This window comes from Pezoporus flaviventris, unplaced genomic scaffold, assembly GCF_033815535.1.
Source record: "Pezoporus flaviventris isolate CSIRO_AGI_PZ_B2104156 unplaced genomic scaffold, CSIRO_AGI_Pfla_v1 ptg000035l, whole genome shotgun sequence".
NCBI classification, from domain to species: Eukaryota; Metazoa; Chordata; class Aves; order Psittaciformes; family Psittacidae; genus Pezoporus; species Pezoporus flaviventris.
The window spans coordinates 6,869,756-7,157,065 of NW_026892583.1; the positions used below are offsets into that span (position 1 = coordinate 6,869,756).

General features: G+C 41.3%; 6 protein-coding genes, 1 long non-coding RNA gene and 1 other non-coding gene across 24 annotated transcripts; 5 read left to right on the forward strand and 3 right to left on the reverse strand.

Moving 5' to 3' along the window:
• Positions 1-2,977: 2,977 nt before the first annotated feature.
• Positions 2,978-14,913, reverse strand: ACTR10 (actin related protein 10). The gene is made up of 13 exons (XM_061462407.1): positions 14,733-14,913; positions 12,043-12,115; positions 11,424-11,506; positions 10,760-10,868; positions 8,787-8,894; positions 8,360-8,427; positions 8,004-8,083; positions 7,581-7,616; positions 7,007-7,086; positions 6,843-6,916; positions 6,323-6,404; positions 4,959-5,160; positions 2,978-3,785 (listed from the first exon to the last, which is right to left on the reverse strand). Exons 1-13 carry the CDS (start codon positions 14,807-14,809, stop codon positions 3,604-3,606), a joined length of 1,254 nt encoding a protein of 417 aa, XP_061318391.1. The 5' UTR covers positions 14,810-14,913; the 3' UTR covers positions 2,978-3,603.
• A 5,424-nt stretch (positions 14,914-20,337) lies between these two features.
• Positions 20,338-20,410, reverse strand: TRNAK-CUU (transfer RNA lysine (anticodon CUU)). The gene has a single exon. It is a non-coding gene; the product is annotated as a tRNA-Lys (tRNA).
• An 89-nt stretch (positions 20,411-20,499) lies between these two features.
• Positions 20,500-32,255, forward strand: PSMA3 (proteasome 20S subunit alpha 3). The gene is made up of 11 exons (XM_061462414.1): positions 20,500-20,629; positions 21,731-21,813; positions 22,841-22,964; positions 23,782-23,883; positions 24,002-24,075; positions 24,664-24,736; positions 25,622-25,687; positions 28,883-28,929; positions 31,262-31,329; positions 31,470-31,534; positions 32,071-32,255. The coding sequence occupies exons 1-11, from the start codon at positions 20,609-20,611 to the stop codon at positions 32,113-32,115; spliced, it is 768 nt and encodes a 255-aa protein (XP_061318398.1). The 5' UTR covers positions 20,500-20,608; the 3' UTR covers positions 32,116-32,255.
• Positions 32,256-43,783: 11,528 nt separating this feature from the next.
• Positions 43,784-93,716, forward strand: ARID4A (AT-rich interaction domain 4A). Of its 4 annotated transcripts, none has more exons than XM_061462415.1 (24): positions 43,784-44,262; positions 45,144-45,215; positions 46,452-46,562; positions 49,045-49,110; positions 50,045-50,135; positions 60,350-60,429; positions 60,535-60,629; positions 61,224-61,356; positions 63,274-63,353; positions 65,099-65,175; positions 67,010-67,176; positions 75,693-75,765; positions 78,243-78,337; positions 78,490-78,587; positions 80,038-80,266; positions 82,326-82,576; positions 84,411-84,608; positions 85,795-85,894; positions 86,056-86,257; positions 87,517-88,647; positions 88,820-88,924; positions 90,506-90,721; positions 91,281-91,427; positions 91,902-93,716. In XM_061462415.1, the coding sequence occupies exons 2-24, from the start codon at positions 45,210-45,212 to the stop codon at positions 92,003-92,005; spliced, it is 3,855 nt and encodes a 1,284-aa protein (XP_061318399.1). In that variant the 5' UTR covers positions 43,784-44,262; positions 45,144-45,209; the 3' UTR covers positions 92,006-93,716. The 4 variants fall into 4 exon arrangements, with proteins under 4 accessions (XP_061318399.1, XP_061318401.1, XP_061318400.1 ...); XM_061462417.1 differs by having other exon boundaries at positions 86,056-86,188; XM_061462416.1 differs by having other exon boundaries at positions 85,795-85,879.
• Positions 91,919-109,272, reverse strand: TIMM9 (translocase of inner mitochondrial membrane 9). 3 transcript variants are annotated; one of them, XM_061462421.1, is made up of 4 exons: positions 105,962-107,661; positions 105,595-105,663; positions 105,175-105,270; positions 91,919-92,053 (listed from the first exon to the last, which is right to left on the reverse strand). In XM_061462421.1, exons 2-4 carry the CDS (start codon positions 105,631-105,633, stop codon positions 91,961-91,963), a joined length of 228 nt encoding a protein of 75 aa, XP_061318405.1. In that variant the 5' UTR covers positions 105,634-105,663; positions 105,962-107,661; the 3' UTR covers positions 91,919-91,960. The 3 variants fall into 3 exon arrangements, with proteins under 3 accessions (XP_061318405.1, XP_061318404.1, XP_061318403.1); XM_061462420.1 differs by lacking the exons at positions 91,919-92,053; positions 105,962-107,661 and adding exons at positions 102,020-102,530; positions 109,155-109,272; XM_061462419.1 differs by lacking the exon at positions 91,919-92,053 and adding an exon at positions 102,020-102,530 and having other exon boundaries at positions 105,962-107,635.
• Positions 109,273-109,405: 133 nt separating this feature from the next.
• KIAA0586 (KIAA0586 ortholog) lies at positions 109,406-183,894 on the forward strand. Of its 8 annotated transcripts, none has more exons than XM_061462426.1 (31): positions 109,406-109,843; positions 111,367-111,446; positions 112,500-112,569; positions 113,715-113,781; positions 114,426-114,603; positions 115,008-115,241; positions 115,792-115,963; positions 116,514-116,681; positions 117,709-117,829; positions 118,688-118,829; positions 120,192-120,233; positions 121,981-122,207; positions 123,167-123,239; positions 123,557-123,817; positions 124,248-124,422; positions 129,956-130,144; positions 131,030-131,217; positions 132,460-132,567; positions 134,014-134,094; positions 139,211-139,407; positions 139,593-139,711; positions 140,000-140,184; positions 142,861-143,020; positions 143,598-143,823; positions 144,328-144,575; positions 145,096-145,172; positions 147,803-147,937; positions 149,217-149,397; positions 151,840-151,976; positions 157,000-157,097; positions 183,479-183,894. In XM_061462426.1, exons 1-31 carry the CDS (start codon positions 109,552-109,554, stop codon positions 183,558-183,560), a joined length of 4,713 nt encoding a protein of 1,570 aa, XP_061318410.1. In that variant the 5' UTR covers positions 109,406-109,551; the 3' UTR covers positions 183,561-183,894. The 8 variants fall into 8 exon arrangements, with proteins under 8 accessions (XP_061318410.1, XP_061318409.1, XP_061318406.1 ...); XM_061462425.1 differs by having other exon boundaries at positions 157,000-157,087; XM_061462422.1 differs by lacking the exon at positions 183,479-183,894 and adding an exon at positions 165,722-166,219 and having other exon boundaries at positions 157,000-157,087.
• A 30,144-nt stretch (positions 183,895-214,038) lies between these two features.
• DACT1 (dishevelled binding antagonist of beta catenin 1) lies at positions 214,039-231,045 on the forward strand. 5 transcript variants are annotated; one of them, XM_061462434.1, is made up of 5 exons: positions 214,039-214,870; positions 215,402-215,583; positions 224,860-224,992; positions 226,598-226,753; positions 229,058-231,045. In XM_061462434.1, exons 2-5 carry the CDS (start codon positions 215,551-215,553, stop codon positions 230,914-230,916), a joined length of 2,181 nt encoding a protein of 726 aa, XP_061318418.1. In that variant the 5' UTR covers positions 214,039-214,870; positions 215,402-215,550; the 3' UTR covers positions 230,917-231,045. The 5 variants fall into 5 exon arrangements, with proteins under 5 accessions (XP_061318418.1, XP_061318414.1, XP_061318416.1 ...); XM_061462430.1 differs by lacking the exons at positions 214,039-214,870; positions 215,402-215,583 and adding an exon at positions 222,295-222,710; XM_061462432.1 differs by lacking the exons at positions 214,039-214,870; positions 215,402-215,583 and adding an exon at positions 222,295-222,710 and having other exon boundaries at positions 229,172-231,045.
• Positions 231,046-231,414: 369 nt separating this feature from the next.
• On the forward strand, positions 231,415-239,701 carry LOC133273834 (uncharacterized). Its single transcript, XR_009744944.1, has 2 exons — positions 231,415-237,380; positions 238,364-239,701. It is a non-coding gene; the product is annotated as an uncharacterized LOC133273834 (long non-coding RNA).
• Positions 239,702-287,310: the final 47,609 nt, after the last annotated feature.

Sequence of the window (287,310 nt, forward strand, 5' to 3'; positions counted from 1 at the left end):
TGCTTGGCACAGTGCTGCATGTGGTCACGTGTAGGTTCATCCAGTGCATGACTGACCACGTGCACATTCAGGATGAGCCCTTGCTCAGCCCAGACAAGAAGGTTTGTGACAGCTGTGGCCTGCAGGAGAGGGAAGGAATTCAGTGGGCTGGGATTGAGGGAGGGAGCTGGTGGTCGGGGGAGCGGTGCCAGGAGCCTGTGACAGATTGATCTGAAATCAGACTCCACTGTCCATTGTCTCAAAGATTGGTATGAGAAGCTGAGATGGAATTCCACCTATCTTTTGTCTCAGAGATGGGCGGGAGGACTTAAGACTCCAATATCTATTGACCGCAAAAAGGGTGTGAGGAGCTGAACTTTACCATCCATTGCGTGAGGGATGTGTGGGAAAGAGCTAAGAATCTTCCATTCATTACCTCAAGGACTGGTGTGAGGAATTGCTGCCCATTATCCCAAGAATTGCTGCAGATGTATGCAGTTGAAGAGCTGGCTGCAACACCAGGGAAACTGGTCCACCAGGAATGTGTAATATGTGATATTAAGAACATAGGTACCCCCCCAACTCATTATAAAAGGGGGAAAAGGTAATTACGAAAAGGAGCCATTGCCATGAAGACAACTCCAGGAGGACACCTCCATGAGGACACTCTCCACAGATGTCCCCCCCCGAGGGACACTCTCCGTGAGACATTGCCATGAGGGCAACTCCATCGGAACACCTCCAAGGGTATCTTCTAGGAGACAACTCCAGAAGTACACCTCCTTGAGGACACTTACCTCCGACGACTACTACGGACTCTTGGGGGACACTGTTCCGATACCAACAACAAACCCTGAAGAACTCCCACCACCGATGACTACAGTGACAGATCCCCAGGACACTGCTGGATTCATGGTGGTGACTATCTCTCTCTCTCTCTCTCCCCGCCGAATCCTTGCTTCATATTCTACCTTTTTTCCAATCTGTCCTATCGCTATTCCCTTTATTACAATAACTTCCCTTTTTTATGATAACTGTCTTTTTTTAATAAACTTACCAACTGATTACGGTACTTGACCTTATTTGTATCTTAATTTCACTCTTGGGATCAGGAATTGAAACAGGATCCAGCGCTGGGGTTTTCTCCAATCAGATCCTGACAGAGCTGCAAGGAGATGGGGACAGGCAGGAGCGGCAACAAGGTAGCTGGGAGGCAGCAAGGCTTGTGCCCAGGCCCTGTGCCAGCAGCAGCATGCCCTGCCCAAGGTGCTTGCAGCCAGGGTTTCGATGCAGGGCGAGCACCCATTCCAGGGGCGTTTCTGCCCCGGCCCTTGTCCAGCCCGGCCTCCCCCCTGTGCACGCACTCACTGCTGGTCCAGGCATACAGGGATGCTGGAGAGAGACTGCTCATCAAGGACAGTAGCGACAGGACAAGGGGTAATGTGTTCAAACTAAAACAGGGGAAGTTCAGGTTAGATATAAGGGAGAAGTGCTTTACTGTGAGGGTGGTGAGGCACTGGAACAGGTTGCCCGAAGTAGTGGTAAATGCTCCATCCCTGGCAATGTTCAAGGCCAGACTGGACAGAGCCTTAGGCCACATGGTCTAGAGTGAGGCAGAGGAGTTTGAACTAGATTATCTTAAGGTCCTTTCCAACTGTAACTATTCTATGAATCTATGATTCTGTGGAGCTGACCATCCAGCACAGCCCCCAGAGCCCTTTCCATAGCCCACACCCTCACAGAAGCAGTGTTTGTTTGGGTGTTACATGAGAGATTTATTGGCATCTTAGCACAGGAGAAAGCTCCCAGAGGGAATGGGCTGCCTCGAAACATGCCCATGGACAGAGATGCACTGCACAGGGTTTTTCCTTTCCATGATCTCTTAAAAGACTAACGTCAATTCAGGATTATAAAATAAATGTGAACAACAACTCACTGCTATGCCTTTCTATTCTTATTGCTCCCTGCTAGCAGCCCTGCAGCTCATCTGAAGCAAGAAGAAGGCAATTTAAAAATGCACCAGCCAGCACCTAGGAGAGAAATCAATCAGGTCAATACTATTAGACCACTGCTAGCAACTAGCTGTCTCACCTGAGACAGACTCTAAGACTTTAAGCAGTGTTTTGTTTTGTTGGGTTTTGCTTGTTTAAATCTGAAAATCATTTATCTCAAAAGGGAGTATCTCCTACCATGTGCTAACTAACACCACATGTTAAGGTAAAGCATATCTCAAACACAGAGACAAAATTGTGCAGAAATATGCCCCCTGTTAAGGTTCACCGTAAGAATTATTTTTTAAATACATGTTTAACTTCCAAGAAACATCCTTCAGGAACCACAGCGGGTAGTTAGCAGGCAGCACAGCAAAAGCAGTCACAAAAAGCATGTTTGTGCCAATAAAAGACAACACCCCTCCCAATAATTTTATACATATATATTTCCCCAAATCTGAAATAAACAATTATTCCTCAGATCAGGATTTAAACCTCAGTAACCAGCAGATACCACAAGAGTCACCATTTAGTCAACAAGTCATGTGCAGCATGTTGGCAGCAAGTTTAGAAGTATTTTGGGCTATGGGAAATCCGTCTCTGGAGACATGACACTGCTGACATGCACTGACACTGCCTGGAGTGCTCACCAGGAGCCACAGCTCTGCATGCAGAGTTAATTCACAGCAGTATTACAGAAGGATAAAAGAATCATGACAAACCAAACCAGCAGCACTAGCAGCAGCGTGTGTTATGTGTTTGCTTTCCTACAGAAGTGCTCCTAGTTCAATATTGTAAAGTTACAGCATTGCTAAAAGCCTATTAACTAGCCAAGAATTCCTAAATATAGTGTTAATATCTACATGTACATTTTTGTTTTTTTCTCAGGTATTTGACTTACTTCATTGCATTTTCATTTACTACATATTGCTGCAGGACAATGGAGTTAATAATTCCGATGGGGGGAAGGAGGGCAAAGAAATTATTTCCAAAACTGACATTTCAGTAAGAGAATCAGAATTTGCCTGCACCTCTGTTTATAATGCTTACACGGCTGATATCTTTCTTGGAGGAAAGATACTGTGAATTTTCAGCTCAGTACTGCATCAGAATTGCAGGCAGAAGAGTTCTCTGCTAAAATTCTCAAAACAGGACTGTGCAGAGGGGAAATACTCGTCCACCACCTTCACTAAAAAGACCCAAACCATTTCCTCAACACACGATTCAAGGGTGGAATATTTTAATACAGAATTTGCTAAAAAAAGTTCCATAGATGTTTCCCACAGTAGGCTGTCCTTCTTTCTGCTAAGCATATTTACAATAAAACTATCTTAAAACAAATACTCTCAGCAATGTAATTTATTATACAGATAAATAACAAACAACTCAGTAGGCTGTAACTCATGACATTAGAGAATTTCTCCAGAACAGGACTAAACAGCATAGTAGTTGCCAGAGTTCAGTTTTTAAAATGGACATGGTTTTAAGTAGCGTTAGTACCTACCAGTATACTGCCTGAAAACATCCACATTGTTCCTATTTAACAGTCTTACACACAAATTACGTAATACAAAAAACCCAAAAACATGTACTTGAAATAGAGGAGGAGAATCCTCGTGTAGCATGTAGGTTCTTATTTCTCAGTAGAAAAAGCCCTCTTCATCAATGGTGGGGGTGCTTTTCCAACATCAAACGTCATTTCCAGTGGAGGATTATTAAGACAACACCAGTCAGGTATGCGGCCTGTCTGGTTGTAATATTCTTTGGACACAGACCGACTCCCAAGTATGTCCTGAAGTGCTCCAAAAATGGCTCCTACAATATTGGGGGGCAAGGGGGAAATGTTTCATTAATTTGATTTACTTAATTTCTTTTTCTACTTCCCATAAAGAATCTCAACTGCTTTTTTTCAGCTCTGTCCCCATAATTAAAGGGATTAAAGGATATAGCCCCATTCCTTTTCAGTAGCCCAGCTGGTCTCAAATTGCTTCCATTTATGTCCTCTGAAAAGACCTGAAACCAAGAACCATCTAGTCCATGCTGACAGCAAAAGCAGCTTCTTACAAGAAAGTTTCCTAGAAGTTTTTGTTTTAAGCACTTCAGACAAACTACCTTGTGTTTAAGGGAAGTTCTTCTCCCCTAGAAAGGGTGCCACACAATACCTGTGAAAAGTTACACAAGCTGTGAGACGATTGAGGCTGCAACAGCTGACTAGCACTGCCATAGAAGAAAACATCAGAGAGCTTGGCGCATACAAATCACTCTTATTTGCTAATCCTAAAAGTAGGACTCAAAAGCTTTTAAAACTAAGTAAATGTTTATAAACATTTACATTTCAAACTATACGGATATAAAATCTACCTTTAAAGTTAGTTCTTCATACAGACCAGATGGGCTCAGCTTATTAACTGAAAGCTTAGAAAAGCATGAATTCTTACCAACTTGAGAACCTTCCTGAAAAGTGGCTAGCAACAGAAAGCCTTTCTTCTTCCCTAACTTGGAAGTACACCATCCAAAAAATCCACCACAAGTTGTATTTATTACTTGTGGACAGCATGGGGAGTTAGCAGCCTCTGGCCTCTATAGCTCACAGCTTGTCGGTCAGTAATTAAACTTGCTCTTTCAATAAGCAGACCTTCCACACACTGCAGGTCTCTGCTCTGCCCAATTTACTGGTGCCACCCTATGACGGTAGCCCTGTACTGCACTTGAATCACTGCACTTGAATCAACACCACCTCTTCCACACCTCCCTTTCAAATTGTTCATCACTGCTGTCACCTGGTTAAGGCTCCCATAACTCAGTGTCTCTTTCTGCCCTCCAGATGAAGCCTTTCTTCCAGAAGGGCATAACGATTCCACAGAGCTCCACTGCAACTCTATTTCAGTAGATCACCTACCTTTTACTGCTATTTATTCATTACAAATCCCACTTAGAAGGTTTGGTCTTCACTTTGTACCTTTCCTTAATAGTTGTTTTTATCCTTACCTCCCAGCCAGGCCACACAGTTGGGTTTGGCAGGTGGAGTGTGAATTCTGAAGGTTTTAGTGGCAAGTGCTTCTTTGTATTTTGGTTTCTCTACCAGGTATCTGATTTCAGCCATGAGCCTGTGAAGGAATCCTGGCAACATAGCAGTGCCACCAATAACTACCAAGTTCTCTGCCAGCTGCTTCCTGGTGTCTATTGGACACTAATGCAAACAGGAATAAAACCAAAAAAGGTCTGTTAGAAATTCACTCAAGTGTTTCTGCACACGTCAATTGCTGTTTTTTCATACTTAGCTGAAACATAACCCACATTATTTTTAATCCACACTTCCCAAGAAAACCAGGCTTAAGGAACTTCCCAGCTGAGGCTTTTATGGGCATGCTGTGAGTTCCTCTAAAGCTCTTCAGCTGAGACAGGCCAAGATGACAGAGGACAGAGATACTGGTGACAGTAATTCCCACAAGTTCTGGGAGAAAATATGCCAGGCTCTTGTCCAGAAGAAATAACTCAATGCTATTTAACATTTGGAAATTAAACATTTGTCCTTCCTCAGGACAAAGAGTGATGCAACGTAAATGCCCGAAGTACAGAGATGAGGGGTCCAGGCACAGTTCTCGTTAAACAATTTGTTTTCATAAGGAATTCTAACTGAAATGTTTGTCATGTTATCCAAGCTTAGGGCTCTCCAATAGATTATGTCACAGCAAACTAATTTAAATGGAATCAATAACTACAGGAAGTCAGCTTTGATTAAACATGCAAACACTACCACATAATGAAAATTTCCATTTACAATGGCTTTCTAATGCATTTTTTTACTAAACATGATAAGAAATGAAGTGTTTGTATATGCCAGGAAAATTCTCCTCCATAGATCTAATGTACTGCCTGTAATAGAGATATCCAAATTATTTTTATTTCATCTTGGACAAATCAGTAGCCTGCAGGACTCAAAGTCTAACTGAGCAAAACACCTTGAAAAAAGAAGAAATAGAATACCTGTTTCAGTTTAAGCAGAATAATTCCTACAACACCAAGTATTAGCTAATCTTTCATCACTACACACAGAGAGCTCCATCCCCAAATAAACGCAAGCTAGTGTACTACTTTTGCTGAGGGGTAAGTACTATATTTCTTAGAGAAGTCCTAGACACAATGCAGTATACTGAACAGTAAGGAAGTGATCAAGAGTGTGTGACATATGCTGACTTACTACCCCACAGAAATTCATCATGTGGCAGAACCCTAGGAGTCATGCTGTGCTCATCTTTTTCAACCAATCACAACCTGCAGTCAGAAGGGCGTTACTCTAGAAAGAATCTACGCTGGAGGCATTCAAGAAATTGTTTACAATAAAAAGATACCTGAACAAGCGAATCCAAGATCAAAGTGGCCACAGATGTCTCTTCATTGTCCTGTTCAAACAATATTTCAACAACAGAATCTCTATGGAAAGACAGGAAATAAGTGTTAGTGAGAAGTAATACTACACTGTGAGCTAACACAAACTAGAAATCCTAGAATCATAACTACAGACTTCCTGCTGACAATGCATCATCACTACTTCTGTCACACAAATGACGCAGGAAGCAGTGCCAGCAGGGAGGAGACAACGTCTCACTCATTTCACTGAACCCATCTAATCATTAATACTCCATTTCTGCTTCCACCATCCCCTCAGTCTGTTTGTTCTCATCTTTAAGTGTGAGCTCTCTGAAGAAGCTGACATCCCTTAATATAGGTTTGCACTGTGACCAGCATAAAGCCTTAATTTAAGAGACATTAAAAGCATATGCAAGTGTTTCATTAAAATTAATTTTATGAAGATTCATGTGCTTTTAGGAGTGTTTATTCTCATAAACACTCTGCTATGGTATTTCTCACCTGATAGGGCCAACTACATGCAGGATCTTTTCTCCATCTAAAGGATAGTCCACATCCGGAGGTGGTGAAGGACGCTATAAACAAAAATGTAGGAACATTATTTTAGAAGCCAAAAAGGCTACATCCACTTCAAAGGACTAGGATAAGCTTCATCCTCCACCCACCTCAGCAGTGCCATCAATGTTGAATTTAGCTGCTTGGATTTTCAGTCCACGTTGGAGATCACTCACAAAACAAGTGCGAACTAAATAAAAGAAAGGGCAGAAGAGCGACTTTGTTGGGTCCTTTCATCATCAATAGGCAATAATTCTGCTTAATTTAGAGAAGAATACACACTTTAGGCCCTTGCTGATCCAGGACATTATCAAATAAATGCAAAGAAAAATGGTCTCTACACTTTGGCAGAATTCAGGTGCTATGTAGACTATGAGTTTAAATGTTACCTAAATTAATCTGACCTGCCGATCACAGGATATATACAGTAGTGTAAGACTCTTTCTGTGCTACTCTATCAAATGTGTCTATGAGCTACATCTTAACAATGCATAGGCTAAACCCGAAAGAGGAATTCAAACTGGTTTTAGTTTTGCTTTCAGAGAGGAAGAACACTGCAAGTAAGTAAGGAATATGGCAGAGAAGATGAAATAATTCCTACATGTAGAGTATTGCACACTTGCCATTATCATACTCTACTGCACAACTTAATAAACTAGAGTTTTATGACACAGAAAATTTTACCTTTTATATCCTCTACTATGTCTTCTGGAACTGAGCCTGAAATAAAAAAAGTAACTTAGAACCAAAGCTTTTTAAGTAGAAAGAGAATGAAAGAATTAAACTAAGTCTAAACTAAAATACCAAATGTAAGAATTTAGTATTTTATGCTGTATAGTATGCTGTTTCACTTTGACAGCAGCTATGAAAGACTTCTAAGGAACATTAAGAACAGAAATAAAAAGTTTGTCTTCTCTCAAAACAGACCGAAGAATTAGAATACTACTGAACTTTTAGCAGTCTTCATTCAAACCTGCTGCTATGAGTGGCTTATCATTAAACATGGAGAAAGAAAACCATGGAAGTAGATCACATAGGATGCAGTGAATACTAAATGCATTTTATTTGCAAGTTCACAGCACACAGGCTACATCAAACAGACCTTACCCATCACAGATGGAAGGCTTTGTCCTTTGGCTAATCCTGTATCAACTGTGCACTGCTCCAACAACTGATACTCCAGCTCCCTAAAACATTGCACATAAGTTAAAGACATCTACTAACTCAAGCTGATTCTCTATATCATGCTTAAGGGACTGTATTTTTTCCTTCAATTACATTCTTCAAAATACACAGCTTTTACTACACTAACAAAAGCCAAACACTGGTCAATTTAAAAATCAGATGCTGTCACAGCAAGTTATGATTTAAGTCATGTTTAATGGGAATCTTTGCTCATTAGTCAAAGATGAACTTTCACAAATAAATCATTAGTAACCTGGAACGTGTAAGTGTGAACTTACTTGTGTATAGCCTTTCCTCCCAGAGGAAGAGAACCCCAGCAGCTCAGAATCGGAATTCCCTCATATATCTACAGGAAGATAGGAAATTCTCTGGTTTTGAGTTTTTGGTGTGCTGGAAGTAAATGTTTTTTCCCCTCAACAATCACTTGCAATAGCTATTGGAAATACTCTACAAGTGCTTTTCTCCAAAGCTGATTTCTAGTATCTAATGGCTGAAGTGACTAACTCCCTTCCCAAGTTTCAAGGGAACACAGATTTCACCTGTCAGATGTGAAGAGATTCCCCAAGTCATGGCATCCTATAGTCAAAAGCCACATTGGTTGATCCGTTCCTATTACGTTTTTGGACACTTTAAGTCTATAAAACTATCATGTTGTCATGACAGCCTTGTTGCTGAAAATTTTGTTTCTGTATTATTAAAGGATACCGGCAGCACCAAACTTTCTGTGTATCCACAATCTAGAACCATGGCAGAATTGATCCCAAGCGTCAGGAGAGACATTAGATGACTTGGAGCAAACAAAACTGAAGGTACCTACATGGAAACCAAAAAAGACAATTAATGGAAAGGTGGGGGTAGAAAAAAAAAACCAACACTCAAAGCACGGATGCTTTCCCTAAATGTCATATTAAAAGCAAAACACAAACAACTGCACCTTGAGGCCCATTTCTAATTCAGCATTTAAGAGAGTGTAGTAATGAATAAAATACTACAGGATTCTAAATTCTATGTTCACCTTCTTTGTGGTAAATATCAGATACTTCAGTAGTAATGAATCTTGGAATGGACTTCTAAGAAAAGCGGGTGTCAACTACAGAACTTATCTGAACTCATAGATCAGGTTTCCTATTGTCATTGAAAATAAATTTAAGAAAGAAAAGCATAGCTACTTAAAATGTTGTATAATGACAAGAAAATGTGAACAAAGCTGCCACAAAACCTTAAGACAATGTACTGTTGCACACAAACTCACAGAAGCGGCTATTTACAATGCTCTAGCAACAGCAATGTGGAAACTCAAGTCAAAATTACACAAGAATTACTTCCTTCTCCCACAATTCCATAAATCACATACCCTAGATAACAACAGTTACCGTAAAGGAACACCTTGAAGTGTGAGTTGTAGGAGCAATTTCAATACATCCTGCATTTAAGGGCAACATTACTGATACTTAGCCCAGAGACACAAGTTATAATATTGACCATGTATTAATATGCCACTCGTATTCTTTGCATCAAATGGAAATACAAGCCAGAGAGAACTAACTTCACATCAGTAGTAGCTAGCTTCTTAGCAAGTTACAAAGTTTCTCCATCAAAATACGACTTTCCAAGTAGAATCACAGAACAGTTTGGGTTGGAAGGGACCTCCAAAGGCCGTCTAGTCCAATCCCCCTGCAATGAGCAGGGACATCTTCCAACTACATCAGGTCGCTCAGAACCACATCCAGTCTGGCCTTGAATATCTCCAGGTATGGAACATCTACCACCCCTCTGGGCAACCTGCTCCAGTATTTTACTACTCTCACTGTCATACTTTACAACCAATTTTGCATGGGAGTGCTTTATCTGAGACATGTTTTTTTTTTTTTTCTGTAACGGAATTAGATTAAAAAAAAGCAAAACCAAACACCAAAATGAAACCACCCAATCTTCCAGCAATTTCATCACCCAATTTTATTGATAGTAGAAAAGGATTATGCAGAAGTTCAAGACTAGCTGGTAAACTGTGTTGTGGAAGCACAGTGAAGAAGTACTCCAGACAAACCAGTTTCATCATTTTTTATAGAAGAATCTTAACGTTTGTTCTGTCTGAATTGAAGAGCAGTATAGAATCACCTTCCCAAACATTTCCCATTAGAACTAAGCAAGAATTAGGTTCAGATTTTTCTTCCAAAAAGACTGATTAAGCAGAGAAGATAATAAATTTCAGGTAAACTCTTATCTAAATGAGCAGAGCTAGAGGTCAGATGATGTAATAGATGAAAATACTGACTCTGGTAGAAGGCATGAGATTTGCTGACAGAGCACTAATGAGTGTTTAAATAGAGATTCTGGCTTCAGGCAGTGCTCAATCGGGATTATTGGATCTGTCTGGAACACTGAGATGTCAGCTGTATTTTTGTACAAAGAGAAACCTTTTGGATTCTTGTTAATAGCTCCTGTTTTGTGTCCTCATAAAAAGTCAGAATGAGACAAAAATGCCTTTTGTCCTATTTCCAAGCCCTACTCCCCCAGACAACCATCAGCTTTTTTTTTTTGTTGCATCTTCTTTATGCCTCTCTCATTCTTTTTGCAATATTTTCATCTCCTTGTCCACATCTGGTACTGACTGCAAGTAGAACTTCTACTGGCAAGTGCTATGCTGAACACATGGAGTAGTTAGGTAAAACACGTACCTCAAAATGCTTGAACAGGACTCTTGTGAGCGTGTCTCTGAAGTGTGAAGGGCACAAGACAGATTCTATGATCACAACACGACGGTCTCTGGGATTCACCAGCAGATGTCTAAAAAAAACAAGGCAAGTAAAACAAAACTGTTAAGTTTAAGCACGTATTATGAGACCTACCTTATTTCCATATTGCATTATCCTCAAAAACCGCAGACATTGGCATGTAGACAGCATTTTCAACAGCAGATCCCAAAGTCTTTTTCCCAAATTTAAAAACAACTCCTTCCTAAAAGAAAGTTAATGAACTGAGTTACAGAAAAGTTAACAGTTATCTGCCAGCAGGCTGTAGTTCTGAATATTCGTTCCACATTTCTAAATCAATGTAACAAAACAACACGGGCATGGACACCTTACCCTAGACCATGTCGCCCAAGGCTCTGTCCAACCTGGCCTTGAACACTGCCAGGGATGGAGCATTTACCACTTCTTTAGGCAACCTGTTCCAGTGCCTCATCACTCTCACAGTAAAGAACTTCTTCCTTGTATCTAACCTGGTATCTTACTCAATGAGACAGCAGTCTTCAATAAATATCACATCTCTAACACCTCTCAGTGTACTCAGAAAAGATTTGCAGGAGGCTTGAGTAACTAACATCCAAACATCACTTACCTGAAATATAGCATATGGATAAATTCCTTCAGATATGAATAGAGCTCTTCTGTATTAATATTATACTGAACAACTCTGATAGGCTGTAAAGTAAAAATATCCACAGTCATCTTAAACATGAGGCAGTGATTATATAAACATATACATGAGATATAAATATTTATATGAGATAATAAATTACATCTGAACATATATAATCTGACACACATAAACAAGTATCAATCTTGCCTGATTTGCACTATGACCATAACAATGCATCTTATAAACTCATCCTATTACTAAAGTCCAAAGTTTATTCATGCTAATTTTCTGTCCTGGTAACTTACCACATCATTAGTTTTCCAAAGCTGCATCCTCTAATGAAATTTAAAAAAAAAAAGCAAACAAAACATAGCTAGGCAAAGAAATTTGTCAATAAATGCCTCAAACATTCAGGCTGATGAGTACTAAATAACATCCGCATTGGTACCACACTTAGGTGGTATCTAGTTAGAATAGCAGCACTTATAAGATAATGAAAAATAGCTTCTGAAGGACAGAAAACATATCTGCAAATTCGTTCTATACCGGAACATACCAAACATGATGAAGGTAAAACAGTTCAGACAAAACAGCTTACCTTTGTGACATCAGGTTTCTTTATTTCACTAGGAATAATGCATCTTGGCCCTGTTTCTCCTGCAAAACCACACCTGAAAGAAAATGTAGAAAACCTCACCATCTGAAGTCACCATTTAACATTGTGGGCCTAAGAACCATCACAGAGTAATCAATTAGGCATACTTCTGTGACTGCAAAGAGGTGTTTTGCCACAGCTTTTCTACCTAGCCATTTTGCATAAGAAAGATTTTGTACCTTCTTGCTGACTGCCCCTCAGTTGCACTAAACAAAACAATTTTTCTTCACTTCTGTAAGGACTGTAGTAATCAATTCTGATCTGCCTCCTGCTTTTTACTGAATACAGTTTGTAATAATCCACATGCAACCTTCTTTATTGCCTGTTAAATTTCCAAAGAAATACCTTCCTGTATCCTCCACACAGGCACAGTTTTCACAGGCAAGATGAAGTTAGCCTGTCCTCTTTAAATCCCTATTTTTCTAAGATGCCTATTTAGAAGAAACAAAAAACAAAGACATGATGATCATGATCATGCAGGTCCTGTGGCCTATTTCACTGCTGACCAGCAACTGACACTTTTTCCCTATTTCCAGCTTTGAAATGCATTCCCTTCATAAGCGTCCTGGGCGATTTAAGGCATTACTGCCTCAGGATGACTGGTTACTACTCCAGGCTTCCTGACAAAACATGAGGGCTCTGCATCCAGCATTGATGCAACATCATCAAAATAGCAGCAATCCTAAAACAAATTTTTCAGAAACCCATCTGGTTTTCATAAAGTGACTGCACCTTAAAAGACACAGAACCATGGACTGAAGAAAGCAAATTAAAGAGAACAGAAATTCAATGTCTGATTTGAAGAAATGCAGCACTTGACATTTGTTTCGTCGCTGCCACACCCATTAAGTACAAACCTCAGAAGACGACTACTAATAGAAAACTATCAGGCCTCTGGAGTTGGAGCACTTTAAATACTAAAGGTCAATTATTTATTTTGGTATTTGGTTGCTGTCAATGTAAAAAAAAACTTAAACCAGATATAATTTAGAATTTAACTTTTTTTCTTTGGAATTCCAGATAAAGCCTGTATATGTGTATACACAGTTGTCCTCACCTGTCATCCTAACAACTTTTGAACTTTTGGTTAATTTCAGCCTTATCTGGAAAAGGACAGATGTCTCTCATATAATTAAGTTGCTATCTCTCCTACAAGAATGAAGGCTGGAAACAGAACCTAAACCCACACTATTCAGGGGAAATGCTTTTCCATAAAACCATTTATTAGACAAATAATGCCCACGGGATAAAACCTCAGAAGTCCCCCAAAACTGGAAGAAAGCCCATGACAGGCAACACAACATAAATCCACAAAAAAGCCAATCATCAAATTGTTTGTTTCCATCCATGAGAGCTTTGGTAAATCCTCTCCATAACCACATCACAATAATTTTCACATAGAAAGCCTGCCTGCTGGTCTGTGGTTACACCACCACTTGGGAAAAAAGGCAAAGAAAACAATACAAAACCAAGGTGGGAAAAGAAACCCTGTTCCTGCAACTCCTGCCTCTTCCAACAAGCAGAGGAATCCTCAGGGCTTCAAGCAGGTAAACGCACCCACACAGACACAGGCAGAGGCATGAGCCTAGCCTAGTAAAAGTGGCGTACATAGAATCATAGGATGGTTTGTGTCAGAAAGGCCATTAATGCTCATGCAGTTCCTACCCCCTGCCACAGGCGGGGACACCTTCCACTAGACCAGGTTGTTCTAAGCCCCATCCAGCCTGGCCTTGAACACTGGCAGAGATGGGGCAGCCACAGCTTCTCTGGGCAACCTGTGCCAGTGCCTCACCACCCGCACAGGGAATAACTTTCTGGTACCCTAATCTCCCCTCTGTCAGTTTAAAGTCATTCCTCCTTGTCCTACCTTTGTTAAAAACCCCTCTCCGACTTTCCTTTAGCACCTTTGGACACTGGAAGTGTGTTCTAAGGCCTCCCCAAAGCCTTCTTTTCTCCAAGCTGAACAACCAAACACTCACACCGTCTCCAGAGCAGAGGTGCTCCAGCCCTCTGAGCACCTCTGTACCCTCCTCTGGACTCCCTGCAACAGCTCCACGTCCTCCTTGCGTTGGTGGCCCCAGAGCATGACACAGTATTACCTGTGGGGTCTCACAAGAGCAGAACAGAGGGGGAGAATCACTTCTGTTGCAAGACAATATTTTTTTTGTTGTGTGCAGGCCACTTCTCCAAACAGGCCACTGAAACCCAGGCAGCATTTCCAGAGTATTTCAACCCTGGACGTGGGGCCAGATTGCTTAGGAATTGCTTAAACGGCCCCTTTTTCACGAGAGGTGCACGGACTAGGACAGGAGTGTGGAGGAAGCTGGGGGTTTCTAACGCAACGGGATATTCTGACGTGCTGCGGGCAGACGCACGGGTACATTTCTGGCTCACGAGATAAATGAGCACTTCTGCTTCGACCTTCAGTTACACTCGTTCTGTTTTATCTGAAACACGAGACTAGAAAATGAATCTGGTTTTGTCGGCTTTGTACCACCACAGCAAGAGGGAGAGAAGAAAAACCGCCACACACGATTATTCATCCCTAAGGCACGCCCGCCCCGCAGCCGCGACACTGGCGAAGCCTGTCGCGACAGAAAAGGGGCTGGCGGAGCGGCTGCGGCACTACTTACTTGGTGAAGGCCTCGCCCAGGTCTATCACCACGGCGGTCTTTTCCCCGCCGCTGCCCAGGCCCTCGTACAGCGGCATCGCGACCTCCCTACTCCTCCAACAGCGACGCGGCAGGGCCTTTCTCCGGCGCGGCGCAGCGGGCCCTTCCTCCTCCCCGGCGCGACGGGCTGCCCGTGGCGCCTGTCCGCACGCTCGTCGCCGCGCCGGTGCTCGCTCTGCCGCGCTCCGAGGGGGGCCCAGAGCGTGCCGGCAGCGGGCGCGGTGCGGCTTCCCTCACCTCCGCCCCGGTGGCGGGCAGGGGCCACCCGAGGAGCAGCCGGGGGGGAGAGGAGCTGGGGCCGAGGGCGGCTCTTCCCCTGGGGAGACCCCGTTTCTGCGGCTCCTCCTGCCCGAGCGCCTCGGTGCCGGGAGCTGGTCGAGCGTAAAGCCACGCTGAAGCGATCGCGTGCTGGAATCACAGAACCGCAGAAGGGTTTGGATTGGAAGGGACCTTAAAGCTCATCCATCTCCAACCCCTGCCACGGGCAGGGACACCTTCCACTAGAACAGGCTGCTCCAAACCCCATCCAACCTGGCCTTGAACACTGCCAGGGATGGGGCAGCCACAGCCTCCCTGGGAACCCTGTGCCAGCGCCTCAGCACCCTCACAGGGAGAACTTTGTCCCGGTATCTCAGTCTCCCCTCTGTCAGTTTAAAGTCATTCCCCCTTGTCCCATCCGTTAATGCCCTTGTCAAAAGCCTCTCCAGCCTTCTTTTAGCCCCTTTATGCACTTGAAGGGTGCTCTAAGGTCTCCCTGGAGCTTTCTCCAGGCTGAAAAAACCCTACTCAGCCTGTCTCTATAAGCCAAAGCTTCATAATATAAGCCGAAGAGCTTAATAGTAAGATCTTCATCAATGAAAGGTGTCCTAAATAATATTGCTTGTCATCTGTGTCGCCCTGCAACTTTATCTCCTAGGTGAGAAAAGGGAGTTTATAGCAGATAATGGCTAGAGGGTAATGAACTTCTGGGATTGCTTGAGAATGAGATTCCTAATGTAGTGTTTATTCTGCTCCCAACAACCAGCCCCCTTCCGCTACCAGTCTTCTCTATATCATTTCCCCCCAGCAACCACACCTGTAAAATCAGCCACCCTTCAGGCAATATTTATGCGTGTCCAGGAATGCAGCTGTGGGTCATATCTCCAAAAGAGCTGGCACGAGGTATTTGTCTCAAGTGCATGGGATCCATTTCTTCTTCAGGGAGGCAAAATAAGTATTGAAAAAGTACTAACTGGTGAGTGGGGTCCAGACATTTGCTCATTGCCAGAGAGCAAGCCAAAGAGCCTAACGTCATACACATAGGAAGACAAGGGCACTAATGAAGCGAAAGGTGGATTTCAAGGTAGGCTGTTGTGACACTGATGTGGTCTGTTGCCACTGAACCCAAACTGCCTGAGCTGTGAGCCACTGTAACTGTTTGTAGGTGCTATGCTTCTCACATACTCTGTGGCTGCAGTGTTTGTCCCACATTCACACTTCCCATTTAAGATCTGTGAAGGTGGAGGTGTGTGGGAGAGTCAGATGATGAGTGGGAGTGATGTGAGACACCAGAAGTTGTCCCTGCCACCATCTGTTCTGTTGCTTGAGCAAACCTCTGCACTAGCCCGTTGTTGGAGGAGCAGCTCTACATAATGGCTTTCTTCTCTGCTCCTGTCACAGCCTTGTTGGTTCCCTCCTTCTGGTCTCCCTAAAGTCACCTGGGTCACAGTGGGTTCAAGAGGGTACAGCTGAGAAGAGAAGGTCCAGTGTGTGTGTGGAGCAAGAGTGCGGACTGGAGGAGCTGAAGCAAATGGGGCATCCTGGATGGGCTCTGCATATCAGGAAGACATGCAAGGAATCCAAGCAGGGGTTTGCAAGAAAGGTGTGAAAGGGAAGGAACTCTGCAGTGACAAACTTGGAGGAGATTCCTTGCAAAGCTCTTACATCCCTCATAAAGCTGTTGTATCTCCTCTTCAGATTCTATCACATGACCCAATAGGAACCCATGCGATCTTCATATGACCCACCACCATTTTCCCACCCTAGCAGCTATCTCTGTCCTTGGAGAGGAAAACTGAGGAGCGAGAAGGCTGTAGTGGAGATGTGAGATACAGAAACGGTGATGGGACCAGCACACAACTAGTGGGTTCTGGAGGAGGAGAAATCATTGCCAAGGCAGCAGCAGAGGATGCTGACACATGAGAAAATAAATGAACAAATGCCTGTAGCAATTAAACATGCCTTATGATTTTGTGTGGTATCATGTTTTAAATTTTGGGGGTTTTGTTGTGGGTTTTTTTTTCCTGGTTAGAATTTTATGCCGTTTAGAATATGAAAATGCAGCTGGACTTTAAAGCATATGGATACAATGATGCCTGACAATATGTTTAAATGTAGTTCTCAAAATGGAGCCTTAACTCTGCCATGTTTGAGCAATACCCCAATGTACCAAGGACACATGCTCAGTTGGAATTACACGTGTCTGAGCTGGGAATTACATTTGAGAATCCTTTTTCTATTTGGGCTTTCTGTAGGAAATGATCACAGAATTTTCCAAGTTCTCCTGGAGACATTCCAATTGGACACAAGAGGAATTTTTTTCACAATGAGAACAATCGGCTACTGGAATAATGTTCCCAGGGAAGTGGTGGATTCCCCAGTAGTGGGGCACTATAATAAAAAAAAAAACAAAACACAAAATCATAAGGCAATTTGAACTCAGAATGTTTAATTGCTCCAGGCTTTCGTGAATATGTAACTGTTGAAGCAACAGATGGTGATGCTAACTCGTAAGAATCAGACTATAAATACATTCTAGATAACAATAATATAAATCATAGAATCAAAGAATCAACTAGGTTGGAAAAGACCTTTAAGATCCTCAAGTCCAGCCATTACTCCAGGACTGCCAAGACCTCCACTAAACCATGTCACTGAGTGCTTCATCTACACCTCCTTGTGCAGCTTGAGGCCATTACCTCTTGTCCTACCACTTCTTCTTTGGAAGAAGAAACCTACCCCCACCTCAACTACAACCTCCTTTCAGGTAATTGTAGAGAGCAATAAGGTTCCCCCTGACCGTTTTCTTCTCCAGATTAAACAACCCCAGTTCCCTCAGCCATTCCACGTAAGACTTATTATCCAGACCCTTCACCAGATTCACTGCCCTACTCTGGACCCACTCCAGAATCTCAATGTCTTTCTTGTAGGGGCGCAGAACTGAGCACAGGATTTGAGCTGTGGCCTCACCAGTGCCCAGTACAGGGGGGTGATCACTGCCCTGGTCCTGCTGGCTATGCTATTGCTGATACAGGCCAGGATGCCGCTGGCCTTCTTGGCTGCCTGGGCACAAGCTGGCTTATATTCAGTGGCCGTCAATCAGCATCCCCAGGTCCCTTTCTACCAAGCAGCTTTCCAGCCACTTTTCCCCAAGCCAGTAGCATTGTGAAGAATGGGGTTGATTGAAGAATAGGGTTGTAAATGAATAACCTCAGGGATGTTAGGCTTTGTTAGCCACTATAGAGAAAAGGAAATTACTAAAATAAGCTTTGCCAGAATTGCCTGGTGATTACTTATATGACTGATATGACAACGATCCTAACACAAAATGATGAAGAAATAACCACCAGGCTTCCGAAAGCCCACTATCACATTTTTATGTGCATATTGGAGGCATTCTCTAAAAGTATGATGTAATGTATGTAATCTAATGAATATGTATGTTTAAGGACAATATAATCACAGCCTGGTTGATGCTTGGATGAGACACACTTGGAAGAGTGATCCCCCATGTCTCCTGGTGCCGCAATAAAGAATACCTGCTTGTCAACTTAAAACTGTGTTGGTGAGTTCCTGGAGACTTCTCCGGATCAATTGCATGGGGTGGTTGTGGCCCAAATGTAGGACCTAGCACTTTGCCTTGTTGAGCCTCATACCACTGGCCACAGCCTGTCCAGATCCCTCTGCAGAGCCTTTCTTTTCTTCAGCAGATCAACACTCCCAGCCAACTTGGTGTCATCCGCAAGTTTGCTGAGGGTGCACTCGATCATGCAGATCATCAGTGAAGATATTGAACAACGCTGGCCCTAACTGAGCCCTGAGGCACACCACTAGTGACCAGTCGCCAATGAGATGTGATACCATTTACCACCACTCTTTGGGCTCTGCCATCCATCCAGTTTCCAGCCCAGCAAGGAATCTACCTATCCAGGCCATGAGCAGCCAATTTCTCCAGGGGAGTGCTGTGGAAGACAGTGTCAAATGCTTTACTTAAGTCCAAATAGTAGACAATGGCCATAGCCATTGAACATACATAATGGAGATAATTATTCACAGTCTAATTAAGCTAGCAGAGTTGTGTGGCCTGGAGAGCCCTGCTCTTTGCTGCCTTGAAGCACTGGCAATTCTGGGTGATTGCTGGCATCCTGCTCCTCCTGATTGTTGGGCTCTGATGGTGCCTCAGGAAAATAACTTCCTAGCCTTTTATGGCCCTGAGATTATTGTCATTAAATTATTTAATAGCTCAAACTGGAAGGACCTATGAGTATTATCAAGTCCAACTCTTTTCTTGCTTGACTACTTAAAACTAAATCATAAGACTAAGACCATCATCCAGATGCTCCGAACTCTGACAGGCTTGGTGCTGTGAGCACTTCCTAGGGGATCCTGCTCCAGTGATCAAACACCCTTTGAGTGAAGAACCTTTTCCTAATGTCCTGTTACTTCCCCTGACACAGGTTCATTTCATTTCTTCATGCTGTACTGCTGGTCACCTCCCTCTCTACTGGCCCTATTAAGGGACTTGTGGACCATCATGAGGGCACCCCTCAGCCTTCTTTTCTCCAAGCTGAACAACACTTGTGACCTCAGCCACTTCGCCTATGTCTTGCCATTGAGACCCTTCACCACCTTGGTCCCCATCCTCTGGACACAAGCTAGTAGTTTTATGTCCTTCTTATACTGACGCGCCCAAACTGTACACAAGAAACTGGAGGTGGGGCTGCACCAGTGCAGTGTCCAGTGGGACCATCAACTCCCTTACCCAGCTAGCCTTGCTGTACTTCATGCACACCAGGGCACAACTGGCCCTTTGCAGTGCCCGTGCACACAGCTGACTCCAATTTGCCATCAGTCCAAACCCAGACATCTCTTTCTGTAGGGCTGCTCTGGTGCTTCTCATTCTCCAGTGTGTGCATGTAACCAGGATTACGCCATCCCAGGTGAAGAATCCCGTGCTTGCTCTTGTCGAATCGCACTGTTTGTGGTTGCCCAGCTCTCTTGTCTATCCAGATCTTTCTAAGTAAGGCCTCTCCACCCTTGAGGAGTCCACAGCTCATCCTAGTTTATTAACACACCTTTGGTTCCTGCATCTATTTATAAAAAGCATTTGTGTTTTTTTTTCCAGCTATACAGTGTTTATCACAGTTACCCAGGCTGTAGCTGCACCAGGGATGGCTGCCCTAGGAGGGTCTCCGTCCCCTGAGAAGTGGTGGGCAATTTTCCACACCATGGCGGGGGTTGCGAGGCTGAGGCGGAATTTTAATGCCCAAAACCATAAAACGAGTAGCCGGCTACAAAAATCTAATCACGCCCAACGTGGGGCTCGAACCCACGACCCTGGGATTAAGAGTCCCATGCTCTACCGACTGAGCTAGCCGGGCGCTACGCGTACATACTCTCCCCCTGCCCTCCAGGATATGTCGCGCTGATGTCAGCGCCCCACCGCCTACCCCGCTGTGGGCGGGCCTAATTGGTTTGTGTGGAAGCCAATAGGAGCACGTGTTGTTGGGTGGTGAAGCGTGGGAGCGAAGCCGGGCGCGCGGGGGCGCTGTGTCCGGTTGTGTCTGCGCGCCGCCGCCATGAGCTCCATCGGTACCGGGGTGAGTGCGGCTGATTCGCTCGGCGTGCGCGGACGGCAGCGCGGCCATCCGGCTCGGTCCGGCGCCGGCAGAGGGGGCCGCTTCGTGTTGGTGGCGAGCGGGGTCCGGGCGAGCAGCCGTCTGCTGCGCTCGGCCCCGCCGGGCAGCGCGGCCGTCGCGGGGCTGGCGGGGCGCGGGGAGCCTCAAGCCGCGGAGGGGCCCGGGCCGGAGCCGCTGCTGAGTCACTGCGGTTCGTTAGGCGGGGGAAACCAAAGGTGGGGGCGGGGCTGCTGGCTCGGGGGTGAGTGGAGTCCGGACTGGGCCCCTGGGTAGGGGGTTTATACCGTCAGCGGCCCGGTCCGGGCGGTGGGAGGGTGAAGCCGGCCCGGAAGGGTCTGCCGCCGCTAGAGCAGTTCTCGGGGCTGAGCCTGTGCTGCGGGCGGGGGGCGGCCGCGGAGGGGCCGGTTTTACGGCACGGGGTCCCCGTGGGCTGGTGGAGTCCTGACGAAGCCGCCTTGGTGGCCCTCGGGCCGGCTGTTGGCTGCTACCTGCGGGCGCCGCAGCGTCCTGCCGCTACCCAGCGCTGTTGTGGGTGGCTGTGGCGTGTGTGAAGCGGGCTGCGTGTTGCAGTTCGGCGGCGGGTCCTTCAGCTCCTTCTCGGAGCCTCCTGCATTCTCTGGCCTTTGGTCCCGACCCATAGCTCTGTCCTCGCACAGGTCTTGGCCGGGGAGTGAGCCAGCCTCCTGTGCATAAGAGACTTTTCAACATTTCAAATATATTCCTGTTAACAAGCATCTACGACTTCAAAAATTACAAGATATATTCACAGGCACACAGAAAGTTTCCTTAGGTTTCAAGTACTGTTTAATTTATGATGATTTCAGGCCTGTGCAACGTCTGCATTAGTGGGGTTTGAGGCGTGGGTATATCCAGCATTGATGGAGTGACTTGTAGTGAGTGTTTACTCGGTGTTCATACGTCTAATGTAAGGGGGCAGTCTGCTTCCGGTGCTTCATAGCCATTGTCATGCAGGTGACATTGCGTTTTTTAGCAAATAGACTTATGAAAATACTGGGATATAATGTGTTTGGTTTTTTTTCTGAAGTGTGTTTTCTTCTTCAGTATGACCTGTCAGCTTCCACGTTTTCTCCAGATGGCAGAGTGTTTCAAGTTGAATATGCTATGAAAGCTGTGGAGAATAGTAGGTAAGATACAAATATCTGCCTCTCTCTCTGTTTGCTGGCCTTACTTAAAGTGGAGCCACTGGACTAGACAATGACATTGCAGATAAAATTATGTGGCTAGAATTAGTTCTGAACAACTGTGTCCCTGGGTTCATTTCAGAGTCTTCAGATTAAGTGTAAAATTAGTATAATCGCTTTTGCTTGCTAGAAATCAGTTTTTATACTTGCTAGGAATCACTTTTCCTTTGTAGAAACGGGTATGTTGGGGAGAATGTGCAGGAGGGCAGTAAACTTATGTATGCTAAAGGCAATGAAAAATGTATGCTTAGGGGCAAAATCTGACTGCAGGTCTTATTATTGTCAGTAAGGTGTTTAGCTGATACAGCAGTTTGTTTTTTTTTGATCCATAAAAACCATTCTATGGATGTGAATTGCACTGAAAAACTAACATGCTCAGGGCTTCGTAAACTTAGAACAAGTTTATATGTATTCCTCAAGAAACAGGACATCTTCGCCTCTCTGTGAGTCTCTCTTTTCCCTCAAGTATATGCAAAGGAATGCCATAAAGTGAAAATTCCAGCTAAGCTGTGGTGGCAGTGAAATGAGCAATCAGGAAAGCATGGGCTAGATCCATCCAGGTGTCTGGTTGTAGCCACATAAGGGTTGGTGAAGTATTTCTTGTATGCCATGGTGTAATTTATGCCCAGTGATGCACTTCTTGAGAGTTAGAGTTGACACATCTTGTAGATACAGTGAATTTACTAAAAGGAGAGGTTAAACAGCCTGTGGTTTTCATACCAGTATCATTCAGATCAGTGATGGGGCAGCAGCTATGCAGTCATGCCAAACAATGCCACCACCACATATAGTTCAAAACTATTTGTATAGGGACTTCTGGCAGCCCCTCCTTCTTTGTTTTAGAAAATGTTTGTAGGTTTAGTGAGCTTTAGCCCCCCCCCCCCCCCCCGCTTGTATTTTGTTAATTCTCTGTTATATATTCCTCACCACAGTTCTGTGTGAGAAACTTAGATTTATCTTTGTCTTTCAGCACAGCAATTGGGATAAGATGCAAAGATGGTGTTGTCTTTGGAGTAGAAAAACTAGTTCTGTCCAAGCTTTATGAAGAGGGTTCCAATAAACGTCTGTTTAATGTCGATCGACATGTTGGTATGGTAAGGTGCTATTTAATTTTAGTTTTTCATCAGTTGAAAGGGACCATCCTCAAAAGTAGAAATCTGTGGAGTATCAGTAAATAGATTAAGAAAGTAATGTTTCTGTGTACAGTGTAAAAAATGCCAGTGGACTTATTTACAATTTTCTGTAATTTATTCTTGATTGCATATATGTATAAAATCCAAATTTAAAATGGAAGATGCACATATTTTGAGACTGGTTTTAATTATTTTAAAATGCTTTTCAGCATTCCAGTTGTTTAACCTTGACTGTAAATACAGACACAGGCTTTAAAGTGCTACTTTTCTATACAGCTAACAAGTTGTGTTACAGAGAGAAAACGCTGTGTATGAGATTTTCTTCTCAACAGTGTGGAAGTTGATTGAATTATTTAAAGTCTAGTGTATGGGTTGCTGGCTGATCCATAACAGTGATGTCAGGATGATACCAAGTAGTGGTTACTGTGTGACAAAAATGCCTGAAACCATCTGTTGAATATATATTACTTGAAAGAATAGTGATTGAGTTAGTATAGTTGTGTTTGTGTTAGTATAGTTATGGCAAATTGTAAGATGCTATTTAACATGAAGATAATTTTGCTTATTGATTTTACCAGAGAAAAAAAAATTGATTCTGTATTAATATTGACACGTTTTGAGCTTCTAAGTGATGGACAGTTTGAGTGAATTTACTTGTAGCACTGCATAGAGTTCGGTAAAGATGCTGGTTAAACTGCATAATTAGACTTTTGTCCATGAATTTTATTAAGTTTCTGCAAGGTCTGTTTGGCCTACCTAATGCCAATTCTCATTTCAGGCAGTAGCAGGACTTTTGGCAGATGCTCGTTCTTTGGCAGACATAGCTAGAGATGAGGCTTCTAACTTTAGATCTAACTATGGTTATGATATTCCACTTAAGGTAAGAAATTGGCTTTTTTGGCTTTCTTAGTCTTGACACAGATAATGAAATTTCATTACTTCACGTTCACTTATTTCTGAAAATAAGGGTTTCCAATGTTTTTCCCTCTTTTGCTTAGCATCTTGCAGACAGAGTGGCTATGTATGTGCATGCATACACACTATACAGCGCTGTCAGACCTTTTGGTTGTAGGTAAGTCTTTCAGACTTATGCTATTTGTAAGTATCTTTTATTTTGCAATTGCTGGAACTACTTTGGTTGTCTGATGCCTTTTTTTTTTTTTAACTTGGAGTTAGTAACCTGCCATTCATCTTGTAAACAGATTTCCTTTCCCTTTCTTTGTGCATGTAAAACCTTAATTAAAGAATACAGATTTGCATAGTAGTTTGCCAAGCTTCTGTACAGATTGCTAGTTTGTCCCTGAATTTTAAAGTTGAAAAGTTGGTACTACTAAGCCCATGACAGTGATGAAAGCAGAATTTTCTTCTGCAATCATCCTGCTTGTCCTGATGTAAAAGAGTAGGTTACAGCTACTATGCAGTTCTAATACACAGGGACTAATACACTGTGATCTGCTGTCTAGTTACAGATAGTAAAAGGTTTCTGGCAACATGCAGGTGCTTGGCTGTCATGGTAACACTAAACTGTTCAGACAAAATGCTTAATAGAAAGTAGCAGGTCAGTTGGAGTTTTGCTCCTGGAAGAATGTAGGAAACCTGAGCTGGTGTAGTCTCTGTAAGAGATAGAAGAAATGTTTCTAATTTCACTTTTCTCCTCCAGTTTTATGTTGGGGTCCTATGATAGTGATGATGGTGCGCAACTGTACATGATTGATCCATCAGGAGTTTCATATGTGAGTTTGTCAAAAATATTTCCATCTTGGCATAAGTTCCCCTTTTAAAAGTTCCTAGTTAGGAAAAATAGTAAGTTTTGTTCCAAAAGAGCTTACAATTTTTTTTTTTTCTTTTTACCTGGGCAGATCTCTGATGAATCATTGCTCAAAATGAACAGAGCTGGTTTTTGCTCATTTGCATGTCCTTATTAAACACACATTGTGTATTTCTTACAAGTACAGTCTCTGAGAAATTAGTTTTGAATCTTGCCTCTCAAATTTGTGAGTTTATTCCCCCTGGCTGTAGCTGGTAAGTCCAAGCACTGCCTCAAAAGGGCAAGTGTTGTAGTAATACCCTGTTCACCAAATACTTTGGATAAGAGAGAGCTTCAGCCAAGAGGGGCCTGCTGTTACTCAACACTGGCTGCTACACCAAAAAGTCAAATCAAAGTAGATGACTGTTGTAAATTGTTGTGAGTGCTGCCTCTGCAGCTGTGTTTTACACAGGATGATACATATTCCTACTGTTCAGTTGATATTTTTAATTTTCTTTCAATATATCCAATACCACAGCTGTTGAGGGGAATATAAGTGCTTAATTTTTACGTGCTTACACTTCAGTATATTTTCATAGTAGGCAGGAGTTATTTGTTTTGGGGTTTTCTTGATCCTGTAGAACTACCTGTTGCAACAAATTGTTTCTGTGTGGGAACTACTGAGCACCTTTCAGTCAACAGTACTTAATCTACTAATTGGGTTCTACTCAACACTTTGGGAAAGTTTACTGTGTATTAGCTTCTTGCTGTATGAGTAGGGTGGGGGCTGTCATATGCTAAGTGACAGTAAGAACTGTAGAAGGCTTAATATTTAATCAATTTTGCCTGTTTTCTTTTTTTTTTTCTATAGGGCTATTGGGGGTGTGCCATTGGTAAAGCCAGGCAAGCTGCAAAAACAGAGATAGAAAAACTTCAGGTATGAGGTTACAGTTTTGTTGTGCTGTTTCAAGACAGATACTCCAAGCTTATTATGTTACCTTTTTGGATGCCTAAAGCATATAAAATACAGGAGGAGCAGATGGAATATTTCCTTGTATGCTGTAGGACATGGCTTAGCCTCTATAATAGCAGTATTCCTCAAGTCTCGTCCTTGGGCAGTAAGTAGGCTATAGGGAGTACACATGCTTAAATATACACTCCCATGCATGCCAGCAAGCAAAGTAATTAAGTGAATATAAAAGTTTTTTCATTCCGTATGAAAACCTTAGGGCAGCATTGTACAGGGTGGTGTATCTATTTTTTCCAAAGGTGTTAGATGATCCTTTGGTTTAAAAAAGTTACAAAAAGCTGGGAAAGTGAGTGGAACTGCAGAATGCTGAGCCACTGGGATGTTACAACTCTGAAAATGTAGTGGAAAAAATAAAATCCTTGCCAGGTCAGACAGTGTCTCCCAGCTGGCTAGTGTTGAGGTGCTGTCTTTTTTTCAACAGATCTGTCAGCTAGTTGCTGCTGACTGTAATGTACCTTTCAAAACATCTTTATATGTCTGATGAAAGACTATAGTGCTGTGAACAGTAGAAAGAGTATAAGTGTATGGTACACCATTATCGATACCAAAAAGAGCTGTTTCTGTTCAGCATTTCCAGCTTGCACAATATTATAACCTGTCAAGGGTTACAAGGAGGTTCTGTGAGTGCACAACAAGAAGTTTTGTAGCCTTCTGAAGGAGTATGCAAACAGTTGGCTGTGTAAAAGTAGTCTCTGGAGAGAAGACTATTGAAAGGTATTCATATGTGCCTTAAGCTGATTCAGAACTATGTTAGAATCCTGACAGGTTTGTGTCTTCCTCTTGTGTTTTCATGTCTGACACCCTTGGAATGGGACAAAATCCCACTCCTGATCTGACTGATGTAATTCTTATTTGATACTTATCAAATAGCATCTTATTTATAGATTTGGTCTACAAAAGTCCATCACAACTATTTCTGGAAAGGTTCAGAATTCATATGGTTGGTAAACTTTTAAAAATGGTCTGGTTATGGTGCCGTAGCATCATAGCTGAAAAATTACAGGAAACATTAGTGTTCTAGACTTGATTTATTCAGTTTTGAATCTGGTCAGATGCTGAAATAATAAATTAAAAGAAAGAAGCCTACAAGATCATCTGATCTTGATACTGGAATTTTGGCATCTGGGAAATCATAATTTGAATTTGTGTGTGTGCAGATTGGCAGAAAGATAGTGGTATGTTGGGTGAAATATAATCTACCCCCAAAAATTATTTTCTGTGCAGTGCTGGGATTTTCAAAAACCTCTTTTACTGACTGATTTCTGTACAGCTAACAAGTATGTGCATAGTTTGAATTTTACAGTAGTGCCTGCAAAATCTAGTATGTAGGGACAGTGGTGTACCATGTGGCCTAATTGCAGTGACTGACTTATGCGTTATTTACAGAATGTCTTCAGTAATGCGTATGATCTTGTCACAGCAATGTGAAGCGAGTCCATTCTTGCATGCTGGTGCTTTTTGTTAATTTAGACTGGGCGGGTTTCCAGGTCAGAATTAATTTTGATGAGATGAATTTGTCAAAACTAAAATGGGCGAAAGAAGTACAAAAGCTGTTGTGGGTGATGCTGCCTACAGCAGCCTGTCCATGTAAGCTATCTTCCTGTGGAAGAGATGACTACAGGTGAAAAGTAAGAGACAAGCAGGTAGTCAGAACTTTACATCCACTTACAGAACTGCTCTGCAGGATGTGTATCTGGGAGGGGACAGAGTGTGCCAAATCCTCATGTGTAGCTGAGGGTGCAAGCAGAAAACACTGCACTGATCACATCTGTTGCATTGTATGTGGACGTCTGGTATCTTCAGCTGTGGGAAAACTTGTGGTCCTGTGGAGACTACTTTTACAGTGCTTCTCATGCAGCCTTGATGCTATGTACAACTTTTTGACACATATGTGTGTGTGTGTGTATATATATATATATATATATATAAAATCATAGTTAACTCCTGTTAACAGTGTTTACTCTTAATTGTCTGCTAAATTAACATACCTAGGATAGGAAACGGGTAACAGCAAAAAATCGATTTACTTCTCTCCTGTAAATATTTGTGACAGTAGGAGACTTTTGGGTTTTCCTATTTGACTACTAACTTTGTATGTATTGATACATGTAGTAATTTAAATGTATGACACAAGTTATATTTGTACACAGCACCCAGTGCTGTCTGTGCTGCGGATTGAGCGTCACAAATGAAAGGGCTGGGGCAATGAGTCTCTGCTTAGGAAATTTCTTGGGATGGAACTGTGACGTCTGTCTGACCAGGCACAGGCACTTCTTCTCTGGCCAGAACATGCACAAAGGAGTGTTTTCATCTTAATTCCTTCACTGGTGTCTCAACTAGCTTCCACCCTATGGTTTTGAAAACACTCGGGAATTGGAAGAGATGGTAAACTGCATTAATGAAATACAGAACATGAATATAGAATATATTGCTACTTCATAGTCCAGAAGAGTTGACTGATAAGACATGTGACCTACAAAACAACTTTATTATGTCATGGGAATTGTCATGAGGCTTTGTTGTGATTAACTGTGAAGCTGTTGAAAGACACTGACAGAACAGTGAGAAAATGTAAGAGATGCCAATGCCTTGCTTAGGCATGCAGCTCTTTAACACTGGAACAATATTCTCCACTTGGGACGTTACTCAGAAGTCAAAAATTGCTTGCATAAGATGTTGTTAAGACCGAAAGTATTGCTATACTACCTAGAAAGGGTATGAATATTCTGTATGAAAATAGGATGCCTCCCGCATATTGTATGTATAGTTATTTTGTCAGTTAATCACAAAGCAGCAAACAAGAAGTCAGGCTTTTACAGTGCTAGGGTTATCTGTTTCCAGCTGATGAATGCTTTAAACTGGGGAAGTTTCCAAGAACATTTTTCCACAGAATCTTTCAGTTGTAAAATTCTTCACTGTAAGCATGACTTGCATATAGTAGGCTGGAAGATGCACCATAGAGAATAAATTTAGTTATAGTCTTGCCCTTTTTATCCCTACTGAATAGTAAGCTCATTAGGCATGTGGGCAGCCATGTGTAATCTGGCCTTTTGGAAATGGAAAATAGTATATTTTCTCAAGCTGTGTATTTTTTGCCTGCAGATGAAGGAAATGACCTGCCGTGATGTTGTTAAAGAGGTTGCTAAAATGTAAGTCTCCAACCTGTTTTTCCAACTCTACAGCAGTCTCTGCTGGTGAGCTTGCGATGGTTTCAAACTGAAGCTATTCCTTTTCAGTTGGATATCAGGTTTTATTTCTACTAGATGAGTGCGCACCCTGACTGTAGTATCTGCTGCTATTAATATTTATTTTTTTCTTACGAGAGGGGAAATGCTACTCAGTATTGAAAATGCTGAAGGATGTGAAAAATATACCTTTTGATCTCATCTGTTACTTAACGGTGGAACCAGTGGATTGAAGGTTAAATTGAATAGTCACTGATTTTTAAAATACATAAACCAGATGACAGATGGTGGGGGAAAACTCCTTGGTGTCCTGATTCTGAACTGAGTTGCACACTTTCTTATGTAGACTGAACAATGAACTGATGCTTCAGGTATTAAGTCATGGTTCAAAAGTAAAGCTGAGGACTTGGATCCAGCCTTCCCGTTTGCCTAAAAAAAGACTTGAGTGCTTAGGAAAGCAGCAGAGTTAAACTCCTTGTTTAAAGATGTGTCTAGGGTATAGCTGGTCTCATTTAAATGATAAAGCTTGATACCACGTGAAAAGACTGGATATACTTTATTTGCTATTTATTGGTGCAATTTAGGACAACTCTTCAGTGATACAGTTGCCTGTAGTCACACTATCTCATGAACTCTGTGTGAGGATAGTGTGCTTACAGAGGAAAAAAAGGTACCATTCAGTGACTTGTGTATTAATGAGGGAAAGAAAAGGAGAGGCTTTCTGCTTGGTAGAGCATGAATTGGCCAGTAGTAAAAGTATGGAAAATAGTCTGTGAATTAGTATCTCTTCAAACAGATGCAAGTATCATTTCAGCTATCTACAATACTTCATTTTAATGCACATATTCTGTGCTTGTCATAAATACAGTAATCTGTACCTGGAAAAATGTAATATCCAGCATTTCAGGTCTTAAAAGGAAATAGTAAACATGCTTCTATCGTTGGTGTTGCAGCATGTGGGTTTATTTGAAGTTTGTTCCTGGGATTGTCCTGGCAGCAGGTAGAAGAAAGAATTTGGGGGTTCTCTGTTATTAAAACCTGGTAAGGACCTCAATGCAGTCCTAAAGTGTCACAGATTTTCAAGTAATGAAAAGACTTCTGTTCTTTAATTCTCCTTCAGCTCAAAACTTAACAGCAGCTGTAGACATAGTTCTGGTTTTCAGCTCAAATTAAGCTCCTTAGTAGCATTTAGTATGATAGCGAGGAATTTAATAATTTTAACTCTAATACACGAACCAGTCCAAAGCAATTATTTCAAGAGCTTGTAAAGGTATGCTTTGTTGCAAAAAGCTTATAACCAGCTGAACACATAGGAAAGGCCTATAGATGATCTTGGGGCAACAGTCAATAAGCCCAGCCTAGCAGTGACAGAAAGGTGGTAGAATAACATAAGCATATAGTGGTATTTCCCTGGATGCCAGTGTTAACTTTGTTCTTTCTATTTGTTTCACAATACTTTTATCAAACTTTAATTGGAAGTACTTAGCATGGTGCTCAAGGTATCCTTCCTTCCTCTACTAGCTCTGAGCTTTCTTTGTTGTCTAGAAATAGATGGTATTTTTTGACTTACTAAGGCTTTTGGAAACAAACTAAAGGAATACAACCTTTTCAGCAAGTGAACCCACAGGTTATTGTAAGTTCTGCTAATTCTTTAGAGTCTGTGTCTCAGCTTGGGATTATTATTTGATTACATGTTCACTTGCTGAGGACTGAATACTATGATGTAGTCATAGAATGGTTATTATTTAACATTTTTATTTCTCAGGCTAAAAAGTGATTTCACTAGTCTGGATGTGTGTGGTGTAATACCACTTGCAGTTTAAATTCTGATTACTGTCCTGTCTGCCATAAGCATGGCAGTTTGTACAGAGATCTAGGCACAAGCTTTCAATCGGATGCAAGGTATTTACAGTGTAGGGATTTAGTCAGTGTAAACTGAAGTAAGATTTATAGGGGAAATACAGGGCACTCCTAGCTGTATTATAAGTAACTAGCTGAGACAGACGATGACATAGCCTTAGTTTTGCAGTATTTGAATTTCAGTGTTTGTTCTAATTAAGGTGACTTGAACATCTCAACCTGCATCTTAGCTGTAATTATTTAATCCATTGTTATACTAGCAGTGTAGGCATGGAAAATTCTCCAATGGTTTTCGTGTATGTGTGGGCAGGGGAGAAAACATGGGGAGAGCTACTTAACCATAAATGCTTCAACAGAAGAAATCTGTTAAAGGAAGGAAGTATACTTAGCCTATTGATCAGTCTGTTCTAATCTGTACTTTGTCTGTTCCTTCCAGAATCTACATAGTTCACGATGAAGTAAAGGATAAAGCTTTTGAGCTGGAACTCAGCTGGGTTGGAGAAAGTAATGCATTTCTGTAATTTCTATAAACACTGTAGAAAACTTATTACATTCTATAACTAAAACATTGCTTCTTAAATTCATCCTTTTACATCAGGGTCTTTGTGTGAATTCTGCTTAAGATGTACTCTTTTTATTGGCAGTAACCAATGGAAAACATGAAATTGTTCCAAAGGACATCAAGGAAGAAGCAGAAAAATATGCTAAGGTAAGGTTTGACTTCTCTGTTGTCTCAGTGCTTCACTTCACAAACAAGTCTAGAGTGGAGGGAGCGCACTGAAGGCTGAGCTTCCACTGTTGTGATGACTGGAAAACATATAGTTACAATTCAGCATTAGCTGATAGTTTTCTGAAGGGGCAGTAGTGAAGTTTACAGTGTAATCCAGGGATAGTTCTTACTCTCAGAAACTGTAATTCAGCAGGCTTGCACAGGTGGTATGTTTCTCCTTCAAAAGTAAATTACTAACTCTTCAACAGCAGTGTAAGTGTGTAGGAGAGGTAGTAAGCCATGCGGCCTAGAACAGTTTTTATAGATAACCAGGTGGAGAAATTTAGACTTCCAGCATTTAGCAGCTTTGATTTTGTTCTAAAAGTGATGATGGTGCTCAGTATTACCATCTGAAGGTATGAACTAGCTTGCTGAATACAAGGCTTTGGACACATTGAGAGTATTTTGAGGCTACAGCAAAATTCGTTGTTTAACAGTTGTATAATTCAGCCTGCATTAATATTTTTTTAAAACAGGAATCTTTGAAAGAGGAAGATGAATCAGACGATGACAATATGTAACAGATTGCTACTTCGTGACAAGTTCAACTTTTTTTAACTTACAAAAAGTTTGTTTATAATGTATTAAGCATGGGATCTTATTATGTACTTGTTGGAAGAAAGAGTGACCAACTTGCACTAATAAATTTTCCATTTCACTATCTCTTAGCTTTTATTTCAAAACAGTATAGGCCAACATCATCAAGAAGCAACTGTACTCTGCATCAAAACAGACATTAGGAAGGAAAGGCATTATCAAGCTTGTGTTGTTCCTTCTTGCTACAGCACTCTGAGCCAGGCTAGGTACAAAAAAACAGTCTGCATAGAAATTTGAAAAGTCTCGTGTTTATATGGTATATAAAAACTAGTACTTTGTCATTCCTTGATTAACCAATATTACAATTTGCAGTTCATTCATAGCCATAGCATGTGATGAGAACATACCTAACTAAACCAGCTGGTTATATGTTAAGGTGATGACAGCTCTGAACAGCCTATATAACAAATGAGTTCAGGAAAAGGAATTTTAATCTGAAGCATTGGGCCTAGGCTTATTTGAAGAGTAAGAGAAATTAAATACTAATTCAGTTTAAAAGAAGGCTTTTGTTAAGTTCTAAAGCTGTGAGCTCTATTAAGCAGTGTACCTGGAATTAATGTTTGAAGAACTAAATTTTCTCTCTAAACAGCTTCATTCACCTATAGTTTCTTAAATCACTTCTGAATCAGCTTTATCAATTGTTGACCTTCCCAGAAGTTAAACAAGCTTTCTTCCTTTCTTTCCCCACTTCCTACCAAAAAAGACTGTTCTAGTAACTTCAAAGTCTTGAGAGACAAGGTAACGCTGTCCCATTCACTACCTTAAAACTCAGTTAAAATTGAAGATTTATTTGTACATGCAGTTAAAATTCTAATGGTCATCTTAATATAGAAATACATCCTTTTCTAATGAATCAAACTCCTCAGCTTTAGTACTACACACTAATGATCATCAGCCCAGTTGTTTTAAAAACAAAAGTTTTTCCTTACAAGTTAATTTTTATACAGTTATTTTTCCTTTTGAGAAAATAACCTGGCCTTCTACAGTCTCCTTTTTAACGGGGTTACAAGATAGGAGTTCTACTTTCTTTTTGTGACAAGGAAAAAGTAGAGATAAATGGGTCTGTCTTGATACTTAGTGACTGTCTCAGGCTTAAGCCTTAGCTGGACTCCAGCTACCTGAACTCTTGCTTCTCCAGCCACGAGAAACGTTTGAAGGCTGCTGAAACTCTTGATCAGGCCTGCCTGAGCCAGCATTAATCATGAGCATGACCAACAGCCTCCTTCTGTGCCTCCTCCTGAGGCAACACTACAGCTGTTACACTGAGTCAGCCTTTAGTTCTGTGTTGCGTTTCTCCAAACTGAATTTACTACTGAAGCTTACTGCTGATTCAGCTGTTTGATTCTCTAGCAAGTACCAGTCAGGAAACTGTAATCAGCACTCTAAAGCATTAGCTCAGGGCTGATCTTCCACTCACTGTGTATGACAGCAGAGAATCTACTCAATTCTCTTAACTCTGACTTTGTCAGCAACATTTTAGGTACAAAATAAAAGCCATCCTCATGTGTGGCTACACACATCCATCCACTCCTTTCAGTAACAGCCATTCAGAATTAGGAACAGGAAGTATAACAACACTTACACAAGTCACTTTTCAGTAAGAACAAGATCAGTTGTGCATAATTTACAAGATAAAGTAGAAGGAAATGTTCCACAATATACGAAGAGATAGGTGGCAACAGAGCCACCTACTTCCTTATTCAAAATTTCCAAATAGCTGCTTATTCTAGAACATGGCTAACTGGAAAAGCTCCTTTAAAGAGCCATGCTCTTTACCTTTTCACAAGCAAAAAGAAGTCCAATGAGAAGCAATTCAAGAGTATTTATGTATAAAGTTCACAGCAGTCTTGCCTGTCATGACAACATTTAGTTAAACGTTACCAAGGTGATTATTATTGTCATGTTCTTTTCCAAATTAAAATCCCTTACCAGAATACAGGTTCAACCTGGTTATGAGAATTGATCTTTATCTATGGTAAGGAAAACTACTGTTTCCATCTCCATTGACTGCAGATGGGGAAAGAGGAAAAAAGTGAGCATTAGAAGGCAAAAAAATATCTGAATCTATTCAGAGGAGGAAAATGCTGGATAAGTTATTTTAGTATTGAAATTTAACTTCAGAAACAGAAAGCTAGCAGGCTTCTATTTGATCTGAAGTATTGCTACCTTTAACAGTCAGGCCCAGGGACCATTAGAATAGGTACCTAGTCAGGACTCTCATTTCATCAGAAAAACTAAGGCAAACTCTCTATTAGTTGCTTTTGCAGCTTCAACCTAGTTGCAGCTCCAGTTGGGATAACCAGTGAGACTGCAACATTGCATTGCATTAACAAGTAACTTACTCATTTGAAGCTACTTACTTAAGAATGCTTAATTACAGTTATGTAGTAGCCATAATATTTCATCAGTTTAGTCCACACTTGATAGGCTAAATGCCAACTTTAATGAGTTTTCCTACTGAAAATTAATACTTGTTGCTGTGTCAAATGGTAGAATTTGAGCAGGGGAAGAATTTTCCATAAGGAAGGAAGTGACTACCCATGGCAGCACTGACCACAAAGACTGAAAAATGCAGTGGGACAGCACAGCATCATTAAACTTTGATTAAATGTTGAAGACCATGGAGCTGTCTGAGGCAAATCACTTTGTGAAAGCCAAGATCCAGAAGCGCTCAAGATGGATCAGAGGACTAGATGTCTTGCAGAACTGAGCTGTATTGTAGATGCTCCCTTATGCTTCAGGCTTAAGTGATACCTGGGTGAAGAGTTTGATTTAAGCCCAGAGAACAACGACTGATCAGGTAGCTGAGACAGAGATTTGATAGCTTCCTGCATTCAGTCTCTTGTAGCTTCAGTTCAGGGCTATGTCTGCAGAAAGTATGTATGGTCTGAGCCCGTAGAATTGAAGCTCTAAAAGAGCTGTTCCTTGTGGATATCATCTGTTGGGATATCACATGTGCCTAACTTAAATCCCACTACTTTGGAGTAAGCTCACTCTAAGAGCACTGAGTCTTATGCCAAGGGACAAGGGCAGCTCAGTTGGCCATCTCAATTCAGAGCTGCTTGCAACACATGCAAGCACATTGTTACAGACGTAACAGCAGCAGTCTGTGACAGTGACCTCTGAAGGCTTCCAGAACTAGCCTTCTACAGCAGTGGCAGCATGCTTTCCTACAGAAGTAAGACTTGGATCCCCTTCCCTGAAATTAAAATTACCTTTTATAATTGGCTTGAAAATGGTGAGTTGTAACTTCAGTGTAACACTGATATGTGAAAATATACTGTAAGGCTAACAAATGGGCAGGGTAAAAGTTTCTGAATTGGAGAATTAAGCAAGAGGCAATTCTTAAGAGTCTCATTTTGATTGTTTCTGCCCAAAGCACTGGGAAGTTTCCATTCTAAAGATATTAAAAAAATGCATAATTAGCCAATACCAAACACCACTACTTGTGAAGGAAGCCTCAAGCAAGAAATCTTAGTCCAGACTCTGGCCATTTATGGAAATCCATAATAGAGCAGAAAGTCAAACACCCACTTGGAATTCATAACTGTAATTCTTGCTATGCTGAAACACTTAAAACTCTGAGCTTAAATGGTATATTCTGCTGCTTAAAACCCAGAGCACATGCTTTAACAGAACACCAGAAATTAAGACTGTACAGACCAACTCATCTCTTAAAGTCACCCCCCCACCAAGAATTATTTTAGAAATACAGATCCAACAATGACACAAGAGTAGGCTGTACTAAGACGCTTCATCTTCACCTAAGTCTCATACATCCACTGACTGTTACTCAGCACCTGGTGAATCACTACTCTGATATTTAATGCAACTGGATATGTCACATTCGTGTTACAATTATTTAGTCAGCAAGTCCACATACAGAAACCTTGTTCAAGAGAACCAAGAAGGTGATTGGTAAACTGCAGGTGACAGATTAAAAAATACAGGGTCTGGTATTTAATTACTTACACATATCTCTGTGGTTGCACCAGGACAGATTTTAGAATATGGAACTGGACTTGCATAGTCCAAAACTTGAGTTTAGGTTAATTTGTGCCAGGATAATCAATTTTCCCTGGTTTTACTACTTTTACATGGCCATAAAATTACTGGTTTGGATAATACCTGCATTACAAGTGAACTAGTACCTCTGATGAAGTTATGGTGAGATTGAGCCATTAGAAGATCACAGAAGTAACCCATATGTAAGACTTCCTGTGTGGCAGATAAGAGTATCTCCAAAAGAAATACTACTAATCTCTATTTGGTGCTGACTCTAAGAAGGGAAACATTTCAAACAGAATTTGTCTCGGGCAGATCTGAAGTATGCCAAGCGTCGGGTCATTTGTTACTTCCTTCTCATCACCAAAAATAGCTTGAGGTTAAAAGTCCCACATGCTGAAAGTATGACTGTCCATATGGGTGCAGTGCTGCTCGGGATGCTATCTGGATAGACAGAGTGAGTCACTGTTAAAGAAGGAGACTCAGAATAACTACATTATGCTGTTTTGCAAGTCGCTTCCTTCAGATAAGGCCATAACCATAGAAGGGAGCACAAAAGTGAATTCTGCAACGCATCTTAAGCATTTATCAGCTGGAAAATAATCATGACCTTAAAGTGCAGTTTCAAGATTCTAAAAAGGAAAATAATATTGGTTGTCATGACAATTTTGAGACTATAACAGCACCAAACATACAATACAGAGACTGTTCTCTCCCCCTCATTTTCTTCCTTCAGTTGCTTATGCCTGTATGAAAAGTACTAGCTTTTTCTCCACCCTTTCAAGTTGCACGCAGTAAGGAAGTTACTTTTACTCAAGAATTGAGAGCTATTCTGAGACACCAACTGTTTGTTAACTTTCCATTATAGGTCTTGCTACCTATTATGTCTAATTATACAGATTTACAGAAAACAGGAGGTTGAAGACGTAAGAGTATATGTAGCCGGACTGGTTGTCCAGTAAATACATCCTAGTATTTGAGAACATGGGATCCAAGCTCAAACCAACGCTCCTATTTCCATATGGACTAAGCAGCCACCATGCTGTGCCCTTTCATCTTCAGTATGTTGCTATTAAAGGACTCTGCAATGGTTGTTTAAAAACAGTTCTTGTGAATTGCTGTACCGACCAAAGATAGACAACAGAATAAAGCAGGCAGCAGCATCACAGTTTAAACACGTGAGTATAATCATATTCAGGAAAAAAGCAATCCCCTGAAGTGTCCCCTAAAGACTGTATAAAAACTACCCACTGAAAATACCATTTTAAGTGATGTGGTATGAGAAGCAAAGTAAGAGTTTTGAAAGAACAAGGGATGCCTTATTGCTGCACAAAGTTAGATATCTATCTAATATATGTATTGTCTGCATATCCAAAACACATTTGTTAAGATTCCCATTTCAGCAAATTAACAGTGGGTTCAGTTACAGTAAATTCACCCAGATGCTGATACATTCCAATACAAACACACAAAAACCAGTAACCCAATGCAAGTGATACCTAAGTTTTTTGGAAATGAAATTTCTAATTTTCAGGGCTTTTAGAAAAGCAGGAAATCTGCTAATTTCATTATTTTGGGGAAGGACAGAGACCTGTTTCAGTAGACTATATTAACACGTGTGAAGAGCAGCAAAGGAAGTGCTAGATGACTTTAAGAGAATGCTTACATAAAGCTCAATTTCAGCTCTAATTCTAGGTGTTTCCACAGTCCACAGAGCACACCACCAGAGAGGCTGCTTTTCCCAGACATTTTTCTTCATATATCAGGAACAGAAACAAATCTGAAATACTGTTTTAGAAGGGCAGAATCAAAATGTAGCTTAACATTCTTCCTGTCAGTCAGTTTAACAAGTAGACAACTGCATCCCCCAGCCAAATGCTTGTTTCTTCATTTCCACTAGTTCCCTGCTGTGCTGCTTGCAAGGGCGAGACTGCTCCCACCCTAATAAAATATCTTTTATTGATCCAGAATAATTATAGATCTAAAAAAATACGTGTATTTTGTTCTTTCAGCATTCTGGATGTCACACAACACAGCTCATTTCAATGGTTCTGTTTACAACTGTACTGGTGTAACTAATGGGGTGACAGATGACAGAGGAGCATTGCAGGGGAAAGCATATCCCTGAAGAGTCAAACCTCCAGCAAACAATAGAGTCTTATAATTAATCACAGATTAACCATGCATTTACACAGTGTCAATTGGTCAGCTAACTCCCTGGCCACCTGTGAATTAGCTACCTGTAATAATATGCTCCAAACAATATACACAAAGTATCTTTTGAAAAAGGCAGCTAAAAATTTAATCACTGGCCAAACTGTAGATTCACATTATCAGCAGCTACTTACAGCCAGAAACACAATTCAAAACACAGAGGGCATCTATCTTTTGAATACTTAAAAAAAAACCAAACAAATAACAACAAACAAACAAACCTGACCAACTGCATTCTTGTTAGCTGAAAAGTAAGCTAACCCTAACTAATTAAAGAAATTTGGACAAGCAAAAGCACTAGAAGAAAGGCTGCATAACCACCGCCTTCACAACTTTTCTTTTACTGAGCAACCATGACCTGCAGTAGTGCCTGCTGCTTTGTGCTAGGCTGTGTACTATTAGTGGCACACACATTGGCTTTTTTTTAATTTCCTTTTTATACTTAACATGGCTACTTTGGCAGCATAAAGTCTTATCTGGAGTGGGGGAAGCCTTCCAAGATACAAAGTAGTAACTGGTGGCATAAGCAAGGAAGTTTCTTACTTCAGCTAGGCCATGACCCTGAATCTACTTACACAGGTACTGAGAAATTAATCCAACCAGAGTTAGTTCTCTTTACCAAAGTGTAACAACAGCCTATTTCAGCTCTCTAACGTCGGCTGTAGCTGTAGTACATCTTAGATATGGAGAGCATTAGACACCTCTTCAGTACAGATTTACTCCCAGTTTGGTATTACAAGAGGCTGAGAAAGTGACCACACTCTTGCTCCACACTAGATAGCAGAAAAAACACATGGGTTTGCATCAAGTTTTACTTTGTATATTTGATTTACATGGGAGGTTTCTCAAACAGTAGTATTTATAAACAAGATTTGACTCTGTTGGGAAGAACACGGGCTATTTGGAGATTCATATGTATGTTTAAATGTTTTAAACTTACATTTGTGTATTATCACAATAGAAAATTACATACCATGTAATGGTCTCTTACAACACAGCTCTTATTCTGTCCAAACACAGAATTACCAAATCAGTCTTAAAAAAAAAAGGGAGCACTTTATGTTTAGAATTAAGAGATTGCAGGACACATGCAAAGGCACACACACACACCAGCTAACAGGCTAGGATGGAAGCACCAATTACATCAGTTGAGAATTCTAAGCTTTTCTCCTGGTGCTAGGCTCCTAATAACACACACCAGTTAATGCATCACTGATTCCTACATACGTTTTATAATGTGTGGGATTGTAGTTACAATCTGCAGCCACAAAGCACAAAGTCTGGACATAAGTTTATTCAGTAAAAATGGGACTGCTTCTCCATGGCCATCTCTGAAGCTGCTAATGAGCTACTCTGACAAGCTGAGCACGTAACATAGTGTTACTGGAAAAAGCAACTACAAAGTGAGTACTATTGTTAGCTGCAGAGCTGACAGGAAAACCAATTCTGAGATTCCCCCCCCCCCCCCCCCCCCCAAATATTTATGGCAGCAAACCCTGTCAAATATTTTCATGGTTATTCGTAGCTAGAATAAATACTGCTGGAAAACATGCCCATGCCAGATTTAAGAAACTAGTACTGAACTTCACTGGACATAATGTACTAATTCAGTCTTCATAAGGATTGCTAAACTTTGTGTCTTTGTCTCAGATATGAATGACAGCATGCGCAGTTATGCCTGAATAACTAAATATCCGTTTTTCTGAACGCGGGGACAGGAATGTGCCAGAGCTGGGAAAATGGTATGTAAGCATTTAGCATTAGCAGGTACTTTTTTTATGTTTCCTTTTTTTCTTTGTTCTCTCTCACAAAATGTAATAGAGGAACTTATTGCTGATAGTTAACATAAACCACAATTTTCTCCAGGACTAGGAAAGAAGGTTTGACTTTTCCTTTTTACAAGCCAGCTATTACTGACCAAACTTGTGTTCACTTCTATAGGGACTTTTTTTTTTGCTTTATACATGCTCACTAAGTACTTCACAACTTCTTACTATACTCTTACTGGAGCAGTTTGCAATCACTTGGATAATAAAGCTTTGTGGGAAGCATACATCTGACCTTGATTTGTACAGAAATGTAGCAGTTCCACCACAAAGCAGATGTTTGCTCAACCACCACTGGAAAAATGTTGCCTGTTTACTTACAGAAGAGAAATACCAAGGGGAAGAACATTTAAAAGAAAAAAAAAACAACCCAAAACAAAACAATCAAACATTTGAGATGAAAATAAAAGCAGCAAAAAGTCTCCTAAACATTTGCAAAGTCTGTCAGAGGCATAGTTATTTTCTTACATACAAAGTGTTAGAACAAGAATCAGTATTTTTAATATTTCTGCAATATTTTGGCTGTGATTTTAGGTGTAAATGCAGTATTTCAAGAGCAATATGTGACTACTGAACAGAATATTGTACTTAGCCTAGAAATCTCTCTTCACATTATTTTGTCTCTTTTCTCAAGGAAGCCACATGACACACTGAACAGTTTTATTTGGGTGCTATTCTTATGAAGAATACTGTTAAGATACAGATATTCCTATACCTTCCTTTTCCTACCAAGTGCCACATATATGGAAGACTTTGGGCAAAAATCCTGTGTATTCTGCAACTAATACACCAAAGACATTGTAAGGTATATTTTTTTCCCGATTTCTTTACAGCCATCACCTAAACTCTCAAATTACATGAGATGAAAGACCAGTGCCATGCTTAGAGTGCCTTGATGCTTCTGTGTTAACTGTTTTTAAATTAAGAAGCACTGTGCTAATTTGCACAAGCTAAGACCAAGATGCATATCCCGAGGTGAATCTCATGTACTGCATCGACACAACAGTTGGTACGTTAACACGTAATGGTACTTAAACATAATACAAGTGCTGCTACTTTGAACAGTGATGCTAAAAATTCTTCTACCTCATATAGCATGTCTGTTTAGAGACATCAGATAGAAAAGGGACTATGACTGTATCATTCTAGAGCTTACAAAACGTTAACTTTATGAAGTTAACAGAGTGGCTCACAACAGAAAAGCCCGCTGCTCATTTCTTCCACTTGTTCCAGTCGTTTTCCCTATAAGGCATCACACTGAGGGATGGGGCACAGCTGCAGAGATCTAGTATAGCCAAAGCAGTGTCAGGGCTACTTAATGCTGACATACATTCAGGATGCAAAATCTCAGTATCATGGCATAACTTATTCCTTAAGTTCATATTCTCATGAGAAGTTACGTTAAAACAAAATTAGACCCTTACCCTGCTTGCCAAAAGCAAGGTGTTTTCATTCCATTATATTAGACATCATCCCCACGTTGTGTGAGAATGTTTATGCTCTTTGTTGAGCTACCTAGCTAGGCATTCTTAGGTGCTTTAAAAACCATAAAAAAGTCACATCTGCTGACCAAGTATATAGAAAGAGTCCTTTTGCTCACAGTTACTAAATGAATGATGTGCCACAAACCTCCTAAGCATGCCAGCTGCAACAGACACATCCAGGTGGACAGGACTGTTCTGCTACAAATGAGAATCAAGACTGATGAGTTTTGTCACAAACTGTTATTTATTGAATGGTACTATACTTAGTACAGAGATACAAATTGTGCCTTAAAGCTCAAAGTCATGGTTTGGTCAATACGTTCCACAGGGAGACACAAAGCGCACAAAGTGAATTCCTGAAGCTTTGTTAACATTTGGCGTAGATTTAGTATGTTCTAACATTAATTTGCTCATCAGTTTATGTACTGCATAAAGTGTAACTACAGCACAGAACCAAAGTTTCCTCAGCTAAATGCCTCAAACCTTTATACACTTCATATACGACATTGAGCATTTTTATATTTATAACCCACATCCAAACACCAGAAGCCTGGAGCTACCCTTCCCCCATTATTAGGCATCTCCTGCAGTCAACTCTAAACATACTTTGCTTACATTATGCCTTACTAAACCTTTAGAGCTTACTATACCATACACCACTGCTGACTGAACTCCTTCAAGAGGTGCGTTTTTTCTTGTTGCTTTCCAAAGAATCAGATTTACAAAATACAAAACAAAAATATACCTTCAAGCCAGAACTTACATGGAAACTACACCTAAACTAACAATCCATCGCTGTCAAATTACCACAAAGGATCTCTGAACTAGATTGACAAGCTGATTTAAATAAACCTAAGGTATGCCTTGTAGCTAAGTGTGAACACTGTCAAACAGATACTCATTACTTTGTGGAGAAAGAATGGCTCTGAATCACTGTTAACTACGAAGCAAATTTTATGTAAGTAAAAATGTGGCACTAACGTTAAAAATATATTTAAATATAGGCTTCACTTAGTAGCTCGTATTTAGTAGTATCAAAGCTTGCCTCCAAGTCCAAATCCTCTTAGAGGACATTTCACAGGTGCCTTGCAGTATCCTGCTTTGTAAGACTGTGCCTTCAGAGAGCATCCTCACCGCTAAGGAAAGACTGGACAAGACTACAGTCCCCTCCAAGCACCCCGAAAAGCATGTTAGCCCCACCAGCACTCGTCTTTTCCTTCTCTTACCGCATCTTCCTGTAACGAGACGACTTCAGGCGCCTAGCAGCAGGCCAGGCGGTCACTACAACCACCAGCACCATGTGCAGAAGTAATCAGGCACGACAGCTGACCCCCCTCCTCAGGCTTCACCGCAAATGCATCACGGGCAGCAGGAGGCGGTTAACAGCGACGGAATGACGCCCGCCTCCGAGGGAAAAGCAGGCACCCGTGTCCCGTCGGCACCGGCTGAGGGACCGGCGTCTGCAGCCCCGACGCTGCTTCTGCTGGGGCGCGCGGCAGCTACCGCGGCGGACGGGCCCCCACTGTGGCACCACCGCTTGGCTTCAGCAGGGAGAACAGCGAACGGACAGCAGCTAGCGGTTCCGTGCCTCACCATGCAGCTCGGCAGGCCGGCTCCTCCGCGCCCTCCCAGCGGCCACTTCCGCCGCCAGAGGCGCCGCAACTGCTTCACTTCCGAGTCCGCTCCTGCGCCATCACTGCCGAGCAGGACGACGGGGTGGAGACAGACGCGGCCGCTGCAGTCCAACACGGGAGCGGGCAGCTAGGAAGAAACAAGTCGCAGCCTCTCCGGAGCGCGGGAGCGAGCTTCCCGCCGGGCCCATCGCCTCTGTCCGCAGCTCACCCGCCCCCCGGAGCAACGCCGGCTACTCCTGTTCTCTTCCCCCCGCGGCCTAAAATGGGAAAGAGCCCGGCACAAAATGGCGCCGGGAGACTGACCGCGGCGCATGCGCTCTGTCTGCCGCGGGCAGCCTCCGCAGAACACCGCGTCCATCCCCCCTCTCTTGTCCCCGCCCCATCGCGTCTCTAAAAGAAGGCCAGTACCAATCACATCGCGCCCTTGCTCTTCCTGTCACCCGGTTGCTGCCAGTCACCGCGCACAGAGCTACATCCGGATCCAGCACGTACCAATCATCTGTGGAGGGACGCTGACTTCACTTCAACTTCCACCAATCAGCTAGAGCTCTGAAAGATAGCCAATCAAAAGTCTCTGTGGCTCTACCTGCTTCGACGGCTGGCCAATGCCCTCTGCCAGCCGCCCTGTGACCAATGGGGGTGCTGTCCGTAATGCCCAATCCAGGCGGGGCAGAGCCTCCAGGGCGTCACGAGGGGACCAATGGGAGCTCAGGCAGGACCGATTCTGCTCAACAGCTTGTTATTGGGCTGGTCGCTGGTGATTCGGTGCGAGCCCGGGCTGGGGGGTGGAGCGGGGCCGCGCTCAGCCGCCGCCGCTGCTTACGGGACTGTCGTCGTCTCGGAGGGGGCCGCGGCGCTGGGACCAGGCCGGGCAGTACGGGTCTGTCCACTTCGCTCCGAGTTTCTAGGTAGGAAGCAGTGAGGGTGGCGGGCACTTCAGCAGCCGCAACTCTGTCGCTGTCCCGGGGGAGGGGGCGCGGAGCGTCCCTGGGAGCTCTCCCCCTTATCCTTCCCCCCCCGCCACCACCACCACTAGCGCGCCTTTGCACTGTGTGAGGGAGCGCGGAAGCCCGTCGCTCCCTTTCTGACGGGGACTCCTTTCCCTACGGAGCTCCCCCCCGTGCCCCCTCCGAGCTCTCCGGCTGCCTCCCCGCCACCGTTCTTGGAGCTGCCCCTGCTCTTGGCGGCGAGGACCGCCCGCCCGCCCTCCATCCGCAGCCACTCAGCCGCACGGCGCCGGCCCGCCCCCGCTGCACACCTCCCCCCGCTCCCACCCCTGGCCGGGGGCCGCGGAATCCCGGCGGCTGGTAGCACGGCTGGCCGCGGCGGGTGTGCGGGGGGCGCGAGCCAGAAGTGCGGCCAGCCGGCGGGGAGGGGGCAGGGAGGAGGGGCTCCGTGGCGCTTCCCTCCGCGGGCCGCAGAAAGTTGCGAGGGGCGGGGAAGACGGCGGCGGGCCCCCACGGCGGCGAGCTGCCTGTGCGGGGTGGCGGTTTCCTCTCCCGGGCCGAACGCGCTCCCCGGTTCCTCCGCCCTGAGGCGCGGAGCGGGAGCAATGGCGACGTGACACACCGAGGGGCCGCCGGGCGGGAAGCGGCGGGCGACGGCTGCGGCCCCGTTCCCTCGGCGGCCTGGCGGGGCTAGGACGGACGGACGGACGGTCGGCGGTTCCCGCCCGCCGGCGTTTGTCTCCCCTGTCAGCCCGGCCTTTCCTCACACAGAGAGAGACCCACGCTCTCACGGGTGAGCCCTCAGGCGCTCCCTCCCCCCCCCCCCCCCTCTTGTTTTGCAGTGTTTTCCCGTGTGCTCGCGGGGAGGAGAAGCCTTTGAGCTGGAATCCCTCACATAACCTTTAAAGATGAAGGTAGGCTAACTCCGGAGTAGGGAACGGCTCCCTTTCTCTCTTCACAAGCTGCTCTGGCAATTTCATTTTTAATCGCCGGTTTCGATGAGCAACAGTAGGATAACGCTGTCTGGGGTTTCGGTGCACGCTGTGTATCCTGTTTGTGTTCTTTAGCTGAGGTGTGGGTGAGTGAAGCTCTTACCATCTTGCAGGAGTAGTCTGAAAATTCACAACGTCTTTGAATTGTTGTCCTTTGGGCTGCTGTCTAAATGCTTCCTGTATCAGCAGCCTCTGTTTGTAAGTTTGCAGTACCACAGCTTTTGTCCTGCCTTAGCTGTTCCCGTTTCTTTTTCGGTAGAGGCTTAACAATTGCAGTGCAGCTTAGGAAAGAGAAAACTTTTTTTTTTGCCTTCAGAGTCGAAGAAATAAAAGTAATTAAAAAAAGTAGTTAAAACACTAAGTAAGAACAGAAAAGTAGTTATTTTATATGCTATGATTTCCTTGATGCCTTGATAGACATTTTCAACGTGGTCGTTTTACCCTTGTTTATCAATTGCTACAAGCACAATAAAGTGAAATGTTGAGTAATGAAAGTCCAGACTAAGGAAAATATGATGAGAAATACTTCTCTCTCTTAAAATGCATAATCAGTTAAGCTTTTATAAGGCATTTTAGAAATCAGAAACACTAGTTAACAGCTGTTTGAAAGATTACAACAAAGTTCTCTAGAGTCTCCTGTTAGTTGTCAGGAATAAAGAATCCTATATGTAGAATGTTATAGACTTAAGTAGCGGGATGATAGCAGTCTCGAATATTTTCAGTAATCTCTGTCATTGGATTGCTGTTAGCTGAGAAAAGTACAGCCTTTTTACAACTGAAATGCTCTCCTTTTATATACTGTGTAGGAATGACTTGACTTAGTAGTCGTTCCTGTACATTATTACCCTTTTTAAATGGAGATGTTTGAAATATCAGTTTAATACCCTCAAAGATATTTCTGGGAAAGTAATTAGGCTGGCAAAATTGTGGGAAGTGTCATCATCACTGGTAAAACAAAACTTCCTGTAGCTTGTTTGTTGGTTTCATTTTCTTTTTTTTTTCCTTCTAAAGAGCAGTGTGATTGCAGTTCCTAGTACAGACATTGTTACTCATGTAACAGTCAATAGATCTGAAAGCTTAGATGTAAAATTAAATATATAATGATGCAACTGAAAAGAAAAAAAAGAACTAAACTTGTTCTTATTTTCTTCTTAATAGGCAGCAGACGAGCCTGCCTACCTGACAGTGGGAACTGATGTCAGTGCCAAGTACCGTGGTGCCTTCTGCGAGGCAAAGATTAAGACGGTGAAAAGGCTTGTGAAAGTCAAGGTACTAGACTGTGGTTGTTGCTGATTTTATTAAAGCTTTGTGTTGAAAAGACTGTCAGAGAAGATTATCCTAGTCCTGAAGATTTGGAAATGTTCATCACCTCGCTATAGGAATTTTAAAAAACACTTGCATGTTTTTCATATTTTGGTGCTGGGTTTGAGATTGTTTTTTGTGTTGTTTTTTTTTTTTTTGTGGTGGGCTTTTGTTTTATTTTTTTTGGGGGGTAGGGGTGTTTCTTTCTTATTTTTGTGGGAGTAGGTTGCAACAAGAATGAGCTTTCACATTGCCTATACTTGCTACTTCTTTCCTGATCGCAGTTGTTTTCTGTTTATCAGTGCATCAGTTTCACAGCAGTCAGTTTTGATTTTACAAATAGAGGATTATGGCTTTACATGAGTAATAAGAGCAACCTCTTCTGAAGCAGAAATTCCATTTCATTCTTATTGACGTTCTCAGTTTGGTAGCTTAGAACTTAAGAGACAAAACCAAAATAAGTAATAAGTCAACATAAAAAAAAAGTAACAATTAGTTTCTTAGACCAGCTTTTAAAAATGGCCAGGATAACATCTCTTAAAGTTTCGAGTATCTTGCTGTTGCTTCTAAACCAACATGCTCTGGCTGTAGCTGAGTTTCTACCTGTGCGTGGTACTGGCACATAATATTCATTCCCATTTACAGGTGTCACACCAAAACAACAAAAAATGAAAGTCATTATTTTGGTGTTACAGTACTGTTGTAAGTATTACCATGGGAAAACAAGAATAAAATACAGTTAAATGAAAGTTAAACATTCAAAGTAAACAGAGAAATTGTTGTACTACTTTATTTTGTCAAAATCTTTCCACTTCCTACTCTCATCTACTGTCCAAAATGGGTAAATAAGTCATTAGTGATTCAAAACCCCTTAACATAGCTGAAATCTTCTTTTAATAACTACACATCTGAGTTTTCATGTGCTTTAATGCTTAGATCAAGTGATCAGCCTCTTCAGTTATGAAGAGCTATATGAGCTATATGTGATATATCTCATATATATATATATATATGTGATATATAGCTCATATCACTTTATTAGAGTGCTTTACACAAATAGGAAAAAGACCCCAACCCCCAAACAATTCAGATACTGGAGTCTTTTGCCCTGTTCTTAATGAGTACTTTTAGAAATCTGTGATGTCCTTAGAAACCTGTGTTAATAAGAAGCTCCATAGGAAGCAGGGAGCTGCCCATCCTAGTCTGACATCCTTGATTTTGCATCTGTGTCTTTGGTCTGATAGAGTATTTGAACTGTAAGAGGTGTGAGTTTCTTTGTCTCATTAGAATCATATGCTTTATGACTCCATGATAAGATTTGGAATATATGAGGCTGCTGTGACTTGGTGGAAATTCGTGTCACTGTATCTCAATTATATTGTAACAATTGAAGTTTTAACAAGGTAAGCCTGATATTGTAATTAAGAGCATGTAGGCACACCCCGACACACTTGCCAGAAGTGCAGAGTCCAGAAACTCTAGTAGTGTCTTCCTGAGCAGCAGGACAACTGTATCCATCTCAGTGCGATAGAAAATGTTAAATAAAATTTGAATGAAGTATGTTACTAACTTGAATGTGTATTAACGTTTATAAATACAGTGTAGACTATGGTTGGGGGATAATTGAGGGAGCCAGAAAACTGGACATCTTCAGAAGTGGAAAGGAAGCTTCTGGATCTTTTGATTCCTGAAAAGAAACAGGAATTTTGGATTATTTTTTTATTTAAACACCATGGGTGTCTTTGTGATAACAAAACCTGTTAACAGTGTTGACATCTAAATATCCATCTTTTATGTTTCTAAATTGAGTCTGTAGACTCAGGGATTCAAATTGCTTAGGCTTACATTAACTTCTTTATGTTAACTTCTCAAATGTAGGATTTTAAAGGGAGAAGTGTAGTTTACTGATGCTGTAACTGATCCTTACCTTCATTACGCTTATAGTGATTTGCATCTTTGCCATAAAAACTTTCTCTGGCTCAAGGTAGCAGAAATGGTGGTTAGCTACATGATTTTTTTGATACACATTTAATAAAAAAAAATTATTTTGGTTGTAGTTTAGTACTTGGCGTGTTGTCAATAAAGTGCTACAGTCGAAGTAGAGAGAGGAAAAAAAAAGGCTGCTTAATCTCCTGATCTGGAAGCCCAGTTCCAAGTGTGACCTGGATTGAATCAGTATCCACACTCACATCAAAATATGTTTGCTTTGCCTTGGAATAGCTGATGTTTGATTTGCCCTCTCTAAGTATGATGTTTGATATCGAATATTAAGAGTAATATTTGGGGCTCCCTGTCAGTAAAACAAGTGTTTTGTGTTTAATAACGTTTGGGTCCATTTGATTTATAAAGATTTTATTTTCCAAATTGTTGTTATTAATGCAGTTTCATATGCTTTCTGTATGCTATCAAAAATAGGATACATGTAAGAAAGTTCATTAATATCTTTCAGGTGGTCCTGAAGGGGGATAATTCAACTCAGTTGGTGCAAGATGACCAAGTGAAAGGACCTCTAAGAGTATGTACATTGCATGCTTTTTTTTTTCTCCTGTGCTCACATAATTTGTAAAATTATTAATTTTAGTGCTATTCTACAGAATTTGAATTAACAGGAGGCTCATCGCTTTAATTCAGTTGAATTCTGAGTAGTCTTAACTCTTGCAGCTTTTAGAGGCTGTTTATACTTCTCCATGTAGTATACTTCATACAGTTTTGCATACATGATTTTTGTAGCTTCTTAGAAGTTATAAAACTTCTTGTAAGTAACGAAACTTTGAAACTTCTTGTAAGTAATCGAGAACTTGATTATGAAGTTCAAGCCTGCTAGGCAATAGTAAATTGAAGTTAGTTTGCTCTAACTCCATTTTTAAATAGTTGATGTATTTTATATAAAAACGTGTATTGGTTTGTGTTTCTGTGATATGTAATAGTTGTCTGCTAAAATACATAGCTGGGTTACAAAACGCCAAATGTGAATAGAGCTCTTTTGAGGAGATCCCTTTTTCTGTATTTGTCTTTTCTCTGTAGCTATTGCAAGAACGCTAATGCATGTAGGCTGCTACTGAAGTTCTGACAGTGATACATATAGCGGTGGTTAAATTGTGGGACATAGGAGGAATTGCATGCATGTCAGTAATAAAGTAATAATTACTTTGAATATTTGAATATTTATTTCTAATTAGCCTTCATGTTATTTCTTGAGGTGATGTAGATCATGCTTAGGTGATACGAGTTTCTTACTGCTTTACTGTCTATTTCCTGTTCAGCTTGTGTACTTAAGGACCTTTGTTCTTAGCAGCTAAGTAACTAAATTTTACAAAGCAACATTTAGCTAAAATGAGTCTTAAAAAAAAAAAAAAAAGGCTGGCTTGCTGGAAGAATTAATGCCTCCATGGGTTTTCTTCATTATGAGATTGGGATTACATGTAACCTTGAGATACTCCTTTTTGCAGGTTGGTGCAATGGTTGAAACCAAAATGCCTGATGGATCCTTTCAAGAAGCTGTTATCAGCAAATTGACAGATGCTAGTTGGTATACTGTAGGTGAGTAGCCACATGCTTTAATTTATGATCTGTAATCTTTGAACAGTCTTTCTAATTACAAGTAATGTAAGTAATTAATTACATCTTGTATTGTAAGACCTGAGATAGATTTTTGGAGGGGCCTTTCTTAAGTCTTCCAGATCTTCTTTCCTTTTCCATTTAAAACAGAATAATAACTACTTGATGTTCAGGGACGCTGTTGCACAAGTAATTGCAGAGCTGAGCACTCAAGTTTTATTTGCACAACTGATGTCAGTTTCCTTCACTGTAACTCAGAATAATTTTTGCAGATTTTAAGACTAAGCCTTGTAATTGTACTTCTAGCTGAAAACCTGTGGCATGTAATGAATGACTGAAATGCTAGCTTTCTTTCACTAAATGGAATCTTGTACGCAAAAAAAGCATTGGTAGTACCACTGCGTTCTGAAGGAACTCCTTTTTTTTGTTGAGGTTTGTGTTTTATATGAAGCAATGGAATATGAGATCTGTTCTTTTTCAGGAAAAGAATCGACACATCATAGCTTACAAAGGGAGCATGAATTTATAACATGAATTACTTTTTGCTTTAAAATAATTTTCAAGCTAGTTATATCTAAAGTGAAATAGAAAGTTACTTTGTTTATCATGTTCGAGGGTCATGTGCTTTTTCACTTATGCAAATAGAAACCTCAGAATGCAGGGTCAGCAAAATTTCTATGTTGAACATGAATTCATTGCAAGTATTTGAATCAGGGCTTTGCAAGCACCTGTCTTTTTTTTATTTTTATTTTTTTTGCACAATTTACAGCAGTGGGGCATTATGTTCACTAATAGTAGTGTAGAGGGAACATGCTCCTTTTAATTGTCCTGTACATGTTACTCTTCAGCATTGCTTTTGAGATCAGTACTTATAAATTTAAACTGTGTTTCTTACTGGCTGCCTTGTATACTGAATGTGTTCAGCTGTACTTTGTGTTCTTCCATACATTCCTGAGGAGTCCTCTCTCACACAAAGTACCAATTATTTTGATTCATTAACCATTTTTTAAGTTATAAAGAAGGCATTTTCAGTAATCTAATGTTTCCATTGCAGTAGATGAGGTTATGTCATCTTTGGTGGGATCAGGATAAGGCTCTTGCTGCAGAGAATTTGGAAGGATTTATCACTTTATGATTATCATTATTACTGCATGCTTTAAATATAAGCCCGTTGATAAAGCTCACTCAAGATTACACCATTGCTGTAAAACTGTAAATTTAGCTGTAAAGTTGTAGCATATATAAGGTCAGGGGGAAAAGGAAGGATTGTTTTGGAGTGCAGAAGATTTAAGATCTGTGTGGTTTAGTACTGTGGTGTGACATACTCAGTGAAGAGCACAGTATTTTTTATGCTGCATGAGTCTGCAATGGTGACTTAGATTCACCTTTCTGATACAGAAGAGATAAGAAATACAGTCTTGTAGTAATAATGCCATGATTTATGAATTAGTATTTCATTATAAAACTCACTTATTTTAGTTTTAAAGTAGCATTTTTAGGTAATTGTTTGAATTTGGACGAGAAGATTTACATCAGTAAACCAACACTACATATTGCTCCTTTAGTGACAGAAAAAGCTTTCAGTTAGTAGTTGATAAAAAAACATATTTGTCGTCTTACATTTGACAGATGAACCTTAAAACCTCAGTTTTGGGGGCGTGAATTTTGTCTGTTTTTTCTCTCCCTTCCTGCCCTCCCCCTTTTCTTTTGAGCAATGCACTTCTAAAAATCTTTACTTGAATGGTGAATACAAGTTCTGCCCTATATTAGTGGATTGTTCTTTAGGTATAAGAAGTTGTTGAACTCTCCCCAGTAATGTAAAAGAGAAATCATGCATACCATGATTTTTACTGTATAGATTTATTTTTTTTTAAAGTGCAAAACCTTGAACCAATGGATTAAGTTATTACTGTCATTTTCTTTCCCCTAAAAATATTATTGACAGGTGGAACAGGTAAAATAAACGTATGTTTTCCATATGCAAATGTACTAATATTGTGGTATTTAAGTAATCTTACCATAAGTTAACATGTGGGGCTGTAATATGGCACATAAAGTATGCATACCTATGACTATGAAAATACAGTTGTAACACATTGGAATTATGTTTAGATTTTACAAGCTTTTTTTGTGAGTTGTATGTGGTGATGTGCTGACTGGTGTTGAAAGCACAAGTAGCATTGTCCAGAGTAAGCAGATCATGAAGCTTGTGTCATTAAAATGGTTATTTTGCTTTTAAAACTGGGGAAATATTCAAGGTTGAGTACAGAAACATTGAGGTGTGAAAAATAAGCCTTATCTTTTGCCTGCTACTTCCACTGTAACATAGAAAGTTTGGGGTATATATTAGGTGTATGTTTATGTTGCTGTGAAGCAAAGTTGAATTGGTTCCTTTTAATAGGTGGTGGCTCGTGCTACTTAGCAGTTCAGTCAAAGCTAAAGAGTTGAGAGGGAAGTGGATTAAACAGCTTTCAGGTTTCTAGAATGTCTTCTTGAATGTGGTCAGGCTTGAGATGGAAGGCACAAGGGAAAGCTTGTGTTTTGGTAGGATGTGCTTTTCCTGTACTATTTTTTCAGTGTTATGTAGCATCTCTTTCTCTGTGATCTGGAAGTAGACTGATGCGGATAGGAAAACCAGGAATATACTCAGACAAACATTTTCAAACTATTAAGTACAGTTACCTAAAAAAATCCACCAAAATGATCTGCATGAATGTCTAGCGAGAAGTAATAATGTTCATTTTTGTAAATTAGGTTCTCTGTTTCAGATAGGTATCTAAAGAAGAAAAAAAGTCAGCTGAAGCAGTTCCGATTTGTTCGATAAGGTGACCAGTAGAAATGCTGTGTTGAGTTTGCTCACTTGCCACCAACATAATAAAAAGAGTCACAATGATGATCAGTTATTCTGTTGTAACAGTATCTCTTGAATATTAGTAGTGTTCATGTGGCCAAAATAAATAAGGATTTATTTTTATTGTAGCTGCCATGAAGTCACTTTTTCACCTGTTTTTACATAGTAGTGATGTTGCTGTACCCATTTACTTGTACTGACATTTTCAGCTGTGATTTGGAAATACTTTTGAAATTAGTTTTGAAATTCAGCTTTTCAGTATAAGTAGGTGAAGAAACAAAAGCTGTTTGGAGTGAAAGTTTAACAGTGTCTGGAAGATGCCATTGCACCAGTCAGCCCTCTCATCTGCTCAGTTGAATATTAAGTGGGATGACAGTAATAGTGGTTTAAGTTATTTGGATAGCAAATGGCTCAGATGGACTCCATGATCTTAAAGGTCTTTTCCAACCTAAATGATTTTGTGATGCTATGATATTTTAATCTTTAAAGTGCAATTACTTAAACTGAGTTAATTCAATTTACAATTTTTAAAGTGCTGCATTGATGCTTTTGAAGTGCTGAATATATTGCTAGGTGATAATTGCATGGCATTAGATCTGCTTTCAGCAGTTTGAATTATGACATACTTAGCATACCATCCATGTGATTCTCCGTTAACTTGTAAAATGGTTCAGGTAAATACTGAAATAATGCCTGAAAAAACTTGAAAAAGCAAAAGGAAATCACAGCCCCCACCTTACAGAGTACATAGTTATGTTTTTCTTCTTTCACATTCTCTCTGGAATCTTACAAGCATTACCAGAATTTCAGAAAACAGAAATCCTTATGCATTTTCTTTAAGGAAACACTTTTGTATCAGTTCTGTAGAGAACTAGAAGTGATGTAATTATGAAAGTGAGAAATGGTATTTCAGTTGAGCAAGCATCTGAAGACTTGCTGTTGGAACAGCCTTTTTCATTGCCCCATCAATAGGAAAGTGACATCTGTCTTGTCACAAAGCTCAGGTCAATAATCTGTATGTGCTTAGATCTTATTAAGTATATGTGATTTAACCGTATCTACAACTTTAAACAAAGAAAACCTCAACAAACCAACACATCAGATACATTGATCTTTGTGGCTTGTCATGTCCTCATGTCATGAAAAAGTTTTTAAGAAGAAAAAACATGTATTAACTTTTAGTTAATTTTTCCTTGAAATGGGTAGGAAATACGGAGGAGGGGAAGAACAAAAGGTATTTGCAGTTTCTACCGGACTTTGCTGTCAGCAGTAGGGCTCCATATACTGGTTAGAGTGAAAGCAAATGTGATTCCTCACTTTTTGAGTGTTATGGCTTTCAGGCTTCACCCAGTAGATTTATGTTAGAGAAGATGTGTCTTTTTTCCTTTTAAGTTATGGAATGGCAGAGTAGTAAAGAAATTATTTTTCTCATTGCTTTTTACACTGCATGAGTCTGCAAAGCCAACAGAGCTCTTCCTTTTTGGCTCTAGCACTGTGTTATACATCAACAGGGCCCAACCTTGGCTATGCTGTAAGCCAGCCACTGCTTCTGAAACAACTCTCTGAGTCACATACCTTTGCTTGTACTGTCTTCAGCCCAAAGAAGTTGTGAGTGCTCCCTCCTTGGCAGTGGTCAAGGCCAGGTTGGGTGGAGTCTTGGGTGACATGGTTTAGTATGTGGTGTACCTGCCCATGGCAGGGGGGTTGGAACTAGATGATCTTAAGGTCCTTTTCAACCCTAACTATTCAGTGATTCTCATGTGGTAGTAACTTCTCTCATACGGTCACTGTGGCAGTTTCCAGGGAATGCAAAGTGAGTGTGTGCTGAGAGGAGTTAAGATATCCAAGTGCTTATCCTTGAGAAAAGTAGAAGTTTTGGGTAGTCTGTTTGAGTTGTTCTGGAAATGAAGTGTAGTCTCAGCCACCAGTTGCATCACTCTGCAGTACTGGGCTTAGGAAGGCAAATGACAGAAATGAAAGGTACCGCTTTTTTGGTTCTGGTCCTCCTTCAAGTTGTGTGGATTTTGAAAATCCCAGTTCATAATTCTGAGAATGTCAGAAAATGAACCAGCAGTTATGTCCTAGGACTTTCAGGAGCAGGGTTGCAAACAGGAGCTATTTATAGTCATCTTTTTCTATTTTTAAAAAGTTTTCCTCTTCTGATGCCTTGTGAAGATACCTATTCTAACAGGAAAAATTGACATGATTCTGGCTTCTCTACAACTTTAAGCTCCTAACATGTCTTATTCCTGTGTGAAGCATGATAAAAGCTATCACCTCCCACCAGTGAGTTGTGGTGGCGTGATTTCATCAATGCCAGGGGGTTGTCTTTTCATAACTTGAAGAACATGCACATTGTAGTATGTGCAAGGCACTAGTCATGTTTGTGTGGCTTGTTCAACCGGTTCTTACCAGCATCCTGTTGAGTTCTGCATCCCAGAAGCATCCCAGCACTTCATCTTCAGACTGTGCATGTGTCATTTAGGAATCCAAAACCACAAGTCTGACAGGGGAATGGTCCAGTTGTCTACACTTCGCTGGTGCTCTGTACCACCCTCACCCACCATAAATTTATTCTTTTCATCTCTAAAATATTGCTTGGCTGAACTTTAAGGAAAACCCTGTATTTGGAGTCCTTGTACATGAAGTCCTTCCATGTAGTTACTGTTGTTCAGGTGCACCTGTGACGTGTAGAAACTGCAAGAGCTGTGTTGGTTGCTTTTGGGCAAATCTAAAAAAAAGATTTTGTGCTTACGTGCCAGGTGACTTGCAGGTAGTGGGATAGATGTGATGGTGAAAAAGTTTATTAACTGAACCTTGTTACCAATCAACTGGATAGAACTTTTGGTTATAAAACCACCTTTATTGCAATGCGGACTGAGTGTTAAAAACAATAGTAAACTGCATACAAACAACACTGTAGGGAAGGCAAGGAGGTAGAATTTTTTTCTCTAATGTCCTTACATGTACAGTAGTAATATTACTGTGGCATTTCTGAAGTTTCAGGCGGTAGGATTTTGTAGGGAGATAGGATAGTCTTCTGTGAGTAGACTCAAAGGTTGTACTTGTGCATTTTCAGGAATATTTCATACAAACTTTCTAGCAGAACTGAAGCTTATTTAAAATCATTTCCTTTTTTTTTGTTAAACTGAGTTCTGCAGTTTCTCCAGTATCGCAGTATGCTTCAGTATCTTGCTCTTGAGCCCTCTTAACAGTGGTGAATCAGTAGTTAGTACAGTTCTTGTCAACAAGGTTATTCAGTATTGCATGACTCTTGGTACTTTCTGTATTGTTTCCACAGCTGAAACCCACAAATCTACGGAACTTGCACACATTTATCTATATATTCATAGATAACATCTCTGGTAGTTTGCAAGCAGCTACTTGGTCAGGCAGCTGGTGAAAATAATTGAGTGCACATAGTGACACTGGGGCAATTTTTACTGCTTGGTACATACTTTGTCTTGGTAGATTTAAAAGTTTCTGAATGGGATGGGGAATGAGAAAGCAAATAAACAGCCTTGAGGGTTGTTTTCCTTATTCACCTGTCTGTTACAGGACTGCCTTGTTTTATATTATATATTACATATTCTTACATAAACTTACATGTGTGTTTCTTGCTCTGTGTACAAGTAAGTGTTATGAGGATGTAATCACTAGTGTCCTGCTGTGTTCTCTTTTTTGTTTTTTTTTTAACTTCATTTTAATCTTAAGGTATTTATAAACAAGTTATAGTTAAACTGATCTGCAGTATTTTCTGATGAGTTTCTTCACAGTTCCTAGAAATGGTTTTGATTTGTGAACTTGTTAACATTTGTTATATAAGTAAGTGAGAACTGATGTTGAGATAGCATTTCTATGAGGGCAGGGTTAGGTTTTTTTTAGGTTTTTTTTTTTTTTTAAAAGCATATAAGGGCCTGCTACAGGCAGGGAGTGGAAAATACCTGCTAATCAGTAGTGAGTTGAAAGTTGCACTGTTTAATGCATTTTTATGGTACTCAGCTTTTAATCTAGGGATTTTTTTTCTAACTTTGGCGAAGTATTGCATTGATTCTCACTGGGAAGCTTTGTTTTTGTTTTTCTGTCATAGCTTGGGCTTGCTAAGGCTTCCACAGACAGGGGGAGGGGGAATCAGTTCTGTTCTTTTCCTGTTGATACTGACAAGATGAGATGCAGCAAAATTATTAAAATATCTGTTCTATTATCACTGTTAAAATATGTTCCATACAGAGCATATTGAACTCCATTCTTGGGACTAGAACAAGCATTGTGATGGAGACACTTCTCCAGGTTGTGCTGCTTAGTCATCTTTTTTCCCCTTCTGTCAGTGTTCGTCATGCAACAGCATATTTGGAAGAAAGGCCTGTGGCCAGTAGAAATGCTGCTTTTCTTTCTGTCTTTCCTACTTCTTTATATTGACTTTTAAATAGTAGTGTGTAGGTTCTTGGCTAGTAGGTATCATTTTTTTTCCAGAAGTATTTACTGAAGTAGTCAGCTGGCACACCCTGTTTCCCCACAAGTACATGCCTACTACAAGATTAGGCAATGGCAGTACTTAGAGGCCTTATGCTTTTTCATACTTGTTTCTTTGGAAGGACAGGGTTGTAAGTTTCTCTTCTGATGTAAATATTGTGGCTGTAAATTCATCCTTTGACTGCATTATATGTTTATGGGGAAATACATCCCTGTCTTCTCTTCCTGTTTTCCTTCCTTTAACACAACTGGTACTGTCCAGTAAATTCTTTCTTATGGAATATAACCTATAGAATTTCTGCTGTAGACCTTTCCTGAAGTTGGGTGATAACTGCTTCTTGTATGAGAGAAAGTACTCCATTATCTTGGAAAGAGTGGCTTTCTTTTCAGGAGCAGGAAGAGGGGTTTCAGAAGGTGTTTTGGGATTGGTGTTTGTTTTCTTTTTTTGTAGTCCACCTGTTTTAGTTCTGGAAATTGTAGAGTGGCCTGGCACTTTTTCCCTCTACAGCAAGGCACAAGCAGCTTTTGTAGAACAGGCCAGTTCTGTACCTTCACCTAGAGAAAACAGAAACATGGCAGGAAAAGGCTTGTAGGAAGAGGGCTGCTTTTGAGACATGGAGTAAATCTGTCTTCATGTATGAGACTGGGAATAGGACTGAAAACATGAGTGCCAGCTCTGAAAGCTTTCATTGTCTCTGGGTCTGGGGAGTAACAATGAAAACTTAATTACCCAGCATTATGTATTTTTAATTCCACATTGTTTTGTCCATCAAAGTGAAATATAAATTTATAAAGTTGACACTTCTGCAGTTGCAGTTACATTTTCAGTCTATAGTTTCCTCATATTGGTTGCAAATATCTAATTTTGTGACTGTCAAAGTTCTAAATTAACTTGCATGTTTGTGATTGAGGAAAGCAGAATATCTCATGCAGTTCTTAATTGTCATAATTTCCTTACGTATCCTAATTGGAGTAGAGTTTAGTGTGTTTCACATTGTATTTTACTTAACACTCAAAATTTATAAGATTTATCTTTTAGGGATGAAAAAATGGTCTATGTCAGCTGGCTTATGAATGGTTTGTTTGATTTAATTTTTTTTTTCCTGTACTATAGTGGTTTTAATTAAATAGAGCTTCCAAAATTGGAGATAAACTAAATTTATTTACTTACTGTCAAGTATTGTGTTCTGTTTGCTCTTTTCAGTAAAGTTACCTGTTGAAAATCAGCAGCCGTCTCCTATAATGATGCTTTGTAAAAATTAGTACTTTGATTCTGAATGTGTTTGGCAAAAGATAAGGGTGGTACATCTGCTTATAAGTCTCTTGAGAGCGATGAGAAATGGCACACACTGTAGGGTGCACAGAACACTCAAAAATCCCCCAAAACCAGAAAACACAACCAACCAACCCAATCACCCTAAAGCTTAAAAATATGCCCCTGAAATATTGTTATCAAAGTGTGCGGAGAGCTGCTGAGTGACAGGTTTGGAGTGTGTAATGGAACTTTACTTTCAGAGGGGTGGCAAGGATATAGATTTTTTTCATTAATGTAAACCTATGACAAATAAACCTGTGACTTCATAATTCTTTTGAGCACTCTGGTGTTTGCACTGAGCTGATCAATGGGTGCCAATGCTGAATTAGTATTGCAGAGGGGAAGAGCGTATACTTTGTTTTCCCATTAATGTGAAGTGTCACAGCAGTGGCTTTGTGAGCGGTAAGCCAACTAGAAGATTTTGAGACTAACATGCTGATGTTGAGGTTGATGGATCTTACTGGTATCGATATTTTAGAAGTTTTGAAAATACTATTAACTAGTACAGCTAATTAGGCATATCAGTATCTGCCATTCTTAAAATATTAGGCTTTTGGTGAATGGGGGGAAAGGTTAGTTGCTTTGTATGTGCAAGTATTATAAAATAAGCCATTAAGATAACTCAGTAGTGAACCATACCGCAGCAGTGGTACTCTGAAGATGGAGGAATGTTAAAGCTTATCTTATCAAGCTTAATAAAATTTTTGTTTGTACCTTTCTATATAGTTTACTGTTGCAGGCTATGGTTCTAATCTAAGACTATGAAAATGTGACTGTTCTGTTTAGTTATTTGAAAAATGAAAGTGCTTTTCTTGCTGCAACCAATTGCTGAAACTTAACAACGTATATTTGATATTCACACTAGCTCAAGAGATCTCTTAATTAAAGTATGTCAAAATCATCATGCTGATATGCAGAACACTTGAAACTCCTTCCTTCCCCCCCCCCCCCAAAGTTCACTAGTGGACAAAGCACATTTCAAGTAGTTTAAATATAGAGTAGTACTCTGCACTTTGACCTCATACAAATAAACTTCTACCTTACTGGAATGCCAAACTGCAGCCACCTTGTCTGTACTCTTTGAAAGGGGCCTGTTCAGCACTCGCAGTCTGTTGGTAACATAGCACTGATGGTGTAGCAAAAACTTCTGCGAAGTCTTTTTCTTTCCACTTAGTGTTTTTTTGGGTGCTTGTTGTAGCAAGAGGGAGGATTAAAAGGTAGCATAAGTAAGGAAGAAATGGACAGGGTAAAAAACCCAACAAACCCCAGAGATTGTAACTGGTGTGCAGGCAGTAGCTATGGTTTGAAATGTGCAATGTATTGATAAGGATGTCTAAATTAGACTGAAATTGTTGCATCCAATATCCTTACTTTAATCTCCATCTGAAAATGTTACCTGTTGTGAAACTGAATCTTGAATACCATCCTTAATTTTGCTTGTGAAGTCACATTTCGGAGAATATTCTGGATTGTGAGATGAGTAGTAGACTTGTTTTGTCAGCTTGGGAAAGAGATCCAATCATCCTGTACCAATTGTTTTCCTTGGCTTCATACTAGTTTTTGATGACGGTGATGAGAGGACCTTGAGACGAACTTCGTTATGTTTGAAAGGAGAAAGGCACTTCGCAGAAAGTGAGGTAAGACGATGATGAATATGCAGTAGAAACTAAGTGGTTAATTTATATTTTTTTATAATAAGAAGATAATTGTAAACTAATTTTGTTTCCTGTTTTTCTATGTAGACACTTGATCAACTGCCACTAACCAACCCAGAGCACTTTGGAACTCCAGTTATTGGGAAAAAGTCTAACAGAGGAAGAAGATCCTCTCTTCCTGTGTGAGTTTTGCTAGTGCTCTGTTGCTTTCCTTTAGTGTGCTTTGCCAAAACTGAAGTAATGCCACTGAATGGTCTGAATACTCTTACGTGTGAGTTGAATGCACAGCTTATGGACTTAAGTAGCTCGGTTCATGCAAGCATATTTGTATGTTAGCACTGTTATGAAATTGATGGAGTTTTGCTTGTAGTAGCCTTAAGTTTGTGCTTTTTTCATATAATAGGAACTCGAGTCAGAAAATGTAGGATTTTTAACCTTTATACTGGACAAAGTATGAAAAAAGTTTTAAATTTCTGGGGTAGATACTGTTTTCTTTGTTTCATGTCTGCGCAATCAAATCCTGATTTATGCCTCCAATTTCAACATGATGCTGTTGCAAAATACTACTACTTGGAAAGAATTTCTACAAAATTCCTCTTACTTAGTAAGTGCACTTAATATTTAGGTGTATTTCAAGCGATTTCAGCTTTTAAAATTATCATTTTGTTTTTGAAGCTGTGTAGAACAGGAAAAAAGATCTGGTTGTAAGCTGTATTTGCTTTCAAATATTAACTTCAGACAAAAACTTTAAAATACTGTGTGTTTTAATAATTTAGTACTGAAGATGAAAAGGAAGAAGAAAGCAGCGAAGAAGAGGATGAAGATAAAAGGCGTCTAAATGATGAATTGCTTGGCAAAGTTGTGAGTGTGACTTGCAGTTCTGAGAAGGCAGACTGGTATCCAGCTTTGGTAAGTTGCCTGAGATGTTGACATCTCTAGTGTCATAGTATAACTGTCTTTTTAGACAAGAGTGTCATCTGACTTGCTACAGTATTCATGTAGTGGTTTTCCTGGATAGAGTGGTTTGTACACTTCACAACTTTTCCAGCAGTTGCAAATGTACTCAGGCTATGCTCTGCTGCCCGTATTTGTAAAAAATACAGATTTTCTACAGTGTCTTTGAAGAGTTTGAAAGCAAAGATTAACATTTATGTGTAACCTCTTAAGTCTTTCAAAACTGCACATATAATGATTGATATGTAATGATATTTTTCTTCTAAAAATAAGACACATTAGGAATTGCACTCCAGGGCTGTTTAAGGCCAACTGGATTTATGAATTTTAATTGCAGTGGAATTTTTTTGTATTTAATGATTGCCTTTTCCCTTAAACTTTCCATTTTATGAAATACTAGTTGCTTTCATGCTTGCATTTACATAAATGGCCAGTTACTGTAGCAGTAGATGGTGGTTATTGTTTTTATTTTACTGTAAATATAGGATATAGCTGTTTATTGCAGTTGCTGTTAATAAATATATATTAAATAAATTCAAGTACAACTGGACTTGTACTGCAGAGGTAAACACTTTGCAGTTTCGTCACACAGAGGAATTTACAGTTGCATATTAACAGTTGCTTTCATTAGTAATCTTTCTGATATTGTCAGGCAAGCTCAATACACATTTTCTGTCATCCATCAGAGGTGTCTTGGAGTTTGTTTTTTTGTCAGTGTGGATTTTTGTTTCTTTGGTTTTTTATGTAGATCATTGGTCAGAATGGGTTCACTAATGTTTGCATATTTTATTTACTTAATTGTATATTCTAAAGTCTTTTATTTTGAGTCTTCAGGATTAGCTCAGCTGTTAGAATGTCCTGACTTAGTTTAAGATTTTATTTCCCTTTGTGAATCCAGGATCAAGAGGCAGTTAACTACATGGCCAGTTATCTTCTCTTCCTTGAAAGAACAGAAGTGTAATGTAGAGTGAATAGTTGACACTGGCTTACCCAGCTGTATATATCTCAGTTTTAAATGTGAATTCTGTCATTGTTGTATGTGCTGTGATTGTTGTATATGCCTCTACTAATGACAGATTTTAATTTACCATGGCCCCAACTAGGGGACTAAGTTACTGGAGGACGTGCACCTGTACTGTTCTCTGCTGAAAACCAGGAATGTCTTATCTTGACTTTTGGGGTAAAACTTCTGACTGGGGTGGCACAGCTCCCACTGTATCCTTGTAGACCCAGAAGTTCATGTGCTTTTGACACTTTGTGTGTGTATATGGTCTAGAACAAAATGTAAACTTGTTCTGTTTGTGTTAATACAAATACTGCAAATGCATTTATATTACCTTTTTAGACTTAAGAGATGATACTGCTGTGGAAGGATGCACTGCTGTCTTGGGTTCCATGCTGTCTTGTATTATACACACCTCAGAAAAAAACCCGTACTACTTTCCCCTCAGTTTGAAAGCTGGTGTCAAATAAGTGGGTCTGTGACTTTTTAAACAAATGCTTTAAACAGGTTTTGTGTGAACAAGAAAGGAAAAAAAGCAGAATGAATAAACAGGAATCCATGATGTCGTCCAATAGATGAGTTTTGAGTTTACAAATGAAACTGCAGATTCTTGTGGCTTGTTCATAATAAGTGAAGCTCATAGTTTGAGATTAACTGCTTGAAATTTGTCATTGTTGGCCTTAGTAATACAAATTGGAATAGGTTTCTTTTCTCAGAACTGGAAATTATCATAGAAGAAACAGGAAGACAGCAGTTTTCCTGCTGTGCCTTTCTTTCCTTTCAGGATCAGCTTTTTTATTTTTTTTTTATTTTTTTTATTTTTTTTTAAATTATTATTTGCTTTAAAAAGTGGTTTTTTGAAACTTCAGGTTGTGTCTCCCAGCTGTAATGATGACGTCACAGTGAAAAAGGACCAGTGTTTAATTCGATCCTTCACAGATTCCAAATTGTAAGTAATAGCTTACTTTCATTAGATGTACATGGGAGGAAAATGCAAAACTAATTACACATTACTTCTGAAGGCATTATTCCTTCCATAAGGACAGAGTACATTTTTGTGTAAAGTTGGTTGTACACATTTGTCATTCATAATCCATTTCAAGTTAACTGCTGCTGTGTTTACTTGCCCACTTTTACATTGTGAGGTCTGGTAAGAGTTCATTGGATTACTGAAGTTTCTGATGTTTCTTTATGAAAAAACCAAAAATCAACAACTTCAAAAACCTCCAAGTGTTAACACTTTGGATGACTCCTGTTCTTTGAAGCGTGAGTTTTGGTTCTAATTGGTTCCCTTAATGTCTTAATTATTTCGCCTTTATGTCTGTTGATGTAGTTTGGATGTCTGACTCATTGCCTTCAGTGCCCGATGTCTGTGACTGTTTAAATAGCAAAATCTAGAAGTGTTTAATTTACTTTTTTAATAAAAAAATGAATGTAACATAACTTTAAAATTTTTACAGAATCTGAAACAAGATTCTTACAAAAAGAAAGATTTGTCCTATTAGTGTACACACACACACACACACACACATACCCCAGCACCAGCCCAACATGAGGAGGGAGGAAGGAGAGTGAGAGAGATGTCTGTCCTGCTTAAGGAGTAATATATTCAAGAGTATAAAGCCTGCTTTTTTTAAAGCTGGTTCCCTTTATTTCTCTTCATCCTTACTTCTAATGCATCTGTCTCAATGTACTGTAACTAAAAGCTTCCTTGCCAAAGGCCAGCTATCACACCTATTTCCCTCTTTCTTTCAAAGTGAAGAATTTGTGATTTTTAGTAACTCTGATTTTAAGTAGGGTCTGAGCACTTGATTACTGAAACATATTTCAAATAACTCAAGACTTCATTTAGTTTGGCCTGTTAATGTAGACATGTATTATCAGCCTTCTAGATAAATGGTTCTTTATATACTGAAGGTAGGATGTTACTGGAAAAGCATGCAGACTTGCTGTTTCACTTTTTTTTTCCCCCATAGTATTATGGCTTTAACTTCAGAAAGTGACAGCCTCCGGTTCCTGAGGTTTTAATCCAGTTTTTCTGAAATAATGAAAGAAAAAAAAAATCTTTTATAGTAACTCACTTGTAAGGCTTTCCTTACAGGTTGGTTAGCATTTCTGTTGTAGTAATTCAGTAACTGAATATTGACTGTAACTAGAACATAGCAACTGCCATATATTTTGCTATGAGAACAGTTTTGTAATTTAAAAACAAAAACTGTTTATCAATGCAGTTGTTTGAATTTGGCTTTACTGTTGTTCTGTGCTAGTAGAAATGCATAAGTATTTCTTTCATCTTAGCTAGAATGCTATTTGGGTAGCAGCTGTTGATTGGTGTGAATGTTTTCCCATCAATATTTTATTTATTTAGATTTTTTTATTCCCTGTGTGGAGTATTTTGCATTTGCACATTTGCGCAGGTTAAACATTTAAAATACAAAAGCTTTACAAACTTCTCTTAATTACTTAATTACAAGGGCTCTTTTAGTGTCTGAGTTTCATAGAAAGACTGGAAAGTTGCTCTATGTTTGAATTCCGTATTAGGACCTACGGTAATGTCTTACGCATTCATTTTTTTAGAAAAGATCTTGAAAGTGAATGATAAATCTTGCCAATTTTAGACATCACTGTTCTCCTAAGGCAAATGCTTACTTTACTGTGATTTACAAATTGTAACAGAACCTTGTTCTTTTTCAGTTACTCAGTAGCAAGAAAAGACATTAAAGAACTGGATGTTCAAAACTTACCAAAATCTGAGTCCTCTCCTAAAAAAGGTAAATTAGAATAAATTCTAAGTGTTAAAGGAAATCTCATGAAGTAGTGCTTTTAACTTCTGCAGATAAATGATGATCTGTTGATTTCTGATAATTGCTCTTGGGTATTTTGCAAATAATTTTAAATATGATAAATTAGAGAAACTTTGGATGTAGCTGCCTTATTAAAATAGCACCTAGGAGTCTTGTTTATTTGGTTTTTATTTCCTTATTCTGATCCTCTCCAAGTTTGTGGAAAGGATATAGAATATTTTCAAGATAGTGTATTTGAAATGTCATTGAACAATGAAATACAGTTACATCTTCTAGCACCAGAGTGTTGTGCTATTGCTCAAAACACTTAGACTTCACATTAAAAATACCCAGACAGCAAGGTGTAAACTTTATTAGAACAGCCTGCCTGTAATTAATATTAGATTGAAAAATCTAATTACAGAATTTGATTTATAGATGGATGAATGATGTGACTACAATAATCCTTATTTTTAGTGAGCTTTAATGTAAATAATTCTTTTAGTGTTGTTTTTAGACCCTAAACCATGAAATTTGTCAAGAAGAAATATTTAAAACATATTTATTAATAACTAAGCAACAAAAATTCCCACATAATAATAGTTCCTTTGGTTTGAGTAAAGGTACGGAACAGCTTCTTAGTAAGTAAAGATTTAACATGATACTTAGAAATGAGAGCTAGAGGTGGTTTTAATGATTTCTACTTTCTTCTTCATAAGTGTTTTGCAGTACAAGAACTTTAAACCAAAAAAAGATCAGATGCCAGTTTTAAGATAAACAAAAGAAAGGGATTTTTTTTACTGTGCTGATCGTAATTATAATTGGGCTGTGACATTCTTTGCTATGAGGGAATATTGTGGAACCAAAGGTACTCATGGTTTTACAAAATGAGTTTAGACAGATTTCTCAAGGTTAATCAGCAGATACTAAAACCTGTTGCCTTGTCTTCTTTTGTATTTTGAAGAGAACAAAGTAAGTCATAGTGTTTGACCTGTGAGTTGTTGCATGTCCCTATTTTGGGTATTCTTCTGATTCATCTTTATTAAAGTCTTCTATTATGACTGGCAGACTTACGACTGGCAGGCATATTTTGGGGTTATCTGGGTCTGTTTTGCTTTGTTGTTTTCTCCCATTGGAGCACGTCTTCAAGGGAAAGAATTTGAGGTATTCCCGTTATACAAGTGTGACTTCTCCATGTCCCATCAATCCCTCTCTCATTCACTACTGTATTTTTCCTCTGTTCCAAACATAAATATAGCATCTCTTTAGGCAGCACTCTTCGAGAAAATATTCACATTTTTTTGTGCAATCTGAACTTTAAGACATGAAGGTGTTTTGAAAAGAACAAAGTAAGTCATAGTAGTTGATCTAACTGTGATGGGTTTATGTTTTTTAAATAGCTTTATTACAGTATTTATCCCTTAGGAAACAGAATGGTTTACAGTTGGATGGAATGTATATGAAAGAGTATAGGATGCCTGTCTTTGTACCATTCATATAATTAGGTGTAAATCATAGTAGTGTTCGTGGGGATTTATGCCTAGAAAACATCCACATACATCCCACAGATGTATGTTCTCAACATGTGTGTTCAACTCTAAACTCCTTGAGTTGCAGACACTTGATTTTTAAAATTTGACAGTCTCAAAATGTAAAGTTTGTAAACTTGAGTGTTTAAAGCTGAATTTTGTATTTTATTACTTAATTCCAGTTTTGGGTTAAGTCATAATTGTGATTTACAAGAATGTGAAAAGGAAATTAAAAATACTTTGTGACTGTGAACACTGTGGATGAGGTAAAACCAGGGCCCCTTCTTCTTTAGGGCTACAGGAGGCAAGCATATTTCTCAGCACTAAGGTTGTTCCTCGGAGCTGGAAAATGGATATAAGCGAAATCCTGGAGTCTTCAAGCAGTGATGAGGAAGATGGAGCTGCTGCACGAACTGATGAAGAGGAATTAAAAAGGGAAGAGAAAACTGAAGAAGTAGTGGTAAGTCTGGGCAGTTTTAGTAATTCTTTAAAGATAATTTAATAACTTCCCTTCCTGAAGGTCTTGCACTTTCCAGTACTCTCAGATGTAGCATAATCACATCGTTCATCTTTCCTTTGCTATAGTTATTTTTACTGGGGTTTGTGAGTGGCAGTTGCCTCCTGTTACCCAGTGCAGAAATTAGTCAAATCTTAGAATTTAAGAATGCAAGGCAAAGAGTGATGGAACGAATCTGGGTCGGAAGAGAGACATAAGCAAAAAATTGGTGCTGAGCCTGGTATAAATAAAAGTAAATTTGTATTTTCTTTTGTACTTCAAGTATAGGTTGTATAAAGTGTAACTTGTTTCTGAAAACTGTAGTTTGATTAAAAGAACAAAAGACAAATTTTGGGGCTGTTGAGCCTGAGAAGAGAGGGCTGCGTGGAAACCTCACAGCAGCCTTCCAGTATCTGATGGGGCCTATAAGGAATGTGAGGAGGGACTCTTCATTAGAGACTGTAGTGATAGGACAAGGGGTAATGGGTTAAAACTTAAATGGAAGTTTAGATTGGGTATAAGGAAGAAGCTCTTTACTGTTAGGGTGGTGAGGCACTGGAACAGGTTGCCCAGGGGAGGTTGTGAATGCTCCATCTCTGGCAGTCTTCAAGGCCAGGCTGGACAGAGCCTTGGGTGACATGGTTTAGTGTGAGGTGCCCCTGCCCCTGGCAGGGGGGTTGGAACTGGATGATCTTAAGGTCCTTTCCAACTCTAACTATTCTATGATTCTGTGTTGAAGGAAAGGCAATAGGCTGAAAGCATAAGCTAAGGCACGGTGCCCGTTAAAAGCTCTTTGGTGCCTAAGATGCTGTTTAGGAATTGTACGTTAAGAGTTTTTAACACCAGGATCACAGGTCGTGAATCAGCCACAGTGGGGGTGGACTTGCTGTCTAATAGTTACAGTATAATGTTTTTCTGCATTGGACTGGTTTCAGTGGTTCCTTTTCCACAAAGTTAGCTAGTTTCTTCGTGTCATCAAAGCTGTGTATGGAATTTCCGTTTATTTCTGCTGCCAGGTTTTAGAAGTAGGGGGTGTGCTTGGCTGTTGGATTTGTTTCTTTCCCCTCGTTGTGCGGTTCTCACAGGACGCTCGGAAACATGCGTTTCGATAGAAAAATGCGGTGAATTCTGCCTCCTGAGGGAGGTCCCGCCCCGTTTCCCTCTCGCTCGCCCTGCAGCGTGCGGCCTTGTCAGGCCCAGCACAGAATGGCCGTTCATACTTGGAGGCGGCCTACAGCGTTGCCACGGCAACCAAGTGTTGGCTGGCAGCGCGCATGCGCGGAGAGCGGGAAGCTGGTGGGGGGAGGTCTCTGGAGCGGAGGCTTGGCCGGCGGCCAAGGGGAGGTTTGCCAGATGCTCTGAAATGGGCTGTCTCTTTGCTTTGCCTTCCATGTAATGTCTGGGGTTTTATTATTATTTATTTTATTTTTTAGGGTTTTTTTACATGGAAGAGAATGTAAGTAATGCCGTATAACTGCGGGTGCCGTGCAGGGAGAGAGAAAGCGAGCAAATATATGGAAGTCAGGCTGAAATATGTCCAGGCAGTAGGCAGATTAGATAGAGAGGAAGTAAAACCATTTTACATTTGAAAGAATGCAGCTCCTAGGTAAGGATTTCGTGTTTTAATCTGTAATGTTAACATGGTTGTTAAGAATGTGGCTTTGACTTAGAATTGTGATCTGGGAACTGTCTGGTAGAGCATGCAACCAGGGTAGAGCTTTCCAGGTAAAAAAGACAATAAGAATCTATTTTTAGGTGCTAATTGTATGCCTTGATAACAGTGTTCTGGAAAATGGGGTAGATGTCTGTATGAGAATAATGCTGTGATTAGATAAATATAAGGATAAATGTCTGCAGAATATAAAATCCTCTGGGTTTTTTCCTGTTTGCAGTGAAAAGGACTGAATAGGCCACATTTTGCAGGGTGTGAACTGTTGCAGTCTGCGTTGGTCTGTTTGTATTAACATTGGTTCAAATTGCAGCGTATCGGTCACGAAAAATCAAGGATTGCTATAGTAGTTTTCTAGTATCCATTTTTAATATTCATGGCTATTGCATATAAGTGCAGTGTGTTTCAAACAAAGAAGGGGGAGGGGGGAGCTTGGTGGTTTTTTGGTTTTTTTTTTGTTTTTTTAAAGGAAAAGGCATTCTTGTCAAAGAAATAGAGGTTATTTTAGAAGAATAATCTAAATATAGAGTAGTAAAGCAAAGGATTCCAGACAGGTAGATATGCTGGTAGGCGAAGGTGTAGAATCCATTATTTCCAGGTGACAAGTAGGCATGTAAAAATAAGGTGAGCATCTTCATGCTGAAGCTATGTAGTAGAGGAGAGATGTTAATCTTTGTAGATTATTTCAGAGCTGAACTGCCATGCTGGCCCATTAAATCAAATTTCTGATTCAGCTGTTACAATGCATCATCTTATTTTAATTGTGGGCTATACTAGATATTGCACTGCAATTAGACAGCATTTAGGGAATTTTTAAATTTCTTTTTTCTTTTCCCTTATAAAGGCAGTAACACCAGTTGCAGAGGGAATCGACACGTGGATATTTTTTGCCTTTATTTAACTACAGATGTTGAATCACTCAAATTTTGCATTTACATTTTGTAGTGTTTCTCCTTTATTAATCAAGGTCAAAAATAGCTTCTGTCCATCCTCTCCCAGAATATTCTTAGTGAGCCTTTTGTTTTAGAACTGCAAATTGTTCTATTACTAGAGATGGGAGAGAGATTTTAAGCATTATCTTTCCTCCCCATCTTCTGAAATGCACAGCAGCTTTGCTGTCAAGCCCTGCCCAGCTGCTTACCAGCCACAGTAGGCCTTCATTAAATCAATCAAATGGACACAGGCCTACTTAATATATAATGAGAAGATAAAGTCAGTCAGAAAAGTCTTAATTCTGGGAGTGGAAAGGATGCTATTTTTCTGAAGCAGGATCTTTAATAATGATTATGGAGCAAAGAGATCTACTATAGATCGTGCCATTTTTCCAGTATCTGGGTGAAAATCTTTAACTTGATTCTAACAGAGACTTTCTAATTGTGCTACCTTTTGTGTACAGTAGAATGGGTACAACAGGGTTTCCAGGTTTTATGTAGTTGCTCTTGTATGGCTTTTATAAGCTAAGGAGTGGAAGCAGTATGGTGGTGGTGAGATGCTAATCCTCTTCATTGGTGATAATGGACTCATGTGGTCCAAAGTTGACTACAGAGGAGGATGCCGTGGAAATTGCTTGTCATTGACGTTAATGGAAATTGTATTACACCAAGTTGCTCAGCATGGTCAAACTGTTGGATTTTTGACAGTAATTGCAGTACATGGGGCAACTCAGGATTACTTTTCATTCACAGTGTGAGGTTTGAATAACAGAATAGGTACTGCTTGCACCATGAAAAGTGAAAAAATCCAGAGGCACTATAGAAAAAAATTCTTTATCAAATGAAAATTTAAAGAATCACTCAAGGGGTTTGAATCCAGAGAAAAATTCAGATATTGCTTTTGGTTCTTAGCCAGTTTTTAACATGTCAGAACAAGAGAATTAACTGTGTTTTGAGGGCACATTTGGCAGTCAAAGAATGCACTGCAGCTAAAAGGAAAGAGAAAATCCCATCTGCAGTATCTCCACAAAAAAACAGAAGCTTTCGGAACATTACCTGAATTTTATTAAAAATCAGATTATATATACTACTGTATTTACTTGTTTGCAAGTTGTTCTGTTAGGGAAGAAATCATACTTATTTGTTTCTCGTGATGACATAGTTGAATACTCCCAATTTTACTGGGAACATGGAGGCAACATTTGGTTTTGCCTCTCAGTCTCCCTGTAGGCCATTCTGATTCTAAAAGAATCAAGATCTAACATGCAGTTATTTGAGATGCATCTTCAGTATGTGTTCTTAATAGATACATTCACGTAAGATAAAAGGAAGGCATTTTGTTCTTTAGAGTTTGAATTTTGCAAGTTTCAAAATTGTATCATTTTATAATATCAAAAAGGGATTTCTGTCTTACCTATAGAATTAGTTATAACACTGTCTTTGAGAGACTCTTCCAGTTTATCTGTGCCACTTTAATTACAGTTTCTTGTTCTTTCACTTTTCCCTCCCTTAATCAGACGTGCAAAAAACGTTCATGGAAAATATCCAGCTAGCTGGGGGTGCCTCTCATTGTAAAAGGAGCTGTAGCACCTCAGGGTGTATGCTTAGACGAATTTTCTTAGTCTTCATTTTGGCAGTCACCTGAAGGATGTATGTGTAGTATGTTTAATAGTGTGCATTCGTTTAAAGTTTTTAGGGTTCTTGCACCACAGCATCATCAGGAAACATTGGTCACAGTTGCTTTACGCTGTTGAGCAGGGAAAGTGCCAGAAGCATTTTCCAGTGTACCTATTTTGATTTTCACAATAAGTTATTACTGTATATTTTATTTGCACTAAGTTCATAAAGGAGGGATGAGTCAATGAGGATGAAATCCATGATGTGTTTTAGGAGCTTGAGATTCCTCCAAATGGTCAGTAGTCATCTATTCAAATATTTATTTTGTTTCAGAGTACTTCTTGTTTCCCCTGTAGTCTTTTCTCTAAGCGACTGTGGGAGGCCACATAAAATGATACCCAAATTATCTATTTCTCTTGTAACCTCTCTGTATTGTAAGATAACATTGAAAAAGCTGACTCTAAAAGTTAAATACAGGAATACAGTAATTCCAAAGTTAATGAAGCATGGTATGCAGAAACAAGTGGTTTATTTACGTATATTGAAAAAACCCCAAACAAACCCCAGGCAGCTGTGATGTGTAATATGCAGGATAACTTTAAAAAAACCCTAGCTAAATATTGATTAGCTAATCGTCCTTCTCATGCATACATGCATTTGGAGTGGTTTTGGCTATTGTGAACTATGACCTGTATCATACCATGCACAAATGTTCTTCACACAGACTTTCTTGGTCACAATTTTATGCTAACTGGTCATTCTCAGAATATTCGTTCAAAAAGGAGTGAAGAACTTGCAAACTGAGGCACAGCTCTAGAGTGAGCCATTGTTGAAGATGGTTGAATTCCTGTTTGGTAGAAACTAACATTTTTAAGATCACTCTAAATCTCCACATGGTGTAAAGCTGTTAACTTGTTGCAGTTGGTTTAATTCTTTTCATTTCCTAATTAGTGTTCAAACTTGGCATCAGAAAGCAAATGTGCAAGTGATGAAAACACATTTAAGTACTCTGAAGCAACAAAATTACATTAACTCTAATTGTGGCAGCTTGTCTTGATCATACACTCTTCTGAACTCCAAATCCTGTACAAATTGTTCTTCCTCCTAGCTTGCATTTATTTCACAGAAGAGTTTATGGTATTGGCGGTCTATTAATAACATAAAAGAAAGATCCCTGGTACTTTCACCCCATATTGATTTTGAGTATATGGTGTATGTGCTTCTAAGTAGAGATTCATTCTTCGTTTTGTAGAAGAAATTGTTTCATCCTTTGTGCTCCCACTCAGCTCTAGAGGTGAGCATCCACAGAAGCTTTAACATCTTTCTGTAGAGTAAACGATGAGTCAGGGTAACAAAGCTATACTCTTTGAAATAATGCTGAAGACAGAAGGAAAACTCGTGGTGAATGAAGTGGCTTGAAACAAAATTAAGCAAAACCAGTGACAAGTTTTCTGCAAGTTTCTGCGTGTTTCATGTTGTGCTTATTTGCTGGTTCTTATTCTTAAAATAATTTTACGAATTACTTGAACACAGTATTACTTGGAAAGCAATAAGAAATAGTGTTGGGAAAGAAGTATTTTCCTTATACAGAGATCCTGTGTAGCTGTTGATTTCACTGGTTTACTCCTTACAGTATTCTCTAATTGATGTGACCTGCTAGTCAGGAGCAAAAAATCTCAAACCCATAATGTTTCAACTTTTTAATTATGGGCAAAAAAGGTCATCCTGGAGATTCTGGTTCAGCCTCTCACCCTGAGACAAAAAAGATTTTCTCATCTTGCATTTCTTATGGGTATTGGATGAAGAACAGGAATGTCTCCATTCTGAACTCCTTCTGCTTAAAAACTGCATATTGTTTTGCCTTGCAGTAGGACTTATCTTTGACTACAGTTTCCCTTTTTTGCACCATTTATATAAGAATAAAATGAAACGGAGAGACAGAACTCTTTAAGAAACTGATTCTGCACAACTGTTACTGTGAACTTAACTTACGCCCAGCCTAAAATGGACATAAGTGTCTGGATAAAAGTGAGTTCTGGCAGCTAGCAGTGTTGACCCAGTGCCTGCTGGAAACAGATACTGGGAATTTTAGTTCTCCAGTCACCCACTACTGCTGATCACAGGTTGTGGTGTCAAGTTTTCTTGATTTCAGGTGCAGATTTAAGGTTGCTGATATAGCATCTTGGGTGATGTTTGATGTATTTAAAATAAAACTCTAACTCGGAACAGTAGACACTCCTAGGAATTCATTATGTCCAGTTATGAATAGATAACCTGGATTAAAAAATGACCACTTATAAAAGTCCATGTATCTTAATAAGCATATCAGTGAAGGGCTGGACTTTCTCATTTTGGCAAGTAGCAAAAAAAGACTTTGAAATAGCTGAACTGTGATTTATTCCTTGGTCAGACTTCCAGGTCTTACTCAGATCACCTCTCTGAAGGGTTTGGTATTTACTCTGGTATTGGTGCCAGGCACTGTTCAGGCTCTGTCTGTCAAGGGGTGGCAACCTGACTCATACACCATCAACAGAGAAGCAAGTGCAGGACTCAGGATGTCTCACAGTTGGGCTTTATGCCCCTGTCCTATAAGTATATAAAAAAGCTTTTTATCTTTCCTTTTTGCTTTTCTTCAGCTGAAAATACTTGTTATCAGTGAAACAGTTAACATTTTGTGTGCAAGAGTGCTATTTCTAACCTACATTTCTGCAGTTCTGACCTACAGTTCTGGTTTGGCATGCCTATATGAAAGAAATGGTTTGAATTCAACTATTCAGAAGTATTTCAGGATGTTTATTGTTATTTAGATATATTTAGTTTGCATAGTTCAAATTGTATTGCCTTTAACTGGTAAACATTAGAGTAGATGGTAGAAACTTCTCTATCCTGAAGTTGGTTCGCAGTCTAGTTAGAGAGAAGAAAGAAGTGGTTTATATAGCAATAATTAATTTGTTAACTTGGGAGGTTATGCTAACTTTATAGATAACTGTTTCTCTTTATATAATCCCTATAATGAGGTATGAGCAAATGGTTACTGATGGTGTACAATGTTGTGATGATTCATTTAATTTTCTCCAATTATTTCCCAAGAAAAAAAATAGGAAAATAGGAAACAGGTATTGTCTCTACCTGATTGCAGGTGAGCCCTGCTGGGCTTTGAAGCTCAGCATTCACTGAAGCCGGCGGGGCTGAAATTCATTCTGATGCTGGGCAGATTGCTTTCTGCTTAACGCAGCAGTAGCATATACATTTACATTTCACTGCCTGTCTTCCTGCCTTGAAGCTTAAAGTTTACAGAATGCAGAGACGACTGAAATTGAAATTGCTATTCTGGTTTCCTTCTGGAACTGCTTGTGACTTTTCTGTTATTTTTAATAATGGAATGATAAGACTTTTTTGACACATACTGTTACGTCTTTCCTTCAAGACAGCTGCAGTCCTTCTTGTGCAGACTGCCTTACCAGCAATCCCTATGATTGCCAGGCTGGCAAGAAGAAAGTGGCATGTGTAAAGTGTTGCAGGGATTTTTTTCTCTCTTTCTCTCTCTGCTAGAATCTTAAAAATCCATGGAGTATATGTAGACATCTCTTTTTCTCCATCCCCACCCCCCAATAAATGTACTGTGTTTTCATGGTTTCCACCTGAATAGAAAAAAAATATTTCACTCTTTAAGATTTTTAGGTTGGAATGGTAAAACTAAGGAATTTATAATAATAAATTACAGAAGCAGCACTAAAAGGGTTTCCAAATATGAGCTGAAATCAAACAGTGGAATCTAAATTACAAAAAGTAAAACTACTGTGTGGAGCATTAGAACCAGCAATGGCTGGAGAAAGAAGTGTTCTGCAACCTTAGCTAGAGCTGGGGTAAAAAGGATGAGTTAAACAAGAAAACCCCAGACAAACAAAACCCCAAACCAAAACCCCTAGAGCTCCTGTGAACTGCGTCAGTCTTACAAATATGCATAAAAGTTCTGCTTAGAACTGTATGGAAAGTGTATTAGTGTTTTCATTTTGAGGGTCATACTTATATTCTTTATGTCATGGATTGAGGCCTTCCCTGACTTGCATTTTCTTTTCTCTTCATGAGGTACACATTTCAGTCTCTGGACTAAATTTTGTTTTCTGCATATTTCACCATTATATGGGTGCAGGGCCAAATGGGAAGTGGTTTGGGTTTAGTTCTCATTCTTAGGCTTTTGTAAAATAAATTGTTACTTCTTACATTTTATGTTTTCATTATGACTGCATTTGTTTTCACAGCCTGAGGAAGAGCTTGATCCTGAAGAGAGGGACAACTTCCTCCAACAGCTTTACAAGTTTATGGAAGACAGAGGTAACAATTGCTGTATTTATTTGTAATTTAATCTGTAGCCTACTTTAATGGCTTTTAAAATAGCTTTTAAATGTAATGGGTTTTATTATGAGCATATTTGTCATGTCAGTGGAAAAGATAACAGCTAGTTTGGTGCAAGGAGAAACACTTCCACCTGTTTTCACATGTGGCAGGTCTACTTCTAGTACTTTGAAGCACAGCACACAGAGGAAACATAAATCCCTCTAGAGGTGTTTTGTTTTTCTTGGCTTTCACAAAACCTTTTTAATGCTAACAATCCCTGTTAAATAAGCTCTTGGTTGATTGTTTGTTGTGACAGCCATGGCTGGGAACTTTGCTGCTGTTAATCTGAGGCTGGAACCTGAGGAGGCTGTTCATGGATGGTGGAATTCAGCCAGCAGGGAATGGGAGATATGTCATCTTAGTCTCCTTGCAGAACTGTCTCAATCATATGCAGGTGTAGCAGTGATATTTGCCTGAGGAGACAACTTAAGAGATTGTTACTTTGTCCTGTAGCTAGAACAAGAAAATAGCATATTTTAAATATTGTTCTTTACAGAATTAGGTGAGACTGTACTGGAATAGTCCTGGTCTAAGGTATACACTGGAAGTGCATGCTCTGTGTATAGAGAGCAGGATATACCTGCTGACTGGGGAGAACTGTTGTTGCATAAACCATTCACATCTGAAGTTCTGATGAGGCTGACACTAAAATGGAATGTTTTCTGTGCCTTGCCTGCACAACTCCGCTGCTTAAAAAAAAAAAGCCTGGAGTTTTATCTTCTACAGTATATTTGTTCATTTTGCTTATGAACTTGCTATTACAATTTGAATACTGTGTTAATCCAGCAATAACACCGGTGCAGGTTGACTACAAGTGCAACTATTGCCTTTTTACTCTATTTTTCTTTCTTTTTCCTTGACAAAAGTTACCTGAATTATATTTTTGTAGTATAGTGCATATAGTACAGCAAATGTTGATGTAGTTGAATTTGAAGTAACCAAAGCTAAGAGTAAAATGTAAAGTGCATGTAGTGCATGAATATTTTCCCCCACTCCTCCCCCAGTTTTCTTCTTGCATTTTAAAATCTGGGGGAGAAATCTAGTTACCTCTGTAAAGGAGGCTCTGCATCCCTATGAGCGAGGTGCGTTCTAGCCCACAAAATTGTAAAAGAACAGTTCAAAGTCTATTCACTATTGCCAGTTCTTATCACAGGTTTAGAAACTGATCTTGAAATATATATGAAAATATACTTGACTTCATCCAATATAATTTTGAGGCCTCCTGTGTATAACCAGTGTTTCTTGGAGAATAACCTGCCTTGGGGGAGTAAGAGTCTATGTCAGGTTGGAAAAAAAATACTCCTGTGCTGCTGGACTAATCCACAATTTTCTTTCTTGTAGCATGAATCTTCCCTCTTTTCTGTTTTCCTCCTTCCTCACTCCCTTTCTTAAGCAGTCTCAGACTATACACCACATAGGGATCATGTACAAGCATTTGTACACCAAATTTGAAGGCTCAGCCCAGACACTGTCATTTAAGCTAATATGTTGAGAGAGCAACATACAGGACTTTTTCAGGACTGGGTCTTTCCCCCTGCCCGTGTACATTAATTTGTTTTCCTTTACACCCCCACCCCCCATAGGAAGATTTCTTTTCTCCCAGGATTTGTTCTACATTCTGTTCTCTTTGTATGTATGTTTTGATTTGTGTGATCATGACAGTGTTCTCAAAGTCCTATAACATTATTTTAATGATTCCAAATATAATTGCATGAAGATGAGAAGCAGCAGGGTGTGAGGTTTGATATTCTTCCTTGCTGGGAGGAGTACTGTTTATGTACACAGCCACTTGCCCCAAGTCACTTTTGGTTTCTTGTTTTGCAGTTAATCATTGTTCTTTACATCATTGCCACTCATCTGATTTGAGTTTGTTCGTTTTTTGCCAGAGCGGTCCCAAATAGCCACATCCTGTTAGGGCTTTGTGCTTTTTTCAAAGTCTGACAATTTGCTTGTGTATATCTTTTCCTAATGCAGCATTGCTGCTGCTTCCTCATTCCTTTCAGACCACAGTATTTTGAGTTAATCTCTTCACACACTGCTCTGTAACAGCGTTCATCAGGTGTTCTGCGGAGCTTGCTGCAATTCTGGCTGTCTACCTGTTCAGGAGAGGGACAGTGGGATGCAGCCAGTTTGATGGCACAAATCTGAAAGGAGGTCCAGAAATGACAGTTAGCAGGCAGCTGGTGCCAGTGTGCTAATCAACCACCCAGAAATACGTGATGCATTCAAAAGAAGGTGAAGCCTTAATTCCTGACTGGAAACTATGAACTTCTTGTGACTTTTATCTTGGAATTATTAAATACAGATTTTAAAATGCAGAAAGATATTGGTAATCAAATGTGTTCTAAAGGAATGGAAGAAGTGGTTTGTTGTTCTTTGTGGTAAATTTTTATTTCTGGTTTTGTTTTATTTAGGTACTCCTATCAATAAACCACCTGTTCTGGGCTACAAGGACCTTAATCTCTTCCAACTTTTTAGACTGGTATATCAGCAGGGTGGGTGTGACAATGTAAGTGTTGAACATTTCCTGAACTATGTATCTCTGTTCATTCTTAAGGGCTGTGGCTTGTGGCTGTGTTATATATCATTCCTTAATGTTCTCGGTTAAGAAAACCTGAAAACTTCTTTTTTTTTCTTCCCTTTTTTTTTCCCCTCCCGAAGATTGAGAGTGGTGCTGTATGGAAGCAAATTTATATGGACCTTGGCATTCCTATTTTGAACTCGGCTGCTTCCTACAATGTAAAAACTGCTTATAGAAAGTAAGTTCTCATATTGTATGATGGTGAAAACAATTTTCCTGGGTGTTTTTTTTTTTTGTTAGTAGCATGTGCAATATTCAAGCAGTTTGTGATAGGTTAGTGAAACAGTAGTTGTCATTCTTCAGTTAACAGTTCTGAGCATTTTCCAGTACTGAGGATAAAAACAGTGGAGGACAGGAGTATGTGTTCAGGGCTGCATAAGTTCCTGTTGCTCTAATACATTAGTATTCTGCTAATTTCCTTATCAAGAAGCATTCACTTTCAGCATGTGGTGATGTTATTTCAGGGTACAACAGTGAAATTATAAAAAAAAAAGCTTTGGCAAATTCAAATTTTGTAGATGCTGCATGCAAGGAGAATTTTATGCCAGTTTCTTTAGCTTCCTGAAAAACATTGATAGAGATAGATGTGTTTCAGACTGCATATTTAAATACCATCTTTGTGGAATCTGTAGAATAATGGCTTTAGGGCAATTTAGTTTACGTTGCTGTGGTGGATGTGACAGGATGAAGTAGTAAAATCACTGTTTGGAATGAGTAAATGCATAAATTCTTCTATTCTGACCCCTGGTTTTCAGTTGTGTTTTAACTTTTGAAATAGAAACCTTTTCTAAATAAAAAATATTTTTATTATTTATCCTCCTGGAAGTTTGACAAGAAACAATTGGGCTTTTTGAGTAAAAGGGAACAATGAGGTTCTCTTGAGTCGAACCTAAGGAAATTTGGCTGATTGAATAGGGATGACTAATAACTCATGTTAAAGTTGATGAAGATGAAAATATTCTGTCTGCAGTGTGATTTGAACAGGGCACGTATTTAAGGTCTGTATTCTAGAGAGAAGAATATCATAAAAAGAGTAATTGGCAAATATGTACTGGGTTGTTGTAACTTGCATATTTATTCCTTCAGGAATAAGCTAATTCCTATTTCTCTCACCTATAACTGGATTAGAGTGTCCACACAGGCAGATACCAGAAAACAAGCTGATGCATGGCAGTTTGTTACCATGTGGTAACTTGTTTGTATGCCCATATTCTAATACTAGGCTGATTTTAGCTGTCATTATTCATTTGCAGAACAGTATACGTGTTCTTAGGCTTTACTGTCACAAACTCTCAATTGGATGGGGATGAAATTAAATTTGTGGGAAGCACCTGTGTGGATTCTTTCTCACCATTTGATTTGTGTGTGTAATAGTTTCTTTTCAAAATCTCTGGCTTTTTGTTTATCTGGGCTTGAGTTGTTGTTGGTTTGTGGTTTTTTTTTTTTGCTTGTTTTTTGTTGGGTTGCTTGGTTTTGTTGGTATTATTCTGTCCTCCCCACTGTTAACCCCTTCCCCCCTCACCACCCCCCCACCCCCCCAGTTACTGCTTCTTTTGTTTTTCTCTGAGCAGGAAAATAGCTTTTATGCACTTTAGTAAATATAAATGAAACTTTATTTGCGTATATAGGTATCTTTATGGTTTTGAAGAGTATTGCCGTTCTGCAAACATTCAGTTTAGGACCATCCATCACAATGAACAAAAAGTAGTAGAAGACATACAGAAACGTATGGAACCAATGGAGGAAAGTGTGAAGGAGGAACAAAAAATGTCCCCAACAGAAGTTAAAAAAGAAGCAGAAGAAAATTATTCCAGCAGTGAAAGTGAAAAAGAAGAACCAGAACTAAGATCCCCAAGGGTAAGTGGCTTGAATTGGTTTCTATTTAGTACTTAACAAAATACCTTTGTATAGTGAAAGGTTTACATAATGAGTTTTCCCTTGTGGAGTGATTATAGGTTTGAATTGGCATACTTGTACAGGCATAGGACAGGGTTCTGTGAACACAGAGTTGGTGTTAATGGTTAATTATGTTCTGCCTGTGAATAGATCAGTTTTGTTTATTTCTTCTACTCTAAGCCATCTGAGGGATTTGCTCAGACTGTGTTGAAGGTCAGACGTGTTTCAATTCAGGGAGAGCTTGAAGAGCTGCTGAGGGCTGGATATCGTCAGAATATCAGCCTGTAAAACTCAGCAGGACAGTCTTGGTTGTGGGTGGGAATTTCTACAGGTACATGGAATATGGAGCTTTCCAGCAAGAAGCAAGAATATTAAGGGACTACTACAGCTTTAAGAATCAAAGGAAGACCCATTTCTCTGAGTTGGTTTTTATCACAGTATCTCTTTTTTTAATAAACACTACAATTTTACAGTATATAGGCAAAGTAGAGGGAGGAACACTTATATTTTGTCTTCCTTCATCCCTGAGTGCTGTAGAGGGGAGGGTGGTTAACAGTAGTTACATAGATAAGATCAGTGACCCATCAGATAGTGGATACTGAACCTGATGGAGAATACAAGAGTACTTTTGAGGTACTTGAATATGATGCTGTAGCGCTCCTGTTAATTCTGTTAAAAGGACATTTTATGTTCTTTAACAGAGCATGATTGCTGAAGGACAGGAATTGCTACTTTTTAAATTGTTCAAATTGTAAGGATTCTGTTCAACTGAAGTGTAATTTGATTAAAGTACTTCTGGCAAACCAACTTTTCAAGCAGGTTTATGGCCTTTTAAATTAATAGATGAAAAGACAAATCTAAACTTGTATTTACATTATGTATTATGTTTTACATTTCTATCTAACTGCAAGTGGCTTTTCCAAGCTGTGTCAGCCTTAATGAACCTCATGGCATAACATTAGTTTTGTTGTTAGCTTTTGCTGTTTGGGTTTTAGGGTGGGTTGTGGTTTTGTTTTTTGTTGTTTTTTTTTTGAGTTTTTTTTGTTGTTTCTTTTTGTGTGGTGTTTTTGTTTTTTTTAAAGGGGAAGAAAACTGGTGAGAGGATAAAGTAGAAGAATTTTTTTCCCTTTTTATCATTGGCTGGCTGTGTTAATTTGTTGCTAAAGAAATATTGGTCATGTATCTTATTACTTTATTAATCCAGTCACCAGCTATCTATTTATGAATTATTATTTTTCCAAAGTATTTGAAGTGTTTGTCATTATGTTACTGTGAATTTTAATTATCACAGTACCTCCATTACTGTTGTCTTTGGATGGCTTCCAGATAATTAATTTTGCATTCATAATGTATTTTAAATGTTCTTATTGCAAAGCAATGACCCTATCAAGAGACTTTCAATACCAAAATGACAATCCTCTACTAGATCCGCAAGAAGCAGTTGCAGATAGCCCCAGACAGCAATTGTAACAGTTCGCTGTCAGGAATGAAGATGCCTCTCAAGCATCATCAAGTCCTCTACAAGCACTTTAATGATATTGCCGTAGTTGAGCAAGGCATTTTGGCCCTTTCTATTTGGGCAACAGACCTTACAAATGTCCTGAAATCCTCTAGAAGGTAATCAGAAGTTCATCCTCTTTATTCTAAATGAAGCAGAATGACTTTATTTTGGAGTGATTTTGGTTTGGGTTTGTTTGTGGGGTGTTTTGTTTGTTTGCTTGTTGTTTTTTTTGTTGGCTTTTTTTGTCGGTTTGGGGGGGGGGGGGGAGGTGTTTGGGTTTGTTTTCTTTTGTTGTTTGGGGTTTTTTTGTTTGGTTTGTTGGTGTTTTTTTTTATTTTTCCCTCCTCCCAAATAACAAGACTTCATGCTGTTATTTTAAGATTTTAGAGTATTTTGCTTTTTGCTGTTATCTCCAGCTTTTTTTTCCATACAGGAATATTATTTCCCTCTTCACTGTGGTTTGGACTATACAGAGAACAGTTGACAAGAGTCATTAAACTGTTCTTATTTCTGTTCTAGGGACGAAGAAGACTTCCCCGTGATGCAACCCCAGCTAAAAAAGATAGTGAAGAGGATAAAACACAAGACAAATTAAAAGACAGTAACAAGGAAAATAAAGATATAGAGGAAATGCCTGAGAATGCAGAGAAGAAAGAAAATGAAACTTCACTAGGGAGAAAAAGTACACCAAAGCAAAAGGAGAAAAAAATTAAAAAACAGGAGGATTCTGACAAAGAGTCAGATGAAGAGGAAGAGAGGCAGAGGGAGAGGTAAACATTAACTTATGTCACCTTCTTACGCGTATGTCTGTCGTGATTGAGCCATACCTGAAGCAGGAGTATGCACAACTAAAATGTGGAAATTGGGGACCTATTCACTCATCAGCCAAGACAGGAAAGGGAAACTTTGATTTCAAGCTTGTAAATGTGCTGTACTTCATGGAAGCATCTTTTTCTGGTAGGCAGCAGACTCATTTTCTTGAAGGTCTTGCCAAGGATATGTTAGTGCTTTGTCACAGTTGTATGTACAGACACAGAGTAGACCAGGCTGTGTCTGTCAAGTGCTGTATGGATGATGAGCAACCGTTTGGGCAGACTTGTCTGGGCAGTTGAAATGCAAATGGAAAAGAGAGACCCTCTTCTCCCATGCTTTTGTTAAAGTGTTTAATGATGGCTGGTGAACCTACAGGGTGCTTGTTTTTGTTACTTGATGTATTGTAGGCAGGCAAGCAGGGGATCAGCTAATAAGGAAAGGAAAAGGAAAGAGGGAGTTTGTATGGAACACGCAGGTAGGCTGAAGAGGAGAATGGAGAGACATGGAAGGGTAAAAGAAAAACAGCATCCACAGACTAAGCTTGACAAGTTGAATTGGATATATAGTCATGGTTACAAATGAGTGTGACCAGGTGAGTAATTCATTACCAGAGTAGACCTCTTAGCTGACTTTGGCTGTGGTCAAGGGCAGTGTCTTACCAGCTTAAACTGGCTTTCCTACCTTGTTTTTCTTGTCCTTGTGGCTAAGTGGTTTGGACACAAGTTACTGCTGAATGAAGCCTGATACAGGTATTGTGTGTTTTCTTCTAAAGAGCTTTGAGGAGTAGGAGAAACACATGGTTATTTTAAAGAAAGTGTCTCTATACAGTCCAAAAAAGATAATCTTGCAGTGTCCCATAGCATGTGGAAATGCCTCAAGTGAAGGTGCAGTGTTTGGTGTGCAGGAGGTCACAGGAGGATGGATATCGGGTGACATGGGCACCAAAGAGTTTTTTCTTTAAGTGGTGTGGATGGTTCTGGTCCTCTTTCCTTTAATTATTTGCCACAGCAAAATAGTTGCTGTTGAAGGCTAATGAATATATTTCATCAAAAGCAAACCTATAGTCTTTTTCACTATTTTCTTTTTTGGTGACTTTTTTTGTAGTTTAACTTTTACATTATGCTAAATTCACCCTAAAAAAAAGGAGAGAAGTATAGGTAAAAATAGGATAGATTGTGATTCTTGAAAGTATGTTTAGGTAGAATGTTTAAATATCAGATATAGCTATAATAAGAGGTAGATGTAGCTAATAAGAGGTGTGTAGACACTTTCAGTCTTTGTTAAACACTGTTATAATCAACTTTTCTCATTGGAATAGTGAGGGGATCACTATGATGGCCATTCAAGCTAATGAACACTGTTAGTAAACTGTAGCCTATTAAGCAAACTGTAGGAGAGAGAATTTTTCTTTTTAAATAACATGCCAAAGTCAGTTCTTCCTGTCTTACTTAGGACTCAAACACTGAGTTAACTTACACCTCTTTCTGCATTATCAAAATATTCATTTAAAAATACTTTAAGTTCAGAGGTAGTTGTACACATAATTGTGTACAAAAATTGTGTTTATATTATATTTTTTCTGGATATTTTTGGCACTTACTCCTGTTTTCTCAAAGTCCTATTCTTGATGTGAGAAGCTGTGTCCAAGGTAGCTTCAGAGGCAGTGCAGGACAGAGAAGATGGAAATATTTTTTCTTGTAGCCTTTTTCTTTTGTAGTAGCTTGGCTACCCCAGTTAAATGTTGAAACATTGTCTCTAATTAGTGGGCATTTTAAATACGCTTTACTGCAGGGAGGAAATTGAGAACAAAGGAGAATCAGAAGGTGAAGAGGATGAGGAAGATGCAGAACCCTGCCTGACTGGAACCAAAGTGAAAGTAAAATATGGACGTGGAAAGACTCAAAAAATCTATGAAGCCAGTATTAAAAGCACAGAAATCGATGATGGAGAAGTTTTATATTTAGTTCACTACTATGGTTGGAATGTAAGGTGAGGATAACAATTGCCTTTCATTTCTTTTTTTGTTAAATGGATTATTTACAAAAGAATTTTTGTTCTAAGAACAAAAAGAGATGATCAGTGACTTGGCTCTGAATGGAACTATCAACATGGTAACAGGATCTGACTGTATTACACGTTTCAGTGTTAGTAATTTTGTTCATGGTATGACACTACAATATGGAAACGTACAAGGAGTATATTCTGAGATTTCAAAGCTTTCATCTGGCTTAAAGTGAGTAATCCTCACTCCTCACAGGAGCATCCCTGTAATTTACTGTGTCAGCTACTGTTAGCACTATTGGACTTTATTTATGGGAGTCATTGATGATGGTGAAGACCTCTACAATTGAGTGTAACAAGCACTGAAATTTTGGCAACACAATTTAATCTTGTATTGCATGTTAACTGTGATTATAAAGAATGGTTGTTATAAAGAGCTACAGAATCTTAAAATGCTTCTCTTGCCAGCCATGCTTTATATTCAGCACTGCTGCAGAAATGGCTTTTTTGCTCTTGTTCTTAAGAGCATTGTTTAGTGTGTAGACAAACATATCACAAAATGAATTTTTGAAACTAGAACATTTCTGGTATATAACTTGAGATGTTCCAAATCCATACATTTCTAATTAAACTAAGCAGGTTTCTTTATGTGGCAACACAAAGTTTATGTGTGTGGGGATATAATTACACGTGTCCTTTTACCTTTTTAGTAACTCAGGAGATTCTAAGGAGAACTAGCAGCGTATTTGTGCTTTTCAGAATCTCACGCAGTTTGTTGCTATAATTTAAAAATTTTACCTTAAAAAATAAAAAAAAAAGAAAAACCAAGAAAAACCAAAATGACATTTTACTATTGTGGTGAAAACTGCTTTTTGTATATGATGTGAAATAATTGACAAAACTATAGCTGATGCAGTCCCCTGGGTTTCAGTGCTTTGCTAGCAAGAGACAGGGAAGTTTGCGTCTCCATTTCCCCATCCCATAAATCTTTTGTGGGCTAGAAGTGCAATTCATCTTTGTAATGCCAGATACCGCGTGCATTTGTAAATATATTCTCTACTTTCCTCACTCTCTTTAATAAGTATTTTCTGTAACTCAGTCTTTTTAATCCCCATATTGCAAACGAATTTTTATTATTTAGTGATAATAACAGTATGTTGTTTCTCACTTTTAGATACGATGAATGGGTGAAAGCTGATCGTATTATCTGGCCTGTGGACAAAGGAGGACCAAAGAGAAAACAGAAGAAAAAAACAAAAGTAATAGTTATTTCAGTAATATTTTTTTGTAGTACAATGCTTAATGACTATCACAGTTCCTTATTTTTCAAAAAAGTTACTCAGTCCACAAACTATTTTTTTAATAGAAGTGTAGAGCAAAAGGTTTTGGTGATCAGCAGTGAAATGTTAATAAACATTCATTGTATTCCCCTCAGAATAAAGAAGACAGTGAGAAGGATGAGAAGAAGGATGAGGAGAAACAAAAATCAAAGCGTGGGCGACCCCCTCTGAAATCTACTCTTCCATCCAACACGTCCTGCAGTTTATCCAAAACGCCTACTAGTGAAGGTAAATCAGGAGCCAGAAGTGCACGGAACAACTTGTCAGATTCCTCACCATTACCAAATGGAACAGAAGGTACATCTGGTGCACTCATGTTCTGGCATGGAAGTGCATGTAAAGAGTGATGTCATGCGGTGCATTAATATGACCACTTCAGAGAACACAGTGCTGTCAGCAGGTTTAAAGTCCTACTTATCCAGTCAGTGTACAAGCAACAGAACGGAAAAAAATTTTGGCGCAGGTTTTACTCTATAAAAATGAACACTTTTGATTTTTAGCAACACCTCACAGGCAGATGAGACGTAGCCCAGGAATGTTTGATTCTGGTGGAGACTCAAACAGTGAGTGCTTAGGCTTTTGAGGTTTTTCAGTACTTTTTTGAAGAGAAGTTTGATTTTTAACTTTTTGTTCATCCCTGTGAATTTTATTGAGGAAATAGTTGAGCTGACACTGCTGAGGAGTAGTGAGTTTGCTCACTGAAGAGCTATGGCATGGAAATGACTGTGCAAATAATTCCATATTCTTTAGTCAGAGCCTTTCAGTCCTAATCATGAGCAGACCAACTCTAGTAGTATAATGATAGTCTTCATTGTGGTATTTAAGTCTTCAATCCCAGTACTAAATCATGCACCCTAAGTTGTTAATTATATACAAAAGACAGCAATATTTTTGGTATTTCTAAGTCTTTGTGAAAAAGAACTGAAGTGAAACCACTGTCTGCTTTCAGCACAGATCCCTGAACAATCTGGTAATGTAAATATGCTTGCTCTGCATATGGTGCATACAATAGATTTGTACAATAGTTAATGGTGAAATGTCCATATTGTGGTGTAGAAGGGTTTGTTTTTTTTACTGTTTGGGGGCGCATGGAGGGGAGAAGTGTTGGGTTTTTTGCTTTGTAATGTCAGGTGGGGCAGGCGGTTTCCACAGAGAGATAGCAGATTATGGGAATGTGTTTTTTCTACTATAAACTGTAATTTGTTTATACCAGCTTGTTTGGGGGAAATAACAGAAGAACCACCAAATACCTCAAGCTGGAAGGGACTCATAATTAAGTCCAACTCCCTACTCCTTGCAGGACTACCTAAAACTAAGACTAAGAGTGTCATCCAAATGCATCTGGAACACAGATAGCACCACTACTATTTGCAGTTTCATAGAAATTTTGAGTAAAAATAAGAACTGTAATAAGTGCATTGAATTGTGCAGGACTTTGAAATTGTGTATTCTAAACTGATGTGAATGTGGAAGAAAGTTTTTGTGTGGTTGAAAAAGGAAATTGTGTTGTAATTGATGATTTAAGGTGCTGTTTCCTTCTTTTTTCAAATTTGTAGACTCTGGCTCTTCTGACAGCGAAGCAGATGAATCATCTGAAAAGAATTTGAATGAAGAATTTTCTCCAGAAACTTCAGAACTGGATAAAAGTGAAAAGCTACATGATGAGAAGCTAGATGAAGAAAACCCAAAGATTCCTCATGCACTGAAAGAAAATGACAGGACTAAAGTACAGCCACTAGAAACACTGAAACTGGAAGTTGAAGAAAGTGAACAAATTGTTCAGACTTTGGGAAATAAAACAGAACAAACAGAAGAAATCAAAAGAGAGGCTGAAAAATCACCTAAAAGTAAAGGGAGAAGGAGCAAGACAAAAGATCTGTCTTTAGAGAATGCCAAGATTTCACTAGGAAGCCAAGAAGAGGTTGCAAATGAATCTCTTGCAGAACCTGAAAGATTAGACATGTCTTCCTTGGACTGTAAAGAAATTTCCAGCACTACTGAAAGTGAAATGGAACCTTCTACAAAAGATAAGAAGCTTTTGAAAAGGAAAACTTTAGAACAGGCATCACCTGAAAAGAGAAATCGACGACAGAGTGAGATGGAAGTGCCAAATATTGTATCTGAAGAGAGGACCAATGAATGTACTGGAGCAGAAGAATGTAGAGGGCTGAATGCTGAAGAGTCCCTCAGAACGGAGAATGAGGAAATGCCATCCCTGGTGGCAGAGTCGGTTCAGCACACTCACGAGCTGAGAAATGAGATCTCTGAACGTCCTTCTGAAGAAAATGAGAATGTTCCCTTAAAAGATGAGGATGATGCAATGCCTCAGATTGGTCCTGAAACACTGCTGTGCCATGAAGTAGACTTGGATGACTTGGATGAAAAGGAGAAGAGCAGTAGTGAAGACATCATATCAGAAAAGCCAGATCCTAATGCTTCAAATCCCAATCTGTCTGCCTTACCCGCTGCCATCCAGTCGAGCTTTTCAGTGATCTCGCCTCTTACGCTTAGCCAGGATGAATCACGTAGTATCAAGAGCGAAAGTGACATGACGATTGAAGTCGACAGTGTGGTGGAAGAGTCTCAAGAAGGTCTCTGTGAAAGTGAGTCTGCTAATGGATTTGAAGCCAGTACTACATCAAGCACCTGTAGTCTATCTGTGCAAGAAAGAGAGATTGGAGAGAAAGGTGAGCATTCCTGTCAACAGTGATTTCCGAAGTCATTTTAAGTCTGGTTTTACTAAAAGTAGGCTGTTTGTTTTGTCTTCTGGTTTTAAATTTATTTGTTGCTTATACGAAAAGAGCTTGCAAGTAGCAGAGATATTTGAGGTGTCTTGTCTTCCTTTATTTTCTCATTTAGGTCAAAAAAGACCCAGTGATAGCAATAGTGGAACACTGGCAAAAAAACAAAAGCGTACCCCAAAGCGAACAAGTGCTGCAGCCAAAAATGAAAAGAATGGAACAGGTACATTTGAGGGCGGGAGGTTATGCTGCCCTATCAACATGCATAAGGGCACACTGTTCTCACTGTTACCCATTATTTCTATTGGGTGGGACTTCCTTGTCAGGGTTTTTAATTATTATTCATGATTATTCATTAATATTATTAAGGTGCATGATTATTGGCTGTTAACTGTACAGAACTTGGCAGCTCTGCAGTAGCAGTGTTCCTTGGAGATCTCTTGGTTATTTTTAATTACTTCTTAGGAGAAGCTTTTAATAACAACATATATTAGCAGCTACTAAGTATTTACCATTACAATCATTTTTATATAGAGTCATCAAATAGTTGGAAGGGACCTTCAAAGTTCATCTAGTCCACCCCCCTTGCACTGAGCAGTTACATCCTCAACTAGATCAGATAGCTCACATCTAGCCTGGTTTTGAATGTCTCCAGGGATGGTGACATCTGCCACCCTTCTGGGCAGCCTGTGCCAGTATTTTACCACCTTCATTCTAAACGATTTTTAACTCTCATCCATCCTGAATCTCACCTGTTCTAGTTTAAAACCATTACCCCATGTCTTGTCACATGAGGCCCTCTAAAAAAGTCTCTCTCTGTATTTCTTATAGGCACCTTTTAAGTACTGAAAGGGTGCAATAATTGGGTTGGTTATGAATTTGTGAGAGGGGATCTTGTTCTGAGTAGGAACATCTCCTTCAAAGTATTACAGTAGGTGTTTCTCATGGGGAAAAAAATGCATCTATGAAGTACAGAAAAAATGCTTGATGCTAAAGAATAACTTCTCAGCAAAAGAAATCTTGCATGTGTTTATCTCAGTTATGTGACTTATTTTTTTAATTTACTATAGAGATTTTGATTTTTGCATTTCTGTACCGCATTTCTGTACCACATTTCTGCTGATGATTGTATTGAATGAGTCAATACATTTAGGCCCTGTGGCAGTATTGTTACAGTTTTTAAATATCAGACTGAAATCAGAATTCTGACATACAATATTGAGAAATATGTGACATGCCTGTGTAAAACTTTGAAATTACTGTGGCAGTCTAAAATATTTGCATATATTAGCTTAAAATTTTCTGTTACATATTAAAGCATTTATGCTTTAGTCATGTTTCAGAACTGTTCCTTTAGATGTGCAAAGCAATTTGGTAGACATATATAGTCGTGGGCTACCTACTTATATTAATACAGTTTTGATCTTTGAAAAGGGGATTCTAGTATTATAACACCAAAATATGTGACTTAAACATAGTTTATCAGTGCTCTAATATTCTTATTTTAATAAGCTGCTTTTTTACTTCTGTAAAAATTTAGATTATTGCTCTTTAACTAAAGGCCTGGTCAGCCCTTGCCTTCTCCTGCATTAAGGATTGATGCACTTGAGAGTTCAGTGCCTTTTGTGTCTTACAAGGCTATACATTCAATCTCATGGTTTTAACTTGTGTGCATTCTGGGATCTCCTAAGCCAGAAGGATCAGTTTTTTTCTTAACTATTTTTTGAGACTATAACTACAGTTCTGAAATGCTAAGTTGTTCGTAAGGGTTCTTTTAAATCCAAGTACATTTCTCTTACTGCAGGACAAAGTAGTGATAGTGAAGACCTTTCTGTCGTAGACAGTTCAAGTAAATGTACTCCTGTAAAACACATAAATGTATCCAAACCACAGAAGATTTCCCGATCACCTGCAAGAGTCATTTCGCCTCACATCAAAGATGGAGAGAAGGATAAACACAGAGAAAAACACCACCACCAGAATGCTTCATCTAGAGTATACAAATGGAGTTTTCAGCTCAGTAAGAATTCTTTAACTTGATTAGAGAGAATTTGTACGAAAATTTGTTCTGAAATTAGTGTGGGGCTCCAAATTAGGTACAGGACTTTTATGGCCTGGTTATGGAAGTATGTTAAATTTTAAGCTGCGTTTTGTAGATCCTTAAGATTCATCATAGAATCCTAGAATAGTTTGGGTTGGAAGGGCCCTTAAAGACCATCTAGATCCAACCCCCCCACCAAAGGCAGGGACACCTTTCACTAGACCCGGTTGTTTAAAGCCCCGTCCAACCTGGCTTTGAACACTGCCAGGATGGGGCAGCCACAGCTTCCCTGGGCAATCTGTTCCATTATCTCACCACTGTCACGGTAAAGAACTTCTTCCTTCTATCTTTCTCCCCCTCTCTCAGTTTAAAGCCATTCCCCCTTGTCCTATCACTACTTGCTCACAAAAAAGTCCCTTTCCTGGTTTCTTGTCAGCCCCTTTAAGCACTGGCAGGCTGCTATAAGGTCTGCTATCAGGATTGTATTAGTTTGTGTAAAATCACCTTGATGAAGCTGTTTTTTCTTCCCACTTTTAAGATGAACTAGACAATATGAGCAGCACTGAAAGGATCTCCTTCTTACAAGAAAAACTACAGGAAATACGAAAATACTACATGTCCTTGAAGTCAGAAGTAGCAACCATAGACAGGAGAAGAAAACGATTAAAAAAGAAGGACAGAGAAGGTAACTTTTAGATTTGCTTTGTGATTCCCATGAGGAGTTAATTCTCTTGAAAATATAACTCAAAGCAACTTGAGTTTAATTGGGAATATCTTTTGGGGAAAAAAAAGTCATCATCCGTTTGCATATATGTTTAGAAAATATTTATGGCTCTTCAGAACTTGACCCTAAGAAACATTCCCTGATTATTTTATAACAGTGTATTAGAAACTTGGATTTCTTAGTGCAAGCTAGGTCTTCAATCCGTGTAATGACTCATCCGATTTATCTTTTCAGTTGACTGGTGATGCAGTAAGGGTATGGTTACTCATCCAATTTATGTGAATATAGCAATGAAAGCACTTGACAAAAAATCTGTATTGGTTTCCTGTGATCATGCTACTACTTTGAGATCTCTTAAACAACCTGCTAGACAAAGAAACCTTCATTCTGATCTGTACTTTGATAACCTGATGCTGATCTGTTCTGTATATTCAGTGTCACATACAGGAGCATCCATGTCATCTGCTTCATCAGACACTGGAATGAGTCCATCATCATCTTCTCCTCCACAGAATGTGCTTGCTGTAGAATGCAGGTGATGCATGTTTCTCTGCCTTGCCAGCATCATGCTGCCATGGACGTAAATCCTGAAATACAACCACAGAAAGCACTCAACTGCTTTGACATTGCCAAGTATATTCTGTACACACTTCCACTGCTGGGACTGTACCTGTTCTTCCCTCCTACCCTCTTCTTTTGTTTAATTTACTGTTCAGAGAAATTAAGCTCATTGGTAATTGAAGGTTTGTAGGCACAATGTGACATGCTTGTCATTGTGTTTGGTTTTGTTTTGTTTTTATTAATGCAGAGAAAGGGCACTTATCAAATTTTAAAAGTTGTATCCAATGAAGCATTCAGGTGTTCTAGGGAGCTCTTAGAAAAGCAAGTGCACCAAGCAGACATCAAAGTATTATCAAAAAGAATTGAGTAACTGCTGCACTTTTGCCAAGCTGTACGTTAACTCTTGGTGAGTAGTTCCTTTTTGTGGAAGCACTTGCTATACAGAACTGCCAAAGTACGTGTTCAGTAATGTGCCCAGTTTTAAAGGTGTAAATGGGACAAAATAAATTGTGAAAGGAAGTGTAGTTGACTGAAAACTACAGCTGTAATAAGTCTTCCACTTTTTATAGGATTTTTGAGCACACAATTATGCAAATATTTTAATGTTTATTAATGTTTACAGTGGAATTGTGAATAGGTTTTCAGTGGACTATCTTATCCCTTGACAAAAATATTTTGTCTTTTTTCTATGTAATTTCAGAGTTTTTATTTTGTTACAAAAAGACAAAAAATGAAATATATAACAACAGTGAAGTTATTTAACAAGATTTCTAAAGCTGAAATTTTTGTGTAAAATAAGGTATCTTGCAACTTGTTAAATATATTTATTCAGACATTGGATGTTGTATTTTTATGTATTTTTTAAAATATTAATAAAATTGGAAAAAAAAATCTAGGTTACTTCACTCTTTCGATAAAACATATGTATCAGTTACAGCTTTTAAGGATGTTTTATCCAGTAGCCATGCCTGTATTTCAAATGGGTCTGTCGATGTAGCCTCCACAACATAGATCTGTCTGCAGGCATCTGGGTAATACTATGACTTTATTTGGAAACTTTGGCAGTCCTAGTACTTAGGTTGTTTTGAGGAACAAAATTTATTGGGTTGCCCTTAAGATACTTTGTCGCAAGTTCTTATGTTTGCTGTACTGCCGAACAGATTTGCATCTCCCAAAGTTGAGATGCAACAATAAAGTAAAGCAACTGTGTATGCTTTGTCTGTGGATTGTCCCACGGACAGAAAGTTTGTAAATAACTCTTCCAAACCCGTGTATTTAAAAGTTTGCATATACATTATGTATAAAAGTGATTTTTTTATCAATTTTTTAATTCATGTTTGTACATTGAAAGGGGTTTTTAACCCCTTTTTCTGTGTTAAATATGCTGTAGAGTAATAACATAGATGCTCTAGACTGTATATCGGGATATTCTGGTTCACATGGCAGAAGGTCAGAACGAAACACTAGTGATGGCGTAGCATTACTAAAATTGATGTTTCTTGAAATCTCATTTTACAACATTTGTCAACTTGTGATTCCAATTTCTTCCATTTTCGCAGAAAATTAAAGAAAAAGTACTCTTGTAAATGCACTTTTTCTGTCTTTTCTTAAGCAAAGCAGAACTATTTCAATGTAAGATAAATATGGAGCTCTCTAGACAGCGTTAATAAAGGCCATGTTTTAAACATAGGCTTTATATTCTATTTTTATTTAAGTGATTGTTCTTGTAAATGTCTGGACTTACCTAAATAGGAAAATTAATCTCCACAAACTGTTGTAAAGACTTTTTTTTCAGAGGTAACTTTTAATGTTAATTTTATAATAGCTATGAATAAAAAGCAGTGCACAGTTGAAAGGAAATAACATGGGTCACGTTTTCTCAGATTATCTTCCACATTTATCAGTTGCAGAAGTCAATTTTAAATTCAGTGAAATAACAGGATTAATTATATCTAGCCTCTGTCTGCAAACTGAGTGAGATCTTAGAGGCACATCCACTTGCTCAGCATGCACAGGTGGTGGATGCACTCTTGACCATCAGTACTTCGGCACTGATGTGTATGCTGACTGCTTCTCTGTGCCCTTCAGGAATGTTTGAACTACTGCATGGAAGGCTGATGGTATGGTTCCATCAAACATGGAAACCATTCTAGCAGACAGTTACTCCTGGACATAGAGAACTCTCTTCCTCACTTCTCTTTCCACCTGCTTACTCACAGACAGAGGGACAGACAGACACCCACACGCCCTACACCCCACCCCAGTAACATTTAACATTACTATTCTGGCAGAACACTAAACATGCAAGGAAAGGTGGACTTTCTGCCAAGCCACTGGCAAAGCCTCTAACATGTTACTGATTTCCTAGTTTTATCTTTCTGGCAAGAAGTGTATGAGTTAGCCAGATTATTCAGCAGATGTTTAAAGTAGTTTCTTATGACATGTAAAAGTACCATAGAGAAAGGAAGATTAACTATTCTGTATGGAAAGTGAAACTGACAGGAAACCCTAATCAGGTCTTGTAACTTTACTGTAATCCCCTTATTTCTGCTTTGCTGACATAAATTCCGAAGTGTCTTCCAGTCCCTTGAATGGAAGTTAATGCTGTTGAGGACACAGTAATTATGATTATACTGAATTGGGATTCTTTTTTGTAATAAGAGATTAGGTATCATGCTTGCAAGAGCAAGCAAAAATAAAACACCCTCTTGGCAGTCTTCATGCTGTTATCCTGCCTTCTATCTTTTACAGTTTTTCTCAAAATTATATTTCAAGTTTAGAAGGAAGAAAAAATACAAGGTTATGGGATCAAATGCTGTTGAAACTTAAAAAGAAGAGGGCTGCAAGAGAATTCTGGCTCCCCCTGCCTCCTGCAATGGAGACAAAGATCAGATTTCTGGCAGCTCTATTACTTTTTAATTAGCATATACCTGAAAATTGGAAAAAGCTTGAAACATTGGCATGCAAGGACATAAGGTAAGAAAAAGTTAATTTCCCTACTTGTTTTAGTTTTTCCTTTCCATAAAGCGTACCAGCTACATGTATACTACTGAGTTTCTTCTCTCTAATATGTAACACCCAGTTGAATCTCTGCTTGTTTCTGACTGCTCTGTCAGATGAGAAATCTCTTACAACAGTTTGAACAGATCTGGCAGGAGAATGTCAGAACAGTAACAACAAGCCATTATTTCAACAGACGTTAAACAGATTTACAGTAGTAATTACCAGTGAAAGCATAACAAGGGAAAATAAGTGTGTTTCTTCATGAAGCATAATGTATCTGACCTTCACAGGGATTGGCAGAGGCCTTTAGTTTGAAGGACAGTAGTAAAAAAGGGGATTAAATCACTTCTTCACTCTTTGTTAAGTTCTGCCTGAATCCAATGTTTTTTTAAAAAGTGCAGTATTAGAATAAACTAGGCAGAAATTTTTGACATGGATGCATATTCTCATTTTAAGGGTAGGGAGCCACATAGTAATGGCTACCAAAATTACCCAGGATGGCTTTGATGGGGAGCTGGAAAAAGAATCTGAATCTAAGGACTGTCAATTCCCAGGTCTCAGTCAGACTATTCACTCGAGAGGCTTCTCTCTCTGGTTTACTGACCAGATGGAATGCCACATTTTAAAAAAAATGAATGTTCTTATAAAAGGTTCCTCTTTACCCCATTAAAAATATTCTTGGACAGCTGAGGCAGCCAAATGGGATTTCTGGATAGCATTTACTGGAATTCTTTAACAACAGTAGTGCTTAGACTTAGTGCTGTTTTCTTAAGAGCATGTTTGGTTTGATTGCTTGAAATAAATCTGACAGATGAGCCGGAAGACCGATTTATAAGCCAAAACAAAAGAAGATGAATCAGTTAACAAAAGTATCTCCAGCTGTTTACCTCACCATGCCCTTGCATTTTGTGCATTAAAATCTTGGCTATTTTCACTTGTCTGTACTTGGGGTTTTATTATTTGCTACAGTGTGCAGGATAGACTACCTCTGGGGATGTAAGGCACATAATAAAGCGGGGAACCAGTGGAGATGTTGCCAGAGACTGACTCACTGTAATTCCAGGGCTTAGGAAAAAGATATTTTGTAATTAACTCACACTTTCTATCAAGCTATTGCCTGCAAATTTTGAGAAGAATCTGTTATTCTACCAAATTATCTTCCACCAAATAGAATGATGATTTTTTTTAGAGATTTCTGGGAGAGTTTAGAAGTATTCACCTGTGTTTTTTACTTGTTTCAGAAATTTGTGAGTTCCCCAGATTACATGAGCAGTTTTTAGTCTCATGCACTGCTTTGGAGTAATATATATAAATTCAGTTTCTCATGTTGCAGTGTTACTGGTCTGAATATGTGCTTGTTTCAATGCAGTTGCATGGTGGGTTTTGTGATTAGTTGCAACCCAAATACTCACTGCATTGCCATTTTAAGAAAACTGAAAAGATAAGACAATCTTAACTGTGAAAACAGCTGTTTCTCAGCCTTTCTAAGAATAGGCCTTTCCTGGGTTCCTCTTTGTTTTGAATTACCTCAGCACTATTTATGTTACTATTCCTGCTTCCCATTTTCAGAGAAATCCTTTCTGTTTCAGAGCAGGGCTGTGCTGGTTGGTTCTGCTTCAGGTCTGCAACTACCTGCTATTTATATTAGTAACCTTATGCTGTTGCTAATGCTACACCAATAGTTTTCGAAAGTGAAAAAGCATCTCTTTACGACATTTAATTCACTAGTACAGCTCACTTGTGATGAATAGAACCACAGAAGTATTGCAAGGCTCACCTCCTCTGTGTTTCATTGCTTAACAGCAAAGAAAATCAGCACTAGAGCTCCATTACAGCTGTGAAAACCTGCAGGTTGTTTATCAGTAGTGTTTGCTTAACTCTCACTCTGAGCCTTGTTGGTGAGGGGCAAGGTTATGTACTGCTGGCAAAGCCTTTCCCTGCAGAATAACTGAAGAACATTTTCCATTCCAGACCTGTCAGTGTCTTCAGCTATTTCTAAACTACTCCTCCACTAATCCTTCATCTGGGTACAGTCTGACCTAATTTGCCATGATCCTGCCAGCTATGTGTTTCGTAAGCAGAGGTAAGATGTGGAATTTGTATGAAAGACTTCGTTTTCTTGCACAAGGGTGGACTGGATTGTAAACAAGCCACTTGTTTACATGTATGTGCAGCTTCAAGCTCTGTCTCTTAATGCTCATTTATTTCCTGAAAACTACTTCTCTTAGGAATGGGTATGGTTTAAAGTAATTTAAAAAGGAAAAGAAGGAAAACCCCCAACCCCTTAATTTCTCCTGCTTACTCTCTGCTTCCCACCCTGTGTGGTGATCCTGTGCCATCCCAGCAGCTTCTCAATGGTGTCTCGCTTTTTGCAGTCCAGTCCTCGATTGCCTGCGCTGCCCTGGGTCTCTTGGCACTGTCGGTTTTGACATGTTTCCCTCTCTCGATTTCTGTTTAAGGCCCTGTCACGCCGGTGGCTCCAGCTCTGCCGCCTTCCCACAGGTAAGCGGCCCCCCACCGGCCATGGCCGCGACCCGGTCACCTTTCTCACCTGCCGCCAGCCGCAACCTTTCGCTTCCCTCTGAGACATCTTCCTGCATACCCCGAAGGCAATAGAACCCTGTAAGGACCCTGTGGGGTTTGTTTTGTTTCTTTCCTCCGCACACACTGGCTGCAGGACGCTCTGCTTAAGCCTGAGGGGTGTTACCAGAGGGCTCGCCGCCGCCGCCGTGGGCCCTGCTCAGGCCGCGTTTCAAGGCGCGGCAGTTCAAAGGAGGCAGCGGCTACACGGCCCTGACGGGGGAGGGGGAGAACCCTCCGCCATCGCGCTGCGCCCAGCCCGAGCCAGCGCGCTCCCGTCTGAGGAGAAGGGGTGGCCGGCGGGCGGGCTCTCCGCGAAGGGCTGGGCGGGCGGTAGGCCCCGGGGGAGAAGGTGCAGGACCGCCGTCCCCAGGAGACCCGTGTCTCCCGTGGCCGAGAGGCACTTTGGCCCCAAGATCTAAGCAGCCCCCACAGTACAGACACGCAGCAGGGGCGGCCAACAACCCCCTTCCTACCGATGAGGTGATTAGAGCATGTCTTGCTGCACAGGACGAGCCCTGGTCCATTCAAGTAGTCTGTAAGTGTAACCTTTCTTTATGTTTTTTTTTAAGTGATTTAGAGTCTTTCAGTTGCATCTGTTTGTGTACCTGAGAAGTCCTGGGAGAAGAGACGTCATCATTCTACAGTCCTGAATTGCTAAAGCTTGACTGTTGAACAATCCCTGTTGTGTTTACAGGAAGAGCACCAAAACGCTGAAGCACCAAGTTAAGGTAAAACATAATTAAAAATAACAAAACAAAACCCAAACAACATAGTAATCTAGTATTTAGAAGAGTTGTAACTTTGAGTTCATTTAATGTTGTCATCTTAAAACTCAAGGTGCAAGCAGGATGCATATTTAGGTGTCGCAAGCTCTCAGTGTTTTTGCGGGTTTTAGAGTTTGGGCCAGAGTCATAGAAGAAATTTTGGAGCTGAGCTTAATGGACTTCCCAAGATTAGAACAGGATCCCACAAATGCTGTGTGCTGATTTCCTAGCCTGGCTAAGAAAAACAGCTGTTGCTTAGACTCTGGTTTTCAAGAGTTAGGTATTTAGGAGAGCAGAGGAAAGCTGGGTTGCACTGACATCATAACCATAATTTATCTCCAGGCATTAGGTGTGTAACCCACACCTCACTTACAGAAGATTGTAGTCAAATACATTCCTTGTCTTCCAACAGAGAGCTCAGTAGTTGAAGCTCAACAGCAGGTTACAGAAATTAGGACTTTGCTTCTGGTCCTTGAGAGAATTCAAGGAACCTCTATTACAATTTTCCAGATGTTTGATTCTATTATTCTACCAGTACCACTGATGTACAGGGCATTCTGGAGCAAGCCTCTCATTTGACCCTTGTCGTTGAAATAGTTTTATTTTGTGTGGGCTGATTAGCAATTGCATATTTTCCTAGCCTTCTCATTCAGACATTTCAGAAGGAAGGGTCTGTGTTTCTGTCTCTGCTGCAATGAACATCACCTCCACATGAACATTTGCTCACTAGCTCACCTTCCATCAAGCTAGGTTTTGGAGGCTGTGCTCCTATTGCCTTCTCTGCCCTCCCACCTCCACTCCGTCTTATTTTTTTTCACAGCTTTCTCAGAATTCCTTCCTCAGCAGCACTCCAGTTTTCATCCTTTGCTGCTCTTTCAATCAGAATTGGTTCCATTCCTGCCCCTAATCTAACATGTCCCATCAAGGTGATTCACCTACTCTCCTCGCTCCTCATAAATACCGTATCCAGAGACTAAGCTGTATCCTCATTTTTATTCTGATTTTGGCTGTGTATTTCATTATGCCTTGGAAACTTGAAGCTGTTCAAAGACAGGGATGGAGAACACTCCAGATTAAGCTATGTCATGGAGGTCAGAATACTCTTCCAGGGCAGAAAACATAGCCTGGCCTGCCTTTGTAGACACTTCCAGCCTTCATATGACTGTCCCAGCCTTCACATGACTGTCCCAGCCTTCACAGATGTCCATCCAGGTGCTGTAGAAATACTAATTCTTGCATTTGCAGTTAAATATTTGTGAGAATTGGGTGCTGGGAGATCTTGCTCCAAGGAGCAATGACCAGCTGCAACGCTGTGAGAATACACACTGACAAAGCACTTGAGAGGCACTGAAACACTGTGTCATGAACTATTCTCAACTCACAAATTCTCTTAAAATCTTATGTGGTGCAGTTTTCTAAATAACGTGATCTGAGCCTGCCATCAGGATGTGCTGACTCATCAAGGAAGCAAAGGGAAGTCAAACTTCAGCAAAGCAATTTAACCTTTAAGAAACCATTAAGAAAGTTTTCACTGCTGCTTTCTGCTTTAGTTACGTGGATGTGCTCTGTTTCCAAGCTAAGAGTATCTTTCTTCAAACAGTAATGTGGACTGAAAGGTAGGGAAAGATAACAGTATTTTGGGAGTGAATTAGACTAGGACAAAATTGGTTATCCTAAAAAGCATGTATCTCTGTGCAGCAATATTGCAACTTGTTTTCCACTCTAATTACAGACACATCTGTAAGCAAACTACAGTCGCTATAAGAAAATTGCTTCTGTGGAAGTCAAGAATTTTTGTCTGGCCAGCTTCTTATCAAGGTAGCAGCTGTCAACTCAATGGTTATGCTTCCAGTGATACTTTTAATAGAATAGAATCAACTAGGTTGGAAAAGACATTTAAGATTATCAGGTCCAAACATTACCCCAGGACTGCCAGCTCCACCCCTAAACCATGTCACTGAGGGCCTCATCTACACGGTTTTTGAACACTTCCAGGGATGGTGATTCAACCACTGCCTTAGACAGCCTATTCCAATGCCTGAGCACCCTCTCCATAAAGAAATTTTTCCTAATAGCCAATCTAAACCTCCACTGGCACAGTTTGAGGCTGTTACCTCATCCTGTCACTTGTTACTTGGGAAAAGAGATCAGCTACCTCCTGGCTCCATTTTTCAGGTCGTTGAAGAGAGGGGTTTTCTGAGCAACTGTTCTCTTTGCACTCTGAAGTACAACAGAAAATAATTCCAATCATATATTATTTTCCAATGTTTAGCAAAAAGACTGCTTTAAAGAAAGCCTTAAATCTTTACTATGGATATATTATTTGTAATCGACCATAACAGTGGTGGCCATAACGATGTTAGCAAGCAATCTAGACATTATTAGCCTGTTATTCTTTTGAGACCACAACATCAGAGACTTGCTGCCTTATTTGGGCTCTTTTTTAGCCTTTACTATTTTAGAGTAAGCTCTTAGCCATCTCCGAGGTATCAAGGCATGGGCTACATAGGAAAAAGCTGCAATATGGCTAGTAGAAAACATATGTAAATGAGACTGCAGGAACATACTTGTTTCTTCCACCTTTGAAAAAAGACACATGAACAGATTTCTGTGGAGAGCTGTGGCAGCTTTAAACAGCAGCAAACAGAACAGCATCCAGTGCAAGCAGCAGGTGTACTGTGCTGTTGTCAGGCCTAGTAATCCACAGCCTGGAGAGCTGAGAGCTGTAGTAGTAAAGACAAAAACCCTCCAATCTAAAAAAATAAACAACTGAAAACAGGCAGAAAATCATTATTTCAAAGTGCTGCTGGAAATAAAAAACTACAGGGAAGGTAATGACAAAAAAGCATATGGGCAGTGTGGTAATCCTGATGTTCAGTTCCTTTTGTTGCTGCATTTGATTAGTTGTAAGTAAAATGTGCCTGTTAGCTATCATCTACTGTACTGACAGCGTGACTGCAGGATTTCAGCTGTCAGAATCCTTTCAACCAAAATCACATCAGAACAGGTGGTTTCCACAGACTTCTCTCTGTACTCACCCAACAGCAAAAGAAACATTGCTTTGTGCATACCTTATACTTCCTCTTGGCACTCTCACAATTAAAGGAGAAATTGGAATTGCACTCCAAGCTTAGTTGCTTGGAGTGCATCATGCTTGCCTCAGACAAGAGAGCTGAATTTGAAGGACCCCAGGGGAAACAAGGAGCTGCCTTGGGCACAAGCACTGCTAATGATGCACTCACATCCCTTGTAAATGACATGGTGAAGCATGAGGCAAACATAACCTCAGGATAAGGTGGCAGAGCATCTCTGCCTACCTGAACCCCTTGGTTACAGCAGCCATCTGTTTATAACCACCCTTGCCTTGATACTCTCATCATCACCATTCTAGGAGAGTCAGAACGATCACAAAGCTCTGTGAGGATGGCTCAACAGAAATTCTTCCCGAATTAAGAGAAATTACACATTCACAAATCCCCAGCTGCTAAAACAAAGTAACTGATTCTGTTACCTAAGAGCAACTTAAACCAGCAATGAACAAACAGAACTCTGTAGTAGCTGAGGAATGAGACCACAGCCAACAAAACACTGCTTAAGCAGTGTCCTGAAAGCATATCTCTGGAAAGAACATACATACAAATGTATAGTTCCCATTCATTTTAATTAAATAAAAAAAAAGTGTATTTCCCATATTCCATTTATTTATCTGAATCAGTCCTAGCAGAAAGGAAGCATAACCCTCCCACCACCCTTGAAAGTTAAACATACCAGTCTGCAGGCCCTGGAGCAGTTTCTATCAGTAGTATTCCATTGTAGAGCGAAAAGAACCTCAGAAACAGACTCCATTGCCAGTCCACCATGACTAATTTCTTGTTTAACCTTCCATAGTTTCTACTGTCTGAACAGCACCTAGAACTGTGAGTTGCTGGACACACATCCTGACAGTAGAAAATCCAAAATGTGTTCTTGCCCAACAAACACTGACACTGCTTGTAAAGTCTGAACAGAGCACTCTTATCTAACGAGGTGCGCTAAGCAGTCCTGCTTTAGCTGCCAGAGCTTCATTCTGCTGGATGTGGTACTCCTGGAATCTCATGGAGATCCTTTGTGTCATTTTTAAGTACTTCTGTAGGCAGTGGTCTGAGCAAGTCATCTAGAGGAAGAGGGAAACAGAAGGCTTCAAACAGTAATTAAAACACTTCCTCTAACAGCACCCAAGATATGATCATATACAGGGATAAACAATGTGATGACTACATCTCATATTCCGTGTTAAGCTTCAAGGTGAGGGCCTAGTTGTGCACAGTGGAAAATGGGAAGTTTAGTTTTTAAAGGATGTCTGGAATATCTTTTAATATAAATATCCTTTAATATAAATTCTCATGTGACAGTCTTCATGGAAAGCATGAAGATCTAGGAGATACTACCATTTCTTCCTTGGACTCCTCTTGAGAAAGTATGTAAAGCATTTTATTTTGCAATAAATAATAAATCTATTAAATTAGTGTCTCTTTAAAGTTTTGCTTACAAGCACACATCTTTGACAGTCAGATGTTGTCTACTGTATGCTAGCTCAGTTTAACCTTTTCTATCAGTCTTCTTGCACCTCCTTGGTTAACCTGCACAAAAGCAACCAGAGTACCCTCAAGTTCTCAGTCAGCTGGACAGGGAAATAAATACCTCGGCCTATTCCACCCATGGTAGCATATTTTAAATTTAGAGGTTTGGGGTAGGGGGTTAAGTGTAAAGAAAGATTTATGAGATGGTTTCTGAGCAACCGTTTTACCAATTGGATATTGTGCATTGTGGTTCTAAGCGTTTACTGTCACTGTAAAAGTTAGCAAATTTAGATAGAAAGACACCAAATTTGCCTGATTACTAGAAAATCTGAAACTGCTTTGATTCTGCTTAGCATGGAGGGATGTGAAAAGCAGAGGGGCTAAAAATGAACAAGAAAAAACATTGCAGCTTTGCATACCACCTGTCCTTCTCTCTCCTTGACCTGGCATCAGCTATGGCAAAACCTGTTGAGCAGGAGCCAAGTTCCACTAGGAATCAAATTCTGGAACTACCCCAAGCCACTGCTCCCAGAGAGTGTGGTATTTGTGATATGGTGCCTGGGGAAGTCTAGACTTGCAGTGCAGTCTTGCTGTAGGGAAAAAGGTCAGAAGCTGTTGTTTCAAATGGAGACTCTCAAAGGAGATTCATGGAGGTATTAAGATTAATTATATAATAAGAAACTACAACTTGGAAGAGAAACATAGGAATTTCCATGCAAGATCAGTCCAGTGGTGCATCTAGACCACTGTGTTTCCAGCAGGGGCCAGAGCCAGATGCTCTGCAAGAAACCCCCTAATGGATAATCACGGGCAAAACTTACTACCCATCAGAGAGATTCTTCCTAGCCTTCAATGGCTCCTGTGCTACTGATGGCCCTTTGCAGACCACAGAAAGAAAGGAGAAAAAAAAAAAAAGGAATCTAAAAGTATTTTGGGGGTCTAAAGCTTTAATTCCCCTCCAATGAGTGTTCATTTGTTTTGGATTTCAGGTCTTCAATGAAAGACTATATGAACTACTACTTTTAAAGAAATTCTAGTAACACTTGGGTAGCAGAGAAAGTGCAGTCCCCTAACAGAAATCAAATACCATCCAGAAAGGTAAAGAGTTGTGCTGCCAACACCTCTGCCAGTTCTGTTAGCTGACACTCCTTGTATTGTTCAAGCAATTCAAAATGACTTGTTAAAAGATAGTACAAACCCTATCTAAAATAATTCTGACCTCCTACAGGTAATAAAAATTCTTTTAAAGCAGATGCAGAGAAGATCAGGGAAACAAGGAATCCATCTTGGGAAGGAAGGTAAGAGAGCTTTGCTTAGAGCAGCAGAACAAAAGCTGAAAGGAGACATAATTTTTACCTATGCTGAGGAGTTAAAGTCCAAGGAGGCAGAAAATGCTCAAAAACAATGGTTAGTTTAAAACTTCGGGTTGTTTATTTCTGCCAGCAGAGTCATGCAAAGTTTATTAGACTTTTAACCAACAAAATTATGAGCTTCTGAAACAGCCTCTCAACAGGTGAGGAGAGGTGAGGCAAAACCCATGCAACTAATGTAATTGAGAGCTTAATCTTTTTTGCAGATGTCTGTGATGTGATGGAGCTTCCTGCAATGCAGAATTGGATTTCACAGCCAGAGCTCTGGAGACCTGCATTTCTGTGGCTCACTACAAAGCAGGGAACATAGACAGGTAAACAAGTATTTCAGTAGGATTCTACCTTCAAAGAATGGGATGCAGGCTGCAGGTAGGCAACTTCCATGTCCATAAAGATACCATCCATCAGAAGTTGAGGCACAAGAACCTCCACTGACAGCTCAGAGAATGAAATACACAGAATTGCAATAAGCAGCCAATATTCAAGTGAGATCAGGAAGACTCCCTTTGTGTACATACTGAAAAGACAACGACAAAACCTCAAGAGGTCCTACCCCATAATTTGTAGCTGATGATCTTAATACGTGAAAAGCACTTTACTTCGGTTGCTTGGTTGATTTCTCTGCAAACAGACTATTAGGGTGCAAAGAAGTATCTGGCATCACCTTGGACATATCTGGAGAAGCAAAAACTACAGACAAGCTGTTTCTTCCACTAAGTTGCTTGCTACATTCCAGACACCTGTACTCCACTAAAGACTGCTACCTACCTTTTTAACTAGTTGAAAGATCAAAACTTCCTAAATTGCTTCTGAAACTCGAATGCTATACAGCAATTCTACCAAAGGGTCACTAAAAGCATATACCTACCTCTTCTGGTTTAACTTCTCTGCTAGTGAAATCTTTTATGCAATCCAGGAAGCAGTTTTCTGTAATTTTATTGTATGTTCCAAGAAACTCCTTGAACTATAAATAAAAATTGGACAATGAGTATTAAGAAAAATTTCTACATTAACTTTTTTTATGCACAGCTGCATGGGCCATTTTGTGACAGTAACATTTCAAGAATGAGTCAGTAGAAAAATTTACTATTAGTCAGAATATGTCAGCACCAAATACTGCTAGTATTTCAAATCAGATACTATACTGTGTTTATCAATGGCCCAAATGTTTAAATTTTGGTTGCTACAAAAAAAATTTTTGTCCTTCTCGATGCCCTACACCTTTTATTCTATGTGACAAAGTTACAGAAGATCTTCAAAGGCACCACTCATGAATACAGCATCTTACCTGCTTGATCTGATCAGCTTCCGAGATTTGTCCAGCCATATTCTGCTGCTTGCAATTCAGTCACCTGTTCTGAAGATAAAAGTCAAGTTTCACGCAAAAATCATATATATGAACTGCAGCATTATACAACAGAATCAATTTTATGTCCTTGAATTGTGTTTAAATGCAGCTTTGCTAGAGAACTTTCAAGCCATCCAGTTGAAAGAAAGTTATCTATTTTAAATGCACTCAGTTAAAAATGTCCGGGCATGAAACCTTCACAGATACACCTGTTAACTACTGTACTTTTGACACTTTTTAAGCCTTTCAAACAGTTATAGAATTTTTTTTTAATCACTTTAAATGCTATAAATGCTTTCAAACTCACACAGTAGAACTAGGGTGGGAGTGGGAAGGAGAAGCAAGCAATAATATTTTCTAGCCTTACAGTTTCAGTGATTTTCCATGCCATCTGTAAAAACAGTAAGGAAGAAAGGCAAGTATTGGAATTGTAGCCACTCCGAATAAATGCAGCATAGGACACCTTGCAGAGATGCAGATGCCTGGTTTCTATGTAGCTACATTCTCACCAAACACTTAAACTAGACCAAATGTTCTGCTCATTGAACATAGTGAATTAAATGTAAAAACCCACAGAAGAATGAGAATGGCCTTAAAGGAAGTGAAATACACAGAAAAAAAGGGAAGAATGAACAACCATGGATCCAAGAATTTAAGCTATTATCCTCATGGAAGACTCACATTCCTAATCCAACACAGTAAATGAGGCTTGAAAGCATCCCTGCTGGTTTCCTAGTAGGATACTGAAAGGTAGTCTTCCTTTTCCCTTAATTTACACATTATCCAAGACCTATCCCAGATGATAATGCAAAGTAATATTACATGTTAACAAGAACAAGATCCTTCAGTTTAATTCATGTCAACTTGTGGAAGGAAAATTAGCACTGAAGTGCAATCTCTTTGTGAAGAAAGTTGATTCAGCCCTTTAGCGAGGGCTATTTACAGTTAATCCTGTATTACGTTTTGCCAAATTTTGAGCAAGACATTAATGTTTTAGAAATCTTAAACTATTCCAGTTTCTTGGCAGGGGTAAGGGATAGGGTAAGCAAGCCTTCTAAACAAGAACAAAGAGACAATAATAATTTGTACAATGGAAAGAAAACTAAGCAACTAAAAATAGCACTGTGGAGCTGTCACAAGTGTGCACTCTCCCAACACTCCCTTCCAGCAGCAAAGGGATTATAACATCAGCCTTTTAGCATTATGCTTTGCCACTGCACAGTAAGCTAGTTCAGGGACTGGAGGCAAAGAGCACATGATACTGAATTTAAGATGCATACCCCCACAACCAAGAATTCATCATGGGCAGATAAGTTTCAAAGGTTAATCTTAAGGAGAGCCTGTGGTTGCTCAGAAGGGGCTACTCAGGTTAATGTAATAATCAATTTGTTTTAGGAGAATTGGACATGACTTTGATTTGGGACAACCTGTGAAAATGGATGGTGACCCCACTTGAGATTTCTCAGCCTATTAGAAGGAAAATCAGTGACAAGTCTATAGAGTCAGATTAAGTAGATTATTAAACAGAGAGTTAGAAAACACAGAGAACAGGAAAGACTTTTGTCCTCTCCCAAGCACAGTTAAAGGCTTCAACTGTCAGTGCTGTTTTCTCACGCTCGGTATTGCTTCGTTATGCTTGTTTGCAACAAACCTCATCTTTTATTCTTCTCCAACTAGTTTGCCAAGCTTAAAAATTAGATTTACTGAACTGCAGTTCCACAAAGTTTTTACAGTTACACTTCGGAGATAGCTCTGATTTAAATCAGCACAATGACACTCTGATTTTAAGTGTCTGAAACTCTTGTACCTCTGCAGGTATTTTAAACTTTCCGCACAGCTGGCAGTGAAATTGTATGGCTCTACTGCACCTCTTCAGTAGCCATAAATTATAGATAGTTGCCTTAAACATGTAAAAATGCGCTACCAAAACATTCCCAGAATATCTGGTTTATTCTTAAAGTCTACTAAATATATCATTTCAAGTTTTCCTGTTTGTCCCCTTTCTCTCCAGTCTGTGGAACAAGAAAAAGTAGGCGACAAAAGAATCCATTACAGGGCTCTGCACCTCAGCTAATGCACCACAGAACTTGCAGAGCTGCTCAAACAACTCCAGCATGCTTCAGGCCTACAGAGTCTGGATTACTTTCCTCTGAGCTAAACATGGTTTGAGAATTTAGCACTGCACTTTTAAATATGTCACACTGAAGAAAGCAGTTATCTCTAAATAAACTTCTGTAACAAGGGCCACATGATCTGGATGTGCTGGTTCACTGGGAAAGTACCAACAGCCAGGAAGTCTCCCTTCCTTAAGGCCCTGGAGCTCTTCCATGAAACTATGAGAAAAAAATACCTATGAAATAAGCAGGCTGCAAAACTAATCACATAAAATTCAGGGCAAAAAGGTTTCCTCCTCTTTTCACATGCTACTTTCAGCGCTTGGAGACACATGGTGAGATGAGAAAGGGACTGGTCAGAAGGGGGCCTATAGGGATGCTGGAGGGACTCTTCATGAGAGACTGTAGGGATAGGACAAGGGGTAATGGGTTAAAACTTAAACAGGCGAAGTTTAGATTGGATATAAGAAGGAAATTCTTTCCTGTTAGGGTGGTGAGGCACTGGAATAGGTTGCCCAGGGAGGTTGTGAATGCTCTGTCCCTGGCAGTGTTCAAGACCAGGCTGGACGAGGCCTTGGGTGATATGATTTAGCGTAAGGTGTCCCTGCCCATGGCAGGGGGGTTGGAACTAGATTATCTTAAGGTTCTTTCCAACCCTAACTATTCTATGATTCTACGATTCTATGACTGGGTAACAGACTGATCTGGTGCACAGATTATTATCATTCACAATCTCATGGCTGTGGGCTAGACCCTGCTCTGAAGACAACAGAAATCAATAGCAGAAGACTTCCCAAGGCTGAAGTTACCATAGTCTGAAATCAGACACCTGAGAACCCCTCTGAACAGGCTGAACACACCCAAGGGTGACTGTCCTGGGAGAAAACACGTTTTTCCCTAAGTGATTGCCTATTTAAGTTAGATTAAGCCTGACTGATACTTTTGACACAGTAACATCAACCCCTAACTTGAAGTGGCAGGAAAGAAAACAACTTCACCGTGATTTTGTATACTTGTTTCCGTTTTTTTAACTACATCTTTCAGCTCTTACTTTCAAGGGCACCTTGAGCTTCTCTGCCCAGGGAGACCCCAACTACGCCAAGCCCCGACCAACAGCGCCGGTACGAGCGGAGGGACAGACACCGGCACTGGGACAGCTCCAGAAACGGAAGGCGGTTTCCTTCTCCCACAGGAGCTCTTCCATCCCTCATCCCCGTCGACCCCAGCCCAGCCCAGCCTGCCATACCTCACTGCTATACCTCACCGCTTGAGGGCCCCGCCAGGGCCCTCCCGCTCGCAGCGGACCGTCAGTAGCTGCTGCGCCCGCACTCACCAGAGCACATGGAGCCCCCGCGCAGGAAGGGGAATCAGCGAGCACACACTTACCGGCAAGCTTACGCTCCCGCCGGAAGCGCAATGCTCTTATATGTCCCCCGCGCTGCGCTACTGGAAGAGAGCAGCTCTCGGGAGTGGGTTCCCTTCCGGACACTACTGGGGAGAGGACTCCGCGCACGCGTGAGGGGCTGCGGCGGGGCGCCGTTGCCATGGCAGCGGTTGCTTCCGGCACGGGCGGCAGGCGGGACTCTGGGTCCGCCAGGGCGCCGGGCGGTGCATTCGTGTCCGGGGCGCGGCGGGAAACACTTTCCCGCAGCCTTCAGGCCGTTTTCCTTGCGCGGGAGCAGGCAGTGGGGCGGCTGCTGCCTTGGCGCCCGGCCCGCAGGCATGGCCTCTTTGTCACGATCCTGCTTTGGACTTCCCTCCGGAGCTGCGTGACGAGATCCTCATGGACACGGGAAGCAGCTCCAGCCTCAGCCCGGACTCCTTGGGCAGCCTCACGGCGGACGACGTGCTCATTCACTCCACAGGTGTCCAGAGGGAGAAGGCCGCTGAGGCTGCGACAGCAGCTGGTGGCCGCGTGAGGAAAGTGACTGTCGCTGTCAGGAAGCGGTGTGAAGTGGTTGCTCCGTGCCAGGACACCGGTGCTGCTTTGTCTGACCGCGGACCGCCCTGCGCTCCCACCTCAGTGTCAGCGTGCAGGGCACCGCGCGGGGTAGTAACCCCAGGACCCCCAGCAGGTGCGTGATTTACGGCGAGTTCGCAGCTTCGGGCCCAGCTAAATTAGCTGTGTAGTGTTTTCAGTCAGGCAGTAGCTTCGTAACTAAGGAATGTTTTTCTTCTGAAAACACTAGTACGCTTTGAAAAGTCGTGTTTATCTGTTTGTTTTGCCAAGCTGTGTTTTGCACGTGAAAAGCGAGTTGTGCAGGGTGAGGTGGTCAGTCATCGCTCTGCTAACAGAACTCCAGTCCTGGCTCCAGATTCCTCGTCTTTAATTATTAGGTAACTCTCACCTTTATTGTAGAATCATCATAGAGTGGTTTGTGCTGGAAGGGACGTTAGAGATTATCTAGTTCCATTATCGAATGCCATGGGCAGGGACACCTTCCACTAGACCAGGTTGCTCAAAGCACCATCCACCCTGGCCTTGAACATTGCCAGCGATGGTGCAGCCACAGCTTCTCTGAGCAACCTGTTTCAACGTGCTACCACCCAAACAGTGCAGAGCTTCTTCCTTATGTCTGTTAATTTCACAAATATACTGGGCAGGAAGGTTTTAGGCAGCATCAGAGGATGAAACTGTATGTGTTCAAGGATCAAAGTTGAGTTAAAGAAAGTTAAGAAGATTGATGCCTTTCTTGTATGTCACAGTTTTTAATGCAGTTTGTAGCTCACTGTTTTAGGACCATTTGTATCTCTTCAATTTTATGCCCAAAGTGTAGTCAGCAAGCAGATTTGTGCCAAACAGAATATTGCTCCTGCTAACAAACAGTCCCAATATTTGGGCCTTCTTAATGTTTTTATGGAATTGTGTGAATTATTTTGTGGTTTTATACTGGAAGAAATCAAGTGTCTTTTAGATGCTTTTCCTCTGTCTCTCCTTCTTTAAAGATGACTTTTTCTGGAGAGTTTGAGCCAGTAGATGTTCAAGATTGATCTGTACAAGCTTGCCTTTTTAAAGAAGTGTTTATTGAACACTTGAAAGGTAATAAATATTAAATGTTGGAAGTAGGCATTCTGGGAAAGTTATTCAGCTCGTCTTTTTCAGTCTGCAGTTTTTGCAGATTTTATGAAACAATACAAGTTTCAGAGCTGGTCAGTTAAACAACTATTCAGAAGTTTCCCTGTTACCTACCGTTTTCTTGTTAAAGCCATTTTTCTTTGTAATTTTGGAAAACAAACAAGCCAGCTCTACTCCTCCTATACCCCGCCAGCTTGACACAAACAACATACACAGTTCAACTGCCTGTACCAGTGAAGCTCACACAGATGAGTAAGCAAATAGGAAAAAAAACAAATTGCATCCTTTTCTGCAACTGTTTTAGCAAACTATTTTAGTAGTATTAAGTAAATAATTTTAAGTCTGTTCTTTATAGTATGAGGCAGTAGTAATTACCATGTACTCTTCAAATTCATGACTGACACAATCCATGCTACTTACCTTGATACAGGCAGAGGAAATGTTTAGGTTTGGGTTAGTCAAGGTGTATTGAAAATGAGTAACAAAACATTATGATCACAGTAGAAACTGCTTTTATTTTAGGAGTCTCAAGTACTAAAGGGTATCCAGAACGTCTGCTTTCAGTGGGAAATTCTACGGAGCCCATGTTTTTATCACAAATGGTGAGAAATGGTCAATGTTGCTTCTTGCAGGCCTGAACTAAGAGAATGTTTTTCTCAAAAAGTTGCAACTTCTGTAAAAGCATCTCAAATCTTTGGCTTAACTTCTGCACCGGAACTGTGCAGCTGCTTTTTCTTTCAGTTGCTGCTAGTGTGATATTAATGCCGAAGTGTTGAGAAGGGCTTTGTGTATAGCTACCTGTTGCATAATTAATACCAAGGCTTCTTTTAAATTTTAGTGTAATCGATTGCACATGGCACAATATTTGTTAAAAACCTAAAACTGCAGATTTGTTTTCTTCTTCATATCATAGATAATGAAATGGTCATTAGTTTATTGGAACTCTTTAATACTTAAAAAGCTTATTTCCTTTTGATTTGTTTGTTCTTTCTTACATAGAGTGGAAACTTGTCCATAGGGCATCCGTATGTCAATAAGCATACATGAAGATAAAGTTAACCCATGCTGTGAAAGGACTGCAGTAGTGTTTTTGCATGGCTCAAAGTAGAGCTAGTGAGCTGAACAAGTCTCAAAAGTATGGTGGAGTACACCACCAAATAAGTAACAGATTTTTGCCTTCCTAACTTTCCTTTATAGCTGCTTTTGTAGACTTTGATTATCCATGGACTCCACTTCAAGAAAATTCAGCTCCGCCCCTTCAGTTCCACAGCCAGTGTTGGGTGCTTAATTCTTTGTGTATGAGTGTTCCTGAATTGTTTGAGATTAGCAGCTTGTATAAATTTACACATATGTAATTTCACTACTACTTCTTTGGCCATAAATGAGGAGCATGCGCTTACTCAGCACTTGGAATATATGCTTTTAATTTTAATTGTGTTTCTAGGGGTTTTGTTCCTAAAATGTAATGTGAATTCTTGACTACAAAATCCAGATTATTCTGTGGTAGAAATCATAACATGTCTTGTTCCAAGATCTTGCTTTAAGAGTATTGCGATGCTTACATTTCTGTAGTCTGCAGTTCCATTCACTTCTAACATTGTGGCCACTGATCCAGAAGCTTTGATATATGCTTTTCTGTTCTTCTTTTTCTGAAGGATTATCCTAGAGATGCTGCAGTACAAGGCGATCCTTCACTGTTACTGGAAGATAGCAGAAGACTGAAAGGTGAGACTTATCAATGTACTGTTATGGCCCTGTTTTTATAATAAAACTGATTAAGATATAATTGAACTTTCATTTTATTTTGGGTATTTTTGTTCAGTATAGAAACTTTTGAGTCAAGATATTCAAGTGTTTCTTTGCAGATTTTACTTCAGTCTTGCTGGCATTACACTAGTTTATGTAGCTCTTTCGATTAACTGAGAGGGACTTCTACCAGTGGACCACAGTGTTGAGATTCCTTTTGATAACTGAAACATTCATGTCTCCGAATAGAGAATTTTGGGGTGTGGAGGGGAAACATCTTGTTTGGATGCTTTTTACTATTGTGATTATCCTACAAATGCAACAGAAAGTATCTTTTTAATCCTTAAGAATCTAAGAAAACACTTTGTCACTGCTTTTTCCTTTAACTTCTGAGTCTGCCAGTCAGTTTCACATGCCAGACACATGCCAGTAAGTTTCAATCAGATTTTGGGAAGTGAAGACCTTTTAAAGAAAATACACTTCTGCAGGTTTCTTTGATATCTGTAACTTTGTAGAGAAAAGAAACACAAATCACTACCTCTGTTTAAGACAAAAAATCAATAGTTTCATCTTTTACTCATACAGAGGCAACAATTAGCTGGCTTGTCAGCATGTGTGTACTATCTGTGTATAATCAGCAGCAGGGGAACACTGAACCTTCCACATCTTGGTTTGTTACCTCTGCTCAGCAAACAGTGGATGAAGGAGAGCCTGCAATCCTTTTAGCATAATTTAAAGGTATTAAGGAAACTTGTAATTTGTGGTGACTGCAAGAGGCTTGTGTCAACAGTTAGAATTTGCAGGGTTTTATTGAATGGGTTGTCTGAACTCCAGTTACCATTTATGTGGCATTTTCCCACAGATGTTACAAAGATACGGTACTGTCCTTTTCACAGCATCAATACGATATAAAATTAGTTAAGCCTGCTTTTACTGTCATCATGATTTAAGTCTGCTACATAGTGAAGGGAAGCAGTTTGTTATTACAGTAAATAATATGCTTTGTGAAGGCAACAGACTGCAGCAAAATTGCGCATGTTGAAATAATGCTTTGTGTCAACCTCTGCAATAGACATTTTGTGTCAGTTAACTTGACAAAATATGTTTTGTGCCTTTCCCTACAGGTGATGTTGTTATTTCTCAATATGCTACTGGCCAGAAAGAGGCTTTGAGAGCAGTTTTAAAGCAAAAGTAAGTATGTTGGTGTTCTTATCATCTCAGCTGTTCTGTTTCTGTAGAGATGTTGTATTTCCTCAGTCTCTGCCAAAATGCATGGCTGGTAAGTAAAAAGCATATTCTTTATGGTTCTCTGTTAGTATTCTTTTTCTGTCTGTGAAGGTGTTTTCAGGTTTTTTTATCATTCAGAGCTTACTGGAGTATATTGGTTATTATGCATATTGTTGGTAATGCCTTTAGACTATTTGAATTAATGATTTCATGATACAAGAGTCAAGCAAGATCAGCTCTGATAGAGAACCCAGTTTTCGTCAAACCCATGTAATATTTTAAAGACAGATAAGGACACATACTGTTTAGCCATAGGCTGGAAATCTTGAAGATCTGAGATCTGGTTGACTTTGCTACTAGTGAGTGCATTGAGCTTTGCCATCCCCATCACAGGGATGTGCCTTTTATATTAAAATCTGTAACATAATCCTGATCAATTCCTTGTGTCATGCTAAAAAATGAGAATAAAATTGTTTCTTAGATGTTGAGAGCATCAAGGAGAAATGCTTATGTAAGTATTGATATTAATGATATATGCGGGAAATCATTTGCTTGGAGAAGATCTGGAGAAAACAATGCTATTTACAGGCACTTGTTTATTTTTATAGAACCAAAAATACTCCTGTGCTTAAGGAGGTGAAGGTACAGCTCTTAGGAAATGCCTCCACAGGAAAAAAGGAAAGTGTTGGTCATGACACCACATCAGCACATAGGGAAGCTGATTCTGCAGCAACCATTGCAGCAGCAACTGCTGCTGCAATTGCTACTACAGCTCCACTTCTTAAAGTAAGTAGCTTGTGGTAATACTAGTTTTTTGTTGGCTTAAAAAAGTAGATGTTCTGAGCCAGGCTGAAATTGTTGGTAGTGGAGCCAGAGGGACTGAATGTGTCTGCTTACTGTTCTCTGTGTTAGTAGTCTCAGGCTTATTGACCAGTATAACTGAGAGAACTGATTTGGATTTGGCTCAGTGGGCAAACGGGCAGAGACCATTTGATTTCTCTTTCAGCAGAATTTTATAGTATTGGTAAACCATCAAACATTAGTGCTAACTAGGATTTTATTTGTATCTTTTGGGAAGCAAATCATTCCATGATGGTGGGGAGGAGGTTTTATTCTCTTCAAGCTTGCATCTCTTTTGCACTAAGGTTTTTCCCCTTTTTTAATTTTTTTTTTTTCCTTCCGTCTTGCAGGTTCAAAATGATTTGGAAGCAAAGGTTAACTCAGTTTCAGCATTAATTCATAAACTACAGGAGGCAGACAGACAACTGCATAGTGTTGCTGAACAACAAACTAATATGAAGACTCTTCATGAGAAGCCCCACTGTCATGATAGAGTCGGTGAGCTTGAAAAACAAATGAATGCTTTCATGATGCAACGGATTCAGCATCTAGAAAAGTTACAGGAGCAACAAATGGATATTCAGGTATCTAAGTAACAGTGCAGAAGCTTTAGTTTAATAATTTCTTCTGTATCCCTGTATTAATATAATAATAATTTGGATCATGTCTTAGTATTAGAGAGAAAGAAAGATCCAGTGGCCAGCACATAAGCTTAGAACTTTTTGGGAAAAGGTTTACTTCTGGTTCTGTTCCAGATATCTGCTCCACTCTCCTCCCTAATTTTTGTGTCTCTGGAAAGTAAAAGCAAAAATTGTGAAATTACTCTCATTCATACCAAGAAATCATTTAGACCTTTAATAACTGAGGAAACTTTAATTCAGTGAGTATCCAGTCAGATTAAAAGTCCAAGAACAATTATAAATTCTTTCTTCAAAGAGTCCTCTGTGTTTTTTGAAAGGCAGGATAATGTCCAAGCATGTCTGCATTCTGAGGTTGTTGTAAATGGCTCTTCTCTGGAATAGCATGTCAAAATCTGTTCAGTATGATTACATGGCAAATATTCATGTTACAAGTTTTACTTGAGAAAAAAAACTAACGCATATATTAGAAATCCTTTCTAATTTTGTCTCTTAGTCTCATCTCATTAGCTCTGCAGTGAACTCAGGTGGCTTACAGCGAATTCATGAGCCTTCCTCCAGCCTCATGACAAAACAATCTGAAAAGTCAGAACAGCGATTGCTCACTAACGAAATACCTTCTTGTCAGAGGGGTTTATTTCCTACCAGTGGTGGTGCACCTGCCCAAGGTGAAGACAAATTCTGAGTATCTTATTTTCAGTGTTAGTTTTGCATTAATTTTATTGCCATTAATATTGGATTTTACTTCACATCAGTAATGAATAGTAAACAGTTCTGTCTGTATCATTGGTTATATACTATATTAGGCAATAAAACATCTACCACATATTTTGAAAATGTTCTAGTTTAAAGTAAGAGTTTCATATTTAGTAAGTGCTTAGTCTGCACCAAGAGAGGCCGAGACCTAACCTAATCTCACTGAGAAATGATCTGCGTGGAAGCTTGGAATGAACTAATCCATAGTATGGTTGGCTTTGTTTTTTGTTGTGGGTTTTGGTTTTTTTGGGGGGATTTTTTGTTTGTTTTTTTTTTTATACCTTTATAATAGCACTTGGAAGTATGACGTTTTCTTCCAATTTGCTTTCTTAACTACTTCTTTAATGTTTTGCATTTTCTTAAAAAATCCATGATGTTGGCTTCTTTTTTTTTTTTTGGTAGATTTCTTTTCCTATGAAACAATTTGTTAACATTTAAATAACTTTTTTTTTTTCCCTGAAGCATATTCAAGCCAATTTCAGAGTTTTGGGATTAATACACAAAAATCTCCTCTAAAGACACCAGTTCCTCGGAGATATGCTCCAGAACCTGTATCAAAAAATGTGAAAATCTCAAAGAAAGAAAACTCTGTAACAGAAAAGGAAAACATTCCAAAATCCACAAGTGCAGGTATTGTAAGACACTCCTGTTCTCTGCTGGCATGAATAGTATGGTGTGGGAATTACTTTGTGTGGTCCTCACCTGTTCTGAGCTGTTGGGTTTCTGGCACTTAAGTACATATATTCAGAATATTGGAAAGTACGTTTGGAAAGGGTTGGTTTTGTGAATAAATCACTATTAACTAACTAAAGACTTCATGACAATACTGATCTAACATGTAGCATCTCAACATGGTTGCTCACTGAAATATTTTCTCAAATAAAAAATTAAATGACCATTCATTGCCAAGTTTAAGAAAGGCTATATAGAATAATGTAACATTTGAGAGCTACTCACTTGCTCATTATCACTGGTTGAATTTATCCCCTCTCCCCGCCCCGCTCCCCTTAACCATGGATCCACAGGGTCTTTGGGATATTGTAATGAAAACAGCACATGTAAAGCAATGGGAAGTAATTTTCTTTTACTGCTTTTGAACAGTTTGGTGGCATAAAACTCAGTTTTGAACATTCCATCAAAAAATAAAGCATCCTTTTTTTGGTTTTGGTTGGTTGTGTTTTAGAATTGTTTGAGGATCTAAAACTGAGGAAAAGCATTTAAAAGAATCAGCCATTGTACTGTTGTCATCAAGGACATCAGATTCTTATCAGATGCTGCTTCTATCTGTCTTTTACAAAGCTGCCACCTATTCTTGTTGTTCCATAGGTGCAGGAATAAATGAAACAAGACAGAGGAAGAACAATAAATCTGTGACAGTATGGACAGAATGTTTCTCTGTGACTCAGTTAATTGCCATCACAGTTTCATTTATGTGTTTTCTGACTTTGCTAATGTAACACAATCACAGTAAGATAGATTAGTGTGAGTGGTTTTATGTGACTTGCCTATCTGAAATAAATCTATATTTCAATCTAAATCTATATAAATCTAAAAAAAATTTTTACTATCTTTAGTGAGCATAGTGGGGAAATATCTGGAAGGGAAAAAAAAGTATTAAATATATTGAACAAAGTTAACCTTCTTTTTTCTGCCCTAGGTGAAGGGAGACTTCTTGAGCACATTCTGAATTCTCAAGAAATGCCACGGGGGCAGATTGAAGATTCCAAGAAGGCAGCATTAAACAGTAATAAAATGAGCTGTCATTCTGAGAGATACAGGTAAATAAACATCACAATCCAAAACTGAAGAGGACTTTTTGTTTGTCTTGATGAAATTGAGAAAGATGTATTGGATATTGATGGTTTAATAGAGTCGGTGGCATGGTCCTTTAGTCTAGCAAAGCTGTGTCTGAAGTGGAAACATGGCCCACTGACATTTCTATGCTACTTTTGCATTTCTGTTGTATAATGGAGGTAGATGAAGGCTTGTTGATAAGGGTCATTTGTAGCACCTTTCTTGAAGGTCATTGGGTGTCACTTTTTTGTCTTGCGAGTACGTGTCTTCCATTGTAGCAGCTTGGAGAGTAGTGTCAGAAGCCAGCTCTACAGACAGTTTGTTAAAGTGGAGCTGCCGTTGTCGGTGAGACTCCAGGCTTATGGGAGCTGTATGAGAACACCTTGTTGGGAAGGCGCAGCATCCGCCTAACAGTTTCTGAGTGTTAAGAGAGTGTGTGGAAATGTTCTGCGTCAAATTACTGAGGCAGTCATTTGATGTCACATTTTCACTAATGTAATGAGAAATGGCTACATATATACGGTCTTATTTTGATAGTATGGACAAAAATGTTAATTGCTTCAACTGGAAATGTATCCAAAGTTTACATGTTGCTCTGTTAGATCTGAATTTTAGATGTAGTTTCACTGTTGAAAATACAGGGATACAGCTCAAGGTGTTAAGTGGTAAACAGAGAAAACCCAATAACCTGTCTGAAACCTAAGGTAAAAAAGCAGATTCCAATTTATATGAAGGTTTGGCATTCTTGCAATTTAAATTAGTGCTTAGTTTCACAGTTGGCTACTTTCTTGGGCCACATGAGGAGCCAGGAGACTTTTAATCAAGAGTGTTTCTCCCATCAGGCATACTGCTCTGCATACAGATTCAGTCCCTGCTTTAGAAAGCTTCCAAAATTGCAGTTCAGTTGAGAAAACGGTGAAAAAAGCAGATGATTTACTTCAAGATCTTGACCAGTTGAGAAGAAAAATGCATGACATGCTAGAGGTAAAGTCTGTGTAATCAGAATGATCAAGAGTTTGAGTAAAGGGGAATAAAAAATGTGGAGAAAAACTTAGAGGTCTGGTATCAGTAAAAGTGTTGCCCTTGCTTCCACCTCTGTAAAAAGACTGACATTTGTTTACAGTTACTTGGAATATTGCTGTTTCTGTATGTGGAAGCCCATTGAGCCTGAGTAATTTCTCAATGAGTATGCAATAGACTAGACTGTAGAGGCTCTTACAGCCATTCTAACAAGCATAAAACAGGATAAAAAAAAAAAAAAGTGGTTTATTTCTTTGTTTAATTTAAGGTTGCTATATTCCTGTGATACTAGAGCTGCAGAGCTGATATAACATTCCCATTTGGGGAAGAACAATGTTCTGTTTATTTGCAGTCACCTAAGGATGACTTAAGCTACTTCCTTTTTCATTTTGCCACTTCTTTTTGTAAAGAGTGCTGTTTCCAAATAATTGACTAGCATGCATCCTTGTATTGTTTTTTATGCTAATGATTTTGTACCTTTGGTGCTAGAATGGTTCTGTGCTGGCAACTTGGTGGTGGTTTTTAACAATTGAGACTTTTATCTGTTAACCTGGTTCCACATGGAAGCAAGGTATACCTGATCTGGTGTGGTCCTCTCTGTTCTTGTAAATATTTGTTGTGGGAAAGAAGAAAGACTTGAAAATTCACATTTTGTGAATTGGCTTGGAATGCAATAGCTATGATTATGTTGGTTCATTTCTGTGTTTGAAGTTTTTAGCTCGCATATTTCCCTAAAAATATTTTGCACGATGTTTCTTACTGTATCTTTAGAATTTAAATGTTCTTACCAGTAAGAGAACACGTACCATGTGCCCCATTTATATTGCAAATATTTGCTTACCACTATTGCTAAAAATTGAGTAGCATACCTCAAGTATAAGTATAAGCAACAGAACAGGAAAAGGTGGGAGAAGAAATGGCAATTGAAAGAGACACAGTTGACATAAATGACTTAAAATCTCTTTCTTACAAAAAAGGTCAATAGGAAGACAGAGATGATGACTTCAGCAAATGCGGAGTTGAGTCAATTAGGTAGTTAGCTATTGACTTCTCATCACTGAGAGATTTGTAGAGTGGCAAAGTAGATACTTAGGATCAATGAGCACTAGCTTTGTCATACAAGGAAGTTAATAGCCTGAATTAACTGAGATAGGTTGTGATGGGACAGAAGGTGGTGCTCTAATCCTAAAGAAGTGTGCAGTAAAATTTAGTAGTTCACAAGGAACTCATTGTGCCCATTTAAATTAATCAGATATCTACCCTGGATTTTACCTTGATGGATCTGCCTTTAGATAAGTTTCAACAGCTCTTCTTCTGTCTTTTTAGGAAGCAAATTCATGGAAATCAGACATAAATGATCTTATTAAGGTATACCTTACATTTTTTTATTTTTTTAAATACTGTAATATTGAAACAATTCTGAACATGCTTGCAATGAGATAACATTAAAGTAACTATTGCATACCTTTTTTTTTTTTTTTTTTAAAAGGTTGATATTATGCACAGATTACATTACTCAAAGTAAGATTTAACTTGTTCTTTGACTTGTTTTAGTCAATCCTGGTGAGCTACCTTGTGGGAATAATAAAAATGTTAGGCAAAAAGCTACTGTCTCAAGTGGACATAGTGTGTACTACTCATATATTTACCATTTCCTGATGTGTGTCTAACCAGCAAGTCTGCATTATTTTATGATTGAACATGAACCTGTATTTCTTACGTTTTCTCACAAATTTCACATCTCTTATTGAGCTAGTATTTGTCCAAAAGTTTAAATTTAAAAATGAAAACTTCTATAAAATCAGTAAATAATTTGGTTTATTGTCCTTTTCTCACCAGGCAAAACCAAGATCATGGGATGTGTGTTGGTTTCTATGTCCATTGTGTTTTGGCAGTACACCTGTTAGAAACTAGACTTTCATGTAATTCTGATTTGGTAACAGGGTAGCTTTGAAGCCCAACCTGATTTGTGATCTGTGAGGTTATTTTATGCTCATTCAGTTAATGCTTTCAGAGTCTACTCAAGTTTGGGTATTTTGTTTTTTTTCTTTGGAGTTTCTTTTTCTTTATGTACATTTATCACTTTTTAAATGCTTTTTGTTTCCTTTCTGGAAGACAAAGCACTCTTCTGGGGGACCTCTGGGTTTCATCAGGAGTGTAAGAGTAAATGTGAGGACTATAGCTGTATGGCTCCTTATTTCCCCTGTACTTGTCTTCCTTTTGTATTTAGCAGCTAATATATGCTTGATTTTTATCTCAGTAAGATGATTCCACAAAGTAAAAGGCTAATAGTTGCTTCATTGTTTCTTCTGAAAAGTGAAAATCAGCAAAATGGGGAGAGGATCATGGTGCTGTTGAGGGGTTTATTTTGTTGTTGTTCTTAAAACTTGTGTATATTTGTTGGTGTTTCTTATGGTAGATGCATACCAATTGAGTGCATATATTTAGAGGACTTTGGGTTTTATTATGCTTTTGATAATAACTAATGTTAATATGTTATTGGATTCTTCATTAGGGACTGTAGTGATAGGACAAGGGATAATGGGTTAAAACTTAAACAGAGGAAGTTTAGACTGGATATAAGGAAGAAGTTCTTTACTCTTAGGATGGTGAGGCACTGTAGTGGCTTGCCCAGGGGAAGTTGTGAATGCTCCATCCCTGGCAGTGTTCAAGGCCAGGTTAGAGCCTTGGGTGACAAGATTTAGTGTGTGATGTCCCTGCCCATGGCAGGGGAGTTGGAATTAGATGATCTTAAGGTCCTTTCCAACCCTAACTATTCTATGATTCTGTGTTACACGGAGAGATCTCCATATGATACTTCACGTATCTAATTTCCATCTTTTCACATGCTTATTGGCTCCATTAACATTGCCTGTGCATTAAATCATTTAGCATTTGAGAGCTTTTGGATGTCTTTCCATTTGCTTGACTTTTAAATGTGTTTGCAACATACTGAATGTTCTTGATCAATTGCAGTTGATTATAGTACATGTGGGTGGTATTTCATACAATGGGCATTGATGTGATAATAGATTAAGGGGAATTCTGATCAGTGTGTAGAAAGTTGGAATTACAGTCTCTTGTTTAAATGCTAGAGGTTCTGTTTCACTTTTAGTCAAAAAAGTCTGCTGTTACATCTGAACTTCCTGAACGTCATCTGCTCAATAAACCGTCAATCCTTCAAAATGTTAAAGTGCCAAAATCTATACTGAGGGATGCTAAAAGGATTTTCAGAGGAGTTCAAAACAATAAAAAAGTTCTTGAAGAAAATTTGGAAGCTGTTATTCACGCAAAAGATGGAGATGCCATGTATACTTTTATTAATGCCTTGACTACAAACAGGTTAGACCCTATAATTCTGTGCTTTGTGTGACTACTCATTGTGTGTACTCACGTTTATCACCTCTTATTTTTTTCTTCTTTAATTCTGTGTGTTGAAGAAGCAGTGCACTTCCCTGCAAAAAGTATTTATTGACTCTTAGCAATCATTAGATGATGCTCTTGAACTTCAAATATTTTTTGACCCTCCTGGTGCGTATTTATTGACAGATATCTGTTAGTTCTTGGTAAATCTGGATTCTGAGACTTACCATCGACAAACTGTCCTGCTGTCATAACAAGGAGGTTATAACTTTTAGCTTTTTGTAGACAAACTTGCATTAACAGGAAAATTAAAGGGTAATTTCATTATTCGGAACAGAAGAGGCTTCATAAGCCTGTAAATGTTACAGAATTAGTCATCCTACAGCAGATCTTTGGCTTTTGAGCATTTGCTTTGTTAGTTGTGTTTAATACTCCTACTTGAATCATAATGAAAGTTTTCCTATTAGAATACAACTAAATCTTGAGTTTCTGAGGTAGGTAAATATTCTCTTCATGTAAAGATTTATTTTTTTTTCAGACATCTGCTGTCATTATCTTTTAGAGGAAGGAGTAATTTTTTTCATCTGCTTTGTGTCTTTTGTGTTGGAATGTTTTTGTTGCCTTGTTTTTTTCAGTTTTTTGGTCAAAAAGAAGGAACAGACACATGGCTGCCACTTTTTTGTAGATGTTTGTAATAATGTTAGTACATACCAGTGGGGGGTGGGGTTTGCAGGTGGCATTACATGAGAACAGATACAGGTTTGGGAAACTTGGATAGTCTATGTTCAGTGCCCTTTAGAAAGACTGTACTGGTACATAATCTTGCCATCTGTGTTCTGGGTGTCTCTTTTTATAGTGTTTATAGGTCAGTACTTTCCCAGGAACAAATCTGTGCAATTTAAGAAGCACCGACCTTAAAGTTCTTTCTTCTATTTCAGAGATGTATTGGAAGAGATTCGTATCAGAAACACTGTGGATGAGTGGATTAAAGCAATCAGTTTAGAAATCCAGGTATGGCTGGAAAAATGAGTTCAGGTTTTTGCATTATAGTTTTTCACCTTGTATTGTTTTTTCATGTCAATAGTTAAACACTTGCAACTTGAAAACATGAGAAAACTGCTTATTATTACTAGCACATTGTATATTCTATAATAAAATATTTACCTCTCTTTTAAAACTTCAATAGCTTAATGAAAATCACTAGTCACAGTCACATGGCTAGCATGAAGAGCAGGCCATTTCTCAGAACTTCAAAGTTATCCACAGGCTTCTTCTGATAGCCTTGAAGATAAAAATCTCCTTTTATTGCATTTATGTTTTATCTTTAGGCTGAAATGGCAAGAAATGATTTGGAACAAGTGAAATATGATCAGAAGGTCCCATGGATCAAGAGAGGCCAAAACATTAAGGGTATGAAGACCAATGAAGAAATTAGAGCAAAATCTCAAACACTTCAAGGATGCCCACCAAAGAATCTTTTATCTGCTGCTAAGCCATTACAGAAGCCAGTGGAAGAGAACAGAAGCAAACAAAGGTTTAGAACTCACTTTTCTTCTGAAAATTTGCAGAGGAACAAAAAAAAGGCAGATGTGAGTTCCCAAGTAGTTGGTTGCTTTTTTTTTGTAATGACGGGTTTGCTTTAGCTTGCAGTATTCATGTAAGAAATTGTTTCCATGTGTGACTCTAATAATTTTAAATTATAGCCCTGTCCTGTGGATTTCTGTTGTCAGAATTGTCCTTGTTTTCATGTTCTGTAGGAGCTGAAGCTAAGTGCGTGTAATAATGTAGAATTCATTGTCTTGTTATAAATTTGCCTTACCCAGTACCTACTGTTTTATTCAGCTGTTAGTAAGCTTCCTGTATGTATCATTGCATATATGTTTTCATGTGTGTTTGGTATTTATGCTGCTTGTTGCAGAAAATACTACTTTTTTTCCCTCTAGACTTTTGCAGCACTACTGACATGGTAAAATTTTCATCCATGAAGAGCTGTAAACTTTTTTTTTTGGTGTGTATCAGGGACCTGTGAATAGAAGTCCAGTGGTACAAAATGAAGACTATCTGTGTCAAGTTTATGGGAAACCAATTTACCAGGGCCATCGTAGCACACTTAAGAAAGCACCTTATCTGAGATTCAACTCTCCGTCTCCCAAATCTAAACTTCAAAGGCCCAAGGTGATAGAGTGTGTTAGAGGTAAGTAATTCTTTGATGTGAACAAGATGTTCATTCTCAGTTTTTATATTAGGAATTCCTTGTATAAATGAAACTGTTTAATTGTTCACCTGCTTGTCAGTCTAAAGCTCAAGCAGCTGCAGTATGCTTCCTAGAAAGGTGCCCCATGCATGTCAGTGTTTAAGAGATGTTTGGCAAATGCCCTTAATACCATGCTTTAACTTTTGGTCAGCTCTGAAGTGGTCAAGCAGTTGGACTACATGATTGCTGTAGGTCTCTTCCAACTGAAATAGTATGATTCTGTTCTATGCTGTGCTATTCAAAAAGATGCTCTTTTCAAAACTAAAAAATACGAGTAGGTTTTCAGATTTGCTTAGTGTATCTCACTTTTTTAGACTATCAAATCCATACTTATTTCTACATTTAATAAACATATTAATATATATTTATTGTTGTCCAAGTCTTAAAAAGCTGAATTGCCAGAAGTAAAGACATGAGCATCTGAAAGCTGAGTGTGCTGAAAAACTAACCCAGCTTTTGATAAAGGTTACTGAGAGATGTGTTCTTCATGTTGTCATGTCATTTAAATGATTGGTTCAGTCAGAGTTAAGAAATAAACTGAGATTTGAAAAATCAAGGAAGCCTGTTATTTAATTTTCCACTACTAATACATTAATTGAAATCTGAAAATTTGTATTTGTGGTTGTGAAGATGTCATCTATTAGCTTGAAAATATTGGAAGACATTAATCAGAAGCATTGGTTTAGTTCACTAAATGCAGCTGCTCTTGTTAGTCAAGTTAGGGTTAAAACTGGAGTATAACTGTTTTGTACTAGCTTGTTACTGTTATTAGTTGATTAATATTGAATTTCATTCACTAGTTTTGTAGGCAAAGTGTTAGGATCAGGAGATTCAAATTTTCAAGCCTATTAAAAATCTGTAAAAAAATTAAAAAGTGAAACTATGCAACATCTGACATAAGTAGGTGTAGATAAACTTTATCTTGAGTTAGCAGAAAGTAATGTTTTAATTGGGTCTGGTTTATTTCCTAGTTATGTTTTCAGAAGTTAACTGATTCTTAACTCGGAAACTAACTAACTGATATGTCAGAAAGACTAATGTGTATCATGTGGGAGAGAGTGGGCAAATTACATGATAGAAAATAAAGATGGAGTGAAAGAGTGTGTTAAGTGAAGAGGCAGTTAAACTGGTGGTGGGCACAATCTAGTTAATAGCATGAGCATCAGTGGGAAGAGATTCCTTTTCGCTTCTTGCACTTAATGCTATTATTACCCATGCAGGGAAAATAAACTTGATTCAGTTGCAACGAGGTTTAAAAAATGGTGTCTGAGTTTTTAATTATACTTTTAGAAGTATTATATTCTGTATGGAATAGAAGGAATTAACATGAGAAGGCAGTGACCATGGTTGAGACCATGTTTTTAGGCCATTAAAATGTGTAGTTTATACCAAAGACATATACATGTCTTTGAAGACAAGTACTGCTGTGTTTTGGTGGGCTTTTTCTTTGACGTTATGATGTACATCCATAGTGGCAAATCCTCAAAATAGTACAAATCTGTTGTTAAGTTTACTGTAGTCCTTATGCCATTTCCCAGCCCTTTTCTTACCTGTGCTCTGGAGCCCAGTTGTGATCCATGAAGAAAAAGTGTTATTGCTAGAAAGTATTTCAACTCTCTGCAAAACTTTCCTGGTAAATGTGGGGTTATAATCCTGGGAAAAAATCTAGATGACTTTTCAAAACTTATTTTTTAAGAGGTGAGAACTTGATATGTGAAAACTGTTTGTCTTGTTCCTCGTGTGTTTTATGTGACCTCTCTTGAAACACTTCTTTTTTTTTTTGTGAAAAATGCTGGTATACTCATTTGAAAGACCAGCAGGATGTACTACTTGTTGACTGCTGGCTATGCTGCATACCTATAATTTAGTTTCTTCTGTAAGGATTTTTTTTGTAATAAAATGTGTGCTAGTAGGTACGTAGTATAGCAATAACAGTGATACAGTGGCCACTGAGATTTGGATTGAGAACAGACACTTCTGTAAAAATATTTAATCAGCAGTTCTGCTTTTGCTGAGTCCTAAATTACATTTGTCTTCTATATTTATTGGGCTCTTGTCCTTTATAGAAGGTCACAACCTTTCCAGGGAGGCCAATTTCGTCATTCCAGCAACAGTACCATGTGAAGAGATGGAAAAAGTGCCCCCTCCCTCCCAATCTAATTATAATAAATAGGTCATTTGATCATTTGATACTAGCATTTTTTTTTTTACTGGTAATGTGTTTAATTCAGTAGTGTCAGTGAAACGTGAAGGTACAGGTTGCCTGCAGTTGTAATAAGCTGCTCGTGTGCCTTAGCTTGTTTTCTGTTGGAGGCAAATTAGAAATGAAAGAGAAGACTGTGTACCGGATCCATGCTGCATTCTATCTTCCAGAACTCCTGCATGTGACAAATACAGTTTAAAAGCCATTTTCTTGAAACCAGAATGAACTCTGGATAGCCTTTACCCAGAGTGGTTCGTTTCCAAGTCATTAAGTCATACTACAGCAGTACAGTAACGTGTGCTGGCAATAATAGAGCTGCCATAAAATTTGTTCTCTGTTTCACATCACTGCAGTTATGGAAAGTTGTGGTTTTGTCTCTGTCATGACAGTAAATAAAATAATGCTGTATTGTTATCTAAGGGAAGAAAAGAAGAATATGGAATTTTTTTGTATGTCACTTAAAACAACACTGCGGTGACTGTGTGTTCTATTTCCAAGTTTTTTGACTTTAATGGCTTTAAGACTGAGGTCTTTGATACTTGGGTTACTTGTCTTTAACTATTCTAATGAGACAGTAGGTTAAACTGCTTTATTTTTGTGCTTTCTTACATCTTGCCAATAAAATGAGAAAGTAACACTTCTGTGTTTCGCATAGGTCTCATGAAGGCAAAGTAGTTAAATGCTTTTGAGGGCTGCTATTCTGAAAGATGATGTTATGGCAGGAAAGTATAAATAATAAAATTAGAAACAGATCTGTACTCTGCTGTAATAGGAGAATAAATAAAATGAAACAAAGATAAATGAGCCACTTTGAAGCACCAGGTTCTTAAGAAAGAAAGAGATCTTGCTAGCATTAAGCATGGTTAGTTCTTTCCTTCACTGATGTGCACCCACAGATTCCCTTCCTGGCCTTGATGTACCAGGTGATAAAGGCTTAAAAATTATTGGAAGCTGTTGGCTTTGGGATTGATTGGCTGGAAAATCCAGACTTATTAAATTACTCCATTTTGTTAAAACAGTCCACTGAGCTTGTTTTAAATTAGTGTTAGAATAAGGATGTTTATTTAAGACTGAAATGGCCATCTGGAGAGTCTCTTTTCAGTCATTTTATAACTCTCTCAACCATTTTCTTTGCAAATAAACTGTAGTGACTAATGCATGGTTTCTTATGGCAAGTAAGGAAAAAAAGCCAACTAACACTTTTATGAGTAAGAGGGCATTTCAAAAAAAGTTGGAGTTGTTTTCTTGCATAATTTGAACTGATAAATATATGTAAAACACTAGGTTTTTAAAGCTAAATTTAATTAAATGTCTAGTTTCTGCCCAGTGCAAATAAACCAAAAAGTTGAAAGCAATTAAAATGAGGTGCTGTGTGTATACAGTACTTAATCATTCTTAACTGTGAGAACCTTGTTTTTACAAGTTGGTGGTATTACAGATATGTTGCAAATTCCTGCTTTTACTAAAAAAGTTCAAGGCTGGGGGGACTGCTAGATCATGTAGCATGACCTCTTCTAAATCACAAGCCACTGAACTGTATATGTTTGTTACTGAGCCTGGTAATTTGTCTTTGACTAAAAAAAAACAGTTTTTTTTTCTGGCTAACCGATGCTTTGCAGAAAGGCACATGCTCATCATTTAAGGAAGTCAGAGATTCTGTCCTTAATTGCTTCTTCCCATGGCTAGGTACATTATGGTTCAGAAGTAAATGGGACATCTCAAATTTAGTATCTGATTTATACCAAGGTTTTTGTTTCAGTTTACAGCTGCTTCAGTTTCCAGGGGATTTTACTTAAAAAAGGACTTTTAATGTCCAATCTATTTTAATATTTACGGAGATATGGAATTAGTACTGGCTGCAACTGTTATCATATATGGAGGTCTTGTCATGCTCTACCTCACTGACATCCTGTTGAGACATCTGAGGATTACATTTATCCCACTAACCACAGCATTGTATTATGATTTATCATTGCATTGCTTATCCAATGTGACTTAAAGCCTTTTTCAGAAATGCTTCTTTCTGACCTGTATTTACTCACTGAGGAGTTATGACTTGCTGTTCTTATTTCTTGCATTACAATTCAAAACTTGTGTGTATTTTCATACACAATACAACTCCTAGAGTGAATTGCCTTACTTGTTTATTTGCATTTGTTAAAAGTTACATTATCAATCTTTATCATCCTTTACTTTTATAATAATTTACCTTTATTCTTCAATTAATTAGGAAGCTATTAAATGTGAACACTAAAAAGTGCTTGTTAAGATGTGTTAACTGGCCATTAATACCGGAAGAATGATGATTAGAAACAACAGAGGAGTAAGATGACATTTTTCAGCTGTAATGAAGAAATTGAGTTGGTTAGCAGTGTTATTCACTCCAGAGTTATTTTCCTAATGCCTGAAAAATAGAAGTAGAAGTGGTTTTGTTTGACTTGCAATATGTTGACTCCTTTTTGGGTGACGTTTTGAGCATTTAGATTAAAGTTGATGATTTCCTTAATATCTACTTTTTCAAAGAACTGAGGTTGAGTAAGACCTTGCATGACTGTACAGTGAGAAATGCAGTATTGAAGTAATGTTCTCTGCTATATGTTTAGGCATTGTTACATACAAATTAGTTCTGGGTAGCTAGTTAGCAATACATTTTCAAAATTGGACCAAAAAGTCAGTGCTTTCTCGATGTTGTAAGTCAAGACTTACAGATATTAGTTACGGCTTTATTTTCCAGTAGCAGTGAGTTGTCAAACCAGGAATTTGTAGATTATTCCTATTCCTTTGTGTACCTGTCAATCTTGTGGCTGGAGACAAAGTACATTTTTATAAAATTGAGGCAGTTAATCAGAAGAAACAACAGATGAAAGTTTGGCTATATCCTGTATACTGTCTATTTTTTATGCCAGGCTTGCATGTTCTTCTAATGCTGTATTTCAAACCTAAATCATGGGTTACATCTTATCTGCTGAGTCACATGGTTCATTCCAACCTACTACCATCCTCATGTCCTTTTCTTCACGTTTCTGTGCCTTCATTTCCTACATTCAGATGCTCAGTATTTGTAATTTTAACTCCTTCATTGCTATCAATACTGAGACATCTAACTTAGCACTTTTAGATTCTGCCTTTCCTGTGTCTCTCCCTTGTTCTTTCCATACCACAGCAAAAACCTGGTAATTGTTTCAGGAGAAGGGCTTAAATTAGTAGAGTACGATGTTACTGGTTTTATACAGGTGTTGATGACATGCAGTTTATCTGCTCTTGTTTTAGGTACAAAGGTAAAGTCGGCAAGAACACAGACTTGTTCTCGCATGCAGAAGGTGGTAACCAGCCCTGGGAAGCAGCATCCTTTGTATGCACTAGCTCAAGGAAATCAGTATCTTTTCAGTCCAAGTCGAGATGTGCCTTCCATCTGTGGTCCAGTTGAAGGTCACCTAATTCCTATGGCTATTCCACTAGGTAGGCGCAAATAAAGCATAGAAGGATGTGTGAAGGTTAATTACTGCAGCTTCATGGGAATAAAACTTACGTCATCTTAAGTCGGTGATTTGGCCATCAGATTTGCAGCTGCTCTTATGGGAAATCCACATGGGGGGACAGTTTAAAATGTTCTGGTTCTCCTCATTCTTCATGCTGTGTGTTTGGCAGCACCTGGCAGAGCAATTATTTGCTTAGCTGTATCTACTTTCTTTGGTTCACTTTACATATCTATGCTTCTTGTTCTGGCTTCAAGTTTGGTATCCATGTAAGCAGAAACTGAATCATTGGCCCTTAGAGTCAACATTTATGATGACATTGGCCCAGTAATTTCAGTAGGGTTGTGCAAACACACTAAATTGGTTGTCACGGCTTCTGTATTTTTGGATCTTTAATGGAATTTTTATGTAGGCCTTGTTTGGGGAAGAGTGAGTATTATATTGGCATTTAAAGATGATGATTTTTTTAAAAGGGTATCTCAAGCAAAAAATTGTGGGATGCTATATGAAGTGTAATTGTATTTTGAATGTGATTAAGAGTATGTGAGTCGAGGGAAGCATGGTATGTAGTTTTTGACCACCACAATGTAGTTATTCTTGTTTTCAGCAGTAGGTGTCATCGTAGTCAAGAAATGTGAGTAATTTTTAAAAATGGCAGGGTTGAGTTTACAGTTTCTGCTGGGAACACCTTAAGGTTACCTAGTGAAGGACTATAGTCTGGGTAGTGTCAATAGGGGACTTTTTAATTGGTCTGTAATTGTGCATGAGATCTCAGTCTGTCTTATGTGAAACACAGACACCCTGGATTTAATTTTTCATTAATTTATTAATTTACTGGCTTTTGAGATTTATATATGTCTTTCTTTAGGTCAAACACAAATTAACAATGTCTCACTGCTGCCTGCTGGAGTTGTTATAGGTAAACCACACCCTGTTACAGTTACAACCTCTATTCCTGAAGTGCCACCAAAACCATCAGTTGAAATAAAAAAACCAAACATAGCTGTAATAGAGATGAAATCAGAGAAAAAGGATCCACCTCAGTTGTCTGTGCAGGTACATATCAAGAGTGATGATGATTTGATTTTGGGTCTATTTTATTTTAATAAATGCTAACTAAAGATAGTCTCATCTATCAGTAACTGACATTGATATCAGTAGGTGGTTTTCAGTAAGTGTTAGAAATATACAGCATGGAGGGACCAAGAAGTTGTCATGCTATGCTAGTGTTTTTATTCTTATTTTAACAATTATCTTTATTATTTGACCAAAAGAGAAAACTATTTCTTGTGTATGTCGCTTGTGCAGTGTGTCTGTAGAATAGGTCTCTGTCACATTTTCAAATATTATTTTTTTTTTTAAATAAAATTTTTGAGTCAGAACAAATTTGGAATAAAAGAAGTATTAATGTAAATATCAGTTTTCTTGGATGACTGCTTTAGCCTTTAAGATTTCTGTTTCAAGCATGATAGGCAACCCAAGGATTTCACTCCTGATGAATCAACGATTGCAGTCCTTACCTAGTGGGTTTGGTGTTTTTAATTTTGCGGGTTTGGTTTGTGGGTTTGGTTTGGTTTGGTTTTGTCTTTTTTTGGTTGGTTGTTAATTTTTGGCATGTCTGCTGTCAGGGAAGATAATGTTTCTTTCATATTCATTATTTTTGATTCATGGAATTCAGTTAAAGATACGTAGTGTTTTTTCTGTAGTATCACTGTATTCCACCCACATGCATTTTCCTCTTATTTCACACAGTTCTTAAATGTTTAAGGTCCTTCCCCCCTCCCCAGAATTAAGCAGGCATTTAAATCTTTGTTTAAAAAAAACAAGAACATATTTTTATGCTGTAATGGACATACCTTTGTTACAAATTATATTCTAATATAATTATCCCTTTATTTTACTATACCAGATGTATGACAATGTAAATCCAATAACCAGCCTACATAGTGGCATGTAGGCCAACATAGTATAAACGAATTGGTAGTCAAACACACGTCTCCTATATAAATAGTTATAGATATGTTCACCTTTTGTCACATGTGAGACAAAGTGTCAGGGAATTAAGGAACAAGAGGAATGAGGTACTGCAAGAAAAGAGATTAATATTTCTAAGGGTAGTTTTTGTATGTTACAGATTTTGTTTTTCAGAACCAAGTTATTACCAGATACAGGTATGAGAAACAGAGGTCACTGAAGATTAGTGGCTCAGTAGCAAGTCGAAGAGAGAACCTAAAAAGTTCAATGATAGTAGCTGAGCTAATACATAGATTTTCAGAGTGATGCTTTATTTTGTTCTAGGTGTTACCAAATGTAGATATTGACAGTATTTCAAGTGACAGTGTGAGTATAAACCACGTTCTTCCAGGCTCCGAACCCGCACTTCCTCCTGTTGATACTGTAATACAGGTATTGATTGGTCTAAATGTCTGTGAATTCAAATTTGTTAAAAATTTATTATCTCATTATTCTGTTCGATTTGGAGAAATTTGACAGTTCCAGCAAAAATGAAGTAATTTTTCTGAGGAATTGGTAATATAAAGTATTTGTTTGATAAAATGAAAAATTGCAGCTAGACACTGGTCTTCCAAGATTAAATATTCACCATAGCAAAACTCTAATAAAACCAGCATTTCTCTGTCCTGTTAAGAGTTATAATGCTTCATTGCCCAATGTCTGTCTTATTTATACTGGCTTCAGTGTTCTGGCATAAAAACTGAGAATGTTCTTTCTCTCTCTGTCTGCTCCTTAGCTGTACTTCAGTGGTTAGTGGCACGTATGCGTAGCCTATTTACTGGCAGGCTGTTGTATGTGGAGCTGGCCAGTCTACTTTGTTCTCTTTTTATATAATTTTTCTAACGTATTTTTAATCTAACCTAAGCAGTAATGAAAGGGCTTTTTGCAGCTGAAAGGTTAACTGCTGCATGCTAAAGAATAAGGTTGTAAACTAGGGCACGTGTTGGCATACTGTTTCTTCCAGTGGACTTCTGTCTTGTGCATTGCACAGACCGGACAGCGTGAAGGCATGGTGTGATTTATTTTTGTGTAGTTATTTTACCTTCTGTTTTCCCTGTGTATTAGCTGCTATTCTGACTTCAGGAGTTAAGTCCTCCAGAGTCTTGTGGTCAAGGTATTCTCTGAGTAAGACATACACCATGGACTAAAATAGCTATTATTATTTAAAATTGATTTTATTAAATGACACTCTATAAATGTTTCTTTTCCCTCTTTTAGAGTGTGAGGCACTGGAACAGGTTGCTCAAAGAAGTGGTAAATGCTCCATCCCTGGCAGTGTTCAAGGCCAGGTTGGACAGAGTCCTGAGCAACATGTAGTCCTGGTCTAGTGTGAGATGTCCTTGCCCATAGCAGGTGGTTGGAACTAGTCGATTTTAAAGTCTTTTCCATCCCTAACCATCCAATGATTCTATGATCACACATATGTGAATTGCTTAAGACACTTTTATAGTCTTGTGTGCTATGTTTTAGAATCATAGAATAGTTAGTTTTACAATATTTTGTCTTACTGTTTTTTTGGTTTGGGTTTGTTATTTTGGTTTTTGGTTTTTTTTTCCCCCAAAATTAATGATACTGCCTAGAACTTTTGATGTTCACATTCATTAGATTCGGTAACAGCAGGTTTTAGTTGTCATCATACAAGAAAAAGTTCTAATAATCTCTCTTTATGCTGTGCAAAGAAATTAATCTTACCTTTTAAGGTGGATAATGCATTTTTTCTGGATTCAGGCTACTGACAGTGAGTGGTGATTTAATCGCATTCTTGTAATGAAGTTCTTAGGCTAATGCATTTTTTCACCCTGTATGAAACAGCTAACACTTCCTATCTGTCTTTATAAGACTCCAGAAGATATACATAGTGAGGAAGAAGATGCAAAGTTTCCAGGAACTAATATTGTTGATGTTACTCATGTCACACAGGTAACTAACATTGCAATGGTCCTTTTCTTTTAAATGTTCTTATATTTGTTTTGTATTATTCTATCATAACTGAAAATGCAATGTAGAAAATTAGTTTTAGTAGCAACTTTAAAAATACACATTGTGAGAAATACTGAGCTGTTTACAGTGATAGAAACAATATTAGAAATTAGTGTGTTTAGTAAAGAACCTTTTTTTAAAAAAATAGCTTTATTTTGGTTGTATTAGAATGCACTAGAAATAAAAGTAGTTCTCTAAAATCAACAGTGATTATAAAACATAGATTTCCCAATTTCCAACTCTAAATGTAATATGTATATTAGATGTTCTTACAGGTTTGAAGTAAGTGATCTATATTTTAAAATGTGTTTTCTGAGTGTTTACTTTTAGAAAATTTTGGTATAGAGCAATTATCATATACTTTTGAGTTCCTGAAATGCTTTAGCGTATCACTTCATTTTGGTCAAACATTATGTAACTTTAAAAGAAAAAGACAAGCAATGTATGTGAGTTTATGTGTACAACGTCTACTGCTCATCTCATGGATCCCATTAAGAGTTTACAAAATCTTCGTTTTGCTGCATGTCTTGTTAAGGTGTCTGTACATGTTTAACAATGTTGTTCCTGGATTATGATAACATAGGTTTATTTGAATTAACTCTTTTCAGTTTAAGTTTTAGCAAGCCCCTTTATTTATTTACTTATTTGTTAGTTAGTTGGCCTCTTGTTAGAGTAGGGGCTGATAAAGCTCTTAAAATTGGTGAACCAGCCTGAATTTCACTTCTCCATATCAAGAGCAGAAGGAGAAACTTGGTGATAGCTGGGAAGGCTGCCACTGCAGGGAGCAAGCTGCTGCCACACAGCTGTTATGGAGTATCTTGCTTCTATGGAAGATGGCAGCTTCCACCTCCCGCTGCATTTAGCATTCAGTAAATGACAGGAGCTTGAAATTGCTGTTGCTGGCTAGTATTTCTGTTGAAGTGCTTTTTCCTCAAGCTTCTCTCCAGTGAGCTAGACTTGCTGTGTGCATATCAAAATCTACCCCAAAAAATGTATTCTAACCTGCTTGATATGCTCCTAATCCCAGGATCAGAGTGTACATCAAATATTAATTCTGTAGCCTACAGGTCAGTATGGTAGATTTATTTCTAAAATTAATTAATCGTTTAACATTACCAGTTACTTAGAACAGTCCTAAAGGGGTGGCTTACCTAGCAAAAGTGGGAAAATGCTTTGTTAATTTTTAGTTTCAAAATTATCTTATGTTATTAGAGGGGAGAAGTTAAACCTATTCAAACAACATTTTTGTTTGCACAAACCCCCTTTATTTTATAAAACTAGAAAAGCTACCTAAGGAACTGGTTTATGAACGAAGAAAAAAAATGCTGCAGTGTTAAATTTGTGTATGTGAATAATTGTTATTCACCTTTTTTCCATTTTTCTCCTGGATTGCTTTTATCTTTTATTTTTGGCGATGGGATATATTTTAACCACAATAACAAAAAAATGTTCCAAGTGAAACATATGTTTGACCTACGTCCACACAGACAACATTCTTAAAAATGTGCAAGGCAAACACAATGAGGAAGCATAAAATCAGCCTCTGGAGTGACAGGGTTATTTAAGACATCAAAAGAAAGCAAAGTTCTTGTTATAAAAGAGGTTTGGGATTCATGAAAAAATGTGCTTACAGTGCTATACAGGAAAACAGATTATTGTTGTCTTTCCCCCATGTCCCTTTTATTATGAAAACTTAATTCTGTTAGAACTGAAGAAGATAAGTATTTGTGTGAAATATCCTTTCTTTTCCCTGCTTCCCTCCTTCCTTTCCTTTTTCCCTCCCTTCTCTTCTGGGTTTTTTCCTCTTTTTTTTTTTTATTTCCCTCTCTTCTCTTTCTGTTTTTGCCTCACCCTCCATGGCCTTTTCACACCTCTGACTCTGCCCCATAAAACTACGTAAAAAGTGTTGTACTCTTCCCTGCATTCCATAATAAGTCATCATGTCATCACCTCATCCAAATGCACCTGCCTAACCTGAAGAAAGGTTCTATGGAAAGTTTTTCCATGGGCTCATCTTGTATGGTTTCACTCCTGGACATCAGGGCTGAGCCCTCTCTTGCATGGAGTAGTCATGTTGAGGGGCTCGGTTGCCATATTAGATGATTTTCTCACCCGCTGTCTTTCCTTTGTGCTCGTTTTTGTAGATGGAGACAAACTTTTAATCATATAACCTAGCACTGATTTGTTTTAACAGTTTTGAGGACTAATGTAATGTGCCCCCACCTGTAAAACACAACTGCTACCATGGGAAAAGGCAATGTGCCTTGTTCTCCCATTGCAACGTTGATGTCCGATGTTTAAAGACCCAGAGCTTCACCTTCCGAGGTAGTTGAATAACATGCTCTTACTGCAGAATAAGATAATTTACGTGTAGACTAATGCAGGAAAAGCTGTTAGAGCTTTGATTTACACACCTCTTCATTTTTGATCAAAAAAGTAGGTTCAGGCTTTCTGTAGAGAAAAGGTTTCCTATGGTCAGCCCTTGCAAGGATCCTGCCTTATTCCAGGCTGAGGAACTTGCTCAGCTAACATTAGCCCAGAACAGACAGAGTTACTGAGTCTACTTTCCAACTTTTACAGGCAGCCAAATTATATAGTACCTTTAGCAAGTGCACTAGGATTTAAGATTAGAGACTTTTTGATCTCTCTGAACATGCCCTAATCACAAGGTGGGCATGTGTTTCTCTGAATTTTTGCCTCTGTTTTGAATACCACTGCAAATATATAACCTGTGGAGATCAGAGTAAACATTTTCCTTAACCCTGGTTTCCTGTAGATGTTCTTGGGAGCAGTAGGTTTTTTACATGTCTAATTCTTCAGACAAAAGATGACAGGTGGCACATGCCACCCTGACCTTGCTTGTAAAAATTGCTTTAGAAATCTGTCAAGAAGAAAGCCATCAGTAAATTTTGGATGGCTCTTATAAAGATGCGTACAGATGCTTTGCTAGTGGAACAAACTTAATCTATAGCACCTAATAATTTCAAACCTTCTTTAATTATCTGAATGTAATTTGGGAAATAAAATTTTGGCTTGATACATTATAAAGTACTGTTAATATTCAGATAATTTCTGAAAGGCTTTCTAATTTATGCTGTATTTTGATACAGAGTCATGATAGATATTTTCAACAGTCTCCAGGGAGGCAGAATAGAGAACTGAGTGCAGATTATTCAGGATTGGTCTACAAGGTGATATATGTGCAAGTTCAATCTGTATAATTAAATACTTCTTTATTTCAGCAGAGATAATATATCAAGCCCAAATGAATACAATTTTCTTTTGGATTTGTGCACTATTAAATAGAAATATTTTTGCACAAAGTTCAGAAATGCAAAAGAACTGCAAAAAGTTTGTCAGAAGTTACTAAATGCAAGACTTATTGTGTGTACTTTGTTTATTTAATCCATATGTTTGTATTTTGCATACTTTCACAAGTATTAAATAGGCAACATCAAAGGAAATTTATGGAGTAATGCAGTCTTTGTCCAGTATTTCATTATGCGTTTTCTTCAGACATCTTTACATTTGCTGTCAGAACGAATTATGGTTATGAATACATATATCCTAGCAGAATGCTTATCAGCTTGCAAGGCATGCAGTGTTGTTCTGCATTTAACTTTCTTATTTCTATGCCTAGAATGGTTTAGAGATCTTAATTTGTCACCCATTTATACATATTCTGTTTTTCCTGCTTTGTAAGTTGCACCTTTTCTTTGAAGAATTATTACTATTTAAAGATACAGAAAGATCCTGCTCCCCAATAGCAGTTTGTTGTAAAACCCATCCTGGGCCTATCTGACTTTTCAGTTTTAAAGTATATTGAGGAAGGAGAGAAATATGAATTCTGGTGTGGGGAAGGAGACAAAATGTTACTTTTTTAAATTTTTTCCTTCTTTCTGTTTTTAGTGATTTGTTGTTTTACTCATAGAAAATATATAGTGTTGGGTTTTTTGTTTATTTTATGGGTTAAAAGTAAATTTAATTTGGATAAGGGAAAATAAGACTTTTTTTTTCTCCTTTCACTGTGCTGGAGATTAATCTTAGTAAATGTAGATTTACAGTGAGCTCTTCTATGCAATGTCACATACTTCTCACTGATAATTTAGGGCTTAGCTCTTCATCTCTTCCTGGAATGCCAAGTTTTCTTCTTGGTGAATCAGACTGCTATTGGAGACATTTGTTTTTAATACTGTGGGTGAAAGATGCAGGTTCTCATGCATCATGAGACATTCTGAAGTGTTACATTATGATATGATGCGTTGGTGACTGCTGTGTATGTGCTTAGAGGGGAAAAGGAGGGTGGCATCTTTGGAAATAGTCAGACGTAATGCACAAGTAACTTCTGTAACTTTTAAGAAATAGCACATTAAATTCAATGTGTCTGTGAGGATCTTGTGAATTGATTACCCAGAAATACTTTTTAACTTTCAGGAACCGAAATTGATGGGAGTATAACCATACATGTAACGCGTGTAAATTATGATTTAGTCTTCAGTGCTGGCAACTTTATTAGAGTAGTAGACTACATGCTCGTTTACTTTGGGGAATGTATCTTTTCAAACAGGAGACTTTAAAGTAAAATTTTAATTTCCAAAAAAAAAACAAAGCTCAACAAGACCAAACAAAAACCAACCAAAAAAAAAGAAAAAAGGGAAAGAACCCAACAAGTAACTATCGAAAGTTTTCTAAACTTTTTTGGTTAAAGGAGGAGCATTTCTGGAGTAGACATATTAAAGAAACCTGACTTATGTCACAAGTAAATTTCTCAAGTATTAACATTACCATTGGCTCCCTGCCCTGTGCAGAACAGGCAGGAAACATGAGCCAAATCATGTTTTACTTAGCAGTTTCTATACCTTTATGCCTCTACAGATTTATGATTTGCTAAGTTTAGAATTGCGTCAGTTACGTACAACATACTAAGAAGGGAGAATGTGGTTTATATGCTGTAACACATCTACAAATGTTTCTTAAAGAAAAAAGTCTCATGGTTACCTTAATGACATTGCCTTCCAGAAACCCACCATAACTTAATTTACTACTTATTTATTAGGATCATGAGGAGGAGAGGAATGAAATTCCAGAGTTCTGTGAGCCTCTTCTGGAGCTTAGTGGACAGTTTAAAGTTACCTCACCAAAATACAATGGTCCTTTGTTTCCTCCGGTGGTTTCTGCTCCTCAGCAGTCTACTGATGTTTTGGATGAACTGATTCAAAGGCGAGAAACTATAGAAAACAGGTTGACAAATTGGTGAGTTGCAATACAACAGAGTTACAAGAGAAGAAATGACTCCGTATAAATACCTTCCCTTTATTCTCATCACCTTCCTTCCTTTTTCTTTTGAGTTACCTTGCATTTAATGTCAAGAATGATCTTTTATGTGCTTCTAGGTGTCTCAGTGTATGCTGATAGTTAAATAGGTTTTATTTTGCTAGGGTGGAACAAGAAATAATGGCAAGAGTTATCAGTGGGATGTACCCAGTGCAGAAAGAAACCATGCCCACTGTTAGCACCTCAGAGAGTGAAGACAGTGACGCTGTAACATCTGATATTGGTAAGTAAGAGTTATTATTCTCTTAATAGGTATGTAAAAAATTACCTCCCTTACATAAATGTCTGATAATACAGATAAATGCATTTCTCCCCTGATGTCACTGTCCTGTGCTGCTGCCTTCTTTTACGATCCTGAGTTGCTCTGCTACTGTTGTTTACCTATCTGTAAAATAAAAAATCACTTTTTGCAAAGGAATGTTTAAAAGTTCATGGAGAAGGAAATGAGTGGCTGTAGTGCAGTACATACATTTTAAGAAGTGGGATCTGGATGTGTGTTTTATGTTTTCAGTTGAAGTTGCAGGTGGTGGAGGATTTCAGCTCTTCATCAATGCTGGCATGCCTGTGGACTCAGAAATGATAAGTCATTTTGTAAATGAAGCCCTCAGTGAAACTATTGCAACCATGCTGGGAAACAGGCAGGCTCAGGAAGCAGTTCCTGCTGCAAATGTTCTTCCAAGTACAATGGTTATGATGGTAAGAGTCCCATTTACTTAAGCTTTCCTATTGAAGTTGTAAGTGATAATTTCTTTGTGGCATGATGGTTCAACTGTGCAAGACAAAAATGATGGAAAAAGACTGATGAATTGAATGTGCATGATTTGCATGTTTTGATTATTCCTTATTGTACTCCAGCAAGCAACAAGATTAAACCTATTTCACTTTTAAAAAGTGTTGAAAAGGGGGGAAAAAAAATTCCTTTGTGCTTCATGCAGTATGCTGTATTTATTTAATTATTTTAAGGCTGAGCACAACTATGATTTCTAATGAAAAGACTTGGTACTTAATTCCATGTTGCCAAAAAATAGCTCATGTTACTTTCAACAGAAATAGCTATGCTACTTTCTTGTGAAGAAATGAAATATGGAGAAATTAATTTCTTTATATAAGAAGAAATAGAGCGATATTATTTTTGGTCTTGTGGGCTTGCAGCCATTCTTTCATATCTGTAAAATTAGTATTCTTTCTAAGTTTTCAGTTCAGTAGTTCTCAGTAAATGCTTAAATGATTAGTAGAACTTCCTGTTATACAGGATAATTTTCTCTGTTGCTTTGATAATCAAATGACAGCTGGCTCTTATTTTGAGAACATGGCTGTTGACAATCTGGTGTTGTATAATGTCTTTGGGATGGATGTGGAAATTGCTGCACTTAAAAATCTAACTCTTCAAAGCTTTGTCAAAAGTGAGATCAATTATTCTTTTCTGCTACAATGCATATAGACTGAAATATTACCTAGTGCCTGCTGTAGTCAGAGGTAATATTTTAGTACTCTAAGCTTAAATACAGCCATCCTGCATCTAGAGAGCTCTTCCCCACTCCATTGCAGATTGAGGAGCGTGTGATGTTAAAGCAGACTGTTCTTTGTATCTTGTTCTGATACTTAGAAGCCTCTTCTAATAACCATTTTGTATTTACTGATGGCCCTCTTAAGCCTTCTTGTTTCTGTATCAGCTTAAACCGAAGTGATCTTAAGCTGAAATTGTTGTTTCTCCTTACTATATATATTCATTTGCACACTTCAAGAGATTAGTTTTGTCCTTTTTGGCCTTTGATTAGGCCAAATAAAGCAATCATCTGTATGTGTACCATTTTTCAACTCTTGCTGATGGGCAGCACTTTTATGTTTTCCAGTTTAGATTCGTCTTGACCACAGGTAGCACTAATATGCTAATAGACATTTTATAATAAGGTAGTATGCAAGGTGTAGTTTCCTTAGTATCTTAGTTCTCCTTTTTGCATTTCTGCTCAGCTGAGTTCTTAAGTATGTAGTTTGTGCATTCTTGATCTGCCCCTTCTTGCTGTGAAGTTTCTTACCTAGAGCTTCAGCTGCCCAGTTACTGAGTTCTTCAGTGTCCACAGTGTCACACAGCTGTGTGTGAACTGCCAAATGACTTAGCATGCCCCGCTTCTGAGAAGAGTTTTTATTAAAAATAATCAGTCTGAGGATTTATTATTCAGAAACTAGCCTGGAAGCCTTCCTTTAGCCCCATTATCTTGTTTTCTTTATGAACAGAAAACAGGGCTGGAAAGACCCTGGAAAAGTCCAACATATTTCTTCATAGCAGGCTAACCAACAACCATCATACTTGCTTGTCACATTTGTCTCCATCTCTTTCATTGTTTTAGAAACATCACAATTACATGCTTATTTTAATGCTTTACTGTTTTGGCTGTTGCTTTCTTTGTATCTTCTCTTTAGTTGATTCTCACACCATAAAATGGAGTCAGTATGATAATTTTATCTGTGTAATGAAATACTTTCTTGCTTAACATGGTATTAAATGCTTTATTAAAATTAGTATAATCATATAATTAATATTTAGACTGGACATTGTCACAGAATCGTTGAATACCAGGTTGGAAGGGGCATCAGGGATCATCTGGTCCAACCTTTCTAGACAAAGCATGACCTAGACTAGATGGCCCAGCACCCTGTCCATCTGAATCTTAGAATGTCGAGTGTTGGGGAATCCATCGCTTCCCTAGGAAGATTATTGCAAAGGCTGATTGTTTTCATTGTGAAAAAAATTTATCTAGTGTCCAGCCAAATCTCCACAGCAATAACTTGTGCCCATTGCACCTTGTCTTTTCCATAGGACTCCTTGTAAAAAGTGTTTCCATCATCTTCAGGGCCACCTTTTAAATACTGGAACATGGTGATAAGGTCTCCCCTAAACCTTCTATTCTCTATGCTGAACAAACCCAGTTCTCTCAGCATTTCTTTAGTGAGAGGGTGGTCAAATCCTGAAACAGACTTCCTAGAGAGTGGTCAATGCCCCAAACCTGTCAAAGCTTGAGGCGTTTTGACAATGCCCTTAATACCATGCTTTAACTTGGTAAGCCCCGAATTGGCCAGGCAGTTGGACTAGGTGATCGGTGTGGGTCTCTTCCAACTGAAATAGTCTGTTTTATATATAATGATTTCCAACTGTAATCATTCTGATGCATAATTACTTAATCTAAGCATGCTGCCTGATGCCACTTTATGTTTAAATGGAGGAATTAGATCAATGAAGCATGTATCTAAGCAACAACTGTTCCTGTTCTCTGCCTTTCTCTCTCTTTCTCAGCTGTCTCTGTGGATACTTGAAGAATAGGAATTCTGCATTGAGATAATAACTGTGGTTAAGATTATTTTTTTTCCCTTCAGGAATCTCTTGTGCCTACTCCATTACCAGTGCCCCAGGCCACACCACCACAAACACCACCTTCAGAAAAAGAATTGCCTCCGGTCACAACTCCAGAGTCTTCTCTGTCTTTTACAGAAATGAATGGGGATGTTCACAAACATGAAGAAATTAAAAAAACAGGTAGTGAAAATAGTAATTGAAGTTTAGAAGTTGCAAATATGCTTTAATCTACTGCCTTTAATTTTAATCTTCAAAGACATGTCATCTCGGTAATATTCTTGAGGCTATAATTCAAGTGGGAACTCATGTAATACAAAAAATGAGGGCTAATTTGTATAAAAAGCAAACATCTTTTATTTGGTAACAGTTCTATTTTCAAACTTAATGCACATTCTATCGTGTGTGATTTCCAGCCCTCCCAGCTCCTCCTCAAGTTTTCACATCAGAAAAATAGCTGTCTTTTGCTCCTTCCCGTATTTCTAATGTTAATTAAGCCAAATTTACACTCCCCAAGTAAAACAGCTTAATTTTTAAAATACAGAGCGGTCTCCCTTATTAAGGGGAGTAAGCAATTGAGGATTTATTCTAGCTCCTTCAGATGCCAACACCTTACTTAAAAGAAACTAGTCTTAATGTAGTCTTCACAATTATCAAAAGGTATCACAAAAACAAGTGCTTAAGCAAACTGACTAGCTCTCTGCCTGAGATTTAGTTCCTGCATTCCTTTCTGATCTGAAATCTGACTTTACCTGTGCAGGAGTTGAGATTCCAGCTACCACTAGTTGTGTTGGCACACCTGTGGTTACCCCTGTCAATACACCACCTAGAACAACCACACCAAGCCCTCCTGCCTCAGAATGGGTCTTCAAAGCTGCAAAATTGGGAAGTCCAAAGCCTGCAAACCCATGGGATGATGCAGAACTTCCTCTGGAAGAAGAGAAACTCAGTCCTTTAACTGAAGAGCCATTCTCTCCTAAGGCTGTGTGAGTTGAACAGGCTGCATGGTTTTCTCATTTCTGAAAAAAAAAAAACAACCCCCAAAACATATATCCTCAAAAAGTCAGTGGAAAGAAACGCTTAATGTATATCAGGAAGCATTGATGGATTCTTTTTTTGTTTTCTTTGATTTTGGAGAAAAATGTGGTACCAGGAACTTTGTCAAGGATTTATCAGTTGTTAATCATCATCTTGCTGAACTTTGTACCTAGTAAATTCATATTGTTACATGTGCCAGTAACAGATGTAGTGGCAATGAAATATTCATATTATTTGAGTGGGAATACACATGGTAATTTTTGGTTATAACCAGAAATTAATGAACAGTGTTATTTAACCATATTGATTCTTGTACTGTGTAAAATGCTGTGCTCTTTAATTAACAAAAAAAAAACCCTTGCAAATTAATTTTTCAGTATTGATTAAAGACCTTTGTCTATATTTTTTCAATGCATTTTGGTGTATTCATAATGTACATTCTTACATTGTAGTGAGATGTCAGTGGCTAATGATGAGGAACCAGAGGCCTTGATTTTACCAGCTCAGCAGTCGTCAGCGAGGCCCTTTGAATCACTTCCTTGCAATCCACAGGTTCCATCACCTGTGCCTACAGTTAGTTCTGGGCAGTCCACACAGGAAAGCAGCCTTACGCTCACGGAAACGGAAACTGAAACTGCAGACAGACCCATTTCAGAAGGAGAGGTACTCTTCAGCTATGGACAGGTGCTGGCTGCAAGAGGTAACTAAGCAGACAAATGTGGAAATTAGAATTTGGATTAACTATTTTTTTTTCTTTATAAACATCTCTGCAGTCTACTGAAGTTACATTTCGTACATTTTCTGATAAAACCGCAGGCATTATCTGGTCCTTAACTTTCAGTTCATGGTTTTGGATTTAAGAGACCTCATGTCTCTCTTTTTTGTCTCTGAACAAAATGCATCTGCTTATTATGAAAATCAAAAAGTTTAAATCTGCCCTATTGTCATAAGATCAATTTGGAAAATAATTGGGGCTGTCTTGCACCAATAACTGGGGCTGTCTTAGTGCCATGTGGTACTAAATACTAAGGTTTTATTGAAAGGAAGGTATAAGAGAATTTTCTTGGAAGCTGAAAATATGTCTTTGTAATGCACATCCGGCAGTAGAAATTTCCAGCTTTACAAAAGCAGTATGTGGCAATTATTTAGGAATGTGGCCTTGGCTTTCTTTCATATAACTTGCATGTTTTTTAGCATTTGTAACTTAAAATATTTTTCAGCCTTAGGAGGAGGAGGATTGCGTGTTCCAAACCTTGCTGAGAGCTTAAGTAGTACTTTACAAGATGCCAATGAAATGGTAAGGAAATGTTTTACAAGAAAATGGAGTTAGTGTGGTGTTCTACCATAAGTATCTTGATAAATTGGATGCGCTTTAAACATTTTCACTTTACAAACTTTTTGAATTTATGGTTTTAAGCTGTACACTTACAAAGAAGGTTTGAATTTCAGAGCTCCAAAGGAAAAAAACATGTGCAAACTAATTATATTTTTTTTTAAAATTGAATTATTTATATACTTACGTAGGTGAGAGATAGCTAATATGCATTTTAATTTCTTTGTTGTTTTCAGTTTTAAGACATCTTAAAAAGAACAGAATATCTTTATGCTCTGAACTCTTTTAGCTTTGAGCCATCTTTTAATTAATTATGTCCTTAAATTATTACAGTACGTTAGCTGAGGCTGGAGTTAGGTAAAGCTTCTTAAAACTTCAGTATAGTTTCTTACCTGATGTTTGCTTTAGTGCGTTGTCCTGAAAGCCTTCCAAGTCAAGGTATTCTCCACTTGCTTTCTCTGTTAACACTCTTCCTTTTCCTCAAATGCTTGGACTTCCCCTCTCTGTGTAATGCCTCTTATCGGGCATAGTTATCATGTAAATAATAGTATCAGGTAGAGCAATACCATATTTAAACTAAACTGTTTTCTTTAGGACAGTATTGGTTGGAAGGTAACTCCATAGGGATTTCTAAAAACTTCAGGATGGCCTCCCTATCTTCTGGAAGATGTTCAGATAGTTGAGATCTGCCACGAGGGTGAAGACTTGGAATCATCAGACCCCTGTTAATGTTTTGTAGAAAGCCTCCTCTTACTTTTTGTTGGTCAGGTGCTCTGAAGCAGACTTTGCCCACAACACCCGTAGTGTTCCTTTCCCCTCTGATCTCCACTCATACCATCAATAAGCACATGGATGTCTGTGAATTCAAGGAATGGTTTGACCTAGGATTGAAAATTGGCTGGGCCACTGGGCTGAAGGGGTTGTGGTCAGTGGCACACAGTCCAGCTGGAGGCCAGTCACTAGCAGTGTATGCTAGGGGTCAATATTAGCACCAGTGCTGTTTAACATGTTCAGTAATGACCTACATGATGGGACAGATTGCATCAGCAGCAAGTTTACAGGTGATACAAAACTGATTTTGAACACCAGCGGGTTGTGCCACCATTGCGAGCGACCTCAGTGGGCTAGAGAAATGAGCTGACAAGAATTTTACATAAGTTCATCGAGGACAAGTGCTGTGTGCTACAACTGATGAAGAACAAGTCCATGCGCCAATACATGCTGGGGCTGACAGGCTGGAAAGCAGCTTTGCAGAAAAGAACCTGGGGATCCTGGTGGACAAGTTGAATCTGAGCCAGCAGTGTGCCCTTGTGGCAAATAAGGCCACCATCATCCTTTGCTGCATTGGGAAGAGCAGGTCAAGAGAGATAGTTCTTTCTCTTTACTTAGTACTGGTGAGACAGTGTTTGGAGTACTGTGTCTAGTTATGGGCTTTCCAGTACAAGAAAAATAAGGATTTACTGGTGTGATTCCAGCAAAGGACTACAGAAATGATTAAGGGAGTGGTGCATCTGTAATACTCAGAGCTTGGATTGCTTATCCTGGAGAAGACAAAGCTCTGGGAGGAACTTAGCAAGGTGTATAAATATCTGGTCGAAGGAAGTAAGGAAGACAGAGCCAGACTTTTCTGAGTTGTACCCAGTGAAAGACAGGAGACAGTGGGCATAGATTGAAATTCAGGAAATTCCTTTTAAATATAAGAAATGTTTTTACTGTGGGGGTGGCCAAACATTGCAAGAGGTGCTTTTTTGTGTGGTTGGGTTGGACTAGACAATCTTCAGAGGTCCCTTCCAACCTCAATAATGCAAAGTTTAAATGTCCTTCAGTAGGAATCCGCTTTTCTCCCTGGCTATTCTTCCCAAACATTTCTGCCATACATGACATACTTCACTTGTGTGTACTTTCCCATCTAATATCCATGATTTCATTCATGTCATAGTTGTGAGACTGTGCTCTCTGAACTTGCAGATCTTTCTGTCTGTTGTCCAGACTTTGCCATGTGAGTGTATAGGCACCTGAAGAGAACACCCTACTCTTGATCAAGACTGTAAAAGTTCCTTTTGTGGGCTTCCCTTTACACGCCTTCTCTGTCTGCCACTCTCTTAAATTCTGGGCTTAAGACTGTTATGAAGAGAACCTAAATTTTAGTTCTTTTTAATCAGGTTAGGCTCTCTAAGATGTTATTCTTTCTCTTTGTCAGCTGGATTATAACTCCTTCTAATAGTCTTCCATCCCCAAACTAGGCTCCCTGGTTGAGGAAGCTAAATCCTAGCTGGTGAGAGTAGTTCTGCAGCCAGATTGTTCCTAGTGACCAGTATGTGTGAGGTTTTAACTGTTTCCCTGAACTTTGTAGGCCTAAAGGGCCTTCTTCTCTAAGTATTGCAGTCTTACGGATTAAATAAAGACTCTGCATGCTTGTGGGTAAAAGGAGAAAGCAGTGTGTTGTCAGTTTGCTTATTTTTAAATGCCTTGATTTTAATGACACAAGTTCTCAGTGTGGAAACTAACAACTTTAGTTCACAATTAATGCTTTTTTTTTAATAGTAAGAATGATTCAAGTTATATATTATGTAGATTTTGTTTCTTTGATTTAGGATTATGATCCTCCCAGTGAAGGGCAAGTGGTGAGAAGACCAGATAAAGGCTATCACAGGGATCCTGTCCTGACTCTTTTAGCCAAATTAAATCAAGCACCTCTTGCTGCACAGGAAGGAATATACCATTTGGAGGTAACTTACAGTCATTGTCCTTCCAGCACAGTAATTTTGAAGTGATACTTTCCTACTCAAAAGTAATATTTCAAGCTTACAACTCCTGTTGGTTGTAGAACAGGTTCATACACTTAATTTCCTGCTGGAAGTGATCCCACTTCTGTTGCCTTTGTTCTTGTGTAAAACTTTAAAAAACACTGAAGGTTAAGTGTTGTTATAAACAAAACTGTGTAGTATCACACATACCTAGTTTTCAAGGTGTGTATGTGATTGTTCCAGTGTACCAGATTTGTTCTATTGATTTGAGCACCAAGAAAGTTTTCTCTCTCTTGAGCAGTATAGGTGGTATGTTTAACAGTACAAGTTCACTGCACTTTACAGCCATCTGAGAGTTTTAGGGAGGTATGAAGAAAACTCAGCAAATGTTTACATGCACTTTAGCACTTTAGATACTGATCTTGGAACAAAACCTCCAAAATATCCATATCCGGATACAGAAAATTGTAACTACTGCATAACAAAGGATAACAGTCATTTTTTGCCACACATTTTCTATGTGGAAATTAATAGTTTGAACTGGGAGTCTATTCTAATCAACATAGCTAGAGGAATGTTTAAAGGAAGTGAACTGTGAGTACTGCAATACGGTTCATCAGCAGTTTTATTTATGGCAGATCTTGTTTTTTGTGATTTTATTGATGCATATGCAGTTTTTTCCATCTATCTCGGTCCGTTTAGACTAAATAAGTAGTAACTTCACTCACCTCTCACCTCCTTAACTGTTCCTTTGTCTGTCTTTATTTTGCTTAATGAGCTCCAGTAGATGGACTTAGTGAAAAGCTTTCTACAGTGTTCAGCTCTGAATCTGACTATTTGTTGTGACATTTTCTCATCAGCCCTACCGTTTACAAACATCTCTAATTTACTTTTTTCCTTTCTCATACTTACGGACTACTTGGTCTGTCCATACAAGACACTAACGAATTTACCCCTGAATCTGGCAAGATGTATGCAAACATACTTTCTCATTTGCAAGAGAAAGAATGTTCTCCTAGGATTTGGCTGGACACGGTGCTGGGCCACCTGGTCTAGGTCATGCTTTTCCCAGTAAGATTGGGCCAGATGATCCTTGAGGTCCCTTCCAACCTGGTATTCTGTGATTCTATATGACTGATTCTGTAGACTTAAGTTTTTATATGCTCTAAGGGTTAATGTAATTAGATAACTGTGTGTGGTTTTGGAAGAAATACATTGCTGTTTTTTATATCTGCTGTTCTGATGTTGCTGTTCTGTGTAGGATTCTGATGATAGTGTTGGGCAGCTCAGTGAAGGTCAAAGACCAAGGCTGACCAAAGCAGCAGAGAGAATCCTAATGGGACATTCAGTTTATGTGGACCATCCAACAGGTCAGACTTCTGAGAACAGACCACACCGGAGATTCCGTTCTCCATCTCCAGGGCAGCTTGTCCGAATTGGAGGTACAAGTAGGCTGTTATTTCTTCTCTGTGATATTTGTGTGGATCCTGAGGGTCTTCTACAACAGTATCTGAAATAATTTCAACGAATACGTTAACAAAATTAAAAATTTATAGGTGATTTCTGCAATGAAATTATTTTCATTTCTATTTTGAGAACTGAATTTAATTGAAGCCTTGCCTTCACTCTCCTTTATCTATAGTATTCTGCAATTTGAACAAAAATCATGGCAAGTACCCAGTTGCCGATAGAAAAGTTGACTTGTAAAGTATGTATTCTTTTAAGTCAAATTCAGTTCTCAAAACCACTTATTTTAATCATTCTTGAAGTCAGTTTCCACAGGACAAGTATTAACGCTGGCAGTTGAAGATCCTTGTTTCTGTCCCCTTACACAGCACACCTCCTCATTGGTTTTATCACTCCATCAAGATGATACTGCAGTGTCTCGTAACGGGCAGTATATTTTAGCTTCATATATTCAGGGGCTGTAGGGATGCTGGGGAGGGACTATTCATTAGGGACTGTAGTGATAGGACAGGGGCTAACGGGTTAAAACTTAAACAGGGGAAGTTTAGATTGGATATAAGGAAGAAGTTCTTTACTGTTAGGGGGGTGAGGCACTGGAGTGGGCTGCCCAGGGAAGTTGTGAATGCTCCATCCCTGGCAGTGTTCAAAGCCAGGCTGGACAGAGCCTTGGGTGACATGGTTTAGTGTGAGGTGTCCCTGCCCATGGCAGGGGGATTGGAACTGGATGATCTTAAGGTCCTTTCCAGCCCTAACTATTCTATGGTTCTATGATTCCTATGGAAATTCTTTTTTCCCCAGATGAGGGTAGCTGAGGCATACAACTAATGGCTTGCACAAAATATTGCAGGGATGAGTTGCTATGGTAAAGCAGTAATTTATTTTTTTCAGTTGAAAACAGTCATGTAGCCAATGCTGCATCCTTCCTCTACCTTATTTTTTAATCCCAGTTTCTCTGTTGTTATCTGAAAATCAAGTTTAGAAGTACCTTTTCAGGTGTGTATAGGGGAATGCCCTGTGCTTTTACATCTGTAATAATCCAATACTGAGTTGCATTGCATCTGACGATTTTTAACTTAGCTTCTCTCCCTGCCCACCAACGTATACTGTGCTGGACACTGGCACAGTATTCATTCACATTGCTGAGGAAATAACATTGTAGGATCTGCTTTCAAAACAAGATTTTCTTCATATTAGAGAGGAACAGAAAATCTTGTGTCCAAGTCCTTTCGATAGTGAAGTCAACACTGCGTAGGAAACAATCTGGTTTTGGAGGTGGGGAACGGGGTGGAGGAGGAAGAAATGCTCTGTGATTGCTTCCACTTTTCTTCCAAATCTTTTTTATCTGCCCCCTGGTATGGGAGATTATATGTCCTTCAGTCTATTGCAGGTTAGGACTAAGAGCTATTCCTTGATAGCCACAAGAGTTACAACACAGGTCCATAATTTTATTTTATAATCATATTTAGGGGTAATATTAAATAAGTGCTACACCAGTAGATTTCAAAGTTCACATATTTCAGGGTGTGTGTCTCTGTACATTTAAGCTTGCAGTGGATGATCAGTTTCTCTGTCAGAATGAGTCACAGATAAGACTGTAAGAATTCTGGGGATTGTGTGTCTATGGGTATCTTCAGTTTTGTGAACGGTTTTTATTTGTATCATAGAAACATGATGTCTATTTATAGGATGGAGCAGGTGTTGTTTGTAGGTATATAACAGCACCTTGATCAGTCTTTCATTTATAAAGCCTTGTTTTCAGTGCCTGAAGTCATGAACATAAAAACCATCATGCAAATGAAATGTGGCACATACAGTCTTAAAGTGAACAATAATTACAGTTAATTAAACAATGATTATAGTTAATTAGGCTTAAAATTAATTCTTTGGCTCTGTATGATAGCAGGAGACTAAAGTTAGTTCATGAGCTATCAGTACATTTTTCATAAAGACGCTTTACATACTTGCAGGCTGCAAAAGCATGATAAATGATGGACTATATAGCAAATTATCCCTTTTAAAAAAGACAATGTGCCGGTTTCTTTTAATTCAGACAACAGTGAAACATTTTCATGAAGAAGCCTTTCAAATCTCTTTCCAATATGTGTGCTAAAGCTCATAAAACATATACTGGTATGATGAGCTGTACAGCTTTGAAGCTGCCATAAATGCTTGCCATGTTAGAAATCTACAGATGATAAAACTGATTTATTTTTTCAATTTCCACAGACATGTATTTCTTATTTCCCACAAGAACAATTTAAAGGTTATACAATGAGCCATGTGAGGAGGAAGTAATTCACTTTAACATTGTATGTCCCATTGCTGAATCTTGAAAGGTTTCACATCTTGCCATGAGTTGACTGGGACATTAACGGTCCAGTCCATCAAGGAATTTTTTTATTTTTATCTTTTGGCAGAAATTCTTGGAGATGAGGATACAGCTCATAGTCCAATGCTTATGGCTGAACTGGAATTGCAACCGGTTTCAAATCCTGTTCTGCAAGCAGCCCAGTCAAGCCGCAGAGTGACATCTCTCTCAGAGGATCTGTCCCAGGTAAACCTAAGGATCTTTTCTACGACTAGTCAGAAAGTGCAAACTGAAACCCAGGAAAATAAATTTTCCTGTTTCACTATGGTGACGGACAACTCAGAACTGGTGCATTTAAGATACACATTCAGCTTAGAAACTGAAGTCAAGACTTCATGTGTGCAATAAAAATGGTTGTGTTTACTGTGACAGAATCCTTACAATATGCTTTCTATTAGGGTCAGACCTTTTTCTGTGCTTCCTCACAGCTTCAGTAGTCTCACAGGCTCTAATACTATACGTAGCTCAGATGAGGCATTCCAATGTTTTAGGGGCACAGTGCTTCAAATACAGAAGAATAACATGATGGATATATGGGAGAGGAAGCAACAATGGAGGTTCGGTCTCACAGAATCATAGAATAGTTAGGGTTGGAAAGGACCTTATGAATTGTAACTCTTTTTCAGCATTTCAGGAGCATCATTTATCCTATTAGGAGAAGGGTTAGAAAGGCAGTAATGATGATGTATCTCAGAATACTTGAAGGTAGATAAATACCCTGTTGATTTCTGCTTGAAACGTATAGGGTTAATCCATTGCTACTTTATTAGTGTGTGCTGTTACCTAGAGATGATGGTTTGCTTGCTAACTAAAGATAAATTTAAATGGTGAGTGGAAAAAGCTGAAAATGAGCCAGGAGACTGCTCTGTATTATGATAAGCTTCACAGTATGTTTGAAAGTAGCAATACACTTACCTTAGTTGCTATGTTCCTGAATGCATTCTGTCCTTCCCTGATGTTCTTTCAATGTTAAAAATAACCTAAAGTTGACCTGTCTTGTGGTTTTATGTTTTGGAGCTTTGATGTCTGTCATGCCACTGGTGTCTGAGCAGTTCTTAAATATGTCACTTCAGATGAGAAAAAGGATTTTAAATGTTATACCTTTTTCACTTTGAGATTACCAGAACATATTATTTCTTTGAATGATTGTTCACAGGCAAAAGTGGATTCTATTAAAGCACTGTGTCTGTTGGAGTGAGCTCATATCCTTGTTATTGCTTCACAAGCCAAAAGTAAAAAGGACAGAGAGGGTAAACCATGTTTTCTTCTTTTAGCACCATTAACTGTGGTAAATAACACAGTGATACCTACATCTTGTGCTCTGGAGAGTTAGCTGATTTTGTTAGGATTTATTTTTGTTTGCCTGGGTACAGGCAAATGATAATGTACTATGTGTAAGATTGCCTATTACCCATAGTCTTACCTATGCAAGAAATGTAGTGTGATCTGACAGTGTCTTAGAAAATATACAAATAGTTATATATTATCTTTAGAAACTTTCTTGCATCTGAATCTGTAGGGTAGGTTTTTTTGCCTGCAGATATGTAAAACTCATTCTTCTTACAAACCAGCCAAACAAACACCTGAACTTTGTGTGGTCAGTTTTGGTTTTTTCCCCCAAACAAAAGAATCTCTTCCCATAAGTGGGTGTTCCTGACGTAAGCCCATGAGAAACATCAGCCCTGTTTCTCACTGGCTAATTTTTTAGTTTTCCTGTGTTGTGACCATACCTGTAAGTATACCTTTAATCACAGAAAATGTCTATCCTGAATAGGGCAAAACCAAGATCCATAAGATCCTTTACTAGATCCCTATATCCTTTTCTGGAAAGACAACCACCACCAAAAAATGCCTGTACCAGATGACTTGAAGGCTTGCTTTGACAGCATCTATCTACCATCTAACAATGATGATGAACTTTTCCCTTAGTTTCAATTAGGGATGGCATCTGTCTTCAGATCTGCAGCTTGATCTGCTTTGTTACTTGCCTTTAGGAAACAGATTTTCTTGTAATATAGTATCAGCTAATAGAGCAAGAGATACTCGAGCTTCCAGAATGATTCATTGCATGCAATGTTTAAGGCAGTAATCACTTCAAACTTCTTAAAAGATTTCCACCCAAGTTAGTCACTGACTCTCACATCAGTTGTTTCACATCTAAATTTCAGCTCTAGGCAGTGTTTGCCTTCATTGAAATGAAACTGTATCAGCTATGTACAAAGCCAGAAGATGAGTCTGTTTAGGAGCAAAACTAGGTTTTTCAGGATGTTTGCCAAGATCTGAAAAAATACATGGTATTTCAGATGGTGTCCAGCTGGGCTTTGTTCTGATGTAACTGGGAACAATCCTCCTGCATCTTAGGGTTCGTTGTGACAGATCTTGGGTGTTTTCTGTAGTCTGTCTGAGCAGGATCCTCATTTCAGGGAGGTTGTGGGCAGTGATGTGAAGCTGCCATATACATGCTGCTTGTTCTTTCCCTGGGACGGGTGTGTACATCAGATTTTGGCCAAGAGAAAGAACATTGTCTTTTCATGTAGGGCCAGAGCATTTAGTCATGAAAAGTGGAGTCTGTGTGAGCACTTGCTGCAAAACAAATGGCTTAAGTCATACAGGAATTTTCTTATCTATGCAGATTCCTTGGCTGCTCCTCCACTTCTGGCATTGGTGGTTTTTTTTTGAGATTTATTTATACTTTTAGCCACTGTTAGACAGAATGCCAGACTAAATGCATCTTCAGTTTGACCCCTTCTGTCCATTCTTGTGCAACCATACAGGAATTGACTGTTACTTGTGGCCACTTTGCCCTTGTGTTTTTAGCATTAAGAAGCAAAAGAATGACTAGGAGGAAGCTGGGCTCTTCCTGTTCTAGATGAAGCAATTTGAACATGGGAGGTACATGAACATTGAAGTCATATTTGTTTGGCTAAACATTTCAAAGATGGTTAACCTGAATAATTTTAAGACCCAAATGCATTGCTGAAATCTTAGAAAACCAGTTGCAAAATACTTTTATAATGTTCTTATGCAAGTATGAATGTTTTTATACAATCAACATTTTTTAAGTGGGATTGTCACTTTGGTATGTATTCTCATTAGGTTTTATTTTTAGTATTTCAAAATACATGGTGTTTTTAATCTTCAGGAATGCGTAATTGTAAGCTATGAATCTATGTATTATCTCTCAACTTCTGTTTGCACCTTGTTTCAGTTTAAGCTGGTTTTTGATTTGTCCTATTAAAAATCCAAACCAAAGAAACACTTCAGATCTACTCATGAATATGCTGTTGTGTTGCTTACATTTAATATTCTGTGACAGTGCTGGCTTCCAATCACATCTCCATGAGACCCTCCTTCTTTCAGAAAATCATCTCAACTCTTTTATATCTTGTCAGCTTTAGATGATGAGCAGAGTTGATCAACATCGTGGTGTGTAGAGATGCCCAATTTAGTACTAGTCCTAACTGGTCTGTCTGTCCACATAGTGCCTTGTGCAGATGCTAGCTCAATCTCAGGTGCATGTAGTTCACTTTTGTCAGCTTATGCTTATTGTTGTGTTGGTGAGGTTGTGTTGGCGTTTTTTAGAAATTATATGCTATCTACTAGTGTAGCCCTTTCTGTGCTTTGTTTAATGGGGAGAGTAAACAAGCATTGAGGGAAAGACAGTGCCTAAATGGTGTATGGTTGTTTTTACCCCTGATTTTTGCCACACTGGCTTAAATGATCGTGAAGTACATGAGAAGCAGTGTCATCCCTGTTGAGATTTCTGTTATTGTTGGAGACAGTTGTTAGCTGAGAGAAAAGGGAAGCTCTGATTGCATAGTTGGCACTATGCTTATTCATTGCCAGACATAAAAATTGTCTTCATTTATATTTTTGTCTCTTAGTTTCAGTTGTGACCTCCACAGCAGTGGAGGGTTTCTCTTACAGAACTGAAAAATACTTTCCTATTATTTCTTTTTGCTTTTGGGAAGCAAAATACCACTGGTACTTTGTCATCAGATCTTCAAAAGAACAGCAGTGCCATTGCTTCTCAGATCATATAATTTTCCCAGAATTCATACAGTAATTCTGTCCATAGGCTCCAAATGCTCTGTGATATGCAAAAATTTGTGATCTTTCTTGTGTTCCTCCTTCTTTAGGAATCTTCATTAAAAAAACCCTTTATATTAATCTACAGAATCAACAGAATAACTGATGAAATCAAATTTTTCTATCTTAGAGAATCATAGAATCACAGAATGGTTTGGGTTGGAAGGGCCCTTAAACTCATCCAGTTCCAACCCCCTTCCACTAGACCAGGTTGCTCAAAGCCCCGTCCAACCTGGCCTTGAACACTGCCAGGGGTGGGGCAGCCACAGCTTCTCTGGGCAACCTGTGCCAGTGCTTCACCATCCTCACAGTGAAGAACTTCTTTCTGATATCTAATCTAATTTTACCCTCTTTCAGCTTAAAGCCATTACCCCTTGTCCTATCAGTACATGCCCTTGCACAAAGTACCTCTCCAGCTTTCAGATGCTTAAGAATGCCTACGTCTTCTAGGACTCTATGACTCTTGTTTTACACTTTTCACGTTTCCTGTATACATGTGGTGGAATGTCTCTGGGCTACGATTCCTGTTCCAGTTAATACATAAGATAACAAATGTGCTTGACAAATATGATGTCTCCCTTTTTAACATGCAGAGTGTTTGTTGCTTCTAAGAATCTGTTTTCCTCAGGCATTGTTTCAGACATAGCATAGAAGAGCATTTCAGGAAGAGCAGAAAATGTTTCTTAAAACATGGTCATAAATTTTATACTTGGCATTGGCTTTCCAACCTGTGTGCTGAAATTTTTATTTTTCTTTTCAACTTTATCTTTGTAGTTAGGGGGATAATACCTAGGAAGAAGTCCTGGGTATTGAAGAAAGCCAGAGAAATCTTATGTTCTTTCTGCCACATATTTTGAGTAGAAATTGAAGGTCTCCTTGTGTCTTCAGGTCTAAATGGCACTTTGCCATACTTCCTGCTCCCAGGATGTTTGTCTAGAGGAAATAACACTGCAATAGGCTAATTCAGATTGAATTCTTTTGAAGTCAAAAGGAATGGAGAGCAAGTGCATATCCTTTAATGAATCTTTAAAAATCTCTTTCTTGAAGCTCCACAAAATTTTTACTGTGCTTTTACATCAAAAGGTAGATTTGTAATATGATTTTAATGTTTGATATATAGGAAGAAAGCCAAGGAGCTGCACAAGTTGAGACTGTGAAACCCCAAGTTATTTATGTGAGAAGGAAGTCTGAAGAGATGCAACGAGAAGGTAAATCAATGTCAATAGGCAAACATAGTTCTTTCAGTTAAGCACATCAATTTTAAACGTTGTTGTATACTGATGTATAATAAAGTTCTGATTTTTTTCTTTTTAAATTTGGTTTTCATTACTACTGAAATCTCAAAATTTCCAAATGTTCATATATAGTGTCTATAAATCTACATGATTATGATATTGTTAAGGTGCACTGAAAGGATTGGAAAGATATCTGCACATAAGTCATCAGAATCCTTGCAGTTAGGTATTTTCTTAAATTTTTGTTTGCCAAGAGCATTACAATATGCATATTATGTAGTCAGCTGAACCTTAATTGCTTTAGAGAATGCTGTTCAGCAAACAAAATATTCATACTCTTGTGATAAATGGGAGTGGTTCGTGTGCATGAGAAAATGCAAGGGTATTGGAGAAGGACTGAAAGATAAGAAAAAGTTAAGATCATGCAAATGTGAAAAAAATAGCTTTTCAGTGTTAAAATAGCCTATTTTGAGATGGGCTTCAAGGTAGTATTTAGCAGTTAGTGACCTTCTTTTGTGAAGGACACTATGTATTATCTATGCATAACTATGCTATTTTTGGAGATGTCATGGTTTGAGCCCTGTCGGCAAGCCAGCCACACAGTTTCTCTCTTCCCCCCGCCTCCTTCTTCCCTCCCCCGCTCCCAGAGGAGAATCAAAAGAATGTAACTCCCACAGGTTGAGATAAGAGCAGTTCTGTAACTAAGGTATAACACAAAGCCCTGCTGCTGCCACCAATAATAATAATGATAAAGGAAATAAGAAGGGAACAGAATACGATACCACCCGCCGAAACGAGCACGACCGAGCAGTGAGTGCCCTTCCAGGTAACTCCCAGTTACATCCCGGGCATGACGTGCTGTGGTATGGAATATCTCTGGCTAGTTTGGGTCAGGTGTCCTGTCTCTGTTTCCTCCTGGCTTCCCCTCCTCCCTGGCAGAGCATGAGGCTCACAAAGTCCTTGGCTAGACCAAACATTTGAGCAGTAACTAAAAACATCGGTGTTATCAGCGCTGTTCCCAGGCCAAAAGTCAACAACGCAGCTCTGCACCAGCTACTAAGAAAGAGAAAAAATGACTGCTACTGCTAAACCCAGGGCAGGAGATTACTTAACAGTACTTGTTAAAAGCATTAAGGATGTTGCATGAGAAGGAGAGAATATTTTGTTTCTGGTAGTTCAAGTCAGTGTTGGAAGAACAAGCTGTGCATATTACTGCCATATTTAATTGTTGTAGCAGATAAGAAGTTTGTGGAGGTGGAGGGGGAGATACATGGCGGTTTTACTGTTACATGCTAAGAACAGGAATCTAAAAACCTGCATGTCAACAATATATGCAATTATAATTGCTTCACCCTAGTATAGACCAATTCTTCCTTCAAACTCTTTTAGAATAATTCTTTGAACTTCCTCAATTTATTTTTTTTTTTAACATCTAATTGAATTATAATTCTGATGGAATTATTTTGTTTCAAATATTTCTAAGTTGTAAGAAAAGCCCTAGGTCAATGTTATTGGTCATGGGACTTAAGACCAATCATGGTTTACATATGAAGAAAGCTATGAATAATGTAAAGTTATGAATAATGGATAATTAGTGGAAAAGCTTACAGAACTGAAGTGGCACACCTTAGTGCATGTGTGTGCTTTGTTGTAGGCACATTTATGAACATGTGGTTTTAAAGTGGGTAGATAAAGACCTAATTTATTAAAAAATGGGGGCTAACTCTAATATTAGTGGAAAATATTGCAAGAAGAACTGTATATTTCCTCTGGTATTCAGAAAATCCAAATTTCCTCAGGAAAGAGAATTCCTAGTAAGTTTAACATGACCTCTGAATTGCAAAAAAATTATGTAGCAGCTCTGCCTTGCAGGATCAGCCTGTTCCCAACTTTAACAGCAGTTGTAGGAATCTTCCTCCTCTTCTTCTTTCTAAGACTTGCTATTAAGCATCAGAGAGGGGGAAAGAGTGGGATAGTCTTTCTAACGCTGTACTTCATGATTTTACACTTTTGTCTCCAAGTCTTAATAAGGCAGCACTTTCAGCCTGTATCATTGATTAGGGTCTTAAGCGAGAGAGGGATTTAAATGGAGTAAAATATTTTTATTGAATCTGTTTTCTGGAATATTTATTAAAAAAAAAAAAAATTTACCTGTACTGTAATACAAAGTATTCAGGCGCAGTACAATTATGTCTGTGTGTCAGATGAAAATGTTTGACCACGAGATGGCAGTAGTCAATTTTCTTCGAAACTAGAAGAAAAAGATGATTTATATACCAGGATAATTTAATTCTCATTCAAAGTATACGTATTTAACGAGCCAATAAAAATCTAGAGGATTTGCAAATGGAAGTAACTTGTCTGTCAGTTTAAACCGGAAGGTCTTGTCTCCATAAGCTTTACCACAGCAAACTTAATCAGGCAAAAAGTTGAAGGTAGAAATTAATAAGAATTATTTGAAAGAAAAATGAGAACTTGCAACATGATAAAAGAGTGTGTTTTCAAATACAACATTTCAAAGCTAAGCACATCTGTTACTGTAAGTTCAAAGCACCCTCTTGATAAAAACTTCATGTCAAATTGTTGCCTTCACTGAGATAGCAAGAGACAATGAGTACTCGCCTGAAAATGGAAAAGGAGTTCAGGGGCAGGACCATTTAGGTATTTTTTTTTGAGTTTAAAGGGTAAGTGATTGTATCAGCAATAGTGCTTGTAAAACCTAGAACCCTGAAATGAAGTGTGAATTCAGGGTGTTGGGAGAAAGAGGAAATCATTTTGGACTTAGAGCTGGATGTAAAAAGAAAAAAAAAAAAAGCTTTTTTCATTTAATTGATAAATACATGACAATTATTTTTTTTTCATGTTTTGTCTATGGTCATAAATATATATATGGTAGAAGTTTCTTTTGTTGTTTTAAAAAAAGTTTGTGGTCTAGAGTGAACATGTGTTTTTACTGAAAGAAAGTTGATTGATGTCTTCTAATGAAAGTTGAAATTCAGTAGGACTGTTACAATATCATGCCTGAAAGGGTAAGGTCTCCTGAAAGTTACAATTAAAAATAAACCCTGAATGTATTATTAATTGAAATGTGTGCCTTCTGTAGACATAGTGGAGACAGTGGTTTGAAAACATACATTTGTAGTATATAATATACATGCATATATATTTTTGGCTTTATTATACCATTTAATCTTTGTGCCATTCCTTCAAATATCTTCATAAATTTAATATGATAATAATTGTTGTGGTTGGTGAATGCACATATTTCCAGAATGGAAGCATTTTCAGGCTTACATTAATATGATTCCAAATTTTTAAATTAAAGTGAAAGAACAGGTGGCACTCCTTGACTGTAGAGCATTTTTAAACTTTAATATGAACAGCTCAGAACCAAGGGATAGGTGTATCTTTACTTAATTATTTTTCTACAGCACAGCCACTCAAACTGTGACCTAGAGAGCACAACTTCATGACAGTAATTCCTTTTTATCTCTAGCTAGTGAATTATATTCAGTCGGCCATAACTATATGGGAAAGTAATATTGGGACACCAAGCAATTGGCTTTGTTGCCACAGAGAGATAGCAAAATTGCTTGTGGGAGGAGATGGTCTGTGCAATAAATGAATAAGAGGGCAAGAAGCCCTTAAAACAATCTGCATAAAAAATAAAGCTTCCAGAGTCGCTCTTCAGTATTGAAAATGGGCTACTTCTGTGTTAACACTGACATTATGCTGTATTGAAACCTTTAATACTGAAAATATGACTATGACTAAATAATTTTTTGCTTCTCTTCTTCAGCCAGGAATTGCTTAGAGTTAGGTTTTGGGTTATTTTTTCTTGAAACTGTTGCGGCATGAGGCAAATCTCTAACAGATGCTTCAAGGAAGGAAGATAATTAGGATAAGGCTAAAGGTCTTTATTTTTTTTCTTGGAACTGGAACTGTTTTTATCAAAACTTAATAACTAACTATTCTACTGAAAGTTTACTTTCTCCTCAGTATCCTGCTGTTTCTCTTTTTGGACTGAATTTCACTAAAGGCTTTTGCTGCTAAAGACTGTCCATACCACCCTGAAAATAGCAGCTAATGAAGCAAAACAGAGCTTTTCTTTCACACTGTGGAGAGTACCATCACAGACTGAGAAGTACAAAGAGTTTCCATGGCTTACATTGCTCCTTGAATTTGACTAATTTCTGAGAGATCTTGGAAACTGAAGTAATGAAATCAATTAGCTGTAATTACGACATTTTTCAGGCAAATGTCCTATTAGAGGTTTATGTAAGTTTTTTGGTGTTTCTTCAGAACTCTTACTTCTGCTCTATTTTGACTCTGGTTTTCTTATACAGTTGCCTCCCTGTGCTATCAGATGGCTCATTGGCATAATTCAGTTAATACATTTTACATTTGGGCAAGTCAGGAAATGCAAAGCTGCATTTCCCACAGAAACTGTGTCTTGGCTATAAGTAATCATAGCTTTTAGGTGCACCAGGGGGTTTAGAACAGCGGTTCACAATGAGTTTTCATTTGTTGTTTTTTTTGTTTGTTTTTGTACATATCCATAGCAGTTATATGATAGCCCATGCATTAGAAAACATGCATCTGAGTAATAAGTATGCATTTTGCATAATATCCCTACAAAATCTTCAGCAGCTATGCTTGAGAGTTTCTAGTTTGAATTATTGTAAGTCATTATTTAGCTGTGTTACACTACATTTGGAACAGGAGTTTTGAATTCTTGGCTTTTGTAAATATTTTTATCTGTTAAGAAAGTGCCATCTATATCTATGGTTGCTTCTTTTCTCACTCAGTTACTTTAGTTATTTTTCAGAGAAATGTTAAACAAAAGTTTGATTTTATTATTTTTTTAATTTTTTTTTTCGTAGCTTAAGGCAAAATCTTGTGTAGAATTGTTATTGTGGACAGCGATATCCTTCTGCTCTGGTTGTGTTCTGCTGCTTCAGCATATGGTCCTGAGAAACCAAGAACCAGGAGCTGCTGTGGGTTTCATGGGACTGTGCACATCCTTGCACTCACTTATTCCCAAAGAATCTTCTTCTTGTAAATGGTCCTCTAGTCTCCTAGACACGTCATTTCTTCCCCTTTTTTTTTGTGCAAAAGGCGTGAACTACAGGCAGGTGAAGCACAAATCTCCCTGGTATGATTTTTAGACTCCTAGAATGTAATTTGATTTTTTTGAGGCATCTAAGTTAATTGAAAATCAAGTAATCAGGTGAAGAAATGAACCCCCCCAAAGAAAAAACAGCTTAAGCTTAAAGAAAACTGTACCATGCAGGCTCATACTGCCGTACGGTCTGAGGATTTCTTACTGACGGGCACAGTTGGGTAGAAGTCATTCTCCTCTGAAGTCCATTTCCACACCATGTATCACCTGGCTTTTTATTTCAGGTCTGCGTGCATCACTTGGCATTTTTTTTCTACTTTTAAGAGGTTGAGAGTTAGTTCTCCACTTTCTGTATGCATCTTTAAATGGCACAGAAGGATACAGTGCTCTCTCACTTCTGCAGTATTGTCAAGACATTTTTGTGACCTTCTGCTTTTGCTGTGGGGGGTATGTGCAAAGGTAGAAAACTTCCCTTTAGTCTTCCCTTGGTGCCTATACAGATGATACTTTACACCCATCATGATATCTGCACAGCTTTGTGTGTCTTCAAGTTTCCTTTGTACAGTCCACTTGAGAATCAACTTCTGCACCGTGCTGGATGTGTGTATGGTTAATCTTTAGAGGGAAGGTATTTTGCAATTTCCATGCAGAAAATAGAATAAAGCTGGGAATCTTCCAGTGTGAGCTTAAAGAATGTTCCCACTTAGAAGTTTTACATTCAGGAGATGAGGCTGGCATCTATAGCCCCATTGCACAAGCAGGTGAAAGCAGATCAAGGTTATTTCTTTCTCCCTTTTGATTGGATCTTTGTGTTTAAAGTACACTTATTTTGCTGAGATTTGGGGTATATTCTTGTACCAAGTCCCTCCTCTGGTCTGTACACAGCAGCAGGAATTTTCACTGAAATTCCAGCACTAGTTTAGCTTTTTCTGTGGAAAGGGGAAAAAAAAAAACACCTTAGTTGAAGTGACATATCACTACTTAAAAGATTACTTCCTATGGAGACTCTCATATACTTGGATTTCTTACTTGTCTTATCTTAGATTTACTGTGTCTCAAGGTAAATATCCAGAAATCTCATCTGATTCCTTCTTCAAGCCTAGATTTTAAGGGATTGCAGGTGATCTAGTCCTGTGCTATCCCTCAAAGTGCATTATATATCTCATGAAGTTCAGGGCAGTGACAAAATTAAGCCTGGTATTTCACTTATAATGAGGGTTATAATGTACAAATAATGAAGGACCAGTCCCTTTTTCATACTGATAAGCTGAAAACCTGTGGTACTGCTGCATAAAGCATTTATCCAATGTACATTCTGGAGTTCATACACCCTTTTTGCCTCAAAGTATCCTGTGGCATCCGCTATGCATGCCTGCTGAGCATCAGCTGTCTGTATCATGTCACACAGACACCAGAAGGTTCTGCAGATCTTCTATTTTTAAGTATATCTTAATAACATAAAGGGTTTTACTACCAAATGTATAAGAATTTCTTAAAAAACAACAAAAAAATTACATTTGCTTTTCAAACATTTGTGACTACCTGCTGGAATCAAAGCAGCCCAGACTACCAGGCAGTTCTGCTAAGCTGCATGAAGCATCACTGCTTTTTCCCTGCAATGTGAATCAGTGTGGATTTCTGCATTTTTCTTTTTTTTTTCTTTTTTTCTTTTTGTCATCTTGGTGGTTTTGATTGGGTTGGGGTTTGGGTTTTTGTTTTTGGGTTTTTTTTGCTGGTTGGTTTGGTTTGGGGATTTTTTTGTTTGTTTTGGGGTTTTGGGTAGCTTGTGTCTCTTGTGACTAGGCATATTCTGGGCAGAGTTGTCATTAAAAGGAGAGTACTTCTTGCTGCTGCATATCCAGTCTGAAGAGTTGGAATGTACTAGCTGAGAGTCCTGAATTGTAGTTTCCACTTTGGCAGTCTACCTTTTGATCTTTCACCAGTTCCAGTTTCCAGTTGTATAAATCCACCTATTGTCAGCCTGTCTGGGGTGCAAGCTAGAATGTGACGCTTTTTCTTTTTGTAAGATTCTCGTGTGTTGGTGATTCAACTGAAGTTGCTGTGCATTGCAAGCAGTGTATAGTCTCAGTAGCAAGTATTAAATACCATCTCAGATCTCCTGGATGCTAACACACTCCTCACTAGTCTACTGAAATTGTTGTGCCAAGACAGTCTTTCTCACAGCCTGTATAGGATCTGTAAACACACTGGGATCTGACTGAAGCAGCTTTGTATTGTGTATTATGATTTGTATGCACTTTTAGAAACTTACAGTAATTGCTGTTGCCTTCATTGTAAAGAGCAAAAATAAACACGCACAATAAACCCCCTTAATGGGCAGTGATCCCACTGGCACTGTTCTTGAGTAACTGAATAAAAGCAGATGGTAGCAAGCTGACTAGGCTGACCTGCTTTCCCCTTTCATGCAAACATTGCTTATATAAATGGGGGACACACAGAAAAAATTAATGGGCTTGGGCAAGCCACCTAAGGACAGAGACTCCCCATGTACTTAATGCTTGCATCAGCCTGAGGGCTGTTTCCAGTTAACTCTTCTCTGGAGGGAGAAGTTTCTCACAAATTAGTGGTTCCACAGCTCTGAGCCCATGCTTTAATAAGAAAGAACTGATGTGCATCTAGAAAGTAAGCTTGCGTAGCTGTTCTGTGGCCTGTGTGTTGTGGTAGGTCATAGAAAATGGTCAGAATAGTCTCCCCTGAACCTGCTACTCATTTATATACATGTAATTGAGTCTGAAGTCCCTTTACACGTCATCTTCTGTCATAATATTGTGAAGAGGCATTTGATTTTTATGGTCTCGTACTCCTTTAATTCACATGTGTATTTGTTAGCAGTTATGGTAAATGAATTTTAATTGGAATTTTTAGTTCTAAACGATGTGCCTCACTATGTCACCATAACAAGATGTATTGTAAGAAATAGCATTGTCTTTTTCAGCAGAGCATTTGGTTGGAGTTATGGGAATATGCAACAGCCTCTGTCAGAGATTACAGCCTGTAAAAGCAGTTTCCTCACTAAGATATGTTTATGCTGCTTAGTCACTATTGTTTTCAGCCTGGGACATCAGCCTGACTACAGCTAAGCTGGTTAGAAACTTTTCCAGCCATCTCAGGTAGACCTGCTGCCAACTTTGTGTTAGTTTTATTGGGAGGTGCTCTACAGGATCTTCTAGGATGACCACCCTTACTTGGATTAACAGTCATTTAAGAAGTCCTCTTATCTCACACTTCTTTTTTAATGTTAAAGTTATGTTTCTTTTATAAAAGACACCAGTATCAGAGTGGGAAGTCTTTATACCTTTGGATGCTGGCAATACACTGCATGGGTACTGTATGTCACCGTACAGTGATGAGTATTTCAAATGCATATTTCAACTTGGAGTAACATATATAGCACTATGATAGGAGAAATGTGGGCTTTCTGTCTTCAGTATGTGCTGAGTTTGTTTTATTTTTCTGGTTGGCAGGTAAGGCCGATGTTGCCCTTTATATTTCAGTGGCTTGTGGGTGTCTTGAGAGCAGCACAACAAAAGGAAGAGCTTCTGCTTTCCCTGCTGTTTTGGTGGTTGTGGTCCTTGGGCAGAAGCAGCTGGACTCTCTTCAGCTTTACCTGTTCTTAAAGAGCTCTGAATTCAGCTTTTTTAAGCACTTCTTAAAAACTGGAAGGAGCCAGCTGTTTGTGTGGGGAGTGGCTGGGTGGAAGAGAAATACTAGGACAAGAGTGTATATGCTGGCTGGAGGTAGCTTAATGTGAGTGATGAATAGCCCACAGATGCTGACTGTTTGCCCCCAAACCTATTTTATAGGGGAGATGGGGGATTTACAAAAGCTGTCATTCTCAGCCATTAAACGTTTTTCTTTTCCTGTTTTAATGTTTTGTGAATTTTTTCACTGCTAGCAGAGGTGAGACATAGCTATAAAGTTATTAATAAAACCTAACCAGCCAATAAAAGTGGGTATTTTGATGATTAGTGTCTGCAGTCAAATTGAAATGATACTTTTTTTCTTTTACTGCTTATTATATTGTGAAAGGGCTTGACTTACAGGCAGTTTTTGTGCTCGTGAACAGTGTTGTCACCAAATACTATATTTGCTTCTTTTTCGGTATGCTTTAGGAGTAAACAAACCTTCTAATTTGTTCACTGAAGAGAGGCCAGGTTTTTGCAGCACCACCTTATCAGTAGTGATACAAGACTGTCTAAGTATAAATATGTTTTCAGTGCCCATGTGATGAATTTTTTAAGACTAGGACCCCAGCAAACTTTCAAATGAGGCAACAGTGTGGAGTAAATATCTAGGCTGCCTTCCAAATGAAGAATACTATAAAAGTAATCATAATGCTTCTCTTTGATAACATGCTGATTTTGAGAAATGCAGTATGCCATAGTAGCTTTCTTCTTTAAAGTAGGGTAAGGACTGGTGAGTGAAGATTAAAGCCGTCATGCGTGACCTGTTGCTCACTGCTGAGGTTACATACGCATTTTGTAATAGTGTGAAATAGCATGCAAATGTAAAACTTGGTTAAGACATTATTCATCTTCGCATAAAACTAATCTTGAGGGAAAATACCGCAAATTCTCATCTCTAAATTACCAGTTGCAAATGTGCTTTTGGTGACTGCATTTGCAAGGAACAGTAGTAAATGATGGAGATGGGTTAAAATCTGTCTGTGGACTACTGTGTTCTGGTTTTTATCATGAATGCTGTCATGCAAGGAAAAAGAAATACCTACACCTAGAAAAACTTCATTTAGATTTAGAACCTTTGTATCTGTATTATTGTTCTTCTTTAATCTAAAACTTACGTTTTGCTTTTAAAGAAGGAAGAACTGTTCTTAAGCACAGTTGTAAACAACCTGAGTGAAAGTTGTTGAGTGTAACACAAAATACGCAGCAATTCTACTTTGGCAGCAGGGAGGTAACTTTCTCTTTATATACGGCATGACTTTGACTTTCTATTAACTGTTTCTTTTTTAATGTCAGGTAAGCATGTAGTTTCAATACAAAATAATAAATCAACTCTACGTGAACAATGAAAATGTGTATCTCATGTTTTCTCGATCTGCTAGAATTACATTTATGTTTTGTCTCAAAATTATGCAGTCAAAGCAGGTTAGACTTAATATGTGATGATCTGCTGACCTCCATCTTAACTCAGGTTGTTACAGTAAAGCAATAATCTCAGCATTGCATATCATGGCCTTGTTTTATGCGCTGTACATATTGCAAGAGTTAAGCAGAGCTGTGTTTGTTTAAAAACAGTATAACAGCTGTAGTTTCTGTCCTTGTCAGGCCATTGTTTCTTCAGTAGGAGTAAAAAGCATGGAATTTGTTGGCAAGTCGTTAATTTCTGGGGTTTTTTGTTTAGTTTGTTTTTATAATTCCATAATTACTGATCTTGAGAAAATTGTTTTATTTACTTAACAGTTGCCATTGTGCCCTGGTATGTAAGTCAAAATTATAAATGGGAAATATTTACTAGTTTGAGTTACAGTGTAAATACATGATTAACTTCTTAAAAGTGCATGTTGCTTATTTCAGTAATTGGACCCGCTCCTAGAGACAGGCAGGGAGATTACACAGGGAATGCTTGTTTCTGAAGATGAAGCTTCCTTCCTGATTAGAGAAAAGAAAGAAAAGAAAGGGGGGAGTAGTTTCCTGTTGAGTCCTCACTTTACCGGAGGCCCGGCAGTCATGCCTCCCCCTGCTCCAGCTGGCCTTTACATGCCGTCCTTTGTGGAGGCGTTCTCTGATGAACAATGTCCAAAACCATTTTTATGAGAGCAATTGGGTTTGCCTGCACAGGCAGACCTGGGATTTAAAGAGGTTTTTGCTCCTCTCTCATTGGCTTTTAAATGCAGGGCTACAACAGCCAGCATCTCTGAAGTTAAGGCTTGATAAAGGCTGTTCTGTTCCCAAGATTCATAATCTTCTAAATACAGCCTAATGAAGAGACTAAACCCAAAATTGCAGCGGTACGTAAAACATGTGTTCTGACCTCGATATATATGATGTGAAAAATGAATAGCAGCAGCACTGCAGGCAAAATCTGCTCTGCTACAATGTGACAACCCACCCCTTCATTGGAGGTTTCAAGAATTTGGCTATGCTTTTGGAAATAAGCCTTATGATTCTGCTGGAGAGATGTTTTAGCTCAGGCAGAGCACAGCACACAACGGCTTTGTTGGAGTGCTGGCTCTGTGCTTATGGCAGGAAGCTAAACTAAAACCTTACTTTTCTACCTACATTATGTGGTGGTGGTTTTGTATGCAGGCTTGAGAACCACAGCAGCTGAAAGCTAGCACCACTTAAGATGACAATAAGGGTCTTACTTCATTAATTCAGTAAGGGTTTTTTTTCTGTCTTTAAGGACAAACTCCCTTGCTTTCTCTGTCCACCGTGGGCTGTTAAATGAGAACCATGCATTCAGTTCCTTAAGCCAGCTGCTTTTTGCAAGTCTGCAAGGAAAGTTAAGCATTTACAAAGAGAAAACTTGTACACTTCTTGTGTACCCATCATAGGTCTGAATGATGTGTTCAGATGCTTACATCATGCATCACTGCTAGCTCAGACCATCAAGCAATCTTCAGAAGCAGTGAAGCTTAAGGGGATGTGTGGTGGTGTGCTAAAGCTGATGGGTCCCAGGATGGTGTGTTTTCATAAAGCATCTAGGACATCTGGCTGTCACTGCATTTTGTAGACATTCTTGCTTGGGTATCCAGGTATGTGACTGTCTCTCAGAGCATGCCATCCAACTGTTCGATGCTGGTTTAGAGCACTGCAGTGCAGAGCCTGCCAGAGGGAATATTTTGGAGTCTATGAAAAGAAAGTTCAGATGTTTTTAGTCTTGAGAATGAAATTGCAGAAGGCCCTTAGAGGTCTGACTTATTGTGCAATCTCTGTAAGTAATTTGTAATCAAAATACCTTTGCACATGTCACTTTCATATTTCCTGTAATAAAACAGCAAGAGCAATTAAGATTTTGGACCATAATCATCTACAAGCTTCTAAAAATGAATGGGTTGGGGATTTTTTGAGTTATGGCTGAAATAGCCAATTTTAAAATTTTTGATTGCTTCAAAAAAAGTTTTGTCATTTATTTTAATAGATTTTTAACTGTAGTTTGACAAACAAAACTGTTATGTGATAATGTAATTGGTCTGAAGTTTACTTCTAAAGAAAACCTCCAAAAAAAAAAAAAACGACAAACCTCACCCCCCCCCCCCCCCCCCCCCCAAGACAACTAAGTAAGAAACCAGAACTCTTCATGAAACTGGAAGACATCTGTACTCTGGTAACCCATCATGTGACCTACTGGATTTTATGCATTTCAAATCAAAAAGAATCAGTAAATATACTGCTGTATGCATGCAAATGTGTCTAATAACCCAGTGTGCTATGTATCTATAATGCTGCTCTGACACAGTTCAGAAAGTTGTCTGTGGTCTTGGCATTCTTCAGGAAACATGAGATTAATATAGCTGCCTTTGTCATACAATTTTTTTCTTGTTTAAGTAGGTGTGTGAAGGCTTGTGCTACATAAATGAATTATATTGAAGACTTTGGAGGAAGAAGGGGCTTGTAAACGAGACTGAAATTAATGAATATAAAAATTAGAAATCAAAACTTTATGTTTAGTCTGAGGAGAAACAATTCCTGAAACCATAACCACATGGCTGTTTCTTGTTTGCATCAACTCTGGTTGACTGTTATTGTCTTCTGTTAATTCTCTGGGGCAGTGGCCTGACTTTGTTGAATGAGCCAATTGTTTTCCTTTGTGTTGCCCATCAAGTAAGTCCCCATCTGGTTTGTATCAGACTGTTTTCACAGCCAACAACTGCTGCCTTTTCTATATCCTGACACTTAAGGGCCCCATGCTATCAAAGCATTGCTGTGATAGCCTGTCTGGCTGGGCCCATACAGCTGTGCCTTGCAGCTTGAAACTATTACCCAAGTAATGGTAACTTAGAACTTGAACTGGCTCTTATTCCCATTGGTGTCGTGTGTACAGTGAACAGAATACATTTTTGTTGAACTTTGTGTTCAAAAAAAATATTCTTTAATGCTCTCAGTTTATATGATTGGTTAGTTTTTAGTTTCTAGCAACTTCCTGTATCTAGAGGCAGTTTTTGTGTTCTAAAACATTAATGAGTACAATACAAGCAATATTTATTGAAGGCACTGTTGTTATTACTTACTTTTATGGTACATTAAAGCTCAGTAATTGAAAATTAAACAAGCAAATTATTCTTAATGAGGATTTTTTCTTATTGGATTTAGAATATGTTTCTAGGAAACTCTCTGTACGTGATGAATTTAGGTTGTGTGAATAATGCCACACCTTGGATACCGTTCTACTCACTTTCCAAGCAGCTATCTAAAAACCCAGAGCAGTGAACAATGAGTCTGCATTAATCTGTTAATTTGTTGTCTCAAGATATAGGGAAGGATTGGATAACTCTATAACCTAGGCAGTTAACTATATTATAGTTTGCATTGCAGAATCACTGAGAGGCCCCAGGCATGACCCAGGCCCCTTTCTGCCAGGCTTCCTACATAGTAGGAGGCAGTCCTGTTCTGAGGGACCTTGCAAAATGTGTGTTCTCTCCCTCCAAGATTTAAGGAAACCGAACATTGCATCATATAACAGTGACGTTCAGATACAGTCTGTGTAAAGAAAGATAATCTTTAAGCATTTGTTCTCTTCTGCTTCTGGTGGACCATGTAACTCTCAGTGTCAGAGTAATGATGAGGAGAAACATAATCGCCAACTGTATCTGTACTGAATTTTAAATATATTCTGGACTCAGTTCTTTCATGGTATTTAAGAGAGTTTTAAGACTTTTGACAAGGGCACATAGGGATAGGATAAGGGGGAATGGCTTTGAGATTAAAAAGGGCAGATTTAGATTACATATTAGGAAGAAGTTCTTCGCTATGAGGGTAGTGAGGCACTGGCACAGGTTGCCCAGGGAGGCTGTGGCTGCCCCATCCCCAGCACTGTTCAAGGCCAGGTTGGACGGGGCTTTGAACAACCTGGTGTAGTGGAAGGTGTCCCTGCCCATGGCAAGGGGATTGGAAGCAGGTGAGCTTTAAGGTTACTTCCAACCCAAAGCATCCTGTGATTCTACAAATACTTGCAGGGTAGGTGTTACTGAACGTTGGAGTACATTTGTGTATATGTAACGTGAATGAATTTGCTTCAAGTAAAATACTGGGGAGCCATTAAATTCCATGAGACAGATGAGAGATTTTTTTGTCTTTGTGCTTTTCTACTGGTACACACTGGGTGTCAGACTGTGGCAGATTAGGATTGTGCTAAATAATTTGGTTTATGTCTTTGTCAGGTATATGGAGGGTTTGCAAAAGCTACTTTCTTATGGAGCTTTCCATAATTGCTCTTCTTACGAACTCTACAACTCCTAAATTCAGGAGTTGCAATATGAGCTCGAGAGTGGTGATAAAACCCAGGCACCTATGCTGTTCACCTGCACAACGTGCAGTAGTCCATGGCTCTGCAAGGAAGCTGTTCTCACACATGCTGACTGTATTTCTGTACACACTCCTTTGCAGTGCAGATTTCCCTGTATTCTGGCCAGGAATATTTAAACCCAGACAACTGATAAATGATTTTAATTCGGGCTGCTTACAAGCTATACTAATCAAGATTGTGGTCCAAAGCAATGAAGAAAATTATTGATGAACTGAGTGCAAACCAGGTTTGGCACCAACAACTTGAACTGGGAAGAGTGAATGTCAAAGAGCTGCAATGCTTTCTAAAATAAGTTGGCAGCAGATACTAGAAGGAGTTGTCACCATCAGTTAATGCAGCCAGCATTCAGAATTCCAGCTTGTGTGTGTCGTGCAGCTTCAGAGGTAAAGAACATCTGCCCAAATGAGAACCTAATGTGAAGAAGTGTGTTCAGCATCTCAGAAAGCAGTGCTTGGCTGCTGCTCACAGATTTGTGCAGAGCAGCTACCAGGTTGCTAAGAACAGTTGTTGGTATCACAGTTGCTGCTGAGGAGCCGCTGGTAGGTCGTGCAGTCTTGAAGAGGCACAGTGTTGCTGGCAGCAGCCTGCAGTGTTTTTCCTGCTATTTACAGCAGTTAGCAGAGATGGAGGTGTGTATCATATTAAAATCAGTAGCGATGTGTCCAAGAGAAAGTTTAGAAGGTGGTGTAGTGTGCTAAATACATAGTATAGATGTAGAGCAGTTCATTTATTCTACTAATTTAGAGCTCTGATTCACTCAAGTATTGCAAAGGAATTTTGGTTTTACTCTTTCCCATGTAACAGGCCAAGGTTCTTGGATTGGTTTTTGTTGTTGTGGTGGGGTTTTTGTTTTCTTTTACAAGGAGGAATGCTTATCTCTATTGCATGAAGTTTTAACATGTTAGATTTTACCAAACTTTAAACTAGCAAAGGATAAAACCACATTTATTCTCAGATCTTTCCAAGTTTCTGGTCCTTGGGCATTAAATTGTAAGGACAGTATTACTTTGTCATCACACTGGGTATTCATTTCAAGAGAGGGCTTATTCAATCTTTGGCAGAATAGGGTCTGGATACATACACAGTAGCAGTCTTCTAGCAGATCTTCCAGTAAAGATATTTAACGTTTTCTGTATTTGAGCGTACGCTTACTTATGTAGGTTATTATGTAGGTTACATACAGTATTCTTTCTGAGCTAACAGAATAATTGCTTGCCTCTAAACTTCCTGGAATTGCTTATTCCTAACACATTTTTCAAAGTTAATTGGTATGCACAAAAGATAAAACCTTTAGCAGCCATCTTCTGCTGTTGAACAGTGGCTTGAAAGGAGATCTTTTGAACAAGTCGGCATACATGCTAGAAATACGTATGGAGGCATCCTAGTGTTTCTTAGAATGCATCACTGGAAAATGCTAACTGTATATAGCTGGTTTGGTCTGTCTTGTTTTGTTTTTTCCTCTGGAAAACATTCAGCATCTCCTTTTTAAAAGGTGCAATTATGAAAATTGAATAACTGCTGTAGGTATAAGCATTTTAATGTGCCAGGTTTTGTAATGGAAGTACAGTAATAGGAGTCCTGGCAAACTGTCTCCATGACTTTTTAAGTGAAAATCATCAAAACAAGTGTATAGGGTCATGTGAATATTTAAGTATTAAGAATAGAGAAAAGTTATTTCATTTGTGGTCATCTAGAAAAACACTTGTTATTGGAATGTTTTTTTTTATGCTTAGTGTATCTTATTTAAATTTTTATTGTAAGAATGCAGTTAGTGACTCCATTATATATGAAGACTGACTTGCAATGAGAAGATTCTGCCCTTCAGCACTGCCCTTCAGGCAGTGTGGTAAAGAAAGTTTTCTGTTTTCTACCTGATGCCCATCCCCTAGCTTTCATTAAAATCTGCGTGCAGATTGCTGTCATGGCTGGAAGGAATGTAACCTTCTTGCCCAGAAAATCCTGTTGTCTGTTTGAGGTAGAGCTTATCAAGGTCTCCCATCATACTTTTAAGTGATAGAAGGTAGCTTATTGACTTCTTACACTGGTTCACTGAAAGTTGTCCTCATACATTCCTAACAATTTTTTAATAGTCATGTAGCTGAGGAATTAATAAGCTGCAAAGCATGCGATGCTTAGTAAGCATATGCAGTGCAAGCATCACTGCAGATAACATGCTCAGTCTTGACCTGCAACATACTGAACCTGTCTGATAAGTAGAGATTGTCAAATGTGCATCCCGGTGATATGGACAATCATGCATTAAAGACTGCATATAGAGCAGCATGTTGGGGTGACTGCTGGCAATTTAACTGCCTGGGCCAAACTGATTTGGAGACAGGAGGGGACTCCAGAGTAACCCCATATGTATCATGGCCAGGACGCTAACTGCGTAATTTGCTTAGGGGATCCCCTCACTGGGACACCCATCTTCATTTTAACGTGAACTTGAAAGATCATAGAGTCGTAGAATCAGAATGACTTGGGTTGTAAAGGACCTTAAAGATCCTCTAGTTCCACCACCTCCTCTGCCACAGGCAGGGACACCTTCCACTAGACCAGGTTGCTCAAAGCCCTGTCCAGCCTGGCCTTGAACACTGCCAGGGATGGGGCAGCCACAGCTTCCCTGGGCAACCCATTACAGTGTGTCACCACCCTCAGAGTAAAGACCTTCATCCTTGTATCTAATCTACATCTACTTCTTTCATCTTAAAGCCCTTCCCCCTTGTCCTGTCCCTACAGGCCCTTGTCAAAAGCCCCTCTCCAGATTTCTTGTTGGCCCCTTTAGGTACTGAAAGCTGCTTAAGGTCTCCCTGGAGCCTTCTCCAGGCTGAACAACCCCAGCTCTCTCAGCCTGTTTTCATAGGAGATGTAATTTTCAAACCCAATGCAACCCTAATTTATGCTGCAACATCACTGAATTTGATAATACAACTGTAATTACTTGTGTAAATTATTTAAAAATTATTTTTAAATAAAAACAGCCCATGTACCTTTTATTAATTAAAAACATGCTTTGATATTTCTATTATTTTTAATTTGCCATTCCCCATGTAAGCTATGAAATGTCATTATGTCTAGCACTGTGGTATGATGTAGATAAGCTGGAGGCAGTATTGCTGCAATTAATATTGTTAAGATACAAGGTCTCTGTGAAGCCAGTCCTACTGCTAGGACTGCTATGAATGATTCCGCTTTGTGAGGGAAGTCTGTATAACTTCATCTTAGCATTTAGTGTGAATTCCCACTACTGATTGATTAAGATTGGCTTTGGCTTTTGTTTGGTGTTTGGTTTGGGTTTTGGTTTTTTTTATGAGTGTGGTTTGGTTAGTTGGGGGTGTTTTTTTGAGGTTTTTTGATCTTCTTTGTTTTGCTTCACATACTGGCATTAAAATGTCTTTTGGATCCCCAGACATGAAGGTGTGAATAACAAAGCTGAATATATTCTATAAGCATACTTTTTAAATTATCTTCCTGTCTACTGGCCTGTTACATTTTGCAGAAAACAAGAAAAGGATTGGTATATAGGTGATACCGAGTTATCCCGGTTAAATAAATTGTTAATTACACAATTAAATATGCAGATTTTTAATTATCACTTGTCAGATTCTCTTAATTCCGCCAGCTGTTTACCTAGGTTGTCTCTAGTGGATTTAGAAACTGCTTCTCCCCTCAGCCTTGCATGAGATCCACGCTTTCCTGTTGTTTTTCAAAGACTTTGGACCACTAATGAACCAACTCCCTCTCTTTTTTTACTTTGAAATAAAAGCTGCAGCTTCAAGGTTTACCACAGACCCCTCATGTCAGCTCTCCCCAGGAAAATGCCTGCAGTTGGGAAACAGCAGTGCTTAAAAGTTAAGAAAAGACTATTTGTTTCTGGCAATTGCATATCCAGAAATCACAGGCATCAGTACGGAAAAATCAAATTGACTTTTAGTATTTCTTGTTAGCATTAATAATTATAGTAGTTATTTGGACAGATCATGACACATCTTTTGGAAGTGATTTGCTGGGAAAGAACAGCAAGAATTGTGGCCAGGGAATGAACTTGTTAAGCAGTGAAACATTCTACAGAGCAAATATGCCAGATGTAGAGGAGCAGAGTAGATTTGAGGCACCAAAAGGAAATATTTATTTAGTAAACTCTGCAATCTCATTCCTAGATGTTTTTGGAGCTGTTTTCTGTCTGCCCTTCCCTACTGGTCTCTGTGTTAGGATTTTGAAAAATCTGGTTCCAGTTTGTTTTATGTATTTCTAGTTTTTATTCTGCTTCATGTTGCTCTTGCATGTTTTGGAAAACCACTGAACCTTGAACTCAGACTTTAGAGGAGGCAAAGTAATTTTCAAATATTCGGCTTTGAAAAATGTGTTAGCTCCTTAGCCCTGTGTCCCCCTCTCCTTTCTGTGTTGAGATCTGAATTTATTTTCCTTATGGAAATATTTATAGCTAGGATATACATTAGGGTTTAAACAAACAAACAAAAAAGCATGTTTATTTTCTGTGTGCTTGTATGCAGAGTTTCTGTAAGTACATTACACCATGGGAAGGTGGAATTTGCCAAATTTAGGTCAAAACTCAGACTGAACTCATACTGTATAGTTTTCTGTCTCTGCTTTTGTCTATGGCCCACTTATGGAGGTTTATGAGTTGGCTGAAGCCTTTGAGAATGAAGCTGTGTTTTTTCAGCTCATGCAGTAGACTTCTGCTTTTAAATCCAGGCATTTTTTGGCTCAAGTCCTACAGATGTCAGTCCATTTTTGCAAAACAACTGAAGTGTTTTAATTGTAAATCTATCCCTTTCATGTAATGCAGCCCTAGAAATTTGGCCTAAGTTTGCCTAGGGTCTTTTCTGTTTGTCATGAAACTGGCAAAGTTAGGGGCAGTCTGTTTTTGAGTTATGAAAACAGAGCTGCATGCATTTGCAGATCATCTTGTTCTTGCTCTCTGTATTTCTGTCCTAGTGGAAGGCAGCAGTCTGACCTGCAGCCAGGGGCCCTAAGTCGAGCAAAGCATTTACACAATGAGAAGAGAGTCCCTGCCCTAAAAGGCAGACATGCTTAAGCATTTTTGGTTTGTTTCTGGCAAAACTGAGAAAGGAGACCTCCACAATAGCCTAAATATGCATATGGATTCAAGGTGGCCAGGGCTAGAAAAACAAAGGAATTATCATTTCTAATGAATGGAGAAGAATTTTGTTCAAACACTTGGATTATTTGTGAAACTGCTTGTTCCTGAGAATGTTATATTCTTTCCCATCTTGAGGCCATGTGACTATACCCACTTTCAACTCTTTAAGCCATCAAATTCCAGAATCGTATAGCTGAGATGCAGGGTATAGCTAGACATGAGTCTGAACTGGAAATACTGTATAATAGTTATAATTAGTAACAGGACTGACATTGCAGTGTATTGTCTCCTTTCAGTGTAGCCTTCAGAATTGTTCATATCAAAATATGGATGTTTCTTAGCAGTATATGCTAGCCTAGCAAGTCTGGAAGGATTCTCATTTTGCCAAAAGTGCTGCCTCTTGGGTTGCTGTACTTGGTAACTTGCCTGTACAACCACATATGAAAATGAGGGAATTTTTATTTGGTACCATACAGATATCCATGGAGACATGGATCGGACACACATTGGCACAAATCTGTATTTCACACCTTTACTTACAGATAAAAGGAGCAGATAAAATGTTTCTACTGAGAGTAGTTCTGTTAGGTTTGGGCTTGTAGGTATTTTTCTATTTTACAGTCAGTACTGTAAAGAATTTCTGATAACTGTTTCCCTGCTAATGGTCTTTGTAACTGTATCCCAGATGTAAATATTTTTTGGTAGGGAAAAAGCAAAATGGGGGAATGACACAGGAAAAAAAAAAAAAGGCACTTTCATTAACAGTTTTAGGGTGCTGAGTTACATATCTGCAGGTGCTGTGCTGTCCCCAGTGCTCTGAGCACTTGAGATAATACCATCTGGAGGAAGTTATTTGTTGGGACAGGACAGTGTTTTAAACTTTGAAGTCAGTAATAAACAAAGTGAAGCAGCTGGAATCTGGCAGAAGAAGAAGCAAGCTGTTCATATCAACCCATGCTATTGAAGGAATGAGAGCAGTGTACTGGAGTTGTTTTTACATATGCTTGGAAGTTTATTCTTGCTCTAGAAGTTAGCTGCTTCTGTTATGTTAGAGACTTGAGGGAGGATTGCTGGGAAGTGATGGTTGGTTTTAAATTTTAGGAAGTAATATGTAGGTAATTACAGTAATTATATTTCTGGTTTTATACTGAGACAATAGCCTGGGTCTTGATCCTTCAACCCTCTCCCTGTTTTATGTTTTAAAGATGCCTCTTTTCATTTACAAGGTATGGGTCTGGTTTACCTCCAGGTAGATTAAAAATAGAAGTTTTATTTAATGTATGGACTCTGACTTGAAGGAGTTAAAGCACATAGCTTTTGACTTAAAAGTCAGACTTGCTTAGGCTTTTTATTTTGCCATACAGAAAAATTAAAAAAAAAAAAATTAAACATTTTTCTTTGTTTTTATTGTAGCCACATGGTATTAGTAACCAAACCTCCCTTCAGAGTGTTTAATTCCTTTTCCATTTGGCATACATTCACGATACACTTGTACATAGCATACTCTCTGTATGACCGTACTTCTTAGACAAAATCTCCCTTCACAGGTCACTGGATAGTTGACACACCATTAATTTTTATGTTTCTGTTAAAGATCTGGAAATTTAGTACTGTGCATGAGTTTGTTATAGATTGCCAAGAACAGGAAAAATCTCTAATCCGAAATCTGACCTTTTCCACCAGTGGGTCACCAAGATGTCTTCAGTCACTGTTGAGTTTCCACCAGTCAAAGTACCCTTACGTGTCAGCTTTCACAGTTTATATGAAGGTATTCTGTTAGATGGTGACAATGAATTTGGAAAATTGGAGGTCACCTGAGGTCACAGAGTCCATTGATTGGATTTTAACAAGGAAAATTTTTATAAATACATCTAAGTACATGATTACAAAATTGTCCCAAGTACTTCCAGAGCCTCTTAAAGAGGGGGAAAAAGCTGTGAAGGTTACCTGCCTTCCTGCCCTGCACTGCTATGTAAATGGAGAAATTTTCCATTCCATTTTTATGGCATATCAAGAGATTATAAGCACCACTGCAATTTGCATACTTGTGGCAGTGAGGAGTTTAAGTTTTAAGAGGAAACCATCTTAGTATTTGTTATGAGCTGTTATCTGATGGGGGAAGAAATAAAATGGAATATCACATTGTTGAAGAAGGAACTGGCCAGGGACTGTGCTTGTACATAGGACTGTACACAGCAGTGTACAGCAAAAGGCAGACACAAACATCAGTAAATAACATATATGTGAGCAAGAGTAGAACCATTTTAACTTATGTGCTCTTGTTTGTGTATTTATTCACATACTCATCCCTATATGTGTATGTGGATGTGTTTTATGCACTGTTCATGCACAGTTACATTAAGCAAAAGGTAATAAAATATATGTGAGAGTAACTTAGGAGTTTTATCTTTGGGCCAGTTTCAGGACTAGCAGCTTTCTGTCTTGGAAAGTTACAGTCATGGAGCAGAATCTCCCATGTAGCTAAAATAGGATATCCATAGTTTTTTTACAATTAAAATGCTGAAAATCCAGGTCCTATTTTTTTCTGCCTGCATCTAACAAAGCCAAGGATTTCAGATTTCTGTCTTTAAAAAAGGCAAGTGTTTCATTTGGATATTTTTAAGCTTATCTTTAAGGATGTTTAGGTAACTCGGGACTTTGTACTTTTTCTCTTGAGCAAGTAATTGGAATTACTCATTTAAATTTTCTTTCCTTTTAGTATTTTATATCTATTGTAAAACTGAACTACAGTATGTCTGTAAAATATTTTAGATTATGTGTTAGGAAGGATCAAATACTTGAGAAGTTACTACAGAACCTTGGGATAAGGGAATATAAGTCCCCCCTCCATTTTTTCTTTTTTTCTTTTACTTCTTTTTTAACAAACCTGAAAACAGCTGTTGAAACAATGACATCATGGAATGTGACATGACTGTGGAAATTATTAACTAAGTCAGTCTTTGAAAGCATCAAAGTACATGTAGTGTTGGAGAGTTTCTTAGCATCTAGGATGATTTACAAAGTTTCCTTGGGCATTGCACATTCACATCTTTACGGTGTGTCAGTTTCACGTCTGACCAAATAAATGCTTTGCTTTTCTTCAGTTCCCCTTCTGACTAACCTATTTTTATCACGCGAACATGGCTACAGCGTAAGCTTATGGAAGTACTTCTGGAAAACAAAACACAGATGTTGCTTGCACATCTTAGTGTTGTTACCATAAACGTGCTTTTAAATGATGTTCAGAAGTTGTGACACTTCGCATGTTGCTGGCATCTGTGCTTTACAGAGGAATTTGGGTTGGGGGTGACAAAAGCTGTCCAACTGGTGAGGACAGTCTAGTGGAACTACAGGGCTTCTTGCATAGTGCGCAAATGACTGTGGCAAGCAGGTGATGTGTTGATTCCCTGGAGATACAAAAAATGTGCTTGTACTCTTCCTGACTCTGCCTGCCTTTCTGAACAGCAAGAGGCTTGGCTGGCGCAGGTTGCTCCTTGTACTGACTTTACTGTCTTTGGCATCATTTGTGTTTGACTTCCTTGGCTGTTGGCTGCTGTTCTAGCATGAAAAACACCAGATGAAATTTTATTTTAGCAGTGGGTTTTTGTTATTTTAATTAGACATTTGAAGTGTGCTTTGCTACAAGTCAGATGAAAGCAGGTTACTACCACAGTGACATAGTAGGTAATTAACTGGGGTAAAAGAAAACCTAACTTCATGATTTTATTGGGGAAAATAGTGTTTTCATTACCTAGTCTATCACAAAGGAAGGGAAAGTTGTTTTAGCTTATTGGAATAAGAACAAACTCAAAGAGAGCCTTTGCTGTCATACACAGACTCGTGTGTTTATTTTGCTTGTAGGTGCTGCACTTAAATGTCCCAAGGACAACTGAAATCTCAAAATGCTTTTTCTGTAGATTTGTGACTGTTGTACCATTCATTCAATGCCATTTCTCCTGTCCTCCTTCATTCTGCATTTGTAGCCTGATTTGTGTCTTGCTCTCTCTATTCCATGAGTTGATTCATCTTGTCTCCTTCCTTTGGCTAAGTATACTAACTTTTGCCCATGACCCTTATCCCTTTCCATCTCTGGTGTCTGGCTACAGGTTATTTTGTACCACTCCAGTGGCTCCCAGACAGGAGGACTTAGAATAGAATCATAGAATAGTTAGGGTTGGAAAGGACCTTAAGATCATTTAGTTCCAATCCCCCTGCCAGGGCAGGGACACCTCACTCTAAACCATGCCACCCAAGTCTTCGTCCAACCTGGCCTTGAACACTGCTGGGGATGGAGCATTCACAGCCTCCCTGGGCAACCTATTCCAGTGCCTCACCATGCTAACATGAAAGAATTTCCTCCTTATATCCAATCTAAACTTTCCCTGTTTAAGTTTTAACCTGTTACCCCTTGTCCTGTCACTACAGTCCCTAATGAAGAGTCCCTCTCCAGCATCCCTATAGGCCCCCTTCAGATATTAGAAGGCTGCTATGAGGTCTCCACACAGCCTTCTCTTCTCCAGGCTGAACAGCCCCAACTTCCTCAGCCTGTCTTCATACAGGAGTTGCTCCAGTCCCCTGATCATCCTTGTGGCCCTCCTCTGGACTTGTTCCAACAGCTCCATGTCCTTTTTATGTTGAGGACACCAGAACTGCACACAATACTCCAAGTGAGGTCTCACAAGAGCAGAGTAGGGGGGCAGGATCACCTCCTTCGACCTGCTGATCACGCTCCTTTTGATGCAGCCCAGGATACAGTTGGCTTTCTGGGCTGCGAGCGCACACTGAAGCCGGCTCATGTTCATTTTCTCATTGACCAGCACCCCCAAGTCCTTCTCTGCAGGGCTGCTCTGAATCTCTTCTCTGCCCAACCTGTAGCTGTGCCTGGGATTGCTCCGACCCAGGTGTAGGACCTTGCACTTGTCATGGTTAAACTTCATGAGGTTGGCATCAGCCCACCTCACAAGCGTGTCAAGGTCCCTCTGGATGGCATTCCTTCCCTCCAGGGTATCAACTGAACCACACAGCTTGGTGTCATCGGCAAACTTGCTGAGGGCGCACTCAATCCCACTGTCCATGTCAGCGACGAAGATGTTGAACAAGACCGGTCCCAACACCAATCCCTGAGGGACACCACTCGTTACTGGTCTCCAGCCGGACATTGAGCCATTGACCACAATTCTTTGTGTGCGGCCATCCAGCCGGTTCTTTATCCACCGAGTGGTCCATCCATCAAATTGATGTCTCTCCAATTTAGAGACAAGGATGTCATGTGGGACAGTGTCGAGCGCTTTACACAAGTCCAGGTAGATGACATCAACTGCTCTACCCCTGTCCATCAGTTCTGTAGCCCCATCATAGAAGGCCACCAAATTGGTCAGGCAGGATTTCCCCTCAGTGAAGCCATGCTGGCTGTCATCAAGCACCTTGTTGTTTTTCATGTGCCTTAGTGTGCCTTCCAGGAGAATCTGCTCCAAGATTTTGCCAGGCACAGAGGTGAGACTGACTGGTCTGTAATTCCCCGGGTCATCCATTTTCCCCTTCTTGAAAATGGGGGTTATATTTCCCTTTTTCCAGTCACTGGGAACTTCACCTGACTGCCATGATTTTTCAAATATGATGGACAGCAGCTTAGCAACTTCATTTGCCAGCTCCTTCAGGACCCGCTGATGGATTTCATCAGGTCCCATGGACTTATGCACGTTCAGATTTTTAAGATGGTCTTGAACCAGATCCTCTCCTACAGTGGGCCCAAGGACTTGATGTGACCTCTCCCTTGCAGGAGCTGCTGGTGCATTGGTGAGTGAGCTGTGCAGAGGCTGGTCCCTCTCCCAGGATGTCCCACATTTTGCAGGGTCAGATTGCAGGAATGGGAAGTGTCAATGTGCCATCTTAGACTTGCTGGAAGATGAATGTAACTTCTGAAGTCCTGCAAGCCACATCTCCAGGGGGAAGGCTGTGTACATTTTCTTTAGAATCTGTCAGAGGTGATGGAAGGAAGATAAACCACAAAGAGTAGCGAGAAGGACCCTTAATGAGTCAGGGAAGTTAGGGAAGTGAGTTAGGGAAGAGCTAAAACAACTTCTCACTTGTGTTCTGGGCAGCTGAAGCAAAGGGTGTTTGTCTCTGCAGGACTCGTAGTCAGTGGCTTCAGATTGTATTGCTTTGCTTTTTCTGATTGTATATAGATATGTGGTCTTGAATAATCTGAATGTTATCTAAGGGTTTGTTGCAGACAGACATGCACGTATTTAGAAACACAGTATTTATGGATCTCACTTCATTTCTGTGGAAAACACCACTATACATATTTGAAATTATTCTGAGGCACCGGAGATTATATATTTTTGTGTATGGTTTTATGTATGGTGTATCTGTGTGTAATTACAACCCAGTCTGCATGTGAACAGAAGTCCATCCTTTTGTTACCTGATAAAGAAAACTCTGATGGCTAGAACAGCACTCTAAAATGCCTCAAAACTGAGGAGGATAAGGGTGTCTGTGACTTTGTGTTTCCATGGAGTGATGCAATATGGAGATGACTCAGTCCAGCTTAGTTGTTTGTCATAGAGAGCAAATAATGTGTTTTGTTCTACTTTTTATTTTTTAGGAGGGAATGCTGCCCCGCATCTACATTCACATGTTTCTGCGGCAGAGGTGTCAGTGAAGCTGCCTTCCCTGAACACAGATAATGAGACACAAAGTAGTATATGTGGCGATTCAGAGTCTTCAGGGACAGATACGTTTTAAAGCTTACAGCTTTTTATGACAGTTGCTGTCTGAAGATTTTATCATTGGTTCATTTGTCTGTCAAGTGTGATAGTCTGGGTGTTTCATCAAAATACCGGTCTTTCAGTACTGTTTATTTTCTACTATTTTTCTTAAAATTTTGTTATGGTAATAAATTTAGGCAATGATTCTGTTTGTGAATATAACAAATATTTTTAAGCAAATAAAATGCAGTTCTTTCAGAATCACTGTGACTTTATGTAGATAAAGGCCATTTAAATATTTATTGTATGCACGTATGAATGTGGAAGTGATTGGTATTAAAATCTGTCTCACTGTTGGGGGAAAAAATGCTTGGTTCAATATAATGTCAGTACTGTCAAAATATTGAGCCAAAGGGAAATATATTTGAAGCCAAAGTTTGCAAGAAAATTGTACCTTTAGGTATCTTCAGAGCTTGTTCATTCTTAGAAGCCTACTATGACAAAATGCTAATTCAAAATTGTATGTAAAAGAGACCAATAGAGTTTAGACAATAGAGTTTGTATTGTTATTCTAAGAAATTTCTTTTTAGAATTACAAGATTTTTTTGACATTTTGATGTTTGTTTCCCTAAAGACTTTTTCTCATTTGAATCATGTCTGTATTGGAGATTGTCTGGGTAAGGTTATTTGTTGACATTTTTGAATGTAAATTCCTCCTTCTCATGAGACAGAGCTAGTTGCTGCAGTCTCGGCCGTTCAGAAGCCTGATATTCTCTAGTCAGAAATACCATAGTAATAATTAACAGCAAGAGTGTGTGATCATATTGCCACCCTCCCAGGGACTGTACCATTTTTTTATTGCCTCAATCAGGGCAATGTGGTCAATCCAGCAGTGACTGGGGAGGATGCTGGGATCATGTGCCCCAAGCAGCATCCAGGCAAAATAAAAAAAGAGGAGTTCAGCCGTGTTCCAGTAAAAAAACAAAGAAAGAATCTCTTCTCCAAGCAAGCCAAACAAAGCTTTTGCTCTGTTCCTCATCCTGTCTGAGCCTTTCATGGGATATCTGTGGAAGAGGTAACTGTGGCACTTTCAAGGACATGGGGGGTGAAGGCATCTCTCAAAAGCTAGGAAAAAGTACTCCTTTTGGGTTGATTTGTACCTTGTGACACTGGGGCATATAACTTTATCTGCACAGCTTCACTGCATCGCTTAAAGAGAGGCACTTTGTTGATGCAGATAGTCATAACTCTGAACAGTTCCCATTACTTGTATTTTACAGAGCCTGCGCTGATTTAATCTCTCCGTAACAGAGAAAGATTAAAAATTCTTTTTGTTTTCATTTGGATCTTATTTGCCACAATGTTGAGTTGATTTGCTGAAGAACCTGCAAGGGTAAATGGAAAAAGAGAGCTTTGACCATTTAAAGTCAGTAATATCAAGAGGATTCAACTTTAAAGGGTGTCTCTAGCAACTTGCAGAGTTGTGCTCTTGTCTGTTTTGACAGAGATGTAAATAGCAGATTTGGGTGGTGGACAAAAATGTGGCAGGCTTCATGCAAAATGCAGTATCACTTTTTTAAAAGGTACAAATGGGACGGCATTACTGGGAGCTGGTTTTCAGCATACGATGTCATGAGCATTGTCTCCAGCAGTCAAGCTGCTTCTAGACGTTCTTAAACTGTGGCAAGCCACCAGGAGCAGAGGAGAGCATCTGTGAGTTTGTGCCAAGTCTGTGGAGCTGCGCATATAGATCAGACTACTGACATGATTGATACTTTAAAAACAGCAGCTTTTTGGGGGGTGGTGGATGTGTTCTTTCACCCTGCAGCCGGTTGCTGCAGCAGGGCATCGAGTGGTTGCACTAGAACAACTGAGAGGATAATGAAATGCAGTGGGGAGGGCAAAAGCTTCTTAAACCAGATTTCCTGCAAGAGAAAACCTTAATGAAACTATGTTCCAAGTGCTCTGTCAATCTGCTTGTTTTTTTAGGATATGTAATTTAGGTCCCCTTTGTTGCGGTGTAAATGGCAAATGAGCTGTCGTGTTCTTGTACCCAGAGCTGTAGGCCTGGATCAGACTGCATTGTGCTGAACTAAGTACAGTAATAAAGAACATGCAGAGAGCTGACAAAATAAGGATGAGACAGGAGACAGGAAACATACACAGGCAAAGGAGAGTACACAGGAAAAGACGAGAGCCCTAGCCAGTGGGAGAGGCAGTTGTCCTCATCATACTAGGAAAATGACTGTGTCAGGTTTGTCTACAGTGCTGAACATCTCACATTTTGCTCTAATTAATTTCTTTTTCTCTTCTTGGGAGCAGATGAATTCAAGTTAAACGTGTTTTCATTGTCATTGGCTGAATCCTGTAGAAATTAGTTGTGGTTTCAGGAACACACATCAGAAAATTCCAAGAGAAGACCATTTTCAATCAGCTTTGCAAATTCTCTGTAGAGCCATGTTCTCTCCCAGCTCGACGTGACTGACTGATCTTTTTGGAAGCTTCTAGGTTTCTGGCACTGCACTTCAAAGATTGGCTGCTGGTGGGGATTACACTATGGCAGTGGGATCTGCCAGTTGTTCATTCCCACTGCTACCTCCACTGTTCCCATTCTAAGAGAATTTTGGCGAGGTGACTAAAGTGCAAACTCTTTGCTTTTCCTTCCTCGCAGCTTCCCCAAAACAAAGTAATTTGCCTCATAAACATAAGGAGAACTCTGTAAAACTGGCATCCTGTGCATAGATAATATTACAAGTATTTCTATTCCTAGAAAAAGCTAAAAGCTGGAAGGGGGAGGAGGAGAAGGAGTGGGAAGGGAGGAGAGAATGTTTTGGTTTTAATGTCTCCATTTTTTCCTTTGAAATGGGAAAAAGTATCTTCTAGAAATTTATCTATTTCTTATTTTTGGATTCAGTCTTGTGTTTCAGATTCCTGTAAAGTTTTCCGGAGTTTGAAATGGTAAGCACATGTTCTGTGAACACAGCCAAGCTGTGATAAGGAATTTGTCTGTCTGCATCTCCAAGTTCCATTTTGTTTCTACAGCCTTTATGATTGAAAATGCACATTTCTCATGGGCACTCACAGAACTGAAACAGCATGATTTGCAAGCTTGCTAAATGGATTTCTTCCAAGCAAGTCACTGGGGTATGTCATCAAAGCTTAACAGCATCAAATAGAATTCCATCCAGGAAAAGTATTAAAGTATTAAAAACCCACCTCTATTTTATATATATATAGTGGTTATTGAATTTCAGGATTCTAGTGTGGAAACTGAAAACCTGGCGCTTTTCTTTGGTTTGACTGAAATCCTGGTGAAGCTTGCAAATATTTTACATTAGGAGAGCACTAGAATGAGGGTATTTGTTCATGGATTGGAATTGCAGTATAGGAAAGTGCAAAACTGAAATGTCAGAACTATTTATGTTTGCAGAGCATCTTTTTCTGCTTTTGATAAGTAAAATGTGGCAGTTTGGCAGCGAGGTACTCAAAATTTAGGTAAGTTTGGGGTTTTTATCTCCTTCTCTCCCCCTCCCTGAATTAAAAAGATGCTGTATGGTGAGGGTGGTAGCAATAGAGATCTACAGGGATCTGCAGGGACAACATGCAATTCCTGGCACAGGCTGAGCTCCCTTTCCCTAGGCCGGCACAGGCTCCTGGGACAGAACTCCAGCTGCAAGCTGATAGGTAGGTAATTTGTCTGATGAAAGTATCACCCTTTCCCTGTTCCACTGAGTTATCTCTGTTTTCAGTATAGGAAGTGGAAAATTTCATGTGCACGCTTAATCTTCTCTGAATTGTGGGAAATTGGATAAAGTGAGGTTTTTGTTATTCCTGTTCACCTTCATAGCTCAGAGATGGAAGTTGTCAAAATTAGCTGCTAAAAACATGTGCTGACCTTCCAAGGTGCTTTACAAATCACTACAGGATAACATTTCTGTCCTGACTGCGTAAAGATGTCTGTGCCAGCTTCCTCCCTTCGAATTAAGTTCTCAGATGTTTAAAATTACACATGTGCAAAAGTTTGCTGGATCTCAGTCTGAAATGTAGCCATTTTAGAGCTGGAACCCTGCAGCTGTTTGACAGCTCAGTATTAACACTCAACACAAGAGTTTAAGACAGAAATGCAAGAGGATTGCATCTTACGGAATTGAAACGATGTGAGTTCATTCTTTCTATAGGTGTCCAGCACTGTTTTGTGTGTGGGACTGAAAGCTGTTGTTTAAGCATTGATATTTGTACAGGTTGGCAGGTGTGTTCCTATAGAGCTCTTTCATTTTTTAATCCCCTTTTGCTGCACTCCTGATTTAGATACATGTCTTTCATAAGTTGTCTCTAAAATATTCTTTATTATTATTATTATTATGTGTGGATGCTTCCCCCAACCTTCCAGGACATGGATGTCATAATGTTTCTTTGGTCCTGCAAATGTGGCCAGATCATGTATCCAAATCTTGATGCTGTGGCATTCTTCAGCCAGATAAGGGACCTGCAACAAACTTTTTCCACAAATCTCAAAAGAAACCCCAACATCTTAATCTCACAACAGCTGAGCAGAGGCTATAATACTGCTCTGGACCCTGCTCGTGAGATGGCAATAATACAGACCCACAATCCTCTCCCCATGTCTAGAGCTTTTGTTATATTTTGGGTAGAAGGACCAAGCTGCTTTTGCCTTTTGCTCTCATTCTCTGCCTTGAGAGGTAAGTACAGAAAGTACAGAAAGTAGACTCTTCAGGGTTATTCCTTATACATTGCGATGTATTTAGAAGCTAAGAGAAAAATCGATTCAGAATTGGAATCAGAAGCCTGTGAGGTGCCTTGTTCATGGAGGAGGTCATTCCTCAGTATTTCCAGTCCAAGAAACAGCTGTTTTGGGAAAAGGTGCTTTTTCATCCATCTGCCAAGCTTAACTTAGGGCAGAGAAGCATTGTCATTCTGGTCAGACTTCATACCAAAGGCCCGCTGGTCTTTCAGGCTGATGAGTTCTGCACTGAGTTAGTTGAAGAAGTATGTGAAGCTGCTGAAATTCCTTGAGCTAAAAGCTAGGGGTTCTTGCCCATGTACTTGCCATTGAAAGTCTAGGGCAGGTCTCAGAAAAATAGCTGGAAAAAAGAGAGATGCAAAAATCAGCCCGTTGGAGAGTTGAGTGGGTGCTGAGCAAAGAATTTTACTAAAACTCAATAAACTAAAAGCAACTGGAAAGTAGCAATGCTGCAACTTTGCCGATGACCTGCCAATGACCTGGAAGCCTGGGCAGCTGCTGGGATGAAGGTCCAGGAAGAAGACAGTGACCATGGCCAGCACCACGCAGGGCACTTCAGCAGTGGCTGGCTGCAGGCAAGGAAGGCAGCAGCTCTGACTCTTTAAGCCCTCTCTTGGCTTTGTCTTTTCCTGGCAGGAGTTCCCAGCCCTGCAAATCAGGGCTGCTAACATTTCATTTTGCCTTGGACTGGCTGCACGCAGAGCTCCCTTTCAGGGACATAGTGGGGTCATTCCTTGCTCTGCCATTGCAATGCACCTATTTCTTACTGTCATCTGAAAAATTCTCCCCTGGTTGGTGCCTGTTTCTTAATATATGTACAGTTATACTTACCTTGCTGCCTGTTATCACCTGCACAGCCAACTGTTTGTTCACCATCTAAAACTCTTGCCCCTGAAATGATGACTTAGAGCTTATTTTTAATAGGTTCTGGGCAATGCTTCATGTGGTGATTGGACACTTTGCTTGGTGAGTGACATCCTGTCATTTTTCCTCCCCTTCTTTTTATTCTGACGGTCATGGAAATTGTGCTCTTCCTGCGTGATGTGCCCTTGGAGAAGGGCATTCAGCATCCTGTACCTGTCACACAAATAACATCTTCCCTTTCTGTGCTGCGGAGTCGCACCTTCTTCCCTGCTGCATTTACTTAATCAGCACCTATGGCAAAGCAGCAGCCACTGAGCCACAGATCAGATGTGGTACTTGCTGTGAAACCCAGCATCTGCCTAAATAGCACCTGTATCTGTTAATGCTGATTGTTTAATGCAGCTTTCTAGGTAGTATAGTGCCAGGTGCTGTTGAGTAAGGGATTCCTCTGGCCCATAAGCATTGCAGCTCACAACTGAGGAGGATTTCCCATTGTGTGCTCAGGCTGCAATGCTGTGCCTCTTTTGATTCCAGACTTTAAACACTGATTTTGTTTTGCTTTGCTTTGTTTCCCCAGGTCAATTAGCTAAAGCCATCTTTGCAATTAAAAGCAGTCACATTCTTGTCTCCTCTAATTTTGATAAGGATGTTTTTCAGGGCAGGGAATGACTGGTTTTGTTTAGGTTCTTACAGACCTTTATAGGGACAATAGTGGCTGGTTTCTGCAAGTCCTGCTAAAACCAGGAGGGTGCAGAGGGATGAGATAGGGACCACATTACAAAGAGGGATCCTCATGGAAAACAAAGAGCAGAAATGAAAGTCAGAAGGTGACAGATCCCTTTTTCATCCTTGCAGCAACTGTTTTGCATCTGCTTGTTGTACTGTTTGACAGGTAAGGATTCTTTAGGGAGGAACTCTTTTATCTCTGCACTGGGCCGGTAAAATAACAGCAAAGGACTGTTCATCCCTGCCTACCTGGACTATTTTTGTTATCTTAATTGTTTCATTCTCACAACCCACACTCAGCCTTTTCATAAGATTGGATCCTTGATCTTCAACCCAAGATCTTGAGGAAATCTCAAATTGTCTCCCTGCAATTTCTCAGCCTCTCTCATCTACGAGAACAAACCCTATCTCTCCCCACCTGATGTACTCTGAATTTCCACAGGGATTATCTAAACAAAGCCCATGTGATCCATTTCTCTCAACCCCTCTACAAATGGGAAAGCATATATCATGGGTCCCTACAAATAAACACAACTGGCAAGATGTGATTTTTCTCTGTCTGAAGTAACACCAGTTCTTTAATCTGCTGCCTCCTGGAAGCATGTCTGTTCAGAGAAAGTGCAACCATTACAATGTATACACAATGTTCTTTTGCCACTTCTCCTTGCAGGCTATAATGGGAACCCTATACCAGAAACATTGAAAGAAATGGAGCCAAGTGAATACCTCTTTTACTGTGTTTGCTTCTCCAACTTGGCTTTGAAACCAGAAAGCATTCCTGCTTGTAAGGAAAGGAACGACCAGCTCAAAAAGGGAAAGTCCTGACCGTGAAATCCCACTGCAGCTTAATTTTCAGACTTGTGACTTTCATTCAAGCATGGTGTTATAGATGGGTGCTTTATGGGACATCATTAGTTCTGAAAACAGCCTTTGTAAACTGAAGAAAGGGTAAGTTTTTGCTGCAACAAAACCAACTCGGAGCTGAACACTTTAAAATACTGCAAAAACTAGAGATGTTTTTACAGTTAAACTTCGTCTGGAGTTCATTTGAAATAATCATGTTTACATGGAGGTGAATTAGTGTGCTGAGCTCTGCCAATACCTCACTGTAGTTAAAAGTACACAGCCAAGAGTTATAACCCTGCTAATTCAGCCCCTGAGTGCTGCAAGAACCAAGAGGCAGAAAGGCCAGTCTGGGGGAAGGGAAGTGGTGGGAAGCCAAAATCACTTTAATCAGTGATGAGCCTTGTAGGAATATTTCAGGGGGAATAAGTTCTGGGTCCATGCTTTGCCTTTTGTTACAAAACAACTGTTTCTGTGTATGTGAATGGTAAGCCTACACAGGTCCTGTTGCTGTGTCTCTGATGAGGGTAGGATTCAGTTTGCTGGGCAATGAAGATTTTCACATCTCTGCTAGGCCTCTGCACCTCCTTATGGCTTTTGGAATAGGCTCACTGAAATGCGAGTCATCTCTGCTCTTGGAGACACCTCCTTTTGGGTAAGGCTAGTCTTTCCCTTCAGCATCCCTGGATGGCAGAGATCAGGGGGTGGTAGAGATGAACCCACCCCAAGGGTCATTTTCCGATAGTACCATTGGCCTGAGAGACCTCATCTTCTTTGAGGAGTGCTGGCTGCTAAATGTGTATTTGGAGTTAGCAGTGACCTGGATGGGTCCCTTCAAATGCTGTTTCCCTCCTGCCCTTCAGTTCAGCTACTCCTATTTTAAGGGCTGTCTGCATGAGAGTAAAATGTACTCATGAAAAGAGTTTCATGTCTGATATGCTTGTATAGTACCTGGGAATGTCTCTAGCACATCTGTGCTGTGTGGTCCTTCCAGGAGCCTGAGAAAGCATTTCTCTCGCTAAAATTTTGAGTGGCAGGATTAATTCCCGGCTAAGGTCTGTGAGCAATTGCAGAGAGCAAAGCTTTTTGGTTTTGCGTTGATGGTCAAAAATGCAATTGCCTTGAGTGTTGGCTGATATGAGAAGGAGCTTTATTTCAGGCAGCTTCTGCTGTTTTCAGTTAATTGAATAGGGATGCTGGGGAGGGACGCTTCATTAGGGACTGTAGTGACAGGAAAGGGGTAAAGGGCTCAAACTTAAGCAGGGGAAGTTTAAATTGGATATAAGGGAGAAATTCTTCCCTGTTAGGGTGGTGAGGCACTGGAATGGCTTGCCCAGGGAGGTTGTGAATGCTCCATCCCTGGTGGTGTTCAAGGCCAGGTTAGACGAGGCCTTGGGTGGCATGGTTTAGAGTGAGGTGTCCCTGCCCATGGCAGGGGGGTTGGAACTAGATGATTTTAAGGTCCTTTCCAACCCCAACTATTCTATGATTCTATGATTCTGTGGTTGCTGAAAGCCCTCTCCTGACCCTCAGCTCGTCTCCTATCTCCGTCTGCTGCTATTGAGCTGTTACTGGAGGTGTTGTTCTTTCCTGGGCTCTCAGCCTGCTCCTGGAGATGCCGTTCCTGCTCAGACTGGTCCTGGCAGACTGGACCTGTCCTTGCCAGGCTGTGTGGCAGCAGGGACACTTGGCCTGGCAGCTGCTCCATGCTGGAAACTTGGTTGTTGCCATCTTCCTTGTTACTGCACCCTGTGCTGGCCAGGAAGTGTCAGCTATGGGGCTGCCAGCATGGGCTTTGCTCAACCACCTGCATCACTGTGTGTACCCCAGAGAGAAAGGGAGATACAGGGAAAAAGGGAGATGACAAGAAGCAGGGTTACAAATCATACCGAGGAAGGTGCAAAGCTGACGGGGGCAAGTAGGGGTTGTGTGTTGGCAGCAGATGGGCTCTGTTCTGGGTACTCACCTGTTTTGGTCTGGGTCTGTGTGATCATGAGATGAATTCTCCAAGTGGAACCAGGTGGGAGGAATCTCAGTGAGATCAAAGGGAGGTAATTTTATTACAGCAGCCTGCAATTCCCCTTTTTTTTTTTGTGGGTATTATTGCTGCTTAATGTAGGGGATTAAATTCTTAGCTGATATAATTCTGCATGTAGCTCCATTGACTTTTATGGTACTACAGCCGTTTACTGCTGTAAATGGGTCCGCATTAGCACTCTGCATGGATGGTTCCCAAGCTGTTGTCTGTAGATGACTGGTGTCACAGCCATGGGTATGTGGCCCTCAGCTGGGTGTTTGCAATCTTCTCCAAAGCATCTTCCATTAAAGACTTAGTAATTAGATTGCCTTGTATTCCACAATAAATTTTGCATGTTGACAGCAATCTTTGGTCTAAAAGCTACGGATGCCACTGCTTTAAACTCTCATCACTAATTCATTGCTTTTAATTTGTGTAAATTAAGATTCTCATTACTTTTTTTTTTATTGTCACTTACTGGGCTGGGGAAACTCTTTGCCAGCAGCTTTGCCCAGATGTTTGTTTCTCTGGATAAATAATCTTGGGACCAGCAGCCAAACCAGGACATGCTGCCATTTTAATGAACTGTAGATTTAGAGCATCGTAGCATACCTGGAAAAAGAATAAATCGTAGGTTACTTCTGATTTCTTTCTTCATTTATTTCGGAAGTGAACAAGGAGCCAACCATTAGGTTTCTTTCAACAGTGACAGGCTAATTGTTTCAGAATGGGGCTGGGTAATACGTGGAGTGCTGCTATGTGGGATCAGTTGGAACATCTGTTCCTGAAGAACGCTGTGTAGGGACGTCACTTCTGAACAGAGATAAGCCGGTTCAAACAGGATGTGAAGGAACCTTGCAAAGCTGAGAAAATTACTGTCATGACAGCTGTAAACCCAAAAACCTCTTGGAAATGCAGCCTGGGAGCACTGCTTTTAAACAGAAGCGGAGAAAATCTGATCTGGGTTTCTAGGCAGGGCACTGTGTTGCAGGTAAGCATGGTCCTCTTGCAAAGCCTTTACTGGTGTTAAAAGGTTCCTTTCCAGCAAAAGCATTTCATAACCTGCGAGTTGGTTTAGACAGCCAGTTCTCACAAGAGGTAATTAGCTGGAAATTCAGGTTGTTTTCAGCAAATGTGAGACAGTTGTCTCAGGCTTGATTTTTTCTGCACGGGGGGTATCTGCTGATGGCCACCACCAGAAACACAACACAAAATTAGATGGATACAGGATAGCTGTTATGCTTCCTCTGTAATTTTTACAGCTATTTCTGTGTTTTGCTATATATCTATGCTAGGGAAAAGGTTGTTCTGCTGGTTTTTGTTTGGTTTGGCTGGGTTTTTTTCAAAAGGTGTTTGATGCAGTGGGAATTTTCAGTTGTGATATTTAACTTTTGGATGGCGATGAAACATCTGAAGAAAAGAGTGCTCAGAAATTGGATACTTAAGGGGTACAAAGCTGAACTCTTACAGCAAGTGATAAATAAGAGTAAACATAATGCATACATTTCTGACATAGCCTAAGTACTTGATCGAATGCTAGTTTTCTGTGACTTTGTCCCTGGGAGTATTTGAATTGTTTGAGCTGCTGCTGCTAGCAAAAATGATGCAGTGTCCACACAAAATGGAAAATATTAATGTGCAAAGGTTTTGAGCAATTGGAAAGAAGCTCTGAAAGGAGCAGGGCCTCGACAAGCTTAGGAGCGTGAAAGTATTTTGTATTACTTCGCCCTAGCCTCAATTTCACAAGATATTTAAAACACATGCCTACATTTAAACATATGAGTATTTGTACTGGCTTCAGTGAAACCCTTCTCTTGGGTAAATTTAGGCATAGGCTCAGATGTCTCACTGAATTAGAAACGTAAAAAACTCCACGTACTTCCTCCTCACAGCCCAAATAGTGACAACTCTGAGTAAATCCCAGTAGAGTACGTAAAGCAGATGAGTGCAGAAAACACTGATAAATCCTCTACCAGTCCTTAAATCTTGCTGGTCTTTAATCTGATAACTCTTCCTCCCTCAGACACTGATGGGTATAGTGTTTCAGCTCTCAGACCGCATGCTGGTATGCATAGATGTGTTACGTGCTGTGTCTCAGGGCAGCAAGTGTACACAGAAATTAGGAATTTGGGTTGTTCAGTTAGACAGCTTTTAAGCTGTCTTTCATTAAGTCTATTATTTAACAGAGGGCTTTCTCACTCACAGCCAGGAAACGCTTCTTCAGAGGTACTGTTGCTGCAAAGCCAGTTTACACATGGATTCCTGATGCTTGCAGTGGAAAGGAGTTAAAATAATTTCTCCTGCTGCTCTGTCCTTTGCTGCTGTCCCAGCTGAGGGATTTGTTCCAGATGGTGGTGGCAGTGGGTGGGAGCAGTCTGTGCTGGGGGACGAGGACAGATGTATGCTCCATTCCCTGTGCACCTCTTGCGGGTGGTGACCGGAAGATGAACATGCCAGAGCTCCATCACTGACTGCTCCAGATGAGCTCAGAAATGGCTGCAAAAAGACCTCCTGCACCCATCTCTCTGCTGGCATTGTCTGGTCCTTCCCTGCATCTTCAGGCATCAGGAGGTAATGGGGAATGACTGAAAATCCCTGGGTTTGTGCTTTGTCAGGGGATGGAGCAAGCCATTCTATTTCCTGCCCAGGGCACCCATGGCTCCCCTGTTCCTCCCCAGACTGCCTGGGTCTGTGTTGCTGCATGTCACCCTGCACAGCAGGGCTGGCAGCCAGCCTGGCTCTGAGCCCCAGTGGGAATATTCTTCTCAAATTGAAAACAACTTCTTAAAATAGTGTTGTAAGTTTCAGAGCTCCTAATCAAAAGATTTTGGAGATGTGATGGGTCAGGGTGGTGGAGCAGCTCCCAGCATCGCATCAAGAGGTACCCTGGCTCCAGGAGCTGATGGCTATCTGGGAATGACGCCAGCTCTTGGCTGGCATGTGGCCTAGAGTTTCTGAAAGAAAGAGGGGCTTGAAAGGTAAAGCTGTTCTTTTGATTTCAGCTGAGAAAGGCCAAGGACTGGGAGGCAGCTGCTGACACTTGCAGCCTGGCAGAGCCAGCACAGGAAAGGTGAGGCAGCCACACGGCCCTGCTCCTTTCCCTGCTGCAGATGAGAGGGCAATTGGCTGTGAAAACAGTCAGGGGGGATGATGAGGAGAGCTTGGAACAGAGCAGGTCCCCAGGTGTGAAAACTTCCCTGCTGGTCAGAAAATCAGGGACCTCCTGCAGACTGTGCTTTATTGAGGGCTGATGTCAGCACGGTGTTGCTATTGCCTGCCGGCTTGGATACCTGTGGAGTGATAAATACTGGCTCTCCCAAGGCTCTGTTTAGATGACCAGCTCAGTCTGTTTTGCTGCTGCTCACTGCTGCCTCTGCCCTCCCGTGCTGGTGCTCCTGTGTCACTTTGCCCAGCGCTGGGGTGCTCAGACCAGTCCATGCCTTCCTTCATGTTGGCCAGGGTTTTGTGCTCCTGCATCCCCTCAGGTAGGATTGGGCTGCTCTGTCCTCCACAGACTGGGGCTGCAGTTATCTGGTGCAGCACAGCCTTCTTTAAATTTCAAATATCCCTTTTCTTAAGGGTGATGGGCATATGGGCAGCAGCATCAGGAGGAGTTTCAAAGCCTATTCTTCAGCAAGGTGCATTGAAGTCACCAGCATTGTTTGCTCTTACTGATGAAGACTGTGAGCAGTGCCAAAATGTCTATATGAATTAAACTAATTTAATCAAGCTGGGATTGATGCTTCCACTGAGAAGAGCACTGAGGTCTCTGAACACCTTCATATCCTTTGCAGGATGTGAACAAACAGTTTGCACTATTTTTTCTTTCTAACTCTTCAGTTTGCTCTTGGCAAATGCAGGCCAGCAAGAAAGAGGGAAGCTGCTGGTTGCATGACTGGAGGTGACAGCGCAATGCCTCCATCTGTTCTAAATGAAGTCTTTTGAAGCCAGCCTCGAGTGGAAGTCAAGGTACAGCAGACCCTTTGCAGGAGGGTAGGTGGGTGCTGCATGACTGTGAAACAGGCACGGTGGTGTTCTTGGGCACGTGAAGGCAAGAATGATAGAGGTGACCTGCCTGTTTTGGCACTTCCCCCGGCTCAGCTGCCCAGAGTTCATCAGGAGATCACCAGGGAAGCTATCACCATCCTCACCTGTTTATTTCTGTTTCGTGCTTTAAAGAAAAGCCTTTTTCCCCACAGTGCAGCTGTAAAAAGTTGTTTAACAGCAGCCTCTTTATAACTTTCTATGCAGACACATTCTAATTAAAAACCAAAACTAATCAGAAATTGCCTTCCAAGGGACCTACCCCAAGTGGGGATTGAGGGCATTTGCCGTACAGCAGCCAAAACTTTTACAAATGTTTGGTTTAGTGTGCAGCAATTTCACCACATGAGAATGGGCTATTCCAGCTCATGGGCATTGGCTATTCCTGCACCAAGGAGCCCTCCCTGAACAGTGCTTTGCTAAGTACAAAAAGTCTTCAACAAGTACAAAAATCCCATTTAGCTCAAGGACTCAGTAGATTGTCATGCTGGGAAAGTAAAGAATCAGTGGGGAAAGTTGCTCCTTGGTGCTCCAGTCAAATGTTGGTGTTTTGGAGGCTCAGCTGTTCTGTAGGATTCATCCCATGTACTCAGTCCCCATGCTGGCGGTTCCTAAAGATGTTAGGACACTTGCTCCTTGGTGCCCTTCCAGGTCTCATAGATCGTAAACCAAGCAAGAAATAGGTTATTACCTAGAAATAACTGAAAAAAAAAAAAATGTAAGGTTGGGATAAGAAATTCCATGTATTAGGATGAGATTGTTTGTGTTTGTTTGTTTCTGGTATTGCAGGTCTAGGGGCCAGTGTGCTTCCAGTGTTTTTCACCCCACAGTCAAGAAAGCCAAAGACTTGCTTGGTTTTCTTAACGGGAGCTGGTGTGATTGATCCAACACTGGCATGCAGTGCTTTAGAGCTGTGCTAAATACAGTGACTAAGTACCATGACATTTTTGATGGCACCAAGTGACTCAGGATGTTCTTTGTGTCCAGCAGCTAGTGGGACACAGTGACAATATGGTCCTGGGTCAGGACACTTATCTAAGGGCATGATGGCACCTAAGCCACTTAGTTTTGAAGGGTTTTGTGGGTATCCTGAGCCATTTACTCCAAAACTTTCCCAGCTTTTAACATTTTAAAATACTGGGGTTTAGCATGGTGCAGTGTTTCTCTTAAACTTTTTCTTAGCTTAATCCACCCATCTATACCCATGGCAGAATTTCTCCATTCCCAGGACTGAGATGCTGAGTTCCACTTTTGCTACTATTCATAAAGTAATGTCAAAACCCTGGTACTGCACGCTGGGCCTCTTCCCAAATCCTGCCTGCTCATAAATAGGCTGCCACATTATCTGATGTAAAATGTTTGCACCAAGATCCTATGTCGGGGTGAGTGGGGTTTGCAAATGCTGGGATTCCAGTGCTGCAGCAGAGATCCTGCTTCCAGCAAGCAGGAAAGGCTTCTAAGGCAGCAGAGAAATTAAACCTTAAGCCTGACTTTAGAAATGCCTTCCAATTCGGGGCAAGGGGGAGGGAGAAGTTTGAGATGGGGGATGATGTGGGACCCACATCCCACTGTGGATACCCACATTTTAGGGTGCCACCTGCATATAGATTACCATATAAATGCATAAATATGTATATGTGTATGTGTGTTATATACAGCAACCAGTCTGCCCACAGGCAGCTGTTGACATGGGCAGTCCATGTCTCCCCTGGAAGGGAAAGATGAGCCAGACTGCTGAGAAAAGAGAGAAAGATGCTGAAGGCAACTATGAAAATTAAAGGGAAAAAAAAAAAAACCACTGATCTGCAGCTGGAGATGTTGGGGCACACACTTTTTTCCCAGTTTCTTTTTGTCCTGTTTCCCTACTTGCTTGTCTGCCTAGCCAAGCTCTTGCCCATTCTTGCTGCCGACTTGCTTTCCTGCAGTTCTCCAGTGCCTGAGTACCTCCCGCGAAGCCTCAGTCTGGCTGCAAAGGGAGAGTGATGAGTTTGATGGTGCTGCTGGCAGCCCACGGAGCAGCACCACTGGGGAGGGACCTGGCCATGGAAGAACACAGTTGCAGACATTTCTTGAGCCCCAAAACCCTCCCTCTCCTGCTTCCCACAACTGTTCACATAAATCTCACCTCCTGCTCACAGAGAGTGTCTGTCTTGTCTCACTGCCCCCTCCTCTGCTCCTCCACTGACCTGCAAAGGGAGACAGTAATCAGCCGAGCTGCAGCTCTCCATTTTGGGATGCAATATCAGACAGTAAAATTTGAGGCAATTGACTTAAATAAGCCTGGAGAGCTGCAATGATGGAGCTGAAGTTGCCTTCACTAACTATAATAAAGCTGTAAGCATCTGTAGCCCCCTTTCCCTGCCCCCAGCAGGGACTGCCTTTGGCAAGGGGTCCCAGCAGAGATGCTAGGTACTGGGCAGCATCCACTGGGCAGGCTTGGGGCCATGGAGAAAGACTCTGAAGCTCTTTGAAACTGGACCCTGCTTCCTGCACAGGTTAGAAACCAGTGGTTAGGTATTTTTTTTCTCAGGGGCTATTTCCCTGCCTTGCCTTTCTGTGTGACACTGCATCACCTGCACTCCACAGCAGGACAAGGAGGGGTACTGATGAACGCGAGGGCTTGCAGCCGGCAGGGGTCTATGCTCTTGAAATGGAGCAGGGAGAGGTATCACCCCCAGCCCAGGTGGTCAGCTCAGAGCTGCCTCACTATGGGCTTAAACTAACTCTTTTATTCAAAACTTCTGGTTTCTTCACAGGAGAAGCATTTTTGCTTTCTTTAAAGAAAGGTAATAGCTGTAAACTGTTTTTTAACACCCCCTCCCAGAAAAAAAATATCTAGAGAAATCTCATTTTGCAAACAAAATTGTGGGGAAATGATGTGTCTAAGCAATAGACACGTGTTTTTAATGCTCTGAGGGTTCATAACAACAAGGACCTTATGTATTCTGATCTGTTTATAAGGAGAAGTCCTGTCCATGTTGTATGTGGCTGCCTTGAGGTTGCACTAGCAATTAGGGGCAGAGCCTAGAGAAAAACCTTCCCTCTTTTTAATCCTCATCCATGTTCTGAAGAAGGCAGCATTTCTGCTGCTGAGTTTATTTTCAAATCAGGACCAGCCTGGGAGCTACAGTAGGGATCCCACCCTGCTGTAGAATTGTTCATTTTCTTTCATAACTATTTATTATCTTCCCTTTCTTTAGGGCACTTTCTCCCCTGTGCTATTGGCTCAGCATCATCAGGCCTGTCCGTAAGACCAACACCAGATTTTGCTTCTGGTCACTGAAATTTAATCTCGGGCTCAGACGGGGCATTAACAACCACCTGTGCACGGGGGACACATGCATTCCTTTTATTGCGGTGCAGAGGGAAATGCCTCGTGTGCTGCAGGGTTACATGGTTCACCCAGCAGATCTATTATTAAAGATACTCCTGCCACCAAGCTCATTAAGAAACATGTTCCTCAGCTCCTTCTCGCTCAGCCCTGCCTCTTTTAAAATGGAACCTTTTAATTTGAATGAATCTTTAATTTGATTCTGTCGCCTTTCATGCTCTCCTATAAAGTGCTATTCCCCAGGTTCCTTAGGATGAGGAGTTATTTGATCAGGTATGAAGGCAGATATGTAGCCGTAGAATTGATCTAATTTTGTTGATGTGGCTGCAGGATTTTATTGCCTGCTTGTAGCAGGGATGTGTCATAAAAGAGCGAGAGAGTGGGCAGTCCTGGGGTTTCTCAGTCTGTACTGCTCATCTCCAATGGATTTAGCAGATGGGGCAGTGAAGGGAAGGGCTCACTACTGGGTCGGCTCCCTTGTTTTCTCAGGGGATGGTTCATTTTCAGCTTGCATTTGAGCTAGACATCTCCAAACAGCAGGATGCTGAGAGGAAGGGGAAACAGGGTGAGAGTGTTTAGCAATAAAAATTAATCCATGGGGGCTTTTTGGAGGGGAGTTAATAGCTACTTTTAGGTCCTGATCCTATTTCTGTGAAGTAAACAGTCACAGGCTTGAGCCTTTTATCTCTGGAGAAATGAACTGAGTTGAGGAGCAGAGCCAAGCTAGAGTATGGTGAGAGGCTCTGTATTTGGGGGCTTTTGGTTTTGGCTACAGGTTTGATATCCAGCTGGTGAGAGTCCTGGGTAATCTGCATGGCTGTGATGCTGCTGCAATTAAACTCATATGGCTGCAAGCCTGATCCAGGTAAAGCATGTCTGATCCAGGCAACCCATCAGCAGGGTCTGATATCCTGGGGTGTGGTGTGATAGGGACAAAATCCCCTTCCTGCCCAGACCACAGCACCTTCCTGCAAGCTCCTTCTTGTCTGACAGAAGAGATGGAGAAGGTGGTTACAGCTGATAAATGGGAAATCCTGAGTGTTTTCTTCCTTCCCCTTGCCCAGCTCTCCTAGATCTCTCTTAACCACATGTTCCTCAAACTGATGTACAGAAAAGTATATTCCCTACTTCCCATCACCTCTGGACAAATGGCATGGCCTTGCTCTGCTCCCTGAAGATGGCAGTGGATGCACTCCTGATTTACACCACTGTAGGTGGGATCTGGGCCCCCACCATGCTTATCCCAAGCACTTTCACACCAAAACAACTAAAGTCACCTCAGCTCCAGGGTCCCAGCCGGGGGTGAGCTGATACATCTGCAGCACGACCAGCCTGCTCCAGGCCCCAAAATACCAAAGGCTTTCCTTAAACTCTCTTTCCCCGGGGACCCCACCTGGGTGTGTGTCCCTTGGGCAGGGCCAGAAGTGAGGTGCATGTAAACAGTCCCTGAGCCTATGGGCACCGACTTTAATGCTCCACCATGACTTCTCCATCCTTCAGAGCTGCCAGATGCTGCCCTCTCCCCACTTCCTCCCTGCCAGATGGTGCAATGGGTTTTGTGGGACAATCTCTTTTTGGGGATCAGCGCAGCCCAATTGCATCAGGTCTCTGTGCCCCAGGACACCGACCCTTTGCCCCACTTTGCTGGCACAGCTGGGGTCTGAGGTTGCTGCAGGACAGCTGTGCCACTGTAGCTCAGTCTGGGAGCTCAGGCTTGTGGCAGAGCTGCTGTCCCTTGGTCCATGTCATTGTTTGTCACTGCTACAAGGTCTGTGCTATGTGAGCCAGCATCTCCCATTATGCAGAAGGGCTCCTGCAGACAACGGCTGTGCTGGGATGTGGGTATGGACTTCATGTTTCTGCCTGTTCAGAGACTAAACCACCCTGAAAACTCCCTTTAACTGGCGTCAGAGCATATTATGGGCAGGATAAACTACCACAACCACCCTCAACCTAATGGAGCTGGGCAAGGAGATGGACTTACCAGTAGGTGGCTGTGACTTTACCCTATAGGAGCGCAACCAAAACCAGCCTGTGGGCTCCAGAAAAGCTACCTGGTGCTCTCTGCATCCCTAAGTTCCTCGAGGAGAGCCACAGCCAAGCTGTGGGGCTTTGCATTTGATTCCCCCAGCTCCTCAGGAGCAGCATTGGGGTGCAGACAAGTCCCAGATGCCCAAGCCCCCTGCCTGCCAGGACTAGCAGTGTTTGCACTCCAGCAGGGAGGACACAGTGGGATTGCTCCCAAGGGACACAGACCATGCTGCTTTGGGAAACTTTATCTAGGACTAAGCCCCAGGCCTGGTTTTGTGCATGAATCTTGTGAAACCCATCATCTGCTGAAGATCTTATTTCCCATCTGGGGTAGGTGGACAGCACAGTGGAAAAAAATGCAGCTTTTGTGCTGATGGATCCAAGTCACCATCTGTATTTAAGAGCTCGGCTACTATAGAGCAAGCGGTGAAATCTTGTTAACCCATGCTTGGGGTCTCTGGAAGCGTTGGCAGCTGAAACATGCATGTGGTTGTGCTGGTCCTGGCTCTGAGGGTGGGAAGACAGAAGTGCTCTTGAGGTGCCATAGATACAGATGAAACTGGACTTTGCAGCTGATTTAGATGAAATCTGACCAGCAACACCATTCCCAGCCTGATTTTATACCTCCTTTCCTCTCTCCCCATACTCTCCCCTTCAAATGTTTTATGGATTATGCAGCTCCTGCCAAAGGATTTGAGTTTGAAACCATACTATATTTTGGCCCATAAAGAAGTTGAATGAACAATTTAAAACTCTGAGTCATTGAAACTGTCTAGGAGAACCTAATGAATGTTATTTACTGTGCTTCTCAGGTTTTTCTTCTCCTGCTTTCTATACTTTCCTTTTAAAAGCAGCAGCCAAAATTGTCTGGAAAGCATTCCTTGCTAGAGACAAACTGGATCAGTAAGTGGAAATGTCAGTTTTTAAGAATCTCTGCCACTGCTTTGAAGTCACTTCATTTTTCTGTTTGATTGCTCTAATTCTAAAGCTTTATCTCCCTGGCTATCTCTGAAAAAAGGAAATTTTGTGGCTGCAGTGAGCATAAAAAAAAAAAAAAAAAAAAAAAAAAAAGCTGCCAAATCCTGATCTTTTGATGATAGTCTCTTCAGAAGGCTGCCTAGGTGGGCTGGCTCCTGGGCTCCTGCTCTGGCTGGGCAGCACTGCTGTGCTGAATGCAGTTACTCCCCATTCCTGTGATTCCAGAGAGGTCTGAATAGGACACCCCCCCCCCCCCCCTTTAATTTCTGTTTGTGTTGCCAAGCTTAGCCTTGGAAATGGAAATCTGACTTGAAAAGAAGCTATTTGTGATTAGAAGCTGTGAAAAAAAAATAATCTAATGAGTTGCTGCTTTTAATTCCACATCTGAAAGGCAATCTATTACTGTCTTTTATCACTTCTGTCTCCTGTTAGAGAAGCAATCTCATGCTGGGACTCTTTCAACACCCAGGCAGTTAATATACATTATAATTATTGCCTAATGTATGAAGAGCCTAGTGTGCCTGAGTTCTCCGTTCATTTTCACTCGGCTCCTGGAAGGCCCATGCAGTGAGTACGCAGGGCTGGAGTCAGGATCTCATGCGCTTGATGAAGGCTTTATTTTAAATTATTTATTTTCTGCATCGTGCTATCGCCTCAGAGGCTCTGTTTGTGAACAAATACTCCTGTAGGAAGAGACGATTCCTGCCTCAGGGAGGTTACAGAGAGATGGGGAAAGGAGGGAAAGGAGCAGGGCAAGTCCCAAGAGACCAGCACAGGATGGTGCTGAGGATATCCACCAGCCATGAGCTCAGGTCTGGGTTTATGGTGGACTTCCCAGTGCTGTTAAAAAACAAAAAGTTAAAAAAAAATTAACTGTTTGGAAAACCAGTCCCAAAACTGCTCTTCAATCCAAGCATAAATATTTTTTGTCCTTCATTTATAGATGTATGCTTATTTCCAGTTTTAAAGGAAAAAGTAGAAGCTAAAGGGCTAGTATTTTCAAAGCACTGTGCTCTGCACGGAGACTGTCAAAGCAAAACCTTTCTGCCACACTCGCAGAGGGGGTTAATTTCACCCTTTGTCCCCCAGCTGTGGTCTTGCTACAGAATGGCACTCAGGACTAGTATGGGGTTGCTGCTCAGTGCCCCGACCGATGAGTGACAGCCATTAAACCCCAACCCCTCTGTGACCTGGCACGTGGGTTTTCAGGCAAGCCAGAAGCTCACAGCGGGTTGTGAAAAGCTTTTATTCCTCACCACATGTTGGGGACAGCTTCATGCAATAATGTATGTTTGGTGCAGCGATGAGCACCAGGCAGCATTTTGTCCCTTGAGCCTTCATCCAAACCTTCTCTCCAGGCTATTTGCAAACTCCTGCTCCTCCTTTTTCCCCATGGCAGCTTTCCTGGGGACCATCCCCACCCAAGGACAACATGAATCCCAGACCTGGTCGATAAACCGCCCTACGAACCACCATTGCTGGGGGACCGAGGTCTGGACTGTTCCTTCCATCCCACAGAGAGCTCAGCTCATCTCTGCCAGGAGCCTATGTTGGTCACAACACCAGGTCCAGCTGGAGCAGCCCAAACCTACAGGGTAACTTATTTGCCCCTTCCTACAATTCTTAGAGTGCAGTTAATTATTTACAAGCCTTGACACTTAGAGCCCCATGGACCCAAGGATAGAAGGGCATTAAAATTCCACTTGGTGCTCACCAGGCCTGACTAATAAAATAATGTCCAACAAGGACATCAATTAGCTGCCGATTCGCTATCGCTTTGCAAGGCTAATGACAGCTGGAGCGAGGAATTTGAAACCCCAGTCATTTCTCCAGCTTGCACCAGGGTGCCTGGGATAAGGGGTTAGTCATGTGTACCAAATGCAGTGTGAGCTCCTCCATTCTTTATATGTGTCAAACAGACAACAAGGGTTTCAATGCCTGCAGTCACTCTATGGTAATTTGTATTATATAAACAGATATAATCTGGTCATTAATACACATAATTCTGAGTGAGCTGACAGTAATGAATCTGAAGTATATTATTCCATTGACTTGCCCCCTTGCTAAATAGCAGTCCATATTAATAAGAACTGATAATATTGTAGCTAGCAGCATGCAGGAGCATGCTGGGGTTCACGGTGGACTCAAGGTACATAGCTTTTCTCTTTGCATTTTGTCCTAAAGTTTTCAGGTAGGCCTTATTTATACACTGATGGGGTTTAGACTCTTCTTTCACCAGACCAGGTCTTTTCTGTTTACTGGCTCAGGACTGCTCATGTTGCATCAATCACTGTTTGGCACTCTACGCTCCACATCTCTGGCTCTGCTTCTTGTAAACTGGGTTGGGCTCATCAACTTTTCTGTTCCTTCCCACCTCTCAGGAGAATGCTTTCATTAATAGTTAATAACCGATGGGATATTTTCTTGTAGTGGTGTAACAGGCTTTTTCTGGGAAAGTGGAGGTGGGTGTGTATGGACAGCATTTAGAGACTTGTCTCACCGTGGTTGCACAAATACAGCAGATCTATGCCACTCTCTGCAGGTTTGCTTCTTTCTTAAATCACTGGAAGTTGAAGATCCCAAGTAGCACACACCTCTGCATGTATACTATGGATGGGGTGGCTCAGCTGTTGACTGTTGAGCCAAAAAGTGGTCCATGGGCTGATTTCCATGCATCTGCAGTGGAAATGGGGACAGCTCTGTGGGTCAAGAGCAGGATGGCCACCATCACACATCAGTGACATGAAACATCTATCTCCCCATCTTGAAAAGATGCTCTGCCTACTCATGTGGAAAGGTGGTCAGCATGGGCTCAGTCAGTGAGGTGGAGAACAGAGTAATGCCTTGTCCTGGAAGTGAGCCTGTTCATGTACTCATCGAGCTGCCCTGGGCTCACCCTTCCTCTGGATCTGTCTCCTCAGTAAAAGATTTCAGTGACTAATTCTGCCTTTCCGGCAACTCTGAGGGTGTTTTGGGAGCTCTCTGGTGGGCTGCAGCTGTGCCAAGTAGCAGGGAAGAGGCTGAGGATTATTTATATGGAGTTTCTAAACTGGCTTTGCAATAAACAATCTCTGTTAACAAACCCACATGAATTGGGTTTGGAAGAGTCCAGCTGGAAAGGCAAGCACTTGATCCACAGGGAGTCCCAAGCCCAGGAGCTGTAGGGGAGTGTCAGCAAGATCCTGTCCCACCCAATGTCCTGGTCCTTCTCGCTGCTCCAAGGGCAGTGTCCAGCAACAACAGCACAGGATCCTCAGGAGATTTAATCTCCAAGATGCAGGAGGCAAACCCTGCTGCTCTTTTCTGAGAACAGGAAAGTTCTGTTTGGTAATGGTACAGTTGGCTTGTCTCTACCAGTGGAGATATGGGAGAGATTTACTGTAAGGCTAACCCCAGTGTTTTAGGTGTTGCATTACCCATTCTTTCCTAACCTACTTTTTGGCCATGCCTCTGCACAGAAACTCCCAGCATTGCTTGTGTCAACAAAGCAGCAATGGGAAACTTCAAGGTAAAAGGCCAGCACAGAGAGTTCTGCCTAGCTCCAGGTTGTACAAACCTATTTATTAAAGAATATCTAGCCTCTGTTTAACAGCCATCCTGGTTACCACTGGAGTGAAAAGTGTCATCAGCCCCATATGATGTAACCTTACCATCTGGCTGTTTTCAAAGGATACACACCAAAAATGTTGCTTTTACATCGCAGCCTTTTTTTGCAGGGTTATTGCCCCTCACATGGAAAACACGAAGTTTCTCTGTCCTTAAAAAAAAAAAATAAAATGCTGGAAATTGCTCTCTTGGCTGCCTCCTGCCCTTTTGTTTCCCATATGGATGATCTACAGATCCTCCCTTCAGATTTGTATTCACTGCCTTCAGCTTCCCTGATCTCCATGTTTCATAAAGCATATTTGTACTCTTCTCTTGGTGAAGAAGGGTTTGTTGTTTCACCACTGTAATTGCCTCCTGGTTGTCAGATTGTGGCTTTTGGTCAGTATAGAGAAATGTTCTTCAGTATTCCCCAATTATAATTTTTGGGTTGTGGGTTTGTTTTGTTGTTGTGGTGGTTTTTTTTTTTTGTTGGGTTTTTTTTTTTTTGGGTGGGGGGGGAAGGCTTTTTTTTTTTGTTTGGGTTTTCTTTTTTTTTCCGTTTAAATTCTTGCTCTGAACTGACATGGCAGGATCTAAAGGTCCTTTCCAAACCTAACCATTCTATGATTCTATGATTCTATTAGTGTTTTCAGATTTGTAACAGGAGGCTGGGAGAGCAGCAAGGCAGAATCTCACTGGGTTTAACTTTATTCTGTCTGCACAGAAGAAATGTTTCAAGTGGCAATCACTTCCTACCTAAGCTACTGTGCGTTTTTAGTCCTGTGATCAAATTCTCTGTATCTGCCAAGAAAAAATGTCTAATGTACAACCCTCTGCTGTTGGATGTGTGAGTTCTTTTGAGATAGGAAATAATCACCATCATCTTTACAAACACGGAGGCTGTTTCAGCACTGGAGGCAGCTTCCCTGCAGAATTTGCTCCATCTGAAGCTTCCCCATGACAATCTGGCCCTTTTCCCCTCCTTGCCTTTGGCAGCTGCTCAGGGAGATGTTCAGATGGTTTGCAGGTTTTATTTTGTGCTTCACTGCAGATACTGGTTGGTCTATTTTGTGCTTTCTATTTTAGATGATTGAGCCATCAATTTTCTCACAAATTTACTACGGAGTCCAATGACCTAGATGCTCGTGATCTTATTTCTAATAGTTCTTCATTTTGTCCCCACTTCAGCCTTCCTAAAAGCCGTGATTTTAACACTCCAATCAGCTTCTCACCAGGTTTCCATCCTTCCAGCTAGGCCAAATTTTTGCCTGTACAACAGTGATTCGTATTTGTTAGCCAGGACCTATCTTTGGTGGGTAGCTGATGAAAGAATTTCTCTCTACTTCCTTCTTTGCTTTGATTAATTTTGTTCTCAGCACCTTCATTATGTGCTAAATGAGTTTCCATTTGTTCCCTCTTTGCACCTTTCCCTTTTGTTGTTAGTCTAACACCTCCCTGGCCAAGGCACCCTGTCTTTGCCTCAGAAAATAGGTTTCCAATTTGGGAAGGAAGCTACCAAAATCCTCCAAATCCTCTCATGGAGAAATAAGATAAATGCTTTGCAAATGACACCCATCTTGTCACTTCCATGGTCAGATTTCCATCATACACCTTCTGTTTTTCTTCATTTACAGGAGAGGAGAGATCTCTGAAAGCTCCTTTGGGCACCTTTTCAGCATCCTTTCAAGTGATGCGCCCTAGAAAACATGAGAGAGTCTGTGATTTAGGAATCTTGGTGCCAGTATTGAGCTGCAGCTGGGCTCCTGGCTTTCTATCTCAGTGGTGTACCTGCTGGAACCACTGCAAGGTAGCTATAGCTTTCTTTTGGAATGCATCCGACCCCTTGGAAAGCTGGTTTCGCTTGTTAAAATAGTAGAAAACTAATCTGGAGGGGACAGAAGAAAAAGACTGTGATGTGCTGGGCTAGGAAAAGGATGAGATTCTGCAGTCAGAAGAGGAAGAGAGGTAAAAAAAGAACAATGTTCCTTATGCAGCTCAGTCAGTGCGAAAAGCCCAGTTCCAGTCCTTCCAGTGACTACCAGGATGCAGCCACCTTCTGGGAGAGCTGAAAACCTCTTTGTAACCAGGCAGGCTGATTTACTCAGTTTTGACCTATGACTGAAACGCCGTTAGTTTCACTATATTTGTACCATCAGTCTCTGTCCCAGCTGTGCCCTGTGCCTAGGGTGTGAGTCTCTCTGGACCCTCCATTGCACTTCACCCCCCCTGCAAGTGCAGGGAGAGATTTTGTTGTTTTCACAGTAAGGATTTTAAGACAGCAGGAACCTTCTGATGACACTGAGTTTCCCACTGCCTTCTTGGTTTTTGGCTGGTTTTTTGTCTTCTCTTCTGGACAGAAATGCCAACATGGGATGATCCTAACTGATCATCCCATTGATTTTGACTGACATTCAGAACAATGCTTCATCTCCCTCCAAGACCGTAAGCATCTGTAAGTGTCCTACTCATTAACAAACCCTCCAGCAGATGCAAAGCATCCCTTGGAAACCGCAGTGAGAGCTGCACACATGCTTAGGTGCTCCACTGAACTGGGGCCTCTCTAAACAAGAAGAGACCATTAGTTTTGGCTCATTAACTTAACTGAGATGACGATTAAACCACCCCTCCCGCCACTTTCTGTAAAATAAACTTAGAAATGAGCCATCTTTACAGCTGTGACTAGTAATAAATCCAATTAATTTCCATGTCTTTAGTGTTAATATATGCATTAGACGTGTCAGCTCTGCCTTTTTGTTTTCTTCAATGAAAAGCTTGTCTCAGAGATTCCCTTCTAATTAGAACAGGAACTTGCTCCTTTGTGGATATATTCCTCCAGGAAGTCACTTACTGAGATGCAGCACCTTTAGTCCCAGGGAATGGTGCTACTGTTTGTTGCTTTTTTGCTCCTTCTTTTTTTAAATGCATGTGGCAATTAGTATCACAACAAATTCATATTTCCCCTCCTAATTTTAGCGTTAAGGAAAAAAAGCTCCACTTTGTCCTGTGAAAATAACACCAAACAAAGCAGAAACCAAAAGCACAGATGCACTTCCCTTTGAAATCTGCATAGTAATTACTGTTTACCTTCCTTCCTCCTCCATTGATGACTCCAATACAAAAGGTACAGTAAGCAGCTGTGTGGGATTCATGGTCAGATCCATTAGCAGAATCAAGTATTTTGTCTGAGTGCAAGTCTCATGCCAGTCGTTTAAGTCTGCATAACAAGCTGAGAGGAAAACCACACAGGTCACGGCTCTGTAGAAAAGTCTTTTAGAAAGTATTGCTGGTAGTGCTCTTGATTACAGGGAGATCAGAGCCCCAGCGCAGATGGAGGGTCAAAGTGCACAGGCTCCAGTGCAGTCTTTGAAAGCTTATCAGCCCTTGTACTCCAGAAACTGCCCATAGGTACCTCGTATCTGCATGTCAAAGAGCGCAGCCCACTCAAAATGGGAGTCCAAGACTGCTGGTGCAGACCTCAAGGCACTGTGTGCTCTGTAGTTAGAAGAAGCTGGAACCTTAGTCCTGTGCAGAAGTAACTTTTAATTGTACCACATCCAAGAGAAAATTATCCCAGAAACCAAATTTACATGAACAAACTCTGCTACCAACCTCCTTTCCTCCTTGCTGCCCCACAACTAACGTTCCCTCTCCACCTTCTCTAACTAATGCAAACTCACAGCTTCACTTTCTGAGATTTCCCAGAGCACTGTGGATGCTTTTCTTTCTGCCTATCTCCTGCGTTACATCCAGGAATGGCTATTTCTCCTTGCAAATGTTATCTATGTTTGAAGCCTCCTCCCCACGGACAGAATCATAAGGTCTCTGATGAGGAACAGCAGGTCTTTGTTCATTCTCAATGCATGGCGCTATAAATCCTCTCAGGGTGACCAGGGAAACCAAAAGCTTGCTGCCCTCATAAATCTCCCAGGGTGGCTGCTGCAGCCACTGCGTGTTCTCTGAAGGCTGCAAGTTTCTGATGGTCTCTGCAGTTACAGGATAGAAAATGAGCCAGTCTATGTACTAAGGAACAAGAAAGAAAGATGCTTTTTGGTCACTTCAGTTAAAAATTCACCTGGATAAGCTTCTGGGGGTGGCTGGGAAAGACAAGGGAGTGTAACAGCCCTTGGTCCTTTTCCCCTCCTTCTTGTCTAAGCCAGTGTTGATCATCTGGATTTTGTGCATTAAGCAGGAAGTGGTGGCAAAACCCCTGCTGTGGTAAACCTGGGGTTGTGCCCACATTGAGGGTTGGTGCACCCTCTTGGAAATGACCTGTGATCTGGTGAGTGGTGGGAAGGCCTGAGCAGACCAGCACAATCCAGCCAGAACTCTTATAAGGGGGTTTATAAGGATGCTGGGGAGGGACTCTTCACTAGGGACTGTAGTGATAGGACAAGGGGTAATGGGTTAAAACTTAAACAGGGGAAGTTTAGATTGGATATAAGGAGGAAATTCTTTATTGTAAGGGTGGTGAGGCACTGGAATGAGTTGCCCAGGGAAGTCGTGAATGCTCCATCCCAGTCAGTGTTGAAGACCAGGTTGGACAGAGCATTGGGTGACATGGTTTAGTGTGAGGTGTCCCTGCCCATGGCAGGGGGGTTGGAACTTGATGATCTTAAGGCCCTTTCCCGCCCTAACTGTTCTATGATTCTATGATTCTGTGTGGCTTTTGGGATAGGTACATCCACTCCCCACCTTTTATCTTGTTCTGGCTTCAGGGCAGGACAAGAGATGATAGGGAATGGTCTACTGCAGAATGAGTAATAGCCAGGAGCCAAACTCTTGTTACTGTACCAACATTTGCTATCCTGTCCTTGCCAACACTGGGTCCCTCTCAAATACCTGTTAGTGCCTTCATACACCTGGTCCATGACAGATAAAGCTCTTCTTTCACCATGAGTGTACAGGGTGCTGTATTTGTCTCTTGCAATCATGGAATCATAGAATCATAGAATAGTGTTGGAAAGGACATTAAGATCATCAAGTTTCAACCCCCCTCATGGGAAGGGTCATGACACACTAAACCATGTCACCCAAGACTCAGCCCAACCTGGCCTTGTACAGTGTCAGGGACTGCAGCTGGCTAATTTCAAGCACTTGTTTCACCAGGATGTCACTCAGTTGCAAAGGCTGGGAAATCATCTGCTGAACCAGTGTGCCTTGTCATCACCACAGCAAATGCAGAGAGGTGTCTGACAGCACCACTTCCCAACAACAGAGCAGAGCCCAGCTGAGTGAGACGGGCTCTTGAAGTGCTGCTGGACTGCAAGGAGCTGTCGATTTTAATCTTTTTTCCTTCAGTTTTCCAAGTCTGATATTTCCCACGAGGAATCCCTGTTAAACTGTGTCATCCAGTGGTGTGAAGAAACCTGATCTTATGGCAGTAGTGCCAGATGGTGACTAGTAATGACTGTGCACATGCCAGCTCTGTTCTCATCTCTTTCTTATCTCTGGCAGTTCTCCCCATCCCTGCTTCCTGCTGGGTAAGGCGGGGTATTTACAGCAGCCTCTTTATCTGCCACCTAAATGAAGGATGCTGGGTGTCTCCAGCACATGTGCCCTTGTTCAGAGCAGGTATAGTGGAAAGACAATTAGCACGGCAGGTTTAAGACAGGTATTGCCCATAAGGCAGTTGTCATGCCTGCCTCATTACCAGTCTCATGTTTAGTCTTTGTGCCAGACTCCCCTTGAGTCTAGCTGCCTGAGGAAGACAAGAGCTGTTTCTCTGGGTGTCTGTCAGTTGTCAGCAGTGGTGGAAGGAAGTCCAAATGAACCAATCCCTCCCGCTGCTCTGACTTCCCTGGTGCTCTTGCTGCCGTGATCAGCAAGGAAGGGACTGTTGGTTCCCTGGGCCTTTTGCTGCTTGAAGTGACAGCCTCCTTATGGGCCTTATAGCCCTTGGCTAGGTGCTCCTTCCTTCTCATGTCTTTCTGGCAACCATTTAATAAGCAAACCCTCCAGTGCTGCTCTTCCCAGCAGGCCCACAGTGTGGCTATTTGAATTCTGCCTTTTTAACAAGATTCATTTTCTTCCTCCTCCAGGCAATTGATAATGCCTATGGGAGGGCTGTCGCCTCTTCCTGATGCCTTAGATGTCCGAGTACCACTTCCCCTGCTCGCCCAGACAACTGGCAGTCTATTTGCTATCTTTTTTCAGTCTCCCTGGAACAAGCCTGGCCTTTTATTTCGTAGCTTTATTCTGCTCTGCCAGCAGCCCTGGAGCTCCCTTTCTGAAGCAAGAGGGAAGAGTTGAGCTCCATGCGCTGATATGTGACTGGCACTGGGGTGAGATGGGAAGCATCCTCAGATTTGGCCACGTGGCCCAGGCGTTTTTGTCGTGGATTCTTTATTTCTTTGCCACTGTTCCTGATGCTTTGCTCTGGAGGATCTCAGTTTTTGTCATAAACAAATCAAAATTAAAAAAAAAAAAAAGGAAACAGGAGGTGTTGGAGGATGCAGTGATATTTGGAAATGTGCGCAAAACAATGTGGTGATGGAAGCTCACAACAGCAGCTTGGAGGCAGATCGAGGATCTCCCTCTTGGCTGTCAGTCACCTTCTTCAGCTGCTTCCCCATGTGGGCTCATAGCACTCTGGGCTCGCTCCCTTTGCACTTTCTCTCTGCAACTGCTAAGTGAATGCTATATGGCACTGTAATAATAATCAGCATCTGGGGATTTCACATAGCTCTGGGAGTTGGGCTACAGAGCTGAACCATGGTGGGTTTAAATTTTTGGAAGAGCAGCCAAATTGGAAGAGCTCTGCAAATCCTGCACAGTCCTAGGCTGAGCATCTGCAGGTGGTGAGTCAGATCCGCATCTCAGTTAGGTGGAGCTGGGGAAAGTATTATCAATTTAAACCTTGCACAGAAACATGGTTTAACAGCTCCCTGCCTGCAGTTCGATCTCTTTAATGAACATAAGCATAGATCAGAGTGAGGCGGAAGCTGAAAAACTGAGATCCCAATCCAAAACATGAATGTGCCAGCATTTGGGTGTGTAGGTCTGGAGCTGGAGTCTGACTCACTTGTAAATAGGGACACTTGGCAAAACATGGATCAAGGTTCAAATTCCTGTCCCTCCAAACCTGAATAAAGATTGAAGAAATTCTGGGAACTCAGTGTTTTGGTTCTGGGCCATCTACAAGGGGTGAAGTATGTGCTTAAGCGCTTTGTTGAATAGGAAGAGACTTGAGCATGTGCTTAACGTTATTAAGTGCTTAGCTGTTTTTTGTTGAATCAGGGCCGCTGGCTTTTAAAGTCAATACTAACCCCTTAGGCTGCATCTGAAAGGATTTGGAAAAGAAGTGGCATCCAGATACTGCTGGATGTTTGACTGCTCTGCATTCCTGCTTTGAAGGCTTGTTCCTCTGAACCTGCCCTCATTGCTATTCCAAATCAACTAAATGACTTGTCCCTGTCTACCAGGTGATTATGAAGCATGGGGAGTTATGGACATTTAACACATACTCTGGCACAACTCCTGGAGAAGTTCAGCTGTCCTGCAGTTTCCATCAGTGATCTTAAGGCAGCATAGCAGTACAGGATGTCAAAGTGTGATGCTGTTTTGCTGGCTCAACTGAAGAGGCACATTGCAGACCTTCTGATGTCCTCTTTTTGGCAGCTGCTGTGCTGCTCCTTGTAACCAGCTCCTCCTTGCTGTGAGAGCCCCTGAAGTCAGTTTGATTAAAAGGAAAGGGTGATCATGAGATGGCTCCCTGCGGATTGCAAGGGTTAGGAAGTGATCACAGGAACACAGCTGTCTGATCTGTCACCAACAGCAGGGAACAGAGTTGCTGCAGGCAGTGAACTTTTCAGCCAGCGTAAATGCTGCTGGGAAGGGGATGTCCCCGAAAGCCTGCAACAAGAGGATGGATATTAACCTCGCCCACTGAAATAGCATTAGTTTCACAAGAGCTGGAAATGGTAAGCAGCGCTTGAGAGAGATGAGACTCTGAAAGAAGTGGGGAAAATAGCAACTTTTCCTGCTTTACAGGTGAAAGATTGTCTGAGACCAGGATGAAAATAGATGGAAACCTTACGCACAGATGAAAGGCTTGAAATGAAATACATTATGCATGAGACTAGCAGTTGGAATCTGAGAGCCACTTGGAGGTAATCGTCTGAAAAGCAGGAACAGTTCTGGGCAACAATTTCAGCCTATTGCAGAGGCACCAAAATGGTTACCAGAAACCAGGTTTCCTTCTAAAGGAAAGACAAACTTAAAATCACAGGACTGGAGTGGGACTCTGCAGACAAACCAGCTGCAGCCCTCCCTCCCATGTGTCTTCTCCCGGGTCTGGAGGGACAGGCAGGCTGGCTGCTGAGTCGGTCTTGGGACAGGGCTGGCAGTGCTGTCCCATGACTACCAGTACCATATAAAAAAGAGGCTTTGATTTGCAATGATGACATCTTTTGAAACTAAATAACTTCCTCAGTGCTGCCTTGCTGTTGTAGGCTACTTTTCTTAAAGAACTAAATTAAATAAATGAATAAATGTTCCTGTCTGCACATCTGATGCTAATACCGGAAATGTTGATGCAAAGATGCAGCATGCCCTGAATCAACAGCTCAGCTGTGAGATTCAGATTAAAGTTTTGGGTCAATAATTTCTGGAAATCGAAATGCCATTCTTTTCTCTTGTAGGTTTTCAGATGCCTGGGTTGGTAGGAAATGTGTTCTTTCAGGAAAAAGCCTTCATTAAAGGAGTTCTTCATTAAAGAAGATTAAAAAGTAATATTTCTTCTTAAACCAACATTGATAAGAGGCTCAATACTCAAAAAAATGATGGGACAATGAAAACAGCAGAGATTCAGGTACCATTGCAGGTCAGTTTTCATTTGAATTTAAAGCCAGCTTTTCATGTGTGGCAGCGTCTCAGCTCAGGTTTTAGGTTAAGGCTCAGAGACTGACAGCAAGTCCCTCTGGAGCCCTATCTGTTCCAGTTCAGATCCTGCTGTTTATGTGTCGTGGGCTCCACGACTGCACAACTGACCTTCCAAGTTTTATGGGACTCACTGATGCAAAGCCTGGAGCCAGTGACACCTTCCTTCTTCAGGCACGTGCCTTAAGCAGCAAGAGGTCCGTGTTTGTTCTCCCTTTCTCCCTACCACAGTGGAAAGTGAATTATTTCAGGCAAAGAGATTTATGTTGCTTTTTTTGTTTTGTTTTGTTTTTTTTTTAGTGGCTCCTTGACCTGTTGTTATTATACACTAAGGAGACTCACTCCTGTTAACCTTCTGAGTATGGAAAACCAGCAGGGAGACAATGTGTGGAGATAAAGCTTAACATTTTAGGCTAAATTGTTAAATGCAAAATCAAGTTCTTAGATGCAAACGGGACGGTGAGATAGTGAAAGCAAAGTGATGCACTGAGGACCAATACAACCACAAGGTCTTTTGAGCCTTTTTTCTTTACATGTGATATCTCCTGGCTTAAAGGGAGAATCAAAAGGAATTGCAGCAAAAGTCATCGACAACAACTGCTTGCTGATGAGGGAGAAAGAAAGAAAAAAAACAAGATCAGAAAAAGTCACTTGGAGTAGTCCAGGTCTGACTTCATTTGAACAGCATCTGTGAGCCTGCAGAGGGAATGCAGTCCCCATCAGTCAGCATTAGAACATGATGTATTAGGTGATTTGCTAAAAAGCTGGTAAAGTTTCTTTATGTTGAACAATGAGGTGGGTAGCTTCAAGCTCTGCTTCTTGTCAGCTGTGAACATCATCAGCAATGCTGGTTTGTTTAAATCCATATTCCCCCTCCCCATGCTGTCCTTATCAGACCCTCTCTTATCCTTAAAACAGAGGTAAAAATGGACCTGATCTTGCCTTTCCACCTTTTCCATTCATTTCTCTCACAAGTCTTCTCTAATCTAGGAGCTTGAAGCAAGCCTGGCATCTCCTTTTCCAGTTTGACACCTGTCACAGGCAGTAGGCATTGCTGGAGCAGCACTGAGAGACCTTCGTGGGCTTGGGGCTCACCAGCCCCCCTGAGGTTCAGCATTGCTCTGTCTGCTTTGTCAAGCAGAAGAGGGTCTTTCATGGCCTTGAGGAACACCACACCTTTTAGGGCAGCACTGGGTGATTCAAAGTCATTCCTCTTCCTGATTCAACAGATGAGCTTCTGTCTGCAAAAACGAATGTCTTTGCATGGCTCAGAGTCTGACAGGAATGTCTGGAGAAGTTCTAATGTTGCTTCCTCACAAGCAGCTGTTATTTGCATCCTCTTCCATGGCCTCCTGCATGACTTCTTGTTTTTCAAACAGTCTATCCTTCCTTCCACGCTCCCCCTGGATGGAGCTTATTGCTGGAGGGTTTCCTGCTCTTGTCTCTTCATTCCTGTACATCTCTGCCTTATCAGTGTGCCAGAGCAACTGTTCATACTTAAAAGTGGATCACTGAAATATCTGGGTTAAGAAAAAGGAAAGAAAAGGTTATCTTTTTTTAACTCAAATCAGGGTAGCAATCAGTTTTCCAGCCACGGTCCCTGCACAGCTGATGGGGTGATGATCTGCATCAGAGGAAGAGCCAAATGTAGGAAATGCACAAACTAATAGTCAAAAGCAGGGAAAGGGACAGCATTGCTGTCCTCCCTGGTTCAGTGCATGTTACCCTCTTGCACATCAGATTGGGAGAGTTATTGTAGTGACCCCATAGGAAATATCTGTCCCTTCACCTGGCACATGGGCAGTGACACTGAGGGTGATGGAAAGTGGGACTGTGTCTTTTGATGGGAGACCACAGTCAGATGAGAGTAATGGGAAACTGGACCTTGAGGGACCTAATCAAGTTGTCAATGGTTTCTAATGTAGCAATCACATGCAATTGGGTGACATGGTTTAGTGTGAGGTGTCCCTGCCCATGGCATGGGGGTTGAAACTCGATGATCTTAAGGTCCTTTCCAACCCTAACTATTCTATGATTCTATGATTCACTGGCAGTTTTTGCCATAACAATACAAACATGGTAATGTTTTGACATGCTGGAATAGTGCTTGTCATCTGAATATTGTGAGGTTTTGTTAAAGATTCTATTCCACAGATAAGGAATTTGGCCTCTGAGTCTTATTGACAGCATGGAAATGTTCCAATGCTATATAAACACAAGGAAATAAATGTAGGCTGAAGAAGTCTGAGAAGAGTAAAATGCATCACAGGTATGCTGCAGTTACCTATCACCAGAGAAATTGGTTTTGTTTGACAAAAGATGGAAACACTGCCAGGATATTTTGTTTCAGTTTAGGTTATTTGCTAAATTGTTTGTGGTTAGTAATGAGCACAAGGTTCACTTGTAATAATAATGTAACCATGGTAATACAGTAACAAAAACCCAATGTCAGTCTGATTTGCTGATAAGATTTATACCCTATTATATTATCCAATGCAATTAAGAAATCCTTAGAAAATTAACATTAGAATAGATTAAAATAAAGTGTCAGAGGCATAGTGACAGCTGTGGGTCTTAACCATAGTCCCCAAGTGGATCTTTTGGGGTAACATATCACCCTTCCTCCAATGGGCTGTGTTACAATAAGCAAGGAAAGCAATTGCTTTCATTTTACAAACAGTGAACTGCAACGTTCCACAATTTCTGCAATTTCCTGCACTCATTTAAGTGTGACTGGTCAGAAATGAACCCAGGGGAAGTAACAAGTTAATTGGTCTCATTTAATCTAAAGTGATTTTAATAATCAGCAGAGTTGGGAGAAGGAAAAACAAATGTACGGATGGGAATATAGGGATTTGTTCCCTGTGGGAAGAGAATGAATGGTGAGATGGGGGTCAGAAACTCTTGCCCCTTAACTATGTATGTTGGATTCCCTTCCCATTATGCTAACCACTACTTTTTTAGGGCTCTTCTTACATCACCAGAGGCAGTCTTCTGCTCTTTCTTGTCTTGTAAGTTCCATGGGGCAGAAAGAATCTCTCTATTCCCTATGAATGAGTAGTGAAGGGAACAGAGTGTTTCCCACACCTAATAATATAATCATCAGAGTTGAGCCACGATAATCATAAAAGATGAGCCATTTCATAACCGCCTCTGTACCAGACAGAATTTCACCTCTCATAACATCCTAGCAACAGAGCTCCTCAATCATTGTCTCTTCTTTTTCCCTGCAGATAACTCCCTGCCTCCTCCCTTCCAATTTCTATGTTTGAGTTTAGGATGGGGAATCTGGGATTATTTGTTTTTAGAGAATTTCAGCTGATTACCCCAGTGAAGTAATAGCTTTACAAGGGAGTGTAAGAGCTGTTGCCACAAGCCAGGAGGGGAATGGAAGAGACTTAAACTCAGAGGTTTTAGACTCAGATACTTATTTATTTTTTCATGTCAGAGTCCTATTACGTAGCCCTTGCTAAGAGTTTAGAGTTGTTCGGTTTGCTGAGATAGGGGCCTCCACAGGTTGTCCAGTCATAGCTAATCTGGGCATTGGGACCTCCCTCTTATCTCACAGACAGGTTTTCACTAGGATGATCGACTGCAGTGTGACTGAGTCTTAGTCTCTTATTCCTTCTGTGCTTAAAATATGCTTTACTTGAAGATGATACCAAGCAGAAGCACCTTTTCTCCATATTCTCACCTTACTGTCCTCTTCTGGTTCTTTCATCTGTATTCCACCACCTATGGCCCGACTTTTTTCTTATGGATTCTTTATTTTGTTCTTTTCTGAGCAATGTCTTCCTGAGTAAATTAGAGAGACTGATTTTCTGATCATTCTCTTTGGTCTTTCTGCTGCCTTCAAACCCTGCTTTTCTGAGCTCTCTCTCCCTTGTCCCCATGACCTACACTGTGCTGAGCTGCATCCTGGTTCTGGAATAGTTTTCTGGAGCCCTCCCCTCACTCATGATGTCTTTGATCACACCTTGTTTTCCTTCTGTTATTCACATAATTTGACTTCTCTTGCTGGCTGCACTTGCATATCTTCTCCCATGCTGTCCAGCCACCTCATTCCTACTTCTTCTCTGGCACATTGTTACCCCTTCATCTATGGGGTTAAACCTGAGCTCCTTCAGATGCCCCTTCCCTTCCTCTTTGCTGATCCTAGGTGCACAGTGAGTCTGTTTCAGCCAAAGCTGCATTCTTCTCTCCATGTGAGGTAGGCAGTTGACTGTTTTGGCAGTTCCTGTGTTTCTTTTCCTTCCTGGAACTGATGCGCTGAAGGATGAACACAGAAATGTCATCAAGGAGTACAGGAGATGAGCAACATCTCATAGTCTTCAGAGTGGGAGAGATGACTTGGGAGGGAGGAACTGGACCAAAATCCATCACATGGTAAGTGGCAAAATAAATAAATCTCGACATTAAGGCAGATTTTTGTTGTTTTATTTTTGAAGCAACATCTACATTGCACAGTACACAGCAGCACAGAAACAGTTGAAATAGCTTTGCATAAATATTGCATGAAGCTTTGTGTACAAATGCATACAAGGCACAGAGGTACATGAAAATCTGGCTAAAAAGGGTGAAGGAAAAAGTGGGAGCTTTCTGCTTCCATACCTGGGGAGCTTCTAGTACCTGCTTGGGAATTTACCTCCACATTGCAACACCGCTTTCAGCATAAACATGTTGAGAAGGTGTTGTGTGCCAAGCTCCACACTGGAAAAAAAAGACTTAGAATAGGTTTTTAGGTCAACAGGGTGGCCATACGTTGTTGGGCAAGAGCTGAATCTATTTTTGGGCCTTTCATAGGCCCAGATACATATGATAAGTAAGGAGACAGTGGTTCAGTATGGGACTTGGGTTTTATTTCCAGTTTTGCTTAGCAACCTCCGTCATCTTTTGCCTTTGGAGCATCACTTGTCCTTTCAGTGTTTGTCAGCTCCTCCTGCGGCTGCAATTTCATGGTCTCTTGAATCTGGCAGGATGACATTGCTCCCCAGACAAGTGTCCCTGCCTTCTTGGGCTGCTTATTCCTATGATGCCTCTCTCCCCTCCCTATTTCTATGATGCCTCTCTCTCCTCCCTATTTCTGGCACATACATCTGCATCTCCACCCGCAGCTAGAAGAGCACAGCAGGCATGGATGTGCTGAGCAGTATGGCTCTGCCGAGGACCAGCCACCCATACTGCATGTATTTCAGAGGTGTTACTTTGGACTAGCTGTGCTCACAGACCTAATGTGGGAGGCTTTAGGTGTGCTCCCTTCTTCTCCTTTTGTTTTATCCCAGATAAATACAGTTAATTTGTTCTCAAATCCCTCTGCAAAGTGAATCACAGCAGGGTGAGCTGGAATGACCTAGAGAGTTGGTTCAAAAAGGCACTCCTAACCCAAACTAAAAATATTAACAGAGATGCACTGTGCTGACAGGGCTGTGTGGTGAACCAGCACTGGGAAGAGATCAAAAGCAAAAAAGCAATGGAGCTAGCTTTAGTTGCGACCATCCTCTGGGCTAATGCATGTGGCCTCATCTACATTTGGGCCAGTATTTGGGAGGGCCTGAGAGCTGGTTATAAATGGCAGGAGGAAAAGGGATCTCTTCTTTTTTGGAGAGTACATTGGTTTAGAAAGACTGTGAAATAATGATCTGTATCAGGTTCTTGGAACAAGGATCAACACCAACAACAGATAAAAGTAGGTGTAAGGCACACTGTATTGTCTACTGCAAACAGCATGGGAGTGGGGAGACAAATTTCATCTGAGACCTTTCAGGACCACAAACACTTCTAATCTTCTGAGGAATAGAGGGAGAATGGGGAAGAACATTTCATTGTGCTCATGTCAGTGAGAGCTGCTGTATGATGGACTCATATCTTTCCAAACAAACCCTGTATTGTGAAGGGCTCACTCAATGCTTTCTTCTTTCTCTTCCATTCTCTCCCCATCAGAACATCCCTGCAGTTCAGCTTTAGCTCTATTTTGATACTAACATTTTTCTGTTTTTCTTTGGCATCTGTGTATCCTCCTGCCCTCTTTTCCAATTGAAAGCCTAATTGCAGATCCCCTGCTGCAGTTAGTGTACATGCTGTACGAAGTTCACTTCATTTATGGCTTTTTTGGCTAGTCGACTCAAGCAGGCTTTGAAGCAACACCTTGCTAGTATGTTAATCCTTATGCCTTCGCCACGGTCAGCACCCTGGTGCAAGGACTGCCATGTTCTCCTCTGCTTCCACTTTTCCCTGTTCTCTCCTTACACCCTTACCCCTTCATGCCGGACTTTCCCCCCCCGCCCCGCCCCATTATTTATGGCCCCGTTTCGGACGTGTCGGGCTGTACAAGCAACACGACACCCCTGCGTGCTGCCGGCGGTCCCTGACTGCCGTGCGGGGCTGCTGAGGTTGTGGCTGGAGTTTTTGGAGAGGTCACTGGGTAGCACGCCCGCGTACCCCACCTTCCTGCACCCGGCCAGGCGCGGCGGGGGGACGACGAAGCGCGGAGTGGAAGAAGGAGGAGGGGAAGCAGAGCGAGTAGGAAGGCGACCGCGGGCGTGGAGCCGCCGGCGGGCGGGGAGGGGAGGGAAAGGAGGGGAGGGAAGGCGGGCGCGGGGCGGCGGTGGGCGGGCGCGGCAGCAGCCGGGGAGGGAGCCGGGCGCCCCGCGGCCCATTCGCGACCGGCGGCGGTGGCGGCAGCGCGGCGGTCGGAGGCGCTTGGCCCCCCGCGGGCAGGGCCTGTCAGCGCCGGCTGCCCCCTCCGCTGCGATGAAGGCGAGCCCGGCGGCAGCCGCCGCGGCGGCAGCGGGGCAGGCGGGAGGACCGCGGGAGCCCGATGCGCGCTGGCGGGAGAAGGGCGAAGCGGAGGCGGAGCGGCAGCGCACCCGGGAGCGGCTGGAGGCCACGCTGGCCGGGCTGGGCGAGCTGGAATACCTGAGGCAGCGGCAGGAGCTGCTGGTGAAGAGCCTCCTGCTGCGGCGTTCGGCGGGCGCGGGCGGGCGCGGGGAGCCGCCGGGCGAGGGGCCGCCGCCGCGCAGCCTGGAGGAGAAGTTCCTGGAGGAGAACATCCTCCTCCTGCGGCGGCAGCTGGTGAGCGGGGGGCGGTGCGGGGTGCCGGGGCTGCGGGGCGCAGGGCGGGCGCGCCTCGTCGCGGTGTCTTCCAGGCGGTGTGATCCGCGCGGGGACGGGGCCGCTCCCCGAGGGGTGCGTGCACATGCCGCTGTCACACCGGCACCGCGTCCCCGCCGCCCGCCTGCACGGTGCAGGTGAGGCGGCGGGGAGCGGCCGTTGCCCGGGGACGAGCCGCCGCGGGCTTGGGGGAAGCGGTGGCAAATCGGTGGCAGCCGGATTTTGCCGGCGTTTTGGTTGTGGCTTCGCAGCTCCCCGTCGGTTTCCAGAGCCAGGCCGGCGGCCCAACTTCCATTCAAGGCAAGAGAGGCACTGCCGTGTCCTTGAATGGAAGTTGGGAGCTCCTGGGTCGCGGCACCGAAAGCCCCGGCACGGGCACGATCCAGCCCCTAAAATAAGGGATGCTTTTGTTGAAGGACGCGCTTTGTAGCTGGTGTGGGAAGAGATGGAGAGCGGCATGAAGCGGCAGATCATTTTTCAATGAACATAGCGTACAGCTGTGCCTGGTGGTCTTTGTGCACGGCTCAGCATTTGCTTTCACGCAGGAAGAAGTTGGATTGCGTGATTTATTTGCTTGATTTCTCCCCCTTCCCCCCCCCCCTTTTTTTTTTTCCCCTCTCCTTGTTAGCCTTTTGGTTTAGTTAATTTAGGATTAGTTCCTTCTCGAAATTATAAGAATAAATGATTTTTCTGCTGAGAAGGGGCTGGGTGCCGACGAGCTGTAGTGAAGGACCAGGAGATCATTACTCAAAAAGATCCAACCCAACCCCCCTAAAACCTGGGGGTTGTGGTAGCACTTTAATTTGTGCACTTGACATTGTAGATTGGAACCAGATGGGGTGCTCGGAGGAGGAGGAGGGGGCACTGGTGGCAGTAGGTGGCGCGGTGAGTTACCGCTGGAACCCACCACCTCTGCCAGCCTGGCTTCCAGCAAGCTCTCCGGTCCCCCCCGAAATGTGGGAGAAGACCTGGGATCGCCCCTTTGGTTCTCCAAGGATGGTGTTAAATGCCAGCACATCTTAAAACAGTGTTGCTAATACTGTTAGCATTTGCTTTCCCTTTGCCCGAGGACTGGCCCACTGCAGGGGAAGGGTTGTCCTGGATTTAATGGGTTTAGAACCAGTCTGGTTACGAGCATCAAAACTCTTTGCAATGAGCATATCAGAGCACCGCTAGGCACTGATCGAATGATGCACTGACTAAAAAAAAAAGAGATAAACCTTCCTCCTGCTTCCCTCACTTTCCCCAAAGCCAGAACAATTAAAGTGTATGAAGCTACAGAGATGATGGATAAGCAACATTATAATACACACAGGGAAACTGATTGTGTTGACCGTGGGTTAATGAGTGCCTTACAGAATCATTTCTTATTGCTTATTTTATGTCATCAAATTACCTTCAGAAATAGTCTTAAAATTCATCTCAGAGCAATTTTATGCAATTATAATGGGTGAAGAGGAAGAATTACTCTTCCTTCCTGCTGCACGGCAAAACTAATAAATGGGCTGTGATCCCAGCCCTAGGAATCTTGCTGTCTGGTAGACTCTAAGCTTGTAATGTGCAGCAGAACAAGGCGGTTCCCACAGTACAGGCACTTGTTGGCAGAGCTGTTTCGTCTCATTGTGTGAGCAGATGTGATCTTTGACTAACATCACTGTGGTGATGAACATCCCCTATTACACTGGCAGTGCTGTCCTTTCACCCAAGTAGCCCGCTTCACATGCTCAGGCCTGGTTTGGCCATATCATATGATATAGCTTTGTTGTTACAGCTGTGATCCTGCAAAGGAGCGCTTTGCCAACACAAGTGTGTTGGTTTTTGTAAATTATGGAGCGTGCTCCTTATGTAGAACTGGCTGGAAAAGACTGCAATGAAGTGCCTGCATAATTCTTCAGTTAAGTATTTACCCAGAGCATTTGTCTAGAATTTTAGGGCTTTGTTCTGTTTTGGTTTTCTGTTTTGTTTCTTTTTTGTTTATTGGTTGTTTTTTTTAATAAAAGGATATTGTCAAAGTATTTCCACGATGCTCAGATGGAGAGGGCTGATCGGCTTTGGACTCCCTTCATGTCTGCCCCACTGATGGAGCTGATGGTTTTTGTCTTGTTTCCAGAACTGCTTGAGGAGGAGGGACGCTGGCCTATTAAATCAGTTACAAGAGCTGGATAAGCAAATAAGTGATCTCCGCCTGGACGTGGAAAAAACAACAGATGAACACCTTGAGACAGACAGTCGTCCAAGTTCAGGTAAGGCAGATATTCATGAAAATGGAGCCTCCCTTGGTACTTGGAATTAAACTGGCTGTAGTTTTCAGTATTACAACAGTAAACATCTGTTGCATGTTCACCTACTAGCAAAAATCACCTAACACTGGAAAGGCTGCTGTTTGTAGACAACATATTCAGAGGAGCACTTCAAGCTTAATTAGACTTTTAGTGTTTGGGATATGTTTTTTTCAAGGTCACTCACAAGTTAATTCAAAAAGTTCTAATTGTCCCGTGTATTAGGAAGGACGCTTCAGGGAAAATGATGAAAGGAAGCACCACCAGCAGGAGGAAGATGTCAAAATTGATCTTACAGCCAGAAAGAAACAGTGAATAAACAATTTGATCCCCCTATATTGAATTTCATCCCATTGTAATTGTGTTGAAGCCAGTAAATGGTATTTAACTATGGGGAACCTTTCCTAGAGGCATCCAGACTTGATCTGAAGACAGTAAAAAGTGGGGAATCCACCAACTTGCAATTGTTAAAACCATTGCTAATTTCTAGTCTGAATTTGACTTGTTCCAGCCATGATTTTTTTTATATGCTTTTCTCCCAGAAAGTAAGGTCTTTTTTGGTACCCAGCTTTTTCTCCTCTTCAAGGTGCTACAGAGTATAATTTCTGGCTTTTTTTAATGAGCTAAACAGATCAAGTTCATTAAGTCATTTGTTTCAAGGCATTTTTCCAAGCTCTTAAATAGCTTTGTGGCCGCTTTCCAATTTTTTAGCTTTGTTTTAAGCATGCTGGATTCAAGGACTAGGCACACCATTCCAATGTCTTTCTTACTAGTGCCATATAGACTGCTGAAGTAATTTCCCTGCTGCTATTCATTAGTCTCTTAGTACATCCAACAATCTCATTAAGTTTTTTTTGCCATATCATTAAGCTTGATTGAGCTGCTTTTCCATGCTGACTAAGTCCTTTCCAGGATTATTGTTTTTCAGGATGCATCCCCATTCTGTAGGCATGCCCTGCGTTCCTTATTCCTAAATGTACAATGTACATTTTGATTATGGTATGTCATAATTTTCTTGAGTAGTCCCAGTTTACCAGGAAATTAAATTTTTTGGGCCTACACATTATTTACCATTATTCTTCTTTTGTGTCATCCTCAAATACTGTATTTATCTCCAGAACTTTGAGGAAAATAATGGATAGCATTGGGTGCAACACTTGGGAAAAATTTTGTAGTCAAGTAGCTGGAGAGTCTGTCTTGGAAGTATAATACACTCTTAAATGAGTAGGCTGTCAGTCACAGCCTGGATCCTTTTTGCTAAAATCTGAAAACCCCTGTAGAGGTTAAAACCCCAGCCCCTGTAAAGGTTAAAAAAGAATTCAAAATTTCATATGCTAAGTAAAGTTCTGCTTTTTTACCTTTAAGTGCTTTCCTTTTAAACAGAATCCTTCATAGCAATAAGGATATTACTAAATCGTGCACTACTTTTTGGTGTGGCTGAATGAATACCCATTACTAATTGCAGTAGTGTAAGCCAACACAAATATGAGCTTAACTGCCTTTCTAAGGACACAAATGGTAACTTTGTGTAGACATAACTAATATAAATCCAAACTCTTACTTTTATAGGGTTTTATGAGCTGAGTGATGGAGCTTCTGGATCTCTCTCCAATTCATCTAACTCTGTCTTCAGTGAGTGTTTATCCAGTTGCCATTCTAGCACTTGCTTTTGCAGCCCTTTGGAGGCAACACTGCATATCTCAGATGGACGGCCTAAATCTGCAGGTATAGTAAAAGCAGGTTGAATACATTGTACTCCAGGAGGTGGCTTTGGCTTTGGAAATACTGCCTCAGGAGTATCTGGGTTGGATTAACCCTTCTTCCTTTCATTTGACGTATTATGCTCTGAAAAGATTTCAGTGTCTGTCATATACATGGGTCATGAGGCAGGACCGTTTGCCCTCTACTAGTCCAGTCTTACGTGTGAATATGGCACTAAACATCTGAAAATAACACAAAAATATGACAGCTGCTCTACCCAGTAGAGGGCAGTGGTACCTATACACATGAACATGTTAGTCAGCTGATTTCTTACAGTTCTCATGCTTTAGAAAAGCATTTCTAGTAAATAGCAATAAAGATAACTCATAGTGTCCTAATTAAAGTGACAAAGTAAGGGGCCGTTTAGGAGGTCAGGGTGCATGTCAATGTTCTTTTAGCAGTCACTTTGTCAGTTCTGATGGTCCTCAACCCCCAGGTGACCATGCTGAGGGGTGTCCTGCATTTATAGAGAATAAACAAATAGACATTGTGAGCAGGAAAAAATATTTTGTTTCTTTGGTCAAGAGCTATTGACTTTCCTTGGACACTAGGCTGAAGATATAGGCCTTAATGTGTGGGATTGTTAAATAGGAAGGCCTCCTCTGTCTGTTGTCCAGAAAGGACACTTCAGTAAGACTTTTGTGATCAATCCCTATTGGTTGCAGACGTTCAAAAGCCTTAGTTCATTCTGGCTTATAGAGGATGCTTCTAACCATAGTATTTCCAGTTTGCATTTTGCTCTTTAAGGTTAACTTATAGTGATTCGTTGTGAATCAAGGGCAAAATAACTCACGTTCTTCTAACTCTGAAGTGGGAGAATGCAGCCTGGGAAACATTCATTCTGAGAAGTCCTCTAAGTTATCCTTTGAGCAGCTTGAGGTAATCTAATGCTCCCCATTGTAAGGTGTATGTGATCTTCATAGGCCATACATATAAACATACACAAGGAATTCCAGCTGACTGCATTGCTGTTGTTTTTCTGTATACATCACAAATCCCTATAACTCTCATTATTCTCATATACTGTCTCACTTTTAGAGATGAGATTTCACAAGCTGGCATGTTTCAAAGAAGTGTCAACATTTTGTCAACATTTCCTGACCCTGACATACAATTTAGGAAACATGAGAAAGCTGTGTGATGATCTGGAGGAAGTTCATGCTCCTAACCTCCCTGTTCTCCCTCTCCTGCTCACACAGGAACATCACCTCTATCAGCTAATTTCAGCGACGTCTGTGAGACCTCTTTTGAAATAAGCCTTAGATAAGTGATGAGCACTGAGTATTTGAAGATGAATGCCCTGCCTGAAGTTTCTAGCCCAAGGGTAGAAAACAGGACTGACAGTGATCTAGAAGGATCATTTAGATTGTACCTCTACCCAAGAAGACAAGGGCAACATAAACTTAAGAAAATAATAATCTTAGGTCTTGGGTGCTTCAATTGAAGCTCTGCTCCGAAGGTCCCTTACCTCCTGAGTAAGCGCCTCAGCAATCAAATCTGACTCATGCGTCTTGAAACACGCTGGATTTCTCTTACAGAATTCTCTTTGCAAAGCGAAGGCTAGGATGTCAGCTGGATTGACCTGCATTCTTTGTACTTCTGAGGAAAGATGAGCCTGTTTCTCGTTTCTTAGCCTTTTATTGCTCAAAAGGAGCACCTGTTATTATTATTAGCCTTATTCTATCTATAAAATCATTCTGATGATAATAACAATAATACAATTAGTTCTGGATTTTTTCTGACCCACCATATGCTTGATAAAATCTGGAAGTGAAATTTGTCAATAATCTGAAAAAATTCATATTTTTTATGTTTGTCCTTGAGTTTAGCAAAATAAATTATAAAATTCATACATACTGAGGCTTGCAGTGAGTTTTGCAGGTGGATGTGTAACACATAAACATGAGACCCTTATAGACTTATGGTTGGCTTGAAAGTAAAATAGGAAGCTCTTAGCAACCTAGGCACAGGTTTGAACCAATGTAAATGTTCATTAGGGTTGTGATTTTTAATTTTTTTAACCATGTAGTCATATTGGAGGAAGTCTTACATAGACAGAATTAGAATGAGTCTCAGAGAAGAATAGCGCTGCTTTTATATTGCTTGAATAACATCCCTGTTGCGAGTTTTCTACCATTTGTATACTGCTGCTATAGTTAAAACATGGCATCGTATGTGTAGATGGGACCAACATCCTTGGTGACAGGTGAAAAACGTAGCAGAACTGTCCCTGGCAGGCTCTCTAAACATTTCTAAAATGCCTTTCAGATCTCATAGGCTGGATGGACTATAATAAGGAAGGCCAGAATGAGGACCAGCCTGCAGGCTCTGTCTGTTGCTCTTTATCCACACCGCACTCAAATTCCCTCGATGTCGTTGCAGATGTGCATCCGAAGTACCAGTGTGATTTGGTGTCTAAAAACGGGAGCGACGTCTACCGGTACCCCAGCCCCCTCCATGCGGTAGCTGTGCAGAGTCCCATGTTTCTTCTGCCCGTGACTGAAAACCCCCAGCGAGAAGAGGAGAGGTTTGATTGTGATATTAGCGACATTTGTGCCGGATCTGAAACAGACTCCGGAAAATCCGCCAATGCCTTTCTCTCACAGAGCTCCTGGCCAGTGCCATGCCCTTCCACCAGCAAGAGGATAGACAGTTACATCTTAAGCCTGGTTCAGAAAAAGACTCATGCGGTAAGGACTAACAAACCCAGGACAAGTCTCAACGCCGATCCCACCAAAGGGATCTTGAGGCATGGAAGCATGTGCGTCAGGCAGCCTGCCGGGCTGGTGCCTCATGGTAACATCATGAACCTGAAGAGCTCCAAGCAAGCAGGTTTGTCTTCTGGTGGGAGCACTGCTGTGGACCACACTGCACCTTCCCCATTAAAGCAGAGGCCGAAGGAGCTGGCTGGTGAGCAGCTGGAGAGTAGGAAGGCACCTTTGCCAGCATCTTTCCTTCCTGGCACAACAAGTGAACTTCAGAGCAAGCACCTACCACGGGGCGTCAAACCGGCACCTCCAGAGCACAACCGCAACGCAGTGGCCCCGGCCGGGGATGTCCCTAAGGAGAATGGCCAGGTCTTTGCAGCATCTCCCAAAGAGAGCCCAGGGAAGCCTGTGGTGCTGCAGCCAGAGAACAGGATCAGCCAGCCTCCCAAAAAAGTCCTGCTGAAGAGCAGCTTGCAGGCACCTCGCTCCTCATCACCTGCTGCTGAGGAGAGGCCGGCGCTTGATTTCAAAAGCGAGGGCTCTTCCTCCCAGAGCCTGGATGATGGGTTGCTGGTGAACGCCCAGTATATCCCGGCCCAGCAGCAAAGCATGAAGCTTCACAAAGGCACCCGAAATGTCAAGATTTTGAAAAGCTCCACGCTGAAACACAGACCCCACCTTGCCAATGGGCTGGAAAATGGTTCTCAGACCTTGAGGGAGAAAACCAAGCCAGTGGGCAAGAAGTGCCGCTTTCCTGAGGAGTTGGATACAAATAAGAAACTGAAAAAGCCCTCCTCGAGGGGGAAGAGAGGCAGTGGCTTGCAGCCGGAGTCAGGTCTACAGAGTCGGCAGGCTGGTCTGCACAGATCTGCCGTCCGATCTCATGGGCATGGCCGAGAGGTTGTGGTGGCCAAGCCTAAACACAAGCGGGCTGACTACCGCCGGTGGAAGTCATCGGCGGAGATTTCCTATGAGGAGGCCCTGCGGAGGGCGAGGAGGAACCGTCGGGATGGTGTGGGGGTCTACTCACAAGTTCCCCTGCCCTACGTCAGCCCATACGCTTACGTGGCCAGCGACTCGGAGTACTCAGCAGAGTGTGAGTCCTTGTTCCACTCCACCGTGGTGGACACGAGTGAGGATGAGCAGAGCAACTACACAACAAACTGCTTTGGAGACAGTGAGTCAAGCCTGAGTGAGGTGGAGTTTGTAGGCGAGAGCACAACCACCAGTGACTCTGATGAGAGCGGGGGCCTCATTTGGTCTCAGTTTGTCCAGACACTCCCCATCCAAACTGTCACAGCGCCAGAGCTGCATGAAAATGCAGCAAAAGCCTTTGTTAAAATCAAAGCCTCACATAACCTCAAGAAGAAAATCCTCCGCTTTCGGTCGGGCTCCCTGAAGCTCATGACAACTGTCTAGTGAAGGTGACTTGGTGGAATGTATCTGCTTCTGCTTTCTGAAGCAAGGTGCTTTTGTGTATATATTTCCACAGATTTTTCTCCTTTTTTTTTTTATATACAAATATTTAAAACTTAAGGTAAATTATGTCACTTGTCTTCAGAACTTGGGTGGATACTAGTGCCTTTTATGTGGAAATAAAAGACCGTTATACTCATTTAAAAAGAAAAGGTAACACTGCCATTTCAGTGGTGAACAGCCTCCAGTGCATGGTGTCAGAAGGATTTGAAATAGGGCTAATATTCCTGGGAATGGATCTCCCTTGCCTAGATTTTCCTGTTCTGGGTCTTGTACAGGATATCAACAGCTTCAGATTATAAGTTTTTAGGGGATAAGTGGGAGGGAGTGCAGGTGGTCTTCATGTATTGCTTGTCCCTTTCTGCTGCTCCTGTTGCCACACCTTGAACTTCTTCCTGGCTGTCTCGCCTGGTTTCTTGTTTTGTTTTGTTTTGTTTTGTTTTTGTTTTATTTTGTGGGTTTTTTTTTGTTTGGTTGGTTTTTTGTTTCTGATTTGTTTGTTCTCTTCTTGAAACTCACCCCCGTGTCCTCCCCCAGCCACCCCCCACCAGGAAAGTGCTCCTGTTCAATTAGTCTTTGAGGTTAGGTTGCCTTCGCTGGAGTACATGCTACTCCTGTCTCCTGGGAGTCCCACTGTGGATGGTGGTGGTATTCAGAGTAACTTCTTGGAGCAGCTGACCAAGGCTTAGTAACTTCAGTATATTGTGTAAAACTGCTTTTGAAAAAGAAAAAAAACCCATATGCATGTCATGTGCATGAGTATCAGTAGTTTTTAATATTCCCGTTGATGTCCAATTTACTGTACATCATCAATGGCTGTTTTTATATATATATCATTGTGTAAATTAATATAACACATCATATGCTGTAATAAACAGTCTGTTTTAATACTTTTTAGAAGTTTGTTACATTGGTACAGACCCAGTCAATGGTTTTATGTTGGCTTTGGCACCACTTAGGTATCTGTGATGTGACCTGTTAACGTTCCTTGCATTTAGCCATGCAGGAAACAGAGCAAGTTTAAAATGTTGCTGTGAATGTGACTTGTTCTTGGAGGGAACTGGATTGTCATGGATCCTCTTGTTCTTTCTGTAACTTGCATCATTTTTGAGGACAAGGTGAGATAGAGTTGCTATAGGCATCTTCAGGTTGTTGCTTATGGGCAGCTCATGATGTGGAACAGATAGAAATGTTGTATTAATCTTCATTGCTGTCAGGGTGCTTGCACTTTGGTTGGTACAACGCAGAGGCAGATGGCAGGCTTCTGTAACCAGATAGATCTGTGTAATGCAAAGGGTGCCCCCCCTGAAATGTCCAGTAAATGAATCCCTAAGAACTGTGTGCTCTGGGAGCTGGGCTGGGTGGAGGAGAGCATAGACTTGCTGTCCTTGGTGCTCTCTTTAGATGTGGTAGCTGACTGTGTAACAACCCTAACAAGGTTATGGAAAGAAGTGACAATTGTGTCACCCACTGGTCTTTATCTCAGTTTCTTTGTTTCCATAGGACAGGAGGTGAGTCCGCCAGCACAGGAGAAAGGAGCTAACCCTAGACAGCACTGCTTCCCTTCACAGCAACAGCATTGACATTGCCTGGGGGGAGGCTGGAGGTTTATGCCAGGCATGACTGATGGAGCAGGCTCAGAGGTTGGGCTGGTTTCTGCAGGTTCATCTGCTCTGGCATCTGTGAAGCAGTGGCCATGCAACTGGTGTGGATGCTGTGACTGTAGGAATTTCAGGGACATACGTGCAGGCTGTCTGTTCTATAGCAGGGTCTGAGCAGACACCTTCCTTTGTGGTTCCTCTGTCTTTTCTGCTGTCACCCACCTGGAAGGCAGAGCAGTTTTCTTCTCAGGTTTCCTTGCGTTGCAAATGTAGGAAGAGGTCCACTCAGAATTAAATTTCTCTGGGAGCAGCTTCTGAGAAAGTGGAAACACTTTTTCTAAGTGGCAGATTTTATTTTTTTTAATCTGCAGTATAGTAAATCCATATCTATAAAATGTCCCTCTCAGTTTTCCCCTTTTTTGTTAGAGGAATGCCAATTTCTGTAAGGGATTTTGAAGCATGGTCACAAGGTTCTGGATTCAGTGACCCAGATAGTCCTTGCACTTCCATCTCCCATGATGACAGGACAAGCTGTAACTCACCTTAATCTGGTCGCAACTCTCCCATTGTTTTACCCGTGGAAGGGTAGCTTATTTATATATATCTATCTATATATATACATGTACAAAAATTTTATATGTTGATGTAGAATGATTCATCTGGAAATTAGTGGACAATGGCTGCCACTGCAGAGATTTTAAACATGTAATCACTAAGGTTAAGCAGCAGCTTAATGTATTCCTGTTAATAATTGATGGGTGTCATATCAAAAGGAGGGAATGTCAAGAAGCTTGTTGAAACTAGTTGTTTCTTTCCTAGAATATCTCTTAATCATCCCACATCATCTCTCCTTGAGTGAGAAAAACACGTGCAAATCCCTGTAAATCTCCTCAAAGGTGTAGTAGAATAGCAGAGGATCTTCAGACATGCACTCTGCCTCTCTAGCTATAAAGGAGCCACTGGTGAGAAGACAAACTAACCAGTGGCTTTGGGATGATGAGTTTTCAGAAGTGAGCTGCTGAACAGTTACTTTTTAGGTAACTGATTAAAAATAGATGATAAAATAATCACCTAATATCGCTAAGACTGTTACCAGCTGGAACAACTCTATTCTGCGTTACTCTTGTTGAAGAATAGACAGGGAAATGGGCTGATCCTATTGCCCTCTTAATTGCATTTGAGTCTTTCCAGTTTGGGGAAGGAATTTTCCTTTTCCTACATGATTGAGGAAACATCCAGAATCCTTTAAATAGGCCCAGGTTTTTCTCTCTTTCCTTCCCCTCCCCCCTCCCCCCCCCCTTTTTTTTTTTCTCTTAATAAAAGGTATTACAGTGCTTGAAAAGTACTTGGTATAGTCCAAACACACAACACACATTCTCTTCTCCGGTTCTGATTTCGGAAACACATCTAAGTTTTTGTAACATTAGGTTGAAAAACATCTGCTAATCTTGGAGACCAGTTAAGTATCTGGCACTTGTTTAAAGCTACCTGGCTTTCTAGCTCCACAGCCTTGAGTCCTTGCCAGTGCATTTTTTATACTGTTCATGTTTTAATTATCCCCAGTGTTTATGGTAGGTTTTGGAAGTTTGAAGTGTGAACATTTCATTGCACTGGGGCCTATCTCAAGGTGGGGGCAGCTTGTGGAGGGAAGGTTTGGGATTAGCTGCCCCTGTGCTCCATATATAGCTGAGTACAGGAAAGTACAGAAGCACATGCTTAACATAAAGAGTAAGAGCAGACTCCCTTTTGCTGGGTTCCCTGTGATTCAGGTTATATGGTGTTGCTGCACAACTCTGAAGTACCATCTCTCCCACTGCAGGAATCAGCGGCATGCATGCCCTGAAGTGCTGTCACCTGAAAGGGATGAGGGTATCACTGGGTGGTTTGCCTTCCAGCAGGTTTTTTGGGTCTGCCTTCTGCTCCCTAACCCCAGCCACCAGCTGTGGGTCAGCAGATAACGAAGCAAGCTGTGTCTTGTGCATGTGTGGGGTCAGAGAGAAGCCCTGGCATTGTGCCTAGATGTCCCAGCTACGTGGGGCCCCTGTTGTGGACCTCACACTTGTCATGAGAAATTTGATGTGCCAGTGGTGCAAGAGTCTGTACAGCTGTGTCTGAAGGAAGGTGGGAATGAAGAATCCCATATACATGGAGTGGTCTGATCCTGATTCATCTGTATTTTCAGGAGAGGCTCAAAGAGGAGGTGTTTCAGTCTAATGCCTAGGTCAGTAAGTTCGACTAGGCTAAGATCACCTCATTTCTTCCAGTACTGGTTTAAATGATCAAGGCCTCTATCAGGACTGCCAGTGGCTGAGGTGCTTCAACCATCTGACCAAGTCCTGCAAGTACTTTACTGGGAGAAGTGATAAGCTTCAGTCCCCTAGGTCTGTTTTGACCTTCCAGCACAAACCCTTACATAGAGATTGAAGGTCCCAGCCCTTTGCAGCTTTTCCAGTCCTGTGGCTTCAGAGGGAATCTGTCCTTCCCTTACAAGTTTTCTAGGTTTATTCTGGCTTAGGGTTTATCCTGGATAAGGATTTGCAACAGATTCTCCACGACGGAGTGTTGTGCCTTCACTAAGCCCAAATCTATGTTTGTTGGCCCAGAGAAAGTTCAGGCACTTCTCAGGGGGCAGCCAGCAAAGCCGTCGAGGGACCTGCATCCCTTTCTGCCACAATGGACAATGAAGGCTTTTGTTAGTTGTGATCACTACTGAGCAAATGGTTCACCACCATGGGTACAGCTCTCCCTCAGCTTGAGACTTCTTGCAGGACGGGGGGAACAAGCACATGAATATTTTGAGGAAACACAAACATCTAAAGACATTTTTAATAACTTCAACACCTAATGCGTACATTTGGAGTAGCCAACAGTAACACATACAACTGAGCTGCTAGTACAAAAACCAAAACCAGTCTCAAGTCTGCAGTGTCCTGTCCACAGTACAGAGAGGGTACTGCTGACCAATGGAGGCAGTTCATAAACTTGGTCCATCTTTCAAACTTGCTTTTCTTCTGAATTTCTTTGAACCTCCAAGGAATTGTGTTGAGGCTCCTTGCATGGCATGATGTTTCTTTCTGTAACTAAACATTATAGATGGAGGTCTATAGTGAGAAAGAATTGCTCTGGGGTTTAAAAAGCCCCCAGTGCTGGAATGAGGACACATGGATACAAATGATCAATCCATTTAAAAGGGATAATAGAAAGATAGAAAGTGTGTTTTACAGCAGGGAATTTGCTGCCACAGGAAATAGCGAGGCAGACATAATATCAGCAAGTTCAAAGGGGTTAGAGTAGGTAGGGAAGGATGTGTGCTCTACCATTCCCAGGCAGTGACTGTGGATGCTAGGAGTGTGAGGAGAAAGGACCACAAATAGTGGCCAGGCTTGCGTGCGCCCCTTAAGGGTTGTCTTTTCCTGCAACTGCTGAAGCACCAGTAGCTGGAGGAAATGCACCATCCTGCTGACCCAGTGGGCCATTTGCTATGTTCCTGTGATCTCGGTGTAGCTGATGGGAGTTGTCTATGCAATTGAGTTCACTCTTTATTAGTCTTTTGTTCTCCCAACTGCTGCTGAAGAAGAGTTTTGCATTGCTTTGCAAAGAAGTTCACTTTGCACATTTGGCTGATGGTGGCATGCATTTGTTCAAACTGTGGAGGTGTTTCTGATCACTCTTGTCTGATGGAAGAATAATTCCATCTACCTTTTCACATGGGCAGTCTGTGATGAAGTGCTCTGTTGCAGTGAGTTTTGTCCCCCTGTAATGCAAACACTGTTACTAATATATAATCCATGTATTAGTCTACCATGGGAGTCACTGTTGGGCAGCAATTTTACATCCTACAGTTACTTCTAAACTGCAGGAAAACTTGTTGACCTCCATGCCAAACGAACTGACCTAGTGACAGAGTGCATCTACTGCGCATTGCCTTAGGACTCTGCTGTCCTTGGAGTTTTTCTCTTCCTCTGTGTCTACATTTGTTCTTTTTTTTTTTGAGCAATAGAGCAGTCTGGAAGCAAGTCCTGTGGTCTTCTCTACTTCTGCTGATTTTGGACAGCAGAGGAGTTTTGGTGCATGCTAGCTAGATGACTTTGGGATGCCAGCACAAATGGTCCACTCCAGGGACACAGAAAATGTGCTTCTGCCTGGACAGGTACATGGGGGTCTGAACCAGTGCTGACTCCCTAGAATAGCTTCCTATCAAAAAATGTGAACAAGTTTGATCCAAATGACATTGAGGACCGGACTAAATCTAGGCTGAAGTAAACACTTGAACTGTGTACACTGTATTTGTGGGGACCTCAGTTTGGACCTGCTCCCTTTGTGCTGAATGACTTGTTAATGTAAACAGACATAAACAGAACCTCTCTTTCAGTTAATGGCCTTTGTTTCCATGCTGTATTCTTTTAAGATCAATAAAGTATATTAATATTAATAACTTGATTTTACTGAGCCAAGCTCTGAAAATCTGGCTTTTATTCTTTTAAAAGGAGTTGGAAGTCCTAGAAACTAAGATTTTCATGACAATACTGAAGGAAAATCTGTATGATTTGGACACTGACCTTATGATGTAATGGCTTTGTAAGCAAATTAAGTGTTTTCTCCCCATAAAAGTTCAAGTCTTTTGTGGTCAAGGGCAGGAAGCTGGAAAACTTGCAACCTGTTGCAAAATGTGTTACCTGTGTCTCCTTACATTCTGTGAGCCTTGTGTCTTCAGAAATGAGATTTTCATGAGGAGGAGAGGAAGCCTGAGGTCCAGGGAGGAGAAGAATCTAATCAATCTTCATCTCTGAAGTACCCGTGCAGTAAGTGTTTAAGCATGTGATTAAGCCCATTCTTACTCAGTGAAGCATTTCAGAGCATGTTTTAGGTACTTCATGGCTGGGGTGAATTAAGCAGGTGCTCAGGAATGCTGGTGGATCAAGGTCTCCCTCACCTTTGCAAAAGTCCTATGTCTGTCTGTATAAGCTATCCCAGTGACTTCTTTTGGCTAATGTTGTAAGGACTGTGCATTCCCTTAAAAGTCAGACCCTGTGTGATGAAACTTGATTCAAGATGTTAATCTGAACTCAGGAAAAGCATTGTCTTCAGTCTGTGCTTGAAGCAGTAATGGAAAGAAATGCCTTTAAAGGAAGAGATGCATTTGCTATTTGTAGAATTTGAAGACACTGGGCTAAAAACACTTGGAGATGAGTGTGAATGTGCCTGTGCTCTGTACCAATAACAGAACTTCGTGTGAACCCTGGGAATGGCACTTAGGGAGAGACAGAATGACCCTTTCTATATTTGCTCCCTTCCCTTGGATATCCAGGCAGAGCTGGGAGAATGATGTAGGCAGGGAGGGCCAGGCACAGACACCAAACCTGTAGGGTCTGGAGTTCCAACTATTCAAGTGCTTGGCTAAAGCAGTGGGATCTCTGGGCTACCCAGAGCTGGAGACAAAAGTGATGGTAGGTAGAGAGGGTGACTTTGCCTGTCTTCAAGGAAAGCTGCAGTTTGAGCAAAATGTAGAGGCAAGGAAAAGGTTAAAAGTTTGTCGTCTCTTCCCAGACACGTTATTTACAGTGGGTTGGTTTCCTTTTGGAAGGGCCCACTGTAAAAGGAGACGTTCCCAGCATTTTCGCAGGTTAGACCTGTATCTCATTACAGTTTTCTTTCCTTGATTCTTGACTCTCTTCCTGTAGTTGCTCTTCTCTTGGGAAGATGATCTCAGGAAAGAGTAGGAGTTTGCTAAAAATCCAGAGCCTTGGAAGACAAAATCATGCTGATGGCCTTTTCTTTCTAGACATCAGGTCAGTCCTCAATGCTGCATCATGTTCTGTATCTCCCAGTGCAGGGCAAAGGCTGGGAAAGAAGTGGAGCAGGAAATCCATTGGGTTTGATAAGAGAGCAGTCTGTAGATCCTGTTGGAGCAGCTTGCAAAGGCTGTAGCACTAACCACAGGAGCAGTGCCTGACTGCGACGTGTGAGCAGCCATCTCACCTGGTGGTCAGTGAGGTCAAGGGTAGTTTTGGGTATTGACCTGGATATCACAGTGTCTGCTGTCACTCAAGCCACCTTCGTGCCTCCAGGCCACAGCAGACAGCATGTTCATCCTGGTAAGTGTTTCCTTTGCTGCTTTTTAAATCTTCATGAAACACATATTGGCTTATCATTAAAAGCACAAGCACTGAATGAAACTGAACTTCTGTCTTGTTTCTCCTGTCAAACACCTCATGTTAGTGCTTTCTTTGATGTTCGGTTGCCTGGAAGGAAGAGAACCTATACCCTTCTCATCTGCAACATATGAGTTTTTCACAGGTGCCTTCTGAGTGATGTGGAACAACACACTGGGGCAACACACCGCTCTGTTTAACACTGTGCAGGACATACGGAAGCAACCCTGTATCTGCACAATCCACAGCTACCCCGAGATATTTTTCAGACAGCGATATCGGGACTGGGAGGTTTGGATCTGACTCAACCCCCTTGAAGTCCATCACTACTTAGGGTGAAGATGTTCCTGCAGGGAGAGGAGGAAGCATGCTCAGAAATGTTTATTATTACTGTTAAATGTCAAATTCCTTTTTTTCCCCTCCCCTGCCATGGAGATAGTGATCTCTACTGTAGTCCCTGCTGCTTTCTTTTTCCTGTGTTGATCTACATTAAGACTTGCTGCACTTCAAAGATGGTCTTAGCCCTAAGAGAGGCTTTTGTTGCTGACCTATAGGATTTTGATTCAGAGTATGTATCTTCCCCTGGGCCTGTTGCAGATGCCCACCGTCACCCTAGGTAGGTAGTTCGGGCTCACTTACACACTAATGTGGGCACTCCAGGCCTTCCTCCCTTCTCTCTTCTTTGCCATTACAGTGGGATATTTTAACTTTCTTCCTCTGTCCTATTGACTCTCCTCTGAAGTCATCCAGGTGTGGGGTGTTCCTCATAACTTCAGAGCAGAGCACTTATGTCTTTGTTCTAAGTAAACTTTGTGGATCCATTATAAAATAGGACATATGAAATGAATTTCACATTTGAAAAAAAAAGTTTTTCTTATATTTCTCCCCTTTATGAACTTCTCAACACCAGTGTCATAATATGAACAGGAAACACAGCAAAAGAAGTGAAAATAATAAATCCCCATCCGTACTGTATAGCAGAGTCAATGCTTTTTTGTGGGGGGAAGGAAACAAAAGGCCTGCCAAAGGGTCCTCATTGATACTAATCTAAAACCCCCCAAATTTACTGATCTACAATTAGGAGGGGTAGCAAAATGGACAAATGGGAGCTATGATGCTGGGCAAGATGTAGCTGGTCCTTGTGCTGGAAACTGATTCCTCTGGCTGCTGGATCCACTTTTATTCCTGTTGATTGATTTTGAGACTGTTTTCTTGGTGGTCAGGGCTGCTTTCAGAAACCACTTATAGTGCACTGATGAAAAGGCAGATTTTGTGTGTAAACATCCCAATAAGCAGGTCTTGACAGATGGTTTGTTCAAGCCCTACATAAACCTACAGCTGGTGTCAGTGTCTCCTACAGATGATTCCCAGGAGAACTTCCCCACAGTGTGCTGCAGAGCTCTCAGCTTTTACAGAACACCCAGCTGCATCCCAAGGAGGAGCATTGGTGCTTGCCTGACATGTTGCAGGTATGTCTCTGGGAACACCACAGATCTTCTGGAAAGATGTTTCTCATAATGAAGACAAAGTTAGGCTCCCAGTGGCACCTGTCATTGACTGGATAGGGTAAGCAAGATGTCTGTGCACAGCAGCTACTGCTGCTATCTGTTAGTCCATGAGCAGTGAGAAATGTCCAGTGTTACATGAAGCGGAATAAGAAACCTCTTGTACACTCTAAGTACCCTTCAATCCCATTTCAATCTTTGAAAAATCTGTCCCCTATAATTTCTAGTAAACTGTAGAAAAAAAAAAAAAGTTGTCTAGGCACTGATTTTTCCAAGTGAATTTCTTCCTTTTTCTCCATTTTCTTTGTGCATCTGATGAGCTGGTCTGAGCACCGGGGTCCACCCATGAAGCTGTAGTCATTCACAGTATCAGGTGTGTAGTCCTCAGGCAGATCAAATATTTCCATTAGGAGCTGACAGATAAATTACAGAGATTTTACCTCACTCTTCTCCTTTGGAGACCTTGGGACTGTAAGATAGTTTATATCATCTTCCTACGAGACCAAGCAATTTAGATTTGACTGATTCGTGTATCCCTGCAGTGTTTCCAGTGGGCTGTATAGGGTATGAAGCTCTCTGCCTCTGACCTGAGAGCAGCTGAAACAGGACTGATGTGCAGAGGGACAGATGTTGCGAGGGAAATGGCTACAGCTGTCCTGTGATGGTGTCTGCTAGGAATGGGCTTAAAAGAATGATTCTGGTTTGGGAAGAAGTTTAGTTTTGATGAAATTTGGCTGAATTCCCTCCAAAGTGGAGCAAAACGCATCCAGGCAGAAATTCTGCAAAAGGGAATAGTGCATCAGTTTGCATTGTGGGTTGTCTCAAGAGCCAATCTCAGGAGCACTGAGCCTCTCCACTGAGTTTCATGGACTCTCCGTGATTTGGATGCTCTTGTGATTTGCCCCTGAGACAGTCTAACATCTGGGACACCCCAAACTGAGAAGTATGTGAGCAGTGAGATCCCCTCTTGAGAAGCAGCCTATTTGGCAGCAGGCTGCCCCAGGGCCCTGGAAACCTGAGTGGTGGAGGAACCAGATGGGTGACCAGGCAGGAAACTCAGCAGGTTTCTTATGTTTGGATCCCTGTACAAGTTTCATGGGAACCTGGGCAAAATTGACTCACCTTGTTGAGATTTTGCTGAATTGGTGAATTCCTCTGAAATGCTGTCTAGCCTGAAACCTTCTGAGCAGGTGCAGTATCTTCAGCTACCTTTTGAAGACAGACAACATGTTCTCCTGTGCTTTGCAACATGGGTCTTCTGAAAGTCAAAGCAGCACTGTCTTTGCTATTGAGTCCTCTGCCAGCATTCACGCTCTTGAAGTGGTGTTGAGGAGGGAGGGTACAGGAACTTGGCAGTGACAAGTGAAGGATGCTGGCAGGTTATTCTGATCCTTAGAAAATCATTGTGTTCTCCTCATTACACTACACCTCATCCACCTACTCTGTCTTGTGCTAGAGACTATAAATTTTCCATATTAAATTCATTCCCCAAGTTCTCTGTTTGTTTTCACAGCCTCTAGCTGAGTTTCCTAGGTGCTACCCTTATATAAACAGTAATAAAGGCTGCTCTGCCCTGCTGCAAACCATTTCTGAGGAAGTTCCCTCTAATTCTCGTCTTAGTTTAGTGTTGTATCATTAGAAGGCACGAGGCTGTTAATTGGCGGCTTACAGCTTTTGTGACTGATGCAAACCAGTGTATGTGTAATGGCTGCAAACGCTCAGGTGAACGCACTGAAAGGGGGAAGAAGCAGATGGCCATGAGCAGAAGGTTCCCTGCTAAAGGTGACAGGAAAAGGTTAGTGATAGGGTTGCCCCGAAGCTGGAAAAAAGAACCTAATACCTGGACAACTGGCAAAGAGCCTGGCTAGACTGTGGCTTTGTTCGCTAAAGGGGGCTGCTGCTGTTGGCAGACTCATACATCAAAGCTCTCATAACAAAACACAGCAGAGATCTGTATCACCCAGCCTGTGGCACTGGCAGGAAACGGATTGGTTGACAAGTCAGAGGCTCTTTCTGAATAGATGGCTGGGTAGGAGTTAGTGGCTGCTTGCAAAATCTCGGAAGGAGCCTTTAATCTGCGTGTGATACTGTATGTTCTAGTGAGCATCTAGATGTTTATCTCGGCTGCATTAGTCACCAAGAGAGTCTGCTCTCAACTTTTCTCTTCTGTACCTGAGCTGCAGGCTTCTTTTGCCAGTTTTTGGAAAAGGTTTGAGGTTAGCACTGTAAGATTTATTGGGCTTTTTGTCATTTTGACTGGGAAATATAACAGGGACAGGTTTTCTTGGTAATATTCTGCAGAGCATATTTAGTGCTGTGACTTTGTGTGTGCTGTGATAGGCTTTCAGAGCCTTGCCCTGGGAGCCAGTGGTCTGAAAAGTCTTATCATGCTCCTAAACAAATAACTCTGTCCTGAAGCCCATTAGAGGAACTGCAGAGCTGCGCTTCTCCCAGCCTGATGTTAAATGCCTTGCAGTGCCAAAGGTAAACAGGATCAATCAGTCGTCCTCCCAGGGACCGTCTAATGGCAGTCCATGAATCAGGCTTGCCTTTTGAGGTCATTTTTATCTGCCTTGGGGATTACGAGCTGACCAAATTGGGGTCTTGCTCTGTATGTGCAGGATGAAGAGGGGGGTCTGACAGGGTGTGTTAATGAGGTGAAGCCAGTGTAAATATGCCTGTTATGATGAGATCTGCAAAGCGATGAAGCTTGAGCACGCAGGCTTTGGCCATCTTTGCTCTCCTGCAAAGCCAATATTGCCAGTGCATCTGCTGGCTTGGCTAAACAACAGCTTGATGCTGCTTTCACTTCTGTGCTTTTGTACCTATGGTGTGTTGTTTGTTTTCTTTTGACTATGCCAAAAAAGAGCTTAGCTCAGTGAGGAAACCAAACTCCCAGCAATGCCTGAAGAATACAGACAATTTAATAGTCTGAAGTTTTGCTAATCCAGACAGTAACATGAGCTCAGGGTTTTCAGCTGAGGTCCCACTATAACTTTGCACATCATCCAGTGAGATTTAGAGCCTATCAAGTCATGGGCTGTGTATGCAATTAAAAAGCTCTTTTCCCAAAGGAGTTCACAATGCAGAGACAAAATATTTATCCTCCCAATTAGTTTATTGCAGCAGACTGGAGCACAGAAGTCAGATTATCTGGGGGCATGCTAAGACCGTGCGTGTGCCATTGAACTTGGAAAAGGCATTTTTCATGACATCTGGTTTCAATCGATTTGTCGTCAATTCACAGTGCCAGACCCATTTTATGGGACCATTAAAGTACACAACACTGACACGGGGTTGCAGCTGTAATCCAAACATGGGTATCCAAAGTAAGAGTTCTGCTACCTCTCGCTGGTGACTGTGTAAAAAGTAAGGATCTGGTTGCCATGCTCTTCTGAATGCAGCTTCTTTTACCGTTTGAGAAAGCTGCAGGCTGGGCCATCACCTTCAGTCATGCCATACACAACTTGGTCCAATCTGCGGTGCCTGAACAGACCTTAGTGGGGAGCGGGGACCCAGTCTCTATGTGTCGGACAGCATGCCAAGCATTATGGAGGTCTTCGCAAAGCCTCTCTCCTACATGATGCAGCCTCCTTCCCCAGCCTACCTCTGCACTTTGCTTTTAGCGCTCCAACAACCTTCTTGTGCAAGCAGCCCGTTGTGGCTGTGATTCTGCCAGTATGGAAAAGTGCTGAGAGGAGCCTTGTTCATTTAAATGTGTGCAACCACAGCTCATGCTTTTACAGCATATGTTCAGTGAAGCAATGCCTTTATCTACAATACTTAGCCTTTATCTAACATCTTTTCAATCTAAAGCTTTTTTTGAAACGCAGATTAAGTAATAACAACGTAGGATAATTGAGTGCATTTTTTCACAGTGACATAATGATACTTATCTATGGCTACTGAAAAGCAAGGATAATATACTGTGAGTGCTGTATTATCTTGCTTCTGAAGCAGACCAAGTTTGGCATTAGGGCTTAAGTAATTGAAATACGGCTCCTTCTACCAAAACCTATTTGTTTATAATAAAGCTTAATACATCTTTCTAATGGACATTGCAATGTCAGAAGCACTGACATGATTGCTGACTCCTTGTAGCCTGTAAAGATAGTAGTGTCTTGAGTGTGCAGATCATGCCATGTAAGAGCTATGTCTGATGTGTCTCCTGTTACGTGACAGCAAACCCCATCTTGTTGTGAGAGGCACTGACCTTGGGGATTACTGTTTGTAATGTGTGTGAATTTTTTTGGATATCAGGTGAGATGCAGTTCTGAGCATGCTCTGCTGAGCACCATCATGGATTTTTTGTGGGTAATTAGTTATAACACTGCTGTGAGCAGACCTTATAAACCCACTGGGTGATTTTATTTACATAGGAGGCCTGGTAGAATAAAGTGACAGGTTGGCATGATGAGACAAGCTGGACTCCCTCTGAATCTTACAGAGTGAGGAGGAAAATAAATATTAACACCCAGCTCTAAACCCTCAGACACACAGGTCTCTTTTACAGCAAAACAATCTGTGCATCTTCCAGAAAATCTGGAGGACGAATGTGAAAATACTTACATTTAAATTAACTGGCCGAAGTAGTGTTTTAGTCCCTCTTGCATTTGTTCAGGAAGAACGTGACGGTGTGTCTCTGGATAATTTTCTACCTGCCTGTTTTGAATATCAGGTGGAAGCTGATACTGGAATGGTGCCAAATTTTGCAGAAGCCTTTCCTCCTGAGTTCTGCTGGTTTTGTAACGACTTAGACAGGATTATCCAAGCATGTTCCTGGCTGGCACAGGGTAAATGTTGAGCAACGTAACATGAGTCGACTCTTCATATGTCACCACAATTCCATGGTTAATGTCAAGGAATGAACTCTTAGGCCTTATTTAACTGTAATTCACAGGTTCTCAAGGGGCCAGAAGGATAACTGATGTTACATGACACTGGCCCATCAGCAAAGTAATTTCAGAAACTGAAAAATTCTTTCTTACCATTTTCTCACTGGTTTTCTATGCAGTTCACCCCAGTGCACAGAACATAACTGAAAGCTTCTTATTCTCTTAAGCATCCTCTAATAGGGTGGAAGTGGGGATTAATTCAGCCACGTAATGTGGAGCTTTTAAGTTACTGAATCTGTTATGTGTTTAGCTGTATATATATGCATGTTGGATAACTGGAATACTGTTAGGACTCCTGCTTGGCTCACTTATTTGTTCCTTGTGCTGTTTGATTGGTACTAATCCTGGAGAAAGAGGTAGGGGTGCTTGCAACTGCTTTCACTAGTGGAAAATGAGTACGATCAGCCCCATTCTCACATGTGGTTGGTATCTCCATAGTGCAAGAATTTGTTAGCTTAAAGCTTCTCTCTAAATGGGTGACAACTCTTCTCTGATAAGCTGTGGCTGCCCTGCATGTGAGACCTCAGACACCAAACAAACAATGCTGGCATCAGATAATTCTGTTTAGAATGCCATGGCTTTAGAAGTACCCTATCTTTTGAAATGCAGTGGTTTTTTTCATGGTTGTTTACATCTTCCTGCAGTGACTTCATGACATCTCGTAGCTCTTCAGTGCCTATGGAAGCTTAAACCACTGATCCTAGAAAGTATTTATGGGATTTGGTTTCTTTTTCTAAGGCTTTTGGGGATTGACTTGTCTATATTTCTCCTTCCTGCTCCTAAAAAGTCTGCTGGAGTGCTGATGGGCAAAATAGAGCTCACAATCATTACAGATGTAGCATTTCTGGAAGAGGCTTCACTTGGTGGTATGCTCCGAGGGTGAATGTTGTGGTTGATGAGATAGCATTGGGAAATGACACAGATGTTCTCGTGCTCAAAGTATAAAGCCTTAGATGCACTGGCCTCAAAGCACTATGGAGATTTCTACTTACTCCATTTAAAACACAGGGTGCAAACTGCTATTGTAAAGATCACAGGAAACTGTGAGCAAACAAGACTGAAGCTGGCTGTGTAAAATCAAGTGTAGAAGAGAAAGCACCAAAAAGCTGAGAGTTTTGAAACTGTTTATTTAAGTTTCTTGCATGGCCCTTCTTATCACAGCATCGCAGCACCTCCCAGATGGTAATACATTTTATCTTCTTGCCAACACCTTCACAGGGTTCCTATCCCTATTTTACTGTTAGGAGACCCATGCACAGGCGTTGAGTGATATGCCCAGTGGCACTTGGGGTTTCTGTGGCAGATCAAGGAATGAAGCTCAACTTTCCCATGCCCCAGGCTAATTCCTTAACCCTGTGAGATCCTCCTGGAAATGAGCAGAATGGCTTAGCAAAACACAGCAGCATGTGGAAATAATGCTCAAATGCAGTATGGGGGAACCCATCCTGGACTCTAAAATTGTAAGTATTGGCATTTAAGTCTTCATGTTTTGGAGCAAGTTGATGCTGGACAGTGAAGAGCTGGTCGGCTCTGGAACAAGCAGAATAATACAGCTGCATTGTGCAAGGTTTATTACTGTGGATACAGCATCATGCTGGCCACTTTGTGGACTGAAATGAGCTCTTCTGCTCTTCTGCATGGTGCTGGGTGTGTGTCTCTTGCTGCCCATGCAGATCAACTGGGATTTCAGGCTCTGTCATCACCTTGAGTCAGTGCTGCATCTCCTTGGCTAATGGCAGGTTGGATTGTCCAGTGCTGTTTGCCCTTTTGAAGGCCCTGTCTCAGGAAACTATTTTGTAAAAGCTCACTTCCAGGATGACACTGGCAGATTCAGCCTTTCAGTTGCCAGTTTTCCATGAGTTACTGTGAGCTCTTTCTCCTCCCTTACTATTCTCTTTCCATCTCTTAATCCCGCTTTTCCCATTCCTACAGCTGCAGGATACTTTCAAGCTGACAAAATATTTTAGACTCACAAAATGTTGGGGTAGGGGGATGAATAATACAGAGAGAAGGTATATATTTAGTGGCTCCAGGTTATTACCTAGTACCTGTCTGGCTCATTCACTGATAATGTTTAAACTCTGCAGTATTGCAGCACCTAATAAATACTACTAAATAGTGCCATTTCCATAACTTGATTGCAATAATCCATCAGGGAACCTGTTTCAAAATGTCAACAATTCTCAGCAGTTAGTTGGAAAACTAGTTCTTAGCATGACTGTTGGGATAATCTAGTGTTTCAGATACCACGGGGTGTGTTAGATGCTGATTCTGAAATGGTAACTTCCTTTCTTACTCTGCACTCTAGCAGTGTCCAGAGCTCCTTTTAGGAGGTCAGAATAATAATGTATAAACAGACAGCCAGCCTCAGCCTGAAGCCTATGGCTTTGGTGAGAAGGGTAAGTGAGGTTGCAGGATGAAAGGAAGGTGAAGATGAGTACAGGAGGCAGCAATCTCCATTGGCTGCCTGCCTACTCACTGCTGTTCACAGTGGTTTCGCTGAACAGGCGAACTGGTGTGCCGTCAGTTGGGAATGCTGTCAGCTCCTCAAAACCCTGGTTTCTGAGAGCTTGCTCTCTATGCACACTCAGCAAGTCTCCAGTATGAGCAAAAAACCTCTTTCATTGTCACTGTAAGGCAGGCAGCGCATCACGAAGTCCTCATCTAAGAAGATCCTAGATGAGTGTCTCATTTGCATGTCTAACAAAGCCTTGGATAATAACCAACAGGACGCTGGACTCAGTTAAAAGACTTGGACGATAGCGCCAGGTATTTGGAAAGAGGCATCTGTGTAGGGTGATTCCTTGATCTGCCTCAGATTTAAGTTTGTGCACTCATCTTGCAAAAGGATGTTGCAGCAGCTTCACAACGTATCTGGAAATTCCAGATTTTTGTGGAAGGCATGGTATCAGGAACTGAGAGGTCTGAGACGCCCTACTGCTTGTTTTCTCAAGCATTCTTCTGTATTAAAACCAGTATCAGGTGTGCAAGGACTTCCCTGGGCAGCAGAGGGGAGGAATAACTGAGGGGCTGCTCATAGAGTGGAGCTCACCGGGGAAGATCGGGAGTCCAGATCTGGCTTGTTTCTGCACCTCTGTTATGACATTATGTGAAGTTCTTTGAAGATTTCTCTTTGCAGAATCTGCCACGTCATCACAGAGGTAAAGCAAGGAACAGTCTAAATCTTGTTAGGGATCATAAAGCAGAACACTGGCTGCAAAATTATCCCATCGACTATATGGTAAACTGTGCAGCAGAGGATTTGAACAGGCTGACTCTGGCCTTGAGATGCAAATGAAAATAAACAAAAGAGGTGGGTTAAAGTATCTGCAGATTGGGGAGACAAGCAGAGCGCAGTCCTTATGCAGAAAGACACCTTTTTCTAAAGTTCCACAAAGCGTATTTCCACCTGAAGCACAATAATATCTGTTTCCTTTTAATCTCATGATTCACTGGTATGATGTTGCTTTTACCTGCTGTTGTGTATCACTGGTAACTCGTGACATCCCAAGGTGACTGCTCACATCTGGGTCTGGTCATGCTCTGGCTGAGAAGGTAGCTGGCATGGCCAGGAAACATTTTGGGCTGAATTTCCTGACATTTCCCCTCACTTGGCACTGTCGCATCCTCCAGGCTGATCAGTGGACGCCAACACAGAGGTCCTTAGCTTCACAGAGACATCTTCACACCTCAGATAATCTAATTCCCCACCATATGCTGCCTGTGCTTACTTTTCCTGATAAAATATATACCCAGTTTCTCTGCCCGCCTTTGTTCCTTGTCTTACCATTGAGCTCTGAAGAAAGTCAATGGGAGACATCCCATGGGTGGCTGAAAATCTTGCATCACCCCTCTTTTTAATTTTGATTTGCATCCCTGCAGAACAGGTAGCATTCCTTAGAAATAGCAACATGCCTTCTTTAGCATTCCAGCCCTTTTAAAAGAAAATTGGAGGACTGAAATATTTTGGGCAACTCTTCATTTGTAAGCAATATAGATTATGCTTTCTTTCTGCTATCTACTAAAATATGAACATTAACTCCCACTGCAAGTTTTCCAGGAAATGACATGTTGTGCTGGGAGTGAGTATCTCCATGTCTTACTGTTTGTTTTGAGCTCTTCCTCTCCTTGCAGACTAAAAAGCCTTCCATGGAACAAAGAGATGATGACTGTGCTTGAAATCTCCCCTTTTCTCAGAAGAACTCCTTTCATCACCGTGCAGGGAGTTTTTAGGGGGATTATTCTGACTCAAGCTATGTCCTTCTGGCACTGGGAATCCTCTATTTTCATTGTGGGTAAAAATGACCATTTATAGGGGGAATGATTTGAAGCAGGCACTGAATCCTTCTCCTTCCTGAACCAGCTTTAATAAATAGCAGGTACAAATACACATTGCTTAGCACTTGTTGAAAGACAACTGAACAAATGCCTTCAAAAAGCCAAGCCTCTAGGTTTTGGTTGTGCCGTAGCTCCTGGTGGTCCTATTGTGTGGGATTGTGAGTTTAGCCGAGAGCAAGCGCTGTTTCATTATGAGGTAGTTTGCCTGGGAGACACTTCAAAATCATTAAAGCTGACAGTTTAGCCTGCTGATTGCGCTGGCTGAGCTGTTGGCGCATGTGTGCTCAGTGCCACTGGACCAAGTGAAAGGTGGTTGCACCGCGTAGCACAGGCATCTCTCTTTCTCCTGCACTCCCCACACAGGAAAGGATTTTGTTTATTTCAGATATAGTCCATATTCTCTTTCTTCCTAAAGCATGTAGCTTAGAGGGAAGTTGCTATAGCCCTGGCAGTTTAGGACCATTATAATTATTGTTGTACAATTGTGTAACATTACATTATTTTAGTAACCAAACCTTAGGCTGCTTTTTGCTACTGTTGCCTGAGAATAATTATAGGTCGGTATTTAAACAGTACAAATTTGGTTCTGGGTTGGTGCCTCATCCTGAGCTATTGCTGATTCTGTGGATTTGCTGCAAACGCACCACAGGGGTGTAATAGATGACTCTCTGTGGCAGGCTGGCAGCGCTGTGTTGTGCCAGGTGCTCCGTTCTTAACAAGAGTGGGGGGGGTTATTTATTTATTTTTATTGTTTAGAAAAATGACTAAATTAGCTCATAGCCCATAATTGGTATTAATTCCTCTGAATGCTTTTGAATGAGTTATAGCTGATTACTATTGCCTGACCCTAGTTAAGTCCATTTCTAGAAAACGCTTTGTGTGACTTTGTGTGTACAGCTGAAAGGAATGCAGCTTTCCCCTAATTACATACTGGTAATACAAGAGGAGACATTTCTAGTTCTGCTTCTGAAAGTATTTCCTTTGAGCACTGATGAGCCAATGATAGCAGTAACCTCTGAAACCATTTTGAAAAGGAGAGACAAGGCAGGAACTAATATAGTTTCATCACTCAAAGCCTTGCATAGATTGTAACAGCAATTGAGCCATCAGTAAGTCACTGGGGATAGTATCTTTAAACTGCTCTGCATTTTAATAATATTAAATTGATTCAGGTCTTTCTTTGCCAGCCTTTTCAAAGCCAGAAGTGTATGGTTGTCAGTAGTTCAGTCATCTCTGTGTTGTACAGTTGAAGATGTATGTGTTTAAACTGAACCCCCCCCAACATTTTTATGTGTATCTGTTGCCTTAGACTTATACAAAAATTGCCCCCATATAAGCAAGTCATTTTCCTAATCAGTTATGCCTATCTGATTTTTCTACAGCCTTTGTTCTCAGCTCTTTAATTTTATTTAGATCTCCTGTCAGGACTGTGAAGGCATTTCTTACTGTAGGTGCTGCAAATAGAATGAATTTCTTACAAAAGCGAGTTCAATTGTCAATACCATTTATTACAGTATTAGTAAAGGAGCTGTGAATAAATCAAAAGGATTAACATTATCTCTCGGGTAGAAGAGAGGAACAAAACATTATGTTGCTCACGTATCACTGACGAATAATGTTTTTCCCACCTTTCATTTATAGAAATGAAAATGTGTTGTCCTAAAGGGGTCGCTTTTCGGTGAGTTTGAACTAGTAACACAAATTTTAATCATTAAAAACTGTGTTTAAATCACTATGGTACTTTGCTATAGGTAAATATTACCTGATTTAAATGCATTTGGGATGCTGTGTCAATACATTTAATACTTCTTGAGTTGAGAATTTCATTAATGAATTATTCTTTCCGAAGCAACCAGATGAAAGGAAAAGTATATGTATGGGTTTATTGTTGTTCTTGAGCTGTGTTATAAAGATAATCCTGTGTTAGCTCTGGGTGAAGGGCATTTGTGTGGACATTTACTGAACCTCAGGTGACCTGAGCAGCATCAACTGCTACTCATTACAGAGCAGCAGCATCCCTGCATGCACAGACTCACAATGCAGCTGGTGGTGAATATATTATTATACAGAAACCTCCTTGGTTTAGCTGATCAAAGAGGTTAGGAGATGACTTGATTGTGGTCTTGGAGTACCTGTGTATGGAAGAAATTTCTACTAGGAGGTGGTGCTTCATTCTAGCAGAAAAGGTGACAATGGAAATGAGAGTCAGTTTAATTAGAGCTGGAGGACTTGGGGCAAGGAAGGCAGCTAACCTTGGGAACAGTAATTCAAGGACAAGTTGGATTTTCCATCTAAGTCTTTATGTTGAGTCTGCATATTTCCCTGAGGATGGGTCATAGCTCAGTCAGGAGTTACGGGCTTAAGGCAGAAACTGTGTTATATGTTGTGCAGGTCAGGTGAAAGGGTTAGAATCTTCCTGAGCCCTTAAAGTCTATGGATTCTAGTGAGATTGTTGCAGATTCACCATCTTGGGCTTGAACTTGATGCAAACATTAATTGCCAAATACTGCATGACTAAAATAAATACCTTATAAATGAAAATGTGAGGTAGTAGTGATGTTCTATGGCTCATTTATAACAGCATACGATGTTGAAGTCCATTGGTTATAGCATGGCTTTGGGGTTAAGCAATGATGGGACTCACAAGACCCTGGTTCTGTCACAGGTTTTCTATTTGATTTGGGCTAAGCTTTTCGTCTTTACTTCATGTGGGTATTTATTTTGCCTGCATCCAACATGAAGCACTCCATTCTGCAACAGATAACTAACTGGGTATAGTCCACAGCTCAAATAATTTCCAGTGTTTGCATGTCCAGAGCTTCTGCAAGGCAGTAGGAGTTCCCAGAAATGTATTTTCAGTCCTTCTAATTTTGAGCAGCACAGAAGCTGGGCAGTCTTTATTGAATCCGACTTTAATTGACATGATCCCTACAGCAGAATTCAATGATATTTCAGTCCCTAAAAGAGTGACATGAATGGCACACAAAATGCGCTTATTTCTTTAAAGTGCCATTTAAAAATAACTTGTCATTAGGACTGTGTCCAAAAAAACACAGGCTTTAAAAATAATTCTCTGTTAATGAGAGCAGATTGGCAGTTGCAGTGTTATAGGTTAGATTTTGTGCGTGTGTGTCTGAGTGTGCACCCTCTTCAGTAATCAGCCCTGGCTTTCTGTGACGGCAGCAGAGTTATGGTTCCCTTGGCTCTGCATTAGTTTTCTGTATGTCTTGGAAACTCAAAGGTTTCTAGAGACATCTTTGAAAGCTGCCTCGAAAATGGCCTTCAAATCCTGCACCACAGCAAAATCCCCCAAGCAGGGGCTCTGCTGTACCAAACACATGTCACATACATGGAGAAGGCTCTTCTCTTGCTGAATGGGTCCTGCTGTGTGTGGAATATGAAAGATGCCCTCGAAAATCAACCTTTCAGGTTACAGTACAGATGCAACGGGGCTGAAAATGAATTTCAGCTTTCAAGTAACTTTATGCTGTCTCCTTGACTGACTCGCCAGTTTTAATACTGTAAATTGGGAGATTGCGTGTAATGCATTCATGCCGCCCTTGTCTGGAATGAAGCAGGAACATAATTTATGGGGATATTCTCATCTCAGCCTTTGAGGAATTAGCTTAAATTAACTCTGTTGGGAATTGCATGTGTCGGGTGTCAGAAAGCCATCAAGTTTTCTTTAGAAATGCCGCTGCTGTATGCGCTTCATTCTTTGGCTGTCTGAGGGGCTTTAGCAATGGATAACGATTCAAAGCTTGGGAAATGCAGACCTGGGTGACCATGTTTCACAGGGTTAATGCCACGCACAGATGATGGACAGAACCATAGCTGAAGGCATTGCAGATTGTTATAATTTATAGCCCTCCATGGGTGAGAGAGAGTTTAGGGAGGGTGCAGTATCTTGTGAACCCAGAGCACTGAAAGAGCAAATACACCAGAAGATACAGGCTGTAAAATAAGATCTCTCTGGATAAATCTTTCTGACATCCAAGAGAATTAGAAATTACCTTGATTTCAGGCAGAGTAGGGCCAGTGCTTCAGAATCTGGGATCTTTAGGTCTGTGTGTCTGTGCTTCTGCCCAATTTGAAGCCAGCCCTAGAGAAAGTGGGGTGATAAGTGTGTGGGAGCAGGGTCTCAGTGGTTTGCCATGCTTGACAGAGTCCGTCGTGGTGTTCTGTCATGCCCGGGTCCTGCTCAGCCTCGGGAGGCTTTGCTACTGTGTGCTGGGTAACTAGAGGGAGGTATCCATGTCAGAGTTTTTTATGGGAGAAAAAACAACACCTTTGGTGAAAGAAGTCTTCTGGAAGAAGCACACCCAACCCTCTTGTTTGCAAGATGAGAGCATGCCAGGGAGCATTTCCCCTTGTCAGACACTGCAGACTCAGATGGGTGAAGCTCGCTGTTGGGTTAAACCCGAGACCTGGTGTCTCTCACCTGTGTGATGCTGCTTGCCAGCCTCGGCGAGACTGAAAGAATGTGTGGCCTGCCAGACTTCTTTAGGCAACTATATCAAAATACAACACTGGAGAGCCATGAGGTTCCAACAGCCCAAGCAATGCTCCCTGTGCCTCAGCTTGCCAGTGATGGCTCTGAAATTCCCCTAACAAGCATCATTTTAAGTCTGAGTGGAAGGTGCTTATTTTTGCTCTGCGCACACATTCCTCAGCAGTCTTCTAATTTCTGTGCCAGTGGACAGAATCAGACAAAGATGTCTGGTGCTTCTTGAAAGGCAACGCTCCACCTCCCTCTGCCCCACACCCCTGGTTATCTCTTCATTATCTAGCAGCCTCTTGCCAGATCAGACACTGAAGTAATTTTGTGGCGGGTGCTGGCAAACTGCCTCCCAGTGATGCATTTATATCTAAATGGCTAATTCTCTATCCACAGCTTATCCCAAAGATTAAAAATCCAACCAGGTTAGATCTGAGCAAATCCAAAGCAGGAATTCTAATCAGTTCTGTCACTAAAAGTGCATTAGTATGGCACAAGAGAGAGCATGGCTTTCTTCCAGCAGATACAACAATCACAGCTCATTTGGGCAGGGAATTTTTCTGCCGCTGTGTATTGACACAAAGAAGCACTTAGCTTGATAATACTCCTGGTGCTGTCACGATCTGAATATTAGGAACAAATTAAGGTGTAAGATTAAACTCTGAAAGCTGTTACCTGTTCACGGTGAGGTAGCAGTTAGTTCTTCAGCTTTTTCACACCAAAATATTGGCTGTCAGCACTTGGGAGTATAAAAATAAAATTAAGCTCCTACCTTACAAGGAAACAATTAGCATCTCAAGTCTCTTGTAATATTTCTGCTATGGAAATTCTAATCTGCAATTAAATCAGTCATGGGCTGTAATACGACTGACTGCAGTCCCCATGAATTTTAGCTTGTCAGGCTTTACTCATCCAGGCAGTTCAAAGCAGCATGGATTTGGCAGCTCACATAAATTGAAAGCCAGCTCAAAGTTTGTCACAACCACAAAAATCCCAAGGCTGGAGAGGCTGACACTGCTGTCAGTTGCAAGCATTGCTGTGCACCATGTCTCTGCTGCCTGGGCTGGGCAGTCTCTGGAATGGTCATCATTGCAGCTGGGGTGGCTAGTGTCGTGCACCATGACAGTGGTCACACCACTGGTGAAACATAAAAGTCTGTGCTGGGATGGGGAATAGGAAAGGAGGCAGCAATTTCCCCAGTTCCCCAAAGGGCAAGCTGTATGGAGACCGAACTAGAAGTAAACTCTGCCTTCTTGAACCCTTAACATCAGTATTGACAGCCATAATTGCAGGGAGATGTGTGTCTGGGATGAAAGAGGTGTCTCTTGGGTCACAGACAGTGCTGATGGGAAATCCGGCTGAGCATGGTACCTGCTTAAATGATGTCAGTGCTAAATACAGCATAGTCAAACCTGGAGTCACTGTGGAACTGGGAGGAACCATAAGAAATGAGCATCAGAAGAGGAGAGCAAGGCTTGCTTTGGAAGTACTTAAGCTAAATAACATGGCCAAAGAAATTTTGGTGAAAGATAATATGAAGGATGAATTCTGATGAGATTCTTATGACAGCAAAACTGCTGGGTGATGGGCTAGGCTGTAAATGCAGGTGCCATGTGCTGGGAAGACCATGAGCTTCAAGTCCTTCTCTGCTGAGCTCATCTGATCCCACCCAGCAGGTCCATGTCCCATTCTTGGCACCCACCCATGGAGACGCAGTGTCGAGTGGCAGGAATTCAGAGAATAGCACTGGCAACGTGCTGGGGCTGGAGAGACTGATTTATGTGGCGATGCTGACAGCGAGCTATGTGAATAGCTTAGGTAAGCACCAGTCTCGACATCAGATGAGGAGTAGGAGAGAGATTAGGCAAGAGCTTGCAGTCATTTGAAAGCTTGAAGTGCTGGAGAGGAAGAAGGGATATTTTAGGTGGTGAGAGGTATAATGAAGACAACAATGATGTAGTAGAAAGAAAAAAGAAGTGTGATAAGGACACCTATTAAGGCATTAACTAGCTTTCTAAAGGGAATGAGTAGAGTCCCATAGTGTGAAATCTGGATACTACAGCACAAGCGTACTGTCAGGAATTGTCCCAAGAGGAAGATGGAAAGAACTGAAACTTCCTCCCTTCTGGTTTGAAATACTGCCTTGCACTGTCCTGTCCCACCCAGCAGTACCAGAGGATTGCTTGTTCTTAAGAGCTGTCTGATAACTCCGAGTGAAATATTTTCCTTCCAAAAATACTTTTTAGAAGTTCAAAAATGAACTTTCTTCTCAAATTTCTTTTGGAAACTTAACGATTTTGCTCCATAATGGCTAAGAGAAGCTACAAATGCTACCAGCCACACAGTAGCTCAGCGTTTCTCCCAGTGATAGGGATTTGCTGAGGCTACAGGAAATGAGCAGCTGGATTGGGAAATGCAGGAAATGTATTAGTGTGTGGCTAAGCAGCAGTTTAGGAAATCTTGCCAAAATCTCTCTGGCTGCCTGAGCTTTTCCTCTGTATTTTCTGTCCTTTCATCTTCATTAACCTTTTATAACTCTGTCTGATTACTGCAGCATTCCCACCATTTCCTTCCAAAATGTCACTCTAATAGCTTTGTTATGGGCAGCCAACACTGAAGTTGGCCATTGCAGGGCTGTTAACATCTAAGAGAGTGATTGAGATGGGATGGGGCTGTCTGCGAGCCATGTGATACTGGCTGTCAAACTGCCACCGAGGTTGGGAGGAATGCGTGTTAGAGGGGAGTGAGAGAAGGAATGCATGTTAGAGTGGAGTGGGAGCACGTTAACAGCAATCATCCTATGAAATGCACCTCGGTGGGTCTCCCACATTGCTGATAACATTGTGAGAAATTCAACAGCTTATGGAATTCATTGAACCACTGCAGCAATTGTCATCTTTGCTCTTTTGCAACTGATTTTTGGGGCCAAGTTTAAAACAATAACAAAAAAGCCCTCAAAAAATGTTCCTGTTTAAGAGTTTGGAGAAGATGTTTGTCAGCTGCTGCAGTCTTTGTGAGCCTGGGTGTGGCTTTTTTTTTGGTATAACTCAGAAATTTCCATTGTCTAGCAGCTAGCTAGGGCATTAAATTGTCACAGATCACATCTTTTTCATCACACGTGCACAAACCTGGAAGATTAATTATACTCCCTTTTGTAAAACGCAGTATCCAAGTGATTAGGGAAGAAATGAATCAAGAATATGAATTTAAGTACCTCAAAGCAAGACAGCCATAGCTTGACTTGAAAGAAAACAGCTGCCAAGAAAAACAGTAAGGCAAAAATGTGGAGCAGGGTCTCTGAAGCTGGGGGAGGGAAGAGGACTCGGGATGCTCCCAGAAGAGTGTTTAGACTGACCTGAGGCCCTGACACCTTCAGATGGGATTTCATCAGCTCTCTTATATTAAGCTGGGCAAAACTCATGTGGAGTTTCTGTAAGGGACGGGCTGGCTAAACTGTCTGTGGGTTTTGTAGTAAATGGTGTTTTCCCTTTCAATTAGGTGATTGCAGCGTTACAGATAAGGCTCAGTGAGTCTGCTGGTATTGAAGGGGAAAAAAGAGCATCAGTGTGCTACGTCCAGGAATTTAGGCACCCTATTTTGTCTTCTGCTATCCCTACTACACAACTTCTTGCATGCTTTTGTTCTTCCTTCGCATTTTAAGGGCTCTGTGAGAGGAGATGCAGCCAGGGATTGGCGCATGAGCCCTCCCATCAGGGGCTGCTGTGCGTTGGTGTTTCAGTGTTGGTGTATTCGTGCTGGTGCATCAGTGCAGACTGCTGTCAGGGCACATTTGTTCAGTGGGTGCCGCAGCAGTAGTTGGACGTGCATTCCTGTCTGCAGCCATGTTGGTCACCTCCAGCAGAGCAGCTGCAGATCTATGGGTGGAAAATGTGCTTTGCTTGGTGGAGGTGAGTCATGTTGCAAGGTGCTGTTGTATGCAGACACCATGCTCCGTGTTGGAGGGGGAGCATTGGGTGAGGACCCCATTAGATGATGAAACAAAACTATGTTCAGACCGATTATATCTTCAGGCTGATGCTGGAGCATGTGGGTTTCGTGAGACTATATGCTCAGTCTGTTTTTATGACTATGCGTCTCTTTCTGTCCTTTTGCAAGGAAAATCTTTGGAAAAGCATTAAAAAAATGGAAAAGTGCTGCAAAAGACAGTCTTGCTGCAAAACAGGAATGGGATGCTGGGGCTGGTAGCAGGAGACAACTTGTGCTGCAAAATACCGCTGGGGTCTCAGCATGCCTGGCCCCGGTACCCCTGCTGAGACCTGCCCTATTTTCATGCCACCACCAGTTCACCAACAGATGATCCCTATCATCCACTCCTTCCAGCAGTCACCAGCTCTGCTTTGTGCATTATGGCGAGCTACTGACTCTTTGTTTTTTCCTGAACAAACTGCCAGTTTGTCCAGAAAAGAGATGCAAATGTAGCAGATCCCGAGTAGGAGACTAACTATCTCCAGATGTGCGCTGCTAGTGAGATGGGAACGAACTGTTCACTCTGTCTGCAGGGGACAGGAAAATGCCTGGGCCTAAACTGCAGTGAGGGACATCTAAGGCCAGGAAAAGCTTTGAAGAGTGAAAAGGAGGGAGTTGAGGGAAGCAGTTGCCCAGGCAGACTGGAATTTCAGACTGGGTATTTTTAGCACTGGGTTGACCAGTAAGCTGTAATTTGACCCTGCTTTAGTGGTGAACTAGGAGATCACTTGAGGTCCCTTATGGCCCCATTTGCTTTATTGTATTTATTTATTTGTGTTTATGTAGCATTTAAAGGCTCTTCCTTGGGGCTTGTGAGTATCTGTTTCTCTGCATATATATTTGAGCAAGGGGCAGAGAGTTCACAGTGTGACCGGACATACATCAGAGTGCTTATCAGTAGTGATACACAGATAAGGGAGTTATAAAGCTCTCATTCTAGAGGAGGGAAACGTTTCAAATGAGTTCCTGTGAAAAGCAGGGACCAAGCAGAAGGACTGGTGGAAGTCCCACACTCCCTTCCCTCCTCTCTTCCATCCTCATTTTCCCAGGGCTTATCCCACCCTAGCTCCAGGACTGGTGGGACTGCTCTGGGAGCTGGTAGAACTCACAGGGTTGGGAGAACACCAGCCCAACAAGGGCCCAGGCACTCGTCCCAAGTTAATGAGCTGAGGTGGCTTGTGGAAGAGTCTGGTGAGCATCAAACTTATAGGAGGGAGGCGTGGGGTGGCCAGCTGGAAACTGGGGAAGATGTGGGAGGCTCTCTAAGGCTTTCCTTGGCAAAACTCAGTGGCGCTTGCCCAAGACCACAGAAACCTATTACATGACAAAGGTTTTACCTATGCATTTTCCTTTCCGAACTGCATTTTATCAGGAAGTAATGTCAGAAAGCAGTGTTGTCTGTCGTCTTTGGTTATTTCTGCACCAGAAGGTGTATTGCAGTTACACTGTGTAGTCCTTTGGACAGTTTGTGTGAGCAGCAAGGGCAGGCTGTGCTCCTCTGTGAAGCTGTACAGCTCGCCCCAAGCAGTACCTGCTGCCAGCTCTGTGCAGAGGTGCTGGCAGAACTCTTGCAAAGCACGTTGGGATGGAAATCACAATCTGTAATTGTAACGCATCAGTCTTCTTAAACACAGAGAACAAAAAGAGAAAAGAGAAGAAAGAAACTGTTTTCTTCCTCCTGGGAGGGGCTCTTATCTGATTCCTGAAGATTGTTTTAGTGTCTGTGCTATTTTTGTAGCTGGAAGTGCAGTCTGCAAAAGAGCAAGCAATGCTGAGAACCTTTGAGAAATTCATTACAAAAGTAGGAGGCCAAAAGTTGAGCAGGGATGTGGAAAGCAAGCAACCACACGCTTTACTGCCTCTGAATTTGATCTCCCCCTCTGAAGTCCTACCAGCCGTATGGCTCCTGAGCTTGGAGACAGCTGGGCTGGAGCAAACAGCCTTGACACAGAGGTCTGCTAGGCAAGATAAAGTTACTTGAGCATCTTCACCCCATTGCTGTCTAACATGTCACATTTGGAGTCCACTATCGATTTCTAGGGCTTGGGATCCTTATGGCCACCAGCCTATAGATCAGAATTAACTCCTGACCTTTTGGGAAGTGATTGTGCTGAGCTGCAGGGTTCAGCTTTTTAACACTTATCTGCTCCTGCTCTCCAGGTTGGCTATCTGTATGCAGCTGCCTACTGCTGCCCTGAAATGTCAGAGGGAAATAACTCAGAGAAACAGACCCCTTTTTGCTGCTTTTCCAAAATGGTGAGAGATGCTGTGATAAACATGGGATACTGGGCTGTTTCACTCCTGCTTACTCAAAAATAGAGGGAGGGCTGCCAACTTTCCTTTCATACAGCATCTGAGAATCATGTGTTTGAAAATCTTGCAGGTGTCTTCTTTTTTTTTCCTTCCTTCCTTCCTCCCTCCCTCCCTCCCTCCCTCCCTCCCTCCCTCCCTCCCTTTCTCTCTTTCTCTCTTTCTCTCTTTCTTTCTCTCTTTCTCTCTTTCCCTCTTTCTCTCTTTCTCTCTTTCTCTCTTTCTCTCTTTCTCTCTTTCTTCCTCTCTTTCTTCCTCTCTTTCTTTCTTCCTCTCTTTCTTTCTTTGTGTAATGTACAATCCAAAGCACTGATCCTTTGATGTATGGCTGATGACAGGTGCCCATCTGGTCCCCTGGAAACCCATCTTTCATGCCTCTTCTCTAGTGTGTGAGATGGGGTGGCACGGGTACTGATGGCATAGCAGAGTGGCTCTGCCAGACGTCTGCAGCCAAATGGTTCGTGGGATGCAAGACTGCATCTCTCCACAGACGGTTGTCATGCAACCTAGTCGGCTTATCCTTGCCGGTGTCGGAAACGTTTCTGTCTGCATTGCCTGCACATGCAGGGATGGGGGAGAAGAAAAATGACACTACTGCAAAGGCAAGCATATGTTCATCATGCACATAAATGCTGTGGCCCTGTCTTTGTTGAGAATGGGAGACCTGTGTGCTGCCAGAAGGGAAGAGGTTAAATTATGATAGCGTTTCTACTAAGCCAGGAAAAGTTTGGCATCTGCCTGTTCTTTACTTGTAACTGAATTTGGGAGATTATTACAAAGACTGTGTAGGCGTGTTCCCAGTATTTCATTTCCAAAAGATGGAAATACCATCTTCCTCGACCCTCAGTGGTTTTAGCAGCAGGAGCTGGAGAGCTGTGCTCTTGGCACAGTGGCCATGGTGCAGCCTGAAAGCCCCTGGCTCCTGCCCCCTGGTTTCCTCCTGCTGGATCTGCACCCCACTCACTGCACTGGTGATGGCAGGATGGGATTTGCTGTAATTATGGCAGCATGGAAGCTGAGGCAGGAGGGAAATCTTGCTTCATCTTGCTCTCCTGCTGAAAGTGATTTATGGCGTTTTGTGGGTCATGGAGATGCTAAAGGGTGCGCATGCATTTTCCTTCCCTCTTTCTCCCTGTGTATATATAAATATATTTCAATGCTGCTGCTGCTGACTTCTGAACGCATTAACGTTTGTTTAGCCCTGGATTCATCCCATCCTAAATTTGCCCGAGGTGCCTGACTCGGGAGCACAGGCATCCTCGGGCTCCCTCTGTTGTCGATGGAGTGAAGCACCTGCAGAAGGTGACCCAGCTCAGGCGAGGTATCTGTTAATTTGCTTCTGGCTTATTCCATGCCAGCAAAGTGCCTGCAGGCAGCTGGGAAGGGTCTGGACCATGCGTTCTGTGTTAACAGGAGCCTTAGCCAGGTCCTGCTGTGCTGCACACAGACACGAGGCAGGAAGGTGTCCCTGTCTGAAGGGGCTTGTGATCCGGTGGTGCATCTACCCAGACAGGTGCAAACCCAGGAGCTTCACATCACAGAATCACAGAACCACAGAATGGTTTGGGTTGGAAGGGATGTTAAAGCCTATCCAGTTCCAGCCTCATGCCATGGGCAGGGACACCTTGCACTAGATGCCATTGCTCCAAGCCCCGTCCAACCTGGCCTTGACAACTGCAGGGATGGGGCAGTCACAGCTTCTCTGGACAACCTGTGCCAGTGCCTCACCACCCTCACAGGAAGAACTTCTCCCAAATACTGAATCTAAATCTACTCTCTTTCAGTTTAAAGCCACTACCTCATGTCATACCCCTACATGTCCTTGCCAAAAGTCCCTCTCCAGCTTTCTTGTTGGCCCCTTTAGATACTGGAAAGCTGCTCTAAGGTCTCCCCAGAGCCTTCTCTTCTCCAGCCTGAACAACCCCAGCTCTCTCAGCCTGTACAACCCCAACTCTCTCAGCCTGTCTTCCTAGGAGAGGTGCTCCTCTTCACGGGACTCCTCTGGACTCGACCCAGCAGGTCCAGTCCCTTCTTATGCTGGGGGCCCCAGAGCTGGTGAGGTCTCATGAGACCAGAGTAGAGCGGGAGAATCAGCTCCTTTGACTGGCCACACTGCTTGTGATGCAACTGAGGATACAGTTGGCTTCCTGGGCTGCAGGTGCACATTGCTGGGTCATATTCGTATCAACCGACACCCCCAAGTCCTCATCAGGGCTGCTGTCAATCTATTCTCTGCCCAGACTGTATTTATGTTTGGAATTGCCCTGACCCAGGTACAGGACCTTACACTTGTACTTCATGGGGTTCACATGGGCCTGCCTCTCAAGCCTGTCAAGGTCCCTCTGAATGGCCGAGTTAGGGTAGTAGCAGAAGAGCTCACGCTTGTCTGGACTGCCTGGAGAAGCCTGAGGTCCTGAAAACATCTGTCCCATATACCCTAGCCCTGTGACATCTCCTTGTCCATTTCTTCACAGTAGAGTTTGGAGAAGGGCAGTGAGTTGCCTTTGCAGAAGGCTCTGGGGTGATGCATCTACAGTGGGAAGCTGTCAGCCCAAGTCCAGTGAGCTGGTGGTGGGCCCACTTTGCAGGTGCTAAGGGAAGGTAGCTGGCATCTTGAGAGTGAGGTGAAATGAAACAGCAAGGAGAGATGAGAGATAGGGCAGGGCACACCTTGAGATGAAAGACGTGTGGTTTGTGTTTGAGGAATAGTGGTGTTCTGTGGAGAGGAGGATTTAGTTCTTCATTAACTTGCTGCCTGAACAAGTTTATCTTGAAGCACTGAACAAGTGTCATTAATGTTTCCTTTGAGCAAACAAGGCTCTTTGATAATGCCTGCCCTGTTTTGACCTTCATTTTAATTTTGAATGCTACTAATTAACATTGATCATTCATTCAAACACTAAACTGGTTGTTCCTGCTAAATGCAAAGCAAATTTTTTGTGGTCAGGAGCAAAATGGGGGCAGGCTTCTGTAGGGAAACTCCAAGGTTGTGGAACACCTCACACAAACCAGGGATGGTTGTGTTCAGACAGGAATTTCCTCTCTGGTCCTTGGGGAGTAGCTGGAAATAACACATCCCATAGGAAAGGAGAGGGGGATCTCAGCAGATAGCCTGTGGAGGCAGTACCAGGACTCAGAACCATCTAAAACATTTTATTCTTTTTTTAAAGTCTTCTTCTAAAATGTCTGGTTTTCAGCTCATGTGGAAAGTATGTTTGGTAGCTGCTGAAGAGTTTTGCTCTGCTACAAACCCCTTTGCAGTCATTGCTTAGACTGCTGACCAGTGATGTGCTGCCTCTTGTCAAGTGGCATGATCCTCCCTGCTCAGAGGCTGGAGATTTGGAAGTCAAATTCTTCTTTTGGGTATCATAGAACCACAGAATGGTTTGGGTTGGAAAAGCCCTTAAGATTATCAAGTTCCAACCCCTCTGCCATGGGCAGGGACACCTCACCCTAGACCATGTCTCCCAGGGCTCTGTCCAGCCTGGCCTTGAACACTGTCAGGGATGGAGAATTCACCACTTCTTTGGGCACCTCATTCCAGTGCCTCACCACCCTCGCAGTAAAGAACTTCTTCCTCATATCCAGGCTAAACTTCCCCTGCTTTGGTTTGAATGTATTACCCCTTGTCCTATCTCTACAGACACTGATGAAAAGCACCTTTCCAGCATCCTGGTAGGCCTCCTTCAGATACTGAAAGGCTGCTATGAGGTCTCTACACAGCCTTCTCTTCACCAGGCTGAACAGCCCCAACTTTCTCAGCCTATCTTCACATGGGAGGTGCTTGATGCGGCACAACCAGTGGGGTCAGTTGGGTGTTATCTACAGATAGGGTTGAAGCCCACTGTAAGCCTCTTACAGGACTGGAAGTGACTCTGCCAGGGCTTTAGTTTGCCCTCTGAGGAATTGGACTACCAGGCTTCTCTGCAGAAGGTCCCAGTTCTCCACCACCAAAGTGCTTTTTATCTCAGTTCTTAGAGAGCCATGCAGACTCACTCCAGCCCTCTAGGAAGCATGCGTGCTCACAGCTCTTGCCCAAAATGTTTAGCAATTTACTAGCTTTGGTCCATTTCCTGGAAAGAAGCAAATGCGACTGAAAACTTAGCAGTATCAGCAGCACTATTGAATGACAGGACCCATCTATTTTGGACTAATAATGACTGCACTATCTTGCTGTCTGCCATCATTGTGGTCCCATGATATTTCTAGCACAAGCAAGGAAAGATAAAGCATCCACTGGCAATGAATGCCAAGCCTGTAACAGCTTGCAGAGCAGGCCAGCAGATATAAACATGAATTCCTAGTTTCCACAAGCCAACAGCTCTGCACAGCTAAACAAAACCTCTTTTCTAGACTCCACGAGAGTTTTTAGCACCCATGGTGCAATCTGTTTTGCACAACTCCATGTCTGCTGGAAACTCAGCCTGCCTTTTGCCACTCTACCTCAGCTGGTAAGTGCCATGAGTGATTTTAAGCAGCATAGTAAAGCAGGATTGTTTAAATGTTTCATTCAAGAGCTCCACCACATCAGAGGGCAGTGAATGAATCACATACATTCCTTTATCTGATGGTGTGTTTGTGTAAAAGGAAGCTACATGCAGTGAGGAACTTGATGTTGCATGGAATTTGTGTTTACATAGATCTCCAGCCCACAAGTTTGCTTTTGTTTTTTCTCTGCCACTCCCTGCATGTAAAATCCTTATTGGGAGCTATTTAAAAACCCTTAGCATACAAATAGTTTACAAACTGAAGCTGGGAAAACAGAGGAAATGCATGATTGCAGAGGGATGCAATGTTTAGGGAGCTGGTCTTATGGCCCTGCAAGTGATTTTCTCTGTTTCAGTTTTGTTGGTTTGCGTGTTTTTTTTTTAATACAGGAAGGATAGTACACGTTAAATGTCCATGAAGATACCCATACCTAAGGCTATCAATAGCATATTATCTCTGCTCCTGCCAAGAATTAATCAATTAATGATTCATCAAGAAAATGTTGCTGGCCTTGAGCTGTGCAAGGGGTTTGAATCAGAGAGGGTTCCAGATCTGCAATGTCAGTTAAGTACCCTACAAGCCTTGAGATCAGCCTCTGAAATCATAGAATCATAGAATAGTTAGGGTGGGAAAGGACCTTAAGATCATCCAGTTCTAATCCCCCTGCCATGGGCAGGGACACCTCACACTAAACCATATCACCCGAGGCTCTGTCCAACCTGGCCTTGAACACTGCCAGGGATGGAGCATTCACAGCCTCCTTGGGCAACCGATTCCAGTGCTTCACCACCCTAACAGGAAAGAATTTCCTCCTTATATCCAATTTAAACTTCCCCTGTTTAAGTTTTAACCCGTTACCCCTTGTCCTGTCACTACAGTCCCTAATGAAGAGTCCCTCCCCAGCATCCCTATAGCCCCCCTTCAGATACTGGAAGGCTGCTATGAGGTCTCCATGCAGCCTTCTCTTCTCCAGGCTGAACAGCCCCAACTTCCTCAGCCTATCTTTATACAGGAGGTGCTCCAGTCCTTGTGGCCCTCCTCTGGACTTGTTCCAACAGTTCCATGTCCTTTTTATGTTGAGGACACCAGAACTGCACACAATACTCCAAGTGAGGTCTCACAAGAGCAGAGTAGAGGGGCAGGATCACCTCCTTTGACCTGCTGGTCACACTCCTTTTGATGCAGCCCAGGATACGGTTGGCTTTCTGGGCTGCAAGCGCACACTGAAGCCTGCTCATGTTCATTTTCTCATCGACCAACACCCCCAAGTCCTTCTCTGCAGGGCTGCTCTGAATCTCTTCTTTGCCCACTGATTTATGTGATTTGGTTGACTTCTGATCCCTACCCTGGTGCCTTGCTCCAAAATTCTGTACCCTCCATTTTGGAGGTTTTTGCACACAAGCCAAGCCAAGCACTGCGAAGTTTGGGAACAGGAGAAATGACTTTGCTTGGACAGCTCTAGTTTCCACTTCCTGCCCATGTTTTATGCCTAGGTCTGATTGGGGTGACCTGTCTCCTCATGATTTCCTTCACTGGTCCTGCCATTGCATCCTACTTAAATCCAGGTTTTCCATTCCTTTATATGCTTATACTTTCCTGAGAAAGTTGGGGGGCAGGAAAGCATAAAATTTTGGCAGAAAGCTTATCCCACTACGGAAACTCACTTATTTCCCACCCATTGCTTCCTGCATCAAGGAAGGCCATCAGAGTGCTTTAGGACAGGTTAAATCAGGCAGTTTTTCCAATCCTGTGTATGAAGCAAGTAAATTGTTGTCTACAATATCCATCCCCATCTCAGGGAGATGCTTTGTACAGGGAACACTATCCAGGGCACATGAAAACAGGCTTTGTGACTTGGAGGTGTTTGGCAGCCTTATGGACCAGTAACCTTACAGACCAGCTGCCTAATGCCACAGCTCTGTGCATTGCATGAGTGAAATCAGTGATGTCCATATGTGGGCCCTGACACACACACATGCCCTGGTTCTACTGCTGCAGCACTGATGCAATGGGCACAGCAATAGACCCATCTCCTTAATTACCCTAATTTCCTTCATGTATCTGTTGTATCTCGTTCCCATTAAATGCAGGAGCGGCAGAGGATGTGCTGCATTGACAGCAGGAGGCCAGCGATAATACCTGCCAGCATGGTATAGTGCTCTTCTCTGCCTCTGCTGCCCCTGAAAAAATGCAGATTGCTCCCAGGGTTATTTTCTTCCTCATCCATGCTGCAGCCAAGGGGAGAAGCCATATGCAAAGTTGTGGCTATAAATGCTCCTGTGGTCTTGTATCTGACCGAAAATGGGCTTGCGTGAAGTGGCAATGGTAGGAATCCAGAGGCCCCAACGAGGTCGAACTGCTGTGTCACAGGAAAACCTTTCTCTGGGCAGTCCATGGCTTCTTGGCTGATTGCTGACCACCTCTTCCCAATACTTTTCCTCCTAATGAACACAACAGCAGTAAGAAGACTCCTTTGCTGGTGCCTACCTCCTTTGCCTGTAAGGCTGACAGTGTAGCTGCAGCAGATGGTCTGGAAAATCCCCTTTGATGGAGCAACCTCTTTTTCTTACACTTTCCTTTGGTGTTTCTGCAGCAAAGGCCCTCTGCTCCTGCATTACCAATGGAGGACAATGCCAGACCCAGGCCCCTTTTCTGGCAGTGTCCCATGCACTCGCTTGGAGGGTTATCTTGTCACATGGAGCAATTTCCTTCCCAAGACTTATGCCAGGCTCAGCCTAGTTCTGAGAAAACCCTTTGGCTCACACATCACTAAGTGCTAGCCTGGAGCCTTTGTTCACAGAATGCTGAATACATCTGGAGCTGTGTGTGTGGGTTTCAATTATGGTGGTGATAGTTTATCATCAGCTACTTAACCCTACCTTAAACTAGCATGTTGTACTGCTCCAGGTTATTCTGTTCACTGGGGTTGCTGCAGGGAATAACAGCTTGTGCATGCAGACATGGTTAAAGGCAAGCTCGTGTGCATGGCAATATGCATTAGCTGGTTTGCACTAAGAGGTTGTACCTATTATTAACATTACAGTGGTGCTCGAGGCTCTGGCTGGGATTGGCATGCTTGGTGCCATGCAGGGACTTGAGAAAGGAATTTAACACAATATAAGCAGTAGGTAGTTTGCAATGGGGTTTTGGGAGGGGTTTGTGGCATGGGTGTCTGTGAGCTGAACACTGCCCTACAGAGGTTTGGCTTGAGATTTTTCCATGCCAGGAAGGAAGTTACTCAAATTTCAATGAATGCTTGAGTTGGCAGCAGGACTGAGTCTTTATCTGCTCTCATTGCAGGGGTCCTGTCTCTCCTCAATGGGCTGGGAAGTAGGGAGAAAGCAGGGATGCAAAGGGAAATTGCTCTGCTGGGAAGAGATACTTTTGCTGGTGGGGCAGTTTGCTAATTTGCTGGGCAGGACAGCTCAGTCAGTATATCTCAGGCTTCACTTCTTTGAGGCTGGGTTGCAGGTTCAAAAGATAGAAGGAGGCAGCAGGGAGCCCTCCTAGAAGTGCTGCAAAGGAGGTGGGGATGAGAGCAAGAGCAGTCAGGAGAAGAGGAAAAGAGTGGAAATGAAAAAGTTAAGCTAGGTTATTTCTATGGCATTTTGGGGCATTTGTTTGTGTGAGGATCCAACCAGAGATGTGCCTCGGCAGATGCTTTGCACTGTGGTCTCCAGCCTTTCTGCTAGCTGCAGTCATCTCAGCAATATCTCCTGCAAGTTGCAGAGAAGAGAATTCATTTCACCCCAAGCAGCAGGTGATTCATATCTCAGGCAGGGTCCTTGCATGTTTCCCAAACATCCCACCAGAAGTGGGGATTCAGCAAGACCAGGGGTCAGCACAGCCTCCTCCGAAATCAAGTCAACCCTTTGTTTGCCACATCCAGCAGAGAACACAAGAAGTGTTGCAACAGCCTGAGAGCAATTAGGGATGAGGATGCCAAGGAATGTTCTCAACACTGCATTGCTTTGTGCTGGGGCAGGGGAGGTGTTTATAAAAAATCCCAGCTTGGGTGAGAGCCCTTTGCTTGCAACAGGACAGGGTGAGGCCTTGGAATATTGAAGAATATCATAGATTTTCTATTTGCCACCAAACAGAAAAAAACATCCGTCTTGAACTGTGTTTCCACAGCTACGCAGATACAAACATACAAATTCCAAGGTTATTTCTGATGTGTTCCTTTAGTGATCAGAACAGGCCCTTTCTGGAGTCAAAGCATCCCTGGGAAGGCTCATTCTTAAAGGAGTGCCTTTAGTAGTGCTACAGTGCTATTTATTGAGGCAAGGCCTCCTTTTTTTTTGTGATGAGCTTTACTGAGCTGGAAAACACAGGGCCTTGTGATTTCAGGGACTAATCCACTTGTTCAAACCGTGGCGAGGAAAGCAGATATTCAGGGCAATTTTAATGGCTGGAGCAGCTGGGTTGTAAATAACCCATATACAGCTGAGTCTATTTTTTTCACTGAACAGGATGCTCCTGCAGAATGTGACAATTAATCACAGTAATCAGTGTTTCTGTACAAACATTATCAGATAAATTCAAACTATGGGTTCTTGCTCTTTCAAGGGGTCAAGTCAGAAATTTAGTCTGGAAGCTTAACACTTAGTCAATACTTCCCCGGAATTGGAGGATATGAAAGAGAAATTATGATGTGGGAAGTGTTTCCTGGACTTGCTGTCTGAAGGCTGCAGGTGGGATTCCTTGGAAATAACTTTGCTGTTGCCATGGCATTTATTGTGCCTATAAAAGTCTTCCAGGTGATGCTCTTTGACGTTAGAGCTATCAAGTACAAAGTGAAGCAGGTTAATTGGATTTCTTCAAAAGATGAAGCACAAGAGGGCCCAGGCTGATAAGTAGCATTTCCACAAAGAGGTTGCCAACTGAGCATCTTAAAACTCACTTATACCATGGAGGCACTGAGTTCCCTTAGGAACTCAGATGCTGCCTAAGCACTGAGGCTCCCAATTTGCTGTTGTCAGGTAGACAGAGAAGTAATGCTGCAGGAGTGGATGTTTTTCTCTATATATCTCAGAGGGGGCCGGTGGACCCTGCCAAGGACAATGGCAGAGCCCCCTCCAGCATGGGGTTTGCATGGGCCGGTTGGGATTCAGGGTGGGTTGAATGGAACTGACTGTGGGGTGTCTTGTTCTGCTGTTTGATTCTGAGTTCATTGAGGATGTGTGGCCTTCAGGTGTCAGCTGCCTTGTCACAATGGTCTGGCTATCAACAGGGGCTGGTGGTACTAGGGAGGAAAGCAGTGCAGAGACATCATTGCTGCAAGAGGTTTTATCCACGCTTCTCTTACCTGAACCATCCTGAGTGACTGTGAAGTTCCTGGAGTCCAGATTTTGCTGATCAGAGAGTGCTGCAGGTCCAGGCCATGAAGGATTCAAGATGCCACCCTTGGTCTTGCAATCTACCCTGAAGTCTGCTCCTGGCTGGAGAAGAGGCTGCTTTGCTTTGAGTGGGTTGGTTGCAGCCATTTCCTCAGCCTCCTCTTCCATCAAATACTGGCCTGCTCAGGGAGCACCACTGCTTGTGAAGGGGGTGGAGGAAGGCTTGGACCATTACTTGGGGGTTTACCCATCCTGCCCATCCACTGCAACCTGTCAGTTTAATCTTGTGTCGTGGTTTAAACCCAGTCAGGTAACTCGTTCACTCACTTCCAGTGAGTGGTGCCGAGCTGACAACAATCGAGGTCCGTGTCCGTCTCCCCCCCCCCCCCCCCCCCGCACCGGGGCTCTCCCCTTCCCCGCTCCCGGAGGAACGGGGAGGAGGATCGAGAGAGTGCAACTCCTACGGGTTGAGACAAGAACAGTCCAGCAACCAATGTACAACACAAATCACCACCGCTACTATCAGTTAAAACAATGATAAGGGAAAATAACAAGAGAAGAGAATACGATACCACCGGCCAAGAAACGAGTTCCACCCGGAAGCCCCTGTCCTTCCGGGTAACTCCCAGTTACCCCCCACCCCGGGCATGACGTGCTGTGGTATGGAATACCTCCCTGGCTAGCCCGGGTCAGGCACCCGATCTCTGCTTCCTCACAGCTTCCCCTCCTCCCTGGCAGAGCATGAGCCTCACAGAGTCCTTGGTCAGGGTAAACATCACTTAGCAACAACCGAAAACATCGGCTTCACCAACACTGTTCTCAAACTAGAAGTCAAAGCACAGCACTGCACCAGTTAACACAAAGGAAAAAACATGACTGCTACTGCTGAACCCAGGACATCTTGTCAGTCAGTGATTGCCTCCCTCTGGAACCGATCGTTATCATGCAACCATACGTCACCCAGGCAGGTTAGGATTTATTAGCTTGCTGGTCTCTCCAAGAGGCCATATTTTACAACCCTGAGCCAGGGGAAGGACAGAGGAAATTTCTCTTCTGTTTAGTTGTGAGTCCACCCACAGGAGCCTGCAGCAAGGCAGGGTAGGGGACCTGGGTCCCATGCTGAAGGTACTGCCCCAGTTTGGTCCCCAGCCCCAGCACTGATATGGAAATCTGAGGAAAGGAAATTTGTGCCCAAAAAGCCTGTAATGCCCTGAACCTCTGGGCAATACCTGCATCCTCACCCACAATCAAGCCCTGCTCCCCAAGGGAATAAGTGTGCAGTCCTTGTGAGCACCTATTTGTATTGCAGATGTGAGGTTTTTTGCCTGGCTGTTAACTTTGGAGAAGCAGAAGAACTCTGGTTAATGGCACAAAACCCAGGGAACTCCCACTACTGCTTGCCCCATAATATGTCCCTCTACCTGATCTGGAATGCAACAGATGAAGTAATGTGTGCCTGGATAACATGGGTATAAAACAGACCAGTGTGAGTGAATTATTATGTGGCGTGAAGAGAGCAGTAAATAATTCCAATGTTTTTCTTTAGAAGCCAAATAATCACATCCATACTTGGGATTTTCCATCCTGCTGAGAACCATCAGGTTTGATTAGCACATTAAGTGTCTGCTGAAATTAAAATTAGCAGCAGTTACAAGATGACCTGAATGACGAGACAAGATACAAACCTTCTAAGCAAAAGCATTTTTGTGAATGAAATGAGATGGAGGAAGGTCCTGTTTTTCTCCCAGAGTATGTGGAGGACTCTGCTCATCCTTTTCCCATTTTCTTTTTCCCATTGCTGCTGCTTATTTTCCCATGGTGACCCTCACATTGCTTAGCTGCTGCCAGACAAGATGGACATTTTCATAGCCATTAATTGAATTATTGACATCTGACGAATGCTTCGCGGTGAAGCCATTGTGCCTTGACCCTCCACCTGACTTAAAGGAGAGAAGTGCAAGACATGAAATATCTCATTACCAGAGTGAAGGTAATCCTTAAAGCTGTCCGAGAGGAGCCTCGTGAGCAGCCTCCTGGCCTCCAATATGAGTCCTCCACTGATGCCAGAGATGTGGGAGATGCTTTTGCGGCTTCTCTGGAGTTAAGAACATCAAGAAGGGGCAATTACATCCAATTGCTCCAGCCTGTGTTGCTCCCATTGGGCCCGTGGGCTATGTTGCTGCGCTGGCAGTGAGCGGCGGGTCACGTCACTGCTTGCTCTTCACTGGCCCCGGTTTTAACTTATTCAATTCCTGTGGCTGTGAGCAAGATGAGAGGGTTTTGTGGGCATGAGGTGTGCCAGAGCTGCACCGCCTGAGCCCAGCCCCTGGCTGAGTCGGAGCGTACAAGCTCCCAGTGAGGATGCCACAGTGCTGGCAAGACCGTTCCGCTTCGTGATTGCCACTGTTTAATTTCTGTAGCTCTGGAATTCCAGTTCGAATGTCTTCAGCTGTGTTCACCTGCAGCTGTGTGATGTCATTTTGTTTCTGTTGGTTGGGAGAAGCTCTGACACTGAAAATTGCCTCTTCCTGCAATACTTACAGGCCTCAACATCAGCACCTTTGAACTTTCTGTCGCATTAGCTGAGCAGATAGACTTTCTAAACTCTCGCTCAAGACCAGCTTTCCCCCTTTATTAGAGCTCTTCCCTGAACCATTTACAGCTTTTCAACTTTCTTTTTGAAGTAAGAACCCCAGGCATAGATATGTTTTTCCAGCAGAAAATAGTGAATGGGCTGTTCTCCACCTCAGCACCCCATGTACATCCACATCCCAGGGACCTTTTTGCTCTCTGGACTTCAGCAAGAGGAGCCTAAGGGACACCACTAGTCACCAGACTGACCCATGTGTGGTGTTTCAGTGGAAGTGAAACACTTTTGTGATGGACTTAAGTCAGTCTGCTGCAACTATTTAATTTTGGTGATCTGGGGGTATGCCTTTTTCTGGTGATAATACTCAAAAGAAGCATTCCTCCAATCTGTAGATACTGCCTCTGTCCCTCAGTCATTGATCCTGACTTTGGATTGAGCCACATTAAAGTAAAAACCTCCAACTGACTTCAGTGGCAGAAAACCCCAGCTGACACATTCGTGTTCAACAATGCAGTGGTAGGTTTGGCCATGTTGCGTTACATTACTGACCCTAAAGTGTCTCTTTTGGCTTCTGGGCAATGCTATAGACTGAGTTGAGTCTGCAACTTGATTAATGAGAACATACACTATGTGCACAGAGAAAAATGGCTTCAGCATTTGCAAGAAGACAGACAGCCTCGGGCATTTTGTGGCTTTTGACAGCTGGGAGCCATGAATGTCTGTTGTCTTTTTTTTTTTTTTTTAAATCACTCTGTAAAATGAACACATTCAGCAAATGAAGAAAAAAAAAAAGAAAGAAAACATTACTCCCAGCTGGGGTGAGAAAAATCAAGTCTATCAGTAAGATTGTCTTGGTGGCTAAAAGGCAGCTTCCTGGCTTTTAATGTTGGTGGGTTCATTCTCTGCATTCCTCCTTTCTTCCTTTAGATAGCTAGTTAAATTCTTCTTTTTGGGGGGTCTTCATTCAGGAAAGATATTTGAGCTATGATGCAGATGGAGAATTTGCAGCCAAATTCCCCTCTGAGCACATTGCATGGACTGGGATGCTCACAGTGAGCAGACACTGTCTGGTGAGCCCAGAGAGTTTGGTAGCAGTGAGATCTCCCTTCAAGATCCAGAGGAACCATGGGGGTACAAAGCAGGAATTTTGGAGTACTGACCCATATGCATTGTGTGGGATTCGAAGGATGACTTCTTGTTTCCATCTGAAAGGAGGGGATCCGTGGTATTTGCCTGTCGGCATCATTGATCCTGGTTGTCCACACAGTCAGACAGATGCTGCTGTGCTGGTTGCATCAGGTTGCTGGTCTTTGCAGTCAGGAATGCAATAATTTATGGAATGAAAATATAGTCCTGGAGAATATGACACATAGTGCATGGTGAATGTATTGTGCAGGTTAGAGCTGGCCAACAGATCATGTATTTGGCAAGTCTGCTTTAGAATTAATAATGTGTTTGAGTGATATCCTGATTGGAGATGCCTTCCTGAGTTTGGGACATAAAATGAAACTTTAAGGAAGACTTTCATAATCCAACAAATAAATCTGTTGCAGACGTATGAGTGTTTTCTGTTGTTTTCCATGGAGCTCTTTATAGCTTTCAGATGGGATACTCCCAGCTTCCTTCAGAAATTTTACTTGCAGTGAGTTCAACTGTTGGTCAGCACTGAAACCCCATGAAGAATATCAAGATGTTCAGGGCCCCAGATACAAAAACCAAGAAGGACTAGTGATACTTGGTAGTGATTGTGTTTGTTTCCTTTCCATAGGAAAGGATTGATTTGTGTGTTAAAAGGAGCTTCGTTTCTTACAGAGCAGGCATCATGATATATGACTATATTAATAATATAGGATTTCTTCTCTAAGATGTGGGAAAGGACTAGAGACTCTACTCCTCCCCCTCTTCCCTTACAAAAGGGGAAATAAAGGTTAATTTATAGACTGCAGTGCACGATGGCTGGCTGAACATATGACTGATCACTCAGTGCATGGATATTAAATTCTTTGGTCTCAATTATAGGTCCCTGAGGTCCCTTATGTCCCAGCCTGGGGATGGGTCCCTCTGCTGCTGTGTGATATTATATTGTTTGGTCTCGATAACAGGTCCCTGAGTCCCTTATGTCCCAGCCTGGGGACAGACCCCTCTGCTGCTATGGTTTGCTGTGCCTCCTGCAGCCGCTGGTTCTGCTGTCAGCTGGACACCCCTTCCTGAAGGTCTTTTTAGTGTCGGCTGTTGCCTTTCAAACCAGATGGGATGAGCATGTGGGTTTAAGGGGAACAATCCCTTGACCCAGACAAAGCCTTTGCCAACTGCTCAGGCACAGTGCAAGAAAAGTGGGGCCAGAGGCTTTGCACAGTGAGCAGGAGGCAGAGGAGAGCTGGCAGGGATGGGAGTGGGAGGCTGAGACTGTAATTTTCTTCCTCTGATCTGCATTGCTTGTAGATAAGTATTTCCATCACGTGAGAGTGCTCTGTGCATAAGATACATCAGCTGTATGCTGCTTCCCCCAGGAGTGGGTTCAAAGTAAAGGCAATGCTTCATCAGAAAGCTAATTGAGGAACTGAGTCTGAAGTCGGGTTGCAGAATAACCTGTTTTCTCCATCCTATTTGATTTCAATTTGGCTTGCCTGGAAAACTGAGATCTGTGCATCCGAGTGCCAGCTATGTTCATTTCCCTATGGGACCACACAGCTTGCTGCAAATCATCGAGACGATGCTCACGGCTGTACTTTCTTGTTATCCTTTGGTTGCTTGTATTTAATATTTGTAATAACCTGTGTCCTGTTTCCTGCAGTTGTAGCCATGCACATTGGCAAAAGCCAATGCTGTTTAAAGGTGATTTTTTTTTCTCCATTCTGGGAGGCAGACTTTGCTGCTTATATATCAATACGATGGCTTGCAGTGTTCTGGCAAGCTGGAGAAAGGAGATAAGAATGAAAGAAATGCTGCAACTCATGACCTAGTGGCTTATGCTCTGTGTGCTTTACTGTGGACTTTTAACTATCACAAGAGAATCCATGCCCCTTAAAATATCCACATCTTTAATGTAAATGAATCAGAACCATTTTTTCGTGGTTGGGTCATGCGACTCCAGAGTCAAAGGGGATAACAGTGGGTATATTGTATGTATGGATGAAAAGAGAGAGCCCCAGTGCTGGAACAGACAGCACAGAGAGATGTAATAGTGAGATGGCTAACTAGCTTCATGTGTTTTATTTCTGTGTTACATTTGGTTTCTTATCTGAATGCCTGTGAAATGAGAGGTGATGTTTGCAGGTCAGTAAGGTGCTGAGCCCAGGGCTGGAAGCTGGGTTTGTTCTCAGAACTGCTGCTGCCTTGCTGGGTGATTTTAGGTACTTCTTTTCACTCTGTTTCCATCCTAGCTTTTGTCTCTCACCCAGCCATACCATAAGTGCTTTGAGGCAGGTTTCATCTGTTCCTCTGTGGTTACTCAGTGCTTGGGTCATGGTGTGTTGCTCTCCTCTCCATTATTTCTGCAATATTATAAATATGAGAGTTCTGACTCATGCAAGCACATGAATCGGGGGGGGGGGTGTGGGGGGGTGTGGTGTGTGGTGATGGGGTTAAGGCTAGTGCATCTGCCTAAGGAGAAAGAGGATGGGATGTGCAGGTGTCCTTCCTTACAGACCAAAGACTGCCTCTCCACCCCAAACCAGGTTTACTCCTTACTGGTTAAGAATGGGCAGGATGAGAAGTGAGGTTTTGATAGCTTCTCCGTGTGGTCATGATCTACTCCTCTGACAGGATCTGGCAGACATCAGCCTGCCATTTGCATCAGAGACACTGTGTCAGTACTCGGTGCTGTTGAGCAAACACAGACATGCAGTGGAGGGAAGGAGCCCACCAGCCCCATTGCTCCTGGGTGGAGGTGACACTTGCAGGCTTCTGCCCGAATCACAGCACGGCCTTTTTGCCACGCCAGGGAGATGCCACAAGGACTGGAAACAGTAAGAAAAATATGAAATTCAGACAAACGCAATTCTTGGAGGTGGAAGTGTGTTTACTGCCTTGTTTTATATCCCACCCCACACCCTAAAGTGCTACTGATCTCCTGTGGTTCCCTGTGTGGCTTTCCGTGCTTTCAGGAGCTTGCTAGGTCCCTTAAAAAGAGCAAAGCATTTTTGTTCAAGGTCATGCTCTCAGTGTTACAGTAGGAGAAGCTGTGTAAATGAAAGGTTTGCATAAAAAATGACAAAGGTACACTCAGCCTGGAAAGGACCTTTGTTTTTTCCTCACATTTCACCAAGTATACTTATATGTGTCTGTGGTGATGAGTGTGGCAGGGCCAAATCCATGGGACATCTGGGGTGAGGTCTTTGTGCTGGTGATAGGGAAGAAGCTCTGAAGTATGAGACGGTATTATGGAGAGGCAAGTGAATTTTCATTATGCCCTCCAAGGATTTCATGCTATCAGTGTGCGTGGCTGAGATGCACATGCAGCCCTCCTGCATACTGATGAGCCCATGACATTAGTATTCAGCTCCAAAAGCTGGAGCTGTTAGACGAGGAATAATGGTGTGAAGGGGAGAACTGATAAATGATTAGGCTCTATTATAATATTGGGAGCACTGACACAGCTCCCTCACAAAGGAGATTTACCAAGTACCAATTTAGGGCATTAGCTCCACAAATAGGTGACTGTGGAGGATATGTGTATTTTGGGCATTGGGTTCGTCATTGGGGAATTAACAGAGAGGGAAACACATGATTGACAAGGGGCTAGAAAAATCACCAAGTCACAGGCTCCTCTGTCTTCACACACATGGTTACTATTAGCAGGACACTCAAGCACCCACCCCTACTTGGCACAGTACTTGGCACAAAGTTAACTTAAAATTAGGCTCAGGTTTAGGTATCTTTGTTGAAGCCCCTAACTACATGGTCACACATAGGAGTCTAGGCTAAGAGTGCAAGGGGACTGCTGGCAGCTTGATGCATTCCAGATGTTTCAACTGAAAGTGAAATTGCCCCTTTGCCCTCTGAATTTGGGTTAAATTGCTGGGGTCAGGGTTGCCCGAGGTGTTTGATAGAGGGGCAGGTGCAGTGTACAGACTGAAAGTTACTGTGCAGGAGTGCCCTGTAGCTGTGGAAGCCACAAACAGAATTAACAGGTAAATTAATTTAAACAGGTGAATAACTTTGCTTTGGTTTGTTCCATTTAATCTTTGCTGCAGTTGATGGTTTATCTAGACCTCTGAATAAAAACAAAAGCCCAGAGGCTAAACCAATGTGATGGGTTTTGTCTAGTTTTCAAACTCAGCTGATTTATAATGGGCACAAACATATGAGTGGTTTTGCTTTTCAAAAATAAAGACAACATTTGCAGTGAATGGAGCACATGCCTAGTCAACTTTTTCTGAGCTCTTTTTATGAGAACAATAGTGAGGAATCGTCTCTGGTTTTATGATTAGCTAAAATGGTTGCAAATATTTCCTTGACACCAGGAGCAAACGCAAAGCATCATGAATTAATATTTGCAAGGTGGCATTTTGAGGTCTCTGAGCTCAGCAGTCACGTAATAAAACAAGGAGCAGTGCTCATTTCTTTTGTTTGCAAAACTCAAGGTAGGTAGTGGCTAGGGAGCAATCTCTAAAATTATCTCCTTGCAGTAGATGTAATAGGGGAGCAGGCGGATGGCTTCCAATAGAGTGGGTTCGCTATCTGCTAGTGAGGCGGGAGGTGGAGAGAGATGCTCCAGTCTATCTATCACATGCAGCAGACGTCTCTGACAGTGATCTGCACTGCAGCAATTTTCTCTTGGCCAGGCAATTTTAACTTGTCAGTGCCAGCTGTTACCTGGAGGACCCCAGTTATCAATTACTTGAGGGTGTTCTCCCCACTATCAACTATTTTTTAGCTCCCTGACAAATCATTCGTATTAACCATCTGAGCCTTGGAAACCAATCTGTGGTGGGTGTCACTGAGCCCTGGCAAACACCAGGTCATCTACTATGGTTTCCCAAGAGGCAGAAGGTTCTTGTGGGTCACCTTCCCTTTTGCAAAGGTTCTGGAAGGAGCCCTCAGCCCACTGCAGGATACTCTCGGCTGCCTCATCTGGCTGTTTTCAGAGCCATTGTGTGAGTGCCAGGTGGGAAGAGGAGAGCATGACTGTCCCACTGCCCCAAATGTATGGCACAGTAGATCTGCACCCCAACACCAGGCCCCATTGTTTCCAGCACCCCAAGAAAATAGATGGGTGACTCACAGGCAGCTGTAGAAAATGTTCTTGTGCAATGGAGAGACAGAGAAAGAGAGAAACAGAAAAGGGAAAGAAAAAAAGGAAAGAAAAAAATGCTAGTTATTAATTTCTGTTTAATGATGAGCAGTTCCTGCAGGGAGTACTGAGCCAATAGAGGAAACAGTCTGGGATCAGTAGATGCACATTACAGCAAGATCTCTTGTTTTGCCTTATTTTTATCCCAGGGTCTGCACGAGCTCACAGCCTCCCTGTTCAGCATTGCCTGCTCCTATCGGTGTCCTCAGGCATAAAGGCAGAAAAAAGGATGAATGCCACCTGGTGAAACCATTCCCGCCTGGTCCTAGCAGATCAGAGCTTCTTGAAGAAGACACCAGTCTCTTTCTGAGCACAGCTGCCTGGTACCCATCTCCCTTTAGACCACCCTGATGGCAAACACCAAATGTTCAGACTATTTAAACCACCCCACCTTGTTGTGTCTGCAGTGGGTTTGGGAGTGATGATGCAAACTGCTCTGCCCATGTGATGGAGGCAAAATAAACCAGTGCCTGGCATCAGGTCTGAGAAGCGGACACCTGAAGGCAGCAAGTCTAGATGGGAGGATTTTCAGTTCGCTTCAGATGCCACAGTCAGCTTGTGTGCGTTTGGCTCCTTCTCAGTATAATACAGCTCTTCAGATCGGAGAAAAAAGAAAGGTCCAACAGACTGAAAATCTTAGAAATAGGAGAAAAAGAGCAAGAGCACAGCCTAGGAAGCTTGTCTAAAAAAAAAAAAACCCAAACAAAAGGCAGTAGAGAAAACGGGAAGCAGTGGATGCTATATTACTCAGTGTACAAGCCAACAAGCAGTATCTGCAGGTCATCCATTCCTTTTAGCCTCGAGGAGGACATAGGTCCTTGAGTTAAATTACAGCAGTCCCTTTCCCCCACAAAGCCTCTACTATTTTGTATCCAAAATGCCCAGCAACAACAGTGACAAAAATAGTTTGCAAAGTCTGACAAAAATCTTCATTTCTTAGAGTTTTGTCAAGCCTTGTTTCAAGTATTAAAGCACTCTGGCTGTTATTCCTCAGCTCAGTGCTAACCTTTTGGCCACTTTGTCCCTCCCTGCTCTGACAGAGAGGTACAAATGTTCAGTATTAACAAGCATGCTGCCAGCCCTTCAAAGCTGTATTGCTAGCTGTGCCACTCTGTTATTATTTTTATTCCGTTTCCTGAATGTGTTGCCTTTAAAGTGAGATTTTCTTTGGTTTGTAATATTTCACACTCAATATTTCCTTTGGGGCTGGACAGCTGTGGAAAGGGAGCAGCGGGGGAGTGGTGAAAGCAGCCTCTGAAAGGACATGGTCAGCCTTTTTATGCAGGCGCACAGCAGGGAAGGCTTGCTGTCGTGAGTGAGTGTGGCAGGCTCCCACCCTGGCACAGGGATGGGGCAGATTCGACTCCTTTGGACATTCTTCATTTTTGCAGACTAAGTTGTCTACAGTGAGGTAATTGTCTTAATAAAAATGATTTTAGCTTTGCTGGGGTGACTGAAAAGAGCTCACAGAAAACAAGAATGTTTAACGGTGACTAATATTTGCAGTTTCTGGCAGTATTTATTTACTTGCTGAGCATCGAATTGGAGTTGCAAAGCAGAAAGCTCTGAGGTGAAGTGGGTATAAGCAAATATCCTCCCTGCTTTGAATTGCAGCTGGTTATCCAGCTTGCTGCTATGCTTGCTCCCTCTGCAGCTTTATTCTTGTTTTGTTTTTCTTCTTATTTTTTTCCTTGGGATTTTTCTGACAGAGGAAACTCCTGTCAGGCCACCTTGGGTTCCATACAGCCATGCTGGCTCATGCAGCCATAATGCAGATGGAGAGGACACTTGGGCTGCTGCATTGAGCAGGCTGGCTGGGTTTGTCTGGCAGTGCTGGAGAGCTAAAGAGACACTTTCAGCATAATCCCAGACCTAACTAAAGGCAGATGATCTGCCTCAGAGCTTGTGGTCTTTGATGTTAACAAGGCTAGGTATTAGGAGCTGTTGTATGGCAAGAGGCACTGCTACAGTGGTTGCCTGGTTTGCTGCCTTCACTGCATTCTTGGCACTGCTGTTTGTCTTGCAGAGGGTAAGGAACTTCATGAAAGTTTCTTGTCAGCTTATACCATAACTTGCTTGGATTTAGCCCAATTCCTTCTCGTTAGAAGGACACGAGGTGGGGAGAGGACTATCTCCCACTCTCCTGATGAAGCAGAAGTCTAGAGGCAGAGTCCTGCCTGCTTGCAGCCAAGCCTGAAGTTCCTCAGATGCATACAGAGAAGGGAAGATGTGACTTTAAAGGGAATGACAAATGTACAACACTCAGGTCTTTGCTGGTATCTGCTGGGCTTGTTCTTACTTTCTTACTCTTGGTATCATGATAGTATTCGGAGCCCAGACCTGAGAGAAGGTGTGTCCTGCATTGCTCAGACGAATTAGACCAACAGCTCTGCCCCAAAGAGCCTACATCTTGCCTTAGAGGAGCTGCATGCAGGCTTGTGTTCAAGGGTTTTTGGATGTGGGACACCAAAAAGGGGAAAAAACTTCTTCAGAACTATATAGGCAGCTATGAGACTAATGAACATAAAGTCTGCTGAACAGCCTGACATCTTTTACTGCAACTGCCTGCAAATCATTACTGGTATTTTTAGGTCCCTGATGAATCTAACAACCTGGCTAGGGGTGCCTAATTCACTACTGAAAATAGGAACCTAATGAACATAATGAACCTAAAGTCTGCTGAACAGCCTCACATCCCTTACTGTAACAGCCTGCAAATCATTATCGATATTTTTAGGTCCCTGATGAATCTAACAACCTGGCTAGGGGTGCCTAAATCACGACTGAAAATAGGAATTAGGTTCTTTAGTCACACCAGCAAGATTCATTTTATCTGATCTACCTACCTAACAGCCAAGTGTTTAGCTGAAGCAACTTCTCAGAGCTATGCGGCTGGCAGAAAGGGACACATGGCTAGAAGGTGATTCTTCTCTTGCCAGGATGAGTGTCCAGGTTAGGATAGACCTGCTAAAGAGGCTTGTCTCTGCCCTTTGATTGCAAAGGAACCTTGAAGACTTCAGTTATCTCTAAGTTGGGTGTCTAATGTAAGACATGCAACTTGTAGGTGGATAAAATTAGATAAAATGAATATTCCACATAGGCACTGCTATAAGTTTTACCCTGTGCTTTTAAATAGTTTTGTATATATAACACTGGGGAATGACACAACCCAGGTCTGCAAGGCATTAGCACTCTCCGGCATGCTGTACATTTCACACTGAATGCTGTTAGCAGCAGAGAAAAAGCCAAGTCAGACCTTCAGATCTAAGCACGCTCAAGTTTTGAAGAAAATCTGGATCTGGAGGAGGATCTGAAATTTCCTTACAAGGAGCCAAACCACCCTGTCCAGCATTGCTGAGCCTTTCAGTAGTTCCCTCACCATTTTAATCTGCCTGCGGCAGCCATGGGTCCACCTCTGCTCTGCACAAGCTCCAGACGAGAAGAGATAGTTCTGATCTCTGGCTGCTGAAGCGAATATGCAACACAGTAGTTGTACAGGGCTTTCATAGTCTTAGCCTCTATAGGATCTGTAAAGCCACCTTGGATTAAACAGAGACCTATGTGGCCTCCTGTAGACCAAGATTAATTTTAGAAAATGCAAAATGTCCATACAAAGTTACAAGCCTACAGAATAGCTCCAACAACGTTAGCATCTGCTGTGGGTGACTCTGTGTAGGGAATTGCCACTTGATCAGATCCTGATTTTGCTGATTGCTATGCCTTTGCTAGTCACCACCCTGAAAATGTTCTCTCCTTGTTTTTCCTAGTGTTGCTTTCAGCTTTTTGCTTTGCTTTGCTGATGTGAGGGGTCTTGCTCCACAAAGCCCTGAGTGTTGCTTGTACTGAGCCATCCCAGGCAGCAAGACAATGATGCAGAAGTGCAGGTGTTTTTGCATTTTGTACTGGTACAGTAAACCCTGGCTGGGGAATCTTGTCTTTTTTTTCCAAGTGCTGCAGCTGACAGGAGGTGGGAAAGGCCTGAAGGGGAGGAAAATTATGTGTGCCTCCCTGTGAATGGTCTTCAAGGACTGGGGGAAAATAGCTGGGGAAGGCGAGTGACTGTGAGGCAGCTGGAGTCTGCCCAGGTGAGAAGCCAGGACTGATTTATTGGGGTCTGAGCGCAAGGTTTGCAACACTGGTGCTGTGCCACAGGCAAGAAACCTCACAGCCCTGGGCTGCTGCCTGCACACAAATGCACTCTCATGCACAGACACGCACTTCTTCGGCAAGGCTCTGTTGAGCTCTAGTGTAGGACCACAGAGGATTTTCCTTCTGAGAGCCATGGGGTAAATGACTTTATAGTATAATATGACTGCCCTGAGAAGCAGAGGAGATAACATAAGAATGAGTTTGCCATCTGTCCCTGGAGTTATTAAACACAACCATAGCTGTGTCTGTAACTTTAGACAGCTCAAATAGACTGAAGAAATTACAACGTGCTTACACATGCTTTAAATCTAGGGCTGGTCCTGCGTTCCTCTGTGTATATCCAGGATTGAATCGTTCTCCTTGCTGTTTTCCTTTAATTTAATATTTCTTGCAATAGGACTGTTACTCTTAATATGCCTAATGTAAAACACACTTGTTTGCTGACTGTGGCGGGAGTCTCTGGCTCATGCTACCCTGCACGTCGCCGTGGAGTCTGATGCTGGGAAAGGTAATGACTGTGGGAAGTTTGACACTGAAATGACATATTGGGAGCATTTACTGGGCAAAGTGAGGGAGATTAATTATTTTGTCATAAACTATTAGATCCGGGCTGGCTCAAAATGCAGGCTAACGCTTGCTATTAGACTGGATGCTGGAGGATGCTAATTTTTAGGAAACAAAAGTGGATACTTTCCTAGATGTAGATATGGTTTTCATTTGCAGACCGTATTCTTGTTCCCTTTCAGTAATGGCAAAGCAGGTCTGCCCAGTGCTGAAAGCTGTGGCCCATGACTCTCCCAAACACAGGCTTGCAACCCCAAGCAAGGTTTGTAGAATGTGCAAGGGAGCCCAACAGAATCTGGCTGGCACGAGGGGGACTACCCCTGGAAGTGGGTTGCAAGCTGGAGGCTGGGTTCCCAGGGCAAAGGTTGGCCCTGGGAATAGTGAGCAAGCTTTCCAGACAGGGTGAAATCATCTGTCATTGTCATTTTTTAATTGTTTTCTGTGTTGTACTGCTGATCTTTTAATAGAGAGTGATCCAAAACATGCTGTTCTGCTGTGGGTGGCTGGTGTCCCTGCTCCCTGACTGTCTCCACAGACTGATGGAGCAGACGGTCTGCGGACAGACTGCCTTGTAAGGACATGTCAGAAATCTTCACCCTTGACTAGAGCTCATCAGAGAAATGTCCCCTGTTCCTGATGGGCAATGAATTGTGATGAAGGGACACGTCGCCTTGGGCTGTGGTTTCACAGCTATCTTAACACTCCCTTAAAGACTGTCTTTCCAGCTGCTCACTTCTGCCTTTTTGTCATGCTAGTGGATTGTGGAGATCATCCAGATGATAAAAACCCTCTGTATTTTCCCCTCCTAAATGAGGTTTTCCGCCGCAGACCACATCCATTCACTGAGTGGAGCTGCACGACCAGATGCCCTGCAGTGGGCAGAACTGGTGGGCTGGGGCTGGGGGACCCAGCTGAAGCAGCCCTGCCATCAATGTGAGAACACACCTTCAACGTCCTTCTTTCCTTCCTATCTATAGCAGAGCTGGGTGAATCTCAGCCATCCCTGTAAAGAGTTTGTAGGTCTTCAGGACTTGGGTTTGCAGTCATGGAGCTGAATGCAGCCACAGTCTGAACAAGAGACTGCACGGCTGCAGGGACACCTGTAGTATCGATCCTGTGGGTAGGACTGTAGCCCTGCAGCTCCCCACAAAAACAAAGGTGATCTTTAGAGTCACCAAAGGCTTATGGTTAACATGAGACCTTTTTACTCCTTTTTTGTTTTTAGACCTCTGAGGTAGATTTGATTCAGGTTTTCCAATTTTGTTTCCAACAGTGCGCTGCTCTTCACAACTCCATAATTTGGAGATTTAAGATACGCACTGAATCCCTCTCTTGCCAAAACTGGGTGTGACAAGGCAAGACAGGGACTAGTGAGGACAAAAGCAGAAATTCTCATCCTCAGAGATGCTGCTGACGCTGATTCACTTTGCAGCCAGGGCAGGAGTCAGTAAGAGCGCATTTGCTCAGCAGGTCCCCTTCTCTTCACGCTTTATCAGAGTGGTTGCCATCAGCCAAAACACACGCGGGGATTTCCAGGGACTAATCATACCGTTTCATAATCCCCTCAGCACTGCAGCCAGCCCAATGTGTGCCACCGCCAGGATGGGACGTGCAGTGAGTATGTTTGTATGTGTCCTAACCCTGCAGGCAGCCAACTTCAAAGAGCCCACAAAGCTTATGCAGGTCGCAAGGAGCCAACAGGCTGCCATCCCAGCACACTCTTATTAGGGGAACTGATACCCTGTTAATTATATCCCCATCTTGCCAGCCTGTCTTTGCTTCCGCTGCCAGGCATTTCCAATTGACAAGGAGACTCTGTCCTTTGCTTCTAAGTCTTCACCTCCTTGTTAAGTGCCTAACAGCTTGTCTCTTTGGTCCCTAAGTCCTCATCCCTTTCCTGTCTGTCTGGTGGCCTCAGGGGTCCCCTCTCCTCTCTGGGAGGAACCCATCAGGTGTCCTGATGACCCTTCCCTGCATGCAGACCTGGTGTGCAGCACGCAGCCACTCTCCTGCTTAATCCCACTTTGTTCCTACTCCTGAAGGTTGTGATTGAAGAAAGATTTGCCAGAGAAGCCTTTATTTTGCTCAGATCATATAACTGCATGGCAGGGTGTGGGAGAGAAGTTTCTGAGCACATAAGCCTGTCCTTAGGTCTGAAACAGAAACACTGATCTCTGAGCCATGTAGCAGCTTGAGAAAGCTGATGGATTTCACTTCATGTGACGGGAAAAGACTGGCACTGTGAGCTGCGTGAGGAGCAGGTCCTCGATCAATCACACACTGACATGGTCTTCCACCTGCATTGCTGGGAATGGCAGAGTGGGTGTCCCCATGTCCCTTTTCTCCAGTGGTACCTACGGGAGAGACTGAGAGCAGCCAGCACCCTCTGAGCAATCAGAAGAAAAACCAACACAGGTGAACAAAGACCAATGTGCTCCAATGGAAACATGCTTCTGACCTATTTGAGGCATGTAAGTAGAGCCCTGGAAGCTCTGGCATTGGTGTGTTGATGGATAGTGCTCCAGCCCCAGGGGTCTAAATGTCCCCAAAATTTGCCCCAAATGTGCCCCAAAATGTGAACAGAAAGTGAGCTGCAATCTTGCTGATCCCTGCTGGGACAGCTTGCCTGGTTTTCGCTTTGATATTCTTGTGCTGGAACAGCCTGGCTTCCCTGGGCCCACTCTTTGCACAGCCTGGCTGGGACTTAAGCCCTGTGTTTCCTAGAAAAGGTTGGGGAATCTTATCAGTCTGCTATTATTGTTTTCTTTTCCCTTCCCCTTTGAATTCCAGTAGGCTGGTGACTGTGAAAACACAAGAGGCTCAGATCAGTCAGCCCTTGGTGTGTTCAAATTGGCACCAGTTTGTTTGTTTTGGGGCTAAAGACAGAGTGAGAAAGCCTAGGCTTTGAGATGCTATTGGAATCACCTGGGAAAACACACATGCCTTTCATCTCGCCTGGGTCCCCTGTGGTCAGGAGGGCTCCCAGCCTTCTAGCAGTGGGACCCTTGCTGTGCCTGGGGACAGGCACTTAGTGGTGGCCATATGACATGGAGTGAAAGTCCCAAGGGAGCAGATGTTTCTCTTTCAGGGAGCATGGGGCTTGGTGGACTGGGAGCATTAGACAAGGTATCAAATACCTTTCAGGCTGTCAAAAATGGATGCTGGAAGCTGCTTCTCCAACATGGTGGCGAGCTGCTGGTAGCACCTAACCCTCGCCAATACTTCAAAAAAGGGACCAGGATGCAGTAATGCAGGGTCTTTTTAAATGTAGAATTTATGCAGAAATGACATAGAATCATAGAATCATGGCCTTAAGATCATCTAGTTCCACCCCCCCCTGCCATGGGCAGGGACACCTCCCACTAAACCATGTCACCCAAGGCTCTGTACAACCTGGCCTTGAACACCACCAGGGGTGGAGCATTCACAGCTTCCCTGGGCAACCCATTCCAGAGCCTCACCACCCTCACAGTAAACAACACCACCAAGTCCCTCTCCACAGGGCTGCGCTGGATCTCTTCTCTGCCCAACCTGTAGCTGTGCTCGGGATTGCTCCGACCAGGGGTAGGACCTTGTACTTGTCATGGTTAAACTTCACAAGGTTGGCATCAGCCCACCTCACAAGC

Excerpts from the sequence above, each read along its gene's own strand:
- TIMM9 (XM_061462420.1), bottom strand. The coding sequence starts at position 105,633 with ATGGCTGGACAAATCTCGGAAGCTGATCAGATCAAGCAG. Across the intron at positions 105,271-105,594 it reads AAGCTGATCAGATCAAGCAG|TTCAAGGAGTTTCTTGGAAC; the intron begins GTAAGATGCTGT and ends TTTTATTTATAG. Across the intron at positions 102,531-105,174 it reads GAGAAGTTAAACCAGAAGAG|ATGACTTGCTCAGACCACTG; the intron begins GTAGGTATATGC and ends CTCTTCCTCTAG.
- PSMA3 (XM_061462414.1), top strand. The coding sequence starts at position 20,609 with ATGAGCTCCATCGGTACCGGG. Across the intron at positions 23,884-24,001 it reads GTTATGATATTCCACTTAAG|CATCTTGCAGACAGAGTGGC; the intron begins GTAAGAAATTGG and ends TCTTTTGCTTAG. Across the intron at positions 28,930-31,261 it reads GTTAAAGAGGTTGCTAAAAT|AATCTACATAGTTCACGATG; the intron begins GTAAGTCTCCAA and ends TGTTCCTTCCAG.
- ACTR10 (XM_061462407.1), bottom strand. The coding sequence starts at position 14,809 with ATGCCGCTGTACGAGGGCCTGGGCAGCGGCGGGGAAAAGACCGCCGTG. Across the intron at positions 12,116-14,732 it reads CTGGGCGAGGCCTTCACCAA|GTGTGGTTTTGCAGGAGAAA; the intron begins GTAAGTAGTGCC and ends ATTTTCTTTCAG. Across the intron at positions 8,428-8,786 it reads CAGAAAGTTTGGTGCTGCCG|ATATATGAGGGAATTCCGAT; the intron begins GTATCCTTTAAT and ends ATCTTCCTGTAG.
- ARID4A (XM_061462415.1), top strand. Across the intron at positions 60,630-61,223 it reads AGAAGATCCTCTCTTCCTGT|TACTGAAGATGAAAAGGAAG; the intron begins GTGAGTTTTGCT and ends TTAATAATTTAG. Across the intron at positions 78,338-78,489 it reads AGCAGGGTGGGTGTGACAAT|ATTGAGAGTGGTGCTGTATG; the intron begins GTAAGTGTTGAA and ends CCCCTCCCGAAG.
- KIAA0586 (XM_061462422.1), top strand. The coding sequence starts at position 109,552 with ATGGACACGGGAAGCAGCTCCAGCCTCAGCCCGGACTCCTTGGGCAGC. Across the intron at positions 131,218-132,459 it reads CACCTCAGTTGTCTGTGCAG|GTGTTACCAAATGTAGATAT; the intron begins GTACATATCAAG and ends ATTTTGTTCTAG. Across the intron at positions 140,185-142,860 it reads CAAGTACAATGGTTATGATG|GAATCTCTTGTGCCTACTCC; the intron begins GTAAGAGTCCCA and ends TTTTCCCTTCAG.
- DACT1 (XM_061462430.1), top strand. The coding sequence starts at position 222,390 with ATGAAGGCGAGCCCGGCGGCAGCCGCCGCGGCGGCAGCGGGGCAGGCG. Across the intron at positions 222,711-224,859 it reads TCCTCCTGCGGCGGCAGCTG|AACTGCTTGAGGAGGAGGGA; the intron begins GTGAGCGGGGGG and ends TCTTGTTTCCAG. Across the intron at positions 224,993-226,597 it reads AGACAGTCGTCCAAGTTCAG|GGTTTTATGAGCTGAGTGAT; the intron begins GTAAGGCAGATA and ends TTACTTTTATAG.